This window comes from Vulpes lagopus, chromosome 22 (genome assembly GCF_018345385.1).
Source record: "Vulpes lagopus strain Blue_001 chromosome 22, ASM1834538v1, whole genome shotgun sequence".
NCBI classification, from domain to species: domain Eukaryota; kingdom Metazoa; phylum Chordata; class Mammalia; order Carnivora; family Canidae; genus Vulpes; species Vulpes lagopus.
Genome location: NC_054845.1, coordinates 11,367,688 through 11,602,982, shown reverse-complemented (window position 1 = coordinate 11,602,982; position 235,295 = coordinate 11,367,688). Strand labels below are relative to the sequence as shown.

The following is a 235,295-nucleotide window of genomic DNA, read 5'->3' as shown; positions in this document are numbered from 1 at the left end:
CTACGTGGCTCAGTGAGTTAAGCATCCAGTTTTTTTCTTTTAATTTAAATTCAATTTGCCAACACATGGTATAATACCCAGTGCTGGGATCCCTGGGTGCGCAGTGGTTTGGCGCCTGCCTTTGGCCCAGAGCGCGATCCTGGAGACCCGGGATTGAATCCCACATCGGGCTCCCGGTGCATGGAGCCGGCTTCTCCCTCTGCCTGTGTCTCTGCCTCTCTCTCTCTCTCTCTCTCTCTCTCTCTGACTATCATAAATAAATAAATAAATAAATAAATAAATAAATAAATAATAAAAAAAAATACCCAGTGCTCATCCCATCAAGTGCCCTCCTCACCGCCCATAACCCAGTTACCCCTTCCCCGCCCCCCCACCAGCCTTCCCTTCCACAACTCTTTGTTTCTTTCCCAGAGTTAGGAGTCACTCATGGTTTGTCTTCCTCTCTAATTTTTCCCCACTCAGTTTCCTTCCTAGCATCCGACTCTTCATTTTAACTCAGGTCATGATCTCAGGGTCCTGGGACCGAGCCCCAAGCTGGGCTCATGATGCTCAGTGGGGAGTCTGCTTGTTTCTTTCTCTCCCCAGCTCACATGCACATAATATCTCTCTCTCCCCCTCCCTCTCTAAAAGAAAATAATAAATATTTAAGAAAAAAAATCAAGTGGTGATCTCAATATATTAAAATGTTTTATATTAAATTAATTAATTTTGTTACAGATGTTTTAATATTTAAAATATATTTTGAAAATGAAATTCAGATCAAATATTTATTCTACCTCTGAAGCACAGGGTAGTTTTTTTTTTTTAAATAATTTTCTTTTTTTTTTTATTTTTTTAATTTTTATTTATTTATGATAGTCACAGAGAGATAGAGAGAGAGGCAGAGACACAGGCAGAGGGAGAAGCAGGCTCCATGCACCGGGAGCCCGATGTGGGATTCGATCCCGGGTCTCCAGGATCGCGCCCTGGGCCAAAGGCAGGCGCTAAACCGCTGCGCCACCCAGGGATCCCCAGCACAGGGTAGTTTAAAAATATTTCACTAGATTGTGATAAAGTTGAAGGCAGAAAATATATTTTATTCATCTGTCTTTCCAATACCAAACACAATAGTTTGATGAATGAATATTGTTAACTGAAAGTGTAGAAAAATTGATTTCTAAGTCCCAAAGTAATCTTGTTAAAAATTAATCTATGTTGATTTTTCTGAGTACACAAAGCCTATCCTCATTAAAACAATTCAATACAAAAAAATTTACTTAGAAACTAAAAATCCACAGTTCTCCAATCTTTGATTTTCTGCATATAAGGTAATATATACTTAAATAATTTTTGTATTTTAAAAAATAGGATCACATTATGGATACAAGTTTTGAAGCCTGTTTTTTCCCCCTTAAATATATACCTAAGACTTGGTATACATCTAGATTCTCTCTCCTTTTCTTAAAAAAATTTTTTTTAAATTTTATTTTAGAGAGAGGAAGAGAGAGAACATGCAAGCAGGGTTGGAAGGGGGGGCAAAAGGAGAGAAAGAATCTCAAGCAGACTCTGAGCTGAGCTGGGAGCTGGACGTGTGACTCATTCTCACAACGCCAAGATCACAACCCGAGCAGAAACCAAGAGTTGGACGCTCAACCCACTGTGCCACCCAGGTGCCCCTCTCCTTTTTAAAGGATACATAGTATTCTATCATTTGGCAATACCATAATTCAATCATTCTCCTGCTGATGGACATTTAGGTTATTTTCAACTTTGTGATATAACATACAGTAATATCATTGCACTTATGCTTTACATTCTTGTGAGAGTATTTTAAAGTTAATGTTGTATCAAAGCAATATGTATACACAAATTAAGAAATCAAATAGCTGTAGAAGGCTGATTTTCTTAAGCAGTCATTTGCTTCATTTTCATTGCCCTTCCCAAACCCTCCAAAGAATTGTTAAACCTCTCTGAAAATGATTAGTGATTTCTTTTTTCCCTAAAGACATCTTAATGGAGGCTTCTTTTCACCTGCTCTGTTTAAACTAGATATGTTCTAGGATTTCTGCACAGCTGTCAGCTCAGGATTTACCTTCACTTCTTGGCTGTGCATATATCACATTCCCTCAACCCAGAGTCTTCTATTTTTGTTTGTTTGTTTATTCCTTTGTTTTGTAATAGCTTCCTAAGAAAATGTGTAGAGAAGGTAAATTTTTTGAGACATTGCATGTTTGCAAATGTCTTTTTTCCACCCTTGCACTTGATTGATGGTTTAGCTTGGAAAGGATGTTTCCTCAGAAATATGAAGACATTACTCCATTATCATATAGCATTCAATGTTGCTGTTCATTTATCCAATGCTATTGTGATTTCTGATCCTTTATATATGATCTGTTTTTTCCTCTCTGGAAGCTTTTAGGATCTTTTCTTTGTTAATGGTGTTCTGAAATTTCACTGTGCTGTGCCTTATGTAGGGCGTTTTTTTGGTTTGCTTTGTTTTTTAATTTCCCTGGGATGAACACCAGATGTTTTTCAGATGGGAAAATGTTGTTGTATAATTCTTTGATAATTTATTTTTCTTCGCTTATTAGCCCTGCCCTGCCCTGAAAGAATGATTCCTGTGGACTTAATTATATCAGCTGTTTTCTGATTAGGTTTGTCCAATGTGAGATTAGATCACAGGAAAAGAGAGAAGTCAGAGTATTTCTTCTCTGCTGTATCCTTTATGTACAACCACATGTCTCAGGCAGTAGCAGTATTTCCCACTGGGAAGCCCTTCCTCCTGGGCTCAAGTTGTCACTGTCTTCCATTTACAGTACTCCTCTAACCTAACCCCTCTGTCCTGGGACTGTAAGTTTCTCACTGTGGCTAGTCTCCAGACATCATACCACCCTTGTGTTTCCCTAATCCTTTCTGTTCACATTTCTTTAAGTAGCCACTTGGTAAAATTCTCTTTATTGCACCATATGGGGTGAAGTGGGTTTGTTATTGGGACTCTGATATAGTTTGTTCTCTTTCTCTGTACTCTGTCTCTCTATATTCCAAGAAATATTGAGCTTCCTGGACTAACCTTGTAACTTTTCTATTTTCCATTTCTATGTCATCTCTTGGATCTACCTTCTGGGAAATTCCTTGTATTCATGAATTTATTTCAGCAATCATATTTTTCATTTCACATTTCAAAGAGCTCCCTGTATCTCTGATCATTCCTTTTTAATATAGCATTCCATTGTTTACTCATGTTTCACGGATATAATTTATTTATTTTCCTTCATTGTCTCTGCTTTCCAAAATTCCTTTGACAAAGACATTACTCAAATGTCAAGTGACTTTCACATACTAGGGATTGTTAGTTCTGGGTACTCAAATGAGGTTTGTCCCTGGTGGGCTTTACTTTGAAGTTATCAAGCAGGAATCCATCTGCTTTATTGTAGAGCTTCCAAAAATCATTTCTTTTGTGCTGTTAAATTTTTTCAGAAGAGAATCTGCCAATCTCTTGTCTACCATTCTTGGAGCCAAGGGCAGAAATTAGGCTGAGTGGCTTCCAGTTCAGAATGGACTTTCATTCAATGGAAATATTTTTCTGGAGGAAATTCCTTGAAGTGAAATTGTGGTATCCAAGGATATGTATTTTAAAATTTGATAGATTCCAATGCAATTTTGGAAACATCCAAAGAAAAAAGTTCAATGTGGTTTAAAGAACCAAGCAATGCATTATATAAGCTTTACATGCCAGCAGAATTTAATCAAGTGTTTTCCTTATGGAATTAATGTTCCAAGTGGTAAAGTAGACTGAAATAAACTCTTCTTTTCCATGGGCTTTACTTTGCTTCAGAATTAGTATTAACATAGGCTGTTTGAAAAAGTAAATTCTTCATCTTTCTAGAAAACAAATTTAGATTCTAAAAAAAAAACATTTAATTGGTAAAACTGTAGAGACAAAAATGGAAACCTATCAAGAGGTGCTTGGTCTAATTTATCTAAGGATGTAGCAGGTTAAAAAAAAATTGCTTAAACCAGATGATCTTTGGTAACTGATACTGAGTTTATGATTTGAATGTTCACAGGAGATCTAATTCAAGGTGGTGATTGCTCTGTAGGTTATGAGAATAATTAGGTCAAGAAAATATTCAACTACACTCTAGAAAAACTCAGGCCATAGAACATGAAAATAAGTTACTTCTAGAGTACCCAAATTACATCCAAGTCATAACTGACCTGTAGGACCTAGCTCTATGCTAATCACTTTGCCTTACAAGGTTGTTCCATATTTTGTGCTGAATTCCTCACTATAAAGTAGACAATAAGAAACTCTTCATAAACTCTACTTTAGAGAATCCATATCTCAGCCAGAAATAGGTATTTCCCTTCCAAAATGATTGTAAGGAAGTCTTTAAGTTTTCTGTCTCTTTGGTGACAGCTTGTTGGAGATAGTTGAGAAGTAGTACTTGGAATATGCCTTGCCCTTTCAAATTCTACAACAACCACTCAACATGAGTTCACAGACACCAATCACTGCTGCGTAATCACATTTTACCATGGCTGGACTGGAGCTGGGATTTCTTCACAGAAGAAACAAAAGTGAGAAAACACATCTAATCTACATTGTACCTCATCTTTCTTACCTATAGATATAGTTGAATTTTGCTTACAGAAATGCAAGGGATTTAAGGGATGCCTGACTGGCTCAGTTGATACAGCATGCAACTCTTGATCTCAGAGTTGTGATTTTGAGCCTGAAATTACTTGAAAATAAAATCTTAAAAAAAAAAAAAAGAAAGAAATGCAATTAAACGCTGTATATTGGCCAATGTGCAGTCCAAGCATTGGCTCATAGTCAACAATATATAATCTTCTACTATGTATTAGATATTGTATTCTATATAGATACTTATTATTGTCAATAAATATTTGCAAATTAATGATTTTGAGAGCACTAATGTCACCAGTGATTACTCTGTCTTTTCTCAATATCACTTAGCCATGCTCACTTAGCCATGCCAGAATACAGAATGAATTCAAAGGGTGGAGTGTCAACTCACTACTTCCTGTTACATTCAGTGGGAAGTAGCTTAGCAACCCCCCCACCCCCATTTATGCTGTCTCTGGTCAGTTGAGAGAATTAACCGAGCCATGGTACCCTGTGAGGTGACTTAGGCAGCTAACATGTGAATAAGCTTAACCACGTACCCCACCCATGTAGTGAAAACACAGGCCTGCCCAGACTTGGTATTTAGAAAACTAAAATAAGACTCCTTGTTTGACTCAGCTCCTAAGTAGTCATTATGTGTGGGCACAAAGATTTCTTGGAGATCTCTCTAGGAGGAAAGAGACTCTAGAAGGCCAGCAGCACTCAGATCTATGAACAATGACAGTCACGTATCATGTTACTGCTTTTTGTATTTTTCTTTAAACATGTCCTTTAAAATCTTCCTTACTAACTACATTTTAAGTGCATACAGTTCTGAGGAGGAGTTGCAGCATATATTACTTCTCAATATATGCATAGTTTATTAATAGTGAGGATGAAAAAGAGGAAACCAAAAGGGAAGTTAAATTCATGCTCATCTAGAAGTTAATAAAATGGCAATCCCATTCCTCCCTGCCTACAACCTAAGAGGCTCTACAATAATCAAAGTCTTAGCCTCTTTCCCTTTCCCTCACTTCTAGCATGATTTTTCTTCAATGATCTGTAAGACTGGCATTTTCTTCTCTTAGGAATATCACTGCATTTCTCATCACTTCCCTCAGTGTGATTCTACTGATCCCTGAGTCTATAACTCAAGAGCAAAGGATTTGTGAGAGGAAAAAAAACCTTAAGCCAAATTTCCCCTTTTTCTTATTTGGGCAATTACAGCACTATTTTGCCAGGACTCAAGACATAGGATGATAACAACAATTTTATTGGTAGTTAACATTTATTGAACACTTACTATGTGTCAGGCATTGGGATGAGTGAGTACACACTACAACACATTTATACTTTACAAGAGTATTCACAGGCACTATTTATCCTCATTTTATAGATAAGGAAAAGGAGGGGTAGGTAGAATTTTCAGTGGACTATCCAGGAGTGGACAGCTAGTAAGTGTCATAGACAGGATGAAATCCCAAGGAGTCTGAATCTGAAGGGCAAACTCTCAACCGCTGCAGCAGGGTAATTTTCTCCTTTACTGTTTGACTTCAGAGATGCAGTCTAGCAGAGTAGTTAAGTTGCTTTAGAGCCAGAATACCTCAGTTCAAATTCTAGTTCCTCAGTCATAGTTGCGTGGTCTGGAACAAGTTATTTAATTTCTTCTCATATAGTTCTAAGTCATGTGACAAGCCCTCAGCCCTGCGACCAAGACATAGAAAGCAACCAATGAACATTGGCTATTATTGTTCAAACCTAAGTCAAGCCCTGCCAATTTGTTCCATCTCATCCCACCAGTTTATCTTCACTTGATTTCCACAACTAAGGCCCTGTCCTGGGTTCTGCCACTAACTTTTCTATATTAGTTTATGTATAGCAGGAAGATTAATCTTCCTTAGATGATTTCATAGGCCATCTCCATTTTCAAGAACCTCTGATGACTTCCTGTTGCACATTTGATCAGATCCAATTCCTCAGCCTAGCATAGATTTCTACAAATTACTTGTTTAGCTTCCTCATTCACTCTCTATTCAATTCTTTCTCACATATTTCCCATGTGATTTTTTTCATTCGCGTCTTTTATATTTTTTGGAATATGACTTGATGGGGTTTTCTGAAATCATTTAAATCCTTTGTAAAATTGTCCCTGCGTTCTCTAGGTATGTTATAAGTATGTTAATATATTCAATTAAATTTGTAGTGCCTGTTCTTGTAAGAAGCTAGAAGTCTTCTCTGATTAACGTCACCCAAGCTTGATTATGCCAGTTAACTCCTAAACATGTCTGGAAATACTCTCCATTATGTTCATCTATACTTGTTTATGAAGTACTTACTATTTTTATGCATTCTCAAGTCTTCTCTCAGCATTTTTTTAGTCCTCAAGGCCAGAGGTCATGGTTTCTCTTCCTTCTCAACCTTCCTTCATGCTTAAGGCAAGAGCTTCATAATTGCTATTGAGTGATTGACGGTGTGAAACAGTTGATGCAAAAGAGAAAGATCTGTTAGAGACAAACAAAGTAATGCAACACTGGGCCTTATGTTCCTTTAAGTGCAGGTAACAAACAGCTATGCATTCTGCAGCTTTGCACATCAGGGTAATTTTCAGGTAAGTCAGGCCACTTGCCTCTGACAAACAGGGCATTCTTTCAACTGCATCCAGAAAAGCTGATCTCTTGATTCTCCATTCCAGGGTGTGGAGCATTTAAGCAGAAGAAGGCAAAGGATAGGCTGCCATGACATGTCTAGGGGACTTTGCCGAGACAACACAAAGCCAGTAACCCCACAGTGGGGAGAGGAGTCAGGTTGCAACTAACTCCTTGTCACCTGCTACAGCAGAGTCAGTAACCTGGCAGCTTTCCCTTCCTCTACTTAATGTTCCCTCTTCCGGACACCTCCTGGGATTCCTGATCCTGAGGAGAAATTATGCCCTCTCTCCCAATTCCACAAGAAGCAAAAGAAGACAGAATGCAGAGAGACCATGTAACTCTAGACAAGTGATAGCTAGAAGAGGCTTAAAGATTTTCAAAGTAACACTTGAAAAAAAAACTCAAAGGAACTGAGTCATAGATCAATTTTAACTATTGTGCCAATTACTTCTTTGGTAGAATGACAAGTGGAAGATAGTAATTGAACCCATTGAATTTTTTTTTAATCTTTTTTTAAATTTTATTTATGATAGTCGCACAGAGAGAGAGAGAGAGGCAGAGACACAGGCAGAGGGAGAAGCAGGCTCCATGCACCGGGAGCCCGACGTGGGATTCGATCCCGGGTCTCTAGGATCGCGCCCTGGGCCAAAGGCAGGCGCTAAACTGCTGCGCCACCCAGGGATCCCCCCATTGAAATTTTAAAAATTAAACCATTCCAGTTATACCAAAGAGAGCAGAGAAGACCTATCCACATTTATGGAAAAATGTAAGGGTGACCAAATTCCATGGGGCTTAGGTGTGGCGTTTACTCTAAAGGTAGAAAAAAAATTTTAATGTTTACAAATCAGAAGCAGAAACAGGTAGAATCATATGATTTTAGAGCTTATCTGCTCCAGGTTATATATTTTATAAATGAAGAACTGAGGCCCAGAGAGGAAAATTAAGTTTCCCAAGGCCACAGGAGTGATAACAGAGGCAAGATGAGAGATCAGTCTCCTGACATTCCAGTGCAAGGTACATCCACTGTGCAGTAAAGATATCTGCACTTGGGCAAAGCTCTCACATTCAACCACTGCCCAGAGAATATGAGTAAATATAATACCTTTCCAGAAAGATAAAGTTCCACTTCCACCATCCTGGGCCACAATGCAATATAGCCCAGTTTTTCTAAAAACTTCCAAGTTCTCCGATTTGCATGATCTTATGTCCAAGTGTGGGGGGTGGGGGTGGGGGAACATGTGAAGAGAGGTAGGAAAAAAGGAAAGAAAAAAAAAAAAAACAGTACAACTTAAAGCATAATCAGTCTTCTCAGTGGCTTAGGAGTATTTAGTAGCAAATAAGGAGCCAGAAGGACCTGGATTCTCCTGGCTTTATCTCTGTCACTAACCAGCTTTGAAAAGTCAAATAACCTCTCTGGACTTCATTTTCTCATTTGTAAAATGAAGTAAAATGAAGGCATTCTGTAGTAATTATCTCTAAGGTCCCTTGCATCTCTAATGTTTTTATTTAAGAGAGAGAGAGAGAGAGAGCAAGCAAGCACACGCAGGAGAACACAAGTCAGTGGGAGAGGCAAAAGGAAAAGCAGACTCCCCGCCGAGCAGTGAGTGCAACTCAGGGTGATCCCAGGACTGGGATCATGACCTGAGCAGAAGGTAGACACTTAATTGACCAAGCCACCCAGGCACCCCTCTAATTTTTCTTAAAAAATATTTATTTGAGGCACCTGGCTAGCTCAGTTGGTAGAGCATATGACTCTTGTTCTTAGAGTTGTGAGTTCAAGCCTCATGTAGGGCATAGAATCTAATTTTTAAAAAATTATTTGTTTATTTTTTTAATTGTAGTTGACACACAATAGTGCATTAGTTTCAGGTGTGAGTTGGTCCGAGGGTTGTGGGTTATTGTTAAGCAGTTTCAGGTGTGTCATTCATCTCTGAAATTTCAAGTAATATTAGAAAAATATTCAAGCCTCATGACACTAATAGAATTTTATCATATCCCAGCTTAATTACAGAAAAAATATATAGAATGAGGGTGATAAGGAAGTAGGTGGTTGATTGTGAATTAAATTGAACATAATACATATGGCTGTTCTATGCCAGGCCTAGAACTCTCAAGACAAAGAAGACATGGCCCATGCTCTTGAGGAGCTGTCAGCCTAGAGGAAAGACCTCTAAGACTCTATATTCACAGATAATCTCTTATCTAAGTACTATCCAGGTTTAAGATTAAACAACTGTTCAGGAGAGTTTTGCCAGAGACACCTTGGTAGGCAACCTCTTGGCTTCTTTTCCTTCTTTATGTTCATCAATTTCAAAGTATCGTAAGGTAGTAAGGGCTGACTGGTCACTACAAGAACCAACCTCAAGAGAATTCTTAATTCACACTTACTGGCCAGGAGATGGAGATTAGATACTGTAATCAAAGCTGCTCACTGAGAGTAGTGTAAATAATAGATGTAAATATTTAATCAGATTTTATTCTGGATCAAAGCAAAATGCTAGGAACGTGGAGTGCATGATCATTACTCTGTTGTAAAAATGGACAAATTAGCACGAGCAGCTCTATTTGTTTGATAAGTTGAGGGCAAGAAGTGGTCTATGAAATACATGCCTCTTAGGAGGATTCTTAATTTTAGAGGTATTGTTAAGACTTGCCAGCAGTTGTAAACAAGGTGCTCAATACAAGATACCCTCTTTATTATAAGACTAAACTTTCAAGTTCTGTTCTTGTTGTATAGTACCTACTGATGCAGGTGTAGTGATGCTAAATCCATCACCACTCCATATAATACCCCGGGGAGTGGCTGTAGTTCAGTTCACCAAAAGTTTCTATGGCCATGAAGGTATATAATGCAAAGTGAAAGCTTTACATGCGGAATCCTGTTTTCAGGTAACCTCAGATTATTTCATTATGTCTTAACTTAGGTGTTTTCTTTTTATTCAGACATTACTTGTTTTGTGCATAAATTATCCAAGCTACAGAAGTGGGGTGGGGCTTGGGGGGTGAGGAGCAGGACTGGAAAACAGTGCTTGGAGGGGTAGGTTCAGCCTCTGAAGAAATAACAGACTTTAGAAGAAAAATGACTACAGTTTACTCTCCCATGAATGAAGTGTGAATAGACACTGCCTCCTAAGTTAGAAATCACAGAATCAGGAGGTCAAACATATTCACCTTCCTCTCTTTTTGGAAACCCACTCTATTTTTAAAAACTTTCTCTATAAATTTGAAAATAGAGTTCAGAGCCTATCTGATCATAAGCCCTAAACCACAATGAATCATTTTGTCATAATGTCACTGGCTTCAGCGATGCCTTATGATTAAGCAAAAACCTTTCCAAATAATCTCCAAAAAAGAATAAAGTACACTGAGCACTTTACTGCACATTAAATGAGCAGGCTATTACTATATAGGGGCAAATAGAAACAGTGAGCTTTATATCTCACCAAAACTCAGTTTAGGGGCAGGAAAGCAGAAACAGCTAAAGGAAAACAACATGGTGGAGAATTGTTATAAAAAAATACTTAGGTGTAGGGTAGATTTCCCCCTCTTTTTTTAGGGGGGGGTGTTTGTATCATGAGGGGTTTATTTTGAAATAGTGCACAAACTTATTATGGGAAAAAAGTGTAAATGCGCAGTTAAGCAACAAATAAGTAAACAAAAAAAAAACAAATTAAAATCATACATATCATCCCCTGAATATAATTGCTATTAAACCCTTTCAGCGGGATCCCTGGGTGGCGCAGCGGTTTGGCGCCTGCCTTTGGCCCAGGGCGCGATCCTGGAGACCCGGGATCGAATCCCACGTCGGGCTCCCGGTGCATGGAGCCTGTTTCTCCCTCTGCCTGTGTCTCTGCCTCTGTCTCTCTCTCTGTGACTATCATAAATAAAAATAGAAAAAAAAATTAAAAAAAAACCCTTTCAGCTATTTTTCTGTGCATTTGTATTTATTTCACGCACAGAAAGAACAATAATCAGGGGCACTAGGGTGACTCAGTTAGTTGAGACTCAATCTCTGCTCAGGTCATAATCTCAGGGTTGTGAGTTCAAGCTGTTCATTAGGCTCCTTGCTGAGTGTGGAGCCTGAAAGAAAGAAAGAAAGAAAGAAAGAAAGAAAGAAAGAAAGAAAAGAGAAAGAAAGAAAAGAAGGAAGGAAGGAAGGAAGGAAGGAAGGAAGGAAGGAAGGAAGGAAGGGAGGGAGGGAGGGAGAGAAAGAAAGAAAGAAAGAAAGAAAGAAAGAAAGAAAGAAAGAAAGAAAGAAAGAAAGAAAGAAAAGAAAGAGAACTACCCATATTATTTTATAGCCCATTCTTTTCACTGAGCAATATATATCATGAAATTCTTTTTGTGCCACATAAATTTCTAGAGCTATTTTTAATGGTAGTATTAAAAATTCACACATGAACTAAAATGTATGAATGTACCATTGCGTGACTACTTCATAACTAATTCACAATTATTGGGTTAGGTTGTGTTATGGAATGAATCATGTTCCCCTAAAATTTATATGTTGAAGTCCTAACCCCCAGTATATCAGAATGTGATTTTATTTACAGATTAGATTTTAATGAGATAATTAAGTTAAAATGAGGTCATTAGGGTGGGCCCTAATCCACTAGGACTGGTCCCCATACAAAAGGAAGACTATATGAAGACACAGAAGATGGCCATCTAGAAGCCAAGGAGAGAAGCCTCAGAGATAACCAATCTTGTTGCTACACTGCTTTTGGATTCTAGTCTCCAGAATTGTGAGAAATACATTTCTGTTCTTTAAGCCATCCAGTCTGTGGTGCTTTGTTATGGCCGCCCTAACAAACTAATATAGGTTGTTTCTAATTTTTTCCAATTAGAAACATCCTTGTATTTAACTCTCTGGGCACACATCCAGCTATTTTCTTGGAATACATTTCTAAATAAGGATTGTTGGGTCAAAGGGTGGGTATCTTTTTTAGGCTTCTGACATGTATTGTCAAATTGCCCAGGCCAAGGGTGTGGTTTCCAGATACTCCCAAGGCCACTAGTCTTCTTGGTGCCAGAATTTTTCACAGGTTTTTCCTCTCTTTCCTAATTATGTATTTTTCAAATTTTCCATTAGGAATATGTATTACTTTTGTAATAATAAAATATATTCATTTTGGGGGCACCTGGGCAGATCAGTCTGTTGAGCATCTGCCTTCAGCTCAGGTCATGATCTTGGGGATAGAGTCCTGTGTTGGACTCCCCACTCAGCAAGGAGTCTACTTCTCCCTCTCCCTCTGCCCCTCCTGACCACCCTCACTTGTGCTGCCTCTCTCTCTCTAATAAATAAAAAATCTTAAATATATATTCATTTTTTAAAAAAAGAAAAAGTTTTATACAATATAAAAGATTTCCACATTTGATTGAATTAAAATGAAACATGAAGCAGTGGTTTGGAGAGATAAAACTGAAAACTAATTGAGAGCATGAGAAGACAAGCCACAGACTGTGAAGAAATATTTGGGCGAAAGACGTATCTGCTAAAGAACTGTTACCCAAGGGACATCCGGGGAAGATAGTAGAGTAGGAAAACACTAAGGTCACCTCCCGCTACAGATACAACTAGATAACACCCACATCTGTATAAATAACCCAGAAAATGACCAGAAGACTGGCAGAACTGACTCCCCAGAGCTAAATGGAGAGAAGAGGCCACATTGAAGAGCATAGTGAGGGTGGAGACCCAGTCAGGAGCCAAAATGATCCACTGGTCTGTCCACAGGAGGGAGGGACATGACAGGCATGGGGTGGGGAGAGAAGCAGACCCCACACCAGGCGCCCCAAGCATGGGAGACTTGCACTGGGGAGACAAATCCTTATAAAATTTAGCTTTGAAAAGCAGAGGGACCTAACCTTGTGAGTTCTTATAATCACTGGGGCTTAACAACTGAGAGAGACAGAGGGCAATAGGAAACTGAGTTCCTGCCCTTAAGGACAGCACAACAAACAGCTTACTGAGATACAGCATAGACACAGCAGTTTGAAAAATGCCTGGGGTATATGGGAATATTTATTTACTAATCTCAGAGCTGGAGGGGCAAGGATCATTGGGAAACTTCTCCAAGAGCAAAAGAGCTGGCAAGTGCCATTTTCCTGCCCTGCCCCCCAGCCTAGATATATGGATACCTGCTGGAACCAGCATGGCAGTGCACTTTCCACCTACTTGCTAACAGCACTCACTGCCCCACCCTTCTGCAGATCTCCCCCCTCCAACCTGGCTGCTCTTGGCAGGAGCTTTCCCAAGTGGCTGCAGATCCTTCCACTGGAGTGGATCAGCATGGACTTCTCTGGTACCTTACACCCCACCCCCACAGAACCACTCCAAAGTGACTCCTGTCCTAGGGAGAAAGGAAGATAACCACACGCACCAGTCCAACTGTGACCCCAGCAGTGGGCTGGGGGCATATACTGGGTATGACTGCAGGCCTCACTCACCAATGAAAGCTTCTCAGGGGAAGATATAGGACAGCACCCAAGTGCTATTACATCCTTGGAAAATATCTGGTCTGACTGAACTCAAGCCAAAGGCAGCCCCCAACTGGCTCACTAACAGCAAAGGGATCAAACCCTGCCCACAACAGGCAAAGAGATACATTGGAGATGACTGGACTAAAGGCAAATTCAGCTCATCCATAATAGTAGGGTACATGCAACACACATAGCAGATACCCCTAAATACACCCCCGTTCAACATGCGATATTGCACTGCAGGGCACTAGAGAACTTCAGAAGGACATACTTTCAAGAGCAGGAGATATGGCTGATTTTCTTAACACATAGAAACAGATACAGAGAGCTATACAAAATAAGGAGACAGAGGAATATGTCCCAAATGTAAGAAAAGGACAAAATCACAGCAAGAGAGCTAAACAAAACAGAGATAAATAATATACCTCATAGAGAATTTAAAGTAATGATTGTAAAGATACTCACTGGACTTGGGGAAAGTGTGGGGCATTTTAGTGAGATCTTCAACAAAGAGATAGGAAACATAAGAAAAGAACCAATCAGAGATGAAGAACTCAATAACTGAAATTAAATATATACTAGGCAGAGTATGTAGTAGAGAGTGAGAGTCATGTGGACCACAACATTGGGCTCCAAAGGTGTGTTTTGCTTGGGTTGTGGTTGATATTTTTGACTCTGCTCACTTGTACAGCCATCTACAGTGGATGAAATGACTAGAAGGAAGAATTCACCACAAAAAAAAGAACCAGAAGTAATACTCTCTGCCACAGATCTAATGGATATAAATTTAAGTAAGAGGTTGGAGTTAGAATTCAGGATTACAATTGTAAAATTACTGGTGGCTTTGAAAAAAGTACAAAAGACTCTAGAGAATCTCTTACTGTAGAAATTAGATCTAATCAGGCTGAAGTTTAAAATATTCTGAGATGCAGTCTAAACTGGGTACTTTAACTGCTAGGGTAATGAGGCAGGAGAGTGAGTGACATAGACGGCAAGTTGATGGAAAGGAAGGAAGCTGAGGAAAAGAGAAAGACAACTAAGAGTCTGGAAGGAGAGACTCCAAGAATTAAGTGATAGTTTGAGAAAGAATAACATCCATCTTATTGGGATTCCAGAGGATGTGGAGAGAGAGATCTGACCAGAAAGTGTGTGGTTTTTTGTTTTGTTTTGTTTTTTTAAGATTTTATTTATTTATTCATGAGAAACACAGAGAGAGGCAGAGACACATGTAGAGGGAAGAGAAGTAGATTCCATGCAGGAGCCCAACGCAGGACTCGATCCCAGAACTCCAGGATCACATCCTGAGCTGAAGGCAGACGCTCAACCAGGGATCCTTAGAAAGTGTGTTTGAAACACATCATAGCTGAGAACTTCTCTAATCTGAGGAGGGAAAAATAGATTCATATCCAAGAGATAGAGAGGACCCACCCCCAAAATCAACAAAAACCGATCAACATCCCTACATATAATAGTGAAGCTTGCAAATTTCAGAGGTAAAGAGAAAATCCTAAAAGCAGCTTGAGACAAGAGATTTCTAGCATACATGGAGATAATACCAGATTAACAGCAGACACATGGATAATAATACATTACTAGTAGGAGACTTCAACACTCCACTCTCAGCCAAGGACAGAATTTCTTCTTCTCCTTCTTCTTCTTCTTCTCCTCCTCCTCCTTAAAAAAATTTATTGGGGATCCCTGGGTGGCTCAGCAGTTTAGCGCCTGCCTTTGGCCCAGGGCATGATCCTGCAGTCCCGGGATCGAGTCCCATGTCGGGCTCCCGGCATGGAGCCTGTTTCTCCCTCCTCCTGTGTCTCTGCCTCTCTTTCTATGTCTATCATAAATAAATAAATCTTAAAAAAATAAAATAAAATAAAATAATAAAAACTTTATTTATTTATTTATTCATGAGAGACAAAGAAAGAGAGAGGCAGAGACATAGGCAGAGGGAGAAGCAAGCTCCATGCAGGGAGCCCGATGTGGGACTATCCAAGGACTCCAGGATCATGCCCCAAGCCAAAGGCAGACGCGCTTAACCACTGAGCCACCCAGGCGTCCCCCAGGAACTCATTCTTTGAAAGAATAATAAGATAGATAAACTCCTAGCCAGACTTATTAAAAAGAAAAAAAAAACCCTCAAATTAATAAAATCATGAATGAAAGAGGAGGGATCACAATCAATACCAAGGAAATACAAATGATTTTAAAAATGTGTTATGAGCAACTATATGTCAATGAATTAGGCAATCTGGAAAAAATGGATGCATTCCTGGAAACTTACAAATTACCAAAACTGAAACAGGAAGAAATAGAAAAAGTGAACAAATCAATAACCAGCAAGGAAATTGAAGCATTCATCAAAAATCTCCCTAGAAGCAAAAATCCAGGGCCAGATGGGTTCCCAGGGGAGTTCTACCTTTAAAGAAGAAATAATATCTATTCTACTAAAGCTGTTTCAAAGGATAGAAATGGGGCAGCCCCGGTGGCCCAGCGGTTTAGTGCCACCTTCAGCCCAGGGCGTGATCCTGGAGACCTGGGATTTAGTCCCACGTCAGGCTCCCAGCATGGAGCCTGCTTCTCCCTCTGCCTGTGTCTCTGCCTCTCTCTCTCTCTCTCTCTCTCTCCCCGTGTGTGTGTGTCTCTCATGAATAAATAAATTAAAAATCTTTAAAAAAAGGATAGAAATGGAAAAGAATACTTCCAAACTCTTTCTATGAAGCCAGCATTACTTTGATCCCCAAACCAGATAAAGACCCCACAAAGAAGAGTAACAGACCAATATCCCTGATGAACATGGATGCAAAATTCTCATTCTTGACACTAGTCAATAGGCTCCAACAGTAATTAAGAAGATTATTCACCACGACCAAGTGGCATTTATCCCTGGGATGCAAGGGTGGTTCAACATTCATAAAACAATCAGCACAATAGATTGCATTAATAAAAGAAAAGACAAGAACCATATGAGCCTCTCAATAGATACAGAGAAAGCATTTGACAAAACATAGCATCCATTCCTGATTAAACTCTTCAAAGTGTAGGGATAAAGCGAACATACCTCAACATCAAAAAAGCCATCTATGGGGGTACCTGGGTGGCTCAGTGGTTGGGCATCTGTCTTTGGCTCAGGTCATGATCCCAGGGTCCTAGGATCAAGTCCTGCAACAGGCTCCCCACAGAGAGCCTGCTTCTCCCTCTGCCTATGTCTCTGTCTCTCTCTTTGTGTCTCTCATGAATAAATAAAATATTTTTTAAAAATTAAAAAATAAAAATGAACACATGTAACAAGGAGGGAAATGTTTTCACATTTTTTTGAGATTTTATTTATTTATTCACAAGAGATACAGAGAGAGAGAGAGAGAGAGAGAGAGAGAGAAGCAGAGACACAGGCAGAGGGAGAAGCAGGGCCCATGCAGGGAGCCTGATGTGGGACTCAATCCTGGGACTCCAGGATCACACCCTGGCCAAAGGCAGGCACTAAACTGCTGAGCCACCCAGAGATCCCCTGTTTTCACACTTAAAAAATACAGCAGTCATATTCTTTAAAAAAAGGCCTAAAAACACCTCCAAGAACCCAGTTTAAGTATACATATAAAAACCAGTCAAGGGATTCACAAATAAAAGGATTTAAAGTAGGACACCATATAACTAAATCATGGGAGAAGAGTAAAGAATGAGTTCAAGTTTAAGCAATCATCAACTTAATATAGACTGCATATGTATAAAATATTATAAATAAACCTAATGGTGACCACAAGTCAAAAACTAGTAATAGATAGGCAAAAAATAAACAGAAAGAAATTGAAGTGTATCACTAAGAAAGCCAGCAAATTGTGAGAGAGCAAGAGAAGAAAGGAACAACTTATAACAAATATAAAAAGAAGTAATCAATAGTAATACGATAATTCTAGGGGATGTTAACCCTCCACTTACATCGATGGATAGAACATCCAAACAGAAAATCAACAAGGAAACAGTGACTTTGAATAACACACTGGACTAGATGGGTCTAATAGATTCTCTATTCAGAATATTCCACTCTAAAACAGCAGAGGGATGCCTGGGTGGCTCAGTGGTTGAGCGTCCGCCTTTGTCTCAGCCATGATCCTGGGGGCAGGGGATTGAGTCCCACATTGGGCACCCTGCAGGGAGCCTGCTTTTCCCTCTGCCTCTGCCCCCATTCGTGCTCTCTGTTACTATCTCTCTCTCTCTCAAATAAATAAATAAAATACTTAAAAAAAAAAAAAGCTTTAAAAAATAAAAGACACAAAAGTGTTCCAGGATGGCTTAATCCCCAGGTCCTGAGATGGAACGAGCCTCCCTCATCGGGCTCCATGCTTAGCAGGAAATCTGCTTCTCCCTCTCCCTCTGCCCCTTCCACCCCTGCTTGTGCTCTCTCTCTCTCTCAAATAAATAAAATCTTTTAAAAATTATTTATTTATTTATTTATTTGTTTGTTTATTTATTTATTTATTTGACAGAGAGAGAGAGCAGGTGACAGAGAAAATATCAGCAGGAAGAAGGGGCAGGGAGAGAAGGAGAAACAGGCTCTCTGCTGAGTAAGGAGCTCAACATAGGACTTCTTCCATCCCAGGAAGTGGGAATCATGACCTGATGTTTAACTGACTGAGCTACCTAGGCACCTCTCAAATAAATAAATAAATAAAATCTTTTAAAAATAAAATGAAATAAAATATGCAAAGAACACTTAAACCTCAACAATAAGGAAATGCCTAGGTGGCTCAGTCAGTTGATCGTTGGTCTCTTAGGTTTCAGCTCAGGTCATAATCTGAGGGTCATGGGATTGAGCCCCACATTAGGCTCCTCCCTCAGCAAGGAGTCTTCTTGAGATTCTCTCACTCTCCCTCTACACCTACTCCCTCTAAAATGAATAAATAAATCTTTTAAAAAACAAACAAAATAAACCTCAACAATAAGAAAATGAACAACTTAAATTAAAAATGGGCAGGGGGGATCCCTGGGTGGCTCAGCAGTTTAGCGCTGCCTTTGGCCCAGGGCATGATCCTGGAGTCCCGGGATTGAGTCCCATGTCAGGCTCCCTGCATGGGACCTGCTTCTCCCTCTGCCTGTGTCTCTGCTTCTCTCTCCCTCTCTGTATCTCTCATGAATAAATAAATAATTTTTAAAAATGGGCAGAAACGGGGTGCCTGGGTGGCTCAGTTGGCAAGGCATCTACCTTCAACTCAGGTCATGCTCTCAGGATGGTAGGATCAGGCCTCATGGCTGGCTCTTTGCTCAGTTCTGCTTCTCTCTCTCTCCTTCTACCTCTTCCTCCCACTTGTGCTCTCTCTCTCTCTCAAATAAATTAATAAAAATATTTTTTAAAAATAAGCAAAAGGCCTGAACAGATACCTCACCAAAGAAGAGATACAGATGGCAAAGAAGCATATGAAAAGATTCTCAACATATATGTCATTAGGGAAATGCAAATTAAAGCAACAATGAGATACCAGTAGACACCTAATAGAATGGTGAAAATCCAAAACATTGACAACATGAAATGCTAGCAAGGATGTAGAGCAAAATTCATTGCTGATGGGAATTCAAAATGTTATAGCCACTTTGGAAGACTGTTTGGCAGTTTCATACAAACTAAACATACTCTTACCATATGATCCAGCAACTGTGCTCCTTGGTATTTACCCAAATGAATTGAAAACTTGTGTTTACCCAAAAATCTGCACCTGATGTTACAGCTTTGTTCAGAATTGCCAGGGCTTAGAAGCAACCAAGAAGTCAACCAAAGATAAATAAACTATGATACGTCCATGCAATGGAATATTACTCCATGTTAAAAAGAGATGATGGATGGGCAGCCCCGATGGCCCAGCGGTTTGGCACCGCCTTCAGCCCCGGGGTATGATCCTGAGACCCAGGATTGAGTCCCACATTGGGCTCCCTGCATGGAGCCTGCTTCTCCCTCTGCCTGTGTCTCTGCCTCTCTCTCTCTCTCTTTGTGTCTCTCGTGAATAAATAAAATCTTTAAAAAATAAAAAAAGAGATGAGCTAGTAATCCATGAAAAGACATAGAAAATATTTAAATGCATATTACTAAGTAAAGAAATCAATTTGAAAAGCCTGAATACTGAATAATTCTCATGATATGACATTCTGGAAAAAGCAAAACTACAGAGACAGTAAAATCAGTGGTTACTGGAAGGGGGTTAGGAAGAAGGAGAGATAAATAAGCAGAACCCAGAGGGTTTTTAGCGTAGTGAAACTATTCTGTTTGATACTGTAATGGTGGATACATGTTATTATATATTATTCAAAATTCATAGAATGTACAAGAAGAGTGAACCTTAATGAAAAGTATTAATTTGGGGCAATAATGATGAGTGAATTGATTTTAACAAATGTACCAGACCAATGTGAGATGTTGACAGTGGGAGAGGGTGGGGTTGGGGAGGCAGGGAGGAGAGGAAGGAAATATAAGGGAATTCTCTGTATTTCCTACTCAATTTTTCTGTGAACCTAAAATCTCTGTAAAAAAAAGGTCTATTAAAAACAAAACAACTAAAAGTTCACAGAGAGATGCATGTTGGATCAAGTTATCATTAGGAAACCTGTCCTCTCTCAAACTTCTCATTTAAGTAAAAATCAGCATTCTCTTATTTACACAAGCCAAAAACCTGGGCATCATTCTTGACAACTTCCCTTACCTCATTCCCCACGTTCATTCATTCCTACTGAAAACATGTTACTATATTTTCCATCACTGTTGCCATCTCTTGAGGCCAAGCCATGAGTATCTTTCTCCAGGGCTAGAAACAGTGTAGTGGGTGTTCAAGAATCTATTCTTACCATATTTCAATCTCTTCTCCGCATGGTAGCCAGAATCATCTTTTGGAAACATAAGTTTATGTCATTCCACTGCTTAAAACTTGGATTTTTTTTGTGCACTTTGAATACAAGCCTAATTCTTCAAAGCTGGTCAGGTGTCTGCCTATCTGCCAACTTCAATTCATACCCCTCTCCCTTGCTCATCAAGCTCCAAGAACGTGAGCCTTCTTTCACCACTTTGTCCCATAGATTTCTTTTAATTCTCTGTCTCTGGATCTGATTAATTTCCTTCATAGCCCTTTGAATTTTATAAATTCTTATTTGTTTACTTAGTCTCCATTGATCTCTCATGAGCTTGGAAGCACCATAAAAACAGGAGGTCATTTGTCCTTGTCCAACATGGTGTGCCAACACTTGACAGCATGCCTGGCTCAAAGTAGGCAGCCGACTAACAAGGGCAAAGCAATAGGGATAGTACTTTCCTGGTTCAGGCAATAAGGGCACACATTTAAAAACAATAATAAAAACAAACTAGGAGCTAGTTTGCTTTTTATTATCACCATTAGTCTTTAATTTAATAATGTCGGTGATAGAATACTCCCTTGTAAATTCTTTTGTTAGTATAAATTCTCTACCGGTTGTTGCTATTACTGAGTTTCACTAATGAAAGTTTCAAACTAGCACATTTGTATTACTTATGCTTCAATAAACATTTTATTTTACATAAAAGTTAATTCAGAGAATTCTCAGCTATACAGCAGTGTCTCAAGACATGCAGATTAAACTTAACAGAAGCATTTTTAGAGTAAATTCAGAATAGTTTAGAGTTGTAGCTTATTTTGGGGCCAGTCTACATCTCAGACTCCTGTAGTATGACTTATTCTCGAATTTAAACAGTAGACTCAAAAGAAATGATACCATGTGGTTGTAGAGATTAAGATACACAATGATTTTTATTCTCTTATTGTATATACTCATTGAAAGTTTCATTTATGTTTAAAGCTTAAAATCATGAACCTAGTGCACACTGCAAGATGTAACATTTGCATCTGGTTAGTCCATATTTTAGTTCATACATGAACTATTTTACTAAATTTGAATAGTATCTTTTAAATTAAAATCTGTTCTTTTAAAATTATTATTCTTGGGATCCCAGGGTGGCGCAGCAGTTTAGCACCTGCCTTTGGCCCTGGGCGCGATCCTGGAGACCCGGGATCGAATCCCACATCAGGCTCCCTGCATGGAGCCTGCTTCTCCCTCTGCCTGTGTCTCTGCCTCTCTCTCTCTCTCTCTCTCTCTGTGTGACTATCATGAATAAAAAATAAATAAATAAATAAATAAAATTATTATTCTTGTCATTTAATAAACTAAAATAGCATTATTCATGAACAAACCAACATATGGGCACAAATTTTTCAACTTTCTCAAAAAAAACACATTAATGTGAGTAAAAACTATCAAATCCTCTCTTGTACCATGATGTTCATTTCATCATTCATTTATTAATGTCATGATTACATATATACAAAGTCCAGTAAAACAAAATTTTTACCCTCGTGTTCTCATGTTTCTTTTCTGGCCATTACTGTTGTTCATTTCATTGTTTTTCTTTTTTTTTTTTAAGATTTTATTTATTTATTTGAGAGAGACAGAGTACGAGTAGGGGGAGGGGACAGAAGTAGAGGGAGAAGCAGATCAGGGAGCCCAATGTGGGGCTTTATCTCAAGACCCCAAAGGCAGACATTTAACCAACTGAGCCACCCAGGTGCCCCTCATTTCATTGTTCTGATTCTTATTAAAAATAAATTAGTCATAGAGGGGCACCTGGGTGGCTCGGTTGGTTAAACCACTGACCCTGGATTTTGGCTGAGGTCATGATCTCAGGGCCCTGGGATTTAGTGCCATGTCATGCTCCCTCCTCAGCGAGGAGTCTCCTTGTCTCCCTCTCCCTCTGTTCTTCCTCTCTGCTCACAGGTGCTCTCTCTAAAATAAATAAATAATCTTTAAAATAAAATAGTTGCATAGAGGAGGTGTACTGAAAGCTGATCTGCTCCAGGTTTAAAATATGTTAGAAATGACAATGATGGTAGGTGATCAAAAAATATTTGTTGAATGTATGAATTAGTCAATTTTAAAAGTATCTAACATGTAAGGATTTAATCTCTTTCCAAAATAACCAGCCTACATACTAACTAAAGAGATTATTTTATTTTCACCTGGTTAAGTCTTACTTACTGGGTAGCCCAGGTGGCTCAGCGGTTTAGCGGTGCCTTCAGCTCAGGGCCTGATTCTGGAGACCCCGAATTGAGTCCCACGTTGGGCTCCCAGCATGGAGCCTGCTTCTCCCTCTGCCTGTGTCTCTGTCTCTCTCTCTGTGTCTCTCATAAATAAATAAATAAAATCTTAAAAAAAAAAAAACTTACTTACACAAGATGTAAGACTAGACAAAAAAAATTTTAAGTGGCAAAACATACCCATCCAGAATATGACAATGACGTCAAGGTTTCACCTAGACCATAGTCAGAAAGAAGTAATTTTAAAATGACCCACACAGAGGATCCCTGGGTGGCTCAGTGGTTTAGCACCTGCCTTTGGCCCAGGGTGTGATCCTGGAGTCCTGGGATCAAGTCCCACATTGGGCTCCCTGAACCGAGCCTGCTTCTCCCTCTGCCTGTGTCTCTGCCTCTGTGTGTGTGTGTCTTTCATGAATAAATAAATAAGATCTTTAAAAAAATAAAATAAAATGACCCACCACATTCTGTGAAGTAAGCCACTCACTTTGGAAATGTAGACTCCTGAGTTTATCAGACAAAGGTGTAAAATTGGTGAGTATAGAAGGAACTACTGAATTTCCTGTAGTTAGTTCCCTGGAAAAAGGTGGGAAGAGGGTATTTTTTCAAAAAAGAATGGGCACCCTACTCAAACCACTTACTTCCTTTGCTAGTGTGGCATGCTATATTTCTAAGACAATAAGTTCCCTATGTTTTGCCACTTCTAACTTCTGGGTAACAACGTAAGTGAAATGGATTTTCCACTGCTTTAGGGATCAAGAAGGTTTTGAGCTTTGAGTTTTAGGAATTCCAGTTTTCTCAGTTTTAATTTGTTGTCTATCTCTGACTGTTTCTCTCTCTCTCATATATACACCCACACTTACATCCACACGCGGAAATATTGTTCCCTAATCCCAGGTGCAAAGGGAATTTAGGTGTTGGTTTATACCTTTGAGATGTCATTGCTGCCAAGGGTGGAGCTTATCTGAAAAATTCAAGGAACTGTTTGAATTATAAGGGAAGTTCTTGTTTTGTCTGTTTCAGTTAAAATGTAATCTTACAGAATAAAGAGTCAGAGTCCAAATCAACTTAATTATTTTGAAGCTTAAAAAGGAAGAGAGATTACATATGTTTGCTTTTACTTTTCTTAAATTGAGGAGTTAATTTCATTTCTGTTTACTCTCTGGGAAGGGGTTTGATTACTTAGGCTGGAGGACAGTAGTAGAAATGAAGCCCTTTAAATTTTGTCTTTGGTTGGAGATTTCCTAAGAAAGGTGCAGGAAAGAGCAGTGTAGGATAACATGACACAAAGACGTAGTGTTACTTTCTATAAAATTGGCGGCTTTTATATTGCTTCAATTTGTAAACACTTTTCTTCTTACTCTCCAAATTATGCAAGCACATGTTAATTTGCATGACAGATGTGTTTCTGAAAAGACTGTATTAGAGGAGAGCTTATTTTTAAGAATTGGTAGAGAGAATAGTAAATCCTTCTAATTAAAGAATCACTTTTATAGTCTCTAAAGCCAGGTTTGTTTGTTTTTTTCTAAGATTTTATTTATTTATTCATGAGAGACAAAGAGAGACAGGCAGACACAGACATAGGCAGAGGGAGAAGCAGGCTCCATGCAGGGAGCCGGACGTGGGACTCGATCCCGGGACTCCAGGGTCATGCCCTGGGACAAAAGCAGGTACAAACCGCTGAGCCACCCAGGGATCCCCAATCCAGGTTTTCAGGTAGCAGATTTGCTTAGAGAGGTACATCTGTATGCTGTGAACTAAAATATACACCTTTTGAATCTAGCTCAAGTTTTGGTCTAGAAAGGCCAGTTTAACAGGAATAGTAGCATCAGTAACCTTCCCCAAAATGAAATCATTATTCATTATATACTAATATGACGGTACTAAAGGTCTAATTGGGGCCCCCATAATTTGGGTGAAAACAAAACAGAGAAAGGTTACCAATAAATAAGGAGAGTTGGGGCACCTGGGTGGCTCAAGAGGTTAAGTGTCTGCCTTCAGCTCAGGTCATGATCCCAGGGTCCTGGCCTGCATCGGGCTCCCCGGCTCAATGGGGAATCTGCTTCTCCCTCAGCCCTTCCCCCTACTCATGTTCTCTCTCTAGCTCACTTTCTCTCAAATAAATAAACGAAATCTTTAAAAAACAACAAAAACAAAACAAAACAAAACAAAAAAATCCAGGGAGAGCATTTCAAAATAAGACATGAGAAAGAGACTAACAGGAAAGTGAAGGAGACTCTGTAGTACAGAAAAGAAAAATTATAGGGGAGAGTTTATGTTAGCTTTGAAACTTATCTATTTAAAAGCATATCACCAAATGCTTCTTTTGACATGAGCAACTAAAAGAATAAATACTCCAGAGTTACAACCACAAAAATTGTAGGTGAGGGGTGCCTTGGTGGAACAGTCAGTTAAGTGTCCGACTCTTGGCTTCAGCTCCCGCCATGATCTCAGGGTCATGAGATCAAGCCCTGGGTAGGGCTACATGCTTCGTGCAGAGTCTTCTTGAGATTCTCTCTCCCTTTCTTTCTGCCCCTCCCACTCATGCTCTCTCTCTCTCTCTCAAATAAATAAATAAATAAACAGATAAATAAATAAACCTTAAAAGAAAATTTTCAGGTGAGAAACAGTACAAATAAACTTTGATTGTGAAGGGAAAGGACACTGAGGTGAATTTCTGAGAAGGCCAGTAGCACACAGCTCCACACATCTTTGGTTCAGTTTGCAAGCAAGGGGCTTGATCTAGAGCAAATAATTTTTCGAATGCCTCTTCTCTCTGGTCCTACCATACTAAAAGGTGCAATTGAAATTCTGTCTCCTTTTCCGTTCTCAAGGTGGCCTTCTTTTTCTATTTTTGCTGATCATCTCTCCTACTAAGTTAAAAAAGAAAGCATTAATTTAAAAAAAGCCTCTTGGGGCGCCTGGATGGCTCAGTCAGTTAGGTGTCTGACTTGATTTTGGCTCAGGTCTTGGTCTCAAGGGTTGTAAAATCAGGCTCCACATCAGATCCATGCTCAGTGGGGAGTCTGCTTGAGGATTCTCTCTTCTTCTCCCTCTCCCTCTCCCTCTCCCTCTGCCCCATCCCTTCTCTCTCTCTCAAATAAATAAATAAATCTGAAAGAAAAAGAGAGAGAAAGAGAGAAATAAAGAGAAAAAGGGAAGCCTTCCCCCCTCAAAAAAGAGAAGACTCCATTAAAAACAACCAACCAGGATTCAATGTGGAATGATTGATGATTATTCCATTTTGCATGATGATGTTTTATTTTTTTTATTTTATTTTTTTTATTTATTTTTTATTTTTTTATTATTATTTTTTTTATGATGATGTTTTATATAATGAAATTTGCTTTTGGTTTACAGAAAGCCATATTGGGACAGAATAACACAGCTTAAAAAATTTTTTTTTTTTTGGGGGGGGATGCCTGGGTGGTTCAGTGGTTGAGCCTCTGCCTTGGGCTCAGGGCATGATCCTACAGTCCCTGGATCAAGTCCCACATCGGGCTCCCAGCATGGAGCCTGCTTCTCCTTCCTCTATCTTTGTCTCTGCCTCTCTCTGTGTCTCTTGTGAATAAACACGATGTATTTATTTATTTAGAGAGAGCACTAGTAGGGGGAGGGGCAAAGGGAGAGGGAGAGAAAGAATCCTAAATAGCTTCACACCCAGTGTGGAGCCTGACACGTGGCTTGATCTCACCACCCTGAGATCATTATAACGAGCTGAAATCAAGTCAGACACCTAACTGACTGAGCCACCCAGATGTTTTGTTTAAAAAAAACAACATTAAAAAAGAAAGAAAGGAAAAAAAGAAATGGCTCAGTCAGGTAAGTGTCTGTCTTCTGCCTGGGTCTTGATCCTGGGGTCCTGAGCTGGAGCTTTGTGGGGAAACTCTGCTCACTGGGGAGCCTGCTTTTCCCTCTCCCTCTGCCTGCCACTCCCTCTGCCTGTGCTCTTGCTCTCTCTCTCTCTGTCAAATAAATGGGTAAAAGCTTAAAAAAATGAAGTAGTCATTTATCCCGTGAGTATTCATGTGCAGGTTTCAAAAGGAGACAGAGGAATAATGAAGAAATAATAGTTGACTCCTTATGGAAGAAGAAAAGTGCTCACCAGTGGAGAAAGCAAAACAATCTGCCTTCGTTCAGTTTGAGCCATGGCTGCCTCTCCTCTTGAATTATGTCAATATGCCAAGTGTTTCCCCCAGGCTCTTATATCCAGGTAATGCCTGCAATGGAAATTCCTGGAACGGGGGCACAAACCAAAAGTCTACAAAGGTTAGAAAGGTAATGTAAATTAGTAAGACTTGATGGGTAGAAGACAATTAGGAATTGCTGGGTTTTAGAAGAGTCCAGGTCCCACCAAAAAGGCATTCAAATAAAATCAAATTTTAAATATTATACAGGTCAAACAAAACACAGCTGACTTGGCTGAGTTCAGGTGTAGGCTCATCATGATTTTACACCTTTCCTGGAGAATAGGTATTAAAGTATCCTCCTCTTATATGTTAAGTATGTAAATGACATGGAAGAAGATTGAAATAGTAAATGATTAAGAAGAAGATCTAGATAGAACATAATTTACTAAGATCCTACCTACCTTAAGACAGGTTATTTCCAGAACTTCAGACAATCTATGAATTAAAGGAATCCTAATTCAGATTTTTAATTTTGTCTTCAAATCAGCTTTGCGCTGGAGAATATAAAATATTTTTGTGTGAATTTCCTTGAAAGGATGTAGCTTTTTTGCTCATAGGTCGAAAGTCATGGGGTGCGTGGGTGGCTCAGTAAGTTAAGCATCTGACTTTTGATTTCAGCTCAGGTCATGATCTCAGGGTTGTGAGATGGAACCCTGCTTTGGGATCTGCTCCAGACATGGAACCTACTTGGGATTCTCTTTCTCTCTCCTTCTGCCCCTCCTCCCCTTTATAAACAACAAGTCAATTATTGTTTTTTCTGGTTTTTGCCTATAAAGCCTGTGTGAGGATATCATTATTCATGATGCTAAGAATTTTCAAGTTGAAAGAGTTCCTGTTTGAAACATATGGAAGACTTGAATTGTGTTATGGTAGAAACAGCCTTCAGTTCCAAAAGGATCATGTTTGGAAGATAGGGGTAAAATAATTTCTCTTTTGAGAACATGAAAAAATAGTGGCTGAGATTTAGGTAATAAAGTAATATTAAAAATTATCCAACATTCCTGAAATAGGCAACCTGAAATCGTATTCAAGTCAGATATGATCTATGATAGCTCAACATTCCCCTCATCATTTGGGATATTTTGGTTTATTAGAATAGATGTAATGATATCTTTCTTTCCTCACTATTATATTTTGCCTTTAGTAACAGAGTTATCAGTAGCTGCATTTACTACTTAAAATTCCAAATAAGATCTTATAATTGGGGAATTTCTTGTCAGTTTATAGATCTGAAGTCTTCTTCTTCTTCTTTTTTTTAATGTAAGCTCTATGTCCAGCATGGGGCTCGAGCGCATGATCCCAAAGTCAAGAGTCACATATTCAAAGAACTGAGTCAGCCAGGCACCCTTATATACATCTGAAGACTTAATGGAAACCTAAAAACACAAAAACTTTATAGCAATTAATCCTTTTTATGTTCTTATGATAATATACAGAGTAATCCTGGAGGCTGTCCAACAATCTCAAATATTGTTAAAATGCAATTTAAGATAGAAAATAATCAGAGGAGAGAAAATAGGGGGGAGGAAATAATGAGAAATTTTTTTCAAAAAATTGATTATCAAGAAACCCAGTCAATAATGGTTTTAGAAAACTCTAAAACCTAGGGACGCCTGGATGGCTCAGCGGTTGAGCATCTGCCTTCAGCTTGGATCCTGATCCCAGGATCAAGTTCTGCATCAGGTTCCTTGTGAGGATCCTGCTTCTCCCTCTGCCTGTGTCTCTGCCTTTCTCTCTCTCTCTCTCTCTCTCTCTCTGTTTCTCATGAATAAATAAATAAAATCTTTAAAAAATAAACAAATAAAATTAAAAACTCTAAAACCTAACTTTGCTTAATAAAATGCTTTCCAGATAACTCTGCTAAACTTTGATAGAATCTGGCAAATGCTAGTGTCACGTGAAAATGTTCAAACAACTCTGGGTTAGATGCCTCTGCCAGTGTCTCAGGAATTGTAAATTATGTTTCATTGCAGGACTAAAGTGAAGTCCTAACAAGGTCTTGTTTGTTAAGTCCTGGCTTTGGTATTTGTGAAAAGGGGTAACCTGTGGACTTTCTGCCTAGTAGCGCCAATCTTTTCCACTAATGCAAAGCATTGGACTCTTCTAATGGAAATAGTGTTCAAGGAGCCTGTTCTGATTGTTATTCAAATTCAATAAGAAAACATTGTGAACCAAATTTAACAAGACACATCTAGATATTGAGAAGAATGGCGTGATCTCCAGTTCTTAGAACATGAAATAAGGGAGCCGCCTGGTGGTCAAAGTGGTATAGTATACACCGTCTTGTTGCTGGATACCTGAAGAAAAGTGATTTTACTGTTTTATTAACATGACTGAAAAAGTAAAAACACTGTAGTAAAAAACAAGAAAGATAAAAGCATTTAACTAATGGATCTTTTTCTAAACTCACTTATTCTCATTTTTTTCTTTTTAAAAATATTTTATTTATTTATTCATGATAGACTGAGAGAGAGAGAGAGAGAGAGAGAGAGAGAGAGAGAGGCAGGCTTCGTGCAGGGAGCCTGATGTGGGACTCAATCCTGGGACCCCAGGGTCACACCCTGGGTCAAAGGCATGCGCTTAAACCGTTGAGCCACCCAGGCTGCCCTCACTTTTTTCTAAAACCATACCTGCTGAGAGTGGCTTATGGATAAAATCAGTACTCATTTATTTAAAATTCTCACTCTCTTTTGCACATCTACACATTTTCACAGTGCTTATCATTTTGGTCAGTTTTAACCCTAAAGAGATGCCACAAGTCCCACAGAATAACTTCACTGAATGACTTATAGTTAAAAAAAACTTTCAGGGGGCAGCCCAGGTGGCTCAGCGGTTTAGCGCTGCCTTCGGCCCAGGGTGTGATCCTGGGGTCCCAGGTTCAAGTCCCATGTCGGGCTCCCTGCATGGGGCCTGCTTCTCCCTCTGCCTATGTCTCTGCCTCTCTCTGTGTGTGTCTCTCATGAATAAATAAACAAAATCTTTAAAAAAAAACCTACAAAACTTTCAGACAGAGAACTCAGATTAAGAAGCCTGATTAACAGAAGTTAAATGAAAATCTACTTAAAATTTTAAAAGCCCTTCCTATTTTGGTATCAGCATATCAATCAATTAAAATCAGTACTTCAGGAACAGAAAAAAAGGATAAGACTCCCTCCATGATGCAAAAGGCTGAATATCTAGTAAGAAGCTAAAGTAAACGAGTAACTAGAAACTATTTAGAACGAGTGGTGGAAGATAAGGCTCGAAAAGTAAATTGCTACAACTTGGAATTTCAGGTTGAGATTGAACCATTGGTAACTTGATAAGAGTATTGACAATATGACAGGCAACAGAGTATAAAATTGCTTGCAGTAGGAAGAAACAAAACAAAACAAAACAAAAAAACCCCAAAGACTAAATGCCCATTGCAACAGCTTACAGTGGGATTTTGAAACTCAGTTAAAAGGAGCAGTGGGAGGCAAGGAGAGACATCTGTTTTTTCTTTAAAATATTACTGAAAATATCTACTTTTCTACATGTGATAATATGTGATTCTTAGAGGGCATCACCAGTGCCAGGATAAACAAGTTTAATAAACTTACTTACTTTAAAAACTAAATAAAATTTTTACTTTAAAAGACCCAAGTAGGGGCACCTGGGTATCTCAGTTAAGTGTCTGCTTTTGGCTTAGGCCATGATCCTGGGGTCCTGGGATGGAACAAGCCCCATGTCAGGCTCCCTTCTCCCTCTGCCTCCACACCCCCCTTCCCAGTCATGCTCTCTCTCTCTCTCTCCAATAAATAAACAAAACGTTAAAACAAAAGACCAAAGTAGTTCTATATGACATCTAAAGAGAATCATTTGTTTTCTTGAAGAAAATTTCCTTAGGAATTTAAGCATATCTTCCATGATATCTTACATAAATTATTGATTGGTTCGATCTATGGAAAGTTGTTAAGCAAAAGAAAACTTCCTCTTTTATCTGTTTAATTTATACAATTAAAAACAAACCAAACACACATTTTGGATACTTGTTTCACTGAATAGGAAAGAGTTTTCTACCTTCCTTTTTAATTGTGTAGAGGGGGAAGGAAGAGCTCCAGGGTTAAGAAGTTAAGTAGTTTGAGGACTTGATGGGAGAAAGGAGCACTGTGCAAGAGGACAACTCTTCTTGGAAGATCCCACATCTACTACTGACACAACTTCCTCATTATCTTTCCACCATCTGCCATCTTAGGCTATCTTTTTGTTGCTATTGCTTCTTTTAAGGCTGCTTTTGATACTCTTTTTTTTTTTTTTTTTGGATACTCATTTTTATAGCAAAGGCCCTAGTACAATACTATACACAACAAGTTGGTCTAGGGATCCCTGGGTGGCGCAGCGGTTTGGCGCCTGCCTTTGGCCCAGGGCGCGATCCTGGAGACCCGGGATCGAATCCCACATCGGGCTCCCGGTGCATGGAGCCTGCTTCTCCCTCTGCCTGTGTCTCTGCCCCTCTCTCTTTCTCTCTCTGTGACTATCATAAATAAATAAAAATTAAAAAAAAAAAACAAGTTGGTCTAGTAAGGCATTCACTCAAAAAGATAAAAGTGAACCTCTGTTTGATTTACCTAGGGAAGGCTCTGTTCTCAAAGCATTTCTACAGGTAATAGGTGAAAGGTGTCTGGATATATTTTTGGAACCAAAAATTTGAACACATGATGTTAAGATTGTTCTATTTGAAAAAACTCTAAAGGCAGTTAGCTGCATATTGTGAGATTTTTAAATTTCTCTCATTCCTTTGCCATATTAGAGCCTTGAAGTTACAATATTCACTTCTATAATGCTCATTTTAGTGATTCACTGGGTCCCCCTGGTTCTCTTTGATCCCGACCCAATCTGCTGCTTCTTCCTCATCGCTGACTCAACCTTGATTCAGGCTCTCATTATCTCTTGCCAGTGCCACACTAGCTTCTATGTTTCTATATTCAATGTCCTCTCTCTCAGTTGATTCTTTATATTAACAGCTCTTTATATTAATAGCTGAGCTTCCAAATTTGAAACTCCTCTGTTTAAATTCTTCCATTGACTTACAGGATAAGTCCAAACTCTCAGCATAGTGTGCTAGCCCTTCTGCGATACAGTCCCAGTTGGGTCATCTGGGTTCTTTTTTTTTTTTTTTTAATTTTTATTTATTTATGATAGTCACAGAGAGAGAGAGAGAGAGAGGCAGAGACATAGGCAGAGGGAGAAGCAGGCTCCATGCACCGGGAGCCCGATGTGGGAATGGATCCCAGGTCTCCAGGATCGCGCCCTGGGCCAAAGGCAGGCGCCAAACCGCTGCGCCACCCAGGGATCCCCATCTGGGTTCTTTTAGGCCATTTCTTGTAATACTTTCACTTAGTATCCCAAACTCTACTACAATCTAATATCCTCCCACCATCTTGAAAAAGCTCCACCCTCTCAGGTCTCTATAAGGTTTCATGGGTGCTATAACTTCTCTTTGAGGGCCACTGCTCGTCTCTTAACTAATTCCTACTCATATTTTGAGAATGAGGAAAATTCTTTCAAAAGGAGAAATTGCCTCTGACTCAGTAAGAGTGGATTAGGTAACTTTGCTGTGCATTTCCATAATATACTGGACTTTCACTCTGTCATAATACTTATAACCTCTACTAAAATTTTCTCCAAATCAACTATGAGCAACTTGAAGGTGGGACTGTGATTTCTATCTCCTATTATGGTACTTGCTACACATTAGATGTTCAAAAAAATTTTTTTGATGCTCCTCTGAAAAAAGAACTTACTGGTCACAATGAAAACTACATTTTATTTGCAGTTTCTCTTATGCCCTCAATCCAATCACTATCCTTTCTAATCTATCCTGCCTACCTGTCAGTCCAAACTTCTTTAAATTACTGTGTCAAGGTTCTTCCTTGCCAAGAAAATTTGGTCTCCTCATTGTGTATGACAGCAAGTCTAGATACCTGGGGGCTGGCTTTCACAAGATATTTGGATCTACTTCTGCTTTATTTCCAATCCCTATTCTGTTTTATCTCTGGCTACTTCAAATCTTCTGCTTTCACTTTTCCTATTGAAATCTCACCGTCCTTTCAACCTGTTCAATAATAATTTCTTCACTAAAATCTTTGACTCTTCAAACACATATTGAACACACAGTTTACCACTAATTTGGGCACTTACATGTCATCTTGTTTGTAGATAACTATTTCTTGTGTAGGCCTTTTCTCCTCCACAAGATGGTTTAAGTTCCTGGGGGGACAGGAATAATATATTTTCTCGCTCTCTCAGTATGGTAGTAGTGATTCAACTTCGAAAAAGTGAATAATACATTATAACAATAAAATGAAAGCTACCCAAATATATAACTAAATTACAAAAATATTATAGAATAAAGAGGAAAATTCATTATTAGAATTATAAAGATTAATCACTAGCTTAAGGTAGTCACCTGCAGAGGATGTAAACTAGAAAGATGGATCACGTGTAGGGGTAAATGAAAATAATTTTACTTGTGGTGAGTTTTTATGAAAAGATTCAGTAGGTCATTATTATAGATGTTTCCCAGGCCACCATATTTTTTCTAAGGATATTTAGTTATCATCCTGAATATTACATAGTAAGTTCTGTAGAGAATTGCAGCAGTAGCACATAACATTTTATTAAGTTTGGGGATGCAAATCAAAAAGGAAAAGGTACTCCAAATTTATTATCCCTTAAATATTATTTAAGGTGACAACAGAGCCTACAAGAGTAGGCCACGCTTCTACTAAAGCAAAAATTCCCTTGGTACCTACTTAAGGCAGGTCTAATATTCTATTTTCTATAATATAAAAAATGTTTTTTAAGTCAACTCTACACAGGGCTCGAATTCACCACCTCAAGACCAAGGGTCACAGTACTACCAACAGAGCCAGTCAGGTGTGCCAGTCTAGCACTCTTTTAAAACATGGATGTCCTGTGGATTTATACAGGATTCTGTTCCAGGACACTTACCTAATACATTGAATTCATCTAGAGTCAAAAATAATATGTTGCCTTCACAAACTCATTGCATTTTAACAAGGATTTCTAAAAATAAAAGATCTAACTTAGAAGATTATTTGAAGATGTTTAGTACAAACACAATGTTGGGTCAATAGAGATAGTTGTTTTGGTACCTGCCAGCTTTTAGTAAATGCAAATTTTTTCATGTATGTTCCTGTCTATTCTTTTTACCAATGGGCCAATTTTGCTTTTATTTTTGAATTCTCTTGCCATAACCAGAGATTTAAAACTATACTTTAGGGACCCCTAGATGGCTCAGTTGACCGTCTACCTTTGGCTCAGGGCGTGATCCTGAGGTCTGGGGATTGAGTCCCACATCGGGCTCCCCATGGGGAACTCGCTTCTACCTCTGCCTATGTCTCTCTCTCTCTCAGTGTCTCTCATGAATAAATAAAATCTTTTTTTAAAAAAACTGTGGTTCAAAGCAAAATGGAAAATACACTAGAATCTCATTTTTGCCAGTTCTGTGGCTTTGGACAAGATATTTAACTTCCCTGTGCCACAGTTTTTTAATTTTTAAAATGAGGACAATATGTATTTTATAGGATTGCTATGAGAGTTATCAACATATGCTGAATAACTATCACAGTGCCTGGTATACAGAAAGTGTGCAACTATTATTCTAATGTTAGTTGTTTTTTTTTTAATGTATTATACTGAGTAGTGAATATATTAGAATATTTACTATTCTGGTGCAAAATACCTAAAATATCACACTAACCTCATAATTTCTGGTGACCTAATAAAATCAAAAGATACAATTACTGTTGTCATTAATATGATCTTTAATAAATGGAATAATGCACCATTTTACAGCAAGCCTTTTTTTTAAACCTAAAGAACTGTCTTAAAATCTCCTTCTCCAATGTCTCTGTAGCAATACAATCTTTTTATTTAGGTTTATATATATCAAAGCATTTACTTACAATTATTCATAAAAAACTCTTTAGTGGCTTAATGTCAGCTTTCATAGTGGCATCCATAGATAATACAAAAGAAAAGTGATTTGCTTTATTTCATACTCACACTGATCCATCAAACACAACTTATACAGCATAGCAAGGTCTCAGACGGCTTTTACAAAAGCAAAATAACTGAAAGTAATTATTCATAAATTCATATGATATTCTATCTGTAATGTAGAGCAAAACACACCAACAAAAGATACCCGTTAACAAGAAAGAGGGTTCTGAGGAATTGCCAATATTTTTCAGCCTTTCTTATTCCAGAAAAGCATCCTCAGAAATGAATACTCTGTAGCTTATGTTTCTCCTGTCCATTCAGAAAAAGCATGGCAGCTACACATCTCCATGTTTCAGCTACTACAACACCCTAAGAGTTAGTGTACTTTACAATTATCCACTTATCTTCATTTGAAAAATTATCAACAGAAAATTAAGGATGATTCCAGCTTATACAAACACTTACACAATATAATTTCCATGGAAACATGACAATAAGGCATACAAAAACTTTCAATAAATAAATGTGACAAGAAAAAGAAAAGCCACAGAAGCCAAGCAATTCAACTTTAACCAGAACCTATCTTTGAATTGCATCTTTTAGTAATTTAGTTTTCTTACTATTAAGCTTCTTTAGAAGTGTTTCCCTATCATACGTAAGAGGGTTGGTAATATGGTGGAGAGCCTGAGACAAGAGACTGGTTACAAATAACTTCACTGCTAGGATTTTAAGTATATAGCATATCAGTTTGGAGCTTGGACTTGTCTGATTGAAGGAAAAATTCTATTTGGATCTGACAAGGTGATAAATAGCTTACCATAGGTTACCTTTTCAAAACCATCCAAACTAGAACTAAAGCTATAAACTCATTAATTCACTTTTAGAAGAGAGTTTTATAATGTTAAATTACATCACGAAAATTTTATCTCAGGGGAACAGCTTAACTAAGTTCTCTCATTAAAAAACAAAGCAAAATGAAATGATTTGTCCCATTGTGTATAACCATTTACCCAATGAGAAATGGTTGTAAGACGGTGCTTCAACTCTAAAGGCCTAAATAGGCTGCAACACGTAGCCAATTAGTTGAGTCATTTCCCTCTATTCAGTAATTATGGAACTGGGCAAGTTTTTATGATTAATGAAATATGATGTTATGTCTATGCAAATTAAGTCAAATCATAAGATGAAACATTAAGTGAACTGTATGTGCAACAAATACTTTAAATATTCAACTGGACTAATTGCTTGTTTGCTATCAATTAAAGTTTCTCATGTGCAAAGGGATGAAAAGGGCCCTGAGTTTTTAAGTAATATTATGTCTATAGAGTGAGTCTAAAACATGAAGATGTTTCTGAAATCTAGAAGTACAAATAAAATGCAAAAATCCTACATGCTGCCTTTTGAAACATTTTTTAAAAGTTGTAGTTTAAAATACAGTAATTTGTTTAAAAATTCAATCATAAACTGGATGCCCTAGTGATGTGATTTATTTCTAAAGATTTCTTCTCTCTTACCCAAATTTTAGAATCTGGGTTGCAAATTAAGTTTAAAAAAAAGAATGTCACCACAATTGATAGTAACACTATGAACATCACAGTAATAACGGAACTGGAATTTTTAAGATATGATAGATTTATTTGGGGTCTAATTTTAATACACAGCATTAAATCTTCTGAATTATTTACTTTCAAATGCATTAGCCATGAGATAAAATCCTATATTTTTCTTTATATGCACAAACACTCAACTTTAACCAGCCACTTAAAAGTTAAATGAAAGTTGTTACAGTCCAGTCTATGTTGCAAAATAATAAGCATTTCAAAAGTGGTCTGCAAAAATGTTCACAGATAATACCTGATTATTTTATGGTTTGTTTTGAAAGTTAATCTTGCATTTTTGTTTAATATTTGATACAAAGAAATATGTAAAATATTGTGCCTTGATCATAATGCTAAGCTTGCTGCAATATAGGTCAAAAAATTGTAATGGCAAAATTATATACAATTCTGTATGCATGGCTTTTTAGTTATGACTAATGAGAATATAAAAATCATAAAACTCAACAATTTAATAGAAAATGTTAGATAATACAAAACTTAAGTGCTGATTTTCTGACAATCTGATGGTTGGATCCATCATCAAATGGTAACATCTGAATTCTCAATTCTAGCCTACAGAACTATTATTACTTAATTGCAGTAATGAATTTGAATATAACATAAAATATAATTTTAGGTGTTCTTAAGTATAAATAGTTATTAAAATAGGGCTGAGAAAGAAATGCTAAGGGAACCAAAGCAATTTAGTTTGAAGAACTGAGACTTAGATGTTAATTGAGAAGCCTGAAGCATAATGAAAAATAACAGTACTGGCCAAGAAGATGGCCAACTGCTCTCTTTTTTTTACTGCTGGAGGAGACAAATACACATAAAATGAAATAGGAGGGAAGCAGAATAGACATGAAGAAACTCTTCCTGACACGGAAGATTGCAAGTCAGATAACCGAGGGATAGAGTGAGTCAGACAGAGTCAGACACAAACTAAAAGGTGATTGAAGGCAAGTAATGTGTAGGTGCACCAGAGCACCCTGAGATTTCCTCTTTTCTTCTATGTTAGTTTAATCTGAGAAGCTATAGAAAAGCCTTCTTTTGATAATAACATTTGTGTAACTAGCTGAAACAATGATTTGCCAGATTTACTAGATCAAGGAGTATATTTAAGAGTGGATCATGTAAGGTAGTTTTGGCTGACATTTGCATAGTTCAGAACCTAGAAGTTAAGATGCAATCTTATCTGCTGAAGAGCAAACTGACAGTATAAAGTATATTTAGAAACAACTCAATCTGAAAAAAAAAAAACTCCTGGGGTGTATGTGGGAGTGTTACACAATTTCTGGAATAACAGGTCTAGAAAATCAACTAACATGTGTACCAATTCTAATAAGTTAGCTTGGAAGATAAAGTAATATTATAAAGCGATCTGTGAATAGTTATGCAATAACCTGCACATAACTGGTAGCAAGTTCAACATAAATTTATAAAGGATTGTATAGGAATACAATGTAATCTCAAGGTCTAGGAGCTAACTATCTCCAATGAAATATTCATTTCCATAAATATTTTAAAAAGAAACAAAAAGTTTATTGAAATATTTTTCCATTGTAAATGACTCTGAGAATGGAAAGTTCAGTAAATAACTATAATCTACCAGGTATTCTATTTGGCTTTAGACGCCAAACTTGAAAATATTTTATTTAGTTTTTTTGAAAATAATTTAAATAAAAAATACTTGCCAAATTTTGTGACAATTCCCACTGAAACACAGTTACTTGAGTGTTCCCACCTCTCTTTAATTATTTTTATATTCAGAACCAACGTATATTTTCTGGAATAAGTGGGTCCATGCAAGGAAGCTATTGAAACTGCTTTATAAAAAAAGATCTTATCCTTGTATCTTTCCCATGTCCTCTTCAATTATTAGTTTTCTGGATTACTAAAATTTTCTGCATCACTACAAGCAGAAATTTTCAAGATGCAGTCAAAGGATTGATGAGACTTAAAATCCATGTTAAATTAATTCCTCCAAATCAAGTATGGAATCAATTTAGTGGAAAGTCTTTGTTCCCACAAGCCACCTTCACTTCCCCTTAAAGTTTACTTTATCTTTTAGTTCTACAATGTAAGAATATCCAGGAGTGAAGAGAACTGAAATAATTTTAGGATTCATGATGGCAGATGTGGGATTGAATTTTATCTGAATTAGTAATTATTTCTCAAGCAACACTCAGCATAGACATGTCTACATGTCTCTTGTTCGCCTGACTTCTAAAGTCATTAAGATATCTGGTTTGGCTTGTATACAAGCCACAATTGTGCTGGAGTGTAATGACTGAATTTCTTACAAAATGTCATATATTACATATCCTGTCATACATTGTGTAGGCAGTGTGGTGTAGATGAGAGAGATGTGGAGAGGCACACCCAGGTTAAAATCCAGCTTTCTCTATTACTAGGATGTGGAACTTGGGCAAATGACTTAGCTTTCTTAGCTTCAATTTCCTCAATCTGTAAAGTGGGAATATTAACTAAAATCCTTAAATGGTTGCTATGAGGATTAAAAGAGATTGTGTATATAGATACCAGCATTCAGTATATAACAAGTCATCAATTAGTATTATTTAATTGGTGCCTTTTCATAACATTTTACACTGATTTTGGTTTTCCCCCCAAATTATGATTTTAAAAAAGGAGGATATTGTTAGTAATTATAATTAAATAAATTTTGTCTAAACCCAATTCAGATCAAATTCTTTCAATGATTTAGTTCTGACATATAATTAAGATGGTTCAGGGAATTAATTTAGTATTTGATTACCTATTATTATGCTTTTAAGGTTGTTAAACTAGCAAAATGAGTTTTAATATCTTTTTTCATTAAATGGCCTTTATTCAAAGGTTCCAAATGCTTTTCTACATGCAAAATATTGTGCTAGCAGTTAAATATTAGCTTTAAGAAACATTATTAGATGAATGAAATTACCAAGTATTTTAAGTAATTTTGCTTGCTTATATATTACAGATTCTAAATCAGTCTGATGTACAATTTAATTTAAAATTTATTAAAGTGATCTACTCTTTTGGCTTTTCCTATTTTTAAAGAATCTACTAAAAAACTAGGAAAAAATTATTTGTTTTAAACATGCTTGCATGAAATGGAGAACTTATAAGGATTCCTTTAATTTGGTATGTTAATTCTTTTTTTTTTTTTTTTGGTATGTTAATTCTTGAAAGCATTTTATTATTAAACATCAAAAAAAAAAAAGATGCTGGAAAAATTACAACCAACTAGCCTAAACACAAAGTAAAGTAGAACATAAGGTAACTCTTCTGTCAGGAAAAGATCAGTTAGACCTCAAATGGTCATTTATCCTCAATGCTTTCAACTGGAGAAGGAATATAATTTATTTTAATTCAAAGATATCCTACAAATGTTTGAAAAAAATGAAATGCAGTTCAAAGACATTTAAAGGCAAGGGAACTAAGTGCAGGTTTGGTGGGGAAGATATAAATAATTTGTTACATAGACAGAAGAATAATTATGCCATAAGACTGAAAAATATTAAGGACCTGAATCAAGAGAAGGGCCAATAAAACAAACAAGTGGAAGCCCTGGGCACTAGAAAGATAATCTTAATTCTAACAATTCAAAACTGTGTTCAGCCATCCATCAGAATAAATGTTAAGTGTTGTAATATCTAACTCATAGGATCATAGTAGATGGCAAAAACCAGAAGGCTTATATAGTAAGTTACAAATATTTTGGACAGCAAATTGGGAAATTAATGTTATCTTTAGTTAAATGATGAAGACAGAGGAATATGAGTGAGAAAATATTGTTCAAGAGATAATAACCTAAAAGCAAGAATATGGGGGTTTGTGTTTTTCTCTTAGCTTTCTATCTTCCAGAGAAATCTTAGAACTTAGTTAAATAACATCTATTAAGTACTCTGAGAATCTGGAAAAATTAAGTGAGATCATCACTGTTTGCAAATTGATAGAAAATAATTTGTGCTTATAAAAAAAGTCCCTTATTTGACATAAAGTGCTTTATTTAGAAAAAAACATGCTGAGGTTGTTGTTTAGAAATAATTATCAGTAACAAAAGAAGCAAAGGAAGCTGTTTAAAAAAAAACAATATGACTTGAAGGATACATGTTATCACTAAAAAGTATACTGTAATATAATGTAAATAATAAATGCTGCTCACATATTAAAGATCATATGAAAAGCTGGCCAAAAGACAAATTATGAAGATATGATTAGTGGAGAAACAGTTTTGAAAAAAGAGGTAAGCCTCAGTCTGCTCAAAAATGATAGGTTTGGCAGCAATCCTTCCTTCCACAGGGATTTGGCATGCCAGATGAATGATTTTTCCACACAGTGTTTTAGGTCATGGGAAGAAGACTCATTTTCAGGTAAGTCACCAGGCTTTGTTTGGGAAGAGAATAAAAAGATATTACTGGTTCAAAACTATGAATTACTTTTGAAGTTATTTTAAGTAGGAAATGTAATTTTGAATCAAAGATGGCCTATTCAGATAACGAAGGCTATCACACTATAGTCTTAACCATCTACCTACTTAAAAATTCCATATAAGTATAGCTCTATAAGTTTTCTGATAAAAATGTGCTTTTTAAATAAATGAATATGGAACACGAACATACATATAAAAATAAAATAAAATGAAGAAAGTTAATATTTGACTTGTCTACTTTGTTCTATGCTCTCTTATGAACTCCCAAAAACCAGAACCAAATATGTTTATTAAAATGCCTGGAAAGAAACATTTAGGACTTGGAAGGTTAAAAGAAATGGCATTTCAAATTAGGTTTTGGTAGTTCTTTCTTTAGAGCCCTTTGAGACAACGTTTCTGCATTCTCCATAAGGAGAGAGAAAGCAAGAAATCAGGTAGCTGCTTTCTCTTGTGCAAAAATCACTGCCATAGAACTGACCTGTATGGGGTGGGGGGGGTGGGGGACAGAAAAATGTACTTATTATGGAAGAATGTGTGCTCTGTTAGGAAGAGAGCTTACAAGAAAGTTTATTTGTGTACTATAGACTATTGCACGTTCAAACAAAACACAAGAGAAAAGAATGTCCAACAGATAATATGTTCAGGAACAGTTCAACATATAAACTAGCTTGTGCCCAGAAATAAAACATGGATATCAGACACCACTGCAGTCAAACCTGTCTTAATTTGCTTCTGTTTTAATGACCTTTAGAAACTGGTCCAAACTGATTATCAGCAATACACTGTTTTTGCTTTTTTTCTTAAAAAAATATTTTGAGACCACTTTTGATACACACACATATAATTCTGTGGTCATAACAGACAAATATAACTTTAATGAGACTAAACAAAAGTGCAAAACTTAAAAAAACAAAATTAAAAAATATGGAAGCATAAGCTAAATTTTTCTGCATAGCTGAAATCTATTTAAAGCAAGTCCTGTTGCAGGGGTGAGAGGGGGTACTGACAGGAAGATAAAGCAGTTTCTTTTAAATGTCTTCTGCACATTTAAATGATGCAAAAAATAATTTCACTCCAAAGGCTTGAAAATATTTCACAGACAGTTCATTCCTATATCTTTAGACACCATAGTTGTGGCAGTGCCTCCTTCTGCAAGGTAAACTGCGGTGCTGGATTTGGAATGAACTGCTCTGTCACTGCCATTGTTGTTGACCTCACAGTCCAGTGGTTCAGTAGAAATGACCCAGGTGGAGGGGCGCCACCGCTTAAGAGAATAGGGAGTTTTCACACGTTTCTTGATCTTTTCACCAGATCCCGATTTTCCATCTTGTGTTGACTCACCTACTGGAAATAAAAGGATAGAAAAATAAACCATATATAAAGAAACTTAATTGGTAAAAAAAAATAGGGCTGTAACTCAAAAACGGATTAAGCTAATATCTGCAGGAGGTATTTATTAGTAGACACTACTTGAAATTCATGATGCCAGGCAATTATTTTCTAGGCAAAACTTAACCAATTTATTTTGAGACTCTTTAAGCCCAACTGTTTTTTTTTTTTAAACATTTTTAAATTTTTATTCATGATAGTCAGAGAGAGGGAGAGAGAGGGAGAGGCAGAGGGAGAAGCAGGCTCCATGCACCGGGAGCCCGACGTGGGATTTGATCCTGGGTCTCCAGGATCACGCCCTGGGCCAAAGGCAGGCGCCAAACCGCTGCGCCACCCAGGGATCCCGCCCAACTGTTTTCATAACTGGTTGGATTTTTCTATTAGGCAAGCAAAAACAGAGGAGAAAATGAAAGGTTCTCAGATGTATTCTCAAATCCTTTAGTTGTTGTAGTGGTCCTAACTTGGCAAAATACATTTAATCATTCTACTTAATGTTCAAAGCAGATCAAATTTTAAAGGTATCTGGCATATAATATTTTCAGAAGAATGACATAAATACTACAGTATAAATTTTCTAGTAATTTCTCTTTCCCATACTTGACAAGACATTTTATTGCTATGGAGCCCTGCTAGAGGGTATGTCAATCAATCTATAATTAAAGCCACTCAAGCAAGGGGCTAGATTCTACTGATTTTTTTTTTTTTTAAATCAGCTCTAGGCCCAACATGGAGCTTGAACTCACCACCCCAAGGTCAAATTGCATGCTCCACTGACTGAGCCAGCCAAGTGCCCTTCTACTGATTAATTTTGAGAGCTGAATCCTTTCAGGCCATTTTATAGTCCTTGACAACAACTATAAAATATGACTTTTTTTCAAAAAGTGCTATCAGTCAGTCTAAAAGAGAAATTATTTTGTATAATGATGACTGTTTAAGATTTTGGTGAGCCTCCTATCTTGTGTTACAATCCCTTTAGAGCCAGAAACCAAGTATCAAGTTATTTGTTTAGATTTCTAGGGGAACCATGGAACAGTGCTATAGGCATATAAGAGGCTCAAAACGTAACTCTTGAAAAAGAAATCTCACAGAGGAAGACATACACATGGCCAACATAAATGCTCCGTATCACTTGCCATCAGGGAAATACAAATCAAAACCACAATGAGATACCACCTCACACCAGTGAGAATGGGGAAAATTAACAAGGCAGGAAACCACAAATGTTGGAGAAAAGGGAACCCTCTTGCACTGTGGGTGGGAATGTGAACTGGTGCAGCCACTCTGGAAAACTGTGTGGAGGTTCTTCAAAGAGTTAAAAATAGAGCTGCCCTATGACCCAGCAATTGCACTGCTGGGGATTTACCCCAAAGATGCAGATGCAATGAAACGCCGGGACACCTGCACCCTGATGTTTATAGCAGCAACGTCCATAATAGCCAAACTGTGGAAGGAGCCTCGGTGTCCATCGAAAGATGAATGGATAAAAAAGATGTGGTCTATGTATACAATGGAATATTACTCAGCCATTAGAAACGACAAATACCCACCATTTGCTTCGACATGGATGGAACCGGAGGGTATTATGCTGAGTGAAGTCAGTCAATGGGAGAAGGACAAACATTATATGGTCTCATTCATTTGGGAAATATAAAAAATAGTGAAAGGGAATAAAGGGGAAAGGAGAAAAAATAAGTGGGAAATATCAGAAAGGGAGACAGAACATGAAAGACTCCTAACTCTGGGAAACGAACTAGGGGTGGTGGAAGGGGAGGTGGGCGGGGGGTGGAGATGACTGGGTGGCGGGCACTGGACGGGATGAGCACTGGGTGTTACTCTGTATGTTGACAAATTGAACACCAATAAAAAATAAATTTATTGGGATCCCTGGGTGGCGCAGCGGTTTGGCGCCTGCCTTTGGCCCAGGGCGCGATCCTGGAGACCCGGGATCGAATCCCACATCGGGCTCCCGGTGCATGGAGCCTGCTTCTCCCTCTGCCTGTGTCTCTGCCTCTCTCTCTCTCTCTGTGACTATCATAAATAAATAAAAATTAAAAAAAAATAAATTTATTAAAAAAAAAAAAGGAAAAATATGACACTAAAAAAACCCCAAGAACAACTTTAGTTTTTTTATAATGACTTTTTCTGCATTTTTTTCTGGACTTTTAAGGTTTAAGGTTAGTGTGATAAAATCTAAATATGTATATAATAAATATCAATATATTTAACAACTGTTTCAAAAATTCTGACCTCATTTTACCTGGAGCTTTTAAACTGGTATTTACTTATTCTCAACCATTCACAGCAAGTTCATGAACTGCATTATGAATCAGCAGCTGTATAAGGCATGCATTAAGTTGGTAATTATTCTATTGTGACATTGACTATTTAATTATCAACAACACGTTCTTTTTCTTTACAATAGTCTGATTACTTTTGAGGTCCAACTAAGTGGCTTATTTTATTTCCAAAAGTGGTAAAAATAAGTAATTAATTAGTCCCAAAAGACAGGAAGGAGAGATTAAATGATTCTTCTACTTACACTGCAAACCACTGCCATCAAGGACATTTGTGGCTGAAAGATCCAGAGAATTGGGCCTCTGTGCTTTCCTGGGCTTTGATGGTCCAGGATCTGCTACTGTGCTTGGAACACCCTGTGTAAGAACATCTTGCTCTGAACATGGATTACTGTTGTTGTTATTGGAATTAGTTCGGCCACCTTCCAGTGGCCGTTCCCTCCTGTCCACAAGACGATCCAGAACACCTTCATCATGGCCAGCCTGCTGCTCTCGTCTCAGCAAAGGTTCATGTTCATCAGGACTGGAATTAATATTCAGTCGGGTATCCTCACCAACGAATTGATTCTGCAGCATTTCTTGGCCCCTATGTACCACTGTGTTAGCTGCCTGGCCAGATGGTACTGCCCCGTTAACATACTGGGTAGTGGCAGCATGGGAGTTAACACTGTGGTTTCTACCTGCTACACCATTCATGGTGACTGTCACCACATGAGGTTCTGCAGCATTGATTGTATTCATCTTGGCAACTCCAGTTTCTACTTGTTTCAAGTTTGATTTGTGCTTGCTGCCAAATTTCAGCCGGGGCTCCTTTGTTGAATTTTTGGTGTTTAAAGGCAAACTAGTAGGTCTCTTAGGAAGGTTTTGCTGCTTGGGGAGAGGATAGATCTGAGCGGGTGGAACATCAGGAATTAAACATGCTTGGCCATTTGCAGCTTGTGTGAAGTCCTGCTGTCCAGTCACCTCTACTGCAAGTTTTATAAGTGGGTAAAGCAAGCTAGAACTGGTACTGCTCAGTGGGTCTGGTCCACTGAACTGTTTAAGAGAATGCTCCATGAGATTCTCATCAGAACTTTCCTTGAGGTTCTTATCAACTTCTTTTGGGTCCAGCTTATTAGTCTCCAAGTCTTCTTCTGTAAGTTGTAAGCAGACAGGGGTTGGCCCAATTGGCTGTGAAACATTTGTGGCATGCAGATTGGTTTCATCTGAATATGGCATCTCAGATATAGTGGTCATGCCAGTGCTTGGAGTGAGGCCAGTGGTGTTTGTGGTTGTTGTGTTAGTGGACAGGCTGGTGACACTTGTTTCAGGGCTGGGGATTCGAGCTTGTGCTTGCTGCCGTTCATAGTTAATTGAGTTCCGGTTCTTTTCCCCTATAGTCAAAGGTGTGCTAGACATCGAATGCTCAGAGGAAATATTCTTCACAATGCTGTCAGTATGATGGATGGAGTCTTCAATGTATGAGGAAGAAGAATAATCTGGATAAGGGCCAATCTTTGGCACACGCCTATTGTGTGACAGGTTGCTTAAAGAAAGAAAAAAGTGCCACATTGAGAATGTACATTTATGACAAACTGACTCTCCAAGTTTAATATCTCTGATTTTAAAATAAGAACTGCTTTTTAATTTTATTCTTAACCACATACTAGAGGTTATTTAAAAACTGTGATCACATAATCAAGTGTCAATTAATAACTTGCTAAATGCTAGGTTTTAAAAAATATAAATTTATTTATATGACAGAGAGAGAGTGCAAGAGAGAGAGCAGGAGCTGGGGGGGGGAGGGCAAAGGGAGAGAGAGAAACAGACTCCTCCTTGAGTGCAGAGTGCAGGGGAGTGAGGGATGGGGGTGGTGGTGGAGGGTGGGCTTGATCCTAAACCCTGAGATCATTACCTGAGTCAAAGGCAGACACTTAACCACTGAACCACCTAGGCACCCCTAAATGCTAGTTTTATTTTTAATTCTTTTAATAATTTTTTAAAGATTTTATTTATTTATGAGAGACAGAGAGAGAGAGAGAGAGAGAGAGAGAGACAGAGAGAGGCAGAGACACAGGCAGAGGGAGAAGCAGGCTCCATGCAGTGAGTCTGATGTGGGACTCAATCCTGGGTCTCCAGGATCAGGCCCTGGGCTGAAGGTGGCGCTAAACTGCTGAGCCACCTGCGCTGCCCTAAATGCTAGTTTTATATGAATTAAGACTACTAAAAAAAGACTACTGAAAAACTTAGGTGGATCTAGACAGGATTTTCATAAATGTTCATTATTTTCATTTAGAAGAGTTAATTAAAAAATCTCCTCTATAGTTTTTTTTTTTTTAAGATTTTATTTATTTATTCATGATAGACATAGAGAGAGAGAAAGAGGCAGAGACACAGGCAGAGGGAGAAACAGGCTCCATGCCGGGAGCCCGACGGGGAACTCGATCCCGGGACTCCAGGATCACGCCCTGGGCCAAAGGCAGGCGCTAAACCGCTGAGCCACCCAGGGATCCCTCCTCTATAGTTTTATAACATTACCAAATATATCTTTATGAACTGTATACTTGCACAACCAGACATAAAGGTTCACAAGTGGGTATATGTTTCTTTTGTACTCCTATAATCCTAGATACATAGTGGCCTCAGCAAATACTTTACCAGTAAAGTTCCAATGGCCAAATGGTAAAAAGAGTGTAAGCTTTTAGATTGTTCCAAAGTTTTTCCATGCTTCAATTAAGAGACTGTCTAGCAATGGAATGTACCTTTCTGGGGGTAAACTGAGCCATTCAATGAAAGTTCTACAGCCTGAGAGTATAAGGCAGAGTGTGATATTCAGATAAAGGAATAATAATTCAGAAATACTCTCCAGTTTATCAAGAGTTTTTCACAGCCATCATCACACCTTGAGAGGGATGGTTCTTGAGTATCATAGTGTTATGTATTTAGGTTATTTAAAATAAAAGCCAGGGGTAGCTTTAACTAAACAATGGGAACATTAATAGATATAAGTATTACAGGAGAAAAGTAGCAGCTAAAGTAGAATGGCAGGAGGGTGAAGAATAAAAAAGTAGTTGTACAGCACATGGAAAAGAGTTCTGGGGGATAAGATTCAATACAATGAAACTTAGAGTGGAATGACTATGGGATGAACCATGACTTAGGGGAAACTTTAGAAGTGACTAGACATGAGAAACATGTAAAACAGAACTGAATGACTTAGGGAGCAAAAAATGGTCAACACAAGGGAGGGTTGCATCAAGGATTTCTTCTTACCATTCAGGAAAAGTTTAAAAGTACTGACTCGTGAGAGAGGTACAAATAACATGCTTGAGCACACAGAAAATACAGAGACCAGGGAAGGTAGAAGCAGAAGGCTATCCTCAAGTATGTGTAAGGTAAGAAAATCTATATTTAGAATTACTAGTCTTTACCTTCCTTGCTTGTTGACATATAAGGAATAAGACTTCACATGCTGAAGCTAGTTCAATCCAAACACAAGCAGTGTAAACCCAATTTTGGGTCTATAGTTCATAACACAAATCGCTCTTAGCGATTAGAATAACAGAAAATAGCAAAAAAAATATTCAATAACCAAGTATATTTTCTCTGGTAAATCTTTCCTAGGTACTTTTCTGAAAATTTTTAACATGAATTAAATAAAATGACACATTTTGGGGAAAACTTTCCCCTCAACATGGGATAAAGAAACACAGATGACAGCCTGAAAGTTTCAATTTTTTAAAGGAATTTTTTAAAAAGCACTTTTATTTAGGATGAAAAATCATAGCTTTTTTTTTCAGATTTTATTTATTTATTCATGAGAGACACAGAGAGAGAGAGAGAGAGGCAGAGACACAGGCAGAGGAAGAAGCAGGCTCCATGCAGGGCGCCCGACGTGGGACTCGATCCCAGGTCTCCAGGATCACACCCCAGGCTGCAGGCAGCACTAAACCACTGCACCACCAGGGCTGCCCCATAGCTTTTTTTTTTTTTTTTAAGATTTTATTTATTCATTTGACAGAAGAGAAAGAGAAAGAGAAAGAGAAAGAAAGAGAGAAAGAGAGAGAGAGAGAGAGAGAGAGAGAGAGAAAGGAGCACACAAGCAAGGGGAGCAGCAGAGGAAGAGAGAGAAGCAGACTCCCGGTGGAGCAGAAAGCCTGATGTGGGACTTTGTCCCAGGACCCTGGACCGAAGGCAGACACTTAACTGACTGAGCCACCCCGGCATCCCCCCAAAAATCATCGTTTAACAAAGAAATGTCTCATAAAGTAATATTCATGATGGGAGGGAAAGACCTAATTAATTTATTTCATGTTAAAGTAGTATTACAATAGGGCATTGGATAGGAAGCCTGAAATCTTAGTCTCTAGTGAAACAGTGGTTAGATACATAGGCAAGTTCATAGTTTTATTCTAAAAAAACCAAAAAAACAAAAGCAAGAGAAAGAGAAATAATAACAACAAATGATAGATGAGGCAGTATGTGTAGAAGTGTTTATAAACTTTTGGAAATATGAAAATGTTTTGCCTTTATTATTTTAGGGAATTAGATGCATTAATAAAGACTAACCTATTTTATTATATCTTGAGATATAAAAAAAAAACCCCACCGATTCCATCTTGCATTTATACCAAACAAAAATCTTCACTAAAAAAATGGATACATTGAAAGAAAAGTTAGAATGTTAGATTATATGAATTTATCATTGCTCTATTAGTTTAATAGTCTTTTTAAAATTCTGTTTAGTTTCAATTTTCAATACTGACTGATGATGAATGCCAAACCCCTCCAGGTCTTACCGCTCATTCTGCATAGCAGTAGACATGGGATTGACTGTGGGGCTCACAGATTTGTTTCTTTCCCATATCATCATAAGTTCAGCCATCCTCTCCTCAGCACATTGTGCGGTAAGCCGAGCCTCTGCATCCTGGTCCCAACAGTCTTCGATTGTCTCCTTGAGTGACCTCACTGCCTATAATAAAGTACATGTCAAACAGTATATCTTTGCAAAAAAAAAAAAAGCATTGAGATTTTTAGTGACATGAGGTAAAAGAAAAATCAATTTTCTTTAACCAACATTTTACACAGCTATAATAAAATATTTTGGACTTCAGAGGTTTGTAAAAGGTCATATTTTCCAAAAGATGAGGAATAAGTAAGCAAAGCAAGGTTTACCTTAACTTCTAAAGAATTAGCCAAAAATGTGAGTAGTTGTAAAAAGTTACATGGTTCATCAAGGTCACAGGTTTATGCCATTGTTCACTGTTATTTCAATCAACAGCTACTAATTCCACTTCAAAAATGAGTTTTGAGTTTGATGGAATTTTGGTAACAGGCTATCTTCAATCTCTAGGTGAGCTTTTTTACTCCTAGTAAAGAGTACTTCATTTCTAACTGTGAAGTTTAAAGGCTTGACATTTTGAATTTCAGTGGTAGTATCAAAAGCAGTCTTATTCTGTAGTACTCATCTATATCAGCAATGAACAATAGTCTCCCTTTTGGGTAAAGTTGGTTGAACTCTCTTTTTAAAAACACCTCGTAAACTGTCATCCAGGCTCCTTTCAGACTTGTTTTTTGGATTTGTTTTTATTAAGCTTCAAAGCTTTTTACCTGCTGATATTCACAGTTCTTGCACCTTTAAAACACTTTCAAAAAAATTAAGGTGAGGGTTGCCAGATCAAACAAATAAAAATGTAGAATAGCACTTAATTTTAATGTTTCAGATAACTGACAAATCATTTTTGGTATGTATACCATGAAATGCTTAATCTGAGCATTTTATCTCACAAGCCTATTTTAAGCTAAAATCCTTCTTAGCTGCTATCTTGGCAACATTTTTAGCGTTTTCCTAATGAGTTGTGTTCTCTAACAAACAAATCTTAACCTGCAGGAAAGTTGATAGTGTTTGTTCTGGGCATATGCTAAATGAATACCTGCACCATGGCTCACCCTTGACACCATTTTCCCTGCTCCCTTGGCTCTTCTAAGCTGTCTGCCTCAGCACAGCATTGCTGGTTCCCCAGTTCTGACCACAGCACAAATCCAAAGCCTGTATTTTTTAAGGCTAAACTTTACATCGATTTTTTAAAATATTTATTTATTTGAGGGGGGAGGGGCAGAGTGGAAAAAAAGAGTCTAAAGCAGACTTCACACTGAGGGCAGAGCCCATGATGGGGTTCAATATCATGATCCTGAGATCATGACCTGAGCCAAAACCAAGAGTCAGATGTTTAATTGACTGTGTCACTAAGGCACCCTTACATGGAGCTTTGAAATCTATGTTATTATATGTTCTAGGCTCTGACTATTGAGTAAAAATTAAAATTTAAGCAATAGATATAGATATCAATGGACAATCCTCTCATTAAATAATAATCTACGTATTTCTCAAATTTGGAAGAACCTGAAGAATAGATACTGATCATATGGAGTTTGAGGGCAACTGTAACCTCCTGAGGTAGAAGTTTGGTGTTTATGTTTGAAGTACAGGTGAATCTGTTATTATTTTTTAAAGATTTTATTTATTCATGAGAGGCACAAAGAGAGGCAGAGACACAGGTAGAGGGAGAAGCAGGCTCCATGCAGGAAGCCCGATGTGGGACTCAATCCTGGAACCCCGGAATTACGCCTTGAGCCAAAGGCAGACACTCAACTACTGAGCCACCGAGGCGTCCCTAAATCTGTTATCTATGATAGTCATGTTCTACAAAGTTGCTGTAAATGCTGAATTAGGGAACACTGAACCATTGTTCCTAGGGAAAATACAGATGAGCCTCTGGCCACAACATTTTCATCAACTGATCAATACATAATCTTGTTTTATTTGTGTTTCTGTTTAAAGGCAACTTTAAAAATAGATATTCATTTTATTAACTGTGCTCATGCCAACAGTACTCTCTCTACATCATCCTCTAGCAAAGTAAGTGTAGCACATATTTTTCTTCTTCAAAAGCACATCACAGCCTTCTAGTGCTTATGAACACTACTCAGCATGTTAGCACTATACACAGGGGCTATTTTAAACCAGAAATCACTAACAAAATGGCCTAAAATGTGAAAAATACACTAAATAGCAAAAAGGATACCAGTTTATAGCATAAGAGATGAAACAAAAAGGCAGAGCACTTTGTTGACCTTAGTTGGGAACATGTACATCTGGTAACTAAAGCTTTTTGCTGCTCTGTGTATACCTATGAATAACCATAAAAGCATTCAGAGTACTGGCTTGGGGATTATAAATCAATTTTAGCAAGTAGTTGAATTCCAAATATAAAATATGTAAATTTGAGAACAAACTATATATAACGGATTTAAAACTAACTTGGATTTGAAAATAACAGAGGAAGTTCAGAAATCAATTAAATTTTTATTTTTATTTATTAAAAAATTTTATTTATTTATTTATTTATGATAGTCACAGAGAGAGAGAGAGAGAGAGAGAGAGAGAGAGAGAGAGAGGCAGAGACATAGGCAGAGAGAGAAGCAGGCTCCATGCACCGGGAGCCCAACCTGGGATTCGATCCCGTGTCTCCAGGATCGCGCCCTGGGCCAAAGGCAGGCGCTAAACCGCTGCGTCACCCAGGGATCCCTCAATTAAAATTTTAAATAAATATACCTCTGAAAACTAGTTATACATTTACCTTAGTGGATTTTGATATTGGTTTGATAAAATGAACTGGTCTTTTTCTATTTTGAAATAATTTCAAACTTACTTTTCTTGTCTTTCATGGACTTGACATTTTGGAAAATTATAGGCCAGGGTTTTTTTTTTTTTTTAAAGATTTATTTATTATTTGGGAGAGAGACAACAAAAGAGTAGGGGGTGGGGGTAAAGGGAGAGGGAAGGAGAGAATCTCCAGCAAACTCCTGCTGAACACAGAATCTCCATGTGGGGCTCTATCCCACAACCCTGAGATCATGACCTGAGCTGAAATCAAGAGTCAGATGATTAACCAACTGAGCCACCTAGGGGACCCAGTCAATTACTTTTTAGAATCTCAATTTAACTGATGTTTTCTCATGGTGAGATTCAAAGTTTGAAACTTTGTCAAAAATATCACAGAAGATATGCTGTGTTCTTTCTCATTGCATCTTATCATGTGGTCCACCATTTTGATTTGTCTCATTACTCTAGTGAAGCTAACCTTGATCACATACCTGAGTCAGTGTCTACTGTGAAGTTCCATTTTTCCCTTTTATATTCAATCAGTGGGGTTTTTTTTTTAAGGCTTTAATCAGTATTTTTGGGATGGAGGGAATACTTCAAGTCTCTATAAATATATAATCCTCTATTCACCTGTTCACCCACTAGTTTTAACATCTCTTAATATTTCTTGGCCGAATTTCTGTGATGCTTGCTAGTAGTAACAAGACATTTAAAACATTATAGTAAATGCATAATAGAAATATGGACAAAGGGGACATAAACAAGAAGTGCAAATTCCTGATAAAATATGCAAAGATATTTAATCTTACTATGTTGAGGCAGTACAGTAGTTAAGAATATTTCAGTTTTGTAGCAAGAGTGACAGCTCATTTAAGAACCTCGCTTCAAATCCTGGCTCTACTAGTTACTAGTCACAAATTAAAACAAGATCAATTTTTGCCTATCACATTAAGAAAGATAAAAATATTTTTATAACACAGTGTTGGTGATGAGAAAGCAGGCACTTATATACTATTGTTGGGCGTGTCCTCAATTTGGAAGGTAATATATCAGTAACAAATTTTAAATGTATTAATCCTCTGATTCACTAATACTACACTTCCAGGAATTTATTCCTCAAACACAGCTATACATTTGTAGAAAAATGCATGTATAAGATGTCCACTGCAGTATCATTTATAACAGCAAAAGCTAGAAACCACTCACATGTCCTCTAATAGGGATCTGGCTAAAAACTTACAGTATAATGGGTACTATGCAGAATGAAAAGAATTAGGAAGATATATATGTTCCCAATTGCTAAGTAAAAATAGTAAGGTAAGTGGATGAATTAATTCCCATCTATATATTAGAAAAGGATATAAAAACATAGAATCATGTAATCCATAGAAATTTCTGAAGTCTACAAAAGGAATGTAACAATGGTTGTTTCTTTGAAGGGCCTTTTAGATGGCTAGGGTGAGTGGATGTTTTCAGGGCATATTTTTTGTATTGCTAAAAATAATTTTTTATTGTTTGAATTCTTTGTTTGAATTTTGACTACATGCATTTAATTAATTTTTTGAATAGGTAATATATGGATATGTCAATAAATTCAAAAGGTCAGAAAGAGAATATAATCTCCCTTCCATTCCTATCCACCAATCACCCATTTTCCCTGTCTATAGGCAACAAATGTGACCAATTTCTTGGGTATTCTTTCAGAGAAACTTTATTACTTTTTAATTCAAGCACATACCTACCATATACCACACACACAAATTTACAGTTTCATTCTTGCTCTTAATTACTAAACATGAAGTGTAATACAATGAAGTATACACACAAATCTTTCTAAAGCAAAGATGTGGATGACTTTCCACACAAAACTGAAAGAGACCCTTTTCTTTCCAAAAACAGAGCACCACCTATTGCACAGAGTCCCATTTACCAACTGCCCAAAAGAGCTCAGAAACATCAAAATCCAAGCAGCTAAAAATTGTATATTGGCTGTTTTCTGTATCTGGAGGAAAGACAGACACTGAATGAGGCTGTATTTGTTACTTTTCATTATATAGTTGGGAAATAATTTGTAAAAACACTTTTTCAAAAAAGACCCCAGGGCAGCCCCGGTGGCTCAGCGGTTTAGCACCACCTTGGGCCTGGGGTGTGATCCTGGAGTTCCAGGATCGAGTCCCACGTCGGACTCCCTGCATGGAGCCTGATTCTCCCTCTGCCTGTGTCTCTGCCTTTCTGTCATGAATAAATAAAACCTTTAAAAAAAAATAAAAAAAAGACCCCACCTCCATTCTACTCCCACCCCTGCCAAAATAAGACATTCACCAAGGAGCTGTCCTAGATGATGAATAAAATTTGGTAAACAGAAACCCTAGTCCCTACCTGTAAGAAGTTTCCATTTTGAAGACAGAGTCATTGTTGATGCATAACAACAGTTAACAAATGTTGAGTTCTTAGTATATACTAGACTGTGTTCTAACTCCCTTAATTCTTATTTGAAATACTATTATCACACCCACTTTTCATATGCAGGAAAGAGGTCCAAAGGAGAAATTAGGGCACACAGCTAATAAGTGGCAAAGCTAAGATCAAAGCTCAGGCAGCATAGCTCCAAAGTTTATATATTATCCTATGATGATTGCCTCTAAACTATGCTGATATAACATAGCCAGTTACTAGTGGATGAATGGGTTCTATTATAAAAGTTGTAATTTGATTTTTTTCTTAGAAAAATCTATTAGAAGTTCCAAACAAAGTTAAAATAATGGTTACTAAATCATTTTACACAAGTAAAGATTTAGAAGTAAATTAGTATGAAATAGGGAAAAGGAAAAATTAGAAAAATCTGAGAATATAAAGGGGTTGATTAATTATGGGATTCTGAGGGTCCTAAAAATAATGATTTGGTTGTACAAAATTGATCTAGAAGTAAAGTAATGTTCAATATCCCAGAATAAGTAAAAGAGTAGATAAGAGAAGATTAAGGAAATAAACTGTTTAGAAACAGGAAGATTAAGTCACCAATGGGGAGTTAGTTTAAGGTTTTTAAACAAATATTAAGAAAGGGTTTGACAATTTTGATGAAATGGACAAATTCCTTCAAAGGCACAAACTGTCAAAGCTCACTTAAGAAAATATAGATGACTTGAAAAGTTTCTGTATCTATAAATTTATAGTTTAAAACTTCCCCACAAAGAAAAATCCAGGCCTAGATGGCTTCACTAATTCTATCAAACATTCAAGGAGATAATGCCAATTCTCCCCAGAAAATCAAAGAGAGAAGAATATTTCCCACCTCACTGTATGAGGACATTAGTGAAGATGGCAGAGAGAGGAGACCAGTGGACATTCTTTCACAGAAGTACCAAAAATCCTGGTAAAAACTGTCAAAATCAACCTTACTGAAGCTCTGAAAGTTAGTCAAATGTTTGGAGCAACTGAATAAAATATGAAGATGGCAGCCTGTCTTCTCCATGTGGGTACCTAGTCCCAGAGGGAAGAAAGTCATATTGTTCTCAAGGAATTACGTTGTCTGTTTTGACATGTCTATGAATTCCCTGAAGAACCAAAGAAAGAGGCCTGTCTTTATTCTGCCTAATTTAGAACTCTCTCAGAAAAGAGAAGTAGATATGACCAAGTGAAAACATTCCTTGAGATAACTGAAAGCCAAATGAACAAGTGTTACAGCCTGGGGTAACATACAACAACTGAACCACACAACAGAAATGCTGAAAGTGAGGGAGGAAAGGCTGGGATGTGATACACTTTGGGGAATGAAAGTTTTGAAAAACTGCATGCATGAGGAAACTTAGAAAAGCCACGCACACATCCAGGGAGGGATGCATGCTCAGAGAGGACCATAAGTTTTCCTAACAGGCTGGTCTTTAAACTCAGTGCTAGCAGAAAGTAAAGGCTACAGCAGAATCGTAAGGGGTCTGGATAAATGTTCAAGGAGGGCCCCAACACAAAGCCAATCTGCAAAGACCTGGAGAGTATTTTCTTATCTTTTCTTTTTTTTCTTTTGTTTTCTTTTTGCTCATCAGGATATTTAAAATGTCCAGACTTTAAAAAATTACAAAGCATGCAAAATACCCAAGAATGTATGCCCCATTCACAGAAAAAAGATATTAAAGGAATTGTCCCTGAGGCAATACAGATGATACAGTTACTAGAAAAAAAAGAGTTGAGATATGCTCAAAAGAAGGAAACAATGGACAAAAGAATAGGAAAGCAACTTCTCATCAATTGGAGAACAGCAATAAAGATAAAAACTATAAAAAAGAGCCAGAAAAAAAGAAAAAGAGCCAGAAAGACACTTTGGAGCTTAAAAGTACAAAAACTAAAATGAAAAATTCACTAGTGATTCAAACAGCAGATATGAATAGAGAGAAAAATTACTGAACTTGGAGATTGAAAAAATTATGCAGTCTGAGGAACAGAAACAAAAAAAAAAAATGAAGAAAAATAAGCAGAGCCTAAAATACATGGAAGGCACCATCAATCATACCAAAAAATACAGAATGGGAGTCCCAGAAGAAAATGAAAGAAAAATGGGCAGAAAGAATATTTGAAGAAATAATGGTCCAAAACTTTATAAATTTAATAGTAGAAAAAATCTACACATCCAAGAAACCCTAAATTCTAAGTAGGATATACTCAAAAAGAACTATCCTAAGATATACTGTAATCAAACTATAAAAAAAAAAAAGATGAAAAGAGAATTAAAAAAAAAAAAAGGGAATCTTGACAGCAGCAAGAGAGAGGTGACTTGAAATGTCCAAGGGATCATTAATAAAAGTTAATAGCCATCAGAAACCATGGAAGCTAGAGGCAGGGGAATGATATATTTAAAGTGCTGAAAGAAAACAAGTGTTAACCAAGAATTCGATATCAAACAAAATCATCCTTCAATAATGAAGGAGAAATTAAGACATTCTTAGATTAAACAACAGCTGAGGTGGGTTGTTGCTAGCAGATCTTCCCTATGAGAAATGCCAAAGGGGATCATTCAGACTCAAGTGAAAGGGTGCTAGACAATAACTTGAAGCCATATGAAGAAACAAAGAACACCAGTAAAAAAAAAAAGTATTAGTGTATTTTTGGTTAGTGACTTTTCTTTTTTTAAATACAATTTAAGAGACAAATGCATAAAACAATAATAAATCTATATTAATATAACTCAATATTACTAAGACGTCAATTCTTCTCAAACTGATTTATAGATTTAATTCAATTCTAATAAAAATCCCAATAGGCTCAATGTTGAAACTGAAAAGCTGATTATAAATTTCATGTAGAAATATAAACAACCTAGAACAGCCAAAACACTGTGAAAAGAACAAAGGTGGAGGACTAATGTTACATGATTTTAAGACATAGTATGATGCTAAAGTAATCAAGATTGTGGTATTGGCACTGAGATAGACATATAGGTCAATGAAACAGAATAAAGATATAGACTCACATACAAATGGACAATGAATTTTTGACCAAGATAAAAAAGTGATTAATTAAATGGGAAAAAAGTAGTTTCTGAAAATAAATGATGCTTGAACAATTAGGTATCTATACGCAGAAAAATGAATATTGATCCATACTTCATACATATGCAAAAACTCCACAAAACAAGATACTCAACAACCTCAAAACTGGTCATAGACCTATGCAAATTCTAGAAGAAAACACAGAAGAAAATTTTTGTTACCTTGAGTTACACAAGTATTTCTTGTGAAATATGAATATTAAATATGAACATGAAATATGAAACAAAAAATATATCCATGAAAGAAAAAGTTGATAAATTGGACGTCAGCATAATTAAAACTCTTTGCTCTTATAAACACACTTTTAAAAGAGTGACACAAGACACAGTAAGGGAAGAGATATTTTCAAATCATGTATCTGATAAGGGACTTATATTCAGAATATATAAAGAATTTCAAAACTTAATAGTAAGAAAACAATTCAATTTAACATAGGCAAAAGACTTGAATAGACATGTCATCAAAGAACGAACAAGGATGCAAATAAGCAAATGAAAAGATGCTAAATATAATTAGTCATCAGAGAAATGTAAATTAAAACCATAATGAGATACCACTGTACACCTATTAGAATATCTAAAATTAAGAAGAATGGCCATACTGAGTGTGGGCAAGGATGTAGAGAAACTGGAACTCTCATGTACTTCTGGTAGGAATGTAAAATGGTACAGCCATTTTGGAAAACTGGCACTTTCTCAAAAAATTATGCAGACATGTACTACTTATTACTATATGATTCACTCATTCTACTCATGTATTTACTCAAGAGAATGAAAGCATATGTCTGTACAAAGACGTGTATATGAATGTTCATAAGAGCTTTATTTTTGGTGGCCAAAAACTGGAAACAATCCAAATATCTATCACTAAGTGAATGGGTAAACAAATTGTAGCATATCCGTTCAAAGGAATGCTACTCAGCAATAAAAAGGAATAAATTATTGACATACATATCAACATGGATGAATCTGAAAACAATTAAGCTATGTAAAGGCAGATAAAAATAGTATACACTGGGACACCTGGGTGGCTCAGCAGTTGAGCATCTGTCTGCCTTTGGCTCAGGGTGTGGTCCTGGCGTCTTGGGATGGAGTCCCACATCACATTCCCTACATGGGGCCTGCTTCTCCCTCTGCCTATGTCAATGCCCCTCTCTCTCTGTGTCTCTCATGAATAAATAAATAAAATCTTTAAAAAAATAGTATACACTGTATGATTCCTTTTTTTTATTTATTTATTTTATTTTTTATTTATGATAGTCATACAGAGAGAGAGAGAGAGGCAGAGACACAGGCAGAGGGAGAAGCAGGCTCCATGCACCGGGAGCCCGACGTGGGATTCGATCCCGGGTCTCCAGGATTGCGCCCTGGGCCAAAGGCAGGCGCCAAACCGCTGCGCCACCCAGGGATCCCCTGTATGATTCCATTTATAAAAAAGTTCTAGAAAATGTATACGAAATCACTAGTGATAGCAGATCAGTAGTTGCCTGGAGATTCATAGAGAATAGAGAGAAACAGGAAAAAGAAACTACAAAAGGCACAGGAGAAATTTGGGGGGTAACTGACAGGTTCATATTTACGATTTGGTGATGGTTTTATGGGTCTATGATACATACATCAAAACTTAACAAATTGTATATCTTAATATATGCAGTTTAATCCATATCAATTATATCTCTTTAAATGTTAAATTTTTTTGAGAGAAAATATGATTAGAGAAAAATATTCAGGCAAAATCAGATGAGTGCTTCAGAAAAGAACTTCTAACGCAAATATATAAGTAATGATAGCCAACAATTGGGTAAATGAGATAAAGGGGGTATCATTATTAACACTGATAAGAAACACAAGCAGAAAAAATAGGGAAAAAACCCCATAGAAACTTAAAAAATCCTTCCTCTGTAATGACAGGAAAATAGAAGTGGGGGCTCAAGGATGGATCATATGAAATCAGCTTAGTGGATTGGGAACCAACATTTAAAACAAACAACTTACATCACGAGTCTCCTCGTGATGTAACTGAAATACTCTAGATTAGAGAATAACACAGAGTACATAGTAAATTAAATATTGTCCTAAAGACACTGTATCATGGTGCGTACCTGCATTTCCTAATGTATGTTTATGGGGGGGAAACGTATGGAAAATGCTGAATTTTAGATCATGGCAAGCTTGCTGATTTGTCAAGAAGAGAAATGTAAAAACCGAAATAAATGTGAAAAGAACGGAGAGCCTCTGGAATACACACACACACACACACACACACACACACACACACACACACTGTATTTTAGAAGACTGCATTTAATGGGTGGAGAAAGAAGAGACTAGAGGGGGAAAAAAACTAAGAAAGTTTCAAACTTTTACATGACCATAAATTAAAACTGTTGAGCAAAAGAGGTTATGCAGAGGTAAGACTAAGGAATAAAGAAACCAGACAAATGATTTCAAGAGGGGAAAGAACTAGCTAGTAGTCAAGACAGATTAAGAAATGGAGGATAAGAATTTGGAAAAGAATGAAAAATATGAAGAATGGTGGTAAAGTTGAACAAATTATATCCAAACATTTTACATGTGAGGGAAAAAAAGCTATTTTATGTTACTTTAAGGTTTATTTATTTGAGAGTAAGAGAGATAGAGAAGGGGCAGGAGTGGGGGTGGGCAGAGGGATAGGGAGAGGGAAACTCTAAGCAGACTCTGTGCTGAGCATGAAGCCCAATGCTTGGCTTAATCTCATCATCCTAGATCACGATCTGAGCCAAAACCAAGAGGTGGAGGCTTAACCAACTGCACCACTCAGGCGCCCTGGAAAAAAACTATTTTAAAAATAAACTTTATATTTTTTGTTATTGCAATTTAAACTGCGTTTATGTATATGTAATTATTACAACAATTCATTTTCACTATAAATTTTGAAAGTACAGGTGGGAAAAAAGAAAAAGTTATTCATGAATCCAATATTCAAAGGTAACTATGGTTAACATTTTCATGTATCTCCCTCAGACTGTTCTTTAATTCTTATTAGGAAACTATTCTTCCCCCTTTTATTGACTGATCTATGTTTTGAATCCCTGGCAGGTTATTATTGCTTTTTTAAAGATTTTATTTATTTGAGAGAGAGAGAGAGAGAGAGACAGAGCACCAGTGGAGGGGGAGGGGCAGAGGGAGAAGACTTCCTGCTGAACAGGGAATGTGATGTGGGCTCAATCCTAGGACCCTGGGACCATGACCTGAGCTGAAGGCAGACGTTTAGCTGACTGAGCCACCCAGGCACTCTCCCTGGAAGTTTTTAAAAACTAGTTTTTACACTCATTTATATTTGGAAGATTTTTGAGTTTTGTTACAAAAAATTTTTTTAATTTCAATGCAATTATGAAGCAAAAATGTTTTCTTTTAGACATAGGTATATTTCTCTCTCTTTATAAACTATGCATTTGCTATGTACCTCTCTAGTATTGGCTTGTCTTTACAGAGAAGCAGTTCTATTGACTGTAGCACATTAGATTTAAATGGATTCACTGGAAGTAAACCAAGTATCACTCATCCCTTACTTAGCAACCTGCTCTAAATTGGAAGCAAAAAGTTTTCAGGTAAACATGCACACAATGCGTATCTTGTAATGGTAGGGTTGCCAAGAGATATTCCAAAATGAGGAAAATTTCCCTGGTGAAATTAAACAATTTAAGGAGGGTAAGTATATTACTAGATAAAATTTCATAAAGGGATTTTTCTTTGAGGGATGCTCTCTGTGAGGCTAGCATATCTAATGAATCCTGGCACAGGATTCAGCCTCTCACCTTCTGCCAAGGACCTCTTAAAGATCTGTCCCAGTTCCCATAGCAGGGACTGAAGTTTGGAGGCAATCTTGGTATATGTTTTTGGCAATAGGTCTTTGATTGCCTTGAAGATGATTTCAATTTCATTTGAAGCAGAAGCTTTCCTTGACCAATGAACAAGATGACAAAGATGACCAATGGAGATAATATTCAGTCTAAATCTATAAGGAAACACATAACATCTCTCTAGCCTTTCTCTGACATGCCACCACTCCACACCCCATATAATTCAGGATCAAGAATGAAAATATTCTATTCCTATGAAGACAACCTAAAAGTAAAATGTAAAAAAAGTAATAAGGCAATTTAAATTGCTCAATAAGTTTTTTCATTTTTGTTTTTTGGCTATAATCAAGAAAGTTATTTGTATAAGTGCCAAAAATTCTGATTTGCACCTTTAGAAATAACTGAATTCCTATCACATTCTTTTTTTTTTTTTTAAGATTTTATTTATTTATTCATGAGAGACACAGAGAAAGAGGCAGAGATACAGGCAAAGGAAGAAGCAGGCTCCATGCAGGGAGCCCGATGGGGACCTGATCCCGGGTCTCCAGGATCATGCCCTGGGCCAAAGGAGTTGCTAAACCGCTGAGCCACCAGAGCTGCCCCCTATCACATTCTTAAAACAAAAACAAACTGCTATGGAACAAACAATTTCTAGAAATTATAAATATGACTGTGGAAAGTAAGATTTTAACGAACAGACAACTAACAGAGTGGTAAAGGTAAAAAATGGATGAGTGATTCGAAAGCTAAAGTGGAATAAATATTGAACAATGTACAACAAAGAAATGGAAAATATAAGAAAAAAATTGATACCTGGAATGTCAGGTGGACCAATATTTGTCTAATGGGAATTCCAGAAGAAAGAAATGGAAGTGAAGAAATACTCTTTTAAATAATATAAGAAAATTCCTCTGAATAAATCTCTGAGTTTTTTTTTTTCTTTTTCTTTTTCTTTTTTTTTTTTTTTTTTAAGATTTATTTACTTATTCATGAGAGACACAGAGAGAGAGAGAGGCAGAGACCTAAGCAGAGGGAGCAGAAGCAGGCTCCATGCAGGAAACCCGATGACGGACTTGATCCCGGATCCTGGGATCATGCCCTGAGCCAAAGGCAGACGCTCAACCACTGAGCCATCCAGACATCCCAACCTCTGAGTTTTCAAACTGAAAACCTGTCTAGTGCAAAGCAAAATGTGTGAAAAGCATACACAAAGATAAATTCAAAATGGATTAAAGACCTAAATGTGAGACAAGAATCCATCAAAATCCTAGAGGAGAACACAGGCAACACCCTTTTTGAACTTGGCCACAGCAACTTCTTGCAAGATACATCTATGAAGGCAAGGGAAACAAAAGCAAAAATGAATTATTGGGACTTCATCAAGATAAAAAGCTTCTGCACAGCAAAAGATAACAGTCAACAAAACTAAAAGACAACCTACAGAACAGGAGAAGATATTTGCAAATGACAAATCAGATAAAGGACGAGTATCCAAGATCTATAAAGAACTTATTAAATTCAATAGCAAAGAAACAAACAATCCAATCATAAAATGGGCAAAAGACATGAACAGAAATTTCACCAAGGAAGATATAGACATGGCCAACAAGCACATGAGAAAATGCTTTGCATCACTTGCCATCAGGGAAATACAAATCAAAACCACAATAAGATACCACCTCACACCAGTGAGAATGGTGAAAATTAACAAGACAGGAAACAACAAATGTTGGAGAGAATGTGCAGAAAGGGGAATCCTCTTGCACTGTTGGTGGGAATGTGAACTGGCACAGCCACTCTGGAAAACTGTGGGGAGGTTCCTCAAAGAGTCAAAATGTGTGAAAAGATTCATGCCTCCACACAGCCAGGTAAAATATAATTCCAATAAAGTAAAAGGTTTAAAAGCTTAGAGAGACAAGAAAACAAGGGGGTAAAACAAAAAGACAAAAAGTAGTGGAATGAGACTTGTTGGCTCTGGAATTCTTAACATGTCTAAATGCTTGAAGACAATGGAGTAGTGATTTCAAAGGAAACACTGTGAGAAAATGTGATTTTGATCTTGAAACCACTACGTGGTCAAATTATTACTCAAATGTGAGGGCAGGATAGAAGCATTTTTGAAGGTGCAAGGATTCATAATACTCATGCACATGCTAACAGACATCACTTAAAGAGGAACTTCATCAAAGAAATAATGATTGAGAAGAAAAAGAATGAGATTTAAAAAAATATTGCTTCTTAATATAATCTATAAAGAAGAAAGAACAAAGCGACAAAAAAAATTAGAGAATTCAGTGGATGGTGAGTGACTTTTGAAACATTCTTCCTCAAGCAGCAGAGGCTTATAGTAACTAATATAGGTGTTTACTTCCTTCTCTATGAGTCTAAGCACAATATTATACTGTGCAGTAGATGTTTACACTTATAATTCTACAATTTCTAAAGTTTTTATTTTAAATGTTAATTTGTGGACAAAACATAAATTATTTAATAATAGCTACAATGTTACAAACCTAGGAGAGAGTAAATGAGAGATAACAAGAAATAAGGATGCAGTATTTACAGTTCTAATAGTAACCTCCAGAAGAAAAAATACAAACAAAAGCAAAAATTTCAGAACACAGTTAGTAGGAGTTTCTTTTGAAGAGTGATGTAGGGGTATGTCAATTTTTCCTTTCCTTTTTCTATGCCCTTCTATTTAATTTGATTTGATTTGCCATGTATGGGTATAACTTTATAATTATTTGAAAAATGTTCAAAATAAGAAACAGAGGGATCAGTAAGGGATAATTCAGTAATTATTTATATTATATAATGGAATACTGACCAAATGGAGAAAGAGATAAATCTATAGGTATTGACATGAAAAACTGTCCATAAGAAAAAAAATAAGCCTCAGAAATGACAGTGGATAACGAAATGATCCTACTTACGTTAAAAAAAAATTATATGACAGAAAGAGAAAGACAGTGTGTGTGTGTGCGTGTGTGTAAATGTTTGTATGTTTACATTGTTTACAGTGCTGTAGCAGCAATTTACCAAAATGGCAGGAGCCTTTCAAGATATTTTAGTGTTCTAGACTGCAATTGTTTTTTTTTAAGATTTTAGTTTTAAGAAATCTCTACATGCAGTGTGAGACTTAGGCTCAAAACCCCAAGATCAAGAGTCACATGATCCACAAACTGAGCCAGCCAGGTACCTCTAGACTGTATTTTTAATAAGCAGAACATAAGCATACCGTGGTTTCTTTTTGAGGTAAATTTCTATTAGCCACTGAATATGTACATCTGCACTAATTAACATGTTAATTATTCCAGCTGTTACTCAATCTGGCAACCTTCAGACATAAGTTAGTCTTTGGATTTTATATTGGGAAAAAGACTGAAAAAAAGAGGGCTTTTTTATATTGAAAAATCTGAAAGTGTATAACATCATAAAAGTCAAGTAAGTTAGATTTCTGGCATTAGACAACCCTAAAAAATATTAACAGTTTATTTTTGCTTCAAACAACATTAGAATATGTTCAGTCATAAGTTCTCTTTTTAATAATTTAGTTTTTTCTTACCAGGCTATTTTCTTTCCAAGCTTCTGGGAACTTGGGTCTCTGTTTTTCCCTAGATACCAGAACCTGCATATCTTCAAAAGTGGGATGGTTTCCAACTTCTGTCTGAAAAGCCATCTGGTATTCTGGTACAGATTCACCTGCGTATTTTTTTTTTTAAAAGAAGGATAGAGTAAGCAAAGAAGTTACGTCACAATCTTTTTTTTTGTTAACTATTTAGGGCATATTTGGAAATCCAAAAGAGATCCTGTTGGGGGTTTAACACATTACTAATAAATGTTTTACTTAGAATAGTCTTAGAAAAATCAAATGTCTGTTGATAAATCAAGTGGTAGTTTCAACAGTGGACACAACTATTTTTTTTTTAATTTTTTATTTATTTATGATAGTCACAGAGAGAGAGAGAGAGAGGCAGAGACACAAGGCGGAGGGAGAAACAGGCTCCATGCACCGGGAGCCTGATGTGGGATTCGATCCCGGGTCTCCAGGATCGCGCCCTGGGCCAAAGGCAGGCGCCAAACCGCTGCGCCACCCAGGGATCCCCTGGACACAACTATTTTTAAATGGATTCTAGTATTACTAAATTGGGGGGATTATTATATATATATATAAGGTGTACTTAATACTTGAAAATACCTGAATTCTTATCCCATACAGGGAATGAGGGTGGTGAATATGAGGACAAAGTACAGGATCTAGTAAAATACATGTCTGGAGGGCCAAATAAAAGCACGTAGGATGTATAGTCATCCTGTCTTAATATGTCACTGGCTCTATTATAGTCCAGATTGTATCAAATGTCACAGAAATTTTTATGATAATGGCCATGGCAGAAAAATCAATATACTGATTAAAAAAAAAAACTCCTTTTAAGAAACAGTATCTATATCAAGGATTTTTAAGTATCATTAAAAATTCTACCATTTGTAACCAATAAGCACAATCAGCTGCTTGTGATGAGAAGCTCACGAGTTTTACAAAATGTGATCAAATTAAACTTAATAAAACATACTGAGCCATAGAGAAGATCTCTGGGGCTCAGAAGTCAGAAAACCAATGGACTAGTCAAAATCTTGACAAAGAATACAGGAGAGAGACTCTTCCTGTCTCCTGGTACCACTTTCCACTCATTAAAATGACAGAATAAATTAGAAGGAAGAACACCAGAACGTAGGATAAGACACTTAAGTTCTAATACTGGCTTCAACCTTACACTGGAAAAGTCATTTGATTAATTAATCAATTAATAATTAATTAATTTTTTGAGAGAGAGACAGACAGGCAATCTCAAGCAAGCTCAGCATGGAGACCAAAATGACTAGATCTCACAACCCTGAAATCATGACCTGAGCTGAAATCAAGAGGTGGACGCTTAACTGACTGAGCCACCCAGGCATCTAACTAATCTGTGGTTTAGTTTTCCCATCAGCAAAATGGCAATGTCTGTCTTCCTTATCTCATTCACATGGAGATAATACAAAAGTTATAATGACGCAGATAGAAAGTACTTTATAAAACATATATTTAAGTTTTGTGCTACAATTTGGATATTCAAAACAACCTATAAATAATTGCTCTCCACCAATATTAAAAACAAATTACAAAGATTAATTCTATAATTTATGCAGCATAACCTCAAATTTTTAGACTACTGCACTATCCATATATGTGATATTTTCATATACTCTAAACATTTAAGCAGATTCTTATCATTGACAATCACTATCAATATTGAACTTGAAAGACAAAACAGAAAGATTTAATTCTGCTAGTTAGTATATCACTGTGCAAGAAACCTCATTTGATAAAACCTCAACCCATAATATCTGTGAACTGTAAGGTATTTACTAGCATATCTTATCTATCTCTCTGAGACATATACATAATACATATAGATATCTTCCAAGTGCTATTAGTTATTTTTTTCAAATGCTGGTTCAGGAGAATAATTAAAAATTCACAATTTTACTTATTTGTTTTAAACAGTCTAAATATAATTAGAAAACCTGATAAATAAAATTGATGCACAATCTTATTTTGTGAATGAAATGACATTAAGAACTGTCAATTTTCTAATAAATCTTCCCAGTTCAAATCTAATTGTTCAATAGATACTTGTTTAGAACTTAGTATTAGGCACTAGGGATACAATGACTAATATTAACAACATCATCATCATTAATTATATTAGTCTTACTGGATTTCCTTAAAACTGTATAATTCTTGGGTTGCTCAAGGGAAATTTTATAATCTAATTTTCTTTCAAAATATCCAAAATAGATTAAATATATAAGAATATCAGATATCATTCCCTGCTTCTCACCTCATTTGCTATTTGTTAATAATGCCTCTAAGCAGTTAGGAACTTTCGAGTTGTCTTCTTAAATTACGCTTGTTCTTGTTTTTTTTCTTTTTCTTTCTCTTGCTTTGTTTCTTTCCTCCTTTCATATTCCTCTTTTATACAAATATTGCTGCATTTCATTCTTTTTTGGTAATACAGACAACTAATTCATTTATTCCACAAATATTTTACAGAGAGTCAGTCACATAACACAATGTCTGCATTTAATAATAAACATGTACTGCATTTGGAGGTATACCATAGAAGTCTGAAAAAATGTTTTCCAAGAATTGTATCATTATACTATGCTATTCTCTATGGTTATTAATATGTTTATGGGATCCTTTTAATTTTTTTATTTTATTGGGGGGATCCTTTTTATTCCTTTTATTCCTCCCCCCTATTTCATTGTTAAAATTTTTAAGAATACCCTAAATCCTCCTCCTTTGCTTTCTTAATACTTCTCCTTTCCATACTCTGTAATATTTCTGTCTTCTCTATTTCACAGAATCTCCTCTAAGTATACTAAAGACCTCCTCGGATTTAAATTCAAAGATCATTCCTCAGTTCTATTTCCTTTTGACCTCATATTTCTACTGCTATCAATCTGGGTTCTTAACATTTTCTAAAATTGACTTCCAAGACACTATGATTTCTTAGTTTTCTCACGATTTTTCTGATCAATGGTCTTTGTAACTAATCTACTGGTACAGAGTGGTCCCCCAATAAACAGTATTTATTCATTAATTTTTTTTGCACTCTTCATTTGTTCTCTTAGGGGAGAGCATTCATTCACAAGTTCCCATTTACCATCTTTATATAGATGATTTCCAAATCACTTTCATTTTAGGTCTCTCAAATCCTTTTTGTTTAAAAAAACTCTTTAAAAAATTTCTTTAGCTGTCCATCAATCCAAAAAGTCTCCATAGTTATTAACTCACCTTTCCAATGTAAACCAATATTTTTTCCTACATTCCTGGCTGCCACCCTCACTATTTCTTTGATCTCTGTATAATCAATTCCTTAGATTTTCTTCTAATAACTAAGCAGAACCACAGATCTCTCCTCTACATTTTCTCACATGTGCCTCTTTGTGCCCATTTCCATATCCAAGATTATGGGGTCTCTTATTGCAACTTTTGTTTTTCTCTTTTATTTTTAATTTCATTGTGGTTAAATATACATAAAAGTTACCATTTTAACAATTTTTATTTATTTATTTATTTATTTATTTATTTTTTCATTTTAACAATTTTTAAGCATATAGTCAGTCCTATGGCAACAAGTACATTAACAATGTTGTGCAACCACTGCTACTATCCATCTCTAGAACTTTTTCCATCTTCCTAAACTGAAACTATGTATCCATTAAATAGTAATACCTTGAGGCACCTGGGTGGCTCAATGGTTCAGCGGCTACCTGGCTCAGGTCGTGATCCTGGGGTCCTGGAATCAAGCCCCGCACTGGGCTTCTGCTCAGCAGGGAGTCTGCTTCTCTCTCTCTCTCTCTCCCTCTATCCCTTCCCACTGCTTGTTCTCTCTCTCTCAAATAAATAAATAAAATCATTTAATATATATAAACAATAATATAAATAATATATATATTATTATATATAATAGATATATAATAAATAGTAACACCTTATTTCTTTTTGTTTTTTTTTTAATTATTACTTTTTTTCCTAAGTAATCTCCCCCTCCCCCCCAATATGGGGCTCAAACTCATGACCCTGTCCCAGAGCTCAAGAGTCAAATGTTCTACTGACTAAGTCAGCCAGGTGCCCATCTTTTTCCTTTTTATTTATTTTTTATTTATTTATTTATTTTTTAATTATGATAGTCACAGAGAGAGAGAGAGAGAGAGAGGCAGAGACACGGGCAGAGGGAGAAGCAGGCTCCATGCACCGGGAGCCTGACATGGGATTCAATCCCGGGTCTCCAGGATCTCCAGGATCGCGCCCTGGGCCAAAGGCAGGCGCTAAACCGCTGCGCCACCCAGGGTTCCCCATCTTTTTCCTTTTTAAACTGCCTCTAATTCTTTCTATTCCAATACATCCTACATATCTGCTAAAATAATCTGCAAATAAGACTGAATTTCCTTTCCCTTTTTTCTTTAAGATTTATTTGTTTATTTAAGAGAGAGAGAGAATATGGGAGAGGGGCAGAGGGAGAGAATCTTCAAGTAAACTCCACACTGAGTGCAGAGCCCCATGTGGGACTTGATTTCAGGACCCTGTGAACATGACCCTGAGATCACGACCTGAGCCAAAACCAAATATTGGACATTAACCAACTGTGCCATTCATGAGTAAATAAAATCTCTTAAAAAAAAAAAAAAATTTCAGGGCAGCCCCGGTGGCGCAGCGGTTTAGCGCCGCCTGCAGCCCAGGGTGTGATCCTGGAGACCTGGGATCGAGTTCCACATCAGGCTCCTTGCATGGGGCCCGCTTCTCCCTCTGCCTTTGTCTCTGTCCCCGCCCCCTCTCTTTTTTTAAAGATTTATTTATTTATTCAGTCAGAGAGAGCGAGGGAAAGGCAGAGACACAGGCAGAGGGAGAAGCAGGCTCCATGCAGGAAGCCCGATGTGGGACTCAATCCTGGGTCCCCAGGATCACACCCCGGGTCTCCAGGATCACACCCCGGGCTGCAGGAGGCGCTAAACCCCTGCGCCACCAGGGCTGCCCTCCCCCCGCCCCCTTGTTTCTCATGAATAAATAAATAAATAATTCTTAAAAAAAAAAAAAACCCTACCACTAAGCTTTGTTTTTATTTAATAGTTCCATTTCATAATTTGTCAAAAGCTGATTCAAATAACTGTTTTCCTTTTTCTATGCTTTTAATGGTGTTATTCCTATAAGATAGAAGTCATTATATTAAATCATTTTGTACATCATCTGGAAGAATGCAATGCACATTTTTAAAAAAGATTTTATTGAGAGAGAGCATGAACAGGGGAAGAGGCAGAGGGAGCTGACTCTCCACTGAATAGGGAGCCCAGTGATGCCAGGCTCGATCCTGGGGTCATGACCTGAGCGGAAGGCAGATGACTGACTGAGCCACCCAGGTAGCCCTGCAATGCACATATTGTAAAGTATTTATATGACAGTAATGACAGTAATGTAATCCTTAAAAAAAAGGGAAAAACTATAAATTTGTTTGGCTAATTGAAGTAAGCCTCAAACAAGCATTCATATTATATGAGTGTTCTTTCACTGAAAGAAAGGAAGGAAAGCAGGAAGTCAAGAATGGAGAATGAAAAAGATAAAGGAAAACTAAAGAAAACAGTGTTCAATTGGTTAATTCATTGTTTCTAATTTCTTCCTTGGGTCAATTGAGGAAATATTTTAAGTGTAGCTTATCAAATGCTCAGAGAGTGCATAAGGACAACAATGACCACTAAAGCAATCAGAGACCAAACTAAACAAAGTTAGATAAGCTATTATGAGCAATTAATTAAACTGCATTCAGATGCAAACTTGGAGTCCTTTTATAAAGTTTTTCTTGATTGACATCCTTCTGCTAATAATGTTTCTGAACACTAGATGGCAATGAACTAACGGTTTAAATGAATGTAAAAAAAACCCCTCAAAGTTGACTTCTTTAATATAGATAGAAAAAAAGATATAACTGCTTCACTTCAAAACATATATCAATTTTTGATAGCAAATCTCTTACCTGGGAAGAGGTCTGTACATCTCATAAATATCTCCCAATAAATGAGTCCAAGTGCATACATGTCTACTTGTTTCAAAGCTGATTCACAGTCCCTCAGGTTCACAGCTCCTTCTAGAACTTCTGGTGCCATATATCTGATTGTGCCAACCTGATAAATTAGAGTGATATTTTTCAGAAACAGAATATAGCATATTCTGAAAGGCATATATTAGGCCAGAAGTTACCCATAAATTTCATGTCAATGATATGTTATTTGCCCCTGTGCATGTCACGGAGCCTTTCTATACCAAATTTTTTTTCTATAAAATGCCCTCTTGAATAATTAAACTGGTAAATTCATCCTATTGAATATTATTCATCAATCAAAAAGAATGAACTAGACCATATGTATGTCAATGCAGAAACATTTATAAGACAAAAATGAGAAAACTGTACAATATGTACACAATTTAATATATTTAAATTTTTTTTAAATTAAAGATTTTATTTATTCTAAGAGAGAGTATGCAAGCAGAGCCAGAGGGGCAGAGGGAGAGGAAGAGAATCTCAAGTAGCCTCCATGCTGACCACAGAGCCCAAAGTGGGGATCAATCTCACAACCTTGAGATCAGGACCTGAGCCAAAATCAAGAGTTGGACCTTCAACTAACTGAGACACCCAGTTGCCTCTAAAAAAATGTTTTAAGTTAAAAAAATAATAATAATACACACATAGATGTGTACGTGAATGGAGAGAAAAAGGTTAGGAAGGATGTGCTGCACATTTAATAGTGATTATCAAAAGGTGACTGTCCTATCTCAACTTGGCAATATTACTCTTACTTCAAAAATTAGCTCCTACATACTGCCTCCCAATGCTTGTCAAAATAATTAGTTGGAACCGCAATGATTTCCACAAACAACTGATAAACTTCATATAATTTCTTTTATATTTAATTTTGTAATTCTTAATATGTTATAATTGGTAGCATACAAGGATAACTGTCCTGGGTTTATTTATTTTTTTAAAATTTAAAAAAAATTTTTTTTATTTATTTATGATAGTCACACACACACACACAGAGAGAGAGAGACAGGTAGAGACACAGGCAGAGGGAGAAGCAGGCTCCATGCACCGGGAGCCCGACACGTGGGATTCGATCCCGGGTCTCCAGGATCCCGGGTCTCCAGGATCGCACCCTGGGCCAAACCGCTGCGCCACCCAGGGATCCCCTGTCCTGGGTTTAATTTTTTAATGCAATTCATTATGTTCTCAAGGTATGTCAGAGTGATACTTTTTGTACATACTCACCTCACTTATGGCTGCATTATCTTCTTCCCCTGGGCGTACCAGTCTATTTCCAGTCAGCCTCATAGACAATCCAAAGTCACTAATAACACAAGTTCCATCATTTTTCACCAGGACATTTCTGCTGTTTAAATCTCGATGGGAAATTGCAGGTTTATAATGATCTGTTTAGATAATTTCAAATATTTATTAACACTTAAATACGACTATCGGACATAAAGTAAGCATACAGGTAATAAGGATTACACAAATACAGTTAACTATTGTTTTCTGCTCATTATTTTCTAATAAGAAAAAACGACACAAGAAAGCAAAGTTTCAATTCACAATCATTACTATTTTCACTATATTTTCCAACATGACTACTGTTGTATGTATAATTAATTAAGCTTTAAATATTTAGCTGCAACTAATAGCCAACATGCTATTGCTTCTAATTTTAACACACACATAGTTTTTTTCCTTCATTCCTAGGGTAGCAAAAGGAGGCAATAGAGAAAAAAAATATATTTATTATAAAAATCAAAAAAGTCAACTTGTCTAAAATAAGTATCAATAAAAAACTGAGATGGCTCCAAAATCTGTATACGTATATTATACTATTCCCCTATGGCGTAACAGATCAAACTTATAATAGAATATCCCAGTTCTGGGATCCCTGGGTGGCGCAGCGGTTTGGCGCCTGCCTTTGGCCCAGGGCGCGATCCTGGAGATCCGGGATCGAATCCCACGTCGGGCTCCCGGTGCATGGAGCCTGCTTCTCCCTCTGCCTATGTCTCTGCCTCTCTCTCTCACTGTGTGCCTATCATAAATAGATAAAAATTAAAAAAAAAAAGAATATCCCAGTTCTGCTCTCAGGTTTAGCCCCATCTCAGTTCTTCAATTTCAACTAAGAATAGTTTTACAAAGGACCTGGAGCTGGTATCTTTCAGCAAGATATGAAAACCTATTTTCTGATTTTACAGAGAAGTAAAGCACTAGTATACTCATTCTATTATCACTAGACTATCTGTTCATGAAGGCAGAAAGAGAACATGTTTACCTGAACTCAAAAGAATTAGCTTGCTGACCGAAAGAATATATCTAACCTAAGCTGCATCACCAGAAACATATTTTTTTCCTCTCTATAAGGACATTTTTTAAATAAAGATTTTATTTATTTATTCATGAGAGAAACTAAGAGAGAGAGGGGCAGAGACACAGGCAGAAGGAGAAGCAGGCTCCATGCCAGGAGCCCGACATGGGACTCGATCCCGGGTCTCCAAGATCATGCCCTGGGCTGAAGGCAGCACTAAACTGCTGAGCCACCTGGGCTGCCCAGGAAATTTTTATAAAATATTATTAAGCAAGGCTATAGCTCTATAAAGCTATAGAATTGAAAAAAAAATCTATACTACAAATTCTGAAATTTAAAATAACTCTCTAGGCATACCAAGAACCAGAGCAATCAGAACAAAGTCAACAGTAAGTTTGAGTATTTATATTTAGGTACAAATAGGCTCAGCATTTAGTCATTACTCTCATTAATGAATATTAGGCTGCAATTTCACCAACAGTGTAACTAAAAAGAGGATAACGATTCCTTTGATACATAAAAAAACAAACAAACAAACAAAAACAACCACACAGCAACAGCACAATTGGAGAAAAAAATAGTAGTCAGCATTTATCTAAGTGCTGATTTCTTGCTCATTCTCTCCCCTTTCAGTTCATGGTCCAGTCTTCTAAAGCTTGTACTAACATGGCTCACTTAACCCCTAAAAAGAGCTGCATTTCTTATTCTGCATAAAACCATATATAATATTAGTATATACAGTATAATCTTGAGGTGATATTTATATAAGAAATTTATAGAGATATAAAAATGTTTCTTTATTTGGAAAATGTTTGTATATTAATGCCAAATCAATACTTAAACTAAAAGATCTCACATTTAGGAAAACCAGGCAAATAATGGGGGAAATGGGCAATGAGCGAGTCAGTGAGACAACCAGAGAGGAAAATATGGTAGTACTTTCTGCTATTATATAATGAGGGGGGAAAAAAAAGAAATGGATTGGGGGAGCAAAAGATGTAAGAGAGGAAACAAGGGAAAAGGAGAGAAGAGAGGAAACAAGATTAGGATTTATCACCAATGCAAAGGGGAGAACTACATACTGTCCGTTGAGAGACTTTTCCCAATAAAGTTCCCCTGGGTAGGGCAGCCCAGATGGGTCAGTGGTTTAGGGCCGCCTTCAGCCCAGGGTGTGATCCTGGAGACCCAGGATTGAGTCCCACGGTCGGGCTCCCTGAATGGAGCCTGTTTCTCCCTCTGTGTCTCTGCCTCTCTCTGTGTCTCTCATGAATAAATGAATGAAATCTTTAAAAAAAAAAAAAGTTCCCCTGGGTGTTCCTTTTAATCCTTTTTTTAAGGTTTTATTTATTTACTCATAGGCAGAGGGAGAAGCAAGCTCCCTGCGAGGAGCCCAATGTGGGACTCCATCCCAGTACCCCAGGATCACAACCTTAGACAAAGGCAGACACTCAACCACTGAGCCATCTAGGCTTCACTCCTTTTAATTCTTTTTATTTGGGGGGCAGGGGATGCAGAGAAAGGAGCAAAATATACTGTGATTTTGCCCTGGGCAGTAGCACTGTACTAGGTAAATAATCTCAAAGAACAGCAAGACACAATATTTTTTTAATTGTGTTAAAAAATAAAACCTGAACAAAAAATGGTCTCTCTGTGGATATTTACACACACACACACACACACACACACAGAGAGAGAGAGAGAGAGAGAGAGAGAGAGAGAGAGAGAGAAAGGACCTGGAAGGATATACATAGTTAATATAGCTAATAGTAATTTTCTGGTTATATCTGAGTATCTATGTTCTTTCTTAGACTTTTTTCTTTTGGAGTATGGTAACAAGTTTCATTGACATTATCAGGAAAAAAACTCATAAGGAAGACAAATACAAATAAATAAATAGGTTTAACTCTTTATTCTGAAGCAAAAAAACAGCTGAATAAATAATAATAGTATTATTCCATACTACAAAATTTCTATGCCAAACAGCAAAGTTACATCTGAAGATACTGGGGAAAAAATAGCATTCTCTGAAAAAAAGTTAAATAACATTTTATATATTTTGAAATAATATAGTATATTTCCAATGTTTTAAAAATTAAATAGCCACTATACTTATGTTTTTTGCAATAGCATATATACATATACCTGGTTTCTTTTTTTAAAGATTTTATTTATTTATTCATGAGAGACACAGAGAAGGAGAGAGAGAGAGAGAGAGAGAGAGAGAGAGGCAGAGACACAGGCAGAGGAAGAAGCAGGCTCCATGCAGGGAGCCTGACATGGGACTCGATCCCAGGTCTCCAGGATCACGCCCTGGGATGAAGACGGTGCTAAACCGCTGAGCTACCCGGGCTGCCCATATACCTGGTTTTTATTTTTTTATTTTCATTTTATTTTATTTTTAAAAAAGATTTTATTTATTTATGATAGTCACACACAGAGCGGAGGAGACACAGGCAGAGGGAGAAGCAGGCTCCATGCAGGGAGCCCAACGTGGGGTTTGATCCCGGGTCTCCAGGATCGCGCCCTGGGCTAAAGGCAGGTACCGAACCGCCGCGCCACCCAGGGATCCCTATACCTGGTTTTTAAAAATAGTTGACTAGTTTTTAATATTAGGTAATATTTGAGAATAACTTCTACATGAAATAAATCTCTTATTTTATGGTAATCATTCTTTTCAGCCAATGTTTGACTTGAAATTTTGCTAAATCATGCAAGTCTTAAAAAAGGGGATTAGGATGGTATTTTAAATTCTGTGCTAAGTCAGCTCTTTAAATGAATTACAATAATATTTAAGAGTAAGGAAACACAGTCCAAATGGTTAATGTGCTAAAGCAGTAGAATAAGTGCATCAAATTGCTGACACAGGCAATAACATTGGTCAATTCTGTATTCAGGAAAAGCAAGATGTCAAGATAAATGAAGTGATAAATTATTCAGGAGAAATTATTTATATATGAAGCAGCAGCTAGAAGAGATGATCCATGCTATTACACAGTGGAACAAAGATCTAAGAAATTGATATATTAATGATTCTCTTATCTACAGAGGTCAGAAACTGGAAAAACAATATTCTGGGCTATTGTATGAAAAGAAAATCCCATATGGGATGAAAGCTTGAGGAAGCAAAAGACTGATTTTTCGAGGCAAAGCTCATTTAGACCAGCCTGTGATGTAAGGAGTACTTTGAAACAAAGTTAAAGTAAATGGATTAAACCAATGCTCTGAACAACTAGCAAAAATGTACATCGATGCTGAAGAAAACTGTAGTTATGGCAAAAAACACAACCACACAGTTCTGAAACATTGGCAAAGAGTGACTCCACCATGCATTATCTTCTTTCTACTGGTAAAGGAATCCAGCATTATTTGAGACAGCAACACATCCAGGTTAAAATAACAACAACAACTACTACTACTACATTTTCAGCATCTCTTGCAGCTAAGATTGGTAGTTGAGCATGAACTAAGTTCTAGAAAATAAAACATAAGAATAGGACTTCTGGAGGCAGATTCTGCCCTCCCTCTCTTTTCCCAATAATACCACAGTGCTACCAAACCAATCTTAGATTGTCTCTCTCTAAATTCTTACGGGAGAAAAAAAATTTTTCATTCTTATTGAAACCTATTATTTTTCCCCCTGACCGGTTTGAACAAACCTAATTCTAACTAAGAGAAACATTGAATTATAGAAAGATACACATAGGATTTATACTCAAGATCAATCACAGAATAAAGATCCATATGATATTAAAAGTAAAGTATTGGTAATGCACTGTATTTAAATAAGCAAATAAATGCAAGAAAATACAGTATAGCCTTGCTAAGAGGTTTTTAACCTAAGTCCATAATGGACTTTAATGGGTCTGTGAACCACTAGAACCAAAAGAACATTCATTTTTTTTCTTTTTTTTTTTTTAGATTTATTTATTTATTTGAGAGAGAGCACAGAAGGGAGAGGGAGAAGCAGACTCCCAGCTGAGCAGGGAGCCCAATGAGGGGCTGGATCCCAGGACCCTGGATCATGATCTGAGCTAAAGGCAGATGCCTATCCGTCTGAATCACTGAAAAGAACATTCTTAAAAGCATGCCATACATGTATCTTTACAGAGGAGTTAGTGAGGGCTTTACTAAAAATCTCAGGGTGCCTGGGTGGCTCAGTGGTTGAGCATCTGCCTTTGTCTCAGGTCATGATTCCAGGGTCCTAGGATGGAGTCCAACATCAGGCTTCCAATGGGGAGTCTGCTTCTCTCTCTGCCTATATCTCTGCCTCTCTCTCAGTGTCTCTCATGAATAAATAAAAATAAAATCTTTAAAAAAAATCTCAGTGAGATCCATGACCTCTCCAGAGTCTTTAAGTTCTTTTTCATATTCTTACCCCATCTGAGTGTTATTCATCTTCTATCCATTGTCTTACCTCCTCGTGGCAATTCTGTATGGAGATAAGCCAATCCTCTAGTCACAGAATGAGCCAGACGGCAAGAGCTGACCCAATCACTTGTATGGAGACTCAAATACTTGCATAGAGATCCCTATATAATGGAGAAAAATACACCCATACAAAAAAATGGAATTAATTTACTTGTACATGAGGAGATAAATTAGCAGCAACCTTATAAAATACTTAAGCAGGTTAAGATTCCATGAATATCTAATGAACTATGACATTTCGAGATCTCAAAGGAGTTAATAAGACATTTCTGCAAGAGGGGAGGAGAGGATGTAAAAGGAAACTTAACATTATTAATTTTCATTCTCCAATATTAAAAAGTATAAATGATTATTTCATATTAAATACTTTGATTTATCAAATTAAGATAGAAAAAATAGTTTTTTAGATTCTTTATAGTGTATCTCTTACTAGTATGAATACAAAGTGCATTTTTTTTGTTTTACAAGTACAAAACAGAAAGCTTTAAAAAATATAAATATGTGTCAGTGTCCTTCAAAGTGCTCATCCACAAACTATTTATAACCAGACAGGGATAAGGAGCTTGCACCAGAATTAATGTCAATCAAAACACTATTTCCTTCATTAAGAAAGTCTTGCTGTGAGGGAGGAAGAGACAGTGCCAAATGAACTAAACAGTTAACTAGTGACGGAGTGGATTCATTCTGATATGAGATCCTTATCTCACTGCAGACCAGTAATTACCAGTTGCTAACTACCAATGTTTTACAGAACAGTAGTCCTCCTGAAAATCTGATTGACAGCACATATAAATGTCAGTTTAATTTTTATAAAGAACTTACATTGGGGTAATACTCCATCACGAGCAAATACTCCATGCGTCCATCTGCAGTGACTCTCTCATCTCCAACTATAAAGCGAGCAATGTTGTCATGTTCCATCAAAGGCACTCTGTAAATATTCTTCTCATTGATAAAATTCTGACGGTTTGCAAAGGAAAACACTTTCACGGCAACTGGACGCTCATCTAAGGAACCTTTATATACTGCTCCATATCGACCCCGGCCAATCAGCTGTAAATTTGTTTTGAAGAAAGCAAGGTATTAATTCATATCATGACTGAAAATCAAATTTTCCAAAAAAGTACAATCCCAATTAAAGACCTTAGCTCTCTATTGCTCATAGTTTAAATTACTCCATTGTCAAAAAACTAACAAATTGCACATCTCAAATGGCTCAGGAAGCTCCTACCAGACCCAGTCTTCTGACAGATAACAACTCTAAACAACATTTTATTTTATTTTTTTTACTTATTTGAGAAATAGAGAGCATGAGTGGGGGGAAGGGCTGAGGGAGAGGGACAAGCTGACTCCATGCGGCAGGGAGCCTGATGTGCGGCTCAATCCCAGGACCCTAGGATCATGACCTGAGTTGAAGGCAGACACTTAACTGACTGGGTGACACAGGTACTCTGAACAAAATTTTAAAAAGAAATCTAAAAGTGTTAAAGAATGAATGAAAGGAAGTAGATTCACTCTGGGAATCAACCTTTAGAAAGGAATGCCATAGGGTGAACTACCCATTTTATAGCTTTTAGCCTGAGTGCAGGTTGAAATGAACACTCTACAGTGGAGGTAGAACTGTGATAGTAAATCCATAATCTTTCTGGCCCTAAGAACCAGAGGACAGAATTAAGTGCAACCACAGATGCTGGAAAGTGAGGGGAGAATCCCACAAAAGAGTGAGAGAGTGGGAAACCCATGAATACATGAGACCAATTCCAGCTAAAGATAAAATAATTGCACTGAGATTTGAGCTTCTGCGTAAGAAATGAGTTTGCAGCATGTCCAACCAAGTTAACTGCCTATTAAACAATAGAAAAACCTAACACAACATAGGGGTATCCACAATAGAACATTCTTAACCTAACACAACATAGGAGTATCCACAATATAATATTCTTAATATCTAGGACACAATAAAAAAATAAATAAAATCAGCAAAATGCAACCCATTTTCTTCATTTTTGGCTTCTGGAGATTTCTTTCACTTTACCGTCATTTATTTAAGGATTTTTGTTATATTTCACTCGCTATTTCTAGGTTAAAATTTAACAAACAGATAGAATGCCCTTTAGAAAGGTTGTATCAATATATTTTAAACCAGCAATGTTTAGGAATGTTTTACTCAGTTCAGGATAAAATTCTATGCTTTTAATTAGTACTTTTTTCAATTTAGCAAACTGGACTTATACATTTAAAAGCTACATTTAATTCTTTTGTGAATTGGCACTTCATCTTTTTTGTCCATTTCTTTATGGATTATTTCTTCTATTTGACTTACACCAGTTCTTGAACAATTCTTTTTCATGTGTCAAAATGCTTTTTTTGAATCTTTTAACTTTGTTTATTGTCTTTTTCTCCCAAAGAGAAGGTCCCTAAAATGTTTTATATAACCAAAACTACCATACGTATTATTTAACAGACTCTAATTTGGGAATCATAGTTCATTTATTCTAGTAAAAATCATAAAAACATTCATCATGATAAGACTTTAACATAGGTTCTGAGATATTACCAAATGAAATTTAAATTCAACATAATATATAATACTTGTATGTACCTATAAAAATATATAATATATGTACAGACAAGGGATATTTATTGGGCATACACTATGGATTGCTTGAATGGCACAGTGTCCTCAGAATTTCGCATCTTTATTCCTATATTGTTGCAGTCTGTACTCAAAGATCATCTCCTTTCTATACTCTTCTTTTTAAATATACTCTCTTTACTAACTCCCTTTCTATATTTTTCTTATCTTCTTAATTTTTCTCCAAAGCACTTACTACTACTAGAAATAATATGCATTTATTTGTTTAACCTGTTTGTAGACTCTCTTCCCACTAGAAGATAAACCACAATGGGACCCTGGGTGGTTCAGGTGATTAAAGCAGCCAACTCTTGATTTCAGCTCACATCATGATCTCAGGGTCCTGGAATGGAGCCCCAGGGCACATCAGGCCCCACGCTCAGTGGGAATCTGCTGGAGATTCTTCCCCTCCTCTCCCGCTGCCCCACCCCTCACTCTAGTGCTCTCTCTCTCTCTCTCTCTCAAATAATTAAAAAAAAAAAAAAAAAGAATATAAGCCTCAAGGGGGCTATCTGTACTGTTCATCTATATTCTCAGTGCTTAGAATAGGCCTTGCACCAAAGTGATAGTTAATAAATGGTTCATGAAATAAATGGATAAGTGGTGTAGTGAGTGAATGAAGTTACTGTCCCAGATATACTATGACGAAAGAAAGAACAGTCCATAATATCTAAACAATCTTACCTCCAACAGTTTCAGGTTATCTAGGTCAAGAGAGGGCTCTGATGCTGCTGCCTCCATCATGTTCATACTGTGAAGACCTTGTTTACGGTCTCCTGAAAGACCAGGAAAAAGAAGTTACTATTTTGTAGGTTCTCTTAAAATGAGTATCTTTACTATACTTTTTATATTTTAGTTATAAAAAAGAGCTACAGAAGAGTAGACAGCAAAATTTATGTCCAATGTCATCAAGAGTAAAACTAAAACTATTTACTAAACTAAGAATCATTTATAAATGAAGATGAATGATGAATAATAATAATAATAATAATAATAATATTAAAGTTGAATTTTGGGAGAGAGTTCCAACAAAAGACCTAGTTCAAAATATTGCAGAAATAATGGCTTCATCAAAGTTATTCAAACGAATGAATGGGCATTGATTTCCTAAAAAGCTCATGAAACCTAAAAGTTCAGTAGAACTGACTAGACAGGTGATGGTCCCAAAGAATTATTTACTTCTTTTTTAAAATGTGAAAATGGTATAGTGGTTATATATTTTTTAAGTCCTTATATTTCAGAGATAATGCTAAAAGTTTTTACAGGTAAATGATATATGTGATTTACTTCAAAATAACCCACTGTCATAGAAGGATGTGGTGAGCAGAGCTATGGATGATATAGAGATGTGATAATCATTGAAGCTAGGTGGGAGGTTATTTTGGATATTTCTGAAACTTTTCATAAAAACTAGGAAAAAAATTTGTCAAGCGAGAAGGACAAGAGCTACTAAAACACAGAGATTTTTTAAAAAGGAGAAAATTGATTCTGATTAAATGGTATATTTAATAAACAACAGAATAAAAGGTGTTATTTTTACCTGTCAGCATCCTGTATCCAAAGCATAAGGCAACTATCAAAACAGCTAATACAGAGACTGATGCCAAAGCAATGATTATTGTCTCATCTCGGTTAAATGAATGAGGTGGACCTAAAAGAAAACAAATTGAAAAACAGAGACACCTTTTTTTCAGTATTTTGTTAAATATTGACAGAAAGGCTATATCAGTATATACTCAAATCATCAATGTTTTTGTATCAAAGGAAATTAAAAAATTAATAAATTTTTGATAAAAACTATATATTTCTCATCATACAAATGATTTTTTCATACAAATGATTTTATATAGATTTTCAACACTGAAACACGTGTTGGTTGTGCTAATTATTGAAATATCAACTATATCATGGAATAGCATAGGCAGAATAATAGAATATTTAAGAAAAGTCTTTAGAATCACATTTGGTTTTAAGTCTTGACTCTACACCACTCTCTCATTGGTATCTAGCAAATTATTTGACTTTTCTGATCTTTAGTTTTCTCATTTTTATATTTCTTAGCACTCAGCAACACATGTAATAATCTTTTAATCTGCAGTACATTTATTGGATTTTAATAGACTTCAACATAATGATAATTGTACCTACTTTTTTTTAAAGATTTATTTATTCATTCATTCATTCATTCATTCATTCATTCATTCATGAGAGACACACAGAAAGAGAGAGAGAGAGAGGCAGAGACATAGGCAGAGGGAGAAGCAGGCTCCAGGTAGGGAGGCTGACATGGGACTCGATCCCAGGTCTCCAGGATCATACCCCGGGCTGAAGGCGGCGCTAAACCGCTGAGCCACCAGGGCTGCCCAATTGTACCTACTTCTAACATACAAAATAGGTTACAGGAAGAAAGCTACATATAAAAACTCATTTTATCATGAGATATCATGTCATATACACGAGGATGGCTATAATTTAAAACAAACTAAAAGTGTTGGCAAGAATATAGAGAAATTAGAACTCTTTTACATAGCTGATAGGAATGTAAATGGTACATCTGCTTTAGAAAATATTCTGGAAATTCCTCAAAAAGTTAAATATAGAATTATCATAATACCTAGTAATTCCATTCCTAGGCATATACCCCAAAGAATTGAAAACAAGTACTCAAACAAACACTTCTATGGGAATTTTCATGGCACCACTAATCAAAATGGAAGCAACACGAATGTTCATAAACTGAGGAATGAATAAACAAAATCTACTATGGACTGAACTGTGACGGCCCTTTGGGATGAAGTTTAGATTAAGTTTAGATTAGGCCATGGGTGTGGGCCTTTATGATAGGACTGATGCCCTTAGAAGAAAAACTGTCAGAGGGCTTTCTGTCTCTACTCTGTGGGGGAAACAGTGAGAAGGCAACCATCTGCAAGCCAGGAGGAAAGTTCTCAACACAACCCAACCATGCTGCCACATAATCTTGGACTTCTAGCCTCTAGCTAGGACTGTGAGAAAATAAATTTCTGTTGTTTAAGCCACACCGTCCATTCAATTTTGGTCAAATTTTGTATCTCATCAAATAAGGAGATGTTTAATCCTTAGAAACCTCTTTCCTGCCCTGATTGGGGCTCTTCATGTTTCCCTTTCTCTCGCTGCTTCTCCCTTTGGTCAGCTCTGAGCTTCGCCCAGCCCTTTTCTATATTTCTTTCCCTCCAGTTCCTACTGGTTTTGTGTTTTTTAATCTAATAAAAGAGAAAGATCTCCTTTGTTGAAAAAAAAAAAAGGGAGGGCGTAGCAGAATATAATACCCCAAAATATACCTCTTTGGCATAAGGACTATCATGAGCTGGTTCTTTTTAAGAAACAGGAGACAAAGAAGCTCTGAAAACCAAGTAGAAGTTACCCTTTTGTAACAGACACTTAATTTATAAGGAAGATTTCCATTTGTTACAAGGTGTCTCCTGTGTACTAGGAAGAAGAATATGACTAAAACTCTAGAAACTGTAATCAATAGAGAAGACATTGATTTAAATCTGCTCAGCAACCAAACATTTGTTTACTGTGCTTTTCCTAGTAAACTCCCTCTCCACTCCCCTTCTGTTGGCTTAGCTGGAGATAGTAATTAGGGTGGTGACTTAGGCCATTTCAAAGATTTACCCAGTTTTCCTGGGTATCCCATGTATGCAGGAAGTATACATTTTATTAAATCTATTTTTATCCTGTTACACTGTCTTTTTATTATGGGAGTACAGGGGATGTGACACTCTCAGCCAAGAACCTAGAAGGGTAGGAGAAAAAATATTTTCCTCTCCCATAGCTGCTGGAACAGATTGATACAGAGTGGCATATTTGTTACAATTGATGAACCATTATCAATATATTAACTGAAGCCCATAGTTTACATTATGTTTCACTCTTTGTGTTGTACAGTTCTATGGGTTTTAATAGAGGTATTCACGGTTATAGTATCATACAAAATAATTTTGCTAACCTAAAGTGTCCTGTGCTGCACCGATTCATTCCCCACTCCACCTCCCACCTGTCTGGCAACTGATATTTGTACTGTGCCTATAGTTTTGCCTTTTCCAGAATGTCATATAGTTGAAATAATACACTATGCAGACTTTTCAGACTAGTTTCTTTCACTAAACAATACGCATATAAGATTACTCCATGTCTTTTTGTGGCTGAATAGTTAACTGTTTTTTATCAGTGAATGACATTTCATGGCATGGATGTACCAGTGTTTATCCACTCACCTATGGAAAGACAACTTGGTTTCTTCCAATTTCGGCAACTATGAATAAAGTTGCTATAAACATTTTTATACAGATTTTTGTATAGACATAAGTTTTCAACTCATTTGGGTAAATAGCGAGGAGCAGGACTGCTGAGTTGTATGGTAAGTCTATGCTCAGCTCTGTAAAAAAAAAACTGTCAAACTATCTTCCAAATTGGTCATACTGTTTGATTCCTACTAGCAATGAATGAAAGCACCTGTTGTTCTATTTTTCTTGTTAACAGATAGTGATTTTAGCATTACCAAAACTTCTGGAAAAAAGATTAAAATTATGTGATAATAAATATAAATAGTAAAGTTTCCAGAAATGTTCCTATTTTAAAAAGTTTGATTTAAGAAAGGCACTGATTTAAGCAACAGATGCTTTTTAAAGTCTATGAAGAAGAGTAGTGTCTTAACACACTACAAATATGAACTATATGGTACTGATATTTTTTTATTCAGAAAAAAGAAATACTGTATTAAAAATTATACTGCTTACACTATATCTCAAACTATACTTACTGAAACAACTCCTTTAGATTACCTAGTCATAGCTTTTTCAAAATAGGTTTATGTGAACTTTAAAAAGAGAATAAAAATAAATTGGCCTAGGTATCCCTAAAACTTTGATTTTTCTGAATCTCTTTTTGAAGCTAACATCTATGTTCTGTTTTCCATACATTTCTTTCGTTTTTAATTTAGATATAAATGACATATATTAGTTTCAAGTGGGCAATACAATGACTCTACACGCATTCTTTCTTTTGTGCCATTAAAAACATAATTGAGAAGAAGAATATAACATTTCTTAAAAGAGTGCTTTCCACTATCATCTTTGGAATTTTCTTCCCTGGGACTGACACCCATTCTGAAAATTTTAATGCACGCACATTCTTTTCTTCTCTATTTTAAAAGATTTTATTTATTTATTCAGGAGAGACACAGAGAGAGAGGAAGAGACACAGGCAGAGGGAGAAGTAGGCTCCATGTAGGGAGCCTGATGTGGGACTTGATCCCAGGACTCCGGGATCACACTCTGAGCCAAAGGCAGACGCTGAACTGCTGAGCCACCCAGGCATCCCTTTTTTCTCTTTTCTCTTTTCTCTTTTCCTTCCTTCCTTCCTTCCTTCCTTCCTTCCTTCCTTCCTTCCTTTCCTTCCTTCCTTCTCCCCTCCCTCTCTCCCCCACTCTCTCTTTCTTTGTGTGTTTGTAAGCTCTACACCCTACATGAGGTTTGAATCTTAAAGATCAAAAGTCCCTCCCCCCAAAAAAGAATCCCATGATCTACAGACTAAGCCTGCCAATGTATAAGCTTTTTTGATCATACCAAAAAGTGCCAATGGGAGATTGTTTTATTTTTAATCTTTTTATTATAAAAACTTCCTACTAAAAAGTAGAAAGTACATAATCTTCAAATATCTAACACTATATCTTAGCAACATCAATATTTTGCCATCCAATATAGTTTTCAAATGACAGAACTCCTATGATTTTCTCAAATGGTCTGTTGACAGAAACATTGAGGGGCTGTTTGTTCAGTAGATAGTCTAACAATCAAGTTCATGTGTGTGCAGATGACAAGCATCATATTTAATCAATTTTAATATGCACACTGCCGTCATCTAAAAATCTCTTAAGTTGGGATGCTTCACACGTTGATATCATTTTACAATTATTTGAGATAATGTTTTTCTTAGTGGTAGGAAAAGCAATAGTAAGTCTTTTGATTGATGGCTGTTTAAATAAGATGAAATAAATGATGCATCACATTAGATATGTTAAAATGTGAAAAAAAGGTAGGGGTGCCTGGGTGCCTCAGTCAATTAAGTGTCAACCTTTGGCTCAGGTCATGATCCCAGGGCTCTGGGATCAGGCCCCATGTTGGGCTCCCAGTTCAGCAGGGAGCCTGCTTCTCCCTCTCCCTCTGTCCCTCTCCCCAGCTTGTGATCTCTCTTGCTATCTCTCTCTCTCTCTCTCTCTCTCTCTCAAATAAACACATAAAATGTTTTTTAAAAAATGTGAAAAAAGTTACTTCCATTTCAGCTTACGATATAAAGAGATGCAAGCAAATTTTATTGCCACCCTAATAATAACCCAAGACACCTAGGAAACCCACAAAATCCTAGCCTTTTCTTTAAAGTTCATTAAGAGCAAAGGACACAAAGAAACCAATGTATTAAAAACTAATATGTAACAATCCCTTTCTAAGAGAGAAGAGACCTAAAAATGCCTTTATCCTTGGTGACAGTAGTTAAGTAGAAGACACCGTCCATAGAGGTGAGTAAGAAGAAACAGCCAAACATTTAACAAATTCTTAAAGCATAAGAGTACTGGATAGCATGACAGCTAGAAATATCTAGGGGCTGTGAATACAAAAAGAGCTTGCAGTCACCTACCAACTCTTTTCTACAGGCCTTTCTTTACCAAGTACTCACAAGTATGAATTAGAGGCAGGACATGAGAACTGATAGAACCCTCTAAAGTGTAGGTACAAAAGGCCTGCTAAAGTCTGAGAATAGGGCAAGAGAGCTGAAGCAAACTTTCTGGGCAGGCTTTCACTGATTACAAGACAGTGTCCACCTGCAACTGGGCAAGGATTAGTAAAGTTGAGAGAGCTCTTTCTAGAAGTGCCAGCAAAGGCTGAAGGCAAAGAAGGAGAACTAAGAGAAATCCTATAAGCACTGATATCTCAAACCATACTGAGGTGAAGGTTAATCTTGCCCTCAAATCATTTGAAACCTATTAAAAAATGCATCAAACTGAAGCAAAAACAAAGCCCAAATATACAGCTCAGTTAACAGACTATGTTCATTTAGCCCTACCTGGTAATAGCTTGAAAAAATAGGAAGTATCCTTTTATCCTTTTCTGGACATAAATAATACTTTTTTTTGGGGGGGGGTACAGTATACTTTATTGATGGTACATGACAAGGTAGGGCTCCCCAAGCCCCTCCCCTTCCTCGGGGTCTAGGATGTAAATTGGAGGTCAGGAGATTCTCAGTGTGTTGGGGGATTAAGTTGGGGCAGGGACTCCCCAACAGCTGAGGGCCTCTCTCTTCCTCTTGTTCTTGCTGGGGGACATAAATAATATTTATTTTAGACTCTACTTTTCTTTTATCTGCAATGTTCATTATTCAACCAAAAGTCAAAAGATGTAAAGAAGAAAATATAGTTCAATGCCAAAAAGGAGTCACCAACAGAAACAATCACTGATGATGAAAATATCAGAGGCTTAAATAACTATGATAAATGTGTTAAAAATATAGTGGAGGGGCACTTGGTGGCTCAGTTGGTCAAGTGTCTGCCTTCGGCTCAGGTTATATAATCTCACACTTCTGGGATCTGTATTTAAGAATTCACTGCTAAATCCTAGGCTATGAAGATATACCCCATGTTTTCTTCTAAAAGCTCTACGGTTTTAACTTTTATATTTAGGTTACTGATCCATTTTTAGTTAATTTTTGTATATGGTGTGAGGTACAGGATCAACTCCATTATTTTGCATGTACATGTTTGTGTTTTAAAATTAATCCAAATATCTTTGGTTTTTAACTGCAGTGCTTAATCCATTTACATTTAAGATAATTAGTGATATCCTTGTGTTTATTTTTATGATCTTATTTTAGACAATTTGCCCTTGCCTATTGTTTTCTGGGCAACAGAAAGGCATCAGAATATTTTTCCTACCTTCTTGATTATTTGGTAGTGATGTCTTATATTTTTAATCCCTTTTTTAAACTCCATGAAAAATTATTATGAACAAAAGTGTTGGCAAAGAGAACTTTCATATACTCTTGCTTGTAGTCCAAATTGGTACTTCTTTGGAAATAGTTTAGCTTTATTTATTATAGTTGAAGATACATATACACAATGATCAAGCAAATCTACTCCTAGTTATATACTTTGGAGAATTTCACACACATGTGAACCAGGACATATGTTCAAGAATGTTTATAACGGAATCAGTCATAGTATACAAAAATTAGAAGCAACCCAAATATTTATCAACAGGAGAATGTTAAAGTAAACTGAGGTATAGCCATACAACAGAATACTACACAGCAATGGAAGTGACTTGCATTCACTACACTTTTAAAAAGACAAACAAACAAATGCCAGAAGAACTATAGCTTCACTCAATAGCACAAATTTTTAAAACATCACATTGTGTGAAGGAAGCAAGATACCAAAGAACATGCTCTGATTTAATTGATATATGAAGTTCAAAAACTGGAACAATTAAACACTACATTAAACTTGGGTATATATTAGAAAATAGAAAAGCTATAAAGAAAAACGAGGAAATGGTTATCTTAAGAGTCAGAATTATAGGGATCCCTGGGTGGCGCAGCGGTTTGGCGCCTGCCTTTGGCCCAGGGCGCGATCCTGGAGACCCGGGATCGAATCCCACGTCGGGCTCCCGGTGCATGGAGCCTGCTTCTCCCTCTGCCTATGTCTCTGCCATTCTCTCTCTCTCTGTGACTATCATAAAATAAATTTTAAAAAAAAATTAAAAAAAAAAAGAGTCAGAATTATAGCTCTCCTTAGGAATTAAATCGAGTTGTGTTTAGAAAAGATACAACACAGGTGTCATCTAGAATGTTTTCTTTTTTGATATGGGTTCAATATTTTATGGTAAGTTATGTTTTATATGATGTCTTACAATAAAATACTTATGCACAGAAAAAGACTAAAAGGAAATGCACTAAAATATTAACAAAGATTTTGAGCAATTTTTATAAATGTATTTTCTAAATTTTCTACAATTAATATGCACTATTTTTATTCTAGGCAGAAAAAACCCAACAACTATCATTTTAAAAGAGCTTACCTTTTGCTCTCTAAGGATTCACAGTGTAGTACCAGTTTTTGTGCATATGTTGTCCTTTTTATTAGTGGGATACAGATGTGCCTGTTTTGCTATCAAAGAAGAGTTATCTAAATCACTATGTTGAACACCTGAAACTAATATAACATTGTGTGTGAATTATACTCAAATAAAAAAATTAAAATTAAAAAAGCAAAGAATTATCCTCTAACATTGTACTTTTGGTGTCTCAGCTTCCCTTAAAGTCTGAGTTTAGAAATTCTAGTATCTGATAACATAAGATTTACTAAAGAAACAAAAATCCTTCTTTAACTCTATGCCAACAAACTGCATAACAAAATGATAGTTTCAACCTATTTTCCTTTGTCTACAAAATATAAACATGCCACAGGCATCTCACCAACTTCACAGCAATTTCACATTGTCACCTTTGAGTCCTACTTTGTATTAAATGGCCAGGAGGTTTACCCAGAAGATAAACTATTATCCTCTGCTACGTCCTTATTCCAAAATACTAAAAGATAAGATTACTAAAGGTTTAGCGCTGCCTGCAGCCCAGGGCGTGATCCTGGAGACCTGGGATCAAGTCCCACATCGGTCTCTGTCATGGGGCCTGCTTCTCCCTCTGCCTGTGTCTCTGCCTCTCTCTCTGTCTCTCATGAATAAATAAATAAAAATCTTTAAAAAAAATGCCTATACTACCCAAAGTAATCTACACATTTAATGCAATCCCTATCAAAATACCACAAGCATTTTCAATGGAGCTAGAATAAACAATCCTAAAATTTTATAGACCACAAAAGACCTCGAATAGCCAAAGCAATCTTGAAAAAGAAAAGCAAAGCTGGAGGAATCACAATTCCGGACTTCAAGTTATATTACAAAGCTGTAGTGATCAAGATAGTATGGAACTGGCACAAAAACAGACACATAGATCAATGAAACAATAGAAAACCCAAAAACAGAACCACAACTCTATGGTGGTAATCTTTAACAAAGCAGGAAAGAATATCCAATGGAAAAAAATAGTCAACAAATGGTGTTGGAAACTGGACCGCGACAAGCAAGTGAATGAAACTGGACCACTTTCTTATACCATAAACAAAAATAAATTCAAAATGGATTAATTTATTAATATGTGGATTAAATAATGCATTAATTTATGTACATATCCAGATTCTTTGACAAATATACTTTTCTTCCTATTATTTTAGAGATATATAAACACATACTCAAAACTAAGCTCATTATCTCCACCCAACCCCCAAAAGGGGACAATTTCCCCTGCAGGCGTCACTGAAAAATGATTAGTAAAGATGCAAAATTGCTGGAAAAGAGGCCAATGAGTATTTGTAATTAAGTACATTTTAAAACTTGAAACATTTTATGTAAAATGCTCTGAAAAAGACAATGTACATTTTTCCTTCCTTCTTAAAGTAGATCTATAAACAAAATTTCTTTTTACATGACTAGGTATAATTTTGAATATCAATTAGTCTATAGTGATAACTCTCAGAACCTATTAGGGATTCTCAGACCACTGAGGTTTTCTAAAGAATTGCATCTTATTTCTAATTTTTCCATATCATCCTTTGTCTGCTCTTTTTCATGTTGTCCGTGTACTTGACTTGATGTTTTTTATAATCTGGACTAACTTGTTATAAAGGAATGTAAAGTATAAGAAAACAGTCTTAAAAAACTAAGATATTTTTCTAAAAAATTATATGAGTTTTTTTTTATATGAGTTTTAATACAAAAATTCTGGAGCATCTACCTGGGCTGCTTATTACTGAAGAAATCTCATTGTTACAGCTCTAGTACTATAATAGTTCATGAAATTAGATGTTATCAGAATTCCATTGAAATTCTGATTCCTAATCCTCCTTTCCAGCATTTAGTGTGGGAAATTGTGCAGGATATCAATATCAAAAGAGATCTGCACTTCCAGAGTGCAGTTACTGGTGCTTTGCAGTATCTGGAAGGTCTTTTCTGAAGACCCCAACCTGTGTGCTATACATGCCAAATGTGTAACAATTATGCCAAAGTAGCATGCCACATGTGTGGAGAATCCACTGTGACAGGAAACATTTTATCTTCACAAACAACAAAAATCCACTCCCCCCCCCCTTTCTTCCTGTTATTGGTAGTTCTGTTAGACACTTTCCCCCCATAAGGTCAAAAGGTACCCACCTAAGTATGTAATTCAGAGTCAAAAAGTAAGGAACAGAAATCAGATACTGTGGTTTTTCTATTTTCATTTATATGTAAATTTTTAATATAAATGAGGGGACAGAATGCATTAACACGTAAGTCAAAATGTTTTAGTGAACACGTTTCAGCAGTTTAACTTTGTAACAATTATAAATAAACCTGCAAGTGTTTCTAGATGGTGCCAGCATTTGGATTTTTAAAGAACAAGTAAATTTCTTATTGACAGCAACTAAGTGGTGTTTATAGCATTTTTATCATAGATTCCATCCATTCACTATACTTTTCTGAGTTGTCCTACATACAAGTAAGTGCATATTTTTAATGTTGTTTGTCTTCTGTGCTCTTCCTGTGAGTTTGTTATTAAAATGAATTAAACTAGTTTTTTTTTTTTTTTAAACTAGTTTTTTAAAAGTGATTAAAAAAATAAAAATAAAAAGTGATTATACTAGGTAAACTTTAAGGTCTTTCTCATCCTAAAATTCTGTATGAGTCTTTTAATTTTTTTTTTAATGCTCAACATCTCTTTGCTTTTATTCTTAAATTTACAAAAGAAAATGCAACATAGCTTTCACATAAAAATATTCATTAATTCAAAATCTGAAATAGAAATTAATTTACATAATAGTGATGATTAAAAAAGTGTTAAAATAGATTTTTAAACATGTTAAAAACCATGTTAATGGTCAACTATTTCAAATAAAAAGGTTTCCAGGATATGTTATATGGTCTAAAAATATGAGATCCCTGGAAAACTGCCAGGAAAAATATTCCAATGTGTATTCACATATGTGTGCAATAAAAGAAGTCTTTGACCAGAAAACTCCTCTAACTTTTGTTTTTTGTTTCTTTAAAATTTTTTTCTCTTAAATATATATGCTACAGTTTATGCTATACCTGAAATTGTCTTATTCCCCTAGCTCTAATAAACCCTCTTCCTCCTATTAGCTTTCTCAATTAAATACTCAGCCAAATGTAAACACTGCTATGTATGTGTGCAATGGCTGAGTTTATGCAAGCAAGTGCTTCCTGAATGCAAAACAGACAGGGAGCCACTGTCTGCCTCATTGGAGCCTGGGATGTTTCTGTTTACAAATCCTGGAGCCAGGCAGGGGCCACTACTGGAGGCGTGCTGTCTGCTTCCTTGCTACACTCAGCCTTTGTCTGGGTCTGTGTCAAAGAAAGAACAACATTGTTGCATGTGCAGCAGCAACAAAGGAAATCTTAAATATAACACACTGGTGGTTTTGTTGGCTCCTTAATCTTTTACAACTGTGTGGAAAGGCAAATTAGGGATTACCTTTAAAAACATTTTTTTAAGAGCAATGTACTTATTCATAAAAGCAAAGAAAAACATTTAAAATAAAAATAATTGATGTGATCAGAGTTAAATGAATTCCTTAGCAAAATAATTCAGATTCCTAAATATCATTTCTGTAATGATGATATACTGTGCAGATCAATGTTTTGAACAAATATTTTTACAAAGAATAAACACTGTTGACTTACTTTAATTAATATGTTTGGAATTGCAACTATACAGTAATCATAATCAGATTAATGTTTATGTTGAATGTCTAAAAAAACAAATTGAGAGGAGGCAGATTTCTTGTTTTGTTTTGTTTTGTTTTCAAATTGGTATGTAATACTGAATATTTAGGACTGCTTTCAATTTAACTTGCCAAAAAAAAAAAATTTAACTTGCCTTGTTAATCACTTGAATAAACCTTGTTTGTAAGAAACACAATAAATAACAACAATAAACAAAAGAGTTCGTGCTCTGCTGAGTTCAGGAATTTTATGGCTGAATTATAAAAGGAATAGTGGAAAACTAAAGGAAAGAAAGACAAACAATCTGAGTTAAACCAAAAAAAGGTTGGGGGAGGGGACTGACAAGAAAACAGAGGAAAGACTTTCAATGCCTATCCTTCTTAACTTTTAGCTTTGTTTTTTTTTTTAACTTTTAGCTTTGTATTTATAATTCTAATTTCTTTAAGAGAGCTGTTTTGTGGTTAGAAGACACTGTTAGCATTTATTTCTTTCATTAAAGAATGAACTAAAACTAACAAAATTAATTATATTTCATTAGAATAAAGCCATTAAATAATAGAAGGAAAAAAACATTTAGGTAAATACATTTTAATAATTTTTAGTAAATACAAGAAAATAGAAGATAAAGATTAATCTCTACACTATGCTACAATAAAAATACCTACCAGATTATATAAAGAAAATACCATTAAATATGCTCTCAAAATATTTTTATATAATTCTACCAGACCTAATCGTCTATATTCTGTCAAGATTTTATTTTTTAGCTTTATACAGAGATATGATAAAACAAAAAGGTGGTTATTCCATGCAACAGCTTTGGAAAATAATTTAATACTTCTCACAGAAAGCACTGATAACCTAATTGAGTAAGAAGTGTTAATTTGAGCCTAAAATGACAAGAAAAATGGAAATCTAACTACTGCAATATTCCTCATATAAAATAAAACAAAAACAAATATTAAAATCTCATAATACAGGGGTGCCTGGGTGGCTCAGTTAGTTAAAATCCACAATATAGAATCAAACCAGAGATGAATCACTCAGAGATCCCTACTCAATTTTCTCATCTATTATTTATAGACAGATCTTCTAAATCCAGAATTCATACCAAAGACCCTTGTTCTCAGAAAAAAACATGGAATAATATGAGTTTAAAGTGGAAATTATATCTTCCAGTCATTTGCTTATTACTAGAAAACAAAATATGAGTTACATTGTACAGACAACTGCCTCCGTTTAATGTTCTTTCAATTATGATAGTAAGGTGCTCAAACTTACAAGGAAAGCAATATAGATGTGTAGAGAAAATTAGCTTTTTCTATTAAATTCCTATTTTCTAGTTTTTCTCATAATTTTTTCCTATCTTTTAGACCATTCTTAATATAAAATAAATCCCATATGCACAACAGTGTTTATAATGCAAACATACAGTTTAGTGAATTATTAGGACGTAAACACTCATGTAGCTACGCCAAGAAACAGACTATTTAGATCCTAAAAATCGCCTACCGGCTCCATCTTGATCAGTAACAGCCTTTTTCCTCCCCAGTAATAGGCACTATCCTGACTTTTGTGGTGATCGTTTCCTTGCCCTGCTTTATAGTATTATATTCTCTGTATGTTTAGGTTTGGGGTTTTTTAATGCCTATTTTTGAATTTTTATGCCTTGCTTCTTGTTTTCAATAATATATTTTGAGGATTTAACCATGCTGTTGTGTGCACATGAAATTAATTTAGAGTTGCTTTTCTATACAACAAATGCAGTTATTTTTCCTTGCAATGAGTCTAGGACTTATGATAATTAAAAGATCAATGTAGGTAATTCCTACTAGGCTCATAGAAACTCCACAAATGTAAACATTTGGTTTTTCGGTTATATTTAGTACTTTAAAAGTATTCAATTTTGTTGGCAAGCAAAAAATATTAAGTAGACAAATGAAAAACTGCATATTCTTTTGCTATTCCTAATGTTTTGGTAGCAGAGGCAATAGCTAGCAGCCAAGAAGGCCAGAGTTAGTAAAAGATGCACTAGGGTAGGAACAGAGCAGAAAGAAAAGCTTTGAGATTGAGAGATAGGATGGAGGAAAATATGCTTTATTGGGCAAGGCTTTATGAAATTAGCGCTGTTTACAAGACCATTCTTTTTTTTTTTTTTTTTTTTTTTTTTTTTACAAGACCATTCTTAATACATATCTAAAACCAGTGAAATCCTTAATTCATTTCCATTGTTCTCAGATTTCCCTTATCCCCTACCTTCAAAGCATTTATGGTAGCTTATTTGACAATTCTTTAAAAAGGAGCTTCTAAACATGCACATCTGGTCTTCCATGAAAGGACAGTAAAAGGAATATCCATCAGAACGTTATTGATATTCTCACTCAAACTGTCCCTAAATATTTGTTCAATTCCTATTAAACCCCACTCATTAGATAGTGAGAATAAGGAAGTAAAGTGACAAAATACTGAGGGCACTGGTAAGGCCAAGGGGAGTTAGAGTAATTCTTACTGGTACTGTTATCTTTCTCCAACACAGGCGCTTCTTTTTCCAATCTCTCTTTTTACCTTTCTTTATCTTTTATGTTCCTTTGTCCATTTATATATTCTTGTCAGCAAACCTATCTGTCTTAAAGGCACCCATATGTCCTGCTTAGAAGCACTGGTGACATTCTGAACAATGCAGGAAGTTCTATTTTTAGTCCAATGCTATCTTGCTTTTCAAACAAAAACAGACAAAAAGCCTTAGTTATCTTATGATCTCTATGTGATAAAGGTAAGATAAAAGCAATTTAGTTTTAAAAAAAAATCTCTTAGGGGGTGGGTGGATGGGTCAGGTCATGATCCCAGGGTCCTGGCATCAAGCCCTGTGTCTGGTTCTCTGTTCAGTGGGGAGCATGCTTCTCCCTCTCCCTCTGCCTGTCACTACCCCTGCTTGTGCTTTCTCTTTCGAATGAATAAATAAAATCTTTTAAAAAAATCATCTCCTAGTTTATATCAAATTGCAAAACAAACCACAGTAAGCTTTTTAAAGGAATGACTCTTTGGTAGCTCCAATCCTTTGGATAGATACAACACTTCGAACGTTATCTACTAAAATCACTGACTTAACAAAAAATAAGTTATTGATCTTTACAATAACAGGTTATATTAAACAAGGTTAAAAATTACATAACTAAAACATTTGTATTAAAAGCTAGCAGAGGGGCGCCTGGGTGGCTCAATGGCTGAGTGCCTGCCTTTGGCTGGGGACATGATCCTGGGATCCAGGGATCAGGTCCTGTATTGGGCTCCCTGCAGGGAGCCTCCTTCTCCCTCTGCCTATGTCTCTGCCTCTCTGTGTGTGTCTCTCATTAATAAATAAAATCTTAAATAATAATAATAATAATTAATAAATACTAACCAAATGAGACATAATTTTGATTTATAGCATTTGTGGTACATTTTGGATATCCATTGTAATATATAACTATTTTTAAAGAAGTGAGCACTGGGACGCCTGGGTGGCTCAGCGGTTGAGTGTCTGCCTTTGGCTCAGGACATGGTCCCAGGGTCCCATGATCGAGTCCCACATTGGGCTTCCTCCATGGAGTCTGCTTCTCTCTCTGCCTCGCTCTTTCTCTCTCTGTCTCTCATGAATAAGTAAATAAAATCTTAAAAAAAAAAAAAAGTGAGCTTTTTAACATACAAATATGTTGGTTGGTACTAAATATGTAGATGCTAAAAGAAATCTGCCTTTTAAATTTTGAAAGTAACTCTTTTTTACTGGTGTTTGTATTTCCTGTGATCAAATAATCCAGTATGAGAAGAACTTATTCTGAGTAGATGCTACTATTGATCCTGAGCCCCAGACAGAGAAGACCTGAGCTGACTCTGCAGCCTGGAGTGGAGTAGCCTGTATCAGGCAAATTCCAGCTGATCTACAGGCCTATGATCATGAGAATAAATGCTTACTCTTAAAGTCACTGAGCTTAAAGGTAGCTTATTGATGAAATATTATTGCCAATAGCTGATAGATACGAATATAGCTAGTATTGGCCATGTAACATTTTCCAGAGATGTCCATAAATATATACAACTTTTAATCTAAACCTAGACCTTTAGGGACACCTGGGTGGCTCAGCAATTGAGTGTTTGCCTTCAGCTCAGGCCATGATCCCGCGGACCGGGATGAAGTTCCACATCAGTTTCCTTGCAAAGAGCCTGATTCTCCCTTTGCTTATGTCTCTGACTCTCTCTCTCTCTCTGTATCTCTCATGAATAAATAAATAAAATCTTTAAACATAAATAAAACTAGACCTTTGGAATGGTTTAGGATAAATTTTTTTCTGGTTCTGCCCATGTTGTCCTTACAACTATAGCCATATTAACATCCAAACAAGAGTCTACAAGTAATGCCTATAATTGCATTATTAGCTACAGAATGAATTTTTAACATTGAAAAGACTAAATATATTTGTTTATTCAAAACATAGCACTTCAGTTGTTTTGTGGCGTTAAGATACGTAATACTCCCCAAAGAGTAACATTTTATTTACCTTATGTGAGCCTCAGTTTTACAGGATGAAAAGAGTTCTGGATATTGGTTGTACAACAATATGAATGTACTGAGTATTACTGAACTGTACACTTAAAAATGGTTAAGAAGATCAATTTTATGTTATGTGTATTTTACCATCATTTTAAAAAAGCAGTTGAAGAGAATGGTTCTCAACTTCTAATAAGATGCCTTTTTATTATTATAATATCAAGGATATATACATATCATAAAGACCAGAACTCAGTAACACAATTTCCAGAATTTATAATATGCCTTATAGATACTTTTAGCACTTTTTCAGTGTATTTTAATCTATATAAAGAAAACGAAAATGTCAATTTCCTTTTCCTTCACTTAAAACTAACCTCTCATCAACAGCTTTGGCTGTTAGAAATAAATGACTTGCTCGGTGGTGTGGCATTGAGATGTTTTGATTAATATTTTTAAAGGGAAAAGTGACCATTTACTAAATCAAATACCATGTGGTAAACAGAATCTTCCAAGACATGGAATGAAGGATTCAAGACAAATACAAAAAAGAAGTCCTTGGTAGTGAAATAACTGCAAACAACTGTTTCAAACATATGTATAAATTTCTACTGAAAAAAATCTGTAAAAACCTCTTTAAAATCTCACATTAAAATGAGTAGGGAAAGTTCTATTTCGTGATAGCAATAAAACCACAGGCAGAAAAAAAAAAATACTCTATAAACTCTAAAACAGAAAGGCTGAATTCTGAATTAAACATCTGACTTTTAACTCCTGTGCCAATAGTAATAGAAAATAAAATTAAAGAATGCCATTTCTTTTCTCCATTTAAACATACCTCAAAATAAGTCAACATGAGTTTCTCATCTTAACATACACCCATTCAAATGTTGCTTTTTTCTTAACACTAAACCAATAGATCTTGTTGGAGAAGCTACTTTCACCAAGCCTAGTCTAGCTATGTCAGTCTTCTTATCAATCAATCAATTTCTTAATTACTTTAACTATCAAGCATATCTTGGAAATACAGAGGAATGAGTGGAAAATATAGGAATATAATGTAATAACCTGAGGACTTGTGGCTGTACTAGGATTGAAAGATAATTAGTTGCCAAGAATATGAGAAAATTTAAATAATTTTTAAAATTAGTTCACTCTATACTACTTAGTAAATGATTGAGGAAATAAATGGAAAGTGAAGTTGACAATCAAATTGGTCCAATGATATACAAACTAGGGTGACTGCATTCCTGAAATGCAACTTCTCCTTACTACCTTAATAAATGCCATAGTAAACTTGAGGATATAGATGAAATTGGAGTAAAACTGTAAAGCTGGCAAAGAAAATCTGGAAAATACTTCTTTCCTCCTCTTGCCTCCACTTCTTATATTCATACATTAATTCCAAAGCCTCTAGTTTTTTCCTCCTACCAACATTCCTCCTACCAACACTAACCAATCTGCAAACAAACCATTGAACAAAAATTAAAAAGAAAAGAAAAATAAACTAACTTGTACTCTTGTACACCATTTTGAATTTTGAGAAAATGCTGGGTATCAGGTAATAAACAAAGATGATGAACTTAATTAAGGGATCACAAGAGCTAAAAGAAATACGGGATCACACTTTTTTTTTCAAGCACAAGAAAATAGTATTTCAAACCCTTAGCTTTACTATGTGTAACTGAATCTTTCTAGTATAAATGCCACTCTCTGGTACAGGACAGCATTTATCCAGAAAGTTGGGTCTTGACCTGTTCTGCATTTGTGCTATTTCTGTTTTTAAATCTTACCCCTTGTAGTATTCCTCCCTAAAGCAATAACCTCTGTCTAATCATAAGAAAAACATCAGACAAATCCAGTTGAGAGATATCCTACAAAATACCTTACCAATTTTCCTGGAAACTATTAAGGTCACCACACACAAGAGGTCTGGAACACAGACGTGGCCAAGAGAGCCAGCCTCAGACATGCCAACAATGATCATACCGTGGTGTGGGTAGCACATTCTAAGATGAAAGGAATCTGGGTCCCAGGATAAACTAGTGGAGCAGAGCTACCTCATCTCAGCCATCCTCCTTACTGGACTGTTATGTGAGAGAGAAATACCTTTCTTGTTGAGCCATTAAGGGAAAGAAGGAGAGAGGGAGGGAGGGAGGGAGGGAGGGAGGGAGGGAGGGAGGGGTGGAGGGCATATCTTCTGTGACTTATCATTTCACAGTGTGCCAGTAACATTTGGAGTATTTTTAGAGTACAATGAAATGAAATTTAATGTTTTATTCAATCAGCTATACCTATTTCCTCTTCAAACAAGACATAATTAGGGAATTAGAAAACCTATTTGAAGGTACTTAATCACCTTGCACCTAAGGTATTAATTGTTTAAAGAAATTAATTGTTTAAAGAAATCAAACAACTAACTAAAATACAAAAAGCCTACCTGGATTTTAAGTAACGGGTGTTTATTTTTCTTATAAACAAAGGAAACCGAGCGCCTGGGTAGTTCAGTTGGTTAGGTGTCCCAGGGTCCTGGGATCAAATCCTGCACGGGCTCCCTGCTCTGTCTCCCTTTCCCTATGCCCCACCCCCTCTCTGCTCATGCTCTCTCTCTCTCTGCTCTCTCAAATTTAAAAAAACAAAACAAAACAAAACAAAGAAAACCTATTCATTTTCCCTGATTATATGCATTTTTAAGCTCTTCTATGACAAAACAATGTTTTAAAGAAGGAAACAATGTTTTACACATAGTAGGAGAGGATTAATAATTACTAACTTGAACTGAATAACATTTATTGAATGCAATTATACAAACTACCTAACACTGATAGAAAAAAACATGGTCATGCAAAGAACAATGTTTTCTGTGTCTGCCTACTATAGTGATTAGATGTAAATGTGAAAAACGGCAGTGATGAGGAATAATACAGAATAGCAAAACTGGACATTTTCTGGACGCTGAGCTGCCCAAATCTAAGTTACAGATTTATATATAAGTATAATGGAAGTATAAGAAACAGAATCATAGCATTTTGCACTAGAACTTATTATCTATGGGACACCTGGGTGGCTCAGTTGGTTGAGCATCTGCCTTCAGCTCAGGACATGATCCGAGAATCCTGGGATCAAGTCCTACATTGGGCTCTCCACTCAGCAAGGAGTCTACTCCTTCCTCTACACTTCACCCTACTTGTGCTCGCTCTCTCTCTCTCTCAAATAAAGTCTTTGTAAGTAAGAAAGTTAAGTAAGTAAATAAATAAATAAATAAAATTTCAAAGAATTTAGGCAGAGGGAAATTTGAGACAGAGGTAAAGGCAATATGAGGACAGAGGCAAAGCTCAGAATACACAAACTATAAGCCAAGGATCACCCAATCACTGGCAGCTACCAGAAGCTAGAAGAATAGGACAGAATCTTCCTTATAGCTTACAGAAAGAACCCACTTCACCAACATGTTGGCTTCAAACCTGTGGCTTCCATAAGTGTGAGAGAATAAATTTCCATTGTTTTAAGCTACCTGTTTTGTGGTAATTTGTTATAGCAGCTCTATGAAATTAATAGTCTTCCATAGAATATTCCCATAGAAAAAAGTTTCAGATGAAAACCAGTCATACTTAGGTTTATGAATATATCATGGAGCCATATAATTAAAAAACAGAGGCATTTCATTCGAGGAATACAAAGATGGTTCAAGATCCCTATGTCATCAATGTGATACACCATATGAACAAAACAAAGGATAAAACTCATATGATCATCTCAATAGGTGCAGAAAAAGCATTTGACAAAATTCAACATCCATTTATGATAAAAGTTCTCAACAAAGTGGGGATAGAAGGAATGTACACCTCAACATAATAAAGGTCATATCTGATGAGCCCACAGACAACATCCTACCCAATGGTGAAAAGCTGAAAGCTTTTCTTCTAATATTGGGAAGAAGACAAAGATGCCCACTCTTGCTACTTTTATTCAACATAATATTGGAAGTCCCAGACATGGCAATTAGGCAGGAAAAGAAATAAAAGGTATCCAAATTAGAAAGGAAAAAATAAAACTTTCTCTATTTTGAGATGCATATTGAATACAGAAAACCCTTAAAACTCCATAAAAAACTGTAGAATAAATGAGTTCAGTAAAGTTGCAGTTTATAAACTCAATATACAAATATTAGTGTTTCAGTTTTGCAAGATGAAAAGAGTTCTGAAATTTGGTCATGCAATAATATGAATGTACTTTATACTACTGAACTATACACTTAAAAATGGTAAATTTTATGATTATGTGTATTTTTTTTCAGAACCAAACATTTTTTTAAAAACCTTATATCTTGTGGTGCCTGGGTGGCTCAGTCAGTTAAGTATCTACCTTCAGCTCAAGTCATGATCAAGCCCTGCATCAGGCTCCCTGCTCTACAGGGAGCCTGCTTCTCCTTCTCTCTGCCTGCCATTCTGCCTGCTTGTGTGCACGCTCTCTCTCTCAAATAAATAAATAACCTTAAAAAAAAAAACTTGTATCTTATAAATGGTATATACATAATGTGTACCTATCTTAGCAAGAGACAGTTAACTACAGTAAAGACAGAAATAATTAGGAATAAATTTACCAAAAGAAGTGTACACTTGTACACTAAAACTATAAAACATCATTGAAATAAATTTTAAAAGGCCAAAATAATAGGGATGACAACTCATATTCATAGATTAAGAAACTTAACATTATTAAGACAGTAAAATTCCCCAAACTGATCTACAGATTCACTACAGTGCCTAACAAAACCCCAGCTGCCATTTTTGTACATATGGACAACATTATTAGCAGGAATGTAAAATGTTTCAGTCACTTTGGACAACAGTTCGACAGTTCATACAAGTTAAACACAGAGTCACCATAAGAGTCAACTATTCTACTCCTAGGTACTTGCCCAAGAGAACTGAAAATATATGTCCCCATAAAAACATATACATCATTGTTCACACCATTACTTACAATAGCCAACACTGGAAATAACCCAACTATCCATCAACTAAAGAATGAATAAACAAAAAGTGGTATATCCATATAAGAGAATATTATTTACCCATAAAAAGAAATGAAGTACTGATATATGCTACAATACAAATGAACTTCGAAAATATTATGCTAAGTGAAAAAAGTCAGACACAAAAGACCATATATTCTATGATCCCGTTTATGTGCATGTCCAAAATAGGCAAATCCATACAGACAGTAAGTACGTTAGTAGTTGCCAAGGCCTAGGGTGGGGAGTGAAGGATAATGGAGAATGACTGCTAATGACTTGAGGGTTTCTCTTTTGGGATAATGAAAATGCTTGCAAGTTAAACAGTGGTGATGCCTGAACAATATTGTTTATACACTAAAAGAAACACTGAAATTTACGCATTATATATATTAAAATGGTGAACATGATATGTGAACTCTATGTCAATAAAGTTGTTATTTTAAAAAAAAGACAAGGAACCAGCTTAAGAGTACTATTCTAGCCCAATTCAATATTATTTCAGCATTAAAATATAAATCCACAAGTCAATGGATGGGGTGCCTGGGTGGCTCAGTTGGTTAAGCATCCAATTCTTGATTTGGGCTCAGGTCATGATCTTAGGGCCATGGACTCTGTGCTCAGCAGGGTGTATGCTTGAGAGTCTTCTCCCTCTCCCTCAGCCCCTCCCCTTGCTCTCACTATCTCTCCTTTTCTCATTCTAAAATAATTAAATAAATCTTTTATTAAAAAAATATCCACAAGTCCATTGTAATACTCAAAAAAACTCTTTTTAACGTAAGAATGCCAGCTATTAAAGTAGAATGATAGAACTAGAAAATCACCGTTTTATAACCTGTAAAATAATAATAGGTTTGAGGAAGGATAATGCATGCTAAAGCCATTAGGTGAAAAGGTTGTTAAATAACAAAATTATTGGTAGGGTGACAAAGTATCTACCCACAGATTACTTACTAAATGCAAAGGGAAAAATGTACCTTTTCAACAAAATGTTGCCATCTGAACTGATAACTGAGCCTCTTGATATGATACAATATGAAGTTTGCAGTATCATCCATGAGGTATTCTTACCAAAAATGTTTAACCCAAATGAAATCAACCTTCTAAACTTAACTTCCAATTTAGAAATTTCAAGGAATTAAAACTACAATAAAAAAATTTGGTAAACCCAGAATGTAAGGACAACTGTCTTACTCTCTCTAGAAGTCAATTTCATGGAATACTAAAAATGTAGGGGAGGAGGAGACTATGTTAAATTAATAGACATTAAACAGACAAAAGAGTCAAATGCAGGGAACACCTGGGTAGAGGTTGAGCATCTGCCTTTGGCTCAGGGAGTGATCCCGGGATATGGGATCTAGTCCCACATCGGGCTCCCTGCATGGAGCCTGCTTCTCCCTCTGCCTGTGTCTCTGCCTCTCTCTGTGTGTCTCTCATGAATAAATAAATAAAATATTAAAAAAAAAAGAGTCAAATGCCATGTATCAACCTTGATGGAATTCTGTTTTGGAAAAAAGTGTTAAGAGTCATTATGGGAAAGGCTCGGCTTGGACTAGATTATTGGCTAATATCATGAATTATTAACTTTCTTGGATTTGATATTGGTATTTGTCTTCTATTTCTAAGAGATGCATGTGATACTTGTAGTTTACTTTCAAATGGTTCAACAATAGCAACAATAAAAATAGGTATCGATCCATTCATCTAACCATCCAGAAAGGAAGACATAAGGGAGAACGCAAAATTGAAAAATGTTAATAATTATTGAATCTACATGTAAATATGAGATTAATTCTGTCTTAGATTTTTTTCTCTGCATACAGAAATTTTCTTTTCATATGAAAAAGCAGGAACTTAAAAAAAAGAATTGTGGTCACTATTGTCAAAAATTTGGAAGTGAAAAGAAAATAAAAACTGAACACTGAGGGGAAAGAATAAAAACTGTCAAAAGTCTAAACACACTATTACTTATTATTGGATGCTCCTCAATATTGTATTCAGAGGTTTTAATATGTAATTATAAATATTTAACCATGTGCATATTCATTATCGATTGTTACATAACAAACTACCCTAAAACTTATTGACTTAATACAGACTTATTATCTCAGTTTCTGGGTATCTCAGGAATCCAGTCCCTGCTTAACTGTGTGCTCTGCTTCAGGATTTTTCACAAGGCTGCAGTCAAGGTTTAGGTCAATGCCAAGGTTATTTCAACATTTAAGTGGGGAAGTATCTAAGCTCACTCAGTGGGTGTTAGTAGGATTCAGTTCCTTACGGGTTGTTGGGCTTTAGTTCCTTTTTAGCTGTTGGCAGAAAGCAGACCTTAATTCATTGACAAGCAGCCCTCTTCATCAGAGCAAGTACACAAGAAGAGCCAGAGAGAGTATACTAGTAAGATATAAGTTACAGTCTTTTAAAACCTAATTACAAAAGTGATATTCTATCACCTTCACCGTATTCTTGTTAGAATCAAATCACTAAGTCTTGCCTATATTCAGGGAGACAGGATTATATAGAAGTGGGAATACCAGGAGGCAGGGATCACTGGGAGCCAGTCAGAAGCTGCCTACCACAATATATAGGTATCTTCCACTTTTTGAAAGTTTGAATTATACCATTTTGCTTTTATGAAAGACATTAGTACCTGTTCTCACTAGCTAAATTAAATCTGAAGAGGATTTTTGTTTTGTAAAAAGATAACAAAAAGTGAAAATATAATTCAGCATTTTCCACTAGAGAGACAGCATTCAATCTGAGCAGCAAAAGTGGTACCACCAAAAGTTTCTTCTCCAGGAAATACACTCAGTGTCTTAACATCAAGCTGCCATAGCTCTGAACTGTGTTTGTGAGCATCTGTTCTTTATCTCAATTTATTCTGTGCATCCATTATCAAGATGTACCCTAAGATACTAGAAAAGCCTAGGAGATGTTATTTTTAGGGTCTTGGAATGTTCAAAAATTTTTCCATATAAATTAATGGTTCTTTGCTTTACACCATTTCAGATTACAAAAGTTTCATAAGAATGCTCTACTTTCAGAAAGTGTGAAAACCTATAAATACATTTGATTCTCACTATGGTAGTTATGTTATATAAAGTCATTGCAAACACTGAATTAGCAAATACTGAACCAATGCTCCTTTGGGAAATAAAGGGTTAGGTTCCTGTCAGTCTCTAGTCAAACCATATTCACCAATCTCATCAATAATAATCTTCTCTTACATGTGTTTCTGTTTAAAGATGTTTTATTTAAGGGCACCTGGGTGGCTCAGAAGTTCAATGTGTCTGCCTTTGGTTCAGGGTATGATCCCGGGGTTCTGGGATCAAGTCCCACATCAGGCTCCTCACAAAAAGCCTCGTACTTCCTCTGCTTCTCTCTCGCTCTCTGTCTCTCTCATAAATAAATAAATAAAATCTTAAAAAAAATAAAGATGTTTTATTTAATATACTGTATATTGCTGATTCATTAACATTGAACTCACAGCTGATAAAACTATAACTCAGGCCTGAAAGAAGCTTCCTAACACATGTATTTTTTCTGTAAGTTCATCACAGCCTTCAAATGAAGATTGACTATATTTTATTCATTGCTAAAAACCTTGAAAAGTGTACACTTGAGAAAAATAAAACAATAATTCACTGTTTCAGTAATAACTTATTATAGCTTTTTTTTTTTTTAGTGGGGGATGGAGTTAATGAAAGATGTAGAAAAGATTATCTTTGTTCTATTTCTCAACTGGAAGGACAAAAAAAAAAAAAAAAAACTGAACCCACTTCATGAGAAACTCAATAACAATCCTTTCTTCAAATAAAAAAAAAAAATCACAGAATATAGGTTCTCATATAGTAAATAAAAATGAAGGGAAAAATGTCCTTAACAGTAAAAAGAAAATTAAATGAGGGATGATATTTCTAACAGTTGGTTTTTAAAAAAACAGTTTTCTCCTAATAATATTTATTAAATGTTTTGTATATGCTAGTCACTTTACATGCACTGTCTTGTTTAATCCATATAACAATCATATAAAATGGATAGTATTATTTTGTATATGAGACACTTAATATATAAAGAGGCTAACTAACCTGTTCAATGATATGTTTAGCAAGTAGAACAGCAAATTTTTAACTCAAGCACCAAGACTGAGGGCCGACACTTTTTTTTTTTTTTTTTTTAAGATTTTATTTATTTATTCATGAGAGACACAGGCAGAAGGAGAAGCAGGATCCATGCAGGGAGCCGGACATTGGACTCAATCACAGGTCTCCAAGATCACAACCCGGGCCAAAGGCAGTGCCAAACTGCTGAGCCACCTGGGCTGCCCCCTTTTTTGTTTTTTAAGGTTTTATTTATTTATTAGAGAGAGAAAGAAAGAAGGCACAAGTGGAGGGAAGGGGCAGACAGAGAAACAGAGTCCCCAATGAGCAGGAAGTCCAGAGACAGGCTGAGGGAGAAGCAGGCTCCCTCTGGGGAGCCCGATGTGGAACTGGATCCCTGGACCCTGGGATCGTGACCTGAGCTGAAGGCAGACCCAGGCGCCCCTGAGAGACAACACACCTTTTTTTTCAAGTTTGTTTGAGAAAGATAGTAAGCAACCATAGAGAGAGAGGGAGAAGCAGGCTCCTTGCTGAGCAGGAAGTCCGACATAGGGCTTAATCCCAGAGATCATGACCTAAGCTGAAGGCAGACACTTAACCAACTGAGCCACACAGGTACCCTGAGAGCCATTGCTCCTAATCATTATACTATATACCTCCCAAAGAATCAAGTGAATATTTTTGAAACATTACACTTCCCTCCCTTAGATGATTCTATTTTTTTAAGCAGCTGATTAGGTTAATTTCATACTATGGCTAGACTATAAAGTGCTTAAAATTATTTTTAATTTTTCATTGCAAGTTTATTTATTTTTAAAATTTTATTTAAATCTAATTAATTAGGGGCACCTGGGTGGCTCAGTGGTTGAGTGCCGGCCTTTGGCTCAGGTCATGATCCCAGGATCCTGGGATCGAGTTCCACATCGGGCTCCCCAGAGGGAGCCTCTTCTCCCTCAGCCTGTCTCTGCCTCTTGCTCTGTGTCTGTCATGAATAAATAAATAAAATCTTTTTAAAAATACAAATAAATCTAATTAATTAACATATAATGTATTGTCTGTTTCAGAGGTAGAAGTCAGTGATTCATCAGTCTTATATAATACTATAATGTACTTCTTAAAAAAGAGACAATCTGAAAAGAGCTTATAACAGTATTTAAGTTGTCAGTGCATTTCCAACCAAAGTTGTATCTGTTCAATTATTATTAAACATTATTTATCAAAAAGAAAAGAAATAAGTTTTGGCAAGAATGTGGAAAATGGGAACCCTTGTGCAGTGTTGGTAAGAATGTAAATTGGAAACTATGGAAAACAGTATGAAGGTTCCTTAAAAAATTAAAAATAGAACTACTATATAATCCAGCAATTCCACTTTGGATATTTATCTAAAAACATAAACACTAATTCAAAAAGATATATGCATCCCATGTTCATTGCAGCATTATTTAAATAGCCAAGATTTGGAAACAATCTAAGTGTCTATCAGTGGATGAATATGTGTATGTATGTGTATATAGCAATATTATTCAGCCATTAAAAAAAGGAGGAAATCTTGCCATTTACAACAACATAGATGGATCCAAGGGCATTAAGCTAAGTGAAATAAGTCAGACAGAGTCAAGTACCATATAATTTCACTTACATGCAGAATATAAAAAAATAAAATAAAAAAACAAAAAACATCCAAGCTCATAGATAACAAAGAATAGATTGCTGGTACCCAGAGGAGAGGTTTGGGTCAAAGTGGTAAACGGGGTCAAAAGGTACAAACTTCCAGTTATAAAAATAAACAAGTCATAGGGATAAAATATACAGCATGGTGACTATAGTTAATAATACTATATTGCATATTCGAAAGTTGGTAAGAGTAAAATCTTAAAAGTTCTCACAAGAACAAAAAATTGTGTGACTATGCACAATCATAGATATTAACTAGACTTACTATGGTGATCATTTTGCAATACATACAAATAGCGACTCATTATATGAACACCTGAAACCAATATGTTACATGTCAATTACACCTCAATTAAAAAAACCCAACATACTGTTATGAAGACAGTTGCTATTCAAATCACTAGTTTCATCTTTTTTTTTTAATAAATGGAATTTTCTTTCTTTTTTTATTTATTCATGAGAGACAGAGAGAGAGAGGGGTGGTGGGGAAAGAGAGAAAGAGGCAGAGACATAGGCAAAGGGAGAAGCAGGCTCCATGCAGGGAGCCTGACATGGGACTCGATCCTGGGACTCCAGGATCATGCCCCGGGCCAAAGGCAGGCGCCAAACCACTGAGCCACCCAGGGATTCCTCATCTTGGTTTTGAACATACTTGAAGTATCTTCATGTATTTGTGACTCTACATTTTATGGTACGTTGGCATATGAAACCACTAAATATATATTAGATGGATAATCAGCTTTGCTTTAAGAACATATACAGAAAATTCCCAGTAATCAGAGAGATACTACAGAAAATGAGAAAGTTAAGGCAGGTACAGAGGAACATACGTGGAACTGGAAATAAAAGATAAGAAGAATTATAGATGTTAAAATAAAGACATGAAAATTATTTCTTACTTATAGATTCAATATTGTTTAGTATTTCAGAAGACATTTATTTTTAAATACCAGTCAATTCTACTATTAATGCTTGGGTCTTACATTTTATAGACAAAAAGCTTCCATTGAGTTTGTCAGGAAAGTCAGGTTAGTAAACAGGTCTTGCTTATTCATCAGGACAATCAAGTAATATAAATTTTTAAAACACCAACATAGGGAAGCCTGGATGGCTCAGCAGTTAAGTGCCTGCCTTTAGCCTGGGGCGTGATCCCATGGTCCCAGGATCAAGTCCCATATTGGGCTCCCTGCATGGACCATGCTTCTCTCATTACCTGTGTCTCTGCCTCTCTCTCTCTCTCTCTCTCTCTCTCTCTCTCTGTCTTTCATGAATAAATAAATAAAATCTTTAAAAACAAAAAATCCCACCAACATGAAGAGGGATTATTTTTTATGAGAGAATAAGGACAAAATATGTAGGTATGGATTTGAATTGATATTCAATAGGAGCAGAGCTAGCAAAATTTCAGAATGAAAACTGTGATCAACACAATATAACATGTAAATAAAATCTTGTTACTATTGCATTAAAGAATTTATATTTTCTAAAGGATACATGCTTCTCTTGCACCATCTCTTCTCCACTAATATTTTTAATAAGATCAAATATACTTTGTTTCTTGCTAATATGCTTCATGAAGTACTAAGCAAAACTTCCAGCCATCCTTATTTCCCCTTTTGTGTCTATTCAATCACTTTAATGCTGTCATAGAAGCAATAAAAACTGAAAAATCATTATAAATTTACAACAGCTAAAAACCTATCTGTGGCCCTATGCCATATGTCAGTTTCTTTGAATGTAGGCTTTCTTTTCTATTTTCTAGCTTGATGTGAGATAAAGACATTTACTGCCAGACACTGAAGTTAGAATTTCTAATCTTAACAGCACAGCATAAATTAGAATGTGATTTCTTATTTTTTAGAATGTGATTTCTTAAACTTAGCTGTATTCAATCTTTGTTTCTCAACAATTTGATCCAACAATCAAAGTAATGAATGATGTAAATTGAAGAAAATAAAAAGCATTCTACATTTTTATACTGATTTTCACCTAGGAACCTCCAACACCAAATACAATGACTTAAGTCTATTTAATTTTTTATTAAATGACAAATTTTTGTCTGCTTTTCTACTAACCTAATTACTTTGTTTACTTTATAGTTAGGGAAGTTAATTATATTAATTCCAGAAACCTTAACAAGAAACTGTTCTAAAATAAGTATTCAAACCTTGCAATAATTATACTCTTCTTTTAAGCTCTGGGAATTTATAAACACATAAGCATGAATTAAGGGCATAAGAAAGTAAAATACTATAAATATAAATTCATTTACTTAAAGACTGATTTTCTTTTTAAACAGAACTGCAGGATCCCTGGGTGGCGCAGTGGTTTGGCGCTTGCCTTTGGCCCAGGGCGCGATCCTGGAGACCTGGGATCGAATCCCACGTCGGGCTCCCGGTGCATGGAGCCTGCTTCTCCCTCTGCCTATATCTCTGCCTCTCTCTCTCTCTCTCTGTGACTATCATAAATAAATAAAAATTTAAAAAAAAAAAAAAAAACAGAACTGCAAATTCTCTTATGGTTCGAAGGGACTCAGAATAATATAGTTCACTTTTCTAAAGTGTCAGACTTCTGGTTTTAGGTTGTAGATGGACATGTGTTAGTGAGTTAGTTTTCCTTCTTTTGTCTAATTACAAAAGAAAAAAACCTCAGCCTCAACTTGGTGACAGTGTATCTCTACTATCTTTCAGAGAAAGTAAGCTTCAAGTTTCAGACAATTTGGCAAGCCACAATATCTAATTAGCTAATATGCATATATTGAAATATATATGAAATATATATGAAATACATATATATGTATATGTATATACATATTTATACATATATGTATATATATGTATGTATGGCTTAGTTTTCATTTTATTTACTTTTAAATAAAGAATTTTGGGGCAGCCCAGGTGGCTCAGCAGTTTAATGCCACCCTCAGCCCAGGGCATGATCCTGGAGATGCAGGATCAAATCCCACGTCGGGCTTCCTGCATGGAGCCTGCTTCTCCCTCTTCCTGTGTCTCTCCCTCCCTCTCTCTCTCTCTCTCTCTCTGTCTCTCTCTCTCTCTGTTTCTCTCATGAATAAATAAAATCTTAAAAAAAAAAGAATTTTTAAAGTTACCTCTATTTTTTTTAAGATTTTATTATTTATTCATGAGAATACACAGAGAGGAGACTGTTTGAGTATAAGAGTAATGATTAATAACAACTGAATATAAAGAGTAATGGTTAAAACCAACAGAAAGTAATGGCTAACAAAACATACTGTGGAGTCAAAACACCTACATTTGAATCTTGGCTCTAACTCTCATTAGCTGTGTGACGTGGTAAGTTATGTATCTGCGCCTCAGTGTTCTCATGTAAAATAAAAATATAACAGTAATCATTCCATACATTTCTGTAAGGGGTAACTGTAAAGGTTTAATGCACAGACAGCACTTAGAACAACGTCTAATACATAGGGAATATTTTAAAATGTTGTTTAGCTAGTTTTGGTTAATGTTAAATTATGTTATGTTAAATGTTAAATGCCCAAATTCCCTTTATATTTTTATTGTAAAGAGACTGCTCAGTCTAATAAGTCCATAATCTGATAAAATGAATTAAAATTTCACTAGTATTAAATTCACTAGTATTACATTTGTCGTATCTGGAATAATATTCTCTAAGAATCTTAAATTTACTGCAAGTATTTTATGAGGCAAAACTCATTAAATAAATATCTCACACTAGGATCTGAAGGGAAATAGAACTAAGAACACGATATATTGATGAGGGTAGAAAGGACAGTGCCTATAAAAGTTAACATATATACTACATAGAACAGAAGGAGGGTTTCCTAAGCAAAAAATTCAGGGCTTCAGAAAATAAGATATCAAGGGAAGAAAAGTACCTAATCTTCCTTAATTCCTAATTGTGTCTAGTTCTACTTATAATCAAGTACTGAAGAGGAATATTACCATTGGCTTTTATTTTTTTAAGGTTCCCATACAATGAAAATAGTTAAATATGGAACCTATCCCCTTAAAAAAAGGACAAACAACTGAAACATAGACTCACCACTAGAAGAAAAAAATCTTTGAAAAAATAATTCAGGCACAAAGACCTAGAATAGGAGTTATCAACCCCATACCCCATAATCTGATCTCTAGCCAATTTTTTCCTTAGAGAATTCTCTCACAATGAGTTTCTGGTTGAACACACACTCTAGGCCTCCAATGCCAAATTCAGATCTGAACCTCAGATTACGGATTATGGCAAAATAATTGGCATAGATTTCTAAATATCAAAAGTTCTTTTCCCTTTCCTTCAAAAAATGGTAATAATGCTTCCTAATGGAGGATCATGCACAACATTTAAACCATACCTCTGATGCTGGGATTGGAGGAAATTTTTTTTGTTTTTGTTTTTTGAGAATAGAGAGCTGGTGTCCTCACTGACCAGAAATCACTGGTGATCTATTGGAACAGAACTTTAATATGTAACTGCTGATATTTAATTATTTTAAAACAGACATTTCAAAAAAAAATAAAACAGACATTTCATTTATGTCTCAACAAAAGCATCAGCGGACTTCTCATCCTACTAAATTTTTTAGCAAAACAGCCAGAAGTCGACTGAGATCTCATTAATTTGGACCATATCTCATTGCCTCCAAAAACCAGGCAGTTTTATAAGATTACACAAAATTTGCAATATGTAAAAAAAATTTTAAGAACTAGAGGTAAGTGGAATAACCTTTCTCCACTCCCCTAACTCCACATCAAAGTAATCTTTAAATGATTATAATGTAAGACTCTGTGGCTCAGCAAAATTAAAGATATTCACTTATGATCATAGATTGGTCATATTTTCTCTGACAACTCCTCCCACTTTATTCTTAAAGATCCACTGTCATATGCTTTAGTTTCTATCACTAACTACCTGATGGTCTTCAGCCTCAACTGAGGTTGAGTAAAAAAACAACGCAGCTTTTTTCTCAGGAAAGAGCTATATTTTGTTATTCTCAGTCATCCATATATTCCTTCATTGCCATGGAGTCTAACCCTACTCAATGTATGGGGTATAGCAGTAAGAACTCAAGAAAAAGTGGTTCTGGATGTTGTGTAAACACATACTTAATAAGATATAATTCCAGTAACAGTAATGAGTAGTTTGAGGTCAGGAAGTAAACTGTTCAGCTGAAAACAATTGAGAGAGAAATGACTAGGCTAAAGAGAACATAAAGTACCTTCTGCTGTTTCCCTAGAATATAACCTTTAAAAAAGCCATAACCTACTTGTGCATCATTTTCTTTACCAGTATTAATATATGCTACAATTGTACTTTTTGAGTAAAGTATCTCTGAAAATGAGATATGTAACATCATCTACATAGGGAAAAATTTTCTAAATTCCTGCATTATTTTGAAAATTCAAATTTGATGCTTCTTTTTTGGGAAGGAAAAGAGAATAGGAACAATTATAGCTTTTTTTGTATTTCACCATAATGAAATCTAAAATAAGGGAGTTAATAATTGTTCTGCATTTGTCTGTACTTGCTATCCCATGAACTATTTGTCCTTTTAATTGAAAGTAGCAACCAACTTTCAATAAATACTGTCCATTAGTGAGTGAATCCACGGATTTCAACTTTTGCCAGATTACAAATGACAACAAATCCTATTCCTTTCAAGCATTTGAAAACATTTCAGAATTTATATATTACCATATATCTCTTTATTAAATTATTCATTTAACAAACATTTATTACACTCCTACCACTACATACCTGACATGGTATGTAAGACATTGTTGAGACAAAAGAGCATTTAAAAAAGTCCCTAACACCAAAGACTTTAGAGTCTTGTATAAGAGTGTTGTATGAAAGGAGAGATTAGCACTACCCTTGACAAGGATGTAAGAGGCCCTCAGGCCTGACAATGCACACATGGTTAAGGCATTACCACCTACTTCAGGCATCTATCATTTTTATGATTTCACTTACATGTGGAAAATAAAAAAACAAAACAAATGAATAAACACACACAAAAAAGAATCAGACCTACAAATACAGAGAACGAACTGATGGTTGCAAGAGGAAAGGGGGTAGTGAGATGGGCAAAATGGGTTAAGGAGAATGAGAGATACAGGCTTCTAATTATGGAATGATAAAGTCATGGGAATAAAAGGTGCAGCATAAGGAATATAGTTAATGACACTGTAATAATGTTGTATGGTGACAGATGGTAGCTACACTTGTGAACATACCATAATATAAAGAGATATTGAATCACTTTATCATGCACCTAAAACATAACATTGTGTGTCAACTATACTCTCATAAAAAAAATTTTTTTTTATTCTTTTTTTTTCATAAAAAAATTTTTTTAGGGACACCTGGGTGGCTCAGCAGTTTAGAGTCTGCCTTCCGCCCAGGGCGTGATTCTGGAGTCCCGGGCTGGAGTCCCGTGTCAGGTTCCCTGCATGGACGCTACTGCTCCCTCAATCTGCCTCTCTCTCTCTGTCTCATGAATAAATAAATAAACAAAGTTTAAAAAAAAAATTTTTTTTTAAAGAATCTAGTAGGGAGTACCTGGGTGGCTCAATCAGTTAAAGTCTCTGCCTTCAGCTCAGGTCATGATCTCAGGTCCAGGCATAGAGCCCCACATCAGGCACCTTGCTCAACAGGGAGTCTGCTTATCCTTCTGCCCCTCCCCACCTCATGCTCTCTTGCATGCTAGCTCTCTCTGAAAAAATGAAAAATAATTTTTAAAAAATAATCTAATAGAAAGGACAAAGACAACTGAAAAATATGTGAAAATTTAGGTATGATGCCTGCAACTTAATTGCAAAAGGTTCAGAAAAAATTAGTGATCAGCATATATATATATATAGAGAGAGAGAGAGAGAGAGGGGAAGAAAGAGAGAGAGAGAGAGAGAGATTAATAAGGCAAATACAGCAAAATGTTAAGAACTGGTAAATCTGTGGATAAAAGGTATATGGAAGTTTTTTTTATGTTTGAAATAATTTAAAACATTTTTTTGTTGGGGTCCCAAAATATTAACACCTGACATTGATTGTCAATACAATAATAGGCAAAAAGTTTTAAAAAAGATAAGCTGCAAGTTAAATCTCCTAAAGACAACCACTTTAATGACCATTCAACCTGAGTAGCATAGTTACTCAATAGGACAAAAGGGTTTGTTTTTTACTAAACTACCCAAATACTAAGGACACATCTTCAAAGAGTTTATGGATGTGATAGCACTTTGAAGTTATAAAACAGTATCAAATGCAAAGCTTTAATAGCCATCTTCGGGATCCCTGGGTGGCGCGGCGGTTTGGCGCCTGCCTTTGGCCCAGGGCGCGATCCTGGAGACCCGGGATCGAGTCCCGCATCGGGCTCCCGGTGCATGGAGCCTGCTTCTCCCTCTGCCTGTGTCTCTGCCTCTCTCTCTATCTCTCTGTGACTATCATGAATAGATAAAAATTAAAAAAAAAATGTAAAGTTATAAAAAAAAAAAAAATAGCCATCTTCAAGAGATGTAGAGATACTGTTTCAGTGAACACTGTTCTCAGAAAAATAAATAATGAACATTTTAACACCTTGATTAAGGTATAATTCAGCAGTATAAATGAGCATTGAACTTTTAATGAATGAGATATTAAGGGTCTTTCCTTAGGAAGAGTCAAGGTTCAAAGATTTTTTTTTTAAACATGCATTTGCATGTTAAATCAGTACTTAAAATATAGCTCCCATCATCTCTATTATTCAAGACAAACTGACAAGGGATGAAATGACTAGATTTCAGACTATTATAAATCATTTTTTTCAAAGCTAATTAGCTTCATTATTAAAAAAAAAGAGTATTACAAATAGACAATGAACATAAGGAGATTCAAAACAGAGAAGAAACAAAAATTATGTGAACCTCACTAATAAAAACACTCCAATGGGTGCTGGGTGGCTCAGTCAGTTAAGTGTCCGACTCTTGACTGAGGTTCAGGTCATGATCTCAAGTGAGATCATGCCCTACGTTGTGCTCCATGCTGAGCATGGAGCCTACCAGACTCTCCCTCTCTCCCTTTCCCTGTTCATATGCATGTTCTCTCTCTCAAAAAAAATCCCCCAAAACAAAAAACAAAAAAAATCCCAATCCAAATCATTTTTTATAATGGTCTCAGCAAAGCTTTATTTTAATAATACCAGTGTTTATAAAGACATGATGGAATATACACTCCAGCATAGCATTCTCTCATAGGAGAATGTGAACTGTTTCCACCAATAGAAAAGCAATTTGACAATATATGAAGAATTTTAATACTGCTACTTATTGGATATAGAAATTAAAATTCTGGGAATTACAATTTAAGATAATGCTACATATACAAAGATGTTCATTGTAATAAAAAACTAGTAACAGTGTAAATGTCCAAAACTGAGGGAATGGATAAGGAAAATATCTATTTGATGAAATAATACACAACCATTAAAACTGATGACTATGAAACATATACAATAATCTGGAAAATACTTATTCTGCTCAATGAAAAAGTAGGATCTAAAATGCATTTTTCCTTTTTTTTTTAATTTTTTAAATTTATTTATGATAGTCACAGAGAGAGAGAGAGAGAGAGACAGAGAGAGAGAGGCAGAGACACAAGCAGGCTCCATGCACCGGGAGCCCGACGTGGGATTCGATCCCGGGTCTCCAGGATCGCGCCCTGGGCCAAAGGCAAGCGCCAAACCGCTGCGCCACCCAGGGATCCCATCCTTTTTTTTTTTTTTTTAAAGTAAACTCTACCCCCAAGATGGGGCTCCTACTCAGGACCCCTAAGATCAAAAGTCACATGTTCTACCAACTGAGCCAGCCAGGTGCTCCCTAAAATGCATTTTTATCACTAGTACAACTATACAAAAATTAAAGAGAAAAACTAGAAAAAATTCAAAATATTAATAATGGTTGTATTTGGATATAGAAATTATTAAAGATTATTTCCTCTCCTTTCCACTTATCTCATTTTTCCATTTTTCTAATTTAACAAGCAGGTATTTCTTTAATATATTCTAATATACATAATATACAAATATATTCTCAGGTTAAAGATTCAAATAGAATATTAGAATATATGTAACCTTCCCCCTCAATGGTCACCCCACACCATCCTACTTCTCCATCTCTGTAAGTGCGCACCATGTTTCTATTCTGTCTTAATTACGTGTGTATACACACATACACACACACACACACACACACACACACTCTTTTAAGGATTCATTTATTTATTTTAGAGAGAGATGGAGAGTGAGAGCAGGGGGAAGGGCAGAGGGAGAGGGAGAATTCTCAAGGAGGTTCCACACTGAGTGTGGAGCCCAACATAAGGTTGATCTCATGACTGAGATTATGATCTAAGCCAAAATCAGGAGCTGGACACTTAACCAACTGAGCCACCCAGATGCCCCCTTAACGTTATATTTTAATTAATTTCTTTAAACTTCAACACTTAAAACTATTTTTATTTTGATCAAGCACCTATCATTTATAGGCTAAATGTCTGACATTCAGTATAATCATTATTTTTCTTAAGATTAATGCAAAAACCGGGATCCCTGGGTGGCGCAGCGGTTTGGCGCCTGCCTTTGGCCCAGGGCGCGATCCTGGAGACCCGGGATCGAATCCCACGTCAGGCTCCCGGTGCATGGAGCCTGCTTCTCCCTCTGCCTGTGTCTCTGCCTCTCTCTCTCTCTCACTGTGTTCCTATCACAAATAAATAAAAATTAAAAAAAAAAAAAAAAAAAAAGATTAATGCAAAAACCAATATTCATCTTGTTTGCTAATTTCAAATTTACCACTCTGTTTAGAACAAAATCTATAAATTGGGCCAATGCTCCCAAATTAAAGCACTTTACTTAAAACATTTTCCCTTTTTATTGGGCTAACATTTCTGATTCCTAGTTGACAATATTTCTGCTTTTGGTTCAAAAGATTATAGCAAACAAAAACCTAGGTAACACTCTGAAATGTAGCTATAAAAATATTGAGAACTTATGCACAAATTCACTTCTCTTTCATCTAGCTAGATGTACAAGTGAAAATGAGAGACCTTGTTTTGCATATTTGCTTCTTTGTAGAAAATAAATGTGGCCAATTCAGTGTAATTTCTTAATAAAAGCTAATGGCCTGAAGTAGATATGAAAAAACTTCCTATTGCTTTCAGTTTAGTGTTTCATCAACAAATCAAAGGAAATAATCCCAAACTGAACATCTCAGAGTATGGATTGATAAAAGCTGTTGACAGAATATTCTTGAAATGTACTATATTTCAAAACAATATATTTTTAAATTTACTTTTTAAAAAGTTCAAATAAACTTTTTATTTGGAAATAAATTTAAAACTTCCAGAACATTTATAAGAATAAGAATAGCACAAAGATACCCATACACCTTTACCCGGATTCACTTATTACTATTTTACCCCATTTGCTTGATTTATTATTTTCTCTTTCTGCACAAGCAGATGTGTTCACACACACACACACATGCACACACATACTTTTTTGAAGCATTTCAGGGAAGTTATATATATATATTTGTGCTCCTTATTTCTAAAATTTCTCAGAGTATTTCCAAAGATATAGATAATCTGTTATATAACCACAGTACTGCTACCAGTTTCAGTATATTTAATATTGAAATAATTTTTTAATCATCTCTTTTGTCAATTGATATAATGTCCTTTATCATATTTTTTTGCATCCAGCATAGGAAACTTAGGTATGGCTTAGCTGTCAAGTTTCTTTAGCCTCCTTTATCTAGATCCTTCCCACAGTCTCTTTGCCTTACAGGTCTTAGACATTTTTGACAAATCCCCTTCTTGTAATAGAGCATTTCTAGTTCATAGTTTGTGTGATGTTCCCTTCTGATTAGATTCTGGTTATGCATTCTTGGCTAAAATATGGTACTCTATTAGTGATACTCTCCTACTCAGAGTATCATCAATGTCCATCTGCCCTTCATTAATGATGTTAATTTTAATCACTTGGTCAAAGTGTTATCCAATTTCCTCAACTTATAATTACTAAATTTTTCCTTGAAATACATGGCAGATGCTTTAAAACAACAAAAATATCCTGGCTCCATAATGAAAATGTCTTTAGATTTAGGATGTTCTGATTATTCTCGCCTGATCCAATTCTTACCATGATGGTTACAAAAGGGTAATTTTCCAATTCCAGTACTCCTACATTCACTAGTTGGCACCTGGCATTTACCATAAGCAAGTGCCCTTTCTTCTCCCCTCTCTGCTATCAGCATTGACTCATGAATTCATTTTCACTGCTATGGTTTACAATTTGTTACTGTGCTTTTTTTAGCACTCCAAATTGTCTCAAATTTAGACAGTCGGAGTTCCTTCATGCTTGCCTCTGTGACAAGTCTCCACCCTGTTTGGGTACTTCTTTTCCTTACTTTCCAGCGTTAAAAGATATTTTGGGCTTATCTTGCACCTATCCTGCTCCAGTCTTAGGATAAGTTATTTTTCCAAGAAGCCCAAATTCCTTTCAGAGGGGACTGGTCTTAGAGTCGAAATCTGAGCATTACATTTGTTCACTGCTACTGGGGTGCCATTTATTGCTTCTTATCCTTTTCAACAAATAGAGCTAAGAAATATATATAGGTGTGTGTGTGTGTGTACACTACACACATAAATATAAATATATATACATACAAGTATGTACACATGCATACACATATGTACATGGCCACATATCCTTGCATGTAACACATATATGTCTTTAAAGTCATAAATCAGTACTCATACCTTGAGTTATAATTTATTCACATAGGATTCTTTTGTCTTCCCCCATCTATAATTGCATGTGTCTATTTCCTCAGTAAGAGCTCTGGCTCCCAAGTGCATCAACACCATTTACTTCTTTCTTTCTTTCTTTCTTTTTTTTTTTAAGATTTTATTTATTCAAGACACGAGAGAGAGAGAGAGAGGCAGAGACACAGGCAGAGGGAGAAGCAAGCTCCATGCAGGGAGCCCGACGTGGGACTCGATCCCGGGTCTCCAGGATCAGGCCCTGAGCTAAAGGCAGCGCTAAACCGCTGAGCCACCCGGGCTGCCCTACTTATTTCTTAATTCTATTACAATTGTTTCATAATTGCTTTGTCCAGGCTTCTAAAAAACAAACCTAAATGAGTTTAGTATTTGTTTGCAATTCTCCCACCTTGCCCAAAAGAGTATATATAGCAAAACTCTGTTTGTAAAATCCTTAATTAGTTCTTTCATTCCTTTTTTTTTTTTAAGATTTTATTTATTTATTCATGAGAGACACAGAGAGAGGTGGAGACATAGCAGAGGGAGAAGCAGGCTCCCTGTGAGGAGCCTGATATGGGAATCAATCCCAGGACCCCAGGATCATGCCCTGAGCCAACGGCAGATGCTCAACTGCTGAGGCACGCAGACGTCCCAGTTCTTTCACTGCTTTATGTATACTTTCCACTCCATTCTCCCTATCCCTTGTAAATAACCAACTTCATTATTTTCTGGTTTATCCTTTCTTTTTGTAAAGATAAGCTTTCTGTCTTACATAAAAGATGGCACAATATATATGCTTTTTATTCACCTAATATTATCTCTAGAAATCACTACATACCAATTCATTGAGATCTTACTCATTTTTTCTTATATAGTCAGTACTCCATTACATGTATATACCATAGTATATTTTAACTAATCTGTTCCTGAATACTTAGATAGTATCCAATATTTTGCAGTTACAAATTATACTGCAATGGATAACCCTGTGCATATGTGGGGTTTTTTTAGATTTAGCTCTATGTTCAATGTGGGGCTTGAACTCATGACCCTGTGATCAAGAGTTGCATGCTCTATCAACGAACCAGCCAGGCACTCCTATGCATACATATTTTTGTACTGTTGGAAGTATAGCTTCAGAGGGATTAGAAAGTATCATCAAACTTATTTGATACTCAAGTACCATATCTTGGAAATCCTGGTGCACCTCGTTTGGATTTCAGGTGTTAGCTAGATATATTCTGATGATGTTTGAATTCTGCCTTTTGTTCTGCCAAACCTAATGTTTTTATATATTTTTAAAATTTGCACATCTTTAGAGAAAAGAATGAACAAGGAAAAGTAAGTTACTTAAACTACTTACTGAGTGGCGTTGTGTCTGGAGGTGGAAAATTCTCAGTAAAGTTGACATTACACAAGTCTGTGCTACAGCAGCAGAAACGGTATGTTCCATTCTGAATTGAGGGAGGGGTAGTAGTCACTACACATTCTTCATAGTGACACTCCTGAGGATCTCCAATGTGAGACCAACAACCTATAAATTGATATTAATGTAAACAAGTTAGGGGTTAATAAGCAAAATTAAAACAGGCTAAGAAATAACTGCAATCAATGTGACAGAGTCCATAATACACATAAGTTATAAACTACTCCTGCAAAAGAATAGGAAACACACATCTTTTAAATAACAAAAAAATGACAGTACAAACAAGCATTTCATGGGGAGAAAAGCCACCAATAAATGCTTAACCTCATCATTAATCTAAGAGTTATTATTAAAGCAATAGTAAGATTTCCTTTTTGTCTGTATCTATTAAGTTGTTCTAGGTTTAATAAAATAATATACAATCATAATAAGATTTTGGTAACACTTCCATAGAGAGAACGTAAATGTATAGTATTTCCAGAAATACTTTCTAATTTCATAAAGATTTCATAAAGAACCTTTAAAATATTCATGCTTTATAATCTAATAATTCTAACTTGAGCAATCTATTCCAAGGAAATAATCAGATACAATCAAAGATCTATGTTCAAAATGTCACTGAAGCATTTTGCTTTTTAGTAAACCAGAACATAATATAATGTTCAACAACAGAGTAATGTGTACGTAAATTGCATGTATACGTGTATATAATGAAATAGTGTACAGAGATGAAATACTGTACAGAGATGAAAAATGTTTTCAAAGTATATTTAAAGACATAGGAAAATATTCACAATATAAGATAGGAAAAATTGGATATGTATATAATGTATATAATGAAATATTGTATAGAGATGAAATATTGTACAGAGATGAAAAATGTTTTCAAAGTATATTTAAAGACATAGGAAAATACAATATAAGAGGAAAAATTGGGTATGAAATTGTTTATACATACAGTATCATCCTAAATTTTGAAAAGTACACATACATATAAAAATAGAGATCCATTAAAAATATACTTGCAGGGAATAAATTAATATGTAAGAGTTTTTAAGAGTATAGAATTCTTACAATTCTCTATAGTTTCTAAACTTTGAATAATGAGGACATATTATTAACAATGTAATAAGAAAAATGTTATTAAAATAAGCTAAAAACCTATTACCCTTTACAAATTTGGGCCTAATATGAGTATGCACATGGATATATATTTTAAAACTTATTGTTTTCCTGGAAAAGATTTTAATCTACATTCAGGTCCTTTTTCAATAAACTTCAAGTATATGAAACACCAAGTTATTTCAGGTAAGAAAAGTGTTACTTGCCTTGCTTTACGAGATTTATATCCCCTTTTGATTTCTCCCAAAGGCCATAGCAAGTGCTACCTTTTGAGCATAATATCGTTCCATTTTCATGAGAGATTCGACTCTCACCGATCCCAAGGTCTTGTTGATATGGATCTTTAAATGCACATAGACGTTCTTGGTTCTGAGAAGCTAAAATAAATAAAAGAATGACAAATTTAATTTTATGATAATGTTATTAGCAAAACATTATTTAATAAAATCTTAAGTCTTTTTGAAAGGCACTGTAAATTTTCCTACTAAATCTCTAAGAAGGCTTGAATACATGTGTAATTTTATATTTATTCAATAATTTCTTTCTGCTCATTAATTAATTTGTCACCTCCAAACAAGAAACAAACTTGAAAACTGATTTCCCAAAAGCAATCCCTCCTTACACAAATTATTCTCACTACTCTCCTATTAAATAATTTAGGTATCTGAATAAAGAAACATAATTTTAAAATTCTATGCTCTATATTATCAAAACTTCAAACAAATTACCAATCCTAGAGGGCTAAATAATTTTAGAAAATTTCCAGTATTAATTTTTATCATATTTTATAGCCAGGTGCAGAAAGATAAACATACATCATTGAGCATAATAAACTAAAGGAGAGGAGAGTAACTACCAGTGGGTACATGGTTTCTTTTTGGGCAGATGGAAACGTTCTAAAATTAGATTGTGGTAATGGCTGCACAACTCTGTACATTTATAAAAAAAAATAATTGGTCACCTAAAATGAGTGAATTTCATGGTATATAAAGTATACCTTAGTAAATTTATTTTAAAAACTAAGAATATTGGAACCCCTGGGTGGCTCAATGGTTAAGCATCTGCCTTCAGCTCAGGGCGTGATCTTGGAGTCCTGGGATCAAGTCCCACATTGGGCTCCCTGCATGGAGCCTCCTTCTCCCTCTGCGTATGTCTCTGCCTCTCTATCTCTCTGTGTCTCTCATGAATAAATACATAAAATATTTTTAAAAAACTAAGAATATTAAGTGGGCAAAAAGAAAATTACTTTCTATTATTAAAAATATCAATATAAAAACCAGAAACAGAAATGCTCAATCACACTTTATGCTGAAGGGACAACCAATGTACTTTCAATGCTAATCTTTTTCCATATACATAACCTGATTTACCTAATTTCAAAAGAATATTTGCCACATATTTATCAGCTAACAAATATTTATCAACACTGCTGAGAATACTAAAGAAATTTTATTTGTTGTTATCAAAAGCAACAACTGATCTTTATTTAGTTTCTTGTTTACTAATGTTTGACTAGCTAGATTAACAGTCTAATACAGGTGGCCAATAGATATCTTCCTCATGGGCTTCTGATTTATTTCTTCATTTTGGATATGTATCTTATCTTTAGCACTGGAGATGATCTATGAAAATAATGTTTCTGAACCTAAAAAATTAAGGAGCAAACCCTGGAGAAGAAATGCAAGAGCCAAAAACTATATGCCCAAATCCATTCAGACACATACACCTACCTGTCATATTTATTACAAGAGAAAGCACCTTCAATGTTTTGGGCTAGGCAAATAGGACATTCACAAGTAGATAATATAGAGTTCCACCCTTCACACATCTTACATGGTCTGTTTGGAGATGGACAGTAATTACTGAATTCAGTAATCACAGAGAGTAATTCTAAAAAAATAAATGCAACTTGATTTCCACATTTAAAACCATTTCAGGCAGTTTTGTACTAATATCAACTAAATAGCCAAAAAATATAGTACAGCCTATTTATAAAACTAATTCTAGGATATCACCTAATTACGATTCAACCATTTTTCTGCAATATGTAGCCACATATTCAAATTCATTTAATGACAAGTTTAATTATATTTATTTGATTATCTTATACATGTAATATTGTGTACACAGTATTTCCTTAGATATCCTAACTGCAAACTTTACCAAATGAATATAAATATTAAAACCAAATATATTTCTACATATAAAGCAGATACAACACCAAGATTCATACTTAACTGATTCAAACTACAACCAAAAACTCTGTAATACAGATATAAAATGCATATCATTAAGGCATAATTCCTTTTTCCGGTCCCATCCCATTTCAAAAATTTTTTTAATTTTTTTTTTTTTAGTAATTTCAACACCCAATATGGGGCTCAAACTCACAACCCTGAGAATCAAAAGTTGCATGTTCTTCCAAATGAGCCAACAAGGTGGGACCCCTCCCCCTTATCTTTTTTGATTCAGGTTACGTGCTCCTTACCTATTACCACACACTGAAGTTACACAATTTAATCTATTTCCATTTTTGTCTTGATTGTTACAAAGGTCAGAATTTATGAACTCAATAACTCTAGTTTTCCATAACCAAGATATCCTATTTTTTCCTCCCCTCTCCCTCTATTATCAAATATTTTTACTAGAATTTTGTATTGAATATTGAGTTCATCAACAGATTTAACTGTACCTGAAGTAGAGAAATCACAAATAAAATTGCCTATTTACTTTAAAAATAAAAAGAAAAGATATACCTTCGTAAAAAAAAAAAAAGATGTTAAAAGAAAATTTTTTGCTTTTCTTAGATTTCCTTTACAATTACAAAGGCCTAATATGGCTAAAGGCCTGAATATGTGTAAATTTTTTAGTGCCATTATTAAATAATTTGATGATGGAACCTAAAATTCTCCTTATAGAAAAAGACAAAAAACAAATCCAACCTCTCGTAGGTCTCTCTCTTCATGCCCCACCCCTACCAACTAAGCTGAATCGAATGTCAAAACAATAGTTATAAATTAGAGGGAAGTTAATCATATCTTTAATATTTCTGAGTTTTTACTAAATAATTTATTTCGTCAGTCTACTTTTAAGGAATTATTTCATGACAATGGCATTAGTATAGACCAATTATAATTTGCTATTTTAAGAGTAACTCTTTTATATTATGATTTAGGAATTTTTATACAATATAAAGGTATAATAGCAAGAATTCTAACTAAACTACCCTGGTCAAAACAAAGAAAAATCCATTTTATAAAACAGTATTTGTAGCTTTTAAAACGCTATTTGTTGAAACTGAGGGTTGCTGGACGGGAGAGGGGTGGGGGGATGAAATATCTGGGTGATGGACATTAAGGAGGGCATATGATGTAAGCACTGAGTATTATATAGACTGATGTATCACTGACCTCTACCCCCTGAAACTAATAATACATTATATGTTAATTAATTGAATTTAAATAAAAAAAATTAAAAGATGTATAAATAAATCTTTTTTAAAATGCTATTTGTTGAGATCAGTATCAACAATATTTCTGTATAAAGCTAGGAATTCTTCATAAATAATATAAAAAATAGGGATGAAGTAAAGTATTCAAAGAGAAATAGTACATCCTAGTATTATATTGCCACAGATCACATATATAGACCTGATCATTTATGTGTAGATGTTCTAAATTTGTCAACAGCTAGACAAATTTTGATCCGTCAAGTATGGTCATTATAGTCAATGTCTTTTTTTTTTCTTTTTTAAAGATTTTATTTATTTATTCATGATAGACAGAGGAGGGGGAGGCAGAGGGAGAAGGAGGCTCCATGCAGGAAGCCCGATGCAGGACTCAATCCCAGGACTCCAGGATCACGCCCTGGGCCAAAGACAGAGAGAGAGAGAGAGAGAGAGAGAGAGAGAGAGAGAGAGAGAGAGGCAGAGACACAGGCAGAGGGAGAAGCAGGTCAATGTCTTTTTTTTTTTTTTTTTTTTTTTGTTTTTTGTTTTTTTTAGGTCAATGTCTTTTAAGGGACATCCTTAACCAGTACAGTAATTAGACATGGGTCTTCAAAAAAATTGTTCTCCTTGGGGCAGCCTGGGTGGCTCAGCAGTTTAGTGCCACCTTCAGCCCAAGGTGGATCCTGGAGACCTGGGATTGCATCCCACGTTGCGCTCCCTGCATGGAGCCTGCTTCTCCCTCTGTCTCTGTCTCTACCTCTCTCTGTCTTTGTCTCTCATGAATGGATAAATAAAATCTTTAAAAATTGTTCTCTTTGGGGCACCTGGGTCGCTCAGTTGGTTAAGCATCTGACTCTTGATTTTGGCTAAGGTCATGATCTCAGGGTTGTGAGATTAAGCCCTGACAGGCTCCTCACTCAGTGGAAGGTCGACTTCTCTCCCTCTGCCTCTCCTTGTCCTCAGCTCGTGCATTCTCCCTCTCTCTCAAATAAATAAAGTATTTTTTTAAATGGCTCTCCTCATTTTAAACAGGTGATATTTGGTTATAATAAGCACAACAACAATTCTGATTTAATGTAACTACATTAAACTGTAAATAGTAAAAAAAAAATAAACTGTAAATAGTCTCATACAAACTGCTGACAGAAGTATCTTCATAAAAGATAGAACTGATTATGCTTAAAATCTGTCTCTAATGTTCTAGAATTAAATCCAGAAAGACCTAAATGTGAGACAGGAATCCATCAAAATCATAGAGAACACAGGCAACAACCTCTGTGACCTCGGCTGCAGCAACTTCTTACTAGACATGTCTCCAAAGGCAAGGAAAACAAAAGCAAAAATGAACTACTTCATCAAGATAAAAAGCTTTTGCGCAGCAAAGGAAACAGCAGACAAAACCAAAAGACAACCGACAGAATGGGAGAAGATATTTGCAAATCACATGCCAGATAAAGGGTTACTGTCCAAAATCTATAAAGAACTTCTCAAACTCAACACCCAAAGAACAATAATCCAATCTGGAAATGTGCAGAAGATATGACAGACATTTCTCCAAAGAAGACATAGAAATGGCCAACAGACAATGAAAAAATGTTCAACATCACTGAGCATCAGGGAAATACACATCAAAACCACAATGAGATACCACCTCAAACCAGTCAGAATGGCTAAAACTAACAAGTCAGGAAATGACAGATGTTGGCGAGGATGCGGAGGAACCCTTGTACACTGTTGGTGGGAATGCAGGCTGGTACAGCCAGTCTGGAAAACAGTATGGAGGTTCCTCAAAAAGTTGAAGATAGAGCTACACTACGACCCAGCAATTGCACTACTGGGTATTTACCCCAAAGATACAAATGTAGTGATCTGAAGGGGCACCTGCACCCCTTATTTATAGCAGCAATATCCACAAAAGCCAGAGTATGGTAAGAGTCCAGATGTCCATTGACAGATAAATGGATAAAGAAGATGCGGAATGGAACACTACTCAGCTTTCAAAAACAGAAAAGAAATCTTGCCATTTGCAACGATGTGGATGGAACTAGAAGGTATTATACTCAATGAAATAAGTTAATCAGAGAAAGACAATTCTCATATGATCTCACTTATATGTGGAAATTAAGAAACGAAAACAGAGATCATAGGGAAAGAGAGGAAAAAATAAGATGAAATCAAAGAGGGAGATACATCATAAGAGACTCTTAATCATAGGGAAAAAACTGAGGGTCACTGGAGGGAGTTGTGGGAGTATAGGGTAACTGGGTGATGGACATTAAGGAGGGTACATGATGTAACGAGCACTGGTGAATCACTGACCTCTACCTCTGAAACCAATAACACATTGTATGTTAATTAATTGGATTTAAATAAAGTTTAAAAAAATAGAATTAAATCCAAACTCTTCAGTTAATATGTGAGATCTTTAATAATCAAGAACCGACAGAGCTGCATGATCACTTTTGTAGGCACTAGGAACTGTTTTTTTTCATGGGCCTCTTCCTCTATTAAAAAAATATTTAAAATTATATTTTGTAACTGCATTGTATAAAGAAAATATATTAATATTAGATGTTAAGACATTTTCTTCAATCTAAAAGTTTATTTTTTCCTTTTGATTTTGAAAGAAATTATCAACGGCCTCCAGAAATACTGTGGGCCCTATACCCTACCCTATGTTTCATGAGTAAGTCAGCCCTGGGATCCAGTCAACCTCTTGCCATTGATCCCACTCCTCCATTTTTGGTTCCCACTAACATGGTAGTGGGAACTTACTGACCTTAATACATATGTTCCCAATATGTGTAAAGTCTCAATGTCATTTTTCCTGCTCTTTAGTGAACTCTGCAGACTTACTACCAAAGCTCTTTATTCTTACCTACTTTAGAATTATATTTTATCTGTTAACATACATATCTCTCACACCAAGCTGGAGGCTAAGTTAATGTGTTCCTATAACAAGATCAGGTTTACTTAACTCATTCTGTATGGCACAAACCCCCTGTAGTATTAAGGACAGACAGTTTTCATATCAATGTATCTTGTACTCAGTATCATATTCTCATCCAAAGGTTACAAAATCTAGGCAATACTCATCTAGTTCTTCTACCATTCTACAATAAATGAAGCTGTAAAAATACTATGAATGTAAAAGCAATATTGTTATTTTCCCCCACATATACATCCAAATTACTGAGAATAAAGTCATCATTTTCTGTTTACATATGTTTCCTGCATCAGCATTTGCTAATCCAATGCAGCATTTAATTTCCAGGAACAGATATAGTATGTCTGAAATACTCAGCTCTCTTGAATTTGCCACTCTATGATACAACACTACTAAGAAAGTAGGGGGTAAAGATATGGCATAGTTTTATCATGTCTGCATCAGTTAATTATCATTACAGATATAAATCAGCAACATCATTATACTTATTTATGTTTATGAGGGGAAAAGAGAAAGAAAAAAACTGCTACTCTGAAAATATTAACTATTTGCCCTTTTCCTTTTTACTAAATAGTCTTACATTATTTGAATTTTCATGAAAACTTATCCTTGTATTACTTACACATTTCAAAAACAAGAATATTTGCATTTATTAATTATTTTTAGGTTGAAAAATTTTTATTTTGAAATCATTATAGATTCATAGGTAGTTGGAAAGAAATGTAGAGTGAAGTCTAATGCCTCTTTCAATGTTTGCAGTGCAAACATTCCACACAATCACCTCACAATACAAAAGTCAAGATACTGACATTAGGACAATTCATAGAGCTTATTCAAATCTGATCGGTTATACATGTAATAATCTGTGTAGGTGACTGCAAATCTATGCAATTCTGTTACATTCTATCAAAATTAAAATATTCAACTGTACTATCACAAGACTCCCTCATGTTAACCATTTATAATTACCATCCGTTTGTCTCCCTTCCTAAAATATAGTAATCACTAATCTGTTCTCCAGTTTGGTAATTATGCTAATTCTCAACTGTTATATAAATAGAATAATGCTATACATATCCTTTTGAGACTGGCTTTTTTTACTGAGCAATTTGTCCTTGAAGTTCATCCCAGTTGTTGCATGTATCAACAGTTCATTACTTTTTATAGAATATTATTCCATGGATGGTATGGAGGTACCACTATCTAACTTTTCACCCTTTTAGAAAGGTCATTTGAGTAGTTTTCAATTTTTGGCTATCAGAAATAAAACTGCTATACACATTTGTGTAAAGGTTTTAATAGGAGTCTTGTTTATTAAAAGTAAAACCAGAGGGCAATTCAGATGGCTCAGCAGTTTGGCACCACCTTCGGTCCGGGTTGTGATCCTGGAGACCTGTGATTGAGTCCCACGTCGGGCTCCCTGCATGGAGCCTGCTTCTCCCTCTGCCTGTGTCTCTGCCTCTGTGTGTGTGTGTGTGTGTGTCTCTCATGAATAAATAAATAAAAATCTTTTTTAAAAAAGTAAAACAAAAATAGTATTCTAGAAAGATAAAGTATGGTGTCTACAAAAAGGAACTTGACATTAAGACAGAACACATACATTATGCCCCATCATATACATTTGTTTATTAAAAGCTTACAAAACATTCAAGTACTTCTAGTACTGGCAGAAACGGACTTGTACTATAAAATCTTGGTTTAAAGAGCCATCAAGCAGTATTCCTTACTATAAACAAAGTAAAATGTGGCAAAATAAATACCAGCTAATTATGGCATTAAATATCTGAAATGAGAGACTCCAGTTGTGGGGTGGTTTTGTTGTTGTTTAAACAAAGCCTAGTCCTTTGTAATAAGGTCAAATAGGCAAAGTATGCCCTCTTTCCCTGGACACCCAGGGCCCTTTAATGTAGAAACCTCTGCTGGCCAGGTTTTCCTAGAAGCTTGCCAAGGACAAGACTGATCCATCCATCTTTATCTCTATTTGCTTTCCTCTGCATTAAAAATAAACACACATTTGACAAATAGGTTTTCACATGAAAAATGCGAATTCAATTTAAATTTGCAAATTAAAACTACATAAAATAGTACTACACATCTATCAGAACGACTAAAAGTTAAAAATAAACAGTAAACTCTTGACAATACCAAGTACTGCCAAGGATGCTGACACAGGTGGAAAAACAATTCTGATGAAAATGCAAAATGGTATAGCCACTGTGGAAAACACTTTGATAATTTCTTATAAGTCTGCTTAACTTAAAATTTTACTCAGTAACCCCACTCCTAGGTATTGACCTAAATGTAATAAAAATTTATGTTGACACAAAACCTTTTATCTAAATGCTTATGGTGACTTTACTTGTAGTCGCCCAAAACTATGTACAACCCAAATGCCTCTCAACTGAAGAATGGATAAACGACATGGAGAAAGCCTGAAAGTGAAAGAAGCCAATCTGAAAAGGCTACAAACTATATGATTCCAACTTATATGACATTTGGAAAAGGCAAAACTAGGGGGATCCCTGGATGGCTCAGCGGTTAAGCATCTGACTTTGGCCCAGGGCATGGTCCTGGAGTCCCAGGATCGAGTCCCACATCAGGCTCCCTGCATGCAGCCTGCTTCTCTCTCTGCCTATGTCTCTGCCTCTTTCTCTTTCTCTCTCTCTCTCTGTCTCTCATGAATAAGTAAAATCTTTAAAAAAAAAAAAAAAAGGAAAAGGCAAAACTATGGAGACAGTAAAAAGTGATTTTTGCTTGATTGCTAGGAGTTGGGGGGAAGGGAGGGATGAATGGGCAGAGCAGAGGACTTTTAGGGCAATACAATTCTTCTATATGATACCATGATGGTGGATAATGTCATTATATATTTGTCCATAGAATATACAATACCAAAAATGAACCTATGAGGAAACTGTGGACTCCAAGTGATGATGGTTATCTGTAGGTTCATCAGTTTTAACAAATGTTATCACACAGGTGCAAATATCAATGGGGGGGGGCAGCTCTGCTTATGTAGGGATAGGGATATATGGGAACTCTATTTACTACTTCATTTTGTTGTGTACTTAAGACTGCTCTCAAAAATAAAGTTTATTAATTTTTTTACAGGTGGACTTCTGAAAAATGCAATGCTTTGTCTCAAAACGAAATTTCTGCTGAAGACAATTCAAGAACAAAGTAAATGAGTATGGATGATTTTTAAGATGTGAGAGAAGGGTGAGTGAGGATTTTTGAGGCCAGCCACAGAAGAATATGAGAGAAGGGTGATAGTTCTTGTGGCCACACCTATCAAATCATATCCAAAAGGTGACTGAATGGTCTAATCTTTCTATGGTAGAATATTTATTAATTTATAGCATGTCAAAGAATTAACTATCAATAGTTCATATGAGAAAATTCGATTTTATACTTGGGATAATTTTTATTAGTTTACCCATAATTTGTGGGAGAAAAAAATCAAATGCAATCAATACTAAGTGCCTGCTCCATTCACTTACTGCAGAATTACATGCATCTTAAAACATCTTTAATTTTGTAATATTCAGTGATACTTACAGACCAAAACATCAACCCATATACGTTATCCTTCTCACACTCCATTTGTCTCTCTTTAATCTCCTCCACGCATTAATCTTTTTCTTGTAGCCACAAACATTCGGTACACCAATTTCCTCAGAGAGATGCAATCTTATAAATACTCAATTCCATTATACAAGCCCTAAGTATCACAAAAATAAAACCTGGAGCACAGAAAAATCTACTATAAACATTCTTAACATAAACCAGGCTCACTCTTCAAAGTCATGTCTACAAAGTAAATCTAATGAATGGAACACCTGATCCTGCATTGTGTTTATATCTATCCATTCATTTCTTTTATGTCAAAAAAAGGTTTTTCATGTGTTCCCTTCAACTCAAATGAAATTTAGCTCTAAAAATTAGCTGGCTCATATTTAATGCTTCTTAGATAGTGATACTGCGTATATTTCTAAGACAGTGGCCATAAAGGAAGTCAATGTCATGAAGCATTTATCTCAAACTTAAAAACTTCTATGGCTATATCAGAAGTTGGTAAGAATACCACAATGAATGCCAGTCTCTAGCTTATGTTCAACCAATTCTGCCCTCATTAGCTATTAAAATGTACAAGTGCTTTATTTCCAATGGAAGAAGAACTGCCATTTTTATTCATCTGCCTCTCTAGCCAGGATTAATAGGAACAGTTATAATGAAGCAATGAAAATCTGTCTACCACGTTCTCTTTTTTAAAAAGATTTTATTTATTTCAGAGAGAAAACACAAGTGGGGGGGGGGGCAGGCAGAAGGAAAGGGAGAAGTAAGCTTCCCCCTGAGCAGGGAGCCCTACCTGGAGCTCAATCCCATAACCCTAGGATCATGACCTGAGCCGAAGGCAGATGCTTAACCAACTGAGCCACCCAGGTGCCCCATCAACCATTTTCAATCAATTCCTGCCTAAATATTGGTAAGGCAAGGTAAAACATAATAATAAAATTTAAAAAAATCTAGCCAATGATAAATCTAGAATGTCAAAATCAATTCTAACTTGATAGTACTTCCACATTGCATTTCAAAATATAAAGCTAGCTAAGCAGAATTCTTCTTGTAGCATTCACCAAAAATTTCATCCTAAGAAACAAACTAACCTCCTTAAATTATAATATACATCCATTATCTTGAGAGAAAAAAACATACATTTAACTGTTAAATCGAAATTATAGTTGAGATCTTGGTGATCCTCCCAATAATCTTGATAGATGGGCATTATCATTTCAATTCTACAAAGAAGGATACTAAGGATAAGGAAGTTATCCCAAATCACCCAGCTGATATGTATCAGGGTAAAGATTCAAATCAGGGCACCTAGGTGGCTCAGTGGTTGAGGGTCTGCCTTCAGCTCAGGTTGTGATCCCAAGGTCCTGAGATTGAGTCCTGCATCGGGCTCCCTGCAGGAAGTCTGTTTTTGCTTCGGCCTATGTCTCTGTTTCTCTGTCTCTCTCATGAATAAATAAAATCTTAAAAAAAAAAAAAAAAAGATTCAAACCAATGTTTCTCTGATTCTAGAATGTCTTCTAAATAGCTATTTGGCTAACTTACTAGAAAAAAATAGATTTCTTTTTATTGTTTCATAATTTTACTTAATTTTTTTGTAGTTTCAAGTTTTTATTTAAATTCCAGTTAGTTGGGATGCCTGGGTGGCTCAGCAGTTGAACATCTGCCTTTGGCTCAGGGCGTGATCCTGGAGTCCTGGGATCAAGTCCTACATCAGGCTCCCCGCATGGAGTCTGCTTCTCCCTCTGCCTGTGTCTCTGCCTCTCTCTCTCTCTCTCTCTCTCTCTCTCTCTCTCTCTCTCTCTGTCTCTGTGTCTCTCATGAATAAATAAATAAAATTCTTAAAAAAAAAAATTAAAAAGATCTTGGGACACCTGGGTGGTTCAGAGGTTGAGCACCTGTCTTTGGCTCAGGGCATGATCCCAGGGTTCTGGGATTGAGTCCCATGTTGGGCTCCCTGTGAGGAAGTCTGCTTCTCCCTCTACCTATGTCTCTGCCTCTCTCTCTGTCTCTCATCAATAAATAAAACCTTTTAAAAAATTAAAAAGATCTAAAATTTTTAAAAGGCTCTTTTTCTTTTTTTTTTTAATGAATTTTATGTCAAGATTTTATTTATTCATGAGAGACACAGAGACAGAAGCAGAGACACAGGCACAGGGAGAAGCAGACTCCATGGCAGGGAGCCCAATGTGGGACTCTATCCTGGGACTCCGGGATCATGCCCTGAGCCAAAGACAGACACTCAACTGCTGAGCCACCCAGGCATCCCAAAAGGGTTCTTTTTCTTCTTACATTTTAATGATAATACTCTACCTACAGCAATGTTTTGAAGGATATTTGGTTAAAAAGTATTTTCAAGGATCAATTTACATACCTAACAAAGCATTTAAGTGTAAAAAAGGTAAAATGCCCAAAGAAACACATGTTTTCAAAACAGCCTTGCTGTTGTACCATAAAATACTAACTGGAAAAACTACCCTTCAATTATTTTGTTATTTTGATAAAATTATGGTCACAATTCATTTCTCAGTAAACTGCTTTTCATCATATCATGTAAGGTCAAATTTAGTAAATGATAAGAATCATTAAGTTTGGCTCTAGATGGGCCTAGAACCACAGTTACTAAACCACTAGATTTCAACCAGTGGGTACTCCAGAATTGTTCCATGGGGGTCTGCAGCAGGTACACTTGTTTATCAAGCATCATCTGTGAACTGAATGAATGTGTTGTCCACAGATACAGGCATTACTGATTTGCAAATATACTAGGAGCCATTATGAGTAATAAATCCCATTTTAAAGTACACGTAAATTCTGTGATTACATATCTTTTTTCTTTCTAAAGCCTTTTTTGAACAGGCAATGCTTTACACATGGTTTAAAATATAGAAATATAAAGATATACAGTGAAAAGCTTCACTCATGCCTTTGTTTCCATTTGCCTATTTTACTGTTACCTTCTTCCCACCTCAGGAAACCACTATTCTTAACTAAATTATTTAGGTATCCTTCCAAAGTTTATCATTACATATTTTCTAAATCTACAGATTCTGAAAAGTGGATGTTACAAAATTTTTTGATGTTGAAAAAGAGACCACTATTCTTTATTGTTTTAAACAATACCCAAAATTAAGCCAAATACCTAAGTGAGAAGTTGCAGTAGTCATTCAATCCTGGCATCATCAAGAAAGGAATGTAAACAGCCTAGTATGTAGTAAGACATGGGGGGGTTCAGAGTTGGGTGAACCAGAATTCATATTCCAATTTCCCTACTTGCTTCAGTGTCTTAATTTGTACCCCCCAAAAATTTAATATCCTAATTTGACAGTAGAAGGATATTTGTGTAATTCAATTAGTTCCCAATATGGGAATATTAATCTTACCCTCCATGTAATTTTCTTAAAGATTTATTTAATTGTTTTAGAGAGAGAGTGTATAGTGAGTATGAGCAGGGCAGGGGTACAGGAAGAGGGAGAGAATCCTCAAGCAAATTCGTCTCTGAGCACGTAGCCTGATTCAAGGCTTGATCTCAGGACCCTAAGATCATGACCTGAGCTGAAACCAAGAGTCAGACGCTTAACCAACTGAGCTACCCAAGCACTCCATCTCCATGTAACTTTTTTAAAAAAATGGCTTTTGAAAACATTATGCAGTATGATATCATTTAGATGAAGTAAAATAACCCAAAATAATGTAGATTGTTTATGGATGCATACGTTATGTACTAAAACTGTAGGTATAATTTTTAAAAAATGATTCATACCAACTTCAGGACAGTGATCAGTTTTGGTAAGGAGGAAAAGAAATATAATTACAGAATAAAGCTTTAACTAACCTAATACATGCACACATACATTTTTAAAGCAAATCAAGTGCAAATATGACAAGATGTACTACTTGCTAAATCTTGGTCTTCAATATCTGTCTCTGAATGTATGTTTGAAATATTTCACAATAAAAATTTTTAATGGTGGGCTTTTTGGTAATAATAGCTTAAATATTCTAGTCATGAGTCATAGAAATAAACAAGAAGAACTTTAGTTTTAATGGTTCAATCTCTTCATTTTATATGTGAAGAAATTTAAGTTAAAACACGTTTAGGTCAAAACAAACAAAAAAACATGTTTAGGGGCACGTGGGTGGCTTAAACATCTGCCTTCAACTCAGCTCATGATCCCAGGATCCTAGGATCCAGCCCAAAGTCAAGATTCCCTATTCAACAGGGAGACCTCTGCCCCTCCCCCTGCTCATGTTCACTGTGCTCTCTCTCCCTCTCTCTCAAATGAATGAATGAATGAATGAATCTTTTTTTTTTTTTTAATTTTTTTTAATTTATTTATGATAGTCACAGAGAGAGAGAGAAAGGCAGAGACACAGGCGGAGGAAGAAGCAGGCTCCATGCACCGGGAGCCCGATGTGGGATTCGATACCACGTCTCCAGGATCGCGCCCTGGGCCAAAGGCAGGCGCCAAACCGCTGCGCCACCCAGGGATCCCTGAATGAATCTTTTTAAAAACCTAATGCATACAAATAGAATCCTTTAAAAGAGCTTTGAACATAGAATTGTAAAGACTAAAAAAAAAAAAAAAAAAAAAATCACAAGGCCTACCTATAGTTGAGCATTTGGGTAAAAAGATGGTACAGGATGATGTATTCCAGGTAGGCCAGGCTGGGTCAATATCTGAAAATCTATTTATCTATCACATTAACAGGCTAAGAAGAAAAATCACATGATCAAATCAATAGATGCAGGAAAAGCACTTGAAAAAATCCGATACTCATTCATGATGAAAACTCTCAGCCAACTAGGAATAGAGGGAAATGTCCTCAACTTGATTTTGATAGTGGAGGCAGCACATCTGGGCAGGGGCTATATGAGAACTCTCTGTACTTTCCACTCAATTTTGTACTGAACCTAAAACTACTCTATTAAATAAAGTCTCTTTTTCAAAAATATATATAGGGAGTAATGAAGAGGCATGATGAAAAATTATGTGAAAGATGGAATTACTGTAATAATTTACATTATTAAAAAGGTTTAGACATTTTGCATTTGATTGGTACATGTTGGTTAATATCGTGAGTACAAATCAGTAAACTGCAAAACAGCAGTTCCTAATTTAGGCAGGACCACTTGTCCAGAAGAGTCAGTTGAAAATGTGTGGAAGTAATATAGACATACCTTGTTTCACTGATCTTCCCAGATACTGGGTTTTTGACCAGTTGAAGGTTTGTAGCAACCCTGTGTCAAGCAAATCTATCAGCACCATTCTGCCAACTGCATTTGTTCATTTTATGTCTGTGTATCACATTTTGGTAATTCTTGCAGTATTTCAAACTTTTTTATTATTGCTATGGTCATTATGGTAAACTTTGAACAGTGATCCTTGCTTTTACTATTTATAATTGTTTTGGGTTGCCGCAAACTGCAACCATATAAGACAGAAGTTTGAATTTAATTGACAAATGTTGTGTGTGTTCTGACTGCTCCAACGACCAGCAGTTCCACCATCTCTCTCCCTCTCCTTGGGAGGAGAGAGATTCTCTGTAACACAACAATGTTAAAATTAGGCCAATTAATAACCCTACAATGGTCTCTATGTGATCAACTGAAAAGAAGAATCACATATTTCTCTTTCACTCAAAAGCTAGAAATGGTTAAGCTTAATGAGGAAAGTGTGCTCAGAACCTACCTATGCCTCTTCTGCCAGTTAGCCAAGTTGTGAATGTAAAGGAAAAGTTCTTGAAGGAAATTAAAAGTACTACTCCAGCGAACACATGAATGATAAGAAAGTCAAACACCCTTACTGTTAATATGGAGAAAGTTCCAGTCACAGCTTACCCTTAAGTCAAAGCTTAATGCAGAGCAGGGACCTAACTCTCTTCTGTTCCATGAAGGGTGAGAGAGGTGAGGACAATACAAAAGAAAAGCAGGAAACTAGCAGAGGTTGGTTTATGACGTTTAAGAAACCATCTCTATAACATAAAAGTGTAAGATGAAGCAGCAAGTACTGATGTAGAAGCTGCATCAAGTTATCCAGAAGATCTAGTCAAAATAATTAATGAAAGTGGTTATACCAAACAATGGGTTTTCAATTTTCAAAACAGCCTTATATACGAAAAAGATGCCATCTAGGACTCTCATAGCTAGAGAGAAGTCAATGCCTGGCTTCAAAGCTTCAAAGCTTCAAAGCACAGATTGACTCTCTTGTTAGAAACTAATGCAGCTGGTAACCAAGGTTAGGCCAATACTCACTGACCAAACCAAAAATCCTATAGCCCCTAAGAATTATGCTAAATCTATTCTGCTTGAACTCTATAAAAGGAGTAACAAATCTGTATGACAGCACATTTGTTTACAACATGGTTTACCGAATATATTAAGCCCACTGTTGAGACCTACTGCTCAGAAAAAAATCCATCCCAAATATTACTGCTCATTGACAATAAACCTGGTCACCCAAGACTTCTGATGGAAATGAACAAAGAGATTGATGTTGCCGCCTAAGGCATAATCCATTCTGTAGCCCATGAATCTAGGAGTCATTTTGACTTTCAAGTCTTATTATTTAAGAAATACATTTTGTATGGCTATAGCCGCCATAAACAGTGATTCCTTTCATAGATCTGGGCAAAGTTCTGGAAAGTATTCACCATTCTAGATGCTATTAAGAACATTCATGATTCATAGAAGAGGTCAAAATATCAAAATGAACAAGGGTTTGGAAGATATTGATTCCAACTCTCATGGACAACTTTGAGTACTTCAAGACATCAATGGAGTACATAACTGCAAATGTGGTGAAAAATGGAAAAGAACTAGAAATAGAAATAGAGTCTGAAGACATGATTAAACAGCTGCATTCACATGATAAAACTTCCCCAGATGAGGAGTTGCTTCTTACAGATGAACAAAGAAAGTGGTTTCTTAAGATAGATCTGCTCCTGATGAAGACACTCGTGTAGAGTATTGAAATGACAACAAAAGATTTAGAACACTATATAAATTTAGCTGATAAAGGTGGGGCAGGGTTTGAGATGGCGGATTCCATTTCTTAAAGAGTTCTCATGTGGATTAAAATGCTATCAAACAGTACATGTGTTAAATGGAAACTGTCCTTGAAAGGAAGTCAACTGAGGCAAACTTCATTGTTGTCTTATTTTAAGAAATTGCGATAGTCATTCCAACCTGCAGCAACTACCACCCTGATCCAGCAGCCATCAACCCCAAGGCAAGACCCTCCATCAAAAAGATAATGATTTGAGATGCCTGGGTGGCTCAGCAGTTGAGCATCTGCCTTTGGCTCAGGTTGTGATCCTACAGTCCCAGAATCGAGTCCCATGTCGGGCTCCCTGCATGGAGCCTGCTTCAACCTCTACCTCTGTATCTGCCTCTCTCTCTCAATCTGTCTTTCATGAAAAAATAAATTAAATCTTAAAAAAAAAATTATGATTCACTGAAAGCTCACAAGACAATCAGTATATTTTAGCAATAAAATATATTTAAATTATGGTATGTAGATTATTTTTTAGATATTATGCTATTGCACACTTAATAGACTATAGTATAAACATAACTTTTATATGTACTGTGAAATCAGGAAATTCATTTGACTTTCACTTTATTGTGATATTTACTTTATTGCAGTGGTCTGGAACCCACCCACAATATTTCCAAGGTAGGACTGTATTTTGTTTGTTTCTTTTGGTTTGGTTGTCACAATGACTGAGGGGTCTTCATTATGCTTTAAGTCCAGTGGCTAGTGGTACTAAATATTCTACAATACGCAAAACAGCTTTGCTAGTAAAAGAACCATCCTCTCTAAAATGCCACCTACTGGGGATCCCTGGGTGGCTCAGCGGTTTCGCGCCTGCCTTTGGCCCAGGGCGCGATCCTGGAGTCCCGGGATCGAGTCCCACGTCAGGCTCCCTGCATGGAGCCTGTTTCTCCCTCTGCCTGTTTCTCTGCCTCTCTCTCTCTCTCTCTCTCTCTCTCTCGGTCTATCATAAATAAATAAAAATAAATCTTTAAAAAAATAAAATAAATAAAATAAAATGCCACCTATCCCCACAGTAGGGAGGTACTAAGGTAAATTTATTATATGACTCCTTACCTTTAAGGAAATAGGGAAAAAATAATATGCATAATTTATTCAATTATGTATATATGGTTGTCAAATAACTAACAGTGTAAAAAACATGTGATTTAAAATTTTCTTTACCATTAGGCAGTCAACTGAATCAAATCAATTCTTATTTTGTCAAATGAACTACTGCTTCTGGTTTAAAATTCACATTTTCTTGCCTCCCCTTTATCCTAGAATCATCATTTTTGTGTCAAAACTGTTAGCACAATTCATAATAAGCATCAGCTTTCCAGAGGTGAAGCTTGATTTTAGCTCCTTTTCACCAGCCTGGGAATGGTGGACTAATTATAAATGCTTATTATAGGTTTGTTTTTCTTCTTTTTTCTTTTTAATCTAACCAATTCATTAACATGTACCTAAGTACTGTTCTCTTTTTATTACATATTTATTAATACTCAGTGAATCCTTTCAATGTAAAAAGTATGGTCTTCTTTCAGAATAGGAAATTCTGTATTTGGCATTGTTTAAATGGGTTTTCATGAATTTTATTTTATTAAAGATTTTATTTTTATATTGCTACACACAAAGTGGGACTCAAACTTGAATTTACAACCCCAAGATCAAGAGTCACATACTCTACAAACTGAGCCAGCCAAGTGCCCCTTGAGGGTGTTCTTAAAATCTATATGAGGGGTGCCTGGATGGCTCAGTCAGTTGAGCGTCAGACTCTTGGTTTCAGCTTAGAGCAGAGTCCACTTGTCCCTCTCCCTCTACCTCTGATCTTCCCCCTGCTAACGTGTGTATGTGTGTGTGTGTGAGTGTATGTGTGTGTAGTGTGTATTTTCTCTCTCTCTCTCTCTCTCTCTCTCTCAAATAAATAAATAAATAAATAAATAAATAAATAAAATCTTTAAAATCTGCATGAAATTGGGGCACCTGGCTGGCTTAGTCAGTAAGGTACAGTACAAAGAATCCTGAAACTTTTTTTTAATTAAACATTATTGCTTATGAGATTCATCAAAGTTTACTGAATTTTTAATTACATCTGTCAAGATATAAGTACAAGGATGTTCTTCCTCCCTGTTTAAAAACACTCTTGGGAAAAAAAAAATACTCTTGGGGCCCTGCCTGGCTCGGTCAGTAGAGCACGTGACTCTTGACCTCAGGGTTGTAAATTCAAGCCCCATTTTGGGCAAGGAGCCTACTTTAAAAAAAGAGAAAAAGAGAACGGAAGGAAGGAAAGGAAGGCAGGCAGGAGAAAGTAAAAGTACTCTTGTGGTTTTCTTTTTCTTAATAGCATGGGTATCTAATACCAAACAATTTAAACACTGTGGCATTGTTTAATTTCATATAATTTTCAAATGCAGAATCAACCTCTTAAGAATCCTAAATGTTGTTTCATTTCTCATAAGAAGTTTTCATTATTTTTATTTAACAGAACTAAGTTAAATTCTATTGAATAAATAATGTTTGCCAAATAACTAAAGGTGGCTAAAAGGACTGTGAACATTCTGGATGTGAATAGCCAGGTGGTAGCTGACAAAAAGTTTGATAAACAAGTACCAAAAAAACTAGAACTTTACAAAGCAAAGGAAGAGAGTTCACTTAAAGGGAAATGTTTAAAGAAAAAAAAAAAGCAAGGATTCTAACAGAGACAGTATGAAAATAACCTTATTTTTGGCAAAGGACATCTTACTTTCTCAGTTTAACATTTTGAAAACAGCCTACACTTTTTCCATCTTTGAGATATAGCACACAAGCTAGGCCAATTAATGTAAAACTCCAGAAATTGTACACAATTATAGAAAACAGCTTTTTCAAACTAACTCTATAAAAGCTTTTTAGAACTTAGTGATAACCAATTTATACACTGGAGAGATTTGGCAGACATGAAAGTTGTAGTTATAAATAACAGTTTACTTACAGGCAGATACAAACTGAATAACAAAATAAATAAGAAAACTGGTTTAAAGAATATAAAAAATACACATCAAGTAAAACAAAGGCAACTTTTTAAAATAAAGATAAAAGTGAAGATGAAAGAAATGATTACGTCTTGACTGGCATCTACTTTGAATATCTGTTAAACTTAGAGATATAGAAAGAGTAATAGGAGAGTTTGAAACAAGAGGGCAGAGCCAAATTCTAACACAGGGCACTGACAAAGAAAACAAGAAAATGAAACATTCAAATTTTTAAAAAATCAATTTTATACATGTGCTAAATGAATGCTTTCAGCAAAAAAGTATCATTAGGGCAGCACGGGTGGCTCGGTGGTTTAGTGCCACCTTCAGCCCAGGGGCATGATCCTGGAGACCCAGGATCGAGTCCCACGTTGGGCTACCTGCATGGAGCCTGCTTCTCCCTCTGCCTGTGTCTGTGCCCCTCTCTCTCTCTCTCTCTCTCTTTGTGTCTCTCATGAATAAAAAAATAAAATATTTTTTTAAAAAAGTATCATTATACAGAACTGGCCATGTGTTATCATGTCATTTCAACTGAAGATGTCCAATCACTTACTTTAAAAAATGAAACTTTGTAACCTACTTTTTTTTTCATTTTAAGTAGACTCCATGCCCAATGTAGGGCTTGAACTCACAACCCTGAGACTTAGATTTTCATGCTTTACTGACTGAGCCAGTCAGGCACCCCTTTGTAACTATGTTTTTTTGTTGTTGTTGTTCTTTGAGTAAAAGTGTCTCATTCTATTGTTTGCTACTGAGGGGAAAATGAAAGTTGTACAGAGGCAAATTAGCAAAGATCTCAATGACTTATCTGTAGTAATTTTTAAAAAATATGAAACCATGGGGCACCTGGGTATCTCAGTCAGTTAAATGTTTTACTCTTGGTTTTGGCTCAGGTGGTGACCTCATGGATCTTCAGAGTTGGGCTCCAAGCTCGGCAGGGAGTCTTGAGATTCTCTTCCTCTGCCCCTCCCTCCATTTACGCTCATTCTTTCTCTCTTAAATAAGTGTATCTTTTTAAAAATGAAGCCATAGCTTTCTAAAAAATAAACTGATATGTTATTTTATTATTTTTCTTTCCTTTTTTATTCTAAAAAATAATTATAGATAAATATTGCTGAAGAAATCACCAGAAACATGATTATCTTGAGAAATTGTTAACTCATATCTATGTAAATGAGTTATACTAATACAGCTTCCTAGAACAGAGCCAACATCAAGATCTATTACATGAGACCTTATTATAGAATTTTATTATTTGATGGTTTATAAGAATGGCTAATTTAAAAAAAAAAAAGAATGGCTAATTTTTTCAAATATTCTCTGCTATTCTAAAATCAGATCTCTATTTATGAAAAATCTTGAAATAGATGTCTTAGTACAATACATATAGGGAGCATACATTAATAAATAAGAATGACTTAGAGGCCAATACATACACAGTACTATGCTAGATACTGTATGAGATTGTAAAGTATTTATGAGACAATTATCGTTGGTTCAAAATTTGTTCAATGAATAATTACAGAGCACCTTCACAGTGACAAAAATTGTGTCAGATACTGGGAATGTAGCAATAAACAAAAACCCCTTCATTATCTGAAGCAATATAGCTGAACTGGATGGGACTACCACAATATACAAAACCCAAACACACATAAGCTATTGTTCTAGCTCAAAATCTTACAACATAAAGTTTAATCTCATTCATTATTTTTGGGGCACCTGACTGGCTCGGTTGGAAGGGCATGCAACTCTTGATCTCAGGGTCATGAGCTTGAGTCCCATGCTGTTACTTAAATAAATGAATAAATAAAAACTTTAAAGTGTCATTCATTATTTTGGATCAGATGCTAATAATACTAGTGTAGACAAATAGACACATGATAAATCTATTTTGAAAACGGGCAATTTGGCAGACACTGGCATAAGATTACTAGAAAGGTATATCCCCCTCTAAAATTAACAAATTGGTATGGCACTTAAAAAAATAAAGGCAGAAAGGAAGGAAGGAAGGGAGGGGAAGAAGAAAGGAAGAATGCAAATCAACTCATACATTTATTTTTATTAGAAAGAAGAGTTCATGCTACTCTGCACCTTCTAAGAGACAGCGCCATGTAAAGTTACCTGCACTATATGCCATCTCCAAATTCAGGTTCACCATGACATGCAGAGATAAGTGAAAGAGCTTTGAAAGTGCCATATACATATAGAAATAATCTTTCTGATAAGATCTGAAACAATTTGCAAAACTAAAGTAAAAATTACACAAAAGCATACAGTATGATGATAACACAGCAACCAGTAGGGTGTTTTAAAAAAAAACTTTAAAATGGGGATCCCTGGGTGGCGCAGCAGTTTGGCGCCCGCCTTTGGCCCAGGGCACGATCCTGAAGACCCGGGATCGAATCCCACATTGGGCTCCCGGTGCATGGAGCCTGCTTCTCCCTCTGCCTGTGTCTCTGCCTCTCTCTCTCTCTCTGTGTGTGTGACTATCATAAATAAATAAAAATTTATTTAAAAAAACTTTAAAATGAAACCAATCATTGCACACAAATGAAAAACTCTTTTTTTTTTAAAAAAGATTTTATTTATTTATTCATGAGAGACATACAGAGAGAGGCAGAGACATAGGCAGAAGGAGAAGCAGGCTTCCTGATGGAAGTCTGATATGGGATTCGATCCCAGGACCCTTAGGATCACAATCTGAGCCAAAGGCAGATGCTCAACCAGTGAACCACTCAGGTGCCCCGAAAAACTCTACTTTTTAAAAGAGTTCATTATATAGGTGTTCACTGAGAATAGCAGACTCCAAGTTAGAAGCAATCAGAGTTTTGCCTCTTACAGGACTAACGTGTTTCTTATGATCCATAACCATCTTGAAAGGCTTCTAAACACTCCCTATCCAATATAATTTTCTGCAATGACAGAAATATTCTATAATCTGTATTGTCCAGTAAAGTCGCCACTGGCTATATATGGCTATTAAGCACTTGAAATACGGCTAATGCAACTAGGAACTGAATTTTTTTATTGTTTAACCTCAATTAATTTTTTCCAAAGATTTTATTCATTTATTTATCTGAGAGAGAGAGAGAGAGAGTGAGCAAGGGGGAGGAGCAGAGGAGAGGGACAAGCAGAATCTGCACTGAGCAGGGAGCCTGACACGGTGCTTGATCTCACCACTCTGGAGATCATGACCCGAGTCAAAATCAAGAAACAGATGCTTACCTGACTAAGCCAACCAGGTGCCCATTAACTTCAATTAATTTAAATACAAACTTAAACAGACACTGCTATGGACTATGTCTCCTCAAAATTCATGTTGAAGCCTTAACCTCCAATGTGATTATATTCAGAGATGGAGACTGTGGGAGGCAATTAGGTGTAGTTGAAACCATGGGGGTAAGACCTTCATGATGGGATTTGTGCCTTTATAGGAGAAACCAGACAGCTTGCTTCCTGTCTCTCCCCCATCCCTCTCCACCATGTGAGAACATAGCCAGAAGGTAGCCATCTGCAAAGCAGGAAGAAAGTGCTTACTTGGGAACTGAAAGAGCCAGCACCTTGGACTTCCCAGCCTCCAGAACTGTGAGAAATAAATTCCTGTTGTTTAAGCCATTCAATCTAGGGTATTTTGTTATGACAGCTCAAGTTGACTAATATAGCTTAGTAGCTATATTAGATAGCACGTATTAGATAGTGCAGCTCTAGTAGTTTATATAAATATACCAGGCACTACATATAAACAAAAATAGCTTGAGATTAAACTCACTTTTTTCTTTTAAAATACAATTATAAACTGTTATGAAAACCCTGCTCCTCCAAAAAGATTTCATTTTCCTAGCATCAGAAAAAGTACTATAAGAGTTCTTAGTGTCTTAACATGTTACAAGATTACAAAAGGTTATCAGACTGTAACTAAGCATTATATATCAAGTCTCTTGCCAAATTTATTTCCTGCAAATAGCATTTTCTTAGATAAATGGAAGTTTAAAACATTAGTATTCCACTAGTATCTTGGTATTTAGATTTTGCTTTATCAGAAATAAATTAGAAAATAAGGAGTGATCTCAGTCTTATTCCAATGTTCTGCTCATCTTCCTGGTAGTATTCTTTACCAAAAGTTAGAATAACATTCCTTACTAAAATTTATGATTAAAAGTAATCAATAGAATTAAAGATGAAAGGTAGAATTTTGGAAATGAAGAAACTATGAAGTACTTATTCAAAAAATATGACCACAGTATACATTGAGCTGAGATCCACAACTGGACCACATTATTTCTTTCTTTGATTTTCATTTCCAGAATCCTTAAGATGGTGATAAGGACCTGCATGAACTAGCAACTGCAAATCCTTCAACCTTCATCCCAACAGAAGCTACAGAGTACTACCATTCTTTCTTACCAGAGAGTCTTCATGAATTCTATTCCCTCTACCCAGAATGTGTCATTTACTTAACTCCTATTCATCTTAACTTTTCTTCTTCAAAGAAATCTTTCCCTAATCACCCCAGACCAGTGATGGGGGAATCCATATTATATGCTCTATAATATTCCATTCTCCATAAAATCTTCACACTTACTAGTAATGTGCCTGGCTTAATTCACCAAATTGTAAACTCTGTGACAGCAAGATCTGAATTCTTATACGCCACTGTGTCTTTAGCACATGGCATTATGCCTAGCATTCAATATATGTTTACTGAATAAGTAAATGATTGATGTATTTCCTTCCCCTATTTTTTGCCAAGGACAAGAAGTATTACTAGAATCATTTTTTCGAATGAACAAAAGGTAGGGCATTCCAGGAAAGTGAAAACGTATGTCAATGCAAAAACTATTACAATAGTAGCTTTATTTATAATAGTCCCCAAAATGGAAGCAATCCAAGTCCAAAAATTGGTGAATGGACCAACAAAATGTAATAGATCCACACAATATTACTGAGTAAAAGGAATAAACTACTGATACAGGTATCAATACAGATGAATCTCAATATCAAGGTGAAAATGGTATCACTATGAAAAACATTACACATAACAATATGAAAATTCCATTTAGGGACAACTTGGTGGCTTTAGTGGTTGAGTGTCTGCCTTTTGCTCAGGATGTGACCCCGGAGTTCTGGGATCGAGTCCCGCATCGGGCTCACTGTGGGGAGCCTGCTTCTCCCTCCGCCTATGTTTCTCCCTTTCTGTGTCTCTCATGAATAAATAAATAAAACCTTTTAAAAAAATTCCATTTATATAAAATCCTAGAACATACAGAGTAATCTAGAGCAGTTCAGGGACTGCCTTGCGCTAGGGGCAGAGAGAAAAACAGACTACAGGGGGGCACACAGAATCTTTGCGGAGATGATGAAAGTGTTCTCTATGTTGACTGTGGAGGGGGATTTTCAGGAGTATATACAATTACAAAAATTTATTAAATTGTACGGTTTAAACATATGTAGTTTATACCTCAACTAAGTCCATTTTTGAAAAGCAGAAACACAGTATAAAGCTCAACAAAACAGGACAAACAACACAGCTCAGAGAAATATTTTTGCATGTTGGAACAACTGATATATAGAGATGTTTTATTGAGTCAAATCTACAACCCTTTTAAAAGCAGGTTCTGTGGATGAATATAAATTTTTCCTTTAGGTTTGCTGGCAGGGTTTTTTTTAAGACCTTCACTGTCCATTTAAACAATCCAAGAGTCACATAACACCCATTTTTCAGTAGCTGTAACATTATTTATCTGTACTGGAGAAGTCTAAATGCCTTATCTTTACCCTGGAACAAAGTTCAGGGACTAATTCTGGGTATGTTTGTGTGTTTGGCTTCTGTTTATCTAAGTGTCAAAATGAACTATCTAAAATAAACAACACAAGAACCTTGCAGTAACAGAAGCAAGTAACAGAATAGCAGAAGCAACAATATCCCTTTCCTAGAACACAAATTTCTCAGGACAAACACAATTAGTATTTCAGAGTATCACTACAATTCTATTAAGAAATATACAAGGAAAAGAGTGTCTTAACCTCACAAAAATATCCCTATAAAACCTGATATAAACTTAAATTTCTAAAATTGGATTATAATAAATCAAGTATAATTAATAAATCCTTTATTAATCTAATCTTAATTAAATTAAGGTATAATTATTTAATTATTTATGTATTTCTTAATTTATGTATTTCTGTATCCAGATTACAAGAGATTAAACTGTCATTCTGCTGAACATTCCCATGTCAAAGAGAGAGCAGAGTGGGAAGAAGATTACTATCTCCATAAGATACATCTTTAAGATGGTTCAGTGATTCACTGGGAGGACCCACAGGACTCCTACTCACAGCTCTAATTTATTACAGCAAAATAATACAAACCAAAATCAGCAAAGGAAAAAGATCTCACAGGTGAGATGAGATTTAAAGAAAGCCACATACAAGCTTCCAAGAGTCTTTTCCCCCATTGAGTTATACATGAGGCACTTAATTCCTCCAACAGTGAGTTATGACAATTGTGTGAAATGCTATGTAACTAAGGAAGCTTATTAGAGATTCAATGTCCAAAGTTTTCATGGGGGAGGCTTGTCATGTGGGCACCCCTGACCTAGCACAAATTTATCAGAGCACAAACCAAAATGCCAAACTCCCAGAAGAAAAGGAGGTGCTCAACACAAACCATATTATTTGTACAGTTTAGGTATAATAAATCACTCTTATCGGTTATGAAAGGGTAGGAACACTCCCAAAATCCAATTTCTCATATGCCAGCCAAGGGCCAACCTATAAGCAAACCCTTCTAAAAACAGCAAGCCTACTACGTTAACTCCTTTTCTGCACAGATGCCTAAAGAGAAAGGAAAATCAAAGCTGATTAGGGGGCACATGGATGATTGAGTGTCAGACTCTTGATTTCAGTTCAGGTCAGGATCTCAGGGTTGTGAGCCCCACACAAGGCTCACACTTGTAAGGAGTCGGCTTGAGACTCTCTGCCCTATCCCTTCCTTCTAAAATAAATACATTTTTTAAAAAGGCTAATTAAAACATACACAAGTGGGGGTGCCTGGGTGGCTCAGTCAGTTAAGCATCTGCTGTCTGTTTAGGTCTTGATCTCACGGTCCTGGAATCCAGCGCACATCAGGCTCCCTGCTCAGCAGGGAGTCTGTTTCTTCCTCCTCCCAGTGCATGCACTCACTCATTCTCTTTCTCTCTCTCTCTCTCTCTTTTTTAAATAAATAAATAAAATCTTTTAAGAAAAAGCAAAAAACATACACAAATATACTCACCAACTCTAAAATGACAAAATCTGTTGGGTAATCCAAGCACCCTTAAACAGCAATGAGATACATTGTTGTCCCCTAATTCACAAGCCATAAAAAAAAAAAAAACAGATAAGTCAAGCCATAAAAAAAAAAAAAAACACATAAGTCAAGGCCAAACCTCGAAGAGGTTTATATATCCTGGAGCCCACAAAAAAATCACTTGTTAATGATTTAGTCAAATACTTATCAAGTGCCTGTTCTATGCCAGGCATTATTCTAAATCTGGAGATATGAAGATATGATGAGAATAAGATACAGTATAAATACATAACACAACAAACAGTACCCCGACCCTCAAGGTGCTTATATCCTAGTAATAAAAATAAACAAGTCATAAAACTGTAAATACATTAATAATTTCATAAAAAATCACTTTGGGTGAGTTTTTCTTCCCATATTGCAATCAGTGGTCACTCTCAGTAGTTATTCTTACAAGAAGAGTAAATTTTAGAACATCCTAAAAATATTCTTTATCCACATAATTTGCCACAGCTTTCTGGGAGAGGAACTTGGTGTTTTACATAAAAATTTTTTTAAGATTTTATTTTTAAATAATCTTCACACCCAGTGTGGGACTCAAATTTGCAACCCCAAGATCAAGAGTCACATGCTTCACAGGCACCCCATCGCAGAAAAATTTTAAATGTACATGCCCTTAGGCCCCCAAATTCTCTTTCAAACTTTTATACTAAAGAAAAAAAAGAATAGATATGTAAATATATATAAGTGCTTTTATTGGGACATCATTTACATCATATGTAAATATATATAAGTGCACTTATTGGAAATAATCAGTTCTCTTTGATAAATATTTAGGCTATCAAAATCATAGTATATGTAAAATAAAATATTATCCAGCCATAAAAAGATGTTTAGATTTGATTTGTTGATATAAAGAAAAAATAATCACAAACTATTTTTAAATGGAAAAGACCGTATTAAAAGCTGGCACACCATAATTTCATTTTTGTTCATTTATGTATGAGAGAGTGCATGTGTATGTGTGTAAAAAAAGGTCTAGAAGGATATACTCTAAAATGTGGTGAGATTATGAGTTGATATTGTTAGTATACTTTTTATTATATGCAATTAATATGATATCAAAACTGAAGACCTAATAGATCCATCACTATGGTTTACAGACAGATCATCAACTGGTAAAACAGAGGTAAATGTAAAATTCTAGAAATTAGGGGATCCCTGGGTGGCTCAGTGGTTTAGCGCCTGCCTTTGGCCCAGGGCGCGATCCTGGAGTCCCGGGATCAAGTCCCGCGTCGGGCTCCTGGCATGGAGCCTGCTTCTCCCTCCTCCTGTGTCTCTGCCTCTCTCTCCCTCTCTCTCTCTGTCTCTCTCTTCTCTCTATGTCTATCATAAATAAATAAATAAATCTTTAAAAAAAATTCTAGAAATTAAAAGTTATTGTGCATATTTAATTATATAGAATTCTCACAGTATATTAATTTTCAAATTTTAAGGTGTTTATATTAAATTATGCTTGTATATCTTAAAGGATATCTATAATAAAAGGACCAAGGCAGGGGCCACCTGGGTGGCTCAGTTGGTTAAGTATCCAACTAGTGATTTTGGTTCAGGTCATGATCTCATGGGTCGTGGGATCTGGCCCCATGTTGGGCTCTGCACTTAGCACAGAGTCTGCTTAGGATTCTCTGCCTCTAGCTCTGCTCTTCCCCTCGCTCATAGTGCACACATGCCCTCTCTGTCTCTCTCCAAAATAAATAAATGACTGAATGAATGAATGAATGAATGAAATCTTTTTTGGGAGGGTGGAGGATGGAGGGGCACCTGACTGCCTCACTGGAAAGAGTGTATGACTCTTGATCTCAGAGTTACGAGTTCCAGTCCCATACAGATTATGAAAAATAAATTTTAAAAAAATTTTTTAAATTAATTAATTAATTAATTAAAACTTTAAAAATAAATAAGTAAATAATAAAAGGACTGAGGCACTATCCTGAAGTATATGTTGATAGAATGTAGCAAGATGTCACATATTTAATATCTTTAAACAATAGTCTAATTCATTAATAAAGTTATTTGGTTCAGTGTTTTAGAAACTAAGAAGCTTAAGATATACTTCTAAATGGAGAGTTAATTCTAGAAGTAAAAAAAGAATAAATAAAAAAATAAAAAAATAAAAAATTTTAAAAAAAAGAATAAATAAAAGAGTGGAGTGTTTGATCCAAAGTTGATCACATGTCTAATGCTCTAAAAAAAAAAACAACACACACACACACACACCTTGGCAACCTTCATAAAAAAAATATTTCTACCCAAAAGAGTCACACACACTTATTAACATCTTCAAAAACCATGATATAACTATATATATATAAACAAACAAAAAAAGCAACCCAGGCAAGTATGTGAAGCAATCAGAACTCTCATACATTGCTGTTGAAAATGCTAAAAAGTATAGCCACTATGGAAAGTTGGTTACTTTCTTACAAAAGCAAACATATACTTACCATGCTACTCAGCAATTTCCCTTCTAAGTACTCCATGAAATGAAAACATATGTTCACAGAAAGACTAGTATACAAGATATTCATTCATAATAGTATTATTCACAATAGCCTAAAGAATAATACTCAGCAATAGAAAGGAATGAACTCCAGATACATGAAGCAAAACTGGTGAATCTAAAAATCATATGCTAATGAAATAAGTCAGACACCAAAGACAATATACTATATAACCCCACATATATATACACAAATACAAAAACACAAATACATAAACAGAAAGACAAAAATGTCTAATTTACTATATACGTGCATACAGGCAAATACAAAATACAAATATACATACACAAACACAAAAATACCTAATTTACCATGAAATTTAAAGTCATTTATTTTTTTATTTTTATTTATTTATTTATTTATTTTTCAATTTAGAGAGGGAGAAGAGGAGGGGCAGAGAGAGAGGGAGAAAGAATCCCAAGCAGGCTCCACACCCAGTACAGAACCAGACACGGCTCAATTTCACACACCTTGGTGTCATGACCTTAGCCAAAATCAAGAGTTGGATATTTAACCAACTGAGGCAGTCAGCTACCCCTATTTTTTGTATTTAAAGATGAAAAAGCATAAGACATACTTCTAAGTAAACAGTTCTATGTTAATTTATTACACTAATTAATAATTAATTTCACATATATGAAATACTAAAGAGAAAATTATAGAGACAGAAAATTACAGAGACAGACACTGATGGCAGTCTGGAGCAAGAGGTGAAAGCAGGAAGCAATGGTAAACAGACAAGAGGAAAAATTCTGAAGATGAAAATGTTCTTAATGATTATGGTAGTAGTTACACAACCACATTTATTTATGTATTTATTTATTTATTTAAGATTGTATTTATTTACTCATGGGAGAGGCAGAGGGAGAAGCAGGCTCCACACAGGGAGCCTGACGTTGAACTCGATCCTGGGACTCCAGGATCAGGCCCTGGGCTGAAGGCGGCGCTAAACCGCTGAGCCACCCGGTTGCCCACAACCACGTTTATTTGCCAAAACTTAACAGGCTGAGGGATGCTTGGCTGGATGAGATGGTTAAGCATTTGCCTTTGGCTCAGATCATGATCCTGGGGTCCTAGGATCCAGCCCTATATCAGGCTTCTTGTTCAGCAGGGAGTCTGCTTCTCCCTCTCTCTCTGCCCCTTCCCCTACCTCCCCTGTTCATGCTTGCTCATACTCTCTCTCTGAAATAAATAAATAAAATATTTTTTAAAAACCAAAAAACCTTCACAAGTTGACTATTTAAAAGGGCAAATGCTATTTTATGTAAGTTAAACTTCAACAACACTGTACAGATAAAACAAAAATAAAACACCAAGTAGACAACCTAATTAAAACCCACTATCCAAAAAAAAATACAAAAAAACAAACAAACAAACAAAAAAACCCACTATCCACTACCCATCAAAACAAACTAAAAACATCTCTCCAAAGACTTAGGAAAAATATACGTACTATCTGGTCAAATGTCATTACAATAATATGTATTTGCACATGGACATAGAAGTATATGTACCTGTTCCTAAATATCTAAGAATATAAATTTTTAAAAGAAAGTTCTAGGCTTTCACTTTACCCAGTTGTTCATTCATATGTAAATTCATACCAAACTACTTATTTATATAGACAACTATGTCTTTCGTAATATAATTGATTCCAGAAAGAATTGAGTAAATTAAATTGAGTGGGGAGAATTTATTACTTCAGTAAAACGCAGTACATTGGAGAAAGCACTGACCTGGAAATCAAAAGAACAGGTCTTTCTAAGCATATAATGGAACATAGTTTTGTTTTGATAAAATACTATCAATCTACCACAATCTTCTCCTAGTTTATTTCCCATCACACTAAATAGAGATTCGGTAAGTGTTCACTTCTATTTTTTTTTTAATTTGATTAGTTCGGGGACCCCTGGGTGGCTCAGCGGTTTAGAGCCTGCCTTCACGCCCAGGGCGTGATCCTGGAGTTCAGGGATCAAATCCCACATCAGAGTCCCTGCATGGAGACTGCTCCTCCCTCTGCCTGTGTCTCTGCCTCTTTCTCCCTCTCTCTGTTTCTCATGAATAAATAAAATCTTAAAAAAATAAAAATAAATAAATTTGATTAGTTCTTCCTTTTTTTGTAAGACTATTTGTTTTTTATTTAAGACTATTTGTTTTTTTAGAGCAGTTTTAAGCTGATAGCAAAGTTGAGAAGGTACAGATATTTCCTGTATACAGCAGCCCTCACACATGCATAGCTTCCTTCATTATCAATATCCTCCAGTAGAGAGGTATATCTATTTGTTTACTTAGAGTGCAACTGGCAGAAGGGGCAGAAGTAGAGAGAGAATCTTAAGTAGGCTCCATGGTGGTCAGATCTCACAGAGCTCAATCACACGACCCTGAGATCATGACAGAGTCAAAATCAAGAATTAGACACTTGGGGATCCCTGGGTGGCTCAGCAGTTTAGCGCCTGCCTTTGGCCCAGGGCGCAATCCTGGAGTCCCGGGATTGAGTCCCACGTTGGACTCCTGGCATGGAGCCTGCTTCTCTCTCCTCCTGTGTCTCTGCCTCTCTCTATGTTTATCATAAATTAATTAATTAATTAATTTTTTTAAAAAAGAATTAGACACTTAACCAACTAAACCACCCCAGCGCCCCAAGAGTACATTTGTTACAAATGAACCTTCATTGACCCATCATAATTACTCAAAGTCTACAGTTCATTCTTGGTGTTGTATATTCTATGGGTTTGGACAGATAATATAATGAAAGGTCTCTGTCATTTCAGTATTATACAGAATATTTTCACTCACCTAAAATGTTGACTTCTATTTTACTCTAATTTCTCATTGCCTGTTTTTATAACTATTTTTTAACCATTTATCACTATAATCCATCACTTATTTGTATGTGTGATACGAAATGAGACTATAAGTTAACTTTTACCCAAAAGCAAACTAATCTTTCCATCCCCATGCATTAAGTAAACCTATCTTCATCACTTAAAAAACAAAAACCAAAACCAAGCAAGCCTCTCCCTCCCAATCAAAAAACACCGTAGGTCATTTTAAGTTTTTATTTCAATTCATTAGTTAATGGGAGACCTGGGTGGCTCGGCCGTTGAATGTCTATCTTTGGCTTGGGATGTGATTCCATAGTTCTCGGATCAAGTCCCACATCAAGCACCTTCATGGAGCCTGCTTCTCCTCCCTCTGCCTGTGTCTCTGCCTCTCTTTGTGTTTCTCATGAATAAATCAATAAAATCTCTTTTAAAAAATTCACTGGTTAACACACAGTGTAATATTAGTTTCAGGTGTACAATATAGTGACACAACACTTCCATACAACACTTGGTGCTCATGAGAAGTGCACTCCTTAACCTCCATCACCTATTTAACCCACTCCCCCACCAACCTCCCCTTTGTGTTTTGGTCCTATTTCTGTTACCAGTCAGATTACTTGAAACAAATTACATAATTTTTCTAGGTTCCAATCTAAAAATCAAAAAAAATATGTTGAACTTTCTTTAAGGTCCCATCTAACTCAAGATCTCAGAGGGTTATATAATTCTAAAAATTTCTTCAAAACCATATGCACTCAAAACATTTTATTTTAAAAGTAAACTTTCTATGAAAATAAAAATAAGACAAAAAAAACTTTATTCTATGAATCTAAGTTTAAGCTCGGTGAGGAAAAACTCCCCTGGGAAATATTTAGCAAGATTTTTAAAGCAATAACTCAGTTTTCCTACTTGAAAGATTAAAATTTTGTAAAATTTTGCTGAGCAAAGTTAAATATTCCTGTGAATGACAAAAATAGCAAAATCTAGACTGACAAAAAAGGATATGACTGTATTTCTCTAAGACAGTAAAGTCCTCAACCAGGGGAAATTTTACCCCCCAGAGGACATTTGGCAATGTTTGGAGACAATTTTAGTTGTCACAACTGCAGGTGGTGGTAATACTGCATCTGTGGGTAGAGGCCACGAATGCTGCTAAAAATTTTACAATGCACATATGCTTCCCCCACACACATACAGAATTATCCAGCACAAGATATCAGCAGAGCCAAGGTAGAAAATCCCTGCTCTAGGAGTATTAACAATGCAATTTATCTTCTCGGATAGTGAGCAGAGATGTATCAATAGAAATATCCTACTCAGAAATATAAGTAAGCAGAAATGCATGTTTTTTCTTGTATCAATCCTGAAAAACCTTTCTATGCGATATATCCAGGAAATTACAATACCACCCATTAGGATTGCTATAAGCAAAAAAAAAAAAAAAAAAAATGATGGCTACAGAAACTGGAACCCTCATATACTGTTGGTGGGAATATAAAATGGTACAACCACTTTGAGAAACAGTCTGGCAGATCCTCAAAAGATTAAACATAGAATTACCACATGACCCAGTAATTACTCTCCTAGATATGTACCCAAGAGAACTGAAAACATATATCCATATAAAAACTTGTACACAGGGCAGCCCCGGTGGCTCAGCGGTTTAGTGCCACCTTCAGTCCAGGGCATGATCCTGGGGACCCGGGATCAAGTCCCATGTCAGGCTCCCTGCATGGAGCCTGCTTCTTTCTCTGCCTGTGTCTCTGCCTCCCCCCCTCTCTGTGTCTCTCATGAATAAATAAAATCTTCAAAAAAAATTGTACACAAATGTTCATAGCAGCATTAGTCATAAGAGGAAAAAAAAAACCTTGGAAACATTCAAATTTTTATCAACTAATGCATGAACAAAATGTGATATGGCTATGCAATTAATTTTTTGATTAAAAAAAAAGTACTCATGTGGAATCTCAAAGATCCCTCAAGAACCAAAACAATCCTGAGAAAGAAGAACAAAGCTGGAAGCCTCAAACTTCCTGGCTTCAAAACATTACAAAGCTACAGGAGCACCTAAGTGGCTCAGTCAGTTAAGCAGCTGACACTTGATTTGGCTTAGATCATGATCTCAGGGGCATTGAGATCGAGTCCCACATCAAGCTCTGTGCTCAGGATGAAGCCTGCTTAAGATTCTCTCTCTCAGGGTGCCTGGGTGGCTCAGTCAGTTAAGTGCCTGCCTTGGGCTCAGGTCATGATCCCGGGGTCCGGGAATTAAGCCCCACGTTGGGCTCCCTGTCCTCTGCTGCTCCCTCTCCATTGTTCATACTCTCTCAAATAATTTTAAAAACTTAAAAATTTTTAAAAATGTGTAATAAATGGTGCTAGGAAAATTAGATACTCAAATGCACAGAAAAAAGTTGGACCCTTACTTACCTTACACTATATACAAAAACTAATAAATAAAATCTTAAAAAAAAACTAACTCAAAATGTAAAAAAGACCTACATGAAAGTCCTCAAACTATAAAGATCCTAGAATCAAATATAGGGAGAAAACTTCTTGACATTTGATTGTCAATGATCTCATGGGTATGACACAAAAAGAATAGGCAACAAAACCAAATACAGACAAATGGAGCTATGTCAAACTTCAAACTTCTGCCCAGCAAAAGAAACTATCAAAAGTAAAACCTACCTACAGAATGGGAAAACATATTTGCAAATCATATATCTGATAAGGGATCAATATCCATAATATGTAAAGAACTCCTACAACTCAAGCCTAGACATATATACCCACGCACAAAGCCAAAAAAATTTTAATGGGAAATGGATTCAAATAGACATTCCTCAAAAGAAGATATGTGAATGGCCAATGAGCACATGAAAAGATGCCCAATATCACTAATCATGAAGGAACTGGAAACCAAAACTATAACATATCACCTCACACCCATTAAAATGGCCACCATAAAAAAAAAAAAAAAGAAACAAAATTAACAACTGTTACTAAGGATTTGGAAAAATTTGAACCCTTGAGCATTGTTAGTAGGAATGTAAAATGTAAGATGCTATGGAAAACAATATGAGGTTCCTCAAACATTTTAAAATTGAACTCCCATATGATCCACCAGTCTCACTTCTGAATATACATCTAAGGGAACTGAAAATAGAATCTCAAAGAGGTATTTGTACATCTGCTATATTAGTTAGCTAAGGCTGCTATAACAAAATACCAAAGACTAAGTGATTTAACAAAAACTTTGGGGTGCCTGGGTGGTTCAGTCAATTGGTTTGAGCTCTTGATTTTAGCTTAAGGTCATGATCTCAGGATCCTGGGATCAACTCTTGGTTTCAGCTCAGGTCATGATCTCAGGGTCCTGGGATCAAGCCCCACATCAAGTCCCATGTAAGGGCTCCACACTCAGTGGGGAGTCTACTTAAGGATTCTTCTCCCTCTCCCTCACCCCTCCCCTCACTTGCCCTCTCTCACTTTCTCTCTAAAATAAATGAATAAATATTTTTTTTTGTATTCCTTAAAGAATAGAAACTTTTTTTATCACAGCTCTGGATGCTGGAAGTCTAAATTCAAAGTGCCAACCAATTCAGTTCTCCAGGGAGAACTCTTTTCTTTACTTGAGACAGCCATCTTCTCATCACATCATATATGGCAGAGAGAGAGTGCTTATATATATATCAAGCCCATTATATGTATATCATCATATATGAAGAGAGAGCGAGTGCTTCCAGTACCTCTTCCTCTTCTTGTAAGAGGACACCAATACACTGGATTAGGACCTCACTCTATTACCAAATCCTTACCAGTCCTATCTTCAAATATGGTCATTCTGGAGCATAAGATGTCAACACATGAATTTGGGGGGAACACAATTCAGTCCATACCACTATATTCATTGTAGCATTATACTTAGCTACCAAGAGGTAGAAGCCACCAAAACATTCATCAATACATGAATGGATAAAGAAAATGGGACGCCTGGGTGGCTCAACAGTTGAGCATCTGCCTTTGGCTCAGGGCTTCATCTCGGGGTCTGGGATTGAGTCCCATATCAGGTTCTTTGCGGGCAGACTGCTTCTCCGTCTGCTTATGTCTCTGCCTCTCTCTGTGTGTCTCTCAGGAATAAATAAATAAAATCTTTAAAAAAAAAAAGAAAAGAAAAGAAAACGTGGTATGTAGTACATACAATGAAATATTATTCAGTCTTTATAAAAGAAGGAAATACTATCATATACTATCACATTGATGAGCCTTGAGGACATCATGTTAAGAGAAATAAAAGTCACAAAAAGACTATTAGGGTGGGGCTGTTGTAACAGGCTGCTGTAAGTATACAACAAATCCCCAGACCTTTCTATCCTTCATGACTGAAACCCAAAACTCAGAAACAACCTCTGCACCCCTCTACCTACCCCTTGGCAATCACCACTCCACTTATATGAGGTATCTAAAGCAGTCAAACTCAAAGAAATGGAAAGTAGAAAGGTGCACAACAATTTGCATCTGCACAACAATTTGCATCTTTCTTGCACACCTGCAAAGTCTTGGGATGATGAATTTTATGTTTTATGTTTTTGCCAAGAAAAAAAAGAAAGAGGGAGGGAGAGAGGAAGGAAGGAGGGAGGGAGGGAGGAGGGAGTGAGGGAGGAAGGGAAGAGAAGGAATGGAAAGAAACTCTTGATACATACTATAACATGGATGAACAATTACAGCTAATTAATGAGTTCAGCAAGGTTGCAGAATACAAGATTAATATACAAAAATCAATTGTATTTGTATACACTAGCAACAAACACTCCAAAAGTACAATTCAGAAAATTCCATACCAAAAAAAAAAAAAAAAGAGAGAGAGAAAGAAAGAAAAGAAAACAAAAGAAAATTAAATTAAATTCCAGGGGCACCTGGATGGCTCAGTCAGTTGAACATCCGACTCTTGGTCTCAGCTCAAGTTATGATCTCATGGGTCTTGGGATTCAAACCTCATGTCAGGCTTCATGTTCATTGGGGAATCTACTTGAAGATTCTCTTCCTCTGCCTCTCCCCCCGCCATGTTCTCTCTTAGATAAATAAAATCTTTTTAAAAACTCCATTTACAATAGAATCAAAAAGAATAAAATTATTAGGAATAAACTTAACAAAAAAAAATGCATGATTTGCACACAGAAAACCGTAACATATCACTGAAAGACACTGAAGAAGAATGAAACAGAAAGGCATTCCAGGGTGCCTGGGTGGTTCAGTTGGTTAAGTGTATAGCTCTTGATTTCAGCTCAAGTCATGATCTCAGGGTCATAAGATCAAGCCCCGTGTGAGGCTCCCTGCTGAGTGCAGAGTCTGCTTGAGTTTCTCTCCCTCTTCCTTTGCCTCTGCCCTTCCCCCCACTGTGCTCTCTCTCTAAAATAAAATTTAAAAAATCTTTTTTTTAAAAAAAGAACGACATGCCATACTCATGGATTGGAGGGCTTAATATTATTAAAATGGCAAACTCCCCAAATTTATTTACATATTCAATGCAATGCTTATCCAATACCAGCTACCTTTCTTGTAGAATTGACAAGCACCTTCTGAAATACATATTGAAATAAAAAGAACTCAGAATAGACAAAACAATCTTGAAAAAGGAAAAAAGAAGTTAGAGGACTTGCATTTCCTGATTTCAAAATTTATTATGAAGCAAAAGAATCAAGGCAGTGTGCTAGTGACATAAAAGACAGACATATATAGCAATGAATTAGAATTAAGAGTTCAATTGAGAGCCACTGGGTGGCTCAGTGGTTGAGCATCTGCCTTTGGCTCAAGGCATGATCCCAGGGTCCTAGGATCAAGTTCCACTTTGGGCTCCCTGTAGGGAGCCTGCTTCTCCCTCTACCTATGTCTCTGCCTCTCGTTCAGTGTCTCTCATAAATAAATAAAATCTTTATTTAAAAAAAAAACCTGAGAGTTCAGAAATAAATCTTCATATGAATAACCAAATGATTTTTGACAAGAGAGTCAACAACTCAACAAAGAAAACAGCCTTTTCAGTGATGGTTGGATTGGGTATCTATGCAACTGGACATCCACTTTGAAAAAAACTAAAGTTTATGGGATGAGTACTGGGTGTTATACTACACATTGGCAAATTGAATTTAAATAAAAAAATTTTAGGGCAGCTCGGGTAGCTCAACGGTTTAGCACTGCCTTCAGTCCAGGGCGTAAGCCTAGAGACCCAGGATCGAGTCCCACGTTGGGCTCCCTGCATGGAGCCTGCTTCTCCCTCCACCCGTGCCCCACCCCCATGAATAAATAAATAAATAAAAATTTAAATATAAATAAATAATTTTTAAAAAGAAAAAAATAAAGTTGGATCTCCTACCTCACAACATATACAAAAATTAACTCAAATCATAGACTTTAGGGCACCAGGGTGGCTCACTCAGTCCATTAAGTATCCAAATCTTGATTTCTGCTCAGACCATGATCTCAGGGTTGTGAGATTTGAACCCTATGTCAGGATCCACACAGGACATGGAGCCTGCTTAAGATTCTCTCTTTGTCTCTCTCTCCTCTCTTTAAAAAAAAAAAAAAAAATCATAGACCTCAAATGTAAGAACTCAAGCTATAAAATTCTGAAAAAGAAAAAAAAATAAGCAAACATCTTTGTAACCTTGGATTAGACAAAAGGTTCTTAACTATAACATCAAAAAATTACAATAAAAGGAAAAATAGGTAATTTGGACTTCATTAAAATTAAAAACTTTCATGCTTCGAAGTGCACTATTCCAAAGAAGGAAAAATAAAAAAAGATAAACAGAGAGGGAGGCAAACCATAAGAGACCCCTAACTATAGTGAACAAACTGAGGGTTGCTGGAGGAGATGTGAGGTCAGGGGATGGGCTAAATGAGTGATCGGCATTAAGTAGGGCACTTGTTTGATTGGTTGGTTTCGTTTTTTAAAGATTTCATTTATTTATTCAGGCTCCCTGAGGGGAACCTAACTCAGGAGTCAATTCCAGGACACTGGGATCACAACCTGAGCCAAAGGCAGATGTTCAACCATTGAGGCCCCCAGGTGCCCCGAAGGAGGGCACTTGTAATGAGTACTAGGTGTTATACACAAGTGATGAATCATTAAATTCTATCCCTGAAACTATTACTACACTATATGTTAACTAACTTGAATTTAAATAAAATCTTGAGGGCAGCCAGGGTGACTCAGCGGTTTAGTGCCGCCTTCGGCCCAGGGCGTGATCCTGGAGTCCTGGGATTGATTCCCATGTCAGGCTCCCCCCACGGAGCCTGCTTCTCCCTCTGCCTGTGTCTCTGCCTCTCTCTATCTCTATCTCTCTGTGTCTCTCATAAATAAATAATCTTTAAAACAAACAAACAAATAAAATCAATCTTGAAAAAATAAATTTAAATAAATTTTAAGAAAACAACAAAACAAAGTATACCATTCAGAAAATGAAAAGACAATTCAGAGAATGAAAAAATTATAAATTATATATCTCACCAAGGACTAATATCTAGAATATAAAAAGAACACTTACAACTCAATCAATATGACCCAGCAATTCTACTCCCAAGTATATAACCAGAAGATAAAAAACATACATTCACACAAAAACCTGTACCTATATATTTCTGACACATTATTCATAATAGTCAAAAAAACTATAAATGACCTAAATATCCATCAATTAATGAATGATTTAAAATATGGTATATCCATAACAGCATGCTAGGCAATAAAAACAAATGAATCAGGCAGCCCCGGTGGCTCAGCGGTTTAGTGCCACCTTCAGTCCAGGGCGTGATCCTGGAGACCCGGGATCAAGTCCCACATCAGACTCCCTGCATGGAGCCTGCTCCTCCCTCTGGCTGCATCTCTGCCTCTGTGTGTGTGTGTGTGTGTGTGTGTGTGTGTGTGTGTGTGTGTCTCATGAATAAATAAATAAAATCTTTAAAAACAAACAAATGAATCAATGATGCTTACTTCACATGAATGAACCTTGAAATCGTAATGCTAACTGAAAGAAGCCAGAGAAAAAAAGGTCACATACTCTATGATTCCATTTATATGAAATATCCAGAGTAGGCAAATTCTTTTTTTTTTAAAGATTTATTTATTTATTTATTCATGATAGACAGAGAGAGAGAGAGAGACAGAGACAGAGAGAGAGAAAGAGGGGGGCAGAGACACAGGCAGAGGGAGAAGCGGGCTCCATGCCAGGAGCTCGATGTGGGACTCGATCCTGGGACTCCAGGATCACACCCTGGGCCAAAGGCAGGCACTAAACCACTGAGCCACCCAGGGATCCCCAGAATAGGCAAATTCTTAAAGATAGGAAGTAGATTATTGGTTGCCAGGGGCTGAAGGAAGGAATGAATGAAGAATTCCTGCTAATGGGTACAGGGCTTCTTTTGAGGATGATAAAAACACTCTAAAATTGACTGTGATACAGTCAAACAACCCTAATATTCTAAAAACCACTCAATTATCCAACTTAAGTGGGTGAATTATATGGCAGGTAAATTATTTCTTATAAAGCTGTTAAAGAAAATAATACTATACACAAATAATTATACTTTTAATAAGCAATACATCACATGTTAAAATTTATTTGCAACAACTGAAAATAGATGAGGAAAAGGTATAAAAAAAACATTTAAAATTCCTAAAGGTGGTAAATTTAGAGGCTTTTGAGGGAAGCCCCAAAAGAGATTTTCATTTACTACAAAGAAGAGTTTTCCATTTGGATAACAAGGGAAAGCATGGAAATAAGAAAAAGCAACCTCTGACGCACAATTCCTACTGCAAAACAAAGTATTTTGCAAAACTTCAGTAAAGAATTATATAGTCCTATATCTTGCAAAACTGCCAAGTCTGACAAAGCCAATTTGGACTGAGGTTATTTTCTGTACAGCTGGAGAAATTTGGAGCAGGGGGTTTGGGGGGAGCAAAGGTGAGACAAATCTTTTATTGTTGCTTGGCCAGAGTCAAATTTTCTTTTTTTTTTTTTAATTTTTTTTTCAATTTTTATTTATTTATGATAGTCACACACAGAGAGAGAGAGGCAGAGACACAGGCAGAGGGAGAAGCAGGCTCCATGCACCGGAACCCGATGTGGGATTCGATCCCAGGTCTCCAGGATCGCGCCCTGGGCCAAAGGCAGACGCTAAACTGCTGCGCCACCCAGGGATCCCCCAGAGTCAAATTTTCTTAAACTCTAATTCATGCTTAAAGTCCAAAGAGTTTTGTTTCACATTTTCCCTTGCTTTTTTCCCCCACACTGAACTTAGAAAAACTGCAAACACAGAAAACTATAAAAAGCAAAACATACTCTCAGATCAAGGCTGTACAAAAAGAATACATTTTCTAGGAATGGGACCATAAATAAGTTAGAAATACAAAATATTACTGGAAAGAACCAGGAAAGTCAAAATTTCCATTAAAAGGCAAGAACTCATCCTACATGTAACATCTCTGATAGATGATCCACTTAAATATTTTCAGGAGCTTACTACAGTTGACGCTTCAACAAGATGGGGGTTAAGAGTGCAGTCAAAATTCCACATATAACTTTTGACTCCCCCAAACTTAAGCAGCAGCCTCCTGTTGACCAGATGCCTTACTAACAACATAAACAATTAACATAGATTTTGTATGTTATACGTATTATATATTGTATTTTTATAATAAAGTAAGCTAGACATAGGGAATCATAATAAGGAAGAGAAAGTATACTTAACAGTAGTACTATACTGTATTTATCCCAAAAAAATCTGCATATAAGTGGACCCACACAGTTCAAAACCATATTGTAGAAGGGTAAACTATAATTCAAAAGATAGGCCATGCACTGTTGCAAATCACAAGGTCAAAAAGCAAATGAGATCTCTTTATCAAAATAAAATACTTTTTTCATGAAAATGGTCAATTTATTATCACTATTACAATAATGTGCCGTTATATAGTTAACTTACAATAGCATTAGAAATGCTTTTTTGAGTCATCACCTAGTACATACCTACACATATATGTGAAACAAAAATTTCATGATACCATTCTTTTTCTTACTATTCTCTATTCTTTTCTTTTCTTTTTTAATACTAGTCACAGCCCCCAAGATCAACTCAGAAGCTTAGAAGACAAAACTCTCCTGAAACACAATGGAGGTATAGCTTAGTATAAATCAACTTTCTGAATAAAAACACAATAGTAAACATGGATTCTTATTGCTCCCAAAACACTGGCTAAGTTAACTGCAACTGATCCTGCACTTCCCCTCTTTTGCCTCTTTTATTTTTTATCAAATTAAAGTTAACTCCCATCCCTGCATTCATTTTTATATTAAATTACTTGTTGTGGCAGGTGACGGTGTGGACAGTGATCCTCCATTCCCTACACACATACAATATTGGCACATATGTCCATACATAGAGGATAAATGGGTGGATATTTATTTCCTAGAATTGATACTTCATTCAATTAATTTATATATATCTGCTCTCTATGATCATAGCTATAAACTGTGTAATGACTTCTGACGATGTTCCTGAGAATAAATACAACCAGTTTGCAGTATGGGAAATACAAGATCACTTATAAATAATTTCCCTTAAAATTATACTCTTTCTCCGTATTTGCAACTTATCTCTATCACTATATTATTTTTCTTCAGAAAATAACTTAAACCTTTGCTAAAATTTCAGTACCTATCCTAACTAGAAAAAAATACTAAATAACATCGACAACAGAAAATGCCAAGACCTTAATCCAGCCTGGGCTCTAACATAAAAACTCTTAGGATCTAGGCCATGGTTCCTATAAGAAGAATGTTACCCAAAAGTGCATCTTTGTTTCCTTCCACAAGTTGCTTACTCTCCTCTGCTCTACCACAATCACTATGATTAGACACTGCCTGAGTTTTAGTCTTAATCTGTTCTAGGGGTTCTAAATCTAGAGGCTTTGAAATTTTGTACAGGTGAATATGTGCATTTTTATGAAATATGCTCGTAGGTTTAATCTTAAAGGAGTAAATCTGGAGGCATGGAAGACACTGTAAACAAAGAAACTCATTGAATATTTTTTCATTGCCCAGCAAATCTGTCTGCTGTCCAGCAACTACATAATTTCTTCAAAGAAAAAAACTATGTCTTAATTAAAAGCACTGCGACTTCCCCAAAGAACATTAATGAGGTAGAGCACATAATATCAACAAATTTCACTATGAAACGAAGAAAAAAGAAGTATCAGGCTACAGAGAGTTAATCTAAAATACAAAAATACTGTTCATGATCCAGACCACTACTGGATACACCAGCTGATAGGAGATATTTCTGACTTATAGGGCCACAATAACTGAAATGGCCAGCCTCTCCTTTGTCAGGAAATCAGGTGAGCCCAGAAACATCATTGGATTTCAGTAAGACCTTCAGACAACTTTGTTCAAAAGACTAGATTTTTTAATAATTCGGAGTTACCTTCAATCCTACAGACTCTCTTCATCATCATTAAAGATAAGGATGTAGATGACTGTACTAGTTTTCTAGGACTAGCATAACAAACTACCACAAACTGAGTGACTTAAAACAATGGAAATTTATTGTGTCATAGTTCTGGAGACTATAAGTCCAAAATCAAGGTGTTGGCAGCCATGCTCCCGCTGAAATCTACAGAAGAGAATCCTGCCTTGGCTCTTCTAACTTCTAGCTAACAATTGTTAAGTGTTGCTTGGCTTATAAATGGAATCACTCCAATCCTGCTTCCATCATCATATTACCACAGTCCCCCTATATGTCTCTGTCTTCACCTTGTATAAGGACACCTTAATTAAAAAAAAAAAAGGACACCCTAATTCAGTATGACCTCAACTTAACTTGACTACATCAGCAAAGGCCATATTTCTAAGGAATGTCACATTCACATGCTCTGGGGGTTAGGACTTCAACATATCCTTTTGGGGGACACAATTCAACCCATAACAATAACTATTTATCTAAAATGGTCATCCATGGGGTGCCTAGGTGGCTCACTCAGTTAAGTAACAACCTTTGGCTGAGATCACATCCTGTGATCTGGGTGTTGAGCCTGTTTCTCCCTCTCCCTCTGCCCGTCCCCACTGCTCATGCTCTCTCTCTCCCCCAAATAAATAAATAAATAAATAAAACCTTTAAAATGGTCATCAATAAGTTTACGTTTATATGTAGTAGATTTATATGCCCATTTTCCTACAAGGATTACCACATAAGATTGTATACGTATGCACTGACCAATATTCCTAACCCTAATATATTAATGCCCTTTATAAGACAGTAATCAGAATGATAAAGAAAAGATCATGTCGGACCCAAGGAATTTAACAAAAATCCCCTACCTCTAGACAAGCAGAACAGGACTAACTCCATTTTGTGCTACACCTGCCATCTCATGTATAACCCCCACATGACCTGCTTATTGCTTAAGGCACTCCCCCACCCTAGTCAAGCTGCTGAGCACACCCTTACTGGAAACCAGCTCATATAGGAATATGGAACCCCTAACCGCCAAAGAATGTAAACCCCGCCTTTTGTCCGCCAAACTGGTGCGCCAATTCTGACCAGAGTGATAGGCTAGTTCAAATGGTCACTACAGGGTAAATTGTAATTCAATTGGCCACCTGCATATGGACCGACATGACTATGTAACTTTCTGTGTGTGTGTTACAATCTCATTGGCCACTGGCCTCTATAAAACTGCTATGCCTCTTAACCTCGGGGTCCAAGCCCCTGCTCTGCTGTGTCAGGTATACTTGGATCCAAGCTCGAGCTTGCAAATAAACCCTCGTGCGCTTGCATCGGTGTCAGCTCCTTGGTGGTTTCTCGGATATGCAATCTTGGGCACAACAATCATTCTATTTTCTGTTTTTTTTAAAGATTTTATTTATTTATTCATGAGAAACACAGAGAGAAGTAGAGACATTGGTAGAGGGAGGAAGGCTCCCTGTGGGGAGCCTGATGGGGGACTCAATCCCAGGACCCTGGGATCACGCCCTAAGCTGAAGGCAGACATTTCAATCACTGAGCCACCCAGGTGCCTCATCCCTCTTTGCTTTTTAACCCTGATTTTTAATGGTGATTTTCTTATCCTTGTAGTCAGTTCTTAAATCTACTTTGTAAGCCTCTTGACCTCTATGGACTTCCTAAATAATGGTAACCTCCAGGGTTCTATTCTGAACTGTTTTCTATTTACTCTTCACTCTATCCTGTGAACAACTCATTAGCTTCAAATATCAGCTGTTCACTAATGACTTACAAATCTCAAACTGAAACCTTTTTCTTTAGCTCCCAATTAATATATATCAAATGACCGTCCATACATTTTAACTTGGTAATTCACAACCATCTCACACTCAGAATTTCCTAAAGTGAATTAATCATTTTCCCTCTCTCTCTATTTTCTAACCTGTTCCTCCTCTTGTATACAAAGAGTAAGGAAGGTTGTGGGAGGCAGAAAAGGAAATGGTAACTAAGAAGCAGTACAATGTGAAAGTTACACATGACTTAAAACATTATCTTCCCTCTGAAACTCACATCTTGAAATTATCACTCAGTCCAGAGATATTCATGTCACCTACTCCTCATGACTTCACTTCCATCAGGAACCACCTTTACCATCTAATTGCTAATACCCAAAGAAAAATTACATTACTAATACCCCTAAGGATCCTTGATATCCAGTAAAGGTGAGGTTCAGACATAGACCTTGCTGGCTTCTCATCTGGCAAACAACACTCGAACATCCTAGGCAGTGGCTTGCTACTTTATCAGATGGCAGACAGCTTTATAATTTCAGCCTCAGTGGACTATGGAATGGGGTCAGGTCAAACTTCAAAGTGGCAACATACAATGAACAGTTAAGAATCATTTTTTCATTTTAATTTAAGAAAAATATACCTTCCACTGCCTTTGGCATGTTTTTAACTAAGGTGAAAACTTGCAAAGAAAATGCCAACACTAAAAAAAAAATGCCAACACTATATGATAAAATTAAATATTTTAAGATTACAATCTGAGAAAGAACAGATGTATACATCTGTTGCACATTAGACAACATCTAATCAAGGATCACTTTAGATTTAAAATTAGAAAATCATAAAGTGAAGAGTGAACATAGACTATAATTACAGAAAGAATGAAAGAGGCCATGACTTATACTCAATTCATTATTATTTATGCTAATTACTATTTTCCAATCTCAGCCCTACTGGCATTTGGGGCCAGATAATTGTGGGGGCTGTCCTGTGCATTGTAGGATGTTTGGCAGCATCCCTGGCTTCTATCAAGTAAACCCTAGTAACATCCCCTTGTTGTTAACAACTAAAAATGTCTCCAGACATTGCCAAATGTCCTGGGTGAAAAAAAAAAAAAAAAAAGAAAAAAAACACACCCCTGTTAAATACCACTGTGCTAATGGAATGAAACACGATGATACGGACTAATCTCAAATAACTGGTAAGAAATAATTCATTACCTGGTGTTAGATATTACTTTTCTACTTATATGTGCATATGGGTAAGTCTTTGTGGTCTGAAAATTAAAAGTATTTTAAACTATAAAATGACAGAAAATCCTAAAGAAATTTTCTGACTACAGGAGATATTAAGAAGCCATCTCTTTCTGAAAGGAAGAGAAAGGAAACTAAGATTTGTGACTTAAAATCTATTTTGTATCACATTGTGCTAGTTATTTTATATAATTTATTATCTTTAATGACAAAAACTCTATAGTTATAAATATATATAATACTTATATATAAATAGAATATATAAGAAAAAATATATAAGAAACTGGTAATAATGGTTGCCTTGAAATATGAAGACAAAGAATATGAGATCTGCAGTAGACAAAAAGTCAGTCACAATTAATAGGTCAGAAGCCCTGCTTAGGCATTTATCTGACTTAAATATTATATCATCAATCTCATTCTATAATGCAATTACCTTAACTCATTTAACAACTCTTAAAAGTCTGTATAGTCAAAGTCTGAGAAATAGAAAAATAGGAAACAGTCCCTACTCTCAAGAAATGTATAATCTCAGGGCACTTGGTTGGCTCAGTTAGTAGAGCATATGATTCTTGATCTCAGGATTGTAAGTTAAAACCCCACATTGTGTATGGCACCTACTTTTTTAAAAAAGTATAATTTAGTGGCAAAGATGATCATATAAACAATGAATCATAAAAAGAATTTAACAATTCTTTCAACAAATACTGAATACTGCTATGGACTGAAGTGTATCCCCCTCAAATTCACTATATCCCCCAAAATTAAGTATAATTCCCCCCAATGTGACTGTATTTGGAGATACGACTTTTTTTTTAAGACTTTATTTATTAGGAGATTCCTGGGTGGCTCAGCGGCTTAGCGCCTGCCTTCGGCCCAGGGTGTGATCCTGGAATCCCAGGATCGAGTCCTACATCGGGCTCCCTGTGTGGAGCCTGCTTCTGCCTGTGTGTGTGTGTGTGTGTGTGTGTGTGTGTCTTTCATGGATAAATAAATAAAATCTTAAAAAAAAAAAAAGACTTTATTTATTTATTCATGAGAGACACAGAGAGAGGGGCAGAGACATAGACAGAGGGAGAAGCAGAGTCCTCACAGGGAGTCCTATGGAGGACTCGATCCCCAGACTGGAATCATGCCCTGAGCCAAAGGCAGATACTCAACCACTGAGCCACCCAGACATCCCACAGATATGGCTTTTTAAGGAAGCAATTAATTTTTCTTAAGATTTTATTTATTTATTCATAAGAGACACAGAGAGAGGCAGATATACAGGCAGAGGGAGAAGCAGGCTCCATGCAGGGAGCCCAATGTGGGACTTGATCTCGGGACACTGAGATCACGCCCTAAGCCAAACACAGACGCTCAACTGCTGAGCCACCTAGGCATCCCAAGAGGTAATTAATTTAGATGAAATCATAGAAAAAATAATAATAAATGAGGTCATAGAGTCCTAATCCAATAGCACTGGTGGCCTTATAAGAGGAAGAGAGATTTCTCTCTCCACATGCACATACCAAGGAAAACCCATGGAAGCACACAAAAAGAAGGAAGATGCAAATCAGGAAGAGAGCCCTTACCAGAACTCAATCATCCTGGTATACTACCTTGGACTTCTATTCTCCAGAACTAAGGGAAAATAGATTTCTGTTAAACCACCAGGTCCATGGTACTTTGATATGGTATCCTATACAGATTAACACAAATACCTACTAAGCCAGACACTATACTAGGGACTAGAGTTAAAAAGATACTCCTCCTAAATTCAAGAAAAAAGAGTCTAACCATGGGGCACCTGGCTAGCTCAGTCAATAGAACATACTTTTTTTTTTTTTTTTTTTTTTTTTAAGAACATACAAGAACATACAATTCTTGAGCTTGGGGTCATGAGTTTGAGCCCCATGTTGAGGGTGGAGTTTATCCCCTCCCCCCAAAAATAGAGAAAACAACTGTACCCTCAAGGATCCCACTGTTTAATAGGTGAGAAAAACAAAGTACAATGTGGTAAATGCTCTACTAAAAGTAAAATAAAAGGACTTAGATAAGCCTAACACTGCTTCATCCCTCTAGAGAATACCAAGGAATATTTTTAAATGTCCACATCACAGAAATGTAGCTTGAGCTGCATTGTGATAGATAAGTAAGGATTTACAAGGCAGGCCAGGAGAGAAAGAAATTCCAAGCAAGGGGAAAATTCCAAAAGCAAAAAGCTTAGAGAGAACATGTTAAGTTCCAGTAACCATAAACAGTTCTGTGTTGCTGGAATGCAGAGTGGGAAAGGGAGAGTAGTAGGAAATGATGCTGAAAATGTAAGCAGGAACCAGATAATGGATGTGCCATGATAAGGAGTTTGAACCTCATCTTGTGAACCACAGAGAATCACTGAAGAATTTTAAGCAGGAGAATAAAATGAAGATTTGTATTTTAGAAACGTACTCTGGCAGAGTATGAAAAAGAGATTGGAGGGAGGAGAGAAGAGAAGCATTGTACCAGTTAGAAAGCTAATGCAATAAACCAGATAGAAAAATTGTAAAGGCAGGAACAGAGAGAAATAAGAAAAAGGGAAAAATATTTGTGGAGCCAAATGAAACTAGCACAGGTCTTGAAGTCACACAAAAACATTTAACATTTAACCTTGTACAAGTTACTTAGCCTTTTGAACTTTAGTTCCCTCACCTATATAATGGGAATAAGAAAAATCATTCAAGGCTTATTTTAAGAGTTAAAAAGTTAAGAAAATATTTCAGTATGCTACATATGCTATAGCTGTTTCTGGATAATGTTAATTTCCTTAGAAATGACAGAATTACTTTGGTGTCTAGTTGGATGTTCTTTTTTTTTTTTTTTTTTTTCTAGTTGGATGTTCTAGTGGAAACAACCATGAAGTTAAAAGAATAATCAAGAACCAAAGATCACCCTGTATTTGTGGCCTAGGCAATACGGTAAATACTGATATCAGTAACTTAGCCAGGAAAATCAAGGAAGAAACATTTTGGAAAGAAAGTGTCAGCACAGAAGTAAATAAGATGCTATAGGCACGTGCAAAAACTTCTAGCTAGAGGTGAGGAAAGATGGAGGATCTTTTTTTTGTACCCAAAAAAGCCAAGTAAGATGTTGAGAGTTATAATGACATTCAAGAACAATATGAACAGAGCCACAGAAATAGGAACTATGAATCATTAAGTTCTGATGAACTACAGAGATTAAATGAATGTGTCTGTGCCTGTGAGATAAAGTGTGTGTGCGTGCACGAATGTGCACGCATGTTAGGGAAGGAGTAACAGGCAAAGGTAAAATTAATAAAGTAGAATGTTATACTCTGTCCTATAAAACTCTGATCTGTAGATATGAGGCTGCTACAGTTCTCAGAGCATGTAAAAAATGACACTGCAATAGCACCTACGGAAGATTAGATTGCTCAAAATGTAGAGGAACTATAGGATGAATAGACAGGAGGTGGACATAATAAAAGCTGTTCTCATAATAATGCAATGGAGGCATAATAAAATTCTTATTTACAGAAGTACTATGAAAACGGAAATAAAGATGCAAGTGAAGTGAAGAAATCAAACTACCTCAGAGAAATGATAATATAGGAATGAAAAAGTTTTAAAGTTCAGAGGACAATGAAACCTTGTTATAGGCGTCTTTATCTTTTACTTAATAACTTTATTTTGGCCTACAAAAGTTATTGCATGCTCACCATAAAAATTCTATTGCAGAAATAATAAAATCCAATTAATTACCATATGAATTTTACCTACAAAGTTATCTCTAGACTTCATTTATAAAACTTATTAATCTCAGGACTCCTGGATGGCTCAGTGGTTGAGTGTCTGCCTTCAACTCAGGTCTTGATCCCAGAGTTCTGGGTTGGAGTCCAGCATCAGACTCCCCGCAGGGAGCCTGCTTCTCTGTCTGCCTGTGTCTCTGCCACTCTCTCTCTGTGTCTCTCATGAATAAATAAATAAAATCTTTTAAAAAAAAGAAAAAAACCTGTATTAATCTCTAACCAATGCACCAATCCTAATTCTGGCTGTCATCATCTCTTGCCTGAACAACACTGATAGCCTCTTTACTGTTTTCTCTACATGCTTTCATAATCTGGTCTGTATGCAGTAACCAAAATAATTTTATTTTTTAAAGTAATACATAAACATAATAATATAAAAGTACACAAGGATATGTATTTAAAAGAATCCCCTTTGGGCATCTGGGTACCTCAGTCCGTTGGGCATCTGGCTTTGGCTCAGGTCATGATCCTGGAGTCCTGGGATCAGGCCCCAGGTTGGGCTCCCTCCTGAGCAGGGAGCCTGGTTCTCCCTCTCCCTCTGCTCCTCACCCTGCTTGTGCAGGCTCTCTATCTCTCTCTCTCAAATAAATAAAATATTTTTTAAAAAAAATAAAAGATTCCTCTTCATCTTAGTCCCAAAACCATTTACTTCCTCTCTGTTATCAGTCAAAATAAACTACATTATGTGCACTAATAATCCCAAAATCTCAGCGGCTTTAACAACAAAAGTTGAAAAAAAACAAAAAACAAAAAAACAAAGGTTTATTTCTTATCTTGCTCCCTGTCCTACAGGTCAGCAGGCAAGCTCTGCTCATCCTGATAATTCAGAACCTAAGTGATGTGTTAATTACAACCACAGCATTTAATTGCTAATGTCAGATGCTCCAGAATTTTTAAATCTTCTTTCTGGCATTTCCTTGATTAATGATGCATCTGTTCAGATGTTTATTAACCATCCAGGTTGCCTATTTTGTGAACAGCCTGTTCAAATAATTTCCCACTTTCCCTTTAACTTGTTAGGTTTTTTTAAAGGTGTTTTTCATATTTTAGATAATAATCCTTAACATTATATATTACAAATATCTTTCTCAATCTGTAACTCCTTTTTTTCACCTTACAGTATCTCCTGTTGCACCGAATTTTAAACTTTAATATAATTAAATTTCCCTTTATTCTTTAATTTTTTGTAACTTTGAAAAGAAATCCTCTCCTAAACCAAGGTTATAAATTTATATTTTAAGTTTTACACATACAGATTTTTTTCCCACATAGAAGTATAGGTGTAACTTTTGTATCTTTTTTTTTTTTTTTAACTTCTGGTTCATTGCTAATGACCATTGAAATTTAAGTTTGCAAATTCAGAGTTTTTGTTTGCTCTCTTCCCCAATTCCCCAATCACCACCTCCTCTCCAGCATATTGTCAGGTGTTTCCCTTAGTACAGAACTAGTTCCTATAATATGGCATTTTGCAACTTCAATCCTACAAACATTTGGGGGATGCTGCAGATCCTGTCACAGATCCAGTGACTCTAAATTCTTGGTCATAAGAATTAGTGTCTTCATTCTCATATTCCTTTGGCCCACAATTTATGAAACAAAACCTAGGCCCAAGAAGAAAAAAGCTGGGTGTTTGGGGGTTTTGTTTGTTTTTCCTTCCCTTCAAGAAGAAAGAACCCCTGGCTTCAAGCTGAAACCCTGGTTCTGATCTTCTCACATGGTCATTTTTGTACTGGTTAACCTTACAAGAACCTAGTTTGTGTTCATCTTTGCCAAGTTCTGGTCCTCTGATTTGGTTATGCACAATACTTTGCATTTCTATTCCAAAAAGATGTTAAACTTGTTTTTCAGCTTAAGCATGTTATCTCTTAATATTACATCTGTTAATGCTGTTTTTGGAATAGAGATCACATATCAAATCATAAAGTTAGAAACACGTTTATTAACAGTCCCTGAGTCATCATCTTCTCCTCTTATCTTTGTTGCTACTTTCTTGCTAATATCTACCTCCTTATCTTTATGATTATAATCATCTTAACTAGAACAATTGTTAAAAAGGGAGAGACAGGGGCACCTTTGGGTGGCTCAGTCAGATAAGCGTCTGACGCTTGATCTCAGCTCAGATCTTAATCTCAGGGTCATGAGTTTGAGCCACACATTGGGTGTAAAGATTCCTAAAAAATAAATAAACTTAAAAAAAGAGAGAAACACATATGCGCATGCATATATAATATATAACCTAACTACAGTTTCAACTTCTCCCAGGAATGTAATGTTAAACCAGTAAATCTGGAATTTCCTGATCAACAGTAGTGAGGTAATCTCCCTGACAGACTCCTCTATCCCTTAAAGAAACATGAGGTGATCTGCTCTTTGTCCCTGCCCCCTTCTGCCTATTTTGTTCAGTTCATCAGAGCTCTTTCCTGTTGGCTAGATGGGCTGCCCCCCATTAATAAATCACTGAATGAAGCCAATCAAATCTTCAAATTCCCTTAGGTAGATTTTGTTTTTTATTTTTTTTAAAGATTTTATTTATTTGTTCATGATAGACATAGAGAGAGAGAGAGAGAGAGAGAGAGAAGCAGAAACACAGGCAGAGGGAGAAGCAGGCTCCATGCCTGGAGCCCGATGCGGGACTTGATCTTGGGACTCCAGGATCACGCCCGGGGCTAAAGGCAGGCACCAAAACGCTGAGCCACCCAGGGATCCCCTAAAAATTTTTTTAACACACTATACAAACCTCATTGAGGATCAGATGCTGGAAATGGCAACCTGAAGAACTCTGTAATGAGGACTTCAAATTAGCTACAGAATAAGATAAATAGCAGCTGTCATTCATAAGTTTCTTTTGAAATTATTTTCTGCTTTTTGAAGTGAATTTAAGAAAAACATTTAATGAGGCGCTGGGAGGCTCAGTTGGTTAAGCATCTGCCTTCAGTTCAGGTCATGATCCCAGTGTCCTGGGATAGAGCCCCACATTGGGGGTCCCAACTCACTCAGCGGGGAGCTGGCTTCTCCCTCTCCCGCTGCTTGTGCTCTCTGTCAAATAAATAAATATATATAGAGAGAGAGACAGCTTTGCTACTACATATTATAGAAAATGGTTAAGAGTACTAGTTAAAGGGCAGCCTGGGGCTCTGCGGTTTAGCACTGCCTTCAACCCAGGGTGTGGTCCTTGAGACTCGGGATTGAGTCCCACATCAAGCTCTCTGCATGGAATGGAGCCTGCTGGTCCCTCTGCCTGTGTCTCTGCCTCTCTCTCTCTCTCTCTCATGAAAAAATAAATAAAATCTTTAAAAGGGGGGGGGATCCCTGGATGGCTCAGCGGTTTAGTGCCTGCCTTTGGCCCAGGGCGTGGTCCTGGAGTCTCAGAATCCCCACATTGGCCTCCCTGCATGGAGCCTGCTTCTCCCTCTGCCTGTGTCTCTGCTTCTTTCTCTCTCTCTCTCTCTCCGCCCCCCCCATCATGAATAAATAAATAAAATCCTTAAAAAAAAAAAAAGAGTACTAGTTATACAAAATTAAGATCTGAGTGGGGGGCCTTCAATGATAAATAACTATAGGTCTGCAAATATATTATTGCCTGGTTTTAAAGATTTTATTTATTTATGCATGAGAGGTAGAGAGAGAGAAACAGAGACACCAGCAGAGGTAGAAGCAGACTCCCCATGGGGAGCCTGATACAGAACTTGATCCCAGACCCTGAGGCAGATGCTCAACCACTCAGCTGCACAGGTGCCCCCATTGCCTGGTTTTAAAAGAAAAATGAAACTTCTCTTTTTTTTTTTTAATGAAGCTTGGTAATTTTTTCTCTCTTAAATTGGACCTCGTATATAAAACACGATTACTAAACATTGCTTTAAAAACTCCTCACTCTGGGGCACCTGGATGTCTCAGTTATTAAGCGTCTCCCTTCAGCTCAGGTCAAGATCACAGGGTTCTTTTTTTTTTTTTTTTTTTAATATTATTTATTTATGATAGTCATACAGAGAGAGAGAGAGAGGCAGAGACAAGGCAGAGATACAGGCAGAGGGAGAAGCAGACTCCATGCACCGGGAGCCTGATGTGGGATTCGATCCCGGGTCTCCAGGATCGCGCCCTGGGCCAAAGGCAGGCGCCAAACCGCTGCGCCACCCAGGGATCCCCGATCACAGGGTTCTTGAATTGAGCCCTGGGTTGGGGTTTCTGCTCAGAGAGGAATCTGCTTCTCCCTCTCCCTCTGCCTCTGCCTCTGCCTCCCCCTAACTCAAGCTTTCTCTTTCTGTAAAACAAACAAACAAACCCTCTTCACCCTTCTACACTTGCTTTCATACCCCAGGCAGGTGACAAATGCATATTCAGGAATGTCAGCAGGTTTCATCCTCCAATTAAACTGAGAGGAATTAAACTTAATTGGAAGCAATATTTGAAAGGAGTTTAGATGTGTAAGGCAAAGCAACAAAATTCACTGAGTTTCTGTGTGTAAATTAATTTCATTAATGGTACTATTCCATTTAATAAATATATTCCCTTCAAACTTAATTTTGTAATTGCTCAATATTTCTTTGGATATATGTATTTTTTTAAGATTTTATTTTTAGGGATCCCTGGGTGGCGCAGCGGTTTGGCGCCTGCCTTTGGCCTAGGGCGCGATCCTGGAGACCCGGGATCGAATCCCACGTCAGGCTCCCGGTGCATGGAGCCTGCTTCTCCCTCTGCCTGTGTCTCTGCCTCTCTCTCTCTCTCTCTGTGTGACTATCATAAATAAATAAAAAAAAAAAAATTAAAAAAAAAAAAAAAGATTTTATTTTTAAGGGGGATCCCTAGGTGGCTGAGTGGTTTAGCGCCTGCCTTTGGACCAGGGCCTGATCCTGGAGACCCAGGATCGAGTCCCGCGTTGGGCTCCCTGCCTGTGTCTCTGCCTCTTTCTCTCTCTGTGTCTCTCATGAATAAATAAATAAAATCTTTAAAAAACAATTAAAAAGAAAATTATTTTTAAGTAATCTGTATCCCATACATGAGGCTCAAACTCACCACCAAATGACCAAGAGTCATAAGCTCTACCAACTCAGCCAGTCAGGTGCCTCTGTACCTTTATTTTTCAAGTGAAGTTTTTTCTAATTTTTCATCATGCTTTTTGGGGGAGAAAAAAGTAGTGAAAAGCTTAATAATCAAAAGGATACTGTTTTCTTCTAGACACATTAGATACTCTAAGCATGTAAGATCTTACTCAAGGAAACTAAAACTCTGCTATTCCATATTTTCCACTTGACTGTACTTAAACATAAATCCAAAGAACCAACAAAACTACAAAAAGTTATCTTTAAATCAATCACTACAGAAAAGAAATATTTTTTAAGGATTTGATTTATCTGACGGAGACAGAGAGAGAGCACAAGCTGGGGGAGCAGCAGAGGGAGTGGGAGAAACAGACTCCTTGCTGAGCTGGGAGCCTGATGCGGGGCTCCATCTCAGGATCCTGAGATTTTGACCTAAGCCTAAAACAGATGTTTTGTTTTGTTTTGTTTTTAAGATTTTATTTATTTATTCATGAGAGATAATGACAGAGAGAGGCACAGACACAGGCAGAGGGAGAAGCGGGCTCCGTGGAGGGAGCCCGACATGGGACTCGAACCTGGGTCTCCAGGATCACACCCCAGGCTGAAGGAAGCGCTAAACTGCTGAGCCACCAGGGCTGCCCCTAAAACATGTTTAACTGACTGAGTCACCCAGGCACCCCAAGAAATTTAATTGTTAAAAAAGCACATGTTCAATTTTATAATAAAGCAACTTAATTTTCATTTTTTTTTTAAATTTTTATTTTTTATTTTACGATAGTCACAGAGAGAGAGAGACAGAGAGGCAGAGACATAGGCAGAGGGAGAAGCAGGCTCCATGCACCGGGAGCCCGATGTGGGATTCGATCCTGGGTCTCCAGGATCGCGCCCTGGGCCAAAGGCAGGCGCCAAACCGCTGCGCCACCCAGGGATCCCGCAACTTAATTTTCAAACAGATGTGAAGGGGAAACTTACTCTTCATGTAATCTAAGTGAATGCCACAATATGTTTACATGTGCTTTTATATTTTCTAGGCAAAACAGACATTATACTCTAAAAGGGTACAGATTCTGGAACCATACCATAAGTTTTGGTTATTATACGGGACAAATCACTCAAATGTTTCTGCCTTCCTTTTTGTCATCTATAAGAGTATGACTGTTTTTGTAGTATTAGATAAAGGAAGTATATAACGCATACATAATCTATGTATCATTAATAATATGTTTAATATACAATATGTAAATAGATATAATACACAGTTGGGTTTTTTTTCCCAGCTGATTCTTATGTTTTCTATAAAGTCATACAAACAATGAATTAGGGACGCCTGGGTGGCTCAGCAGTTTAGTGCCTGCCTTCGGCATGATCCTAGAGTCCTGGGATCGAGTCCCACATCAGGCTCCCTGTATTGAGCCTGCTTCTCCCTCTGCCTAAGTCTCTGCCCCTCTCTTTCTCTCTCTCTCTCTCTGTGTCTCTCATGAATAAATAAATAATATATTTTTTAAAACAAAGAATTAGCCAATACTGAACATCTAGGAGAAACACAGTTCCTATTTTCCTTGGTCATCTTTTCATCAACCAATCAATACACAACATTGTTTTATGTGTTTCTCTGTTTAAAAACACCTTATTTAATATATATTGTTGGCTTATTAACATTTAACTCATAACCAACAGCATCATAACTCAGGCCTTAATGAAACTTATCTAACATAGGTATTTTCTCCATAAGGAGAAAAGCTTTCTTACATTTAGAAATTTCAGTACTACATCTATGGACCATTTTAAACAGTGGGGAAATCACCAAAAAAAGCACAAAAGTGAGAAAAATGTGGCACTAAGCCGACCATGAAAAGGACACTTGTTCATGGTATGAGCACTGAAACATGAAGGCAGAGTATCACCTTGTTCAACCTCAACTGGGAACATGGGTATCAGACAACTCAAATTCCTCGCAGCTCTGCATATGTCCACAAATGACCACAAAAGTGCCATGAGTATCAATTTTGGGGTTATAAGCAAATTTTAGTGAGTAGGTAAATTTGCAAATATGGAATCTTTTGAATAATGATGATCAACTGTGTGTATGTAATATACACACATGTGCAAACACAGCATATAGTATACATGCAAAAATTTTTCCTCTTCCTGCTTCAATTATGTAACTTCAGAACTACCAATTAAATAGTAATTACTGAAGACATTGAATCCACCATAAGAAATAAATATAGGAAAATAAGTCTGCCCAAAAAAAATTTGAATAGTATGGTTAATGATTATATAAGCTCTAGTTTTCCTTCAAAATTTATTATCACCAGATTACAAAACTATCAATTTTTGCCTATATTTTTATTGAGAATTATAGGTACCAAATATAAGTTCTATCTTAAAAGTATAACAGAGCATAACTTAAAAGTGATGACAGATTGGGCTACTATTCCCAACATAGGAAAAATATTGATATAACCTCTAGCAAATGAGAAAATACATGTGAAAACAGTCTGAATACTATAAAATATTACTAAAATTCAAAGTGATAATCTTTGATCTTGGCAAAGTTCTTCAGGATATAATACATATTTTCTTTATATGACTTCAAATAAAATAGTAAAAACTCAAGACACATTCTGGGCTCAAGGAAAGAAAACTCATTCCATTTGGCACAAAGCTGCAGGACAACACCACTGTTACAAATTAGCCATTTCAAAATGAGGTTAGTAGGTAACAGAGGAGCCTGAAATATGCTCTAGTCCATTTCCACATATATTTAAATAACATTTTAACAAACAGAATATGTTGGCCCCCTATGGGGACTATTCAGAAACTATCATTTGCATACCTAGGTAAGTTCCAACAAAATTCAACTCTTTAAAGCTGGAGCCAAAGGTATTAGAAAGATAGTTGCCAACATAGGGCAACTTTAGTACATATAATACTATATTAGTAATATATAAATTATGGAATTAGCTGTACTCTAATGACCTATCTTTGGACCCGTACTCCAAGGTGAAGAGTGGTTCTAAGTTACTGACCATAAACATGATCCAAACAAACAGTCCTTATTTCTCCCAATTTATTATTACCTTAGCTCACATAATTTTATCACATTTTCCATAACTCTCCACTCTTTAACAAACCTAGTACAAAAATGCTCAGGCTTGGAGAGCCTAGGTAGCTCAGTGTCTGCCTTGGCTCAGGTCATGATCCCAGGGCTGTGGGATCGAGCCCCATGTCGGGCTCCCTGATAGCAGGGAATCTGTTTCTCCTTCTGCCCCCAGGTCCTGCTTGCTTGCTCACTCTCTCTCTCTCTCTCTCTCTCTCTCTCTCTAATAAATAAAATCTTTTTTAAAAAATGCTCAGGCTCATCTACTTCTCTGGGTCTTCATTTCCTTATGTAGGCTCCTGTGTCATGTAAAACTTACATTAAATAAATTTGTATGCTTTTCTCTAATTAATCTATCTTTTGTCAGATAGCCTCAGCCAAGAACCTCAAAGGGTAGAAGGAAAAGATTTTTTTATTCCCTACAAGATCATTCTATGTTTGGGGCACCTGGGGGGCTCAGTGGTTGAATGGCTGCCTTTGGCTCATGTCCTGATGCCTGGGAGCCTGCTTCTCCCTCTGCCTATGTCTCTGCCTCTCTGTGTGTGTCTCTCATGAATAAATAAAATCTTTAGGAAAAAAAAGATTATTCTATGTTTATGACAGTCTGAACCTCCATCTAAGTAAGATTTCAAGTGGAACTAAAAATAAACCTATGTAAAAAAATAAATAAAACCAGAAAATGAAGTTAATTAAGAATTCAGTATTTATAATGATGCCTGCACCAAATAGTTTTAGAAACTATTATTAGCCAATAACATTTGGGACACCAAGATTTTATGAGACTTAACACCAAAAAAGAATCTTTTAAAATCTTAACTGTATTGGGAAACATACTCTCCTATGCAGAGATACCATACCAAAGCACATTTTTAAGAAGCTTTTATTTTAGCCATCCTAAAATGACACAGGGACAGCACACAAACACCTGTCTTCAAGCACAACAGAAGCCATGTAAGAAGTATGACATGTTCACCCAGGTAGAGTTTTATTATACTATTTTCCTGATTTAATTGTTCATGGTTTCAGACTAAACTTGAGGGATGAAAAAGGATTTGAGGATTCACATAGAACCAAGAATGTTCAAGTTCAAAAGTCAAAACTTCCATTTCAAAAATTTCGGACACAGACAAATCCCCTAGAAATTTGACTAGCTTCTATTATATTCAGAGAATACAGAAACGTATACTCAGCTTCTCTAAGCTGACCCTTTCCATGTTGATCAACACAGCACACAGAAGTTCCCTACAGCTTGCTCTCTCCTCTATCTTATATTAAAACTCTCCCAGAAAAAAAAAACTCCAACAGTTTGACTCCATTTTATCATCCTGTAATCTTTACAAGTTAAAGGCTCTCACTTTTCCCCCACAATTCTGAAACCATGCTACCCAGATCCTAGTCACTAATTTCTTCATGTATGGGATTCAAGGAGTCAAGACATTTCCCTTCTCAATCATTTGCTTACCCTACTCAAACACAGTGCCCCTTCTCTCTAGGTTAAAAATACCCTTGGATTCACAATGATTTGGGACAAAGCATTTTTAGTTTTGACTCAAATGTAAAGAGTCAATCCAAAACTGGAATTATCTTTCTTTTTTAAAAAGTCATTTTTAAGTAATCTCTACAGCCAGTGTGAGGCTCAAATCCACAACCCCAAGATTAAGAGTCACATGTTCCACTGACTGACCCACCCAAGAACCCCTTTCTTAAGTCTAAGATTTTTCTCAAGTCTCCTTGTGCTTTTGTGTATGGTTTTTTTTTTTAATGTATTTGTTTTTGTGTTTGTTTTCAAATTTTATTTTTAAGTAATCTCTATACCCAACAGGGGCTTGAACCTATGACCCTGAGATCAAGAGTCCTATGCTCGGGATCCCTGGGTGGCGCAGCGGTTTGGCGCCTGCCTTTGGCCCAGGGCGCAATCCTGGAGACCCGGGATCGAATCCCATGTCGGGCTCCCGGTGCATGGAGCCTGCTTCTCCCTCTGCCTTTATCTCTGCCTTGTCTCTGCCTCTCTCTACATATATGACTATCATAAATAAAAAAAAAAAGAGTCCTATGCTCTACCAACCCAGCCAGCCAAGCACTTGGGGAGTTCCTTGCTTTATTTCAAAATTTTTAATTCCTAATTCTTTTTTTTTCAGATTTTACTTATTTATTTGTAATAGTGAGATAGAGCACGAGCACGTGGGGGTGGGGGCAGAGAGAGAGAGGAAGAAGCAAACTCAGCAGGGAGCCTGATGTGGATCTTTTTTTTTTTTTTTTTAAGATTTTATTTATTTATTTATTCATGAGAGACAGAGAGAGAGAGAGAGAGAGAGAGAGAGAGAGAGAGAGAGAGAGGGGCAGAGACACAGGCATAGGGAGAAGCAGGCTCCATGCAGGGAGCCCGATGTAGGACTCGATCCTGAGTCTCCAGGATCACACCCTGGGCTGAAGGTGGCGCTAAGCCGCTGAGCCACCTGGGCTGCCCCTGATGTGGATCTTGATGCCAGGATCCCAAAAATCATGACCTGAACTGAAGGCAAATGCCTGACTGAGCCACCCAAGCACCCCTAATTCCTATTCTTATGGTGCAAAAAAAAATAAAGATAATGATTACATGGACAAAATATTTAGGCAAAGGAAGAATACCTTTCATAACAATTTTAAAGTAAAATTTATCAATTTACAAAAATAAAGTAAAATTTGTGAATGAAGCTGGCTAAAGAATTAACTGAAATTTAGTCTTAAGTTTTGGTGATTTCATTGTTTTATTACCTCAAGAACTCCTACCACCTTGAATATTTTTAGAATTATAAGGGACACATACCTGTCTTTTCAACATTGTTTTTTTGAAAATATTTTAAACCTACAGAAAATTTGCCAAAGTAGTACAGTTTTTGTTTGACCTTAACCCAGTTTTCCCTGATATTAACATCTTATACAACCAGAATACAATTATGGAAACCAGAAAATTAGGCAGCCCTGTTGGCGCAGCGGTTTGGCGCCGCCTGCAGCCTGGGGTGTGATCCTGGAGACCCGAGATCAAGTCCCACATCGAGCTCCCTGCATGGAGCCTGCTTCTCCCTCTCCCTGTGTCTCTGCCTCTCTCTCTCTCTGTGTCTATGAATAAACAAATAAATAAAAATCTTAAAAAAAAAAAAGGAAACCAGAAAATTAACACTGATAAAATACAATTTACTAATCTACAGATCTTATTCAATCAAACTTCATTAATTTTCCCACCAACGTCCTTTTTCTGGTCCTAGATTCAATTCAAATCCCACAGACTGTCATGTTTCCTTAGTCTCTCCCAATAAATGATCTTTTTCCATGACCTTGAGGCTTTTTAAAAGAAATAATAAGTTATTTTATAGAATGTTCCTCAATTTGAATTTGTCACTGTTTTCTCATGATTAACTGAGATTAGGCTTTTCTGGCAAGAATACCAAAGAGGTGATCCTGTGTCCTCAGTATACTTACTGGGAAGAATATGAGACATCTGTGAGGGTGAGGTCTCTAGATTTTGCCACTGTAATTGAGGTTTCACTTTGTAATTAAAAAGTATCTTACGGAGAAGATACTTTGAGGCTATGAAAATATCCTGTTTCTCACCATACTCTCACCCATTAATTTTAACATCCAACGATTGATTCTTGCCTGCAACAAGAACCAGTGTGGTATTTGACTAATGATGATTTTTTACTTCCTCATTCATTCTCCATTTATTTTGGAGAATGGATTATTATGGAATTCAACTGTAAAAATGAGCTATCCCTGAATGTTGCTGTAAAACAAACTGCTCTAAAATATAAGGTTTATTAATTAAAAAAGATAAATTTAAAGCTGTCCTTTCTCCCTTGTATGTTAGTGTGGACTCATAGATATTTATTTTATTCTATGGATTCTGATTTGATACTCTTATTATTTATTTTGCTCCAGCTTTGGACAGTGGAAATGGCTTCAAGCAGGCTGTATCTTTCCAACATACCTGTCATCTTTTTGAGCACTTCTTAGTACCATTAAATCAAGGTTTTGATTTCCCTGTTCCAGCCCGGAATCAATCATTTCAGAGCTCCTTTTATTAGATAGTGTCATTTAGAAACTAAAATTGGGGCAATAGATTGCTACTGTAGCAATCCTGGGTCCTGGGTTCCTTCCTGGACCTCTCTGTGGAGAGTTAAGAGCCTACCTTCCTTACCTACAATTATTTTTACTTATTTGGTCAATACAAGTATACATTTAAAATAGAATTATTAGGAGCAATTCAGAAATACTAATCCATGCCATGCCTCTATGAGAAAGAAATGTACTAATTAGAGTACATTTTCCCTGATAATACAGGGAAATGCCCTGTGGGGTGCATTTCTGCTCTGTGTGCTAACTTTTCTCAAGTCAGTTAAACTTATATATAAACTGTATATTTTTATCTTTTATGGTTTTTCAAAACCATAACTTAGGCTAATTCTTTTCTTCTCTACCCCTTCAGTACATTATTCATTTATAATAATATTAGGTTCATTTGTTATTATTTATATACCTTATTGAGTTCTTTCCACATTCTGTTTGATCTGAATGATTTATTTTTGGAATCATATACCTGTTTTAATGAACACTTTAAAACAGTATTTTATTTAGTTTCTTTGACCTATGTATGGGAATGGGAAGAAAATTCATTATCTCCTTAGCAAAGAAATATTCACAATGTTCCATATTAATGAATCCATTCAAGGCATCCCAGACATATCCGGACATATGACACTCCAGCCCCAGTATACTAAAATGAAAATATAATACAAAGTAGATAAAGAGACAGATAAAAAGGGAAAAAACTTACACAACCATTGTTTGATGCTTTACCCTGTGTTTCTAAGATAGTTCAAGTGGAATGTGAAATAAAAATATGGGTAGACTTCCTGTTTCCTTGTAGGCCCTACGCCCTATTTCCTGCTTCTTTCAAATCTCAAAGATAGAAGACTGATTAGTGACTGAAAATCCTTACTATAATTAATACTAATGCTTACAAGAATCTAAATTTATATTTATTTTAAAAATACTTGTTGGAAGCATCCTCTGTGCTGGGCACAGTGCTAAGTGCTTTATATACATTAATCTGTAAATGAGAGCTTTGAGGAAGACTCATTAACTCTGCTATGGTTCACATTCATTTGTTTCCTCCCTAGATTTTATATACTATTGTGCCAGTACAATAAACATCTGATGAGAATGAAAAGCTTACAGCAAAAACTTAAGACCAATTTTTCACAAGAACCAATTTAACCTACTGGTGCATATGGGTGGATATTTGATCATTAGAACTAAGTAGCAACCACAGATATAGGTTTCTATGAGGAAATGAGCATATGAAATTATTCTGCCAGTAAAACTTCAAAGGTGGCTCAGTCAGTTAAACATCTAACTCTTGGTTTTGGCTCAAGTGACCATCTCTGGGTTGTGGAGTCGAGCCCTGTGCTGAGCTCCATGCTTAGCTCAGAGAGTCACTTGGCAATCTTTCCCCCCTCCCTCTCTCTTTCTGCCTCTGCTACTCCCCTTCCTCACTTTTACTCTCTCTTTCTCTCAAATAAACAAAACAAAAACAAAACCCTGCAGGGTTTTTTAAAGATTTTGTTTATTTGAAAGCACGAGTGTGCTCACACTCACGGATGCACACAAGCAGGGGGAGGGAGAGGGGGAAGGGCCAAGAGAGAAGAAGACTCCCCACTGGGCAAGGAGCTGGACAGGGTATCCCAGAACACCATATCATGAACTGAGCCAAGGCAGATGCTTAACTGACTGAGACACCCAAGTGCCCCCAAACTGCAAAGTTTTTTCTAGAAGATGTTTTATATAAAATAATCCATAAACTTTTGGACATCAAGCCCAACTCATTGAATCTTAGTATTTAACTCATCATCCCATATATAATTATATTCAAGAGTTGTACATTATTTTTACACAATAAGTAGATTTAATTTTTCTCATCAACCTTCTGTTTTCTTTATTAAATTCCAAGTTAAAAGAACCTCTTTAAAAAAATAAATAAACACCACTATGGGCGCCTGGCTGGCTCAGTTAGTAGAGCATGCAACTCAATCTTGGCGTTGTGAGTTTGAGCCCCACATTGGGCATACAGCCTACTTTAAAAAAAAAACTAGTTGTACAATTCTGGGGCATATTTATGTGAATACAATATGCATACATTATTACGGAGAAGTACTTGAACTAGATTACACATTTATAATAATCAACAAGGTACCTCAAGTGGACAGAACACATAGAAGCAGGAGAATGGTGCCTGAACAGACTACTCAGGTATTCTAACCCAGACCTCAGCCACTATTAATATTGATTACAGAATCACCACAGCTTCAAGTTTATTAGACTCTTCTTGCCATCTCTTCATAGCAGCCAGAGCACAGTAGTGATAGAGTGAAACAGGTAAATTAACCAAGTCACAACTTCTCAGATGTGCCTAACTCCAAGTTGGAATGATACCACCACCCAAAAAGTTTGCCAATCTCTGGCACAAAGTTTATTTATTCACTGATATTCAACTTAGTATGGTTTCCCCTTAAAACCAGGTCTAACCATAATGGAAGATTTAGGTATAGCCAGAAAACAATTTGTTAATTTGCTAAAAGTATTCCACACTCATGAAATAACTGTCATGTCCCAGAAAACAGGACAGTTCGACTCCTGTTCTGGCCTGGTTCTTAAATTCCTATTAAATAACTTAATTCTGTACAAATGGTTAATAGCATACAATCAATTTCCTTGTCATTGGTTACAAACTGAGATCCTTCCAACAATGATCTACAAAAGGACTAGCAAGGATCCTCAGAAAAGCTATAGTCTCTTCCCCAACCACAAAGTACAAAAAAATTATGTTAATTCTCATCTGGGGAGAAGGGTGCTTATAGCCCCAAAAGGTCACAATTTACTTGGAATCCAAAAGGCAATTTGAAACATGAACAACCAAAAAAATCCTATCATATCCTTTCTTACTCTTACTACTTGCCCATCTTAGACAACCACTTATACTGAATTTGATGACACAAAAGGAAAGGTAAAGATAGGGCAACCCAGAATTCCTTTTCCTCTCAGTCCTTCCTCTTTCATCAGTAAGCCAAAGGTAGAACGTTGGAAGAATATGCATGTATCAAGAAGTAAAATAAGGGGATCCCTGGATGGCGCAGCGGTTTGGCACCTGCCTTTGGCCCAGGGCGCGATCCTGGAGACCCGGGATCGAATCCCACGTCGGGCTCGCAGTGCATGGAGCCTGCTTCTCCCTCTGCCTATGTCTCTGCCTCTCTCTCTCTCTCTCTCTCCGTGTGTGACTATCATAAATAAATAAAAATTTTAAAAAAAGAAGTAAAATAAAAACATCTGAGTTAGTTTTGTACAGTGTCTCTACTATTCTAAGACAAACTACCATACAAATAGAGCTACAGGGCAGCCTCGGTGGCACAGCGGTTTAGCGCCGCCTGCAGCCAAAGGCGTGATCCTGGAGACCCGGGATGGAGTCCCATGTCAGGCTCTCTGTGTGGTGCCTGCTTCTCTCTCTGCCTCACTCTCTGTCTCTATGAATAAATAAAATCTTAAAAAAAAAAAAAAAAAAAACAAATAGAGCTACAAAATATGACTGCAACTTCGGTGATCACACAAATGGGTTAAATATTCTTATATTTGCATTTTAATTAAGTTTTTATATATCTAAGTATTCTCTACACCCACATAGGACTCGAATCCACAATCCTAAAATCAAGAGTTGCATGCTCTTCTGACCAAGCCAGGCAGGCATACCTATATTTGCATTTTAAACAGGCAATGCACAAAATAAAAATGAATGGTAAAAGCCAAGCTAATGGCTTAAATTTTTAATTATTCTTCAGTTAGAATGGTATTAAATGATGAATTAAAAAACCCTATGACAAATAAAAAAAAAAAAAAGACTGCAAAGGAAAGGGAAAAGCTGTATATTTTAACATGTTTTTTTTCTTTTGGTGCAAAAAGGCTGTTGTATTAACATGCATGGGGACAGGAGCTGTAAGCAGGAATAGTTGCCTATATTCTAGTATATTTAACAGCACAGTAGTTTTTTCCTGCTTTTTGAACAAAAGGGCCCACATTTTCATTATGCCCTAGGACCCACAATTATGTAGTACCCTGCCAACACTCAACCTTTCCATGTCGGACTTCTAATGAATGAATAAAAACATGACAGCAGAGGAAATGACAGAACAGCTAAACAGTACTAACTATTGTATCTGGTTTTCTCTTCAGGCTTCAGGAAAACAAAACTTCATTAGTGTCCAATTTACGGCATAATAAGAAAAATCTGGGAATTAATGATCTAAATGGAGTTCAGTAATACCCAGACATAGTCTGACATGATAAAAGATAGGCAGGGAAGGCGACAGCCTTTGACATAGCTCGAATCATAACAGCCATTTTCTACTTAATTAGTACTATTACAGTAAAAATTTTGACCAAAAGTCAAGTTCTTTTTTTTTTTTTTTAAGATTTTATTTATTCATGAGAGACACACACAGAGAGAGAGAGGCAGAGACACAGGCAGAGGGAGAAACAGGCTCCATGCAAGGAGCCCAACGTGGGACTCCATCCCAGGTCCCCAGGATCACACCCTGGGCTGCAGGCTGCACTAAACCGCTGCGCCACTGGGGCTGCCCCCAAAAGTCAAGTTCTATGAAACATATTCCCATAAGCAGTTCTATGAAATATTTGCCTACCCATGTAAAAACAGAAACATTAAAGCCTACCAGGTCAATCCCCAAGTTAAAATACTATTCAAATAATTTATCAAAAAAATAATAATAATTTATCAAGTCAGATAGGAGTCAGTATCTTTTAGAGTTAGAAAGGACCGTCAAGTTCAACTACTTATTTTATTTAATTTTCCACAGAGTGAAGTTTATTCCCAACAAAGTTCCCCTCCCCACCACAAATCCAGCATACGGACAGACTACCTGGGGCAAAGATGGGGAACCTCTGAGAAACACGTTGCCTGACACAGAAAAGTAGGCTAAACAAATTTTAGTTCTAAGATTTTATTATTTACCAGGAGCAAGGAAAAACTGGAGATCCAGGGTACCAGGTAGTATCAAAATATAAAGAGGTGGAAACTCAGGGTGCTTGCCATTTTATAGGGGAAATCTTGGTGAATTTTGAGCTCAAGTACAGATTAGAGGGTAAAAAAAATAAATGCCACCTTACAACAGAGAAGGTCCCTGGCCTCAACTACTTATTTTAAAGAATAAAATTGAGTCTAGAAAACTTACATGACTTACCAAGTTCACATGGTAAGAATGCAAATCCAGACCTTTTGTTTTGTTCATAGATTTTATTTATTTATTCACGAGAGACAGAGAGAGAGAGAGAGAGAGAGAGAGAGAGAGAGAGGCAGAGACATAGGCAGAGGGAGAAACAGGCTCTCTGCAGGAGCCCAATGGGGGCCTTGAACCTGAACCCTGGGATCATGCCCTGAAGCAAAGGCAGATACTCAACTGCTGTGCCACTCAGGCTCTCAAATCCAGACCTTTTGGATCCAATGTTCTTACTTGCTCAATACATGACAGTGAATTAACAGGTTTGTTAAGTTAAATCACTATTTTAATATTCCACTTTGAATTTTTCATAGGCAAAGTGTTCTGAATTTTCTGATATTGAAAAAGTATCAAGGAAATACAATATAAGATACCATGTGAAAACTACCCGAGGCCAGTGTTCAAAAGGCAGGGTGAAAACTACAACACAGGCCAGGAGGTCTGCATTAGTTTGCTAGGAATGCTGAAACAAAAGTCCCACGAACTGGGTGACTTGAGCAACAGAAATTTATTGTCGCTCAGTTCTAGAGGCTAAAAATCTGAGATCAAGGTATCAGAGGGTTGGTTCCTTCCAAAGACTATGAAGGGGAAAATCTTAGCTTCTGATGATTTCCTGGCAATCTTCAGCATTCCTTTTCTTATAGATAGATCTCCACCTTCACATGGTGCTCTCCCTGTGTGCATATCTATGTTCAAATTTCCACCCCCATTTTTTAAGATTTTATTTATTTATTCATGAAAGGCAGAGAGAGAGAGAGGCAGAGACACAGGCAGAGGGAGAAGCAGGCTCCATGCAGGGTGCCCAATGTGGGACTCAATCCCAGAACTCCAGGATCACACCCTGAGCTGAAGTCAGACGCTTAACTGCTGAGCCACTCAGGTGTCCCACAAATTTCCCCTTTTTATAAGGACACCAGTCCTCCTGGATTAGGGGCTCACCTTACTCTAGTATGATTTCATCTTACTATTCACTCTTGTATGACCTTATTTCCAAATAAGGTCACATTATGAGGTAAAAGAGTTAGGACTTCAACACATAAATCTGTGGGTGTCAGAATTTAACCCATAACAGAGTTTTTGTTTCTTGTTTTATTTATTTTTTTAAAAATATTTTATTTATTTATTCATGAGAGATGCAGAGAGAGAGAGAGGCAGAGACACATGCAGAGGGAGAAGCAGGCTCCATGCAGGGAACCCAACCTGGGACTCAATCTGGAGCCTCCAGGATCACACTCTGGGCTGAAGGCAGCACTAAACCACTGAGCCACCAGGGCTGCCCTGTTTTTTATTTTAAAGATTTTATTTATTTATTTATTTATTCATGAGAGACATAGGCAGAGAGAGAGAGGCAGGCTCCATTCAGGGAGCGTGATGTGGGACTTGATCCTAGAACTCCAGGATCACAACCTGAGCCAAAGGCAGACTCAACTGCTGAGCCACCTAGGTGTTCCCATAACAGAGTTTTAAACAAAAATCTGTGAAATGGGGCACCTGGGTAGCTCAGTTGGTTAAATGTCCGCCTTCAGCTCAGGCTATAATCTCAGAATCCTGGGATCGAATCTCACACTGGGCTTTCTGCTCAGTGGGGAGTCTGCTTCTCCCTCTGCCCTTCCCCCTGCTTGTGCTCTCACCCTCTCTCTCAAATATACTCCAAAAGACCAATTATAAACTCTTACATTGTTTACCACTATGAGTGAATGTCTACTTTTCATACATATGACTGTGTATGTGAGTCCAAATGAGTCATGTTGAGAGAGGTTATGTAGATTTTATCAGATTTTTACAGGAATACATTTTTTAATAAAAAGTAAGCACCACTGGCATAAGCAAAAGATCATTGGATTAAGGGCTTACAAAGTTCTAGGCCTACTATCTTTAACTGGTAAGATCATTATCTTCAAGAAGACCTATATCCCAGTTCTCATCATTCATCCATCGACATTATAATTGGTTACATGTCAGGCTTTCCTGCAAAACTGTAAACTTCCTGAGAGCAAAGGCAGTTTTGTTCATTTCCATAATCAAGGACTTTATCTATGCAACTTGGCAAACTATAAAAAAAATAGAACTCCCCACCCAGTCTAGGCAAAAAATTAATATTATGAATTTTTAAGAGTTTTCAGACATTCTGGAGCTGTTTTATGTTAAGCTGCGTATGCCAAAAGAAGATGGAAACCAACCAAGACTGAGTAAAATACTCTCCTGAGCCATTCAGTCTCATGTCAAATTATAATCACTTGGGCACTAGAACAATCCATAACTATTCAAAGTTCTTTTCAAGCTGTTAGTCTCAATGCAGAATTTTACATTTAAGCAGTTCAAAACCTTTCATAAGGCAATCTGCTTTATCCAACCTCAGCACAAAAAGCTTTAGTTTGATTCTCAAACTTGGGTCTCTGCCTCTCTCTCTCTGTCTCTCATGAACAAATATAAAATCTTTTTTTTTAAAAAAGGCAATTAAAATTCTTAGGGTGCCTGGATGGGTCAGTGGGTTGGGTGTCTGCCTTTAGCTCAGGTCACGATCCCCAAGTCCTGGGATCAAGTCACGTATTAGGCACTCTGCTCAGCAAGGAGTCTGGTTCTCTCCCTCCTTCTGCCCCTCTCCCCACCTCATGCTCTCTCTCACTTGCTCTTAAATAAATAAAATCTTTAAGAAAAAAAAGAAAATTAAAATTCTTGATCCTTTGATATGAAAAAGAATATATTTATCCAGTTTGCCACTGTATCACCAATATCTGGTGTTTATTAATTATTCATCTGTTAAATAAAGATCACCTCTGGGGGATTCCTGGAATGGCTCAGCGGTTTAGTGCCTGCCTTCGGCCCAGGGCATAGGTCTGGGGACCTGGGGTCGAGTCCCATGTTGGGCTCCCTGCATGGAGCCTGCTTCTCCCTCTGCCCCCCTCTCTCTCTGTCTCTCTCTCTCTTTCTCATGAATAAATAAAATCTTTATTAAAAAAAAATCACCTCTACTGGATAGTCACTTATAAATCCACATATCTAATGAAAGACAAAATTCTAGCTCCAAACTGGTTTTAAGTAAGTCATTTTATTAAGCTTTAAACTGTATTTCTAATCACAATAATTTTAAGACATATAAAGTTGGCATAATAAAACTCAAGTACTACAGAAATGTAAGAAACACAAAGTAAAGGCCCTTACTATCTCACTCTTAAGTGAGTGTATGTCCACCTATATATAGAATAAGTGAAATAAACAGCAGACTCAAAAGTCTTTTTAAGGACACTTGACTGGCTCAGTTGTTGAAGCATGTGACGCTAGACCTCAAGGTTGTGAGTTCAAGCCCCACACTGGAGATTACTTAAAATCATAAAATCTTAGAAAATACTCTTTAAAAACAAAACAATAAAGTCTAAAGAATCAGTGGGAACTTAGATGGCTCAGTCAGTTAAGTGTCTGACTTCACCTCAGGTCACAATGTCAGAGTCCTAGGATCAAGCCCCATGACCGGGTTCTGCACTCAGCGGGGAGTCTTCTTCTCCCTCTCCCTCTGCCCCTTCGCCCGCTCATTTACTCTCTTTCAAATAAATAAATAAAATCTTGGGATCCCTGGGTGGCGCAGCGGTTTAGCGCCTGCCTTTGGCCCAGGGCGCGATCCTGGAGACCCGGGATCGAATCCCACGTCGGGCTCCTGGTGCATGGAGCCTGCTTCTCCCTCTGCCTGTGTCTCTGCCTCTCTCTCTCTCTCTGTGACTATCATAAATAAATAAATAAATAAAAAAGAAAACAAATTTAAAAAAATAATAATAAATAAAAATAAATAAATAAATAAATAAAATCTTTAAATAAATAAATAAATAAAATCTAAAGAATCTTAACAAATAAGATGATATATATAATATGTAATACATATAATCTTGCTTTCTTAAAATGAGTTGAACATTAACTTTATGGAGATGTCATTCTAATGACACTTCTAATTTAAATTTTAAAAATAAGTATTGCTTTGTTCAAAGCTATACAAGAAAAATTTCAAGTCTTGTTATCAGTATTGTTTCTGGTTAATTGAAAAAATGGAAGGAAGGGCCAATACTGGAATGCTACTGTAGAAAAAGGGTTTAGAAGGCTTAAAGGCAAATTAATTTCAAAAGTCTGCTAAACCCTTCTGACACAATAAATACATAGATTACTATGTAAAAAAGTCTATTCCACCTCTCACTCTGACCTTACTCCTTTTCCTGCACCTCTTGGGTCTCAGAAAAGGCTAGGGTCTTGACCAACTGAATGTCTGGCTATAATCCAACATTAGCTTAATGAAGTCCTGGCAACTTTTAGGCATTACAGCTTCCCCTAAAAGACAGGAACCACAGGCAAAATTGTGTTAACAACAGAGCTCTTTACAAAAGCACTCTTCAATCCTTTTTGCTGCATGTTCATTTTAAGCAACCATTGTGATTTCAACATTTTACTGCATCATAATTATAGAACAACCCTAAAAGAAAAATTCAGATAGTCCTGAAATCACTCAGAAACAAAAATTAAATTATGTGTTAAGAAACTGGATTAATTCACATGTTGAGACTCCATGGTTGCTACTACATCCCTTCATCTGGCACTCCAACAAATTTTTATACACTACATGTGTTAAAGACTAACATTTTGGTTTACCATTTTGCTTTAAAAATAAGACTAAAAATACTGGTCATTTATATCAACTTAAAATATTCCATAGTAAAGTTTTATCATCTGATTTACACCAAAGAAAACACTATGCGTATATATACATATATAATATATATAAGGAAAACAAAGTCATTTTAGTTGGCATGCAAAACTTGAAGTAAATGTGGCCTTACTAAAAGGTAGCTCCAGGGATCCCTGGGTGGCGCAGCGGTTTAGCGCCTGCCTTTGGCCCAGGGCGCGATCCTGGAGACCCGGGATCGAATCCCACATCAGGCTCCCGGTGCATGGAGCCTGCTTCTCCCTCTGCCTGTGTCTCTGCCTCTCTCTCTCTCTGTGACTATCATAAATAAATAAAAAATTTAAAAAATTTAAAAAATTAAAAAAAAAATAAAAGGTAGCTCCAAAACGCATTAACAAAAACAAAATCATTTTTATCCATCCTCATTTCAAAATACCTTTCCCCTGGAATGCTTCAGCAAAGTTCTTAATACACTATAATTGATTCCATCAGCTACCAGAAAAACTTGTACCCACTACAGTAAAAAAAAGAAAAAAAACACCTACAACTGATAAAAACAAAACAAAACTTTAATTCACTTTTAGAACCATGTTCTTTTCAGGTATTGCCATCATATGTCATCTAACTTTATGATTACATAAAGGGTGACATGAGATGTGAGGTATTGTTGGCAATCATCACCAGTTACCCCCCCACTACTGCTGAGTTGGGTGGCAAGCAAACAAAAGACATTTTGTATACTCAGTAGGCTGAGTGACATCTAAGTAAAAGAAAGCTGCCAACCTTTGCCTGGCTTAGATAATAAGAATGTTATAAATATTCGTTTCATTGTATACCCTTACATACAATTGAATTGTTTTGGTTATGAATGTGTATTATTTTAAACGAGTTTTATTTTTTTAGGTTATTAGTTTAAAACTATTTTATCTAAATCAAGCGTAATTTAAGAGAGTTCAAAATTCAGTATTAGAACTAGATAGTAGAAGTAGAATTGAGTAAGAAAAAATTTTAATTGATTTCCATGACTAAAAGAACACAAAAAACTAATCCAAAAGAAGTTTCAAGGGCACCTGGGTGGCTCAGTCAGTTGAGTGTCTACCTTCAGCTCAGGTTAGGATCCTGAGATCCTGGGATCAGCCTTGCATTCAGCACCCTTGCTCAGTGGGAAATCTCCTTCTCTGCCCCACCCCCTACTTGTGTACAGGTGCTCTCTTCTCCCTCAAATAAATAAAATATTTTTTAAAAAGGTAAGTTTCACCCAATCTGTATGTCAACTATACTTAGTAATAAATATGTGAAGTATCAAAAAGTTTTCTCAATTAGTAGCTAAAGGAAAAAGGAAGAGAATCTCTAGTGATAAAGTTAAAAATCTTTTCAAATATAAAGGTAAAATAAGCACCATTTAGCTAATTTTTTACCTGAGCATAAGTATCATTTGTTATTAAAATCACCATGTAGGAATAAAAACATAAATTAGATACAGTATAACCATAATGCTCATTAAACATGAAACAACAGCAGTAAGTGCTATTATTATAATATTCTACTAAAATGTTAAGACCACTTTGTTGTACTCTAGAAAGAACTTACTTTTTAGCCAAGGCACAGTTAAAATCTGTCTTTGCATCATTCAAAATATTGCCAACAATATCACTAATAGCTAGCCCTAGAAAAGTAGTCTCCTTCACCAGTACAGTGAGGCTCATTAATCCAGAAAGCTCCATGTCATCAGGGTATCCAACGAACTAGTTCATGGTAGGATAAAGAAGAGTAAGAGCATATGGGAGAGTATGACTACTGAGGGTACAGGATATCCATGGATACTTTCAGCAACATTTCAAACTCTGCAGTAGTTACTTATTATGGGAATTATGAGCAAAATAAAAAACTAGAAATGCAATAGCGTTTACTGAACAGATAAGTTTAGTTGCACAAATAGCAAGCTGCAAAAGAGAGTTAAAAGTACCAAGGATAGGGCAGCCCTGGTGGCTCAGTGGTTTAGTGCCGCCTTCAGTCCAGGGCCTGATCCTGGAGACCTGGGATTGAGTCCCACATCAGGCTCCCTGCATGGAGCCTGCTTCTCCCTCTGCCTGCCTCTCTCTCTCTCTTTCTCTCTCTCTCTCTGTGTCTCTCATGAATAAGTAAATAAAATCTTAAAAAAAAAATACCAAGGATATAACAAATGATTATAAATGAAAACCTTTTTGTTTAGAATTTGGAAAGAGCCTACATCTTGTACTGTACTCTCCAGATCTCCCTATATAGGTACTGTACTCTGCAGATCTCCCTATATAGGTACTGAGCGTACAGTAAGAGCATGGTATATGATACATTTTCAAACTTGAAATCAAGTCAAAATTCAAACTTATTAAATTGTCTGGGAGCATCTCACCACAAATAGTTACTGAATCAAATGGATAAGCATTTAATGTCATCAGACCAAAAATTCCTAAATGGAGCTTCTACAATCTCATGAAGAAAAACACAAACTATTACTTTTTTGGAATATGTGAAGGGTATATAGAAGACTAAGAACTTTGCTTTCTGTATTATTTTCAGGATCAAAAAACTGCTGAACACCTTTAAAAGGAAAAAAAATTGTGGTGCGTGGGTGGCTCAGTTGGTTTGGCATCCAACTCTTGATTTTGGCTCAGATCATGATCTCAAAGTCCTGAGACTGAGCCCCATGTTGGCCTCTGTGCTCAGCAGGGAGTCTGCTTGAGATTCTCCCTCTCCTCCTCCTGCCCACCCCCATATGCTTACTCATGCCTGTGCTCTCTATAAATCAATCAGTCTTTTAAAAATATTTTAAAGGAAGGAAATTCTGACATGCTCAGAATCAGAAGATTCAGATGAATCTTGAGAACATTATACTAAGTGAAATAAGTCAGGCAGGAAAAGACAAATACTGTATAATTCCATTTAAATGAGGTACTTGTTTAACAAGCATAGAAGTGCAATTTCAGTTGGCTTCAGATTAACACAATGAAGTTATGAAGTATATCTTCCATTCTTTGAAAAAAAGGAGCATAAACTGTTATTTTTCTTTCTATTTATGTATTATATCCAGAACTGCTAAGTCCTACACAAGATTCACTTTGCAGCAAATAAGTAAATATTACTTGAACTAAAACACTAAGTTTCAGACTCTCTACAATAGAAATAAATGAATCTGATACACATATTATCTGATATTCCAAAGAAACTCAAGAAATCCCTAAATTTTAGTATTTTTTGTATTACAACTATGAGATTTTCTTTCAATATAAACATTTCCTTGTGATATTTAATATCAACTAATTCGAAAATAAGTATATCAAATCTAGTAATGATGTTTTATTTCTGTTATCATGGATGCCAATAATTAAGACAAAATCCCCAAATATGAGTCTTATTACTTACTCAGCAGCTAAAATATTCTGGATTAACAAATCTAAAAATTTTATAAGCTGAAATAACTGTTCTTTTATTCAATTATTCTACTTTTTCTATCATTAGCAATATCATTCATTATAGACCTTCAAAGATATTGTGGAAAACCTAGCATTCTAAATCATTCATTTCTTTTTTAACCAAAGGACAAATAGGAAACTCTATCAACAGAGAAAAAAACATTGTGAGAAAAAATAATGTAAATTAAACATTTCCTACAAATCATCCTTATTTTTAAATGCTGAAATTGACTATATGATTTTGCAAATATAAAGTAGAATCACTTTAGAGAAAGCATCTTTAAATATTTCTTATAAATCCACATTTAAGCAATTTTAATACCTGAAAATGAAATACAATCTTTACTCTCTTTTTTTAAAAACAACCAAAAAAGAAACTTAATGGGGCATCTGGCTGGCTTAGTCAGTAGAACACATGACTCTTATTTCAGGATTTTGAGTGCAAGACCCATATTGTGTATAGAGCTTATTTTAAAAATAATTCATTACAGGGCACCTGGGCGGTTCAGTCAGTTGGGCATCTACTCTTGGTTTTGGCTCAAGTCATGATCTCAGCATTGTGGGATTGAGCCCATGTTGGGCTCCAAGCTCAGCAAGGAGTCTGCTAAAGTTTCTCCCTCCCTCTCCATCTCCCTCTACCTCTCTCCCTGCTTGCTTTCATGTGCTTTCTCTCTTTCTGGAATAAATCTTTTAAAAAATCATTTTTAATAAAAATCAATTAAAACCACTATAATCCAATTCAGAATCTCATTTGTCAAACAAATTTTCCTTAAAAAATTTGATTATATCCTTTCATGAAAATTACAGCAGGGCAGCCCCAGTGGTGCAGCGGTTTAGCACTGCTTTCAGCCCAGGGCCTGATCCTGGAGACCTGGGATTGAGTCCCACATCAGGCTCCCTGCATGGAGCCTGCTTCTCCCTCTGCCTGTGTCTCTGCCTCTCTCTGTGTGTCTTCCATGAATAAATAAAAAAAATCTTTTTTTTTTTTAAGATTTCATTTATTTATTCATGGAAGACACAGAGAGAGAGGCAGAGACACAGGCAGAGGGAGAAGCAGGCTCCATGAGAGCCCGACATGGGACTTGATCCTGGGACTCCAGGATCCCACCCCAGGCCGAAGGCAGCACTAAACCACTGAGCCACCAGGGCTGCCCAATAAATAAAATCTTTTAAAAAAACAAAAATTAAAATTAAAAATAAATAAAAAATCTACATCTACTACAAAAAAAAAACTTGAAATTCAAACACACATAGGCTTATTTTAAGCATGATATATTCATCAAAAACCTTTTTTTTAAGTATTTGTTTTAAGTGATGGTTATTTTCTCTAATACTACCTTGGTAAAAATAAATTTAAAATATAAAGATTAACCCTGATAAAGATAGACTTTTTATCACATTAACATCCTTCCATCTTAGTTATAAATATTATATACCAAGGTTATGTATTACATACTTTAGTGGAGGATTTAAATTAAATCCACTTTTCAACACAAATACTATTATTGTAACATGACTGGGTTCAAAAAGAGAAAGTTTCAAATAAGGCTGGGCAAAGGCTATTAAATTTGTAACTTCAAAAAAATGCCATCTTAATAAAATTATAGGAGTAACTGCAAAGGATTAAGAAATCTAGCAGTGAAAATGATGATAAAACAAGAAACAATATAGTCAATATATGTATGTGTCTAGTGTTTGTCTCTTTTGTTTCCTTGCTTTTGTGTTTTTAAGGATGGGGAGACCCGGTTATGATTCTGTTGGTAAGATAACAGGAGGAAGGGAATAGAAAAATACATTGATTCAAGATGACCAACAGAAGAATATATACCATAGTGAAAATGTTTATGAAAAAATGAGTTTGATGCTCCAATTACTCTTCCAAACCTTTATGCATATTATGCAGATGTCTTAATCTGATACAGGTATAGCAATAATTCAACATTTCTGGCTGACAGTTAAAAATAGTAATTTATAGGAAATCTCAACTTGACAAGCATTTCAGTTCTTTATCAAATATTTCAAGCTCTTTACAGTGAAATAATTGAGAAATCACTGAAGGTAGAGGTAGGCTGGGCTGATCATGGGCATCACCTCATGAGATTCCCTACTTTAAAAAATCACAGGTGTCTTCCAGTGCCTATAAACTGTTGCCTCATATAGTTTACCCCAGTTTTATGGCTGTTTACAGTTAGGGAGACAGTCTGGTACCAGTTAAAATTGGTCTCTGTCTCTGTTAAAACCTCAATAAAGTTTTATTCTATGGGTTTCAAAAAAAGTATTTCAAGCTTTTGATAACTTATTATAAATCAACTTGCATATAAAATATACTAAATATGGGGGCACCTGGCTGGTTCAATCAATAGAGCATGTGGCTCTTGATCAGGGTTGTGAGTTCAAGGCTACGTTGGGTGTAGTGATTGCTTAAACAAATAAACTTTAAAAATTATATAAACCAAATATGTTTCTCCAGAGAACTATCAATACTATTTTATGGCTTTTTCAGCAATTATACTTCAGTGAACCTGCTTGACTGAAATCCAAAAGTTGTTTAGTGAGCACTATAGGTATGGAGTAAATTAATGAGGAAATATCATTTTGAGACTGGAAATAATTATTGCACCTGGAGTCTGAGGTCTTTTTAAAACAGAATTAAGAAAAAGTCATCTGACTAAAGTAAAAACAATTTAACAGAAAATATAAGCTAAAGGAAAATATAAGCTTAATTCGCTTGCAAAAATGACCAATTTTATACCTGATGGAAAAATGTGAAAGTGCAGCCATTGTTAAAGTAATAAATGCCTACTTGTGTCTTTCTTATTCTTACTCCTTCATTTGCCTCTAAGGTCTCCCTAACATGGATCTCTAGGAACACTGAAGATATGGGAAATTTAGGAAATATGCTTTTTCCCTTCTATCTGTTTGGTTCTGATATTACTTACTAACTAACCTTCATGCTTTACTTCATACCTTCAAAAACATCAGAGAGTTCATTCTGCCCATTTAGTTTTCTTTCGATAAAACTTTTGCACAATCATGGGCATCTGTGTGGCTCGGTCAGTTGAACGTCTGCTTCAGGTCAGGTCATGATCCAGGCTCCCTGCTCAGCAGGCAGTCTGCTTCTCCCCTTGCTCCTCACCCTGCTCACGATCACTCTCACTCTCTCAAATAAATACACATTTTAAAAAATATTAAGATTAAGGGGAAAAGGTAAGTGCTTTTCCCTATTAAGACAAATTCACAGGGCACCTGGCTGGCTCAGTTGGAAGAGTATGTGACTTTTGATCTCAGGGTCACAAGTTCAATCCCCATTTTGGGTGTAGAGATTACTTAAATAAACTCTTTAAAAAGAGAGAGAAAATTTTTGGCAAATTGAATTTAAATATTTTTTAAAAGGACAAATCCACATAGAATTTTCATTATTAGACTAAATTAATAGAAAAGTTACACAGTAATACCACAGTAAGTACAATCCAGCATGATGAATATCAAACTTAAGAATGAACATTCAGGGGCACCTGGCTGGCTCAGTCAATAGAGCATGTAACTCTTCATCTCAGGATCGTGAGTCTGAGCCCCATGTTGGGGGTATAGATTACTAAAACCAAATTAAAAAAAAAAAGAATTAACATTCAGCCTACATTCAATATTAAGTTTACAGTATTATAAGTCAAGATGGTGACACAAAAAAAGGTGCAACAGGGTTCTCAAAGTTAATGTATGGGGTGCTGGTTATATGCACATTTTTATAATGTGAAAATTACTCTGAAAATTCATCATGCTATGTACTTATGGTTTGTGCAATTAAAGCAAATATGGATAAATATGGTTCTTAATAGCTAATCTCCAATTTACTGGGACTTGTTTTTTTATGAGTCTATAACCTTTAATATGTAAATAACCCTTATTTTTCAAAATTAAAAGTCTGAGAAATGAATATTGCTGTTGCTCCCCCCAAAAAAGTACTAATTTATAAATAATTCACTAATTCCAGATAATTTATATTAGAGCTCGAACCACAACCTTGAGATCAAGAGTCACATACTCTACTGATTGAGCCAGGCAGGCACCCCCATTCAAGATAATGCTTTATTTTTTTTTAAGATTTTACTTATTTATTCATGAGAGACAAAAACCGGGGGCGGGGGGGCAGAGACACAGTCAGAGGGAGAAGCAGGCTTCATGCAGGGAGCCCACTGCGGGACTCTACCCTGGGACCCCAAGATCACACCCAGGGCCAAAGGCAGGCACTAAACTGCTGAGCCACCCAGGGATCCCCAGGATAATGTTTTAGAGGATAGAAAAACTTCCCATGGAGAAAACAATTAAGAAATTTTAATATATTGGGAAATTGCAGAGTAAAAAAGCTAATTCTGAGAGAATAAAAAGAAAAACTGATGTAAAATGTTTCTTTAAATGTATACTCTCTGTATATCTGCTAGTTTTTAAATAATAGAAGAAAACAAAGCCACTAATACTACACAGCTTGGGAATGTTTAAGTATCTACAAATTAAAGTAGTAAACTGAAACTTCTGCTGTGAAGGTATCAGATTAGGAAAATAGACTTTGCTAGCTATGTTGGATCTTCTGGCAGTTAGCCATAAAACATAAAATCTCTTTTCTTTCTTTTTTTTTTTTTTTTTTTTTTTTTTTTAGTATTTATTAAATGTAATTTATTTGCATGGAATAGTAACTGCCTGCTTTCGATCTTACTGACCATTGAGTGCTGGTTGTTAAGCGTCTGCCTTGGGCTCAGGTCATGATCCCAGGGTCCTGGGATCAAGCCCTGATTTGGGCTTCCAGCTCATCAGGGAGTCTGCTTCTCCTTCTCCCTCTGTCCCTGTTCCTGCTGGGTCTCTCTCAAATAAATAAAATCTTCTTTTAAAAATAAGAAACAAAGTACTTTTTAAAACAGAAATGACAATATTCCATCTACTTATGGACATAAAATCTTTATTTCATTTAAGTTTCACCCTAATCCTACCCCCAATTATTCCATTTCTTTATGGCACTATCACTCTACTATAAGACACCTTCACTGGTGAAACTGTTATTGCTCATAATATGAGGTCTAATTAGATCTTTGGGGTGGGGGTGCACCGGCTAGCTCAGTCAATAGAGCAGGCAACTCTTAATCTTAGGGTCATAAATCTTAATCTTAGCGTCACCCACATTGGCTGCAGAGCTTACATTAAAGACTGGTCATGCCAACTTTATTCTAGAACATCACATTGGCTGTAGAGCTTACATTAGAGACTGCAGTCATGCCAACTTTATTCGGAGTCAAGTATGCAAACTAGCAGCCTCCAATATTATTTGAAAGTAACTAAGGATGAGAAAAAGTCTCATAGGCAAAAAACTATTAGGGAATATATGAATGAGGACGTCCTTGTGATATGGAGGGAGAAAAAGACTATCAACAAAAAAAACAAAAAATCAAAAAAAATCTCAAAGTGATACATTGAACATTGCTTACATGAGAAAAAAGATCACCTGTACTTTAAATAAGAATACAAATGAGACATGACCCAAGTCTTCAAGCACTGCAATAATAAGCCTTTTAAAAACAGGACAAAGGGGATCCCTGGGTGGCGCAGCGGTTTGGCGCCTGCCTTTGGCCCAGAGCGCGATCCTGGAGACCCGGGATCGAATCCCACATCAGGCTCCCGGTACATGGAGCCTGCTTCTCCCTCCGCCTGTGTCTCTGCCTCTCTCTCTCTCTCTATGACTATCATAAAAAAAAAATAAAATAAAATAAAATAAAAATAAAAACAGGACAAACAGGAAAGTCCTCATCTACAAAGGGCCATATGACTAGGAATCATTCCTGTAGTCTGTATTCTCTGTATCATAAAGGGAATCTGGGGGATGGACTCTACTCTTATCCTCTGAATTATTAGTTGAGGCAAAATACTTTCCATGTTTACATTCTTCCAATAAATAAATAAGTACAGATAATACTAATATATTTGTAGACTACTTACCAAAAACTTTATATAATGTAGATCTCTAAAATAAATATTTGAGGGAAACAGTTTTTAAAACTAACTCAGGGATGCCTGGGTGGCTCAGTGGTTGAGTCTCTGCCTTTAGCCCAGGGCATGATCCTGGAGACCTGGGATTGAGTCCCACATTGGGCTCCCTGCATGGAGCCTGTTTCTCCCTCTGCCTGTGTCTCTGCTTCTCTCTCTGTGTCTGTCATGAATAAATAAATATTTTTTAAAATAAATAAACTAATTCAACTATACATTCTATATCCAAGAAATAAGCCTTGATATTTAAAAAACAATATATCACAGAAGTAGGTGTGTAATGATACCACCATGTTACTTGATAGTACTAGAGGGCAAAATCCAACCTGCCATCACCCGTGTCCTTGACTACAACTGCCTAACCAGATTTCTTATTTCTCCTATAGCTCTTCTCTTATCCTTTACCATCTACAAGCAAAATTGATCTTTGAAAAATGAAAATTAGATCATTAAATTAGCCTGCTTAAGGTCTTTAAACAGCATTTTCCATTATCTCAGAATAAAATTGAAAATCTTCGTCTTGCTACCATGGCCAAAAAGGCCTCATATGATTTAGCTCCTGCCCACCTATCTAAACTTTAGTCATGTATCTCTCTCCCTAGCTCACTACACTTCAGCCACAGCAGTCTCCTTTCTAATCCTATAAAATACCAACCTTTTTCCCAACTCCTAGCCTCTTACTTTCTGCTTCTCTACCTGGAATGCTCTTCCTGCAATTATTCACATATCAAAGCTCATTTTAATCCTTCAAACGTTACTGTGTAAGGAAGCGTTCACTGACCACCTTAATTAAAGTGGCCTTCCCAATTCACCCTCTAATATAGCTCTGTGCCATATATCATAATCTCTAATTATCTTGTGCATTTGTGTATTTACTACTTACTTATGATCTGTCTTCTCAACAAGTAGGTAAGTGCCATTTAAGGCAGGGATCCAGACACCTTGTTCATAGCTATAAGACACTATGACATTCTTTTAACCTAACCTAATCTTCATAAATACAACATGTAAAAGCTAGATTACAGAATTAAGTGTTCCTACTGTTGTGCTCAGTATCTCCTTGCAACATTAAACAGTGTTCAAATATTAGAAGACACAGAAAAGAATATTTAGAAAATCAGCAGGTGAGTGTTTTATCTCAATTCATTTAATGGGTATTATAAACTTGCCTTCTTGTCTTTAAACTTACGTCTTCACACTTACTTTAACTATTTTCTTATAGAAAAGCACTAGAGTGAGTTGCCTGCCTGGGATGGCTAAATGGCCTCCTTGCCTCCTTCATTAAGTGTACTTGGCAACATTAGGTACATTACAGCAGCACCTTTTCTCTTTTCTAATAGCCAGATTTTTTATATGTAATTAGAAAAGAGCTGAATGAGAAAATTCCCCAAAAACATTAAAAAAGAAAATCTCTAAAGATAACAATATGAAGAGGCATATTTAACTTAAATTATATACTTTTCCCCATAGAAATGTAGTCATAAAACACTGAAACCAGAGACTCACTTTCTCTTACTTCTGTGATCTGCTTAAATGAGATGATAGATTTAAAAGATACTTAGGTTTAGTGAAATATGGTGTTTGTTTAGGGGATAAGTTACTTAGTGATCTAGCTCTCAAACTCAGTATACTAAAGATATATCATTAAAAAGTTTCTTGCTAAAGAAAACTATAAGGCACTCACATCAAGGAAATATATTGTTGCAGCATCTGTAAAACCCCCCAAATTCAAGCAGACTATCTATGATGAACTATTCAATATGTGTATTACCCAGTAATTATTTTTTTATTACCCAATAATTAAAATAGGAAAAGAAATTTCCTATTTTAATTATTGGGTAATACACATATTATTTTTTAAAAGATTTTATTTAAAAAAAAAAGATTTTATTTATTCATTCATGAGAGACACAGAGAGAGAAAGAGGCAGAGACACAGGCAGAGGGAGAAGCAGGCTCCATGCAGGGAGCCTGACATAGGACTTGATCCCGGGTCTCCAGAATCATGCCCTGGGCTGAAGGCAGCACTAAATCGCTGAGCCATCCGGGCTGCCGGTAATACACATATTAAATGGTATCTCTTTTTGACATCTTCCGCCTTCTTTTATTATTTGCTTTTCAGTTCAAGTGTTTCCTCTTACCTGATTTAAAGTTTGTTGTAATAAAATAAAATGACCCTATCCACAAAACTCCCAATTGTCAAAAATAAATGTAGTGGTGGGGTGCCTGGGTCACTCAGTCAGTTAAGCATCTGCCTTTAGCTCAGGTCATGACTTGGGATCAAGCCCTTAATTGGGCTCCCTGATCAGCAGGGAGTCTGCTTCCCTCCCCCCTGCTCATCTTCTCTCTTTCTCTGTCAAATAAATAAAATAAAATTTTACAAAGGAATAAATGTAATGGGACAAATGTAACTGTAAATGCAATCTTAAATAGTATGAGTGAGCTCTTAACGTGCATCCCTCTATTCTGGACTGCTACTTTTACTGCTACCTCTTTAGCCAACTATTACTCCCCTTGCAACCCTTTCCCCACAAAGGATGATGCCATTAGCCAGATCTCTCAAGTCTTCAGATCTCAGTACAGCAGCTGAGCCAATCTTAAATAAAGCAGAAAAAATACACACCAAATAACTTCAGCCTCCATCACCACCCAGCTCATCCAGGGACTAATTAGGATAATTGTCAATTAGATCTAAAACTCAGGGGCCATAGGAATGACAAAGGATTGTTCACGTTGCTGAATTTTCCCCTCCTCTTTTTTTGTACAAAGTAGCCCATTTGTTTTGTTTTGTTTTCTTTTTAAAGATTTATTCATGAGACACAGAGAGAGAGAGAGAGAGGCAGAGACACAGGCAGAGGGAGAAACAGGCTCCATACAGGGAGACCAATGTGGGAGTCGATCCCAGGACCCCAAGATCACGCCCCAGGCTGAAGGCAGGCACCAAACCGCTGAGCCACCCAGGGATCCCAGAGTAGCCCATTTGACTAGGTCTCTCAGCCTCTGTCCCTGCTCCTTAGGGTTGGCTCACACCTATGCTTACCACACATTTGGTCACTATGAATTTGGTCACTATGACTTGGCCCCCTGGCTTCTCTTCTAGGGAACAGTCCATAATCAGGAGAACTCCTTAGCCCAACCTCAAGGGAATTATGAACTCTATTCCTGTCCAGTCACAATGACTTATCCATTGCCCAAATTATTAGCATCTTTTTAAAAAATCACTGCCTGTATGCATTCTGTATATCTTATTTCATTTTTTTAAGATTTCTTTTATTCATGAGAGACACAGAGAGAGAGAGAGAGAGAGAGAGAGAGAGAGAGACATAGGCAGAGGGAGAAGCAGGCTCCTCACAGGGAGCCCAAGGCGGGACTCGATCTCAGATCCCAGGATCACGACCTGAGCTGAATGAAGGCAGGTGCCAACCACTAGCCACCCAGTCATCCCTGTATATCTTATTCCAGATTTAGATTTTTTAATCCAATCAGTAATTGAGCATATACCATTGTATTTTATGTTCCTGTTCTAATAGAATAAGTGTGCCAAACACTGAGACCATAATTCATATTAATCTAGACCCTAAAACAGTTAAGATATATGTATTCAATGAATACACGCTAACTTAGAAACAGAATTAACCAAGCAGTAATAGTCTCTGTTAATGAATCAAATATTATTATGCAACTAGTGTGAAGATGTTGGTTTTTCCTAACCTTATTACTTTATGGGGAACAATTCATAGAATTTCAAAGTTGAAAGGCTTCTCAATATGACTGATTCTCTTTTACAGCATAAAAACATCTTGAAAGGAAATATGGTTAAAAGTAAAGACTTTCTGGGACACCTGAGCAGCTCAACAGTTGAGCATCTGCCTTCCGCTCAGGGCATGATCCTGGAGTCCTGGGATCAAGTCTCACATCGAGGTCCCCTGCAGGGAGCCTGCTTCTCCCTCTGTCTATGTCTTTGCCTGTCTCTGTGGGTCTCTTGTGAATAAATAAATAAAATATTTTTTTTAAAAAAAAGAAGAGACTTTCAGAAACCAAGTCCTTGGCCTGAATTCCAGTTTTGTCACTTTCTATGTGTATGATTTTAGGTGATTTATTTAACTTTATTTTCCTTATCTATAGGAAAATACCTATAACACAAAGCTGATATCAGAATCATATGAAATTAAGTAAAAAACTTAGCAAAATGCCTGTCAAAAAGAAGCACTCAATAAATAATTTAATAAGTAATCTTTAAGTATTAGACGTATATATTATATGCTATATGTAACTACTTAATCTGTTAGTCTGTCTCCCTAATTCTATAATAGAAAAAATACCTACCTTTCAGCTAGTTTGATTAGAGAAAAATACATGTAAAAACACTGCACTGGACACATAAAAGACATTCATAAAGAGGGATGTTAGTTATTAAAGAGAAACAGCTATTTCTCTTTATGTTACTCTGAGTAGCATCCAAAACAGTTCTCTGCACTTAAGTTACTTTATTAATGTAATATGTTTTTGGAAAATCCTTTATAAAACAGGTTCTTTTTTTTTTAAGATTTTATTTATTTATTCATGAAAGACATAGAGAGAGAGGCACAGACACAGGCAGAGGGAGAGAGAGAAGCAGGCTCCATGCAGGGAACCTGACGTGGGACTCGATCCCTAGTCTCCAGGATCACACCCTGGACTGAAGGTGGCGCTAAACCACTGAGCCACCTGAGCTGCCCAACAGGTTCCTTTATTTTTTTTAAGATTTATTTATTTATTTATTTATTTATTTATTTATTTATTTATTTATTTATTTATTTATGATAGACACACACACACACACACACACACACACAGAGAGAGAGAGAGGCAGAAACACAGGCAGAGGGAGACACAGGCTCCATGCCGGGAGCCTGATGCGGGACTCGATCCCAGGACTCCAGGATCGTGCCCTGGGCCAAAGGCAGGCGCCAAACTGCTGAGCCACCCAGGGATCCCCCTAGGTTCCTTTAAACAATAATTCATGGGCAGCCCCGGTGGCTCAGCCGTTTAGCGCCTCCTATAGCCAAGGGGTGATCCTGAAGACCCAGGATCAAGTCCCAGGTCAGGCTCCCTGCATGGAGCCTGCTTCTCCCTCTGCCTGTGTCTCTGCCTCTCTCTGTGTGTGTGTGTGTGTGTGTATTCTCGTGAATAAATAAATAAAATATTTTAAAAAAATAAAAAAACAATAATTCATTAGCTGCAGAAATTCATTCTAATATAATTCTCAAGATAATTAGTGAGGCCATGACTCAGTTGAAGCTCACAGGAATCTGTCTCGAAACACCTGAACTAGATGCTACCTTTTAAACAACAAATTCTCTAATTAGTGGCCTAAATAAAATGGGCTGAAAAGATTTCAGGAATCAGTTCACCAAAGTGATGTAATGATAAAGGCAACCTACAGTCATTTTAGTACTCCTAACTGTATTAACTTACCTCTGATATTGTCATTTATTGAAATGTTCAGAGTTCTCTTTTCAAATATAATTCTTTGCTTTATTTTTTAAAGATTTTATTTATTTATTCATGAGAGACAGACAGAGAGAGAGAGACAGAGGGAGAAGCAGGCTCCATGCAGGGAGCCTGACATGGGACTCAACCCCGGGTCCCCAGGATCACACCCTGGGCCACAGAAGGTGGTGCTAAACCGCTGAGCCACCCGGGCTGCCTTAATTCTTTGCTTTAAGTAATAGCTCCCAAACTTTATAATATCAACAGTACTGTTTAAAATGTCTGAATTCACAAACCCTACGAGACCATACACAATCTAAGAATAGTATACTTCTTTGGATCCTACACCAGTACAAAGATCAAAGAAAGGCAAGGGCAACAAGGCCAGACCAAGCTGGGACAGTTTGAGTGGAGAGTGAGAGACAATAAATAGAAGAGGAAATTAAGTAAATTACTTCTACTCCCTCCTGACTTCCAACTCTGTCCCTTTACCTTTTGCTACCACTATTCTTTCCTTTTTTTTTTTTTTTAAAGATTTCATTTATTTATTCATGAGAGACAAAGAGAGAGAGAGAGAGAGGCAGAGACACAGGCAGAGGGAGAAGCAGGCTCCATGCAGGGAGCCCGACATGGGACTCGATCCCCAGCCTCCAGGATCAGGCCCTGGGCTGAAGGCGGCGTTAAACCACTGAGCCACCGGGGTGCCCCCACAATTCTTTCCTATCTCTGTACACATCCTGTGAAATATGTCTGACCACTAGAATGTACAACCAGGAAGACAAAAGCATTCCAGTTAATACTATGTATTTCCATACACCAACTGCAAAAGAATAGGTTCTAACTCAAAGTTGTTCTACATACATTAAATAAATATACATGCTCAAGCATTTTAAGCCATTCATATTAGTCATCTATTTATTTATTTGAAACTGCCTCAATTTTTATAAGCTAAAAACGAAAAAAAAAAACAAGGTTCTTAGAATTTTTTTTTTAAGATTTTATTCATTCATTCATGAGAGACACAAAGAGAAAGAAAGGCAGAGACATAGGCAGAAGGAGAAGCAGGCTCCCTGCAGGGAGCCGGATATGGGATTTGATCCCAGAACCCCAGGATCACAACCTAAGCCAAAGGCTCAATGACTGAGCCACCCAAGTGCCCACTTTGAAATTTTTAAATTAAAATAACAGGTAAGGCTCCAATTGAAAGCTAAAAATGTCTGGGTTTCCATGCTCAAGCATTTTATACAATTGATACTAGCCACCTATTTACCATGACAAGCAAAATAATCTATTATGACATGTTAGCAGAAGTATATTTTATGTATTTTAAGTTAACAGTCCCAAATGATGCTTTTCAGGGAAATTCAGTGATTAAAAGACAATTTGGAAAAAATAAATAAATAAATAAATAAATAAAAGACAATTTGGTTATTAGAAGACCATTCAGTGAGGGGCACCCGGATGGCTCAGTCAGTTAAGTATTCAATTCTTGGTTTCAACTCAGGTCAGGATCTCCTAAATGGGGAGATCAAGCATGACCTGTAGCTCCATGCTCAGCAGGGAGTCTGATTTAAGATTCTCTCCCTCTGCCCCTCCCCCCACTCACTTGGATAGGCTGTTATTTTAAAACATAGTGGTTATTTCTTGCTCATACTATATGTCCATTCAAGACTGGCAAAGATATTCTCATCATTTAGGAATCTGGGTTAATGGATTGCCACCATCTTGAAAGTTGATGTTTGCAGTGCCAGAGGTAAAAGAAAGTATAAAATCTTTCATGGCAGTTACTCACACACGCATTCACGAACAAGCACTCTCTTGCTCTCTAAAATATATAAATAAATCTTAAAAAAAAAAAAAAAAGGACAATTCAGTGAACTCAGATGGAATTCAGTGATTAAAAGATTAAAGACAACTTGGCTATATACTAAGTAGTAGAGCACAGCCATTAAGAGTAATTAGCTATGTTGCCGTGAGCAAGTTTCTTAGTTTCTCTGTGTCTAAAAGTCTTCATTTGTGAATGAAGATAATAATAGTATCTATCTCATATCATTATTATGAGTTGATATATATACACCAAGAATAGTTCCAGGTGGATTAAATTCTCTAAACATAAAAAAAAACAACAACCCACATAACTACCTACTATAGACATACCTACTATAAGAATTATTGGTAATTGTGGGTATAGTAAAAGCTTTTCTTTTTTTTAAGATTTTATTTATTTATTTGACAGAGAGAGAGTAGAAGCAGAAGGAGTGGCAGGCAGAGGGAGAGGGAGAGGTAGACTCCTGGCTGAGCAGGGAGCCCGATGTGGAGCTCAATCCCAGGATGCTGAGATCAAGACCTAAACCCAAGGCAGACACTTAACGGACTGAGCCAGGCACCCCAAAGCTTTTCAAAGATAACGCAAAATCCTGATATCATAAAGGGAAAAATAAACAATTCTAATCATATAAAATCATATATATAAATATCTTCAAATCATGAAAACAAATCACTAGAAAAATTAAACTGATAAACAGGTAATTCAGAAAAATATAACTGGCCAATAACCATATGAAAAGAAGCTCAGCTTCACTAACAATTAAAGCACTGCAAACTGAAACAAAATACAATGCTTTTGCTTCAGCAAAAACTGAAAAGATTATACAGCATTTGGAAAAGGTGTAAGAAAATGAAAATTTTGGAGGCACCTGGCTGGTTCAGTTGGTGGGGCATGTGACTCTTGTTCTCAGGGTTGTGTTCAAGCCCCACACTGGGTGTAAGGATTACTTAAAAATCTTTTAAAAAGAAAATAAGGCAGCCCCGGTGGCTCGGTGGTTTAGCGCCGCCTTTGGTCCAGGGTGTGATCCTGGAGACCCAGGATCGAGTCCCACGTCACGCTCCCTGCATGGAGCCTGCTCCTCCTCTGCCTGTGTCTCTGCCTCTCTCTGTGTGTCTCTCATGAATAAATAAATAAAATATTTAAAAATAAATAAAGAAAAAAGAAAATACAGGAAGCCAGGTGGCTCAGAGGTTAAGTGCGCCTGCCTTCAGCTCAGGGCATGATCCTGGAGTACTGGGATTGAGTCCTACATCAGACTGCCTGCATGGGGCCTGCTTCTCCCTCTGTCTATATCTCTGCCTCTCTCTTTCTGTGTTTCTCATGAATAAATAAATACAATCTTAAAAAAAAAAGAAAAAGAAAAAGAAAATACTGTTAAAAAAAAAAAAAAAGCATCATGATCCTGGAGTCCTGGGATTGAGCCCTACATCAGGCTCCTCACTCAACAGGGAGTCTGCTTCTCCCTCTGCCCCTCACCTCGCTCATGCGTGCATTTTCTCTCTCTCTCTGGCTCTCAAATATTTTTTTTAAATTAAGGAACAAAGAAAATGAGAATTCTGATATACTAGTGGTGGAAATGTAAAGTGTAAAGTGGCACACAGTCTTTCAGGGGAAAATCTGAAAGCTCATACCAAAAGTTTAATGTGGAAACTTTGACCAAATGATCTTACTTCTAGAACTCTCCTGCATGATTAATAACAAAAATTGTGCATGATAAATATGATTCTAACTTTACTTAAAAAACAAATTCTAAATTATACAGATGTTTATTTACAATGCATACAAAAAAGTATGAAAAATTATCCAAACTATTAACATTGATTATATCTACAGAACAGAATTAGAGAAAAAGTAAAGTGGGAATTGACTTATTTTCTATACTTCATTATCATATAAAATCAATTTTAAAATGATCTATTACAACTTAAAGATTCTAAAAAACAAAGATTTTTTTTAAGATTTTATTTATTTATTCATGAAAGACACAGAGAGAAAGACAGAGAAACAGGCAGAGGGAGGAGAAGCAGGCTTCATGCAGGGAGCCTGATGGGGGACTCAATCCCAGGATCCGGGATCACAACCTGAGCCAAAGGCAGATGCCCAACCACTGAGCCACCCAGGCATCCCACAGAAAGATTTTTTAAATAAAGTCAAAAATCTGAAAGCTAAAACAAGTCTAAAAACATAAAGCAAAGACAACAAAAGCCTATCTTTGTCATCATTGGTCCCGTTTCCCAAATTCCTTTTCTATATACTTGAAAAGATCACAGTTCCTAGAAGTTAAGGGAGACTAAATGGTGGGTTTTAAGAAATGATGTGACTGTCTTCTAGGCAGAGTATCTAACTGCCATGAAAGATCTTATACTTTCTTTTACCTCTGGCACTGCAAACATCAACTTTTAAGATGGCAATCCATTAACCCAGATTCCTAAATGATGAGAATATCTCTGCCAGTCTTGAATGGGCATATAGTATGAGCAAGAAATAACCACTATGTTTTAAAATAACCTAGCCTAGGGATCCCTGGGTGGCGCAGCGGTTTGGCGCCTGCCTTTGGCCCAGGGCGCGATCCTGGAGACCCGGGATCGAGTCCCACGTCGGGCTCCCGGTGCATGGAGCCTGCTTCTCCCTCTGCCTGTGCCTCTGCCTCTCTCTCTCTCTCTGTGACTATCATAAATAAATAAAAATTAAAAAAAAATAATAATAAAATAAAATAAAATAAAATAACCTAGCCTAAAAAAAATAATAAAAAATAAATAAAATAAAATAAAATAACCTAGCCTATCCAAGTAATATGTTTCCAAAAGCCATGCCTCAACACACTGCCTTTTAATTACAAATAACTAGAATTTAATCTATTTTCAGATAATGAATTTAATTTCCTATTTCCATTAATCTATATCACTTCATTAATATAAAGCCTATTAGCTGCTTAGCATACAAATCTGAGCTTAGTATAAATCTAAGATTACTGTCTTGCTCTCAGAAAAGAGACTTACTTATTTAGTCAGGGCACCTGAGTGCCTCAGTGGTTGGGCATCTGGTTGTGATCCCAGGGTCTTAGGATCAAGTCCTGCATCAGGCTCCCTGCAGGGAGCCTACTTCTCCCTCTGCCTAGGTCTCTGTCTCTCTCTGTGTGTCTCTCATGAATAAATAAATAAAATCTTTAAAAAAGAAGACTTAGCAGCAAGAATCAGTAAAACAGAATTTTGCATAAACCTAAATAAAGGGACAAAAACAATGATTCCTACAGAAGAGGTGGATAATAGTTGGTGCTAAAAATTATATTTAGGGCAGCCCCGGTGGCTTAGTTCACCAAACGCCACCTTCAGCCCAGGGCGTGATCCTGGAGACCAGGATCGAGTCCCATGCCGGGCTCCCTGCATGCAGCCTGCTTTTCCATCTGCCTGTGTCTCTGCGCCTCTCTCTCTCTGTGTCTCTCATGGATGAATAAATAAAATCTTTTTAATAAATAAATAAATAAATAAATAAATAAATAAATAATTAAATTTCTAGATTAACATTTTTTAAAGATTTTATTTATTTATTCATGAGAGACACACAGAGAGAGAAAGGCAGATAGGCGGAGGGAGAAGCAGACTCCATGCGGGGAGCCTGATAGGAGACTCAATCTCGGGACTCCAGGATCACGCCCTGAGCTGAAGGCAGACACTTTAACGGCTGAGCCAGCCAGGCGTCCCTAGATTAACATTCTTAACAACAGTTCATCAAGCTAACACATTGGTTTAGCCAAAGGAAAAATAAATATACCAGAAAAGTTATCTCTCACAAAAAAACACTTTGTTTCAATAAGTAACATGAATAAAATTCATCTCGTTATCATTTGACTGTTTTTAATCTTGCCCTTCATGTCACCACAATGTGGTCCTTTGAGTAATAACTAAATTTAAAAGTTACTCTTCACACTAGACTGGCCCCTAGGGGTTCTAATCACTAATAACAGATGGAAACTTTAAAAACTTATCCTCAACTAAATATGTCATCATTCTTCTGATTTAACTGGTGCTCCTTTCCAAAACTGAAGCTTTGAATCTTTAATAAAAATGTTTATTATCCACCAACATTTGAATGCTACACACAAAACCAAAACCTAAAACATCTGTTGTCATTTACTGCAATATAAGAGAACATAACCAAGACATAGTTCAGTCTGGAAAATTATTCCTGAATGATTAAAATGCCAATAATTTTTTCAGATGCCTAAACTACTGTTCCAAGTATTTTATACCTTCAGGCTAACACTATATATATTACATGAATGCTCTGCTTTGGAGTTACAGAGGCCTGAGCTTGAATCCCAGATCTCCCACTTACTCAGTTTACTATCTGTAAACAAGGAAAAATAATAGTACTGAGTAATCTGTTTAAAGGATAATGAGATCATATGGTAAATATGTAAGGCACTTAGTAGATATGTTAGAGGCTCAGATATGTTCATTTGTCTCCTCTTTTATTCCCCCAATATTTGGATTTACTCACTATTCATAGCCACTGTCAAATTATACAGAATAAAGTATCTCAAATGTAACTAATCTCTTCTAAAACATTTGATTTCTAAATGTTTACTTCTGTGTAAAGTTAAAAGCAGAATAAAAGTTGAGCAAGACAAAGATCAGCAAATGTAGTCATAAGAAGTAGGGGCCAGAACATAGGATATTTCAAACTGTGACTTTTATTCTGAATGAGATGCAGAGGCTTTAAACACAGAAATGTCATGATTTGACTTATGCTTAAAAAGGTGACACTGGATACTTTATTGAAAAGTGACTAAGGTAAAAGTGATTGTGTTAGAGAAAAGAGAGGCTATACCGGCAAAATTATATACAAGAAAAAATGGTGGCTTTAAAATTAACATGGTAACAACAGAGGTGGTAAGAAGTAGTCAGACTCTAGATATATTTTGAAGGTAGGGCCAAGAGTTTTTGCTATCAGAGTGGATGTGAGTGCAAAAAGAGACAAGGGTATCTTAGATATCTTCAATTTTTGGCTGAACAGCTTGAATGACAGAACTACTATTTGCTGAGTTGGATTAAGACTATGGGAGGAACAGACCTATAGAAGCAGCTCAGGACACATTAAGTGTTAGATAACTATCAAACATCTAAGTGGAGATGCTGAAAACACAGCTACACATGACAGGATTCCAAGAATAGAGGTTTGGGATGGAAATAAATTTGAAACTTGTTAACCTCTATGTGCTACTCTTAAAGCCACGAGAATGGAGATGCCTGGATGGCTCAGCTGTTGAGCGACGGTCTTCGGCTCAGGGAGTGATCCTGGAGTCCCAGGATCAAGTCCTGCAACGGGCTCCTTGTGGGGAGACTGCTTCTCTCTCTATGTCTCTGTGTCTCTCTTGAATAAATAAAATCTTTTAAAAAAATTAAATTTAATTTAAAAATTAAATAAATTAAAAATAAATAAATAAATAAATAAATAAATAAATAAATAAAGCCATGAAAACAGATGAGATCATCAGAGGAGTAAGTATATACAGAGAAAAGTAAAGGTCCAAGGACTCACTGATGGAACCGAACTGGAAGTATAGAAATAAATCTGTGGCCAATTTATTTTTTTAAAAAGAGTAACAATTACATTCACTGGGGAAAAAAATAGTCTCTTCAACAAATGGTACTGGCACAAACTGGATTCCCACATGCAAAAGAATGAAGTTGGATCTCTATCTCATACCATACATAAAAATTAACTCAAAATAAATCAATGATAGGGGTGCCTGGGTGGCTCAGTCGGTTAAGCTTCTGCCTTGGCTCAAGTCATGATTGCGGAGTCCCAGGATTGAGCCCTGCATCAGGCTTCCTGCTGGGTGGTGAGTCTGCTTCTCCTCCTCCCTCTGCTCTTCCCCATCCTTGTTTTCTCTCTCTCTCTCTCTCTAATAAATTTTTTTAAAATCTTTTTTAAATGGATCAATGACATTAACAGTTAAAACCATAGAGCTCTTAGAAGAAAAATAGAAGTAAATCTTCATAGCCTTGGATTTGGCAATGGATTCTTAGATTCCAAGAGGATGCATAACAACAAAATAAATGGGACTTCATCAAAATTAAAACTCTTATACATCAGAGATGATGAAGTCAGTTAAAAAAAAAAAGAAAGAAAGAAAGAAACCTAGAGAATAGGAGAAAACAAAGGTGCCCTCGTCTATTTGGGCTACTATAACAATGCATCAGAGACTAGGTAGTCTTATAAATGACATTTCTTGAAAGAAAGAAAAGAAAAGAAAAGAAAAGAAAAGAAAAGAAAAGAAAAGAAAAGAAAAGAAAAGAAAAGAAAAGAAAAGAAAAGAAAAGAAAAGAAAGAAGAAAGAAAGAAAAGAGAAAAGAAAAGAAAAGAAAAAAGAAAAGAAAAGAAAAAAAAAGAAAAGAAAAGAAAAGAAAAGAAAAAAAGAAAAGAAAAGAAAAGAAAAGAAAAGAAAAGAAAAGAAAAGAAAAGAAAAGAAAAGAAAAGAAAATTTCTTTCTCACAGCTCTGGAGTCAGGGAGGTTTAATAAGATCGTGATGCCAACAGATTCAGTAACTGGTGAGAATCCATTTCCTAGATGGCCATCTTTTTGTTGTAACCTCACAAAGTGGTAAGAGGAAGGGATCTTTCTGTGGTCTCTTTCATAAGATCACTAATCCCATTAATAAGGGCTCCACCTTCATGACCTAATCAACTCCCAAAGGCCTCACCTTCTAATATCATCACCTAGAGGGTTATGATTTCTTTTTTTTTTTTTTTTAATTTTATTTATTTATTCATGAGCCACACAGTGAGAGGGGAGGGGTGCAGAGACACAAGCAGAGGGAGAAGCAGGCTCCTTGCAGGGAGCCTGATGTGGGACTCAAACCCAGGACTGCAGGATCAGGCCCTGGGCTGAAGGTGGTGCTAAACCGCTGAGCCACCCGGGCTGCCCCAGAGGGTTATGATTTGAACATGAAATTTGAGGGGACATATTCAGTCCATAACATTTGGAAATCATCTATCTGATAGAAAGTTAATATTCATAATATATAAAGAACTCCTATCATCCAACAACAAAAAGACAAATAATCCAATTAAAAAAATAAATATTGTTTAAGGGCACAAACTTGCAACCAGTAGATGAATAAATCCTGTATATAATACACAACAACTATATACAACAATACTGTATTATAAATTTCAAAACTGCTAAGAGACTAGATGTTAATTGTTCCTACCACACACACACACAATAATGATAATTACATGATATAACAGAGGTGTTAGCTAACATGGTGGTAATCATATTGCAATATAGAAATGTATCAAGTCAATATGCTGTACCTTAAATTTATAGAACATTATATATCAATTATAGCTCTATAAAAGCAAATTCAAAAGAAGAGAAAAATGGACAAAGGACTTGAATAGACATTTCTTCAAAGAAGATATACAAATGGTCAATAAGCACCTGAAAAGATGTTCATCATTTATCACAAGGAAAATCAAATAAGCAAATCAAAACCATAATGAGATACCACTCACACTCATTATGATGGCTATGACAAATAATTTTTTACAAAAACAGAACAGAAAGCAATGAGTGTTGGCAAAGATGTGGAGAAATTGGACACTTGGACATTACTGTTGGGATGTGAAATGGTACAGCCACTGTAGAAAACTGTATAGGGATCCCTGGGTGGCGCAGTGGTTTGGCGCCTGCCTTTGGCCCCAGGGCGCGATCCTGGAGTCCTGGGATCGAATCCCACATCAGGCTCCCGGTGCATGGAGCCTGCTTCTCCCTCTGCCTATGTCTCTGCCTCTCTCTCTCTCTCTCTCTCTGACTATCATAAATAAATAAAAATTAAAAAAAAAAAAAAAGAAAACTGTATAGTGGTTCCTCAAAGAAACTAAACATAGAATTACCATATGATTCAACAACTGCACTCCCAGGTATACACCCATAGGAATTTAAAGGACTGGAACAGATACTGTACACCAATGTTCACTGCAGCCAAAAGATGAAAACTCAAGTGTCCATCAACAGATGAATGAACAAAATGTAGCACATACATATACAATGGAATATTATTCAGCCCTAAAAAGCAATGAAATTCTGACACATGCTACAATATGGATAAACTCTAAAACATAATGAGCTGGTAACAAAAGGACAAATATATGATTCCACTTACATGAAATACCTAGAGTAGGCAAATTCATAGACAGAAATTAGGTTACAGGTTACTAGGGGCTAGGAGTAAGGGAGAAATGAGGGTTATTCCTTATGGCTAAAGTTTCTGTTTGGGGTGATGAGAATATTTTGATGACACTCATCAATGTGTGTTGCACCACACTGTGAATATTATTAATGCCACTGAATCATATACTTGAAAGTGGTTAAAATGGCAAATTTTTTGCTCTGATATACCATAATTTTTTAAGTTAATAATATAATATACCAAAACAATGAACTGTACACTTCAATTCTTTAAGAGGTCTGGTTCTTTTATTATATCAATAGTATTGGAAAGGATAGGGTGTAAGAAAAAGTTTAACTGGATATAGTTAAATATATAATTAACTATTAACTCAATTAGTGAAGGTATTAAACAAACTTCCAGGAAAAAATTAATTTATCTAATAAATAGTTACTAGCAATATTTTTAAAGCAGAACAATAATTATTAGAAATTTAGACAAAATTATTCATTTTTCTCTTGCCAAACACTTATCTGTTATCTTGTATACACATCTTCCTATCATCATTTGAATTGTACACTTTGGGCAGCCCGGGTGGCTCAGTGGTTTAACACCGCCTTCAGCCCAGGGTGTGGAGTCCTGGGATCGAGTCCCATGTCAGGCTCCCTGCATGGAGCCTGCTTCTCCCTCTGCCTATGTCTCTGCCTCTCTCTGTTTCTCTCATGAATAAATAAATAAAATTAAAAAAAAAGAATTTTACGGTTTAAATGGGTAAATTGTATGAAATGGAAATTATATCTCAGTAAAGCTGTTTTACAAAATTTACTAACCAGAAATTAGGATAGCATTAATCAGATCTCACTGATTTAGAATGTAAGGGGTCAAAGGCTATGATGAAACTGACCGTGGCATTATTTATTTTAATATTAAAACATTTTTTACAACATTCACAAACATAAACTCAAAATGGATTAAGACATAAGACCTGAAACCATAAAAATCCTTGAAGAGAACACAGGTAGTAACTTCTTTGACATCAGCCATTGAAACATTTTTCTAGGTATATCTCCTGAGGCAAGGAAAACAAAAGCAAAGATTATCTACTGGGACTTCATCAAAATAAAAAACTTCTGAACAGCAAAACAAACCATCAACAAAACTAAAGGACAGCCTACTGAATGGGAGAAGATACTTATAAATGACATATCCAATAAAGAGTTAGTATCCAAAATATATAAAGAACTTATACAACTCAATGCCAAAAATCCCCCAAATAATCCAAATAAAAATGGGCAGAAGACATGAGCAAACATTTCTTCAAAGAAGATTACACAGATGGCCAACAGACATGAAAAGATGCTCAACATCATTCACCACGAGGAAAATGCAAATCAAAACCTTAATGAGCTATCAACTCTCACTTGTCAGAATGGCTAAACTCAAAAACACAAGAAACCAGTGTTGCCAAGGATGTGGAGAAAAAGGAACCCCCTTGACTGCTGGTGAATGCAAACTGGTACAGCCATTGTGGAAAATAGTAAGGAGATTCCTCAAAAAATTAAAAATAGGGACACCTGGATGGCGCAGTCAGCAAGCCAGATGAGCCCTAAACTCTTGGTTTCGGCTCAGGATGTGATCTCAAGATCATGAGATGGAACATGCGGCGGACTCCATATCCAGTGCAGAATCTGCTAAAGTTTCTCTTTCTTTCCCTGTCACTCCCCCCACGCCACATGCCCTCTCTAAAATAAACAAATAAATCTTTTTTAAAAATTAAAAATAGAATTACCATGTGATCCAATAACCCCACTACTGAGTATTTACCCAAAGAATATGAAAACACTAATTCAAAAAGATATATGCACCCCTATGTTTACTGCAGCATTATTTACAATAGCCAAGTTATAGAAATAGCCCAGTGTTCATCCATAGATGAATGGATAAAGAAGATGCAATATGTGTGTGTGTGTGTGTATGTGTATATATATATATATACACATACACACACACATATATATGTATGTATGTACGTGTGTGTATATATGTGAATGGAATCTTGCCATTTGCAATAACGGGGATGGATCTAGAGAGTATAATGATAAATGAAGTCAGTCAGAGAAAGACAAATACCATATGATTTCACTCATATGTAGAATTTAAGAAACAAAAAAAAAGAAGAGAGGGATCCCTGGGTGGCGCAGTGGTTTGGCACCTGCCTTTGGCCCAGGGCGTGATGCTGGAGACCCGGGATGGAGTCCTACATTGGGCTCCCGGTGCATGGAGCCTGCTTCTCCCTCTGCCTATGTCTCTGCCTCTCTCTCTCTCTCTCTCTCTATCATAAATAAATAAAAATTTAAAAAAAAGAAGAGATAAACCAAAAAAACAGACTCTAACTATAAAGAACAAACATGATTACCAGAGGGGAGGTGGATGGGGGGTGGGTGAAACAGGTTAAGGGGATTAAGAGCACACTTATTATAATGAACAGAGTAATGTATAGAATTGTCAAATCACTACATTGTATACCTGAAACTAATATAATATTGTATGTTAACTATACTAGAATTAAAATAGAAAATTAAATTAAAACAAAGACAAATAAATAAATAAAATATTTAAAAAAGAAAAAAAAGGGACGCCTGGGTGGCGGCTCAGCAGTTGAGCATCTGCCTTTGGGTCAGAGCAAGATCCTGGAGTTCCAGGATCAAGTCCCACATTAGGCTTCCTGCATGGAGCCTGCTTCTCCCTCTGCCTATGTCTCTGCCTCTCCCTGTGTCTTTCACTCTCTCTCTCATGAATAAATATATAAAATCTTTAAAAAAATAAAATAAAGACAAGATTGTCTTTTATCTTCCTAACTAAAAAGTATTTAAAGTCTACTCTAAGGTCCTTTCCAACTCTAAAATTTTTGGATTCCAACTTTTTAAAAGCACCGTTTATATTTAGTTAGATTATTCTTATATTTTCATTCGAGAATATCCCTATAGTGCCTTTCTTTATAACACTTTTGTGGTCCTAACTCAACATAATCAACATACAAAATGTATTTGCAAAAACTTACATTTCTTTCAAAGTAGTGATTTTACCATTTCAGAATACCCCAGTTTTCCCCAATCTAAGCTAAATTCAGAATACTATATATACGCACTCAATAATAACCAAATATATCATTCAAAGTGTTATACACTTAGTAGTAACTAAGAATATCACTGGCTTCTCTCATACCATAAGCAAAAGTGCTATAAATGCTGTAAGTATCATGCAGGCCAATCTCGTCACTTTACAATGAGGATATTGAGACCAAATTAGTGATATTCCTAAAGTGAAGTAAACAGCTGATGGTACCACTAGGAAGAACTCAAATCTTTCTCGCTTCACCTGTTTGACTTAGAAATCAGCTACTTAAAACAAAACAGAACAAAACAAAAACAAAAACAAAACAAAAAAAGAAATCATCTACTTTCCAGAATAATTCATGCCTGAGAGAGGAGTAACAATAAAAGAAAATCAACAAGGGAGAGGAGTAGCAATAAAAAGTATGTATACTCAAGACAATCTAAGGGAGAGATTTAAAAAGAAGAAAACAGAACATTTATGGAGATGAGAGGATGGAGAAGATATATAGTCAGAGAAATGCAAATTAATTAAAGTCAGACAAGGAGAGTTTCAAGGAAGGGGTGATTGAAATTGTCAAATTAAATACAAAAGTAAAAAAAAAAAAAAAAAAAAAAAACCACCAAGATTGAGGGACACCTCGGTGGCTCAACAGTTTAGCATCTACCTTCAACTCAGGATGTATGATCCCGGGGACTGGGATGGAGTCCCACATCGGGCTCCCCGCAGGGACCCTGCTTCTCCCTCTGTATACGTCTCTGCCCCTCTCTCTCTCTGTGTCTCTCATGAATAAATAAAATCTTTAAAAAAAAAAAAAAAAGAACAAGATTGAAAAATCACTGAAGGGGCATTTGGGGCCTTTGGCTCAGGTCTGCTCAGGTCATGATCTCAATGTCCTGGGATGGAGCCCTACGTCAGGCTCCCTCTCCCTTCTTTGTCCCTCCCCCCTGCTCATGCACATTCTCTCTCTCTCAAATAAATAAAATCTTTAAAAAAAAAAAAAAGTCACTGGATAAGGCAAGTAGGAAGTCATTGGTGAAATAATATACATCATGGGACCAAGTAAGGAGTTGAAGATACAGAAGTCCAGAAGTGTTCACTACTCTTTCAAGAAGGCTGTCAGAGAAGACAGGAAAAAAAAAAAAAAGAAGCTGGAAATCAGCTAGAAGACACACAGGAACCATTTCTTTTCCTGTGCTGCAGAATACCTTCAGGAATTTCTCATCCTGAAAGATAAGCAGAAAAAAAATAATACGGTGCTAATAAGACTTGCAAAATAACTACCCTGCTTCAAATAGAATGAAATCTAATTCCCTTCCAGAATGTAATATAGGCAATGGCATTAGATGTTTGGAGAAGAGGAAGCCCTTGTTTTTCTTTGTATCCACCAACATTTTAAAAAGAACCTTGTACAAAGGAAGCACTAATAGAGTTTGTTGACTGGACATTTTAATTCTCCTTCCATATGTTATCTATCCTATTAATGCCCCCCTACCTTTGTCACTGCTCCCATGAGTACATATTGGAATATTAACTGGATCTGGTCAAACACTTACTGTATTAAGTTCAATTAACAGTAAGAAAGAGATGCTGTGTTCTAACAATTCTGATAAAGCAATATATTCTAAAATGTTCACATCAGGGGCACCTGGCTGGCTCACTTTGTCGAGTATGGGAATATTGATCTCCAGGTTGTGAGTCTGAGCCCTACACTGGGTATAGAGATTACTGAAAAATAAAATCTTTAAAAAAAATGTTTTAAAAAAATGTTTAAATAAAATGTTCATGTCATTTACCCACAGGTTTATTTCTAACCTCATACAGACTATACATTAATTATATATGTATTCTTCTAATCCAGCAGTCTTAGCTGTTGTACCCATCTCACAGATTTTTAAAAAATTAAAAACAAAAACAAAATCAAGTCTATTGTACTCAAAATTCTACCAAAGTCATCTTCATTGCTTATAAAATAATTCTGGACTAGACCATTTAACCACAAGGGGAAAATAGTTTGGTAATATGGGAGTCTTTTCAGCACATGTAAAAACTATGCAAAATGGTCAAAATTTATGAATTCCTAGATATCACAGGATTCATATTTAATTTTTTTCTATCAGATATCAATCAAGGGCAGCCCAGGTAGTTCAGTGGTTTAGTGCCACCTTCAGCCCAGGGCGTGATCCTGGAGACCTGGGATTGAGTCCCACGTTGGGCTCCCTACATGGAGCCTGCCTCTCTCACTCTCTGTCTCTCATGAGTTAAATAAATAAATAAATCTTTAAAAAAAAAAAAAAAAACAAGAGATCAATCAAATCAGAATATAGGGATCCCTGGGTGGCGCAGCGGTTTGGCGCCTGCCTTTGGCCCAGGGCGCGATCCTGGAGACCCGGGATCGAATCCCACATCGGGCTCCCGGTGCATGGAGCCTGTTTCTCCCTCCGCCTGTGTCTCTGCCTCTCTCTCTCTCTGTGACTATCATAAATTAAAAAAAAAAAAAAATTAAAAAAAAATAAAGGTTGTTTATTTAAAAAAAAAAAAAAAAATCAGAATATAATCCTTCTTGGGTAGACAGAAATTTAATATATGCAATTTATCCACCTGGAATGTTCTATGGGATATTCATTTGTAACTAAAACCAAATCAGTGTTACCTGGTCTAATTTAGTTTTGCACTATTTCTTTTAGAAATATTTCAACAATTCTCACAGTGCCTGGGTGACTCAAGTCAATTAAGCATCTGCCTTCGGCTCAGGTCATGATCCCAGGGTCGGATGAAGTCCAACATAAAGCTCCCTGTTCAGTGAAGAATTTGCTTGAGATTCTCCCCCTCCCCCTCTGCCCCTCCACCCTCCTACTCATATACTTGCTTTAATAAAAATAAACTTTAAAAAAATAAAATAAAATGCAGATTCCCCAACTCACTGTCCAGATATTAAGTAGGTCTGGGGTGGTTCCCATGAATCTGTATTTCAAACATAATCTAGTCCAATCCCATAATATTATACCTGAGAAGACTATGTTGAGTAATCTGTTTACTCAGAATCACACAGAGCTCAGGTCTCATTAACTCAAGACATGAGTCTCCTTACTTAATACACCATTTAAACTACTTTATAGTTAAAGGAATGGGACCAAAGAAAGAATAAATTACTAAATAGATCACTGAGTAAGGGACCAATCTTAGAATACTTCCTGGCTCCCATTCCTTTTTTATTATTCATTTAGTATTTCTTAAACATCTTCTATTCTGCATGCAACATGGTAGATTACAAAGCAGTTTAAAATATGAACCCTGTCCTCAAGAAGCACTTATCAGTTAGGAGGACAAAGCAAATACATAAAACTGATACTCAAAAGCAAGGCAATATATGAGTAAGCGCCAGATTAAGTGGTACGGCCATTTATAAAATTAACTGATTTACACTGACTTCATTCTATACCTTTTATAGTTAGAACTTACTCATCAGGGGGATCCCTGGGTGGCGCAGCGGTTTGGCGCCTGCCTTTGGCCCAGGGCGCGATCCTGAAGACCCGAGATCGAATCCCACATCGGGCTCCCGGTGCATGGAGCCTGCTTCTCCCTCTGCCTGTGTCTCTGCCTCTCTCTCTCTCTCTCTCTCTCTCTCTCTCTGTGACTATCATAAATAAATAAAAATTTAAAAAAAATTTTTTAGAACTTACTCATCAGGGCAGCCTGGGTGGCTCAGCGGTTTATCACTGCCTTCAGCCCAGAACGTGATCCTGGAGACCCAGGATCAAGCCCCACGTCAGGCTCCCTGCATGAAGCCTGCTTCTCCCTCTGCCTATGTCTCTGCCTCTCTCTGTGTCTCTCATGAATAAATAAATCTTAAAATTAAAAAAAAAGAATTTACTCATCAGAAATCAATATTCAATTTCTTCTCTATGTTAAGAAAAATGGTCTTTAATAAAGGAAAGCTATTGTCCTTAAGTGAAATCTCTCTGTCCCCACATTTCATATACACCAACACCACTACCACACCACATCATCCCACATGCCATAGGCTTTTGTAGAGATCAAAATTGGTATCATTTTTACGCAAAAGCCTAATGAAGAGTCTGGCTATGTTCAAATGGTAAGAGAAGCTCCTCTCCTGGACCATCTTCCTGATCACATGTGGCAGACTGAAGATCTGAATTCTTCATTTCCAAGCAATAGTATCACATGTCCATATATCACCATGGCCTCATTATAGCCAAAGTATACTTCACTACCCCTTGTCTTTGGTCGTGGCCAAACGAGATGTCAGAGGAACAAGAATCTGAAAATGACTGGTGGGATTGGGTTTGTCTTCTTCTACTTCTGCTACGGCTGTGAGACAAGCTCCCCCCAGAGAGATGTTATCCTTCCCTCCAGCCTGGGCCCAAGAATGAGACAAATGGAGCAGAATAAATGCTTATTGTTATATGTCACTATGATTTTGTGGTTACCAGTTATTACCAGTTATTACCAGTTGAAGCAAAAGCTGACTGAATCACAATATTTTAAAAATCCAAACAATCAAAACTTATTATATAAAGCAGTGGTCCTCAAACCTACCTAAGGGGAATGGGGGGGAAGCCTAGGTGGCTCAGCGGTTAAGTGTCTGCCTTCAGCCCAGGGTGTGATCTTAGGGTCCGGGATCGAGTCCCATATCAGGCTCCCTGCATGGAGCCTGCTTCTCTCTCTGCCTCTCTCTGTGTGTCTCTCATGAATGAATGAATGAATGAATGAATGAATGAATGAATAAATAAATAAATAAATAAAACAACTAAAAAAAAAAAAGAAACTTACCTAAGGGAGAATCAAGTTTAAAAAAAAAAAAAAGGTCCCAGAGAGATTCATTCAGTACATCTAGACAATAGTGACAAAAATAAGCATTTTATCAAAAACCACAGGAGATAGAGTGCCTGGGTGGCACAGCTAGCTGAGTGCCCAATTCTGTTCAGATCATGATTTCATGTTTGTGAGATTGAGCCCTGTAACTGGCTCTGTGCTCCGTGCCGTCTGTTAAAGATTCTCTCTCCCTCTGTCCCTCCCACTTGTGCTCTCTCAAATAAATATTTTAAAAAACAAAAAACACAGGTGACCCCATTGCAGTGCCCACATTAAGAAACACAAAAATAAAGATTACTAAATTTCCAGTTTCAACAGTATTTATTAATTTCAGTGCTCAAGAATCCTAACTAAATAAGCGAATCTTCCTTTAGATAATGTGTGTGTTCCTCAAGAGAGTGTAAAACTGAAATCTAATTAAGTGAGGTGCACCTGGCTGGCTCAGTCAGTAGAGCATGCAACTCTTGACCTCAAGGTCGTGGGTTCAAGCCCCGGAGTCTACTTAGAAAAAAGAAAAGAAATCTGATCAAGTGAATTATTTCAAATGCAGGATGATTTAGCTGACACTGATGTCAGTCCAGCCATTAAACACATCTTAGCCAGCCCAAGAGGAAAAGGATTATGATGCAGAATCCCAAGTTCCTTCAGATGTTCTGGAGAACCTTCCAGGAATGAATCCCAACAAAAAGTCTGTTTGAAATGTCATGGGATCCCTGGCCGTCCAGGCCACCAAGGATGGGAAGAAGGACAAGAAGGAGGAGGACAAGAAGACTAGAGTAAAGGGTAGCTGAGCCTGCTCAAGGGCCTGAAAAGAGTAGGGTGGGATATAGGGTTACATATGTTATCTGTAACCATTACAACCTAAATAAAGCATGACTTTTTTTTCCAAAAAAAAATTTTTAACAGAAGCTATTTCTGCAATAAGTACTGCATTGCATTGTATTATTTTATTAAAGTTTATAAACCAAACAAGCACATTATATTTTTTGTAAATTCCAAATTTTTGCATATAAAATGTTCCTAGAATTAAGGAATCTATGGGACACCTGGATGGTTCAGTAGTTGAGTGTCTGCTTTCCACTCAGGTTGTGATCCCAGCGTCCTGGGATCGAGCCCCACATCGGGTTCCCTGCAGGGAGCCTGCTTCTGCCTCAGCCTATGTCTCTACCTCCCTCTGAGTCTCTCATGAATAAATAAATAAAATAAAATAAAAAAAGAATTAAGGAATCCATGAACTATATGCTGTAAGTGGGAAAGAGGAATTCAAAAGAAATAAAGGATTTATCCACAGCCCCAAAGAGGGATGTGATATCAGTCAGTCTTTCAGCATTTTTTTCTTATTCAGCAGCACTACTTGCACCTGTCTGGTTACATCACTACATCTATGCATCCCAAGTTCTCCCAGGCCCTCTCTAATCACCTTGCACCTAATGAAATTGTACTAGCCACTCCAATATTAGGCAAAGTTTTACACATTTAGAACCATGACTTCTGCGTAGCCAGTGCTGAATGAAGATCCTATCAAGAGTCCCTACTTCTTTTCAAGGCTGACCTAGTGAAGGCACTACTCTATCTTATGTTCTCAATTAGAATGAGCTATTATCATTAACATGATAAGTAAGGGTACAGGCCATAATCTTGGCTCCACAATTTACTCTGTAGTGAGTTATTTAAATTCTTTGGGCTTCACTTGCCCTCTCTGTAAAAGGAACATAATTAAACCTGGAGCATAGAATTGTCATGAAAATCAAATGAGAAAATATATGTAAAGCTATTAGAATAGTCACTGGCACAGAGCAAGCACTCAGTAAACACTAGCTATTATTATTATTTTTATGATTCTGAAATCCAGCTTCACAAATTTTGACATCTGGTACTATGCAATACTAAAGAAAAAAAAAAGGAGACTAAAACCACTTCAGTGATTCTTTCTATCTCTCACTTTTAATCAGAGATTCTTTTGATCCCTCCCTTTTGAGGGACATTATTCTATTTACCAAATACAAATTAAATGTATTTTTAAATCAATGTTCTTTCCCTTACTGTTACCAGTTCTGATCACAAAATAAGCCTGTCAATTGTAAATGAGAATCTACATTCTAAAAAGGTTAAGGATAACAAAGAACATGCAAAGTCTGTATGTTCTGAGATTTCTCACAGGACGACTGCTTAAGCCTAAAGCCTTTTACTCTCTTTATATTTTACAGGAATCACAAGCCTTACTGCTAGAGAATTTAAACAGCTAACATAATAAAAACAAAATCTAGAAAAAATTGTTCATTTTTATCCCAAAAGGAACTGTGATGATTAAGAATATTAAAATGCCAGTTTCAAAATGTTCATTAGTTTGAATTCTTTTAACACAACTACATAGATTTATCATAAACATAATAGACACTAATCAACCAAAATCAGAGGCACTAAAGGAAATTTCAAATTTCTTTTAGAATTTTTCCAATGCAGACTTTTAAAGTGGAAATAAGCAAGCAACTTCTGTATTTAGCAGACCAATGAGAAATTTACTGAATGTGAAAAGTACACACTTATATTTAAAAAAAGCAATTGGAAAGCAGTTATATTGTCCTTTACTCAATTATAAATGCACAATCTATTTGGCCATCCTACACCAAACTTAAGAATTATATGTACAGTTCCCTTCCAAAAATTTCTAAAAACATGTCACTAAAAACTGCTTCAAAAATCACTGTAAATGGAAATGAAGCCTTCTCTAAGGTGTCTGGGAACTAAAAAGAAAATATCCTAAGGAAAGGATGACTACCATTTCCCTTGAAGCTTAGTAAAATGTCAAAGAACTTTCAGGACTCAAATATGCTAGACGTCTGGTATGAGGTCAAAGTTGCCTCAATGACAGGAAAGCCAACAGATGCCAGATGACTAAAACATAAAGTTATCAAAAATACTTTTAAGCCCAACAGTTATTCCAAAAGTATATACAAATACGAGTGTATCTAGGTTGAAAAGATGGAAATATCATTACCAAAATACTTTGGAAGAAAAAAATACTACTAACAACAATAATTCGCAGTATTATACAATGTATTAAGAATCTCAAATTTCTGGCTTTCTCAACATGTATTCAATTCATTCCGTAACATTTCGAAATCACGAAAGTAACATGGATTCCCGAAGAATGATCGAAATCTAAAAATAACGCTAAAGTGTGCGTGCTATAGTTGTTCTTTTTACTGTAAGCTAAATTTGCTTTATACATTAAAAAAAAAAAAACCTACAGCTCTGTTTCCAAAGATCTCATAACAGACACTGTTCATTGGCGATTAAAATATTATTTTTAATCCCTGCATTACCTCACAGCTAAAAATGTCAAGATACCACACCCAATATGTCTTTCCCCCCCACACACCCCCGTGGGGGATGGGGAGGCGTGGGGGTGGGGGGTGGGATACGGGAGTAGGGATTGTTAACTACACAAAAACATGCAAGGTTATTTCCCCAGCAGGGACGGGAAAGGCGCGCAGGTACCGGCGCCGATGCCTCCACGGCGAGCGCAGGCCTCGGCCTCTGCGGGCTCCCCTCGCCCGCCTCCCGCGGAGGCAGCGGCCCGACGCGCCGCCCCGGGGCTACTCACCGGCCGCAGTGCTGACCAGCAGGACGGTCCACAGGAGCGACGGCACCCACCGGGGCCGCTGCAGCGAAGGAGGCATCCCTGGGCCAGCCGAGTAGCAGGAGAGCAGAGAAAAGAAATATGGAAAGTAAACACGGGCGGAGATACGGCCGGTGGGGGTGGGGGGCTGGATGGGGGGGGCTGGTCCCCGCTCTCGTCTGACTTGTCCGGCCCGTGGGTATTACAATGCAGTTTGAAAGGACAAATGGCAGATGCGAGGACCTAGCTGCAGAGCTTTCATTCCGCTGCAGAAACTCCCTTCATTTCTGTCCCTCGCGTCTGGGGAGGTCCACTCGCCTAGGACCGGGTGCCTCGGCCCCCCAGACTGAAGGCATGTCCGGGTGCCGCGGGCAGACAGGAGAGAGCCCCGCAGTTATTTCCCTCGTAGTTTCACGATGTCAAAAAAATATCCAGGTCTGGGAGAAAACATATCCAGGGCGCAGGGGGGAGGGGGGCGGGGGGGATTCGATGGCGGGGCTGAGGATCAGGACGAGCTCGCGACCGCCGCGGAGGGCGAAGCCGGGCGGGTGGCGGCGGCGGCGGCGGCGGCGGCGGCGGCGGCGGCCGGCGGTTCGAGTCGCATCGCCCGCGGCTCCCGGAGCGCAGGATTCCTTTTTAAGTTTCGCTTCGGTGCTTCCTTCACTGGGAGCTGGAGAACAAGCCCTGTTCCTCGACCGGATGGTCAGAGGTGCCGGCCTCCATGGACGGACCCACAGCCCTCAAGCCCTCGGCGAACAGTCCCGCGAGGCCGTGCCCGGGCCCGGCCGGAGGGCGGCGGGGGAGGGGAGGGGCGGCAGGCCGGGCGCCGAGCTCCCGAGGTGCGCGAGCTGCCCTCTCCAGCCCTCCCGGATTCGCTCCTCTCTCTCTTTATTGCAGCCGCTCAGTCTTGCCTGAGGTAAATCCCACGAAGAAAAGCCTCGTCTCCTCCCGTCAATGGCTCCCGTGAGCGAATCGCAACCCCTCCCCTGAGGAAGCCGCTGCTGCCGCCGCCGCCGCCGCCGCCGCCTCGTTCTCCCGCAGCTCTGGGCTCCGGGCGGAGCTCGGGCGTCGCGGGCCGAGGGCGGGGGGGCGGCCGGCTGGGGAGGTGGGGGGTGGGCGACGAGGCGGCGAGACACCCCGCACCCCTCCGGGCAGCACTTCCAGTGGCTCGGAGCAGACCAGACACAAAGGGGGGAGTCGCCGCAGCTGCCAGTCTGCGGCGCTCCCGGTCACCGGAGTCGCCCCGCCTCCGCCGCCGCCTCCGCCTCCGCCTCCTCCTCCTCAGTCTCCGGCTCTTCCCGGCCCTGTCTGTCTCGGGGCCTGTGGTGCAGCGCGGGCGGCGGCGGCGGCGGCGGCGGCGGCAGCGGCGGCAGTGGCGGCGGCGGCGCGAGGAAGCCCGCACTGCGCCTGCGCGCTCGCGGCCCCGCCCGGCCCCGCCCCTCGCTGGCGGCGAGCTGACACGGACTCCGCGGCCCTCGCGTGGCGCGTCTCTGCCGGGCCGCGGAGGGCAGGGCGGGGCCCGCAGCGCGGTGGGCAGCGACGGCCTTTCTCCCGCACGCGCGCAGGCCTTCCTCACGGGCACGCTCGGGATCTGGGGGTGCGTTGAGGAGAGAGCGGCCACATCTTTTGTCCAGCCTCGGCCAACTCCCGTGAGCTGGGTGATTGAGCCCCGGACTGAGGTGTCGCCGTGTCCCCCGGGACTCCTGGAGTAGAGGCGCGACGGGCGGAACTGCCTCGTCGTTTCTTGCGGTGGGAGCCTCCGTCTCCGTATCCCAGAGAATCCCGAAGAACCCTCCTTTCCCAGACCCGTAGACCTCGGCCTCCCCCTCCGGCTCCCCTCACCACTGACTCAAAACAAAAGCCGGAACGGGAAAGCCCACCCGGAATTGGTATCTTTGCTCTTCTCGGCGTCCCGCTCTTCTCGAGCGCCCTTCTTGGCTGACAGAAATATCGGACCGTTTCAAAGGATGCGAAGTCAGAAAGAAAACTCTCTCCTTTGGCTCCTGTACATTGTCCCGCTGTACATGCCTATCTGTCGCGGCCGCGCGGCTTCCACCTCCAGGGTGGGCCTTTATTCACAAAGGCTGTGGGCCTTAGGTTTTTTTGTGGGGTTGTTTTTGCCTTTGTTTTTGTTTTTTTAGGACATGTGAAAGGAAAATTATGGGGAGGCGTTGCTGCCCCTGAGTGAAGAAAGAATGACTTCGCACCCAAGGAAATGAAAAAGGTCCCGCTGGTAGCGAGGCTTCCTGGAAAGGATCTGTTTAGTCGGGTCTTTTGAATTGCAAAAACCCAAGGGACTGGGATAAGAACAGGAATTCCACCACCCCCCACCCCTG

The 235,295-nt window shown here is 36.7% G+C and overlaps 1 protein-coding gene and 1 pseudogene across 2 annotated transcripts; one reads left to right on the top strand and one right to left on the bottom strand.

The window, feature by feature from the left end:
• Positions 1 to 34,816: 34,816 nt before the first annotated feature.
• On the bottom strand, positions 34,817 to 233,368 carry BMPR2 (bone morphogenetic protein receptor type 2). 2 transcript variants are annotated; one of them, XM_041737050.1, is made up of 13 exons: positions 232,945 to 233,368; positions 123,486 to 123,656; positions 122,095 to 122,265; positions 82,300 to 82,410; positions 81,444 to 81,535; positions 78,947 to 79,177; positions 78,111 to 78,225; positions 72,625 to 72,785; positions 71,335 to 71,482; positions 65,322 to 65,458; positions 49,509 to 49,681; positions 44,976 to 46,255; positions 34,817 to 42,391 (listed from the first exon to the last, which is right to left on the bottom strand). In XM_041737050.1, the coding sequence occupies exons 1-13, from the start codon at positions 233,018 to 233,020 to the stop codon at positions 42,141 to 42,143; spliced, it is 3,117 nt and encodes a 1,038-aa protein (XP_041592984.1). In that variant the 5' UTR covers positions 233,021 to 233,368; the 3' UTR covers positions 34,817 to 42,140. The 2 variants fall into 2 exon arrangements, with proteins under 2 accessions (XP_041592984.1, XP_041592985.1); XM_041737051.1 differs by having other exon boundaries at positions 34,817 to 42,388.
• LOC121480869 lies at positions 114,781 to 114,899 on the top strand (annotated as a pseudogene).
• Positions 233,369 to 235,295: the final 1,927 nt, after the last annotated feature.

What these genes read in the sequence shown, in the direction of transcription:
- BMPR2 (XM_041737050.1), bottom strand. Translation starts at nt 233,020, where the DNA reads ATGCCTCCTTCGCTGCAGCGGCCCCGGTGGGTGCCGTCGCTCCTGTGG. An exon ending in ATAACCTGAAACTGTTGGAG is followed by an intron (nt 79,178 to 81,443) that starts GTAAGATTGTTT and finishes ACAAATTTACAG; the next exon opens with CTGATTGGCCGGGGTCGATA. An exon ending in TGATGGCAGTGGTTTGCAGT is followed by an intron (nt 42,392 to 44,975) that starts GTAAGTAGAAGA and finishes TTTTATTTCCAG; the next exon opens with TAGGTGAGTCAACACAAGAT.